We start from the raw sequence: 288,358 nt of genomic DNA on the forward strand, positions 1-288,358 counted from the left end.
GGATGAAGTCTGGAGGAAGACTACGGATGTCCGGAGGGAGATTACAGAAGTGCAACAAACTCTGGAAGGATTTATAAGCAGAATGGATACGATGCAAGAGGCCATTGATGGAATAGAAACCAGAGAACAGGAACGCATAGAAGCTGATGCAGAGAGAGATAAAAGGATCTCCAGGAATGAAACAATATTAAGAGAGCTGAGTGACCAATCCAAAAGGAACAATATCCACATTATAGGGGTACCAGAGGAAGAAGAAAGAGAAAAAGGGGTAGAAAGTGTCTCTGAAGAAATAATTGCTGAGAACTTCCCCAAACTGGGGGATGAAATAGTTGCTCAGACTATGGGGGCATACAGAACTCCCAAGAGAGAGGCTCCAAAGAGGTCAACACCAAGACATATAATAATTAAAATGGCAAAGATCAATGACAGGGAGAGAGTATTAAAGGCAGCCAGAGAGAGTAAAATGGTCACCTACAAAGGAAAACCCATCAGGCTATCATCAGACTTCTCAACAGAAAGCCAGAAGAGAATGGCATGATGTACTTAATGCAATGAAACAGAAGGGCCTTGAACCAAAGATACTGTATCTAGCACACTTATCATTTAAATATGAAGGAGGGATTAAACAATTCCCAGACAAGCAAAAGTTGAGGGAATTTGCCTCCCACAAACCACTTCTACAGGGTATCTTAGAGGGACTGGTCTAGATGGGAGCACTCCTAAAAAGAGCACAGAACAAAATCCCCAACATATGAAGAATGGAGGAGGAGGAAAAAGAAGGGAAAGAAATAATCATCAGACTGCATTTATAACAGCTCAATAAGCTAGTGAGGTCAGACAGTAAGGTAGTAAACAAGCTAACCTTGAACCTTTGCTAACCACAAATCTGAAGCCTGCAATGGCAATAAGTACATATGTTTCAATAATCACCCTAAATGTAAATGGACTGAATGCACCAATCAAAAGACACAGAGTAATAGAATAGATAAAAAAGCAATACCGGGAGGGGCAGAAGATGGCGGCGTGAGTAGAGCAGCGGAAATCTCCTACCAAAACCACATATATCTATGAAAATATAACAAAGACAACCCTTCCTAGAAAAAAGACCAGAGCACACAGGACAATATCCAGACCAATCCGCACCTGAGAGAACACAGCGCCTCGCGAATGGGGTAAGATACAAGCCCCGGCCCGGCGGGAGACGAGCGCCCATCCCCCCAACTCCCGGCGGGAGAAGAATAGGCAGAGCGGGAGGGAGAAAGAGCACAGGACTGCCGAACACCCAGCCCCAGCCATCCGGGCCAGAGTGCAGGGCCCTGGATACTAGGAAAACAGGGCAGCAAGAACAGTGAGCGGGCACCGGAGGCCGGGCACCGGAGGACATAAGAAAAGCGAGCGACCAATTTTTTTTTTTCTATTATTTTTTTTTGATGTTTGGTTTTGGCAAGCGCTTTTTGGAAGTCTTAAAGGGATAGGGCCCCCAATACTAGGGAAACAGGGCAGCAAGAACAGTGAGCGGGCACCAGTGGCCTGGCGGCGGAGGACACCAGAAAAGCGAGTGACCATTTTTTTTTTTCTGTTTTGTTTTGGCGAGCGCTTTTTGGAAGTCTTAAAGGGATAGGGAACCCAATACTAGGGAAACAGGGCAGCAAGACCAGTGAGCAGATGCCTGAGGCTGGCACCGGAGAATAAAGAAAAACGAGCAGCCACCTTTTTTTTTTTTAATTAAAAAAATTTTTTTTTTAATTTAAATTTTTTTTGTGTGTGTGGTCGATGTTTTGTTTTGGTGGGTGCTTTTTGGAAGTCCTACAGGAGCAGGGTGGGACACTTAATCCAGAGGTAGGGAATCCGGGGATCTCTGGACACCCTAACCCCTGGGCTGCAGGGAGCAGGGAGGACCCTTACGGAGATAAATAGCCTCCAGGCCGCTCCCCCTCCAACAGAACTCCACCACTTTGGAGCAGCGGCCCGAACCAGGCCACGCCCACAGCAACAGTGGAGATAAACTCCATAGCAGCCGGGCAGGAAGCAGAAAACCTGTCTGCGCGCAGCTGCCCAGCACAAGCCACTAGAGGTCGCTGTTCTCCCAGGAGAGGAGGGCCACAAACCAACAAGAAGGGAAGTTCTTCCAGCCGTCACTCATCCCAGCTCTGCAAACTATTCCTATCACCATGAAAAGGCAAAGCTACAGGCAGACAAAGATCACAGAGACAACACCAGAGAAGGAGACAGACCTAACCAGTCTTCCTGACAAAGAATTCAAAATGAGAAGCATAAACATGCTGACAGAGATGCAGAGAAATACGCAAGAGAAATGGGATGAAGTCCAGAAGGAGATCACAGATGCCAGAAAGGAGATCGCAGAAATGAAACAAACTCTGGAAGGGTTTATAAGCAGAATGGATAGGATGCAGGAGGCCATTGATGGAATTGAAACCAGAGAACAGGAACGCATAGAAGCTGACATAGAGAGAGATAAAAGGATCTCCAGGAATGAAACAATGTTAAGAGAACTCTGTGACCATCCAAAAGGAACAATATCCATATTATAGGGGTTCCAGAAGAAGAAGAGAGAGGAAAAGAGTTGGAAAGTATCTTAGAAGAAATAATTGCAGAAAACTTCCCCAAACAGGGGGAGGAAGTAATCGAACAGACCACGGAAATACACAGAACCCCCAACAGAAAGGATCCAAGGAGGACAACACCAAGACACATAATAATTAAAATGGCAAAGATCAAGGACAAGGAAAGAGTTTCAAAGGCATCTAGAGAGAAAAAGTTCACCTATAAAGGAAAACCCATCAGGCTAACATCAGACTTCTCGACAGAAACCCTACAGGCCAGAAGAGAATGGCATGATATATTTAATACAATGAAACAGAAGGGCCTTGAACCAAGGATACTGTATCCAGCACGACTATCATTCAAATATGACGGTGGGATTAAACAATTCCCAGACAAACAAAAGCTGAGGGAATTTGCTTCCCACAAACCACCTCTACAGAACATCTTACAGGGACTGCTCTAGATGGGAGCACTCCTAGAAAGAGCACAGCACAAAACACCCAACATATGAAGAATCGAGGAGGAGGAATAAGAAGGGAGAGAAGAAAAGAATCTCCAGACAGTGTATATAACAGCTCAATAAGCGAGCTAAGTTAGGCAGTATGATACTAAAGAGGCTAACCTTGAACCTTTGGTAACCACGAATTTAAAGCCTGCAATGGCAATAAGTACATATCTTTCAATAGTCACCCTAAATGTTAATGGGCTGAATAAACCAATCAAACGACACAGAGTAATAGAATGGATAGAAAAGCAAGACCCATCTATATGCTGCTTACAAGAAACTCACCTCAAACCCAAAGACATGTACAGACTAAAAGTCAAGGGATGGAAAAACATATTCCAAGCAAACAACAGCAAGAAGAGAGCAGGGGTTGCAGTACTAATATCAGACAAAATAGATTTCAAAACAAAGAAAGTAACAAGAGATAAAGAAGGACACTACATCATGATAAAGGGCTCAGTCCAACAAGAGGATATAACCATTCTAAATATATATGCACCCAACACAGGAGCACCAGCATATGTGAAACAAATACTAACAGAACTAAAGGGGTAAAAAGACTGCAGTGCATTCATTCTAGGAGGCTTCAACACACCACTCACTCCAAAGGATAGATCCACCAGACAAAAAATAAGTAAGGACACGGAGGCACTGAAAAACACAGTAGAACAAATGGACCTATTAGACATTTATATAACTCTACATCCAAAAGCAACAGGATATACATTCTTCGCAAGTGCACATGGAACATTCTCCAGAATAGACCACATACTAGGGCACAAAAAGAGCCTCAGAAAATTCCAAAAGATTGAAATCCTACCAACCAACTTTTCAGAACACAAAGGCATAAAACTAGAAATAAACTGTACAAAGAAAGCAAAGAGGCTCACAAACACATGGAGGCTTAACAACACGCTCCTAAATAATCAATGGATCAATGACCAAATCAAAATGGAGATCCAGCAATATATGGAAACAAATGACAACAACAACACTAAGCCCCAACTTCTGTGGGACACAGCAAAAGCAGTCTTAAGAGGAAATTATATAGCAATCCAAGCATATTTAAAAAAGGAAGAACAATCACAAATGAATGGTCTAACGTCACAATTATCGAAATTGGTAAAAGAAGAACAAATGAGGCCTAAGGTCAGCAGAAGGAGGGCCATAATAAAGATCAGAGAAGAAATAAAAAAAATTGAGAAGAATAAAACAATAGCAAAAATCAATGAAACCAAGAGCTTGTTCTTCGAGAAAATAAATAAAATAGATAAGCCTCTAGCCAGAATTATTAAGAAGAAAAGAGAGTCAACACAAATCAACAGTATCAAAAATGAGAAAGGAAAAATCACGACGGACCCCACAGAAATACAAAGAATTATTAGAGAATAGTATGAAAACCTATATGCTAACAAGCTAGGAAACCTAGGAGAAATGGAGAATTTCCTAGAAAAATACAACCTTCCACAATTGACCCAGAAAGAAACAGAAAATCTAAACAGACCAACTAACAGCAACGAAATTGAAGTGTTAATCAAAAAACTACCAAAGAACAAAACACCCGGGCCAGATGGATTTACCTCGGAATTTTATCAGACATACAGGGAAGACATAACACCCATTCTCCTTAGAGTTTTCAAAAAAATAGAGGAGGAGGGGATACTCCCAAACTCATTCAATGAAGCTAATATCACCCTAATACCAAAACCAGGCAAAGACCCCACCAAAAAAGAAAACTACAGACCAATATCCCTGATAAACGTAGGTAGATGCAAAAACACTCAACAAAATATTAGCAAACCGAATTCAAAAATACATCAAAAGGATCATACACCATGACCAAGTGGGATTCATCCCAGGGATGAAAGGATGGCACAACATTTGAAAGTCCATCAACATCATCCACCACATCAACAAAAAGAAAGACAAAAACCACACAATCATCTCCATAGATGCTGAAAAAGCATTTGACAAAGTTCAGCATCCATTCATGATAAAAACTCTCAGCAAAATGAGAATAGATAGCAAGTACCTCAACATAATAAAGGCCATCTATGATAAACCCACAGCCAACATTATATTGAACAGCGAGAGGCTGAAAGCATTTCCTCTGAGATCGGGAACAAGACAGGGATGCCCACTCTCTCCACTGTTATTTAACATAGTACTGGAGGTCCCAGCCATGGCAATCAGACAAAACAAAGAAATACAAGAAATCCAGATTGGTAAAGAAGAAGTTAAACTGTCACTATTTGCAGATGACATGATACTGTACATAAAAAACCCTAAAGACTCCACCCCAAAACTACTAGAACTGATATCGGAATACAGCAAAGTTGCAGGATACAAAATCAACACACAGAAATCTCTGGCTTTCCTATACACTAACAATGAACCAACAGAAAGAGAAATCAGGAAAACAACTCCATTCACAACTGCATCAAGAAAAATAAAATACCTAGGAGTAAACCTAACCAAGGAAGTGAAAGACTTATACTCTGAAAACTACAAGTCACTCTTAAGAGAAATTAAAGGGGACACTAACAGATGGAAACTCATCCCATGCTCGTGGCTAGGAAGAATTAATATAATCAAAATGGCCATCCTGCCCAAAGCAATATACAGATTTGATACTCCCCTATGAACTACCAACAACATTCTTCAACGAACTGGAACAAATAATTCAAAAATTCATATGGAAACACCAAAGACCCTGAACAGCCAAAGCAATCCTGAGAAGAAGAATAAAGTAGGGGGGATCTCACTCCCCAAATTCAAGCTCTACTATAAAGCCATAGTAATCAAGACAATTTGGTACTGGCACAAGAGCAGAGCCACAGACCAATGGAACAGACTAGAGAATCCAGACATTAACCCAGACATATACGGTCAATTAATATTTGATAAAGGAGCCATGGACATACAATGGCGAAATGACAGTCTCTTCAACAGATGGTGCTGGCAAAACTGGACAGCTACATGTAGGAGAATGAAACTGGACCATTGTCTAACCCCATATACAAAAGTAAACTCAAAATGGATCAAAGACCTGAATGTAAGTCACGAAAAAATTAAACTCTTGGAAGAAAACATAGGCAAAAACCTCTTAGACATAAACATGAGTGACCTCTTCTTGAACATATCGCCCCGGGCAAGAAAACAACAGCAAAAATGAACAAGTGGGACTATATTAAGCTGAAAAGCTTCTGTACAGCAAAAGACACCATCAATAGAACAAAAAGGAACCCTACAGTATGGGAGAATATATTTGAAAATGACACATCCGATAAATGCTTGACGTCCAGAATATATAAAGAGCTCACACGCCTCAACAAACAAAAAACAAATAACCCAATTAAAAAATGGGCAAAGGAACTGAACAGACGGTTCTCCATAAAAGAAATGGAGATGGCCAACAGACACATGAAAAGATGCTCCACATCGCTAATTATCAGAGAAATGCAAATTAAAACTACAATGAGGTATCACCTCACACCAGTAAGGATGGCTGCCATCCAAAAGACAAACAACAACAAATGTTGGCGAGGCTGTGGAGAAAGGGGAACCCTCCTACACTGCTGGTGGGAATGTAAGTTAGTTCAACCATTGTGGAAAGCAGTATGGAGGTACATCAAAATGCTCAAAACAGACCTACCATTTGACCCAGGAATTCCACTCCTAGGAATTTACCCTAAGAATGCAGCAATCAAGTATGAGAAGATCAGTGCACCCCTATGTTTATCGCAGCACTATTTACAATAGCCAAGAATTGGAAGCAACCTAAATGTCCATCGATAGATGAATGGATAAAGAAGATGTGGTACATATACACAATGGAATACTACTCAGCCATAAGAAAAGGGCAAATCCAACCATTTGCAGCAACATGGATGGAGCTGGAGGGTATTATGCTCAGTGAAACAAGCCAAGCGGAGAAAGAGAAATACCAAATGATTTCACTTATCTGTGGATTATAAGAACAAAGGAAAAACTGAAGGAACAAAACAGAAACAGAATCACAGAACTCAAGAATGGACTAACAGGTACCAAAGGAAAAGGGACTGGGGAGGATGGGTGGGTAGGGAGGGATAAGGGGGGGAGAAGTAGGGGGGTATTAAGATTAACATGCATGGGGGGTGGGAGAAAGGGGAGGGCTGTACAACACAGAGAAGGCAAGTAGTGTTTCTACAACATTTTGCTATGCTGATGGACAGTGACTGTAAAGGGGTTTATAGGGGACACCTGGTATAGGGGAGAGCCTAGTAAACATAATATTCATCATGTAAGTGTAGATTAGTGATACCAGAAAAAAAAAAGTGCAGTTCCTGTGTGGTAACCTCCAATGAGTTCTACACAAGTGTATAAAGGGCATACAGAAGTGTAGACAAAGGGTCTGTTTGTGTTTATACAGATAATCAAAGCCTAATTGGGCTACCCTGAAAATGAACTAAGATACGATATGAAAAAGAACTTCCAACATCAGCACTCTCTGGAAGACTCATGACAGAAGATGATCATCAAAATACCCCAACAAAGATCCACGCACTGCTACAGCTGTAGATGCACTCATCCCACCAGTTCCTGGACTTGCCATGGGAATGAAGAAGGAGATATCTAAGCTGGCCTGTGCATACAGTAAAACAACAAATTTGACTGGATCTTTGCTCTTGGAACTCAACCAAGAATTAGGAGAAGTTCAAATTGTAGCGCTCCAAAATCTTACAACTACAGACTATTTACTGTTAAAAGAACATAAGGGATGTGAATATTCCCCAGGAATGGGTTGTTTTAATTTGTCTGATTTCTCTCAGACTGTTCAAGTTCAGTTGGACAATATCCACCATATCATAGATAAGTTTTCACAAATGCCTAAGGTACCTAACTGGTTTACTTGGTTTCACTGGAGATGGCTGGTAATTACAGGTATGCTTTGGTTATGTAACTATACTCCTATTATGTTAATGTATGTGCGCAATTTAAGTAGTAGCTTAAAACCTATATATGCTGAAGTTACTCTACAAGAAGATTTGTCAAAGAAATAATCAATCTTCCCATGTTTTCTTCCATCTGCTACTTCTATAGCTTTTCTTCTTCCTTCCTAATTACAACCCATAAATAGAATTCGTGCCTCATATCAAATTTACCGAGTATCATAATTCTTCCAAGTGGTAAAGATACCTCAAGACAAATGCTGGGCATAGAAGCTACAGGGCATAAATATGCAAAGAAGTTAAAAGCTAACCATTTCAAACAATAAGGCTTCTCTCTCACCAACTTTACATTTCCCTGTATGTCCCCGGAAGATGACTGGTTAGCCAGAAACGGGTAAGATTCCTCAAGGAAGGAACAACCTAAGACATGCACAGTCGCAGTGGGGTCATCAGGTGAGAAATTGGGGATCAACAGAGGTGAGGCTTAGAACCTCACCCTCCCATTCTGAGAGAAATCTTCTGCATACGTGGATGTTTTATTGCCCTGGTCTAGCTTGGATTAACACATAGTCTACAGGCACACACCTGATCATCTACATTTGCTCTCTTACAACACTAAACTATGTTTTCTACCTTTATCTTGTATCTACCTATCACTTCAGCATTTTATTAAAAATAATAATAATAAAGAGAGAAATGTGGTATCCACATATAAATCAAGTATAAAAATCAAATGAGTATTCATATTTGAACTGACTGTTTATAGTTCATAATGCATGAGCAAAACTGAAGTTTTCTGTGATGGCTGCCCCTATACTGTTCACCATGTAAGAACTTAATTACTATGTAAGAATTTGTTCTCCATGTAAGAACTTGTTTGTTATGCCTCAGAAGATTGGAGACTGATGAAAATTAGGCTTGGGGTGGATTAATGATTGTGCATTGAGCATTGACCCCCCTATACAGAATTTTATTGTTTTTAACAACCATTTGATCAATAAATATGAGAGATGCCCTCACAAAAAAAAAAGTATACACTTCCAATGTTAAAATAATAAGTAACCGGGATGTAATGAATATAGTCAAGATATTGTAACAGCTTGGTATGGTGATAGCTGGTACCTAGAATTGTCATGTATATAAATGTTGAATCACTATGTTGTACACCTGAAACTAATGTAATGTAATACTGTGTGTCAACTACCCTTCAATAAAAAATAATAATCAACAACAACAACAAAAAAAATGCAAGACCCATCTATATGCTGCTTACAAGAGACTTACCTCAAACCCAAAGACATGCACAGATTAAAAGTCAAGGGTTGGAGAAAGAAATTTCATGCAAACAACAGAGAGAAAAAAGCAGGTGTTGCAATACTAGAATCAGACAAAATAGACCTCAAAATAAAGAAAGTAACAAGAGATAAAGAAGGACTTTACATAATGATAAAGACCTCAGTCCAACAAGAGGATATAACCATTATAAACATATATGCACCCAATACAGGAGCACCATTAGATGTGAAACAAATACTAACAGAATTAAAGGAGGAAATAGAATGCAATGCATTCATTTTGGGAGACTTTAACACAGCACTCACCCCAAAGGACAGATCCACCAGAAAGAAAACAAGTAAGGACACAGAGGCACTGAACAACACGCTAGAACAGATGGACCTAATAGACATCTATAGAACTCTACATCCAAAAACAACAGGATACACATTCTTCTCAAGTGCACATGGAACATTCTCCAGAATAGACCACATACTAGGCCACAAAAAGAGCCTCAGTAAATTCCAAAAGATTGAAATTCTACCAACCAACTTTTCAGAACACAAAGGTATAAAACTAGATGTAAATTGTACAAAGAAAGCAAAAAGGCTCACAAACACATGGAGGCTTAACAACATGCTCCTAAATAATCAATGGATCAATGACCAAATTAAAATGGAGACCCAACAATATATGGAAACAAATGACAACAATATCACAAAGCCCCAACTTCTGTGGGACGCAGCAAAAGCAGTCTTAAGAGGAAAGTATATAGCAATCCAGGCATACTTAAAGAAGGAAGAACAATCCCAAATGAATAGACTAATGTCACAATTATCGAAATTGGAAAAAGAAGAACAAATGAGGCCTAAGGTCAGCAGTTGGAGGGACATAATAAAGATCAGAGAAGAAATAAATAAAATTGAGAAGAATAAAACAATAGAAAAAAATCAATGAAACCAAGAGCTGGTTCTTCGAGAAAATTAACAAAATAGATAAGCCTCTAGCCAGACTTATTAAGAGATAAAGAGAGTCAACACACATCAACAGAATTAGAAATGGGAAAGGAAAAATCACGACAGACCCCACAGAAATACAAAGAATTATTAGAGAATACTATGTAGACCTATATGCTAACAAGCTGGAAAACCTAGGAGAAATGGACAACTTCCTAGAAAAATACAACCTTCCAAGACTGACCCGGAAAGAAACAGAAAATCTAAACAGACCAATTACCAGCAATGAAATTGAAGTCGTAATAAAAAAACTACCCAAGAACAAAACCCCCAGGCCAGATGGATTTACCTCAGAATTTTCCCAAACATACAGTGAAGACATAACACCCATTCTCCTTAAAGTTTTCCAAAAAATAGAAGAGGAGGGAATACTTCCAAACTCATTCTATGAAGCCAACATCATCCTAATTCCAAAACCAGGCAAAGACCCCACCAAAAAAGAAAACTACAGACCAATATCCCTGATGAACGTAGATGCAAAAATACTCAACAAAATATTAGCAAACCGAATTCAAAAATACATCAAGAGGATCATACATCATGACCAAGTGGGATTCATCCCAGGGATGCAAGGATGGTACAACATTCGAAAATCCATCAACATCATCCACCCCATCAACAAAAAGAAGGACAAAAACCACATGATCATCTCCATAGATGCTGAAAAAGCATTCGACAAAATTCAGCATCCATTCATGATAAAAACTCTCAAAAAAATGGGCATAGAGGGCAAGAACCTCAACATAATAAAGGCCATATATGATAAACCCACAGCTCACATCATACTGAACAGCGAGTGGCTGAAAGATTTTACTCTGAGATCGGGAACAAGACAGGGATGCCCACTCTCCCCACTGTTATTCAACGTGGTACTGGAGGTCCCAGACATGGCATTCAGACAAAACAAAGAAATACAAGGAATCCAGATTGGTAAGTAAGAAGTCAAACTGTCACTATTTGCAGACGACATGATTTTGTACATAAAAAACCCTAAAGACTCCACTGCAAAACTACTAGAACTAATATTGGAATTCAGCAAAGTTGCAGGATACAAAATTAACACACAGATATCTGTAGCTATCCTATGCACTAATAATGAACTAATAGAAAGAGAAATCAGGAAAACAATTCCATTCACAATACCATCAAAAAGAATAAAATACCTATAAATAAACATAACCAAGGAAGTGAAAGACCTATACCCTGAAAACTACAAGACACTCTTAAGAGAAATTAAAGACATCACTAACAAATGGAAACTCATCCCATGCTCCTGGCTAGGAAGAATTAATATAGTTAAAATGGCCATCCTGCCGAAAGCAATGTACAGATTCGATGCAATCCCTATCAAATTACCAACAGCATTCTTCAATGAACTGGAAAAAATAGTTCGAAAATTCATATGGAACCGTCAAAGACCCCGAATAGCCAACACAATCGTGAGAAGGAAGAATAAAGTGGAGGGGATCTAGCTCCCCAACTTCAAGCTCTACTACAAAGCCACAGTAATCAAGACAATTTGGTAATGGCACAAGAACAGTGCCACAGACCAGTGTAACAGATTAGAGACTCCAGACATTAACCCAAACATATATGGTCAATTAATATTTGATAAAGGAGCCATGGACATACAATGGGGAAATGACAGTCTCTTCAACAGATGGTTCTGGCAATACTGGACAGCTACATGTAATAGAATGAAACTGGATCACTGTCTAACCCCATACACAAAAGTAAACTCCAAATGGATCAAAGACCTGAATGTAAGTCATGAAACCATAAAACTCTTAGAAAAAAACATAGGCAAAAGTCTCATGGACATAAACATGAGTGACTTCTTCATGAACATATCTCCCTGGGCAAGGGAAACAAAGGCAAAAATGAACAAGTGGGACTATATCAAGCTAAAAAGCTTCTGTACATCAAGGGACACCATCAATAGAACAAAAAGGTATCCTACAGTATGGGAGAATATATTCATAAATGACAGATCCGATAAAGGATTGACATCTAAAATATATAAAGAGCTCACATGCCTCAACAAACAAAAAGCAAATAATCCAATTAAAAAATGGGCAGAGGAGCTGAATAGACAGTTCTCTAAACAAGAAATCCAGATGGCCCACAGGCACATGAAAAGATGCTCCACATCGCTAATCATTAGAGAAATGCAAATTAAAAGCACAATGAGATATTACCTCACACCAGTAAGGATAGCCATCATCGAAAAGACAAACAACAACAAATATTGGTGAGGTTGTGGAGAAAGGGGAACCCTCCTACACTGCTGGTGGGAATGTAAACTAGTACAACCATTGTGGAAAGCAGTATGGAGGTTCCTCAGAATGCTCAAAATAGAAATACCATTTGACCCAGGAATTCCACTTCTAGGAATTTACCCTATGAATGTAGCACTCCAGTTTGAAAAAGACAGATACACCCCTATGTTCATCACAGAACTATTTACAATAGCCAAGAAATGGAAGCAACCTAAATGTCCATCAGTAGGTGAATGGATAAAGAAGATGTGGTACATATACACAATGGAATATTATGCAGACATAAGAAATAAACAGCTCCTACCATTCACAACAACATGGATGAAGCTAGAGGGTATTATGCTCAGTGAAATAAACCAAGCGGAGGACAAGTACCAAATGATTTCACTCATATGTGGAGTATAAAAACAAAGGAAAACTGAAGGAACAAAACAGCAGCAGAATCACAGAACCCAAGAATGGACTAATAGTTACCAATGGGAAAGCGACTGGGGAGGATGGGTGGGAAGGGAGGGATAAGGTCGGGGAAAAAGAAAGAGGGCATTACGATTAGCATGTATATTGCGTGGGGGACACGGGGAGGGCTGCGCAACACAGAGAAGACAAGTAGTGATTTTACAGCATCTTACTATGCTGATGGACAGTGACTGTGAAGGGGTATGTGGGGGGGACTTGGTGAAGGGGGTAACCTAGTAAACATAATGTTTTTTCTGTAATTGTAGATTAATGATACCAAAATAAAAAAAAATTCTCCCATAAGCTTTCTTAATTTATATCACACAACATTATTGTAGTTTAGCAATTTATAGTTAATTATTTTATGGTCTGTCTCTCATGTTGTGCTATAAGGTCCATGAGAGCAGGGACCATTCCTTCATGCTTAGCATTCATGCTTATCCTTTTATTCCCAGTGCCTATCAATGCCTGGTACATAGTAATTATTTAGAAAATATGAATGAATAAATGAGATTCAAAAAGTAGCACTGAAAAGATCAGTTCTATCTAATTTACACTCTTCATTGGACATTTTTTTCATTTCGTATATTGCAAGGAAAAGGGTATACCCTATATCTGAGAGCAGCAAAGAGAAATAGCAAATTAATGCAGTGATCATCAGTGTATTTTATATAAAAACTCTAGTTGATTAATGTAAATCATCCCCATGGGTAATGAAAATGTATTTGGAAATTCTGAAGTATAAACATACTTTTACACACATTGTATTTTTTTAATAGGATCCCAGACTCAGCAGAAATGCTTCAGGGTATCAAAAATTAATGAACAGAACATTATACAAATCAACAGAAGACTGCCAAACTGCAAGTTTACACCATAAAGGGAATTTTGTAACTAATATTTGTCATGTGCTTATTATGTACTTGGAACTTTTCTTGGTACTATAATTCTATAAAAATTATTATCCATTTGTAATAGATGAAGAATCTGAGGCCTATCAGGTTAAATATTTAGCGTAAGCTCAAACAATTCAAAATTGGTTCAAATTCCAAAGCCTATGTTCTTTCCAATATACCCTACTGTCTCTCTTGTCCTACAAATTTGTTCATTATTGTTTTATACCATGGCCACTAGCTAATATTTGATAGAGCCACTGTGTTTGGGTACAAATTATAATGATTTGAAAATGATGTTATATTTTAAGACCTTAACTGGTATAATGGAAAGAGATACCATGGTATTATATATAAAGACTTAATACCATAAAAATGCAAATGATAGTAAAATTAACAGATATGTTTAATGCAATTACAATTATATTCCTTGAGTTCTGTATTAGTAAGTCTGCTTATTTGTAAAAACAAAAATAATTTAAATTTCACTTGGTAGAGTGAATGACAAAAACAACCAAGGAAAGTATAAAAAGAATAGTGAATGGTCACTTGCATCACTAGATACCAGAGTATTTTATAAAGCTACTGTAATCAGATCAATATGGTATTGATATAGGGATAGAGAAATGTATCAATAGAACAAAGTAAAGAATTCAGAAACGGATCCTAGGACATCTGAGAATTTAATACAATACACAGATGGTATTTCAATTGAGTGGTAGCAGAATGGATTATTTAATATGTGATATAAGCAAAACTGGGTAGCCATCTGTAAGAATATAAATTAAAACCCTATTCCCCAATATATCAAAATAAAAACATGTATTAAATACTTAATGTAAAATAAACTAAAAAATATTAAAATACGTATGAGTCTAAATATGCAATCTTGGGATAGAGAAGAAATTCTTCACTAAGATAAGAAACCTAAAATCTGTAAAAATAAACAAAATAAGCAATGCAATTTATGAAAAATTAGTAAGTACTCTAAGGCAAAAGATGCATTAAACAAAGTCAGTACATAAAAAATTAATTTGGAAAGAAAGTAGGTGACAGGAAAAGGTACAATATCTACACCAGCATTTCTAAAAATTTAAGGAGAAATACCTAGGCATCTGATTAAAATGCAGATTCTAATAAATAGACTGGAGGTGGGGCATTTCCAACCATTGCATAGGTGATGCTGATACTGATAATCTAAGGAATTTGTCACCAGAAAACTAAGCATCCCCATGAGAAAAAAATAGAAAGTATGAGAAGGCAATTTAATAGAGAGAATTCAAATGACCAGCACATTTGAAAAGATGCTAAAATCAATAATAGTGAAATATATATAGCAATGTGATAGCTTCCATGCATTATTTTTTACTTGCCAAAAGGAAAAAGAGGAGCCATTCTATGATGGGAGGAATATAGAGGAAAATAGTTTTTTCATTCAATGCAGGCTCTGAATTTGAATTATTAGAACCCTTTGGAAAATTTATTTGATAAATCTATTACATTTTAAAATATACATATCTTTCAAGGTCAGAATCCCACTACTGGGAATTTAGCCTATGGCAATAAAAATACCAATATGAGAGAATATATATACATGTATGTTTGCTATAGCATTTCTTGTAGGGACAAAGAATAAGAAAAAAAACAATGCTTATATTATTTATGTCATTATTTAAATAAGTTATAAAGCAGCCACAACTTTAAAATGTTATACAATCATTAAGATACTGAATTAGAACTATACCAATTGAAATGGAACAATTTCAAAAGTTATTATTGAATAAGAAAAGTAAGATGGAAATTTTACAAGGATAAAGTGCATTGCATACACATGTACTGACTAGGATGCTAACTCTTAGTTATGTTTTAGATGTTAACACATATGCACTCACTAAGATAGCAACTCGAGTTCACTCCCACAAACCTACAGTCTATTTAGTGATAGGTAAACAATCAGGAAACAAACATTACCCATCTGTTTCAATGCTTGCAAATCATCTTTCCGCAAACCGCCTAAAGTGATAGTTGTGCCATGGTTGGAGTCTGGAGGTAAGCAGTCTGAGAACGGCAAGTAGAATAGCAAAATAATCTCAACCCTAAAATCTATCAAACAACAGTAGTGTAGGGCAGATCATGTAAAATTATATAAAAGTGTATATGTGTATGCATAAAAACATTAGAACTGTAGTTATTGACCTCTATCTATCAATAAGATAAATTAAGTGAATTGAGAAAGTTGCAGAGTAATGTGTATATGTAGTATATCTGTGCTTTTAAAAACAAATAAGCAAATAAATCTCCTCTCATATACATATATATATATGTATATATGTACATATATACATATATATATGTGTAGTTTCAAGAACAAGGGCTAAAGATATGAGCTAAGCTGTTAATGTCAGTTGTTAGTTACCTCAAGGAGAAAGTCAGTGGGAAGAAGGAATGGGGAATAATTTCTCATTACAATAAAAACAGTATGCCATATTTTATAAATTTTTATTGTCATTAGAAAGTTAGCTATTTAAGTATATTCTATACTAATTTTTGTTAAGACAATGGTCCACTAATTTATTATCCTTTAGGAATCTCAATATTTTTAAATAGCTCTGTATTAAATGATAAATTCCTGTAGAAAGGTGATGTCCATATAAAATCTCCTAATTACATTAAAAAATTCCTTTTATTCATTTTGTAAATGGTATTTTATTTGCTGATTTTATTTTCCTAAATATAATCTTATAGAACTTTCCTACTACAGGAAGTATCACATTGAGAAAAGATAATTAAATAAAAATTAGGAGACTTGGATTCTAGTTCTGTGTCAGCCAGTATGTGACCTTTCTAATCCTCATTACAAAGCAAAGAAAAACAAAGGCAGGTTAGAAGTAATTGGGATTAGTAGAAACATGACACTAAGCAAATATGTTTAATTAATCATGCTATTATGTTTTGCTGAACCTAGGTGTGTTCAAATAATCCTTCACAACTCAAGAAGCCACAACCAGTTGGCCAGTCTACACAAGAAATTAAACTTTTTTGTCATTCTAGATAACTATTAACCTTTTCCATCCCTAGGTCTCAAAAACTATCCATTGTGTATGTTGTATTGTCTTCCTCACTGCTATGTCATTCCTCTACCCTTTTCCTATCCTTCCCAGCATCACTGACTAATACACAAAACATTCATGAAATACCTCCAAACAAATTTTCAAATAACCATCACCAAGGAAAAATAAGCCATATCTTGTAAGTTTTGACTCACCTTCACCCTGGGTCCCATCTAGTCATTTCTTCAAAAGAGAAAAAGCACTCTATTACAATATAATCGACAAAATGCTATACATTTTTAATGCATATATCCTGAGTATGTGAGAAACTGCACCATATGATGGATGTTAATTCAGAGCATATATAGCCTCCTGGAGAACCTCACTCCTGCCTTGCAAAGTATTGCCACCTAGCTGGCACTTTGTTTTCAAAAACCAGCTGCTTCAGAATGGTGAGGAACATGCAAAGACCAAATAATTCTATGATCATGGCCCCATTGCTGTACTTCATCTACTCTTGATCTCAATAGTTCCTTAATCAAAGTAATGCTGTGTGGAACACCATGAAGGTGTATAAGGCACCATAAAATCCACATCAAGTAGTTTTTGCAGAAGTACCATATGCTGGGAAGGCAAATCCTTCTGCAGACTGTCTTCCATGAAGAATTAAGCACTTCTCCTTCCATGATGGAAGTGGTCCAATGCAATCAACCTGTCATGAGGTACTGTCTGATTAGTCCAGGAAATAGTCGATATTGGAGACTCAGTACTGATCTCTGCAACTGGCAAATTAGGCACTCAGCAATGTCCATAGTCTAGTGGACCTTGGTGAGTTGAAGCCCGTGTTGTTGAACCCTGGCATAACCTCTATGTCTGCTATCATGGCCATTGTCATAAGCCCATTGTAATGACAAGAGAAGCTGAGGAAAGAGACTGACTGCAATCGTCAGAATGTGTCATCCTATCCACTTGATAATTAAAATCCTCTTCTACTGAAATCGCCCATTAGTAGAATTCACATGGGACACATATGTTTGTGTTATTGTTTTGACCATTCAGAAAGACGTATCTATCATATCTCTATCCTAAACCTCCTTGTCACCAATTTTCCAGTCATGTTCTTCAAAAGTTCTATCCACCCAGCCAAACCATTGGCCAAAAGCATGAATTGGTATACACTCATACTTCTGGTAATGCTTCCTTCCATAAAAATTAAAATCAGGTGCACTGCTAAAAGTTCTACCCACTCAGGGGATTTCCTTTCATCAGAGTCCTTCAAGGATCAAAAAGGGACTACAGTGCTACAGCTGTCCCCTTTCAGGTGGGGCAGCATAGCATACAGGACCATCTATAGATAAGGCTTGAGTTTTCTCTGTGTGGGTAAAATTGCTTTATTTCCAGAATCTCTCACCTGGCCTGAATGCATCTCCATATCAGTAGGTATTTCCAAGGAGTGGAGAGTAGTCCATCTCCATAGTAACAGGTGATTACATGGGGGAACGAGGGCATATATGGACTGGAGAAGTTGGGTGGGTTCCCCTTCTACAGCTGGGTCATAAGAGACATGGGCAAGCAGAAGTGGACGACTACTGGTAAGCAATAAACGGTTTTCCCACATTATTTCTCCCTTTGACTGATTTCGGTTTCAAAGGTAATTTGCCCTGGGCTGGGAGACAGATTTCACCCCCGGAGTTACACTCTTAGTCAACTGATTGCAGGGAACTCCCCATGAGGGCATGGGTGCAGGCTGAGTGAGAGAAGGTAATGTAGCAGGATAGGGACTACTTTGTATTAGGGCCACTTTTTTATATAACTTAATTGTGCCTTCAGGGCTTGTTCAATCCTTATCTTAATATGTCATTTCCATTTAATGATGGAGTGCTTCTGTGCACACCCAGTTTTATTTTTGGCTTGATGGTTCATAAAAATACCCTATTCATGATGGCCAACTAAGGTAGCTTGATCAATTGGTGGCCCATGGCCAAGCATTCCATCTCTATAAAGACCCAGTAGCAAGTCAAAAGCTGTTTCAAAAACAGAGTAGTTATCCACAGGGGATGACAGAGATTTCCTCCCAAATCCCAAGAATCTACTCAGTGATTCATTGACAGTGGCCTGCCAAAGGCTACAAAGAGCATCTCTATCTGCCACTGACACTTGAGGCACCACTGGGTCTTCTGCATCAAATGGCCCACATGGCAGAGCAGCTTTCCTGACAGCCTGGACCAGTTGGAAAGCCTTCTCTTGTTCTATGACCAACTAAAAACCAGGAGATTTCACATCACTTTGTAAATGGGCCAGAATAGCACACTCAGATGAGGAATATGTTGCTTCCAATATCCAAAGAGGCCTATTAGGAGTTATGCCTCTTTTTTGGTTGTACAAGGAGCCAGATGCTACAATCTTTCCTTCACCTTTGAAGGGATATCTTCTATACTACTGTACCTCTAGAAGTTTCACTGAAGTTTAAAATCTCTAAACTTTTAACTTTTTTATTTTATTTGTAACTTTTTTTATTAAGGTAACTTTTAGAGCAATTTTAGGTTCACATTCATATGCCCCCCACATGCATAGGCTTGCCTATTATTGAAATCCCCCAAGAGTTGTACATTTGTTAAAATTGATGAACCTATGCCCTTGAATTTTTGTCGTATTTATTTTCCATTTTTTGACATTAAGTCTTACCAACAAGTCTAGAGTATATGCTATTTCTTGCTCACTAAGTCTGATCAGCATAATGTCATCATCATAATGGACTGTGTAACGTCTTGGGGAAAGGAAAGGTGATTGAGTCCCTATCATTCCTATGATGACACTGGGATGGAGAGTTGATATACTCCTGAGGCATGATAGTGAAGGTATATTGATGCCCTTGTCAGCTGAAGGCCAACTTCTCCTGGTGGTCTTTGTTAACAGGTATGGAGAAAAAAGCATTCTTCATGTCAATAGCAGCATATCAGGTGCAAAGGGATGTGTTAATTCACTCAAGCAATAAAACCACATCTGGTACAGAAGCTGTAATTGGAGTCACCACCTGGATAAGCTTATGATAATCCACCATCATTCTCCGAGATCCATCTATTTTCTGCATAGGTCCAATAGGCAAGTTGAACAGAATATTGTGAGAATCAACATTCCAGCATCCTTCAAGTCCGTAATGGTGGAACTGATCTCTGCAATCCCTCCAAGAATGTACTACTACTTTTATTTGCTATTTTCCTAGGTAGAGGAAGGTCTAGTGACTTCCATTTTTCTTTCCTACCATAATAACCATTACTCCATAGATCAGGGAACTAATGTGGGTGTTTGGTCAGCTGCTGAGTATTTCTATCTCATTTATGCATTCTAGAGCTGGGGAAATAACCATAGGATCAGTTTAGGGACCCACTGGCCCCAAGATGTTCTGTACTTAAGCTGATGCTCCATTGATTATCTAACCTGCATATACTCTTAATTTGATTGGTGGGCCATAGTCACATTTTGGGTCTCTTGAAATTAGTACCAATTCAGAACCAGTATTCATTAACCCCTAAAAGTCTAATTATTTCCTTTCCTTCAATGCATAGTCACCCTGGTAAAAGGCTGTAGGTCTGTAGGTCCTTTTGGGTAAAGCTGTGATAAATATTAACAGTGTAAATTTTTGGTACTACACTGGAGTCCTTCTTCAAGGGGACCAAGTCTCCCCTTTATTCAAGGAATTCTATGCCTGTATACTGGCTCAAGTGTCAGAAATAACTGAGGGATCATGAATCTCTGTTCTGTAATTCATGTTAGACTCCTCCCACTTGACCTATCATTTTGCTTATACAGATCAAAAGAATTTAGTAAAACTGCCTATTTCCCTTCGATGGATATCATGATCAACAAGCCAACAGCATAGGTCTCTATGAGGCAAACTATTCTTATTACTGCTTTGACTCCACTGTCAATTACAGTAAATATACCAACCCTGTTTTTGGCAACTATGTGATACCATTTGGCCCCTGCCACCCCAGATCACAATTATCTCCATTGCATTTAAAGATCTTAGTTTAGTGGCAGCAGTTCTTTCTGTAATTTCTGAGCTAGAGAGAAGAACTACAGAGTTCTTCAACAATGCTGACGCTTCCCTCACAAATTTATTTTGCACAGGTGTGATGAAAGGTGTGTCCTCTGAAGTGTGTAGGCACATTTTATATAGTATATCCTCTTTAACACCGCAGTCTCCCTTTGCCTTTGGATACCTTACTCTACCATATACCAAGGAAGTTCTGACGTTTCTATTTTACTTAGTATAGACAACATTTGGTCTATATTTCAGCCATCCAACCAATTGAATTATTAGAGACCTCTAGTCCCTTGAACTGCAACTTGAATACATTCTTCTTCATGGGTCACATTAATAAATTTGGCCCAATTCAACTTGTTTCTTTAACCATTATCCTAAATTCTTACTAACCACTCCCACACATGTTCTCCATATTTCTGTGCACAAAAACTGGAAAAATCATGCCATCCTTTTGAAGTGTAGTGCACGTCCTCATGGGTCACACCTTATACTTCACCGTTGAGGGTCTGCTGGAACTTGTGTCTAATTATAGGTCTGGAAGTAGAGAGGGGAATTTGAGACAGGTCCTGAAGGGTAGCTGCAGTGTTTTCCAAGGTGACTACATCACGGGAAACCACTACAAGTTCCTTAGGTAGATCAAGGTTAAACTCAGGCAAGAGCGGAAAAGCTGGTTCTACTGGCAAAAAGACTCATCAGAATTTAGGAGTTAATACCCAAAAGCTTCATCAGGATCTGCTAACAGGTTTCCATTTTAATTTTCAGGATCCAGATCATTCCAAATTAATGTCCCTACTTGAACAGAAGAGACCTTAGAAGATTGGGAATTCAAATCATATCATTCATCCACTTGCAGGAGGAGACTCTGGACTTGGTTTTCAGCCACTACAGGAGATAAGGATTTCTCCCCAGAAAGACATAGAAAATTTCAGGAGATTTATGTAGAACTTGAGCTGAGATTTAGAAACCCTGAGCTCATCATTTGTTTCCCCACTTTCTCCAATAGAGTCAGGAGCAATAAGCTAATTTCATTGTACCTGTTAGTTGGACAAAAATATTTTAGAGTACCACATACATGGTCATCCAGGACTTTTTTATAAGTGTTTGATTAAGATTATCCAATGGTGATATTTCACACATCTCTATTGCTGCACCACACACCATGAATTATCACTTAGTGCCTTGAAATCTAATCAGATTAGAAAAACAATACCCCAAATTCCAAAACATATATATATACATGTGTGTGTATACACACACACACACACAAACACAATTTTAGAAATTGTCTCATGTGATTAAAGCATGTACACCAATACCCACCTTAACCATAATCTCAAGTAGACATCAAGAATTTTTATCATAGGGATATATGGTGTCTCCCAGTGAGTTTCCTCTTACTAGAGGACAGATCCACTTCTCTAACATTTTGTATCTCTCACAGTGCCTAGAACAGTGTTGAGTATACAACAATTGAACTGAATTATTTTTAAGCTGTGTGGCTTTAAGATATTTGATTTAAACAGATTTTTGGCACAAGATTCCTTCCCCTTAGCATCCCAAATGCCATATATAACAATTTTACACACATTTTATGGAATGCTCCCCTCAAAATGGACCCTGGTGGGAGTGGAGGGGGTGAGGAAGAAAGGAATTGCAAGGATGACAGGACTTGTTCCATTTGATTTTATTACAGAGTCAATGTTTACAAAATGCTGAACAGTAAAAGTTTTCCTGAATCAAATGAAATAGTTTTGTTCTTTTGGTGTGTGCTAAATCCCCAAACTCATGAGACCGAGCATCCCACTTCTCCTGTGCCAACGCAGAAGGCTCAACACTGAAGCTGAGCAAGCAGCATGGAGTTTCCTGTCAGAAAAGGCAATTTCCAGCTCTCACAAAGCAAATACTTTTCAGAGGTACAGATGTATCTATATTTCCCCCATGGGCCCAGCCAGTTATTTACATTGTTATTTGAATCTCTATTTCTATCAGCCCTAGTTGCCTGATCAGTACTAGTAACTCGGTTCTCTAGGATAGGACAACTCCACATGATCAGAGGTTTCAACATTTACAGAATGTTAGATGTCATTCCAAATCACGCTGCATTTAAAATTGTTTAGAGCTTGTTATCACTGCAAATGGATAATATGACAGCTTTGTGTTTAGCAGCTTCCCTGGAATATTATCAACTCCATGTTGTGGATTATTTGGGCACATCTGGCATTTCAGTTTCTATTGACATAATTGTGAATATATCATGCACTGAGATCTCAGCTTCAATACTGGCCTCCTGGGAGGTCTTTTGAAAATAACTCTCTTCCTTCCAGTGCAGATCTCTTGTTCTGCTATCCAAACTCACTTACCCTTCCAGAAAAGTTTGGAATGAAGCCTAGGAATAAAAATAGTTTCCAGAGGGTTTCACTAGCTCTATATGTAATCCACATTGCTTAGCTGAAGGATACTGAGATGTCTGGGGGGCTTTTATGGTCATTGTTATGTCCTGGTGCCTCTGTTAGTAAACAGTAATCTCCAACAGTGCAACACTTGTTATTTATATACATCCCGAAAGATATTTACTCCAAAATATTTAACAAATTTACAGGGTGGCCTATACATACTAAGTAATTATTTCTTCAAATCCAGAGAAAATGTCACTACCTGATTAGTGTACTCAGTCATATTTACACAGAGATGTCATAATGCTCTAAATAGAGAAAAAAATAATGAATTCAATACTTAAGAATATTCTGAATTGTACTGCTACCTGTTACTTTTGAAAAACACCTTTATATCAAGGCATTTGGGAATGCTAAAAAGGATAATACCATGGAGTGGCAAATAATAACAATTTACCATGGTGTTTAGCCATTTGTATAATAGATGTAAAACAACATTCTACCTGTCCATCTGTTGCAAATGGCATCTGCATTTCATACCTGCAATGATAATATGCCAGCTATTCTCCTTGTGTTCTTCCTAGTTCTATGCTACATGACTGAATAATAATATATCTAGGGATTTGAAGGTAGTAAATATACACTTATTGTTGAAACTTATGAGTATTTTTAAAAAATAGTTTGCTTTTTACAGATATGGGATTCCACTAATTCTTAATGATAAGTTGGGGTGCATACTTCACACCTTGGTTCAAATATCTAGAATTAGGACAAATTATAAGCTGCAACATCTGGCACTGAGGCTAAGACTAATATTAGGACAGTTAGGACCTTTATTCCAAGTTAGTCATTATTAGTAAAAAAATCAAGATTTCCAAGGCAATGAAAAGTTGTTGCAGTATTTACTGTGTGCAGTGGATAGTAAGGCATTCAGCCTATACATATGGTTTGGGGATGTACAAGATACAACCTCAAGAAATAGATAATCTAGTTGTATATATAATCTAGTTGTATAAATCTAATATGCAAAAATAAATTAAGTGATATAAATTTACATGAAATGATTTGCATATGTAAGGTGTTTATAAATCAATAAAGGCAGGCAGTGCCCAGTAAGAATAAAGCACCAAACCAAGAGTTCAAGAATACTGGATTCTGGTCCTAGGTGTCTGACCAATAGGGGTCTCAGTTTCTTATATAAATAATTATGACATTTAACTACCCTACATTACAAAGGGTTGAGATGATCAAATGGGATAATATATTTGAGTTTTGAGAAGCATATATGGCTATATAAATGTAAGGAATTACCACATGGAATACTCAGAAGTTATGTTGACTAGTGTCAGAATTGTGTGACTAACTACAATGTAAACTGAAAACCACTATAGTTGTAAATATTGAAATGTCAAAAGAGAAGTCTTCCTAATGATTTTAATGTCTACATAGTGCTCACAGTGTGTGTATGTGTATTAGGTTATATTACATATAACCTAAATTGTTCTAAAGTGGTGAATAATAAATCCTGTCTAAATTTTTAGATGTCATAGTATATGATTTACAAGGTCTAGTTAGGCTTTACTTTCAATCATTTCAGGCAGCCTTCCTAAAGGATCATTTGTTGTAGTATTTGGGTGTGCATATTACAGTGACACAGAGCAGCCTGATTTATTTTAAGTACATCTATGATCTCTGACACATGATATAGTACCAAACGATATGTTCATTCAGAACTGACAGCAGAACACAGTGTAAGCAGTTCACATCCCCTAATCTGAAATCAATAAGTAGAGTTCTTTACAAAGCAGCAATTTCTTATATATGAAAATGTAGAGGCAACGGTCATTTGCTAGCAACGGTTCAAAGGTATTTTAGGCAGGATTTATACAATTGTTAGTATTGATAAATATTGGTACCAGTTTGACCTAGTGGACAATTAGGACACATAAAGATAATCTTTTGTTTGTGCTACTAGAATAGTAGAACTAGTTATGCTTAGTTACTTGGTCAGTCATTCACTTGTTTTTCCTTTGTTTTTAATCATAATTGGAAATATATCTTTAAAGGATTATACCTAATCCCCAAAATACCTAGCTCCATTTTGAAAGGCATAAATAATAGGCACCAAGAAGCAGTTTCAGACCTGGTAATGTACATTGTATATAAAATTCATGTATATTATATATTAACTAGAAAGGTTGAATCTTCAGTATTTGAAATAGGACCTCTTAGTTCCCAGAGGGTTATTTGCTCCGCAGAAAAGTTCTTATTTGTGTTTCTACTTGGACTTTTATTTCCTACTGTAGATAAGAACAAATTTCTGATTGATTTAAGGTGTTCACAGGTGAATCAGTGTCTCAATTTTAAAGTGGATCAAAGCAACTGCATTATTCACTGTAAAAAAATGACACTGATAAAGTACTGTCCAGGAAAAACTCTAAGGGATGCAATTTACACCAATTTATATGGCTTATACTTATTTTCAAAGGAGGGAAATCATTTTAATTGCACTTGCAGTCTCTCATACTTGAAATAAAATTGCCAATTTTTAATACCAAACATTGTTCTAAAAATTCTTCTTCCCTTACTTTTAATATACGAGGCAGATCCTCTGTTTGTAAGGCATCTCATGCCCTCACTAAATGAAAAGTATTATAGTGGCTGGGCATGTGAAAATTCACAGACACACTAAGGTGAGCATTTTTTTTATGTGTATTAATCCATTTAATGCTTACAACACTATTTTTTTTAAGGGTAGTTGACACACAGTATTACATTACATTAGTTTCAGGTGTACAACACAGTGATTCAACATTTATATACATGATAATTCTAGGTACCAGCTATCACCATATAAGGTGAGCATTTTTAAAAAATTGAAATTTATATGCACTTGACAACTTGCCAATATTCTTTTATTAGACCAGGGTGTATCAAAACAATGTTGGAATGATGGTTGTGTAGGATCTTGTCTGACCTACTATATACACATAAAATTTGTAATTTTGACTGAGCTAAGTAAAAAATATTAAATCAAGTAATTCTGCATAACAAATTATTATTTAATCCTCAGTAAACATTCTATGGTCAAGTTCTTACTGCCTGAAGTTACAGAAATGAGTGGATAGGATGTGATTTTCATTATTTTGAGTATTATTCAAAAGTGGGATTGGTGGATCATATGGTAGTTTTATTTTTAGATTTTTGATGAACCTCTATACTGTTGTCCATATGCTATACCATTTTATATTCTCACTTTTTCCACATCCTCACCAACACTTATTGGCTTCTCTTTTTTATAATGGCCATTCTAAAAAGTCTGAAGGAATATCTCACTGTAGTTTGAATTACCATGGTGATTAGTGTGAACACTTTTCATGCCATTTGTGCATCTTCTTTGTAAAAATGTCTATTCAGGTCATTCATCCACTTCTTAATGATTTCTTTTTTCTCTATTGAGTTGTCTGAATTTTTATATGTTTTGGATATTAACCCTTTATAAGATATAGAGTATGAAAATGTTGTTTTCCATTCTGTAGGTTGCTTTTTCATGTTATTGATTGCTTCTTTTTTGTGCAGAACCTTTTCAGTTTGATATAGGCTTTTTCCCTGTTTTCTTTTAGGAGTTTTATAGGTTCAGGTCTTATAGGTCTTTCATCCATTTTGATTTAATTTTTTTGAGTAGTATAAGATAGGAATCCAATTTCATTTTTTATAGTTTTTTCAGTATCACTTATTGAAAAAACTATTCTTCCCCCATTTGAGTATTCTTGGCTCACTTGTGAAATGTTAGTTGACAGTATATGCCTGGGTTTATTTCTGAGCTCTTGATTCTGTTCCATTGATCTATGTGTCTGTTTTTATGCTAATACCTTACTGTTTTGTTCATTATAGCATTATAATGTATTTTAAAATCAGGAAGTGTGATGCTTACAGCTTTGTTTTGGGCAATCTGTACATTTAAAAAATACTACCTCTTCTGATTCTTGAACATGAACTCCTTCAATTTATTTGTGTCTTCTTCAATTTATTCATTCAATGTCTTTTAGTTTTCAGTGTATGTATGTTTCAACTCCTTGGTTAATAAGTTTTTTACTGTTCTTGATGCTGTTACAAGTGAGATTATTTTAATTCTTTTTCAGATAGTTCATTGTTAGTGTATAGAAATGCAGCTGATTTTGTATCCTAAAACTTTACTAAATTCATTTATTAGTTCTGACCATTTTTGAAGGAGTCTTTAGAGTTTTCTATATATAAGATTATATTATTTGCAGAGATAATTTTACTTCCTCCTTTCTTATTTAGATGCATTTTATTTCTTTTTCTTGCCTAATTGCTCTAGTTAGAACTTCCAGTATTATGTTCAATAGGAGTAATAAGCACCCTATTCTTTTTCCTGATCTTAAAGGAAAAGCTTTCATCCTTACATTTTTGAGTATGGTATTAGCTGTGGGCTTATTTTATATGGCCTTTATTGTGTTGAGATGTGTTCCTTCTATATGCAATTTGTTTAGCATTTTTATGATGAAAGGACATTGTATTTTTTCAAATGCTTTGCCTGCATCTAATGTGATAATCATAAGATTGGTATCATATGACCTATGAGCTTCATAAACTTGGATGTCCAAATCTCTCCCCAGACTTGGGAAGTTCTCAGCCATTATTTCCTTAAGTCCACATTCTGGCTCTTTCTCCCACTTTTCTCCTTCTTGGAGAAGGACTCCTAAGTCCACATTCTGGCTCTTTCTCCCACTTTTCTCCTTCTTGGAGAAGGACTCCTTACTGGGACTCCAATAATGTGTAAATTATTTTTTAATGATATCACTTAATTCAAATAGGTTGTCTTCACTCTTTGTCATTCTTTTTTCTTTTTAATTCTCTGACTGGGTAATTTAAAATGACCTGTCTTTGAGGTCACTTATTCTTTTTTCTGCTTGGTCCAGTTTGTTGTTGATTCACTCTATTGAATTCTTCAGTGCAGTCATTGTATTATTTAGCTCTAGATTTGTTTAGATTTTTAAAATGGTTTCTATTTGTTGCACTTCTCATTTTGTTCATGCATAGTTTTCCTAATTTTTTTAGTTGTCTGTGGTTTCTTGTAGTTCACTGAATTTCTTTAAGAGGATTATTATAAATTCTTTGTCATACAGTCATAAATTTCCATCTCTTTAGGGTCCATTTTTCAATCTTTAGGAGTCTCCTTTGGTGGTGTACCATTTACCTGATTCTTCATGATTCTTGTATAGTTTTACTGGTATCTGCAAATTTGAAGAAGCAGGCTTCAACTCTGGCCTTTCTTGGCAGATGGGTTCAGCCAGTGACTTCCTTCCCTGCCCAGGCGGGCCATATGATATGCTCCACAGCTGTCCCACATCTTTGGGCAGGCTTCCTGGTCTAGTAGGGGTGGAGTTTGTTCTTGGTACTTGGGAAGGGCATGTATCTTTTTTCCCTGTCCAGGCATTTTTAGAATGGGATCTGCAGCTGGGAACCCAAACTAGACATAACTGCTGATTGGACTCACTAACTTGCTGCGATGAGCCTCACTGCCTTTCACCATTTCTAGGTGATTCTTCCAGTGATCTCTGTGGGGCAATACCTAAATGGTTCTCTCAGGAATCATCCCAGAACTTTGAGGAAGTTGGACATCCATCTGGGACTTTCCTTTTCCAGTGGAGAAACTGTAGGCCCACAGCAAACTCCTAGGTGCAGCACTGCACTGGTGTGGAGATGAGGCAAAGTAAAACCATTCCTCTTACCCTTTTAATGTGTTTTTTTTTCATCTTTTTGTTGTTCAAGGGGGTGCTTCAGCCCACTCCTGTGTTCTTGGATTTTCACAAATTTATTCTGCCTATAAATAGTCACTAATTATTCTTTCTGTGAGGGAGACTGAAGTTGGAAGTCACCTATTTCACCATCTTGCTGAAGTCATTTTTCCCAGAAAGATCAAACCCTTTAATATGGCACAAAGTCATCATTAAGTCCACTCATTCTCAAATATGAGCCTGAGTCAGGGTGGCCTGGTGGACTTTTGAAAATGCTAGTTGCTAGGCCCCACCATCATAAGATACCACTTAGGTGGGCCTTCATTTTTCACCTCCTGTGATCCTGTAGTGAGAGAGGGAGCTTGGGGTGGATCTCAATAATTTTCCTGTCTAACAAGTTTCCATGTGATGTCACTGCTGCTGGTTGGGAGACCGCACTTTGCGATCCACTTCTCTCACTCTGTCAGTGACTCCTTGCCTAGAGAAATATTGATTATTCTGGTTTCAAATCCTAGTTGCAGAGTTATTAGATCTCTCACTGAATTCTCACTTTCAGTCTTTTGTGATTCCTCTAATTCAGTCATTCCCCATTTTTCCCTAAGGTAAAAACATAAATTTGTGCTTGTTAACAGTACAAATTACCAAGTCCCTCTGATTCAGTAAATCTAGGTATGGGCCCAGGAATTTATATATTTAAAAAGGGCTTTAAGCTTTCTTTTCCTCAGACAAGTTTTAGAAACACTAAGCAAATTTTAGTTTATTTGAAGAGTACCCTATCCTAAGCAATGAATACTTAAGCTATGATGAAAACAATTTTTTTATTTATTCTTCTTCCTCTACAGGAGGGATCCTTAACACATATCATGCCATTCATCTCTTTGGCAGTTTGGTGAAGCCAATAGACCCCTGCAAAAAATAGTTTTAAATGCATAAAATAAAACACAAAAGATTACAAAAATCAACTATACTGAAATGCAGCTATTAAAGTATTTTATAAATAAACATGTATTATGGCAGTATATGCACTTCATTATTAACACATTAAATAAAATATCTAGCAGTGGGACTAATAACTACTACAACTTTAAACTACCACAACTTCAAAGATTTTAGGGATACTCAAAAATCTGTAATGTTATATAATATTTATTATTATTTATATAAATAATACCACTTTGGATTCTTGCCAACATTCATAACTTGAAATGCTAAATTACAATGAGAGGTTTGTGAAAATACTATGTATTTTTTCTAATTCAAGTTCAAGGACTTCTCGACTCTAACTTTAAGAAATTTCCTTTAGAGTTTCTTCCTGATATCTTTCAAACAGATCACCACAGAAAGGTAGGGCTAGAGGAAATTGGTGGGATTTAGAGAGGATGGACAGGTTACTACATATCCATTTAGGGAGGGAAAGTGTGGGCCTATACCCAACACTGTAAGTATCAAATGGCTGATAATACTCCTATTTGTAATGTTTTTACTGGGTGTTTCTGGGACCCAGCAAGGAAGAGAAAGAAGAGTCTTGACTGGAATCAGGAGTTACTAGCATCACTGTTTTCTTTAATCAGTTGGCTCTGCCTGAATTTCTGTTTGGAGCTTTTGCCAATTCATCCCTGCATTTCATCTTCTTCATCTGGTCATGTCTATCTCTCTCAAAGAAGCCTGAACTGCAAAGCTGTTTATGTGATAAAGTAGCTTAGATTGGGGGCCATCCTCTCAGCTTATACTCTTTTTTTGTCTTTGAGGGCAAATAAGTTCCACCTGGATGGTCAGTTTTTGAAATAAATTGGCAGGTGATCTTCTGGCCCATCCTTGCTCGGCAAGAAGGAAATTTCCAGGGCAGCTTAGGTGAACCTAGAATTTTCTCTATTTCTCTTCATCCATGGTGCAATGCATTTAACTTTAGTCATAAACAAAACACAGGAAATATAAAATGAAGGAAATTTCCTAACTTCTCCTACATTGTAATCATTTTTTTTCAAAGTATTTATAAGAGTGAGTAGGGAACCATGATCATGAGCAACTGCCACTTCTGTTCTACCTCTTACAACACTTCTACACAAAAGGTGCTCATTTGAATGAGAAAAAGATTCAAAAGACACTTTCTTGACATTCTTCACCATAAATAAGGCTTTGCACATCATATTGTACCAGTTTGGCACAGAAATCACCCTTTCAAGGACAAATTTATTTTTTAAATGTCCCCCCTCCCTAGTATTAGTAGATTGTCATGGTAAGAATGTCTTGGATAGGAAATATGTTTAACTTAGACTGAGTGCATTTTTTTAAACTATCAAAATAGAATATGCACTCTTGTCTTCTAAAAGCCTGCCCGGACAATAATCTAACTAGAAACCATCAGCAAATGTAACATTCTACATAACTCAGTTGCCATGGCAACTGGGTCTCTATTGAAAAGAAAGAAAAAGAAACATATGGTTGGGTAACACTCTTACTTCAAGAAGTCTTAAAACCTATTTACAGGGTCATCATTCTTTCTGAGAGAAGTAAGGTACTTAAAACCTAAGGTAGCTTTAATCAATATTCCAATGGACTGTTGGCAATGTTATTTTTTGCATGTGCGGAAAAAAATAACAGCAACAAAAATGTTGGATTATAACATTTTCAGAATGATTTTTATTTTTAAATGAACCAAATATAAACCAAAGAAAAGTCCATTTGCAATCAGAAGTGCTTTGTACTTTACCTAGTTATTCTTACTCTCTTTTAAAAAGTATTCAGGTGACATTTATGAAGTACCCACTACGCATTACAAGATACTAGGCTCCTTGGTTCAAAACAATGTCCTTGTTGTTCAATTGCTTATGTGGTATTAGGGGAGATAATTCCATAAATGACCACTAGACAGTGAAGAATATAAGAATATAAGTGACATAATAAAGTCACATATTGCATTTATAAGAGCAAAGAAGAACTATTAATTTGGTGATCTTTTCTCCAAGTTTCAATTGAACCTTGTGCATTCCTCCAGTAGTGCAATTACCACACTGTATTACATTCTTTACAATGACTTATACATGTTTGGCTAGTAAATGTACGTTGCTAACTAACCATTTCATTGATCTCTTTATAAATCTGTTTACCCATTAGGGTATAATCAACTTATACTCAAGTTATGCATAACTAGAGCCTAGCATTTTTGTGCCTAATACATCATAGAACTGAAATAAAATATTTTAAATATGTGAATGATTTGGGAGGTTTGATTTTATCTACGTCTTGAAGAATCAATATTTTTTCTACTCTTATAAGTAGGCTACAAATAGACTCCTCAAATTCTTTGATCTCAATCACTCTGAACTTTCCAATAAAGATGAAATGGGTACATTTATAAATTGCTATTCAATTTCACTATGTCTTATCCAAATTTTTAGCCTATTTAGATATCCAGAGCAGTCAAAATGATCCCTTTAATAAGACATCTAGAGACTTTATGATCAGGAAACTATACATATTTATGGTATAGCTCATAACAAAATATGTCTTTGTTTTCTTATGGGGAGAAACATAAGAATAGCAAGGATTTTACTAACTGATGTCAAAATCAGGAATGAAACTCAAGTGTTTCCATTTTCAGTTGTATTAATAATATCAAACAATGTTGGCAAGACCTTCCTCTTTAAGCCTTATCCAAAATGGGGGTTTTGAACTAGTGGTCACTAATGTTCTGTACAACTTTCATGGATTGTGATTTAGCCTCTATTTAAATTTAAAAACTGTGTAAGAATAAAAAATGTGAAATATATAATTTGTTTATGTGTCATCATTAAAACCTAGTATTTAATATACCATTTTTTTAAAGCATAGTAACTGATTAGTGCTGGGTTAAGTTTTATCATTGTGATATCTATGAGTAAAAGTTTTCTTAAAAAATATAAACAAGGTTTTTGGGAGGACTAAGACTATTTAGACTGGAACTGTCCAACAGAATGCCCTTCTCTAAAAACACACACATAGAGACACACACGCACACCCTTACACTCACACATATGTGTGTGACTGGGAAACTCATCCATTTCTCAAGTTCCAACTCAAATGTTACTTCCTCTCTGTACAGGAGCCCCATCCAATAGAACTTTGTGTGAGAAAGGAAAAGTTTTGTATCTGTACTGTAAAAATACAGTAGCCACTAGGCAAATATAGCTATTGAGCATTAGAAATGTGGTTAGTGCAACTCAGGAATTGAATTTTATGTTAAAGTCTTATTAATTTTACTATAAATAAATAACCACATGTGGCAAATGTTGGACAGCTCAATTTTAGACTATTCAAAAGAAGAAATATTTCAATGTCCTTAATAAACATTCCTTTACAATGAAATGTTAATTATAAATCACTCTTAATTATTTCATTACATCAGTCAGTAAGGTGTAAACCTAGTGTGAATTATTTCCTACACTTGAAAATAATCAAATTGTATTAGGTTAAAATTATTTAGAATTCACAGCTCTCATTATTTCATAATTGTTTTCCTCTAATTCAGTGAAATGTCTAATATTTTACTTGACAGTTTGAAATAAATTATTGTATCCTGAATCTCATAGGACATTCATAACAGTCTAAGAAAATGGGCAAGTAAAATATTTTCTTGATGCATCAGATGAGAAAATTGAGAATCAGGAGGAATTGTATAGAACATTAGGACTTCGATTTGCAGAGGCAGAACCACAATTTAGATTCTCTAATGTTTAAAATGGCCATTTTTCTATTATAATCTGAGTATAGTGAGTGTGTTGGTAAAACTCCACTTAAAATTCATGAGGCCTTTTTTCTTTACTAAATTCCCACTTAATATCCATAAAAGATATTTGGACATCATTTGGCTACTTGTCACACTTATCAGTAATTACAGAATTGTCTCAAAAAGAGGAAAGAGAATGAGACCAGAAAGAGACAGAGAGATATTTTAAACCATTGTAGCTGATATTTTTTTCCTGAGTTATGAATAAGGTTGTTTAGACAGAGCAAAACAGTACAGTAACATCTCTGTGATATTTGATTTAGGCAGTACTGTATTTTTCAAGTATGTTTTTAAATTGGCAGGAAGAATACTACAGGAAATACTTACAATTTGCAACTGAGATTTTACAAGCTTTTAGACAGGATTTAACACCAAGTAGTGTTATCTACTATGTTCATTTGCTCGGGAGTTGTGGAGGATAGAAAAGTAATACAGCATTGAGTGGGCCAGAAGTATGTGTTTGATCATTTGAATTCCATGTGGATGACACACTACAGAAATGGAATTTTCTTTTATTCATACAAATGCTACTTTCACTGACAGTTACAAAGCTTTGAATTATTATTCACCTGTGAAGTGTTCCCCAAGGAAACTGCTTCCCCAAGATGAGGTACCTCAGCCTACCTTGATAGGCCAAAATGACAGATGTGTCTTTGTAAACACCTTCTGCTCCTGGAAGGATTTTTGAAGGTGATGTTAGTCCTTCATTTTTAATGTGGGAATAGCATATGAAAGCGATGGACATTTCCAAAGAGTACAGTTTTCTAGAATTATTGACAGGAAATTCTGGAAAGACAAGTGGACAAATTTGTAGAAAACCATGGAGGGACAATTTCCAAAGTAGTTTAATGGGTTCAAATCCCAAACTCCATTTTTAGAAGTACACTCTTTAAAGAAATACTGGCTAAAATGATAGGATAAACCGTGATTACAAACAAGGTATAAAAAACAATCCTCGGTTAAGTCACTGGCATTAATTTTATAACTATTGTTTCCCCACATTTGTCTGAAATCTTTGGAAACTGCTACAAATATATAGTCTGCATATTCAATGTCTTTTTGGACTGATAAGGTTTTTATGACACTTATCATTCTGTAAAATGGAGATTCTAATATATTCTTGCATGCCTGCTATGGGGACTAAATGATAAACACATTGTGGGTTATTAGAGGCCATTATTAAGAGTAGTTCTACAGAAGTAGGCCTCATGAAGAGAAATTCAATAGTAAAAATATGCTGCTATGTGGCATATAAACCAGGAAATTGACTTAATATACAATTTTTAGAAGCATGCTTTGCCGAATGTTCAGATACTTTTTGTCATATGCGTCATTGAAATTGTTCCCCAGGGTTTCATTTACTGCCATTAGTGGACCAACAAATTTACTCTGTTCATTTTTATAATTGCTGGTGGAATCATTCTTTGGGTTAGACTCTACACTTCTTTTGTCTTCAGCCCAAATAGTTGAGCTCATTAATCCAGAAGCATTGAAAAAATACTGTCAAGTCCCAGTAAACCATATAGAAAATCCCATTCTCCTATTGTCCCATGTAGATTTAGTACAAGACAGGAAACCTTTCAGTTTTGTGTTCTGTTCATTGTGACTCTCACTGGTGTTTTCATTTTTATTTTTCCTTTTTCATGAGGAGGCAGTATAGTGTGAAATCAGACAGTTCTAGGTTCTAGTTCCTGCTCCATAAGTCTTGTTAACGTATGACCTTGGCATGTTGTATAATCTAACTTGGATCTCAGCTTCCTCATCTTTAAAATGGGAAGAGTAACACCTATCTCACAGGGTTGTTGTGAAGATAAGTTGAAATATACATGTGAATCTCTTAGGACAATATGTGGCATTGGATAAATGGTAACAGTTATTACTCAGTGGAAAGCAGACCATAAGGTTCATATGATGTGATTCATTTTTTGTATAATTTTTCAATAAGTGATCCTTATACCCAGTCAGCTTTCAGAGGTACTCCGAATCTGTGAAATATTTGTGTTAAGTGTCATAGAAGTGTAGAAAGATGAGTAAGAGGTGGTTCCTCTCATCAAAGTGTATACTAGTGTTTACTCTGGAGAAGTTTAATAAAAAAATCCAGACATGTTGCATGATTCTTTGTCTAATGTACACATTTGAATATTCTAGAAGAGAAAAGCATGTTATGAGTTTAAAAGATGAAGGACAAAATGTCTTACAGGCTTGTTTGATTTGTACTTGCTTATGTCTAATTTTCCACATGCAGAAGTCTGGAGATCCAAGTTAAAGTGACATATGTCCCTCTTGGATGCAGTGACTTTACACAAGTTATTGCTCCTCTCTAAACTTCAGTTTCATCATCTGTAAAACAGTGGTTTGGGACTAGATAGCGTTTGAGATCTTATCCAACTCTTCAAAGGTGAATTTCAAGGAAAGTCCACGTCAAAAGATATAATGGTTTTGGAATGGAAAAGAAGATGTCCTTTAAAAACAGGGAATCTTTCTATTAAAAGCATTCCTTTTTAGTCAACCAACAGAAAGGACACGTGTGTGTGTGTGTGTGTGTGTGTGTGTGTGTGTGTGTGTGTGCGTGTGTGTGTGTACTGCATTTTGCATTTCTGGAAAAGGAAGCACTACCAGAATCAGCCAAAGCCTTTCCAGCACAGTCCCTGTGGAGAAGTAACCAAGAATATTACAATAACAATCACTCTTTTGTTCTCTTCGCATCCCCTGAAGACACCAAATGTCTCTGGTCATTGCTGTTTCCAACTACCATACGTGGTGTTTTGGTCAGTCCTCCCAAGTTTCAGTAGCTTGTGATGCGTTTTGTCATGTTAAAGCACATCCCCAGTCCATTTTTGCTTTCTTATTTTTACCCTGCTTGCTCCACCCACCATGAAGATACTTTTAGGCACCATAAAACATATGTTAACAACCAGCTTGCTATTTTTGTCTGCTGGGTGAGTGCTGATACTATTATTTGAAACATTTTCATTAAAATTGTTGGCTAGACATACAGGGTACCAAGACCAGAGAGCACATGGCAGAACACAGTCAACTCAGTGTGTTTTTACCACTCAATGAACAGAAGAATGAGGACAGTATGTTTGGTTACACTAGCTCACATTCTTGAGTGTTTATGAGAGCAGGCACAGAATTAAAAGGAGGGAGGGAAGGGGGAGAGAGAGCAAGGGGGGAGAGAGGGAGAGAGGGAGGCTGAGATGAAAACGCTGTAATAGGTCTCCCAAGACTTAAAACTTTGGTAAGTTCTGAGTCTCAGTCATCAGCCTCTTCTTTTCACTCAATCCTAGGTGATCTCATCAACTTTGTACGGTTTTAAAATAACAGGTCATCTCATTGTTGACAGTTTTCTGTTTCATCTGCCTGTAATGTTCTTCCTCCAGATAGCTGCCTATCTAGCTTTTTCAAATTTCAAATATTTTCTCAAGTTTCACCATATTGAGGCTGGTTCTGACTACTGCTTCAAAATATCAGCCTTCTTTATTCTTTTCCTGCTTTGGCTTTACAGAATTTATCGTCATTTAACATGGCACATATTTTGAAAGCTTATTTATTGTACCTTTCTTCCAATGAAAGAAAACAAGGTTTTTATTGGCTTTGTTCACAGTTCTGTTCCTAACACCTAGATCAGTGCCCACATGACTTGATTCATATGTAATACACACACATGTTGATGAAAACTATTTCAGAAAAATATGGCACCATATAGTGTTGTCCTTAAGAGATGTTTGTATGTAAGGTGAAGAGTTATAGTTCATTGAATCAGTAAGCAAATCACAAAATATCTGAGCTCCTACTACTTATAAGACACTGTTCTAGCTGCTATACTTCATGAGGTACTCAAGTTGGATGCTAAGAGATAAAAAGAAACTATTTCCCTGAATTTATTCCCTTAATTAACCTAGTTAGGGAAAGCAGTGTGCACAGATTACTGCACAGGAAAGCTGTTTTGGTACCTCTTTTCCTTCTAATGCACAATACTGTCAATAACTATCTCTGATTCTGTAATGTCTCTGTCTTTTTCCATGATCTTTCCTCTCTCTTCCTTCTCTGTATAACTGTCTGCCTTAGTATTGTTCACTGGGTTTAATCATCTTCCATGTCTTAGATTTTGAGATTAGGCCTGGTTTAAGAGATCATGGGTACAATACGACAAAAGTATTAATAGCACCAATATGCTTGCAGTATTGTGTAATAACAACTGCATTATTTTGTATGCAAATCTTACACATAAACTATTAATCTTTTTGTTTTATCACAAACATTTCAACTCTTTATTATTTTAATTAAGAAGCATGATTTTTTGGGTTTTCTTGCCAAAATAGTACCTAATTATAACCATACAAATACACAATTTTATTATTATTTATTATCATTACTAAATAGTGTAGAAGTTCCCCAATTTGTAAGGAGAGAAAAAGGACTTTCTTTTTCTTGTTAGCTGTGTTGGATATTTTTTATTATCTTTCATCTTTTATTTATTGTAGTTTGCTGTTGTTGCCTAAATTAACATAGGCCAGAAACACATCTTTTGTCCCTGCATCCTGCCATTCAACTGCTCCTTAATAGACTGATAACACCTCTGCCAATTTTGAGAAGTAACTCCATCCTTCAGTAACATTCTTCTTCCAATTTAAAAGCTTTCTGTTTCCATCTCTTCATGCCAATAATCAATTATGTGCACACTAAAAACCCAGGTGGCTATCATTTATATTTTGAACTGTCTTGAAGGAGCCAACATGGTCTTTGGCAGAAAGTAAGAGTAAACTTATGACCCAACACATCTCCAAAATTGCACAACTTATTTTTACTTAGTTGTTTCAGAAAGATATCTTAACAGGTAATGTAGTAAGTAATTTTAATAATTAATGATGCACAATTAAATATGAACCTGAAATGAAAGAATATTTAAGGAAATATAATGATGTTGCCATTGTTATGATTATTAATCTATGGATGCTGACTTGGTTTTGTACAATGTAAATATAAAGAGATAGTGAACCATGAATTTTTTTACATGGATTAGTGTAAAATGATTGAAATAAATACCATCTTTCATTTTGAGAATATTCAGGTTTTCTTTCTGTCAATAAATGAATGCCATGGGCATGTGTGTAGATATTTTTCCAGTAGCATGACATCTTGTAGAATCATTCAAAATGGTGTGTCTTCTATTATCAACAACTGCATCAAGATCATATTAAATTCTGGCTTGCAAAACCGAATGCATTTTCAAGGCACAAATATATCCTCACCTGATAAATGTTCTGATCATATCATTTTACTGTGCCTCTAAACTTCTCTCAGAATATTCAAGTGAGCCTGCAGAGTTGGAACAAATATTGATTTCTATATAAGAACTCTTTTCTTGTGCTTCCTATCCAGAATTTTTCTGTAATATATGATTTAGTTAGGCTGACACATTATGCTATTTTCTTGTCAAAAGTGCCAAAAATGGATTTTAGAGTGAAAGTGCTGCATGTAGAATATTTACATTCATTTTGTAGACTCATAGTTATGTAGATATTTAAACGGAGAAATAAAATTTGTTCTTGATATATGTAAGCCGATTTAGACTTAAGTCTTCATTCTTGAGAATACCATTTGCTGTTGTCTTGAAAACATTCTGCTCTTCAATAGATTTCAAATACTTCTCAAAGAACAGCAGAGTAAAGACACCTTTCTCACTACTTTCTTTGATGTATATGACAGAACAAGTTTTCTCCTCAATAAATGTAGTACAATCCTTTTGTGACTAAATCTTTACTTGTGCCATGGGTAAAACATATTGCCTTGTGTTGTTTGGCTTTTGAGTCACAAACACGAATCATTGGTTCAATTAATTTCTTTTCAAATATCATTAATCTACATACAGGAAAATGGAGAGTGTAGACAGCTTATCAACTTTATGTCACTATCATGGTATTTTTTTATTCACTCACAAAGCTCTACAGACACAATCATCTACTGTTACTTCAAATATGGGGTAATGAATAACTCCTAATACATATATCACCAGAAGTGATGTTTAGGTTGGAAGCTTTTGAGGAACATAATCAGAAGACATCATAACCATGGACCTTAACACCTTTTGTGTATAAACATGTTTGCAAGAACAGGAAACTGTGTGATTATAAGCTTATATGTACACAGATATTCAAGACCTGCATTGCATATAATTGACATTATATGAATAAAACTGCAAGCTATTCCCCATGGATGCTGTGTTTCCCTGTACCATGTATGGCTCTGTTACCAGTTGCTTTGTGCAATTTCCTTTTATTCAGTCTTTTTCACTGAGTTTCAAAATTATCGTTTTTTTCTTCAACTAACATATTCTCCAGAGTTAGTGAACCAAATAGGAGCCCTCTGACATGATAGTTAGTTCAGTGTTCTATCACTTTGTCAGAACATAGTGACTAATTAAATATCTTTACATTTCCTCAATAATGTGTATTACAATCTGCTCTACAACTTATCACAAAGTTTCTGACCTGAAGGAAATACTATAATTTGGGGTCCTGAGGCTATGTATCTTCTTAAGGTCAGAAAATTTGCATGAAATCCAGGCAAATGAGCAGTCTTTGTCTCATAATAACTTTTAACTAATGTTAGGCTTTCAACCTCATATATAGAATTAAAGACAATTTTGCTTAGAACAATTACATGATGTTTTATTAGTGAACTTTAGCATGAAGTAATTATGCCTACAACTTAGTATAGATGAACACATAGTTTGAAATTTCAGGTTTATACATACTTGTGTTTAAATGAATTAACTTAATGTAACACCAACAGACAATGTAATCTACCATGGGCAGAAGCAAAGTACTTTCACAGAGGAGGAACTTTTAGTATAATCTTTAAAAAACCCACAGGTACGCTGATGTTTTACGAGTACAAAATGAAACAAGCCCATGGAGTGACTTTAAAAACAATAAATAAAACTTATTTTTTATAAAATATTAAAATGGAATTCTTTGCTATGTTCTTGATGTCATTGAAAGTAAGCATTACTATCATATACCTATTCATAAAAGGAGAGGGTGGGTGTGGGTGTAGGGTAATCTGAGCCAAAATTGATGCTGCATGGAGGTGGGGACTTAGAGATCTTCATAAGCAAATATCAGACACTCAAGAGTGTTAAGACTGTTGTGGAAATGGTAGAGGAATAAAAGAGATTTCCTCTATTCCTATTTTGGCCAAGACCTGGATGAGGTTCAATTTAACTCCAGGAAAATAGTTTTTCAAAGTTGGTCACAATTCACCTTAGCTCCATGATACTCAAAGTACGATCTGTGGACCAACCGAATGAATATCATCTAAGAGCTTGTTATTAATGCAAAACTTCATGTCTCATCTCAGATCTACTTATTAAATGGAAACCTGAATTTTACAAGATCCCCACGTGATCCCATTACACATTAAAGTTTGAGAAGTACTGACCTAGGTCTCATAAAGTATTATTTATACAGTAATAACCATATTTCTATGCAATGAGTGAAATTTCTGTAATTGTAGTCCTCATCACTATTGCTTAAAAAGCAATATCCTTTTTTTCTGTTTGTTAAATAATTACCTGGAAGGAGTATGTTATTGTGAGTGCTAAGTGATTCTGAGTGGCCCTTTTCCTCTTTAATAAAAATGTTTGGAAAACATTTCTCTGGAGCAATGTGTGCATTTAAGTTTTGAGCTGTTTGCTGTTTATATGGGTGCATGGATTATAAATGGTAAATATAACTTTTGCCTATTAAATATAAATAATATCTGAATTTTGTGGTTTGTAAAACTTTGTAGAAATTGTGTCTATTCTCATTTCTCATTAGGGAATTTTACTGGATTTTTACAGAAATAGTTTTTATATACTAATTTAAAGTAGAGTTGCAAAGGAGCTAATTTACAAAAGATACCACATAAAATATTGAATTTACTCTGATTCTAGTGAAAACAGAGCAGTTATAATTTTAGGACTGGAAGGAAGCTGGAGAAAAATCTGGTCTACCATCCTTATAAGCCAAAGTGGGAATAAAACTTGTCCAGTGTCAAATAGTAAGTAGAGATTAGGACTTGATCTTGGGTCTTGGTACTCTCTGACTTTTATGTTTTTCTCCTACAGGGATATACTTCCTCATATTACTCTAGGCTTCAATTTCCTTTGTCTGTAGAATGAGAGCAGTCACCATACTTATCTTACGGGATTATTTTGAAGATTAAATGTAATAACAAAAGTAATGCACTTAGCATACTTCCTGCAATATAATAAAGGAAAAAATATAGCATTAGTGGGCTTCAGCAAGCTCACAGAGTAAATTATCCTTATAATTACATTGCTCAAAATTGTGTTCTAGTTAAGCCCTGGAATCCTAGAATTTTGTTTTCCAGCCACGTGAAATGCCATGCTGTAGGCCTGTAAGCTCATCCCAGACCATGATACACCTGGAAATGTGTCCCAGACATGAGACTTTCTTTTTTTCCTTCTTTTTCTTTGTAATCATACATCACCAATGGTATAGGGAAAAACAATATTTAATTATCCTATTCAGAAAGATTAAAAACAAGGAGAGAATGAGAGGGGCCATGGTTAAAGAGTGGTGGATTTGAATCACAGGAGAAGAAGCAAGAGAGAAAGAGGGGAAATTCTGCCAATAAGATCTTAGTTTAACTTCATAAACATTACGACTACTTGGCACATAACTTTGGTGTTCTGGCATGCCTGTTGCCAGATTCTTTCTTCTTCTAGAAATATCAATAATCATCCATAAGCATTTAAACTTCAATGACCTTGTTTTACTATCTTTGAAATACCAATACCTAATACATTGTTCATATAGAGTATGGGCTAAATTAAGTATGAATGAATAACACTACTACTACTACTAATAAAAATAACATTGGCTAGGCAAAACTGTGTCATACTCACAAGCCAGTCACCACCACCTTAGAGGCTAGAATAAAAGGACACTTTTTATATCAATAGGCCATATTCAACAAGTTAGGTTTATTTTCATTAGTTGATTTTTTAATGACCTCAGTGCATGATAGATAAAATGCTATATACTTTATATATACTCTCCTTCATCATTATAAGACCTTATACGATCTTGTACATGATAAAACAATACTCTGTTTAGTTACAAGCACAGAGCTAGTAAGTAACGACTACATTTAAATACAGTTCTTTCTGTCTCATGTATGGGGGTAGGTGGTACCTGGGAAATCTCTGTACCAACCTCTTGATTTTGGTATAAACCTACAACTGCTCTAAAGAGTAAAGTCTTAAAAATATGAATTGTTTGTACATCACAATTTGCCTAAATAATAAAAATAAGATAAATAAAATTACTGATCTGTGAAAATCTGAAAGCCTAGAAACCAGTGGCCTGGAGAACCAAAGTTGATAATGAAATATCTTCTCACATTTTGGAATTATATGATCTAGGTATTTTTGGAAACTTAGTAGGATTTATATCAATACCTGCATTTGAACTAAGAAAATCATGCGTACAAATAAAGTGAGTTAAAAGAACAGCTGGATTTGTACAAATTCTGAATTAAATACAATTCTTAATGAAATAGAGTTTTATTACTTTCCAGTACATTAAAAGAACTTTAAACTCATGACTAGCAAATTGTTACCAATAGAGGAACTGTGGATCTGACTTAATAAATGACCCGTTTATAATTAATATATTAATTTTTCATATGGAAATGAAAGCCCCTGGAATGCTTGCACCAGCTTAAACATACAACCCCTGCAGATTTACTTCCAACTATTAAATCCACATTCAAGATAATAATACTTAGGGTATGAGGTATTCTGGTTAATTGAAATTTCTAATGAACTGGGAAAAATCCTAAACTCCTTTTTTTTATGTATCCTGACAGTGAAAATGTTTCAGTTGAGTTCATTTTCTGTATTAAATGGGTAATATTTTGTTATATTATCCAAATTTATTATGTGTGGGTCATTATTATAGAATTCATTGAGATCTAGAAAGGGAGATATGATGTAGGATGAATGTTGGGTGAATTTAAAACATTTTTTAAGTCTTTTGATTCATTTTAAGTAATTTCCTGATATCAGTTTGGTTTGATCTGATATGCTCATTATACTAGTGAAGATGCTGATTATTTGATGTGGGATTCAACTTGGAGACCTTATTACGTATTCTGATGTTGGGAAAAGAGTATCTAAATCGTTAGTTAATTTTATTTTTGCAAGGTTTAAAAATTAGAAAACTGCACAGACTAAAATGGCAAAATCCCATTTACCTACCAAAATTAATGAATGCTAATATTTTTCATTTTAATTCAGATGCTTTCTTTTATAACAGCAACAGAACATTTCAGATCAAGTCAACGTTCTTCATAGTTCTAGTTATACTACCTCTCCACGGTAACCAATATCATGACTAGAGTATATCATTCCATGATAACATACACACACACACACACATATATATATATATATATACACACACACATACACACAAATATATATGTGTGTGTGTATGTATATATATATATATATATATATATATATATATATATATATATATGCCCAAACACTAACAGAATATACTATTCCTCATTTGGTCATGGTCAGTTGTTGAAATTAACAAATTATTTCTATTGCACTATACTGAAATTTTGTTTCACTCAGTATTGCTTTCAAGATTCGTCAGTACCAGTAGAGGAAAATCTAGTTTTGCAATATTATAATTGAATTTTACTTGAAATAAATAGTAAAATATGCTCTAATTGTTAGTATGCGTAGTAACTTCTTAATGATATACCATTGTTTGAATATATTACAGTCTATTTAGTCCAATGATAAACATTTATATTGTTTCCAGATTTTTGTTTTTACAGTATTTCAACAGACTTCTTCTTCTATGTCTGATGGTAAATATGTGCAACTTTTCCAAGAGTTTGTATCTAGAAGTGAAATTGCCGAGTTATGAAATGCACTCATATTTAGGATGCTTTTTGTGAATATTTCATGTATTCTGGCACTGTTTACATGTTTCCACAAAACAGTTTCATGTTTATTCTGTTTACCTTGAGGTTTTTCTGTTAATAAATAAATGAAAATATAATTTTTAGTTTCAGGGCCCCATACCTTACACATAGTGTGATGTCAGATACCATGACTGAGCATTGCATATGCAGGGTTCCAATACCTGCAGAAAAGGTAACTATTTTGCCACCTAAAGCCTAGCTCCAGTTCTATATGGGCATGAGGTTTACAGCCTGAACATCTTTTTATAGCAGAGTGACAGGTCCTTAGGACCTCAAGCATTTTGTATGTATCTGATTCTAATCTGAATTTTAGCTTTAGATTCTGTTACCTCTTCTGACTTGATTTCTTTCTTCTAGAACCTAAGATTTCCCTCTCTTGATGCTGAACTCAGTTATTTATCCCAAAATTATTGTGTTTTGAGTGGGAGGTGAGGTGTGATGGGGTTAGAGTGTATCCTGCTGTGTCAGCTCAGTCTATCCTATTGATTGGGAACAAATCAATAGGTTTTTACAAATTAAATTCTCCTTTCTAATGCAGTGGCACAGGTAGCACTTGGCTTTATTGACACTCTGCTAAAGAGGACACAACTTTGTAGAAAGAAAGAGTGGCTAAAAAGGGCAATTTTGTGAGTTGAATAAATCATGATGGTTTATCTGTACCAATTGACAAAGTGGGTGAGCAGGAGGGGAGTTGTCAAATAGATATGTAGAATATATATGATAGTTTTAGGGAATTAGATGTTTTCCATAAATGAATTTTACAAAAACTTTAATGTATTTATTTAAGTACTTTAAAATATATTTTTTTTGGAGATACAGTTTTTGACCATTTAAAATACAGTTTCTTGGGCACAATTTAAGCTTAATAGTAAATGGTCAAGATTGTACTTGTAATATCAATATGATCTCAGAAGCTACTTCAGTGGGTAGGACCATTTACCCTTAAATTAAATAGCTCTAGTTTTAAAAACTAGTACAGACAACTCTATTAGTGCTGCTGCCTCTTAGTTTGCTGTCAGATAACTGTATTTTCTTCAGTGTGTCACTTTTAGATTCAGCACATCCCTTCTAAATGTGGTGGGTAGAAAAAAGAAAGATGAGTCGGTTAGATTTTGATATAGACCAAGATGGTACATTTGCTTGGAAGACATTTTCCAGTCAATATGATTTTTATTATATGGACTTTGGTTTGTTTATTTTTGTTATTTAGAGATAAGATTTATAAAACTCCTCAAAAAAATACTAGCAAACCAATTTTAAAGTACATCAAAATGATTATCCATCATGACTGATTGGGATTTATTCCAGGGATGCAAGGTAAAATATTTTAAAATCAACCAATGTCACATATCACATTAACAAAAAGAAGGATAAAAACCACATGATCACTTCAGGAGATGCTGAAAAAGTTATCTGACAGAATTCAACATTAATGCATGATAAAATCTCTCAACAAAATGGGTATAAAGGATACATACCTTGACATAATAAAGGTCATATACAACAAAACAATAGCTAACATCATACTCCACGATTAAAAGTTGAATGTTTTTCCTCTAAGATCAAGAACAGGACAAGGATGCCCACTCTCATCACTTTTATTCAACATAGTACTGGAAGTCCTAGCCACGGCAATCAGACAAAATAAAGAAATAAAAGGCATCCTAATTGGTAAGGAAGAAGCCAAACTGTCACTATTTACAAATGAATGACATGTTACTGGACACAGAAAACCCTAAAGGCTCCAACAAATAAACTATTAGAAGTAATAATTGGATTCAGCAAAGATGCAGGATACAAAATTAATACTCAGAATCTGTTGCATTCCTATATACTAACAACAAACAAGCAGAAAGAGAAATGAGGAAAACAATTACATTTATAGTTACATAAAAAAATACAATAACTAGGAATAAACCTAACCAAGGGGTAAAAGACCTGTACTCTGAAAACTGTAAGACACTCATCATAGAAACTGAAGAATACACAAATAAATGGAAATTCATCCCATGCTCATGGATAGGAAGAATTAATATGGTCAAAATGGCCATCCTTCCCAAAGCAATTTACAGATTAAATGAAATCTCTATCAAAATATCAACAGCATGTTTGAATGAACCAGAACAAATGATCCTAAAATTCCTATGGAACCATAAAAGACCTTGAACACACAAAAAAAATCCTGGAAAAGAACAAAGCTGGGGGATTACACTCCCTGACTACAAGCTATACCTCAAAGCTACAGCAATCGAAACAGTATGCTATCAGCACAAGAACAAACCCATATATCAATGCAGCAGAATAGGCAACCTAGATATATACCCATGCATATATGGTCAATTAAGATACAATAAAGGAGCTATGAATATACAAAGGGGAAAAGACAGTCTGTTCAATAACTAGTTTAGAGAAAACTGGACAGCTATATGCAAGAGAATGAAACTAAATTACTGTCTAACTCCATACACAGAAGTAAACTTGAAATGGATCAAAGACCTCAAAGTAAGACATGATAGCATAAAACTCATATAAGAAAACAGGCAAAAATTTCTTGAACAAAAGCATGAATTATTTTTTCCTGGACATATCTCCTCAGACAAGGGAAAGAACATAAAAAGTGAATAAATGGGACTACATCAAGCTAAAAAGTTTCTGTACAACAAAAGACACCATCAGCAGAACAAAAGGCAACCTACAGGATGGGAGAATATATTTGTAAACAATTTATCCAATAAGAGGTTAACATACAAAATATATAAAGACCCCATATGCCTCAAAACCAAAAAATAAAAAACTCCATTAAAAAATGGGTGGAGGACCTGAACAGATATTTTTCTAAAGAAGAAATACAGATGACTAGCAGGCACATGAAAAGATGCTCCATATTACTAATCACCAGGAAAATGAAATCAAAACCAAAATGAGATATCACCTCACACCAGCTAGAATGGCTATTATCCAAAAGACAAGAAATAACAAGTGTCAACAAGAATGTAGGGAAAAGGGAACCCTCCAGCACTTTGGTGGTAATGCCAATTTGTGTATTCATTATGGAAAGCAGTATGGATGTTCCTCAAAACACTAAAATTAGAAATACCATTAAACCCATTAACTTCACTTCTAGGAATTTACCTGAAGAAGATAAATTTCTGATTTGAAAAGATATATGTACGCCTATGCTTATTGCCACATTATTTACAAAAGGCAAGCTGTGGAAACAATCAAAGTGTCCATCAAAAGATGAATGGATAAAGAAGAGGTGGTACACACATGCAATGGAATATTATTCAATCATAAAAAGAAGGAAAGCCTGCTATTTGGGACAACCTGGGTGGACCTAGAGGATATCACGCTAAGTGAAATAAGCCAGGCAGGGAAAGATAAATACCATATAATTTCACTTATGTGTGGAATCTAAAAAGAAAACAAAACAAAATGACCAAAATAGCAGTAAACTCACAGACATTAAGAAGTGACTGATGTTACCATGGGGGAGGGGTTGGGGTGGGTGGTGAGGAGGGTGAGGGGGATAAAGGGGTACAAAATTCTCAATCACAATATAAGTTGGTCACAGGGATGGTAGTACAGCATGGAGAATATAGCCAATGATTCTGTAACATTTTCTGTTGACACATATTAGCTGCACTAGTGGAGGTGAGGATTTAATAATATGGATAATTGTTGAACCACTGTGTTGCATACTTGAAACCAATATAAGATCAACTATACTTCAATTAAAAAAAGAAAACAGCATGCAGTTCCTCAAAAAATAAAAAAATAGGACTTCTCTAGCATCCAACAATCCCACTTCTGGGCATATATATGAAGGAAATGGAATAATTCTCTCATGGAGATACGTGCACTCCTATGTTCATTGAAGCATTATTCACAATAGCCAAGATATGGGAACAACCTAAACATCCTTGACAGATAAATAAATAAATAAAATGTGATATTCCATTACATATATATTCAGCCATAAAAAGGAAGAAACCTTGCCATTTATAACAACATGGGTGGAACTTGAGGGCATTATGCCAAGTGAAATAAGCCAGAGAGAGAAAGGCAAATACTGTATGGTATCGTATGTGGAATCTAAAAACAAAAGGTTCATAGACACAGAGAATATAATGGTGGTTGTCAGGTGTCTGGGGGAGAGAGAGTTGGAGAGATGTAGGTCAAAAGGTACAAACTTTCAATTTATAAGAGTAAGTACTGAAATGCTAATGTAGAGTATGATGAATGTAGTTAATAACATGGTATTGTAGATTTGAATGTTACTAAGAGTAGATATCAAGTATTCTTAACACAAAAAGAGTTAACTATGTTAACTATATGAGCTGATGCATGTAATAATTTGGTCTTGATAATCATTCCACAATGTATAACAAATCATCATGTGTGCACTTTAAACATATACCGTTTTGTATGTCAATTATATATTGATAAAGTTGGGGGAAAAAAAGAAAATATTAACATACAATTTCAATAAGCATTTACAATACTTCACTGAATTAAGTGTTTCTGTTAAATTTGTCTCATTGCTGTTATGATGAATAATTTTATTTTCTTATATCAGCCACTTATCAGGTATGTTTATTTTTTTTTCATGTTCTAACTTGTGTTTTTATAACTTTGTCCTTTGACCTGCAAAATTTCTGATTTTGTATAAGTCCCAATTTATCAATTTAGTTTCTTTGCTTCATAATTTTTGTTTTCTTTGTAAGTTGACCCCTACACCAAATACAACAAAATTTCTTCCTATTTTATTGTGTAGAGATAGTGTATTTTTTATTTCTGTCATTAAGGTTTATGATCCATTTCAAGTTAATTTCTAAATAAATCAAAGAAAGATTTAAGGTATACTTGTAATTTAACTTTTTTCATAAGGATATATTTTTTTCAGAACAATTTGTTGAAATCAATACCCTTTTCCTCTTGAATAATTCTACCCACTTTGTAGATAATAAATTGTCAATATTCAAACAAAAATTGAAGTTTGAGATTTTTACTTGTATGCATATTACAAAGTCCATTTTCTTCCCCTTTTCCTCATTAGATCATAAAGACTCTCATTTGCCTAAAATGTTTCTCATTTCCATCTTTTCTCTTGTGCTGCTATGCCAGGGTATGACTTCATCATCCTACTGTTTTCCTTATTCTTAATTTTTTTTTTAAATAATTATTTTTTATTGAAGGGTAGTTGACGCACAGTATTACATTACATTAGTTTCAAGTGTACAACACAGTGATAAAACATTTATATACATAATTCTAGGTTCCAGCTATCCCCCTACCAAGCTGTTACAATATTTTGACTATATTCCTTATGCTATACATTACATCCCGGTTACTTATTTATTTTACCATTGGAAGTCTGTCCTTTTTTATTTATTTATTTATTTATTTTTAATTAATTAATTTATTTATTTTTGTGAGGGCATCTCTCATATTTATTGAGATCAAATTATTGTTAATGACAATAAAATTCTGTATAGGTGAGTCAATGCTCAATGCACAATCATTAATACACCCCAAGCCTAATTTTCGTCAGTCTCCAATCTTCTGAGGCATAACAAACAAGTTCTTACATGTAGAACAAATTCTTACATAATGAATAAGTTACATAGTGAACAGTACAAGGGCAGTCATCACAGAAACTTTCGGTTTTGCTCATGCATTATGAACTCTAAACAGTCAGTTCAAATATGAACACTCATTTGGTTTTTATACTTGATTTATATGTGGATACCACATTTCTCTCTTTATTATTATTATTTTTAATAAAATGCTGAAGTGGTAGGTAGATGCAAGATAAAGGTAGAAAACATAGTTTAGTGTTGTAAGAGAGCAAATGTAGATGATCAGGTGTGTGCCTGTAGACTATGTGTTAATCCAAGCTAGACCAGGGCAATAAAACATCCACATATGCAGAAGATTTCTCTCAGAACAGGGGGGGTGAGGTTCTAAGCCTCACCTCTGTTGATCCCCAATTTCTCACCTGATGGCCCCCCTGCGACTGTGCCTGTCTTAGGTTGTTCCTCCCTTGAGGAATCTTACCCGTCTCTGGCTAACCAGTCATCTTCTGGGGCCATACAGGGAAATGTGAAGTTGGTAAGTGAGAGGGAAGCCTTATTGTTTGAAAAGGTTAGCTTTTTACTTCTTTGCATATTTATGCCCTGTGGCTTCTATGCCCAGCATTTGTCTTGAGGTATCTTTACCACTTGGAGGAGTTATGATACTCGGTAAATTTGATATGAGGCACGAATTCTATTTAAGGGTTGTAATTAAGAAGGAAGAAGAAAAGCTATGGAAGTAGCAGGCGGAAGAAAACATGGGAAGATTGATTATTTCTTTGACATATCTTCTTGTAGAGTAACTTCAGCATGTATAGGTTTTAAACTACTAATTAAATTGCGCACACACATTAACATAATAGGAGTATAGTTACATAACCAAAGCATACCTGTAATAACCAGCCATCTCCAGTGAAACCAAGAAAACCAGTTAGGCACCTTAGGCATTTGTGAAAACTTATCTATGATATGGTGGATATTGTCCAACTGAACTTGAACAGTCTGAGAGAAATCAGACAAATTAAAACAACCCATTCCTGGGGAATGTTCACATCCCTTATGTTCTTTTAACAGTAAATAGTCTGTAGTTGTAAGATTTTGGAGCGCTACAATTTGCACTTCTCCTAATTCTTGTTTGAGTTCCAACAGTATAGATCCAGTCAAATTTGTTGTTTTACTGTATGCACAGGCCAGCTTAGATATCTCCTTCTTCATTCCCATGGCAAGTCCAGGAGCTGGTGGGATGAGTGCATCTACAGCTGTAGCAGTGCGTGGATCTTTGTTGGGGTTTTTTGATGATCATCTTCTGGCATGAGTCTTCCAGAGAGTGCTGATGTTGGAAGTTCTCTTTCATATCGTATCTTAGTTCATTTTCGGGGTAGCCCAATTAGGCTTTGATCTTCTGTATAGACGCAAACAGACCCTTTGTCTACACTTTTATATGCCCTTTATACCCTTGTGTAGAACTCATTGGAGGTTACCACACAGGAACTGCCCTTTTTTTTTTTTTTTTGGTATCACTAATCTACACTTGCATGACGAATATTATGTTTACTAGGCTCTCCCCTATACCAAGTCTCCCCTATAAACCCCTTTATAGTCACTGTCCATCAGCATATCAAAATGTTGTAGAATCACTACTTGCCTTCTCTGTGTTGTACAACCCTCCCTTTTCTCCCACCCCCCATGCATGTTAATCTTAATACCCCCCTACTTCTCCCCCACCTTATCCCTCCCTACCCACCCATCCTCCCCAGTCCCTTTCCCTTTGGTACCTGTTAGTCCATTCTTGAGTTCTGTGATTCTGGTGCTGTTTCGTTCCTTCAGTTTTTCCTTTGTTCTTATACTCCACAGATAAGTGAAATCATTTGGTATTTCTCTTTCTCCGCTTGGCTTGTTTCACTGAGCATAATACCCTCCAGCTCCATCCATGTTGCTGCAAATGATTGGATTTGCCCTTTTCTTATGGCTGAGTAGTATTCCATTGTGTATATGTACCACCTCTTCTTTATCCATTCATCTATCGATGGACATTTAGGTTGCTTCCAATTCTTGGCTATTGTAAATAGTGCTGTGATAAACATAGGGGTGCATCTGTCTTTCTCAAACTTGATTGCTGTGTTCTTAGGGTAAATTCCTAGGAGTGGAATTCCTGGGTCAAATGGTAAGTCTGTTTTGAGCATTTTGATGTACCTCCATACTGCTTTCCACAATGGTTGAACTAATTTACATTCCCACCAGCAGTGTAGGAGGGTTCCCCTTTCTCCACAGCCTCGCCAACAATTGTTGTTGTTTGTCTTTTGGATGGCAGCCATCCTTACTGGTGTGAGGTGATACCTCATTGTAGTTTTAATTTGCATTTCTCTGATAATTAGCGATGTGGAGCATCTTTTCATGTGTCTGTTGGCCATCTCCATTTCTTTTATGGAGAACTGTCTGTTCAGTTCCTCTGCCTATTTTTTAATTGGGTGATTTGTTTTTTGTTTGTTGAGGCGTGTGAGCTCTTTATATATTCTGGACGTCAAGCCTTTATCGGATGTGTCATTTTCAAATATATTCTCCCATACTGTAGGGATCCTTTTTGTTCTATTGATGGTGTCTTTTGCTGTACAGAAGCTTTTCAGCTTAATATAGTCCCACTTACTCATTTTTGCTGTTGTTTTCCTTGCCCGGGGAGATATGTTCAAGAAGAGGTCACTCATGTTTATGTCTAAGATGTTTTTGCCTATGTTTTCTTCCAAGAGTTTAATGGTTTCATGGCTTGCATTCAGGTCTTTGATCCATTTTGAGTTTACTTTTGTATATGAGGTTAGACAATGGTCCAGTTTCATTCTCCTACATGTAGCTGTCCAGTTTTGCCAGCACCATCTGTTGAAGAGACTGTCATTTTGCCATTGTATGTCCATGGCTCCTTTATCAAATATTAATTCACCATATATGTCTGGGTTAATGTCTGGATTCTCTAGTCTGTTCCATTGGTCTGTGGCTCTGCTCTTGTGCCAGTACCAAATTGTCTTGATTACTATGGCTTTATAGTAAGCTTGAAGTTGGGGAGTGAGATCCCCCCAACTTTATTCTTCTTTCTCAGGATTGCTTTGGCTATTCTGGGTCTTTGGTGTTTCCATATGAATTTTTGAATTATTTGTTCCAGTTCATTGAAGAATGTTGTTGGTAGTTCATAGGGGAGTATCAAATCTGTATATTGCTTTGGGCAGGATGGCCATTTTGACGATATTAATTCTTCCTAGCAATGAGCATGGGATGAGTTTCCATCTGTTAGTGTCCCCTTTAATTTCTCTTAAGAGTGACTTGTAGTTTTCAGAGTATAAGTCTTTCACTTCTTTCTTTAGGTGTATTCATAGGTATTTTATTTTTTTTGATGCAATTGTGAATGGAGTTGTTTTCCTGATTTCTCTTTCTGTTGGTTCGTTGTTAGTATATAGGAAAGGCACAGATTTCTGTGTGTTGATTTTGTATCCTGCAACTTTGCTGTATTCCGATATCAGTTCTAGTAGTTTTGGGGTGGAGTCTTTAGGGTTTTTTATGTACAGTATCATGTCATCTGCAAATAGTGACAGTTTAACTTCTTCTTTACCAATCTGGATTCCTTGTATTTCTTTGTTTTGTCTGATTGCCGTGGCTAGGACCTCCAGTACTATGTTAAATAACAGTGGAGAGAGTGGGCATCCCTGTCTAGTTCCCGATCTCAGAGGAAATGCTTTCAGCTTCTCGCTGTTCAATATAATGTTGGCTGTGGGTTTATCATAGATGGCCTTTATTATGTTGAGGTACTTGCCCTCTATTCCCATTTTGCTGAGAGTTTTTAACATGAATGGATGTTGAACTTTGTCAAATGCTTTTTCAGCATCTATGGAGATGATCATGTGGTTTTTGTCTTTCTTTTTGTTGATGTAGGTGATGATGTTGATGGAGTTTCGAATGTTGTACCATCCTTGCATCCCTGGGATGAATCCCACTTGGTCATGGTGTATGATCCTTTTGATGTATTTTTGAATTCGGTTTGCTAATATTTTGTTGAGTATTTTTGCATCTACGTTCATCAGGGATATTGGTCTGTAGTTTTCTTTTTTGGTGGGGTCTTTGCCTGGTTTTGGTATTAGGGTGATGTTAGCTTCATAGAATGAGTTTGGGAGTATCCCCTCCTCCTCTATTTTTTGGAAAACTTTAAGGAGAATGGGTATTATGTCTTTCCTGTATGTCTGATAAAATTCCGAGGTAAATCCATCTGGCCCGGGGGTTTTGTTCTTTGGTAGTTTTTTTATTAGCGCTTCAATTTCGTTGCTGGTAATTGGTCTGTTTAGATTTTCTGTTTCTTCCTGGGTCAATCTTGGAAGGTTGTATTTTTCTAGGAAGTTGTCCATTTCTCCTAGGTTTCCCAGCTTGTTAGCATATAGGTTTTCATAGTAGTCTCCAATAATTCTTTGCATTTCCATGGGGTCCGTCGTGATTTTTCCTTTCTCGTTTCTGATACTGTTGATTTGTGTTGACTCTCTTTTCTTCTTAATAAGTCTGGCTAGAGGCTTATCTATTTTGTTTATTTTCTCGAAGAACCAGGTCTTGGTTTCATTGATTTTTGCTATTGTTTTATTCTTCTCAATTTTATTTATTTCTTCTCTGATCTTTATTATGTCCCTCCTTCTGCTGACCTTAGGCCTCATCTGTTCTTCTTTTTCCAATTTCGATAATTGTGACATTAGACCATTCATTTGGGATTGCTCTTCCTTTTTTAAATATGCTTGGATTGCTATATACTTTCCTCTTAAGACTGCTTTTGCTGTGTCCCACAGAAGTTGGGGCTTAGTGTTGTTGTTGTCATTTGTTTCCATATATTGCTGGATCTCCATTTTGATTTGGTCATTGATCCATTGATTATTTAGGAGCGTGTTGTTAAGCCTCCATGTGTTTGTGAGCCTCTTTGCTTTCTTTGTACAGTTTATTTCTTGTTTTATGCCTTTGTGGTCTGAAAAGTTGGTTTTTTAGGATTTCAATATTTTGGAATTTTCTGAGGCTCTTTTTGTGGCCTAGTATGTGGTCTATTCTGGAGAACGTTCCATGTGCACTTGAGAAGAATGTATATCCCGCTGATTTTGGATGTAGAGTTCTATAGATGTCTATTAGGTCCATCTGCTCTACTGTGTTGTTCAGTGCTTCCGTGTCCTTACTTATTTTCTGCCCAGTGGATCTATCCTTTGGGGTGAGTGGTGTGTTGAAGTCTTCTAGAATGAATGCATTGCAGTCTATATCCCCCTTTAGTTCTGTTAGTATTTGTTTCACATATGCTGGTGTTCCTGTGTTGGGTGCATATATATTTAGAATGGTTATATCCTCTTGTTTGACTGAGCCCTTTATCATTATGTAGTGTCCTTCTTTATCTCTTGTTACTTTCTTTGTTTTGAAGTCTATTTTGTCTGATATTAGTACTGCAACCCCTGCTTTCTTCTCACTGTTGTTTGCTTGAAATATGTTTTTCCATCCCTTGACTTTTAGTCTGTACATGTCTTTGGGTTTGAGGTGTGTTTCTTGTAAGCAGCATATAGATGGATCTTGCTTTTTTATCCATTCAATTACTCTGTGTCTTTTGATTGGTGCATTCGACCCATTAACATTTAGGGTGACTATTGAAAGATATGTACTTATTGTCATTGCAGGCTTTAAATTCGTGGTTACCAAAGGTTCAAAGTTAACCTCTTTAGTATCTTACTGCCTAACTTAGCTCACTTATTGAGCTGTTATATACACTGTCTGGAGATTCTTTTCTTCTCTCCCTTCTTGTTCCTCCTCCTTGATTCTTCATATGTTGGGTGTTTTGTGCTGTACTCTTTCCAGGAGTGCTCCCATCTAGAGCAGTCCCTGTAAGATGTTCTGTAGAGGTGGTTTGTGGAAAGCAAATTCCCTCAGCTTTTGTTTGTCTGGGAATTGTTTAATCCCACCATCATATTTGAATGATAGTCGTGCTGGATACAGTATCCTTGGTTCAAGGTCCTTCTGTTTCATTGTATTAAATATATCATGCCATTCTCTTCTGGCCCGTAGGGTTTCTGTTGAGAAATCTGACGTTAGCGTGATGGGTTTCCCTTTATAGGTGACCTTTTTCTCTCTAGCTGCCTTTAACACTCTTTCCTTGTCCTTGATCTTTGCCATTTTAATTATTACGTGTCTTGGTGTTGCCCTTCTTGGATCCTGTCTGTTGCGGGTTCTTTGTATTTCCGTGGTCTGTTCGATTACTTCCTCCCCCAGTGTGGGGAAGTTTTCAGCAATTATTTCTTCTAAGATACTTTCCATCTCTTTTCCTCTCTCTTCTTCTTCTGGGACCCCTATAATACGGATATTGTTCCTTTTGGATTGGTCACACAGTTCTCTTAATATTGTTTCATTCCTGGAGATCCTTTTGTCTCTCTCTATGTCAGCTTCTATGCGTTCCTGTTCTCTGATTTCAATTCCATCAATGGCCTCTTGCATTCTATCCATTCTGCTTATAAACCCTTCCAGAGTTTGTTTCATTTCTGCGATCTCCTTTCTGGCATCTGTGATCTCCTTCCGGACTTCATCCCATTTCTCTTGCGTATTTCTCTGCATCTCTGTCAGCATGTTTATGATTCTTATTTTGAATTCTTTTTCAGGAAGACTGGTTAGGTTTGTCTCCTTCTCTGGTGTTGTCTCTGTGATCTTTGTCTGCCTGTAGCTTTGCCTTTTCATGGTGATAGGAATAGTCTGCAGAACTGGGACGAGTGACGGCTGGAAGGACTTCCTTTCTTGTTGGTTTGTGGCCCTCCTCTCCTGGGAGAACAGCGACCTCTAGTGGCTTTTGCTGCGCAGCTGCGCGCAGACAGGGTTTCTGCTTCTTGCCCGGTTGCTATGGAGTTAATCTCCGCTGTTGCTGTGGGCGTGGCCTGGCTCGGGCAGCTACTCCAAAATGGTGGAGTCGCGTTGGAGCAGGAGCTGCTGGGAGGCTATTTATCTCCGTAACGGGCCTCCCTGCTCCCTGCAGCCCTGGGGTTAGGGTGCCCAGAGATCCCCAGATTCCCTACCTCTGGATTAAGTGACCCGCCCTGCCCCTTTAAGACTTCCAAAAATCACCCGCCAAAACAAAACAAAACAACGACCTCCAAAAAAAAAAAAAAAGAAAAAAATTTTTAAATTAAAAAAAAATGAGGTGGTTGTTCGTTTTTCTTTATTCTCCGGTGCCAGCCTCAGGCCTCTGCTCACCGGTCTTTCTGCCCTGTTTCCCTAGTATTGGGGTCCCTATCCCTTTAAGACTTCCAAAAAGCACTCGCCAAAACAAAACAGCAAAAAAGCAAAAAAAAAAATGGTCGTGCACTTTTCTTATGTCCTCCGACACCCGGCCTCCAGTGCCCGCTCACTGTTCTTGCTGCCCTGTTTTCCCATTATCGAGGGCCCTGCACTCTGGCCCGGATGGCTGGGGCTGGGTGTTCGGCAGTCCTGGGCTCCATCTCCCTCCCGCTCTGCCTATTCTTCTCCCGCCGGGAGCTGGGGGGAGGGGCGCTCGGCTCCCGCGGGGCTGGGGCTTGTATCTTACCCCCTTTGCGATGCGCTGGGTTCTCTCAGGTGCGGATGTGGTCTGGATATTGTCCTGTGTCCTCTGGTCTTTATTCTAGGAAGGGTTGTCTTTGTTATATTTTCATAGATATATGTTGTTTTGGGAGAAGATTTCCGCTGCTCTACTCACACCGCCATCTTCCGCCCCTCTCCCTTATTCTTAATTTTTAACCTTGCAAAAACTAATGACCTAAGGGGGCATTTAAGTAGAGCAAAATACATTTATCTATGTATAGTGAAATCTCTGACAGAGTGCAAAAATTTCTGTTGGGACACCTATAGTCTTCCAAGCAATTTTCATAGTGTAAAACTCTACTTTAAAACTAATTTTTCTTCAAAACCAAGGAATGTGTTCTAAGAAGGCTTCTGCACCAAAGCAAGAATAAATAAATCCAGTACATGTAAACTTCATGTAAAAATTCAAAGGTTTTTTCATCTTTAGAGTTTGAAGAGAAATACTGTTTCTCATTTTTTTATATGGCATTAAGACTTGAAACATATATACCTAGAGGAAGGTAAGGCTTAAAATCCAGTTTGAGGATTTATGATGAATATTTGTACACCACATGACACTGTACAACAGTAATAAATAACAAGAGAAAAATACACTTTCAATAAATTAAAACTACATCTCTCTGATAATTATTATTAAATGGAGGTTATAAAAAGCAGGAATTTGGGGGAATCTTTGCTTAGTTTGCCTTTCACTATAGTAAAGAGTCTATTACCCAGATTTAGTAAAGAAAACCTGTCCAAGATTACATGGTACAAAGTGTAATTTACATTCACTTAACTCAGAGTCATTTATCTGATTCCAAAACAGCTAATTAATTGAAGGGATTTGTTTTTGGCTTTATTTTTTCCTTTTATTTAATGTCAGGTCTGAGGGAAATATCCATACTGTTATTTGGTTTGTTTTGATTTGGGACTGAATTATTGGGGTGTGGCCAAGGGAGAAAATCAGTTGACTGTTTTTCTTCTGTTCCCCTCTATTCTCATTACAGTAAAAAGGCACGTGGAGGAATATCTACTGTTGTAAATGATAAGAACATAGATGTGGCAACTTACTGTAGAAACTGGTGATCCTTGAGCTCTGGGGAGAAAATAACTTCTTTTAGGTTGGTTATTTTGGGTTTGGGTTTGGGGTCAGATTTAGAAGGAAGGAAATTGGCTATCTTAGAATTGAGAGCAGGCCATTAAATTCTCCTCAGAAGTTTAATCCACAGATCTATAGTTCTCCTTTGATGAAAAGAAAGAGGGAAATAAAGGAGAAATAAAAATAAATACTAATAATTATGGCAACTGCTATTTACTGAGCACTTGATCTGTTCTCAAAGCTTCACATTCATTACTACTACATTACCTCGATTTTACAAGTGAGAAAAATATGACAGAAAAAGGTAACTTGCCCAAGGGCACACAACAAAAAAGAAGAAAAACTTGAATTAAAACAGGGTGATGTGACTCCAAAGACCTTGCTCTTAAATTCTATTCTATAATACCTTACAGTGAGTAACCATTGATAGAAATGTATATTTATGACTCCTGCTTTGAAACACATTTTGAAATATATGTCAAAAATACTATTACTAAAAAGGAAAAAAGTCTGGTTTCTTTCTATATTGTAAGTTGCTTTTTGGGGTTAACAGTGTATGTGGTGGCAACTGTTGAATTCCTGGTACATATAATGCTGAATGGAGGGTATCAATCTAGCTAAAATTTGTGAAATTAATCATAATTTCTGATTATTACTAGTTGTAGAATAGTCCTCTGTAGTAGCTTTTGCTGAAAATACTTTGTTAAAAGTTACTAGTTTCAATCCACAAGAAAGAAAATTGATGTTTCACTTCATCAAAATTTAAGACTTTAGCACTTTTAATGACACCTTTAAGAGAACAAAAAAATCTAAGTATCTGTCCACAGACTGGGAAAATTTTTTTGCATATCATATATCTGAAAAATGACATTTCCATAACATACAAAGAACATTTTCATCTAAATAAGTCAAATAACTAAATTTAAAGGTACACAATCTGAATAGACATTTTTCCAAAAAAGATATATAAATGGCCATAAGCACATGTAAAGACGCTCATCATTATTAGTTACCACGGAAAGGTATAACACCATGATGAGATATTACTACACACACACTAGAATGGCTATAATCAGAATGATGGATAACAACAAGTGTTGGTGCGGAAGTAGAGAAATTGACACACTCATACTACGTATTCCGAAGGAAATGTAAAATGGTGTAGACACTTTCAAAAACAGTTTGGCAGGTCCTCAAAAAGTTAAACAGAGTTATCATGTAACTGAGCAACACCACTCCTAGGTATCTACCCAAGAAAAATGAGAATATATCCATATAAAGACATGAACATGAATGTTCATAGCAGCAATATTCACAATAGCCCCAAAGTGGAAAGAACTCAAATATCCATCAACTGGTGAGTAAATAAACAAAAGATTGTATATCCATACAATGGAATATTACTCAGCCATAATAAGAAGTACTGATGCATATTAAAACACGGATGAAAGTAAAAAACATGTTAGGAGGACAAACACAAAGGTCCACTTATTATATGACAGCATTTGTTTGAAATGTCCAGAAAATGCAAATCTATAGAGACAGAAAGTAGATTGGTGTTGCCTGGGGCTGGGAGTGAGAGTGGGGATTAACCCTGGGCATAAGAATGATACCAGGGTGATAGAAATGTTCTAAAATTAGACTGTACTGATGGGTGTACAACTCTGAAAATTTATCAAAATATATTGAATTGTTTTCTTAAAATATGTGAATTTTCTGGAGTTCAAATCTTTTTAATAATAAGACATTTTTTTCACTAACTTCTGGGCCTTCGACACTACTTGTCAGTGAACACTCAGGAAAAGGGATTGTAAATGTTCTTGAGGGTATCCCCAGTATCTGGCACAGGGTTGGCATATAAAATGTATGTGTGCATGTGTGTATATATAGAGACATATCAATATCCCTCCATATAAATTTTCCTAAGCATATAGGTTATTTCCTAACTCATTACTATGAAAATTTTCAAGTACAGAAGAGTACAATGAACATCCTTAAGCTTACCATCTAAACTCAACAATTGGCAACATTTTGCCATTGTTGTTCTATTTCTTTTCCAACTATGTATATATACATGACTGAACCATTTGAATGTAAGCTGACTACATCTTTATAGCTCTTCCCTAGCTACTTTCACATGTATCCCCTTAGTAGCAATAATTTCATTATTACCTTTAAGAAATTCACAATAATTCCCTAACATTATCTATTATCCAATCCATATTCAATATTCCCCAATTGGCCATAAAATATTTCCTTTTTAAAAAAAAGCAGCATCCAACCAAGATTAACAGATTGTTGTACCTCCTTAGTTTCTTATAATCTAAAATAGGTTCCCAATTTTTTTCATGATATTAAACTTTTGAAGAAAGCAGAGAAGTCACCCTATAGATTACCCCATATTCTGGATGTGTCTTTGTCTTTGTGGTTTAACCTGTTCCTCTACTCCTTCCATATCCTGTTAACTATAAGTTATTTCTAAAGTTTTAATTAAATTCAATTTACATGTTTTTGTCATAGATACTTTATAAGTTATGCTATCTAGCTCAAATATTTTAATGAATAAATTTTATCCCGATTTTGAGTGATAAAGTGGAATAAACAAGACAAAAGATATTTTTTGAAATACAGCACACTTTCTCTTTCAAAAATTTTGGATAGGGAAGACAATACTTCACAACAATTTAAAGAGATTACCACTCTGGAAAGTATTTTTGAGTCTATCAAATTTACCTTTTCCTGAATATTAGCAATGAGTTGCTTTGCTAAAAAAATTTCCTTTTTTTTAAACAAAAGAATTGAAAACTTATTTTAGCTTGGGTACTTTTTTTAGTAGAAATGCAAGCTTTCCTTCTGCATTTCTGTTTCATAGGTGCAAAAAAGATCACAGTCATTTTTACTGAGAAAGGCAAAGAACTAGTAAAGGAGATCATTTATGAAATGAGTATTTATTTAGATCATTTCAGCACCGGAGATTTCCCCTGTGTCCCACAAGCATCTTATTTTTTTCTTCTTTTTTTCTATGTAAAAGAAAACACCCAGAACAGTACTTCCCAGTGTCATTAACTGTGCTAAATAACTGTCTTGTCTTTGATCAGCCCCTCACACTTCAGGATGATACTCTCTAGGGCTTGGCCTCCATGGCAAGTACCTTGGACAGTGGCTTTATCAGCAATAGTGCCTGATTGTCTCAATCCCCTCTTTGAATTCTAAAACCTAAACTGCTATTAAATTTGTATTATTTGAAATATGCCTAATTAATCATTATTGAATAATTTAACATATATTTACTTAGCACTTCTGAGAAATAAAATATGAGAGGAGTATAATTCTTTGTACATTTAATATGCAGAATACATTTAAATGTATTCTACTTTTTTTGTAGATTTGTCCTGTATGTAACTTTTTCCCTCTATTTTTATTTCATACCTGCTTCAGGGAAGTTTTTGAAACACACATGAATGATGTTCTCTGAATTGTTTGAAGAGTACTGTTCTTGTAACCTTCATTACCAAGTTTGATTACCAGAATAGATCCAATTGATGGAGTCACAGGTCAATGATAGCAACTTGTTTGGAAGAACAGCTGAACCAGTAGCTGACAGGTTTGGCTTTAACTGCTTCTTTAAACTCTGTTTGTCAGTGTCTCATTAAACAGACAGGGATTAATAGTGGTTTGACTGTTGTAATAACTCAAAGGGATCAACACAAGTGTCTGAGAGGAATACTGGGCCAAAACTTTTAGTGTAAGAAAATAAAAATAATATAGTTATTAATAGAGTTGTTTTTTTATTTATATTTATGTTGTCTCATGGCTCTCATCCTCCTTCTTGGATGGTATGTGGCCTAACATAGGCCATATTCATGTTAATAGGAGCTGAGTTGATGAAATAATAAAGAACAGTGATCAGACCAATAACATTTGTAATACAATTAGTTCATCATTCAGCTTTGTAGTTATAGTTAATAAAGCTTAGTTTGCTTCAACTAGATCTTGTCTTGCTATTTCTATGGTTCATTTTGGCATGCGTCTACCTGGCACAAATGTATCCTAGCACAAATGTTTGAAATTTAAAACAATTAGAGAGAATTTGACCAGTTAAATGTTGCCTGAACAGTTATTAGCATTTTAATTTGTTGCATTAGGGCGCAGGGTTGTTCTACAGCATTTCCCTCTCACTCTTAACCTTATATAGCTTCCTAATGGCTTAATGGTCCATCTGGATCATTTCCTCTACCAGAGTTTAATTCTATTTACTAATTTTGTCATCTGTGTATTTCTAATTTAAATATTAAGAAACATCACATGATGCCATATTGCTTAATGGTTTAGTGTAATTATTTTTTGAAAGCATAAACAAAACATGCCTCATGTCTTATTTTTATAAAATTTAAATGGAAGTTAATTCATACAGAGGAATAATCAAAGCCCTGCAGATATGTGTACCATTCAGATATCCTGCTCTTCAGGGGACATCAAACATGAATTGAAGAATATGCTTTCTTTCACCCTGCTTATGTTAGGTTTAAGATTTGTGCATGAGATGGCTCATCTTAGATAACTGTTTCCGAGTTATCTACTCTAGGATGATAGGAAAGAAACTCAAGGATAGCAAATGTCACATGTCTCTTGGATTTTTCTGGAAAAAAAACAGGACAGTGAAAGTTGTATTTTAAAGTAGTAATAAAAATGCTTACCCAAATTTCTTGCTGTAATGTCTAGATAAATAAGTCTTCATCAAGGAAATACTCTTTGTCTCCTGGGCCTAGAAAGATCCAGCAAATAATCTAATTCTGATGTATTAATTCTAAGAGGTTGAAGTAGGGTATATGTGATTAAATACAGTAAGGCATTTATAAAAGAGAGATACAGTAGCTGCCCTTAGTATTTAAAGATTGTTATATAGGAGAGGAATCAGACTATTTTGTCATTCCTTCAATGGCAGAATAGAAACAGCAGGTCACAGAAAAGGCAGAAAAATGTTGATTTTTGTAAGAGGAATATTTTCACTGGCATGAATTAACAAACAATAAACTGACTTTCCACGGATAGAATAGACCGTACATTGCTGAATCTGTTTAATCAGAAACTTAATTTCCTCACAGTAGGAAGATATATAGGGAATTCATTTATTAGAACATGGAACCAGATGACCTCTAATATACCCCTTCAATCTAGAGAATCCATGATTTTGTACTCTTAAAAACAGAAAGGAAAAACAACAAGAGCAGAAGCCTCCGGAGAGTTGGCTTCATGCAACAGCTAATGGGGCACTTACCTGTATCCTGTTCATACTGATATTGGGTCATCAAAAACCTGTCTTCAATTCCTTCTCAACTGGCTTACTTCAATATATGGGGTTTTCATTATATTGTTTACCTCTTTGTAACCTTCTGGAAACATGTACATTTGACCTGGATGTAGGAACGAGTTTCTATATGAGTTTTAGAACCATTTCAGAGGTGTTAATTTACGTAAACCCTACCTGTTCTCCCTCAGCACAAATTTGAACATGCCACCTTACCTAGTGCCATACAATGATCCCTCATGGTCCACAGGTAAGTGAAAATTCCTCTAATGAGATATACAGACCATTATAACCTGACTTGGACCTACCTCTCAACTTTAGCTCCTGTTGTTAAATCCCTATGTCTAGATCAAAGATACTTGTCATTCCCGCCAAATTCCTTGTTCTATGGCTACATACACACTATTTTTCTATCAAGAATGCCAATTCTCATTTTCTTTACTAGTGAAAGCCTTATCATCCCTCAAGACCCCTTAAATAAATAATTTTATTTGAGGCCTTTCCCAATCTACTGGGTAAACTCAGTCATTCCCTCTTCCATTTTCCCATGGGATTTGTAAAATCTCAACTATCACACTTGTTATAGTGGATATTATCTGGCTGTTTTTAAATCTCTCCATTATACTAAGCCACTGAAGGTCAAAGAACAGTATTTTGGTCATCCTTTATATCCCCAGTATTTAATACACAGACTCACAGTATGCTGTTACTCAGTGTATTTTTGTTGGATACTGTATGTAAGGCAGGAATATTCTAATTGATAAACTGGTTGATTAACATGCATATCTCTGTGAGGGAGATATGTAGAGACATGTCCAGTGCATTGTGTCTCAGCGAAATTCTGGATGTATCAAAAAAAAGAGTGATTATGTTGGACATATAACTGGCAATGGAAAAAAATAGAGAACAAGGAACAAGGAGCAAAAGAAAGCTTAGAACAAGACAGAGGAGCACTGAAATTAAGGATTTATGATAAGAATGCCATAGTAAAAAATACATGGGACATTCCCAGGTTCTGAGGACTACCTTTTTGAAAGGCTCCAAATTGGAAGGCTTCTGAATTTGTCTATCTATAAAGAAACTTTAATACTCTTTTATGACTTGTTGGGAAATTGATACTCTTGATTTCCACGTACCTACAGTCCTCAATTCAGGACTTCTATAAGAAGTATTATGAGTTTTTGAAGTTAAATTGAAATCATAATTCTGTTTCACCTGTCTCACAGTCATCTTTTTGGCTCCTAGACTAGTTAGTGATTAAGCAAAAGTATAGTAGAAACATCCATGTACCAGAGACCAACACTGTTACAACACAATGCCTTCAGAGCTGCTTTTCTACGAAACTCTAAGATAACATTTTAATACTTGTCCCTCTAGACATGGCCTGTCGATTACACTGAATGATACGTCAAAGAGAAGAACATCACTTCTTTGGAAAAAACAACGAAAATATTTCAAAACATCAAGTTGAATACAGGACTGTTTTGTTGTATGTTTAATTAATTAATCAAAAGATGTTATTTAAACAGTATGCTGCCTCTGCTCTATAGAAGAGACCAGAGCATTGTTAGATGTATGGAATAACAACTCCCATTAGAGCAGCAGGCTTTTTTTTCATAATTTCAAATTACTGGAGATAAAGGAGATACCTGGGATATTGCTTCATGTATGAAGTTTTCCACTTTTAAATATAGTTTTCTATTCCTAGAAGAATTGTACAATTTTAATTAATTCTTTAAACTGCAATTATTTGTTTATACTTGCATTTCAAAAGAAAATAGGAAATAAGTGGTCATGGTGATTTTGTTTTCCTATAGACTATAACTTGCAGGGGAAGGGGAATGCATGTGAGACATACACTCACTTGAGAAAGAAACCAAAGGACTAGAGAATGGGATTGAAACATCAGCAGTTGATCTCTTGTAAAGGTTTTCATTTTATTTTTCATGTTGAAATCCAATGAAACTCTTACATACTTATGATTTGAATGTAACCAAGCTCAGCTATAGTATTTCAGAAGATAGAGGAATGAAGAAAATATCATCTCTGTCTTCAAAAGGGGTGCATATAACAGAGAAAAACTGCCATCTTTACAAATAAGCATTTTTTCTTTCTTAATTGCTGCATGTCAAATGGTCATAATATACTAAATGTCTATACATGTGATATAGCACAGATCAGGCGTCTTTTACAAAGATTCTCTCCCTCTCTTTTTCTGTCTCTCATCATCAACCAGATAAGCAAACTTCATAAAAACAAATACATAAAATTCTTACATCACAATATTTTCTTAGCATAAAGCAGAGTAGCAATGAGCTGATAAGTTCTGAATATAATAGATAAACTTAGACAAGGCCCCTTTATTAATTTTTGATACAGAGTCAGTTTTCTAACTTACCTTGCCTATGAATAGAACATAAGACCACCATTTTTCTTACAAGAGCTGAGTAGGCTACTTTCAGTCACTAAAAATCTAGTAAAGAAGCTATGCATCAAGTTATTTCTCTAGTTGGAGGCTCTCCTTTTTATTTTCTTTTCACAGCCAGTGCTCCATACTTCAGGCTGAGCATCACGTAAGATATGATTAGACAAGATAGGGTCAAGTTGGCCTTCTTTCAGAATCTAGGGAACCTGCCCAGACCAATATTCTGTTTTCATCAGGGATTCCAGATGGTAACAGATGATACATTTCTGTGATCAATTAAGTGTGTTTCTTTAATAACACTGTTATGAATATATTAAAATAAAAAAGATCTAGTTGAAATCTAACCTCTGTCACCTACTAGTTAAGTGTTCTTGGGTGACTCATTTTATCTTATTTAAGTCTCAATTTCTGTGCCTGTAAAAAGGAGGTAATTTCTATGTAGCAATATTATTTTAGTTTTTAAACATTAAACAGCAAGTACAATTCCTGAGATATAATAGGCATTCAAAGACTGCCAGTTTCCTTTTGTCCCTCTGATATGTACAAAACGTATTGTATAAGTAGGTCCCATTTTATTTCAGTTCATGGTATTACACTGTTTCCTTATCTTTAGGGAGCCATCTTGAAAATACCCCTTTTATCCAAGGGACACTGGGCAAAAATATGAATGCTTCCATACAAAGATATGCCACTACTGGAAGCATGAATATAAATTCATATCTTATTGATAGGAAATACTAAGATGGTCTTCAAGTATTTTTAAAGCTAAGATGATAATGAAACTATGGTTTGAAGAGCAATGATTAAATATCTGGCTCATATCTTTGCTAGGGGAACTGTAGAGATATGCCACATAAAAGCAAGGAAAAGTCACTTAAATATTAGATACCTTGGTTTTTCCAATTTTAGAAGCAATAATAATCCCTGCTCACTAGAAACATAACATTAGCATTTTATGGTCTAATAAAAAACTTCTGAAAGCATTAGTATTGTTATCATTTTTAAAAGGATTCAGTGACAGGTAAGGCCTTTCCAAAATAATTAAATTACAGTTTAAGAATCCTTCAAAATGAACATATAATGAATTTCTCACAACAAAGCAATTTATTTTACCAGAAGAATTTTGTCAGTGGAGGGAGGAAGGCTTATTGTGGTTATACAAAGCACACTTCTTAGAGTCTACAACAATCATTTTTATAATAAGAAAAATATGTTGAACATTATAAGATAATTTTTAAAAGAATAGCTGAAATTATTTTCTAATGCAAGGAAGCATTCGATATACAACATTAGCAAGTTGCCTACGACGTAATCCTACATAATCATGAAGATATAGGGAACAGATTCAGAGGAAATACCATACACATTCCCTACTCTTAAGAAGTCTGAAATCTAATTAGAGATAAGGCTAATGTGCATGAAACAATAGCTTACAAAACTAGATAGGATGTAATTCAGAACTAAGCTACAGAGTATTAACTTTTAAGTAAGTATTACACAGGTTCTGAGAAGAGTTACTGTGTCTATGTAGTAGCTGAAGATGATTTCAAGCAGGGGGTGGAATCTGACCTGCTGTTCAGAGGAATCTGGATAGGCATCTATTTATGTGTCAGACCACAATCATTTTAGAAGCAAAGTCATTGACTGGTGAACAAGCATGGTACACTGGTGAGAAGGAACCAGAGGATACATTTTAGTGAGGAGGAAAGCTATAGAATTAGACTGAGACTGGTTCAAACCATGAAATGTAGGCAGAGATATACAGACTCGATGCCATAGGAAACAATACAGAATGGTGCCACTTGCTAGAGATTTTCTGGATGTGCTATATGGGAGACTTGATGCAAGGATGCTGACAAGTAGCCTGCTGAAAGCATGCAGTCATAAATTGAAGGAAAAAATTTAGAGGGATTAGTGATTGAACACAAAGCGAAGATGTTTTCTGCTGATAGTTTTCACATTTTACTTTGTAGAATAAACTTCCAAGGTATCTACATATTCCTCAAAATAACCGAACTTTCAGTTAGAGTATACCACCAGCAAATTATAGTAGTCCCTCAGTCACAGTAATGCAGGCTTGAAGAGCACGCTAAAGATAATGATGCTTTGCATAATATTGAGATGAGCAAGTTTTCCTGCCTTTGTGAAAAAAACAGTATGTGCTGTTAAAATAATGAAAATTTGACATTAAACATTAGCTACATCTTTATAAAGCATGATATTTGATGCATTTCTTGCTAATTTTTCTGTTACCAAATTTATGCTTATCTGGCCCCTAGTCTTTCCTTTTTCCCAGGTTTGATTTAGAACCCTTCATTCAAACTTGCGGTAAATCATTACCTTGGAGTGTGCTTCTGCTATGTCAACTATATAGTATTAAGCCATCCTCACATCAAAGACCTTTCCAGGGTCTTGCAGCTGTCAGTGGTTTAATTCTGTTTAACACAAGGGCTATTTATCCATCTGTTCAGATAATCAAAAGGATGATTTTAGTTCTCCTTCTCGCCTCCAATAATCTAGGAGTGTCTTTTGTTTTGGTTTTTGATTCAAATGCACCAGATATTTTCATCTTGGCCAGAGGGGAAGGTAATTAAGGTAACTGGCTATATGTCTCCATTTCAGTGTGAACCCAGACTATCGTGACTTTGAGATCAGAAAACCGACTACATTCTTGACAATGGACAAAAGTTTCCTTCTTAAACACATTCTTGCCAATAGCTAAAGTGGGTGTTATTTTAAATAAATAAAATAACAATTTTCTTAGCAATACTAAAGTAGCCTCTTTTGGAACAGCTTACTTTGATATTTTTTAACTCTTTGCTATTTCATAAAAGCTTCATTATTAAAGTTCCTGTCATCTGGAATATTGAACCTCAGATTTGATGAGACAGATATTTCTTATTCAAAGTAATGTTTTTGTATAACAGATTAGTTCACTCAATAAATATTTACTGAGAATATATTATGTGTCAGGAGCTCTGCTAGGCTCTGAAGAGACAATGGCAAACAAAGCAGGACAAGCAGAGGCCTAAAAGAAACATATAGCCTAATGGATGGCACACACTCCTTGATATGGGTACAAGGAGGTACAAAAACTTGAGTACAGCTGCCATCAATGAAAATAAAAGATGTACAAGCATTCAGAGCATAGGGACCAAAATTTATTGTTACTAAAGCCTAATTTTATTGCAAAACACTTTTCTGAAAGGCTTGATAGCTCCATAAAATATTTATATTCTAACACATTTTAAATAGGAAACAAATTTTTACATCAAAATATAAAGTGGTTAAATCTACCCATAAAGATAAAGTAGTGTCAGTAAAGCCAAGGAAGGCCAAAATATCAAACACTTCAAACTGTCAAATGTTGATTAGATACTGAGAACAGAGAAAAGTCTGATGGATTTAGTGACCTTGGAGACCAAGGATTTCAGGAGTGTTATGGGACCCTAAACCAGATTCTGGGACTAAAGATGACTATGGATGGTGAGAAAATGGAGGACATGGGATAGAGACTAAACATTACTGAAGTTTGGCAGAAAAAGGAAAAGACATTTCTAGAAAGGGTGACTAGGCTAAGTAAACTTAGTTTCTGTTTGCTTGTTGTTTTTCTGGTTACGAAAGACTTAGATGAGTTAAAAGTAAAGTAAAAAATCTGCTTTTAAATAGGATGAGTGCAATTTTTGGTTGAAAAAATTCAGTGTTTAGCATGTTATACATTTTTCATGAAAGAATGTGTTATAGAAATAATAGTCTCATGATTATAAATATAAAATGTCACATTCCTCATCGAAAGCTCTCCTCAGTGGTCATTAGTTCTCTGATCTAAGTGGTACGTCATGGTGAAAACTGAGTGGCCATGTGATAGTGAAGTCAAGACTACTTAATTCTAGAAATTAAACTGTTTAGGAAGATTAAATAATGATACAATTCATTTCCTGGACAGGATTTTCTGGAGAATCTGCAGCAAGTATAATTTGAATATAACCATGACTTTGAGCTATTATGTGAGATCCATTTATTTCAAAGCCACCATTTCTTGTGAACCAGGTTATTTTAGGAAAGGAAGACTAGTAATGAAAGCCACCATTCTTTCTAGCTTTTTAGACATTTTGTTTAATATTCACAAATCTGTTTGTTGCCTGGCATAATTTAACAATCTGCATAATTCACCTGTCTCTACTTTTACTCCCATTAACTCATCATAGGAATTCTGGTTTGTTGGAATGTTTTCCATTCACTAAGTGTAATACATTTTAAATATTTCACGTGTTGATTGTCCTATCAAGTTACTAAGTTAGAAGGAGAACTATTCAGTATTTTATAATGTTTTTTTCTTTGAAGTTTGAATTCACTTCCAATTTTTGAGTCAGATGTTTGTACATTTAAAATTGGAGACTTAATATATTGTAGATGTGCACAACATTGAATTTATAATGTGTTAATATTCCAAATGCGATAATATAGAGAAAGGAATAAAGAATACTCTTAAAATTAGATGGCTCTAGTTTACTGATTTTCTTTTAAATTCCAAAGAGCACACATTATTTGTTGTGGAAGAGCGCATCTATACACTATTTAATAACTTTGCAATGGAAAGATGAATTCATTTGTAGAATGAACTGGAGACCCTATTTAAACAGAACCTTTGCAATAGCAGAATTTTAAAAACTAATATATCCATAAAAAGAATAGCTGCCAAACCAAATCAATGTAAAAATTAAAGGGCCTTCTTTTACTTTAGTTATTTCTTAAAGAAAAAAACAGTGATCACAGTATAGTATATGCATACCACTTTTCACTTACAGAAAGTATTCAATTTTAGTAAGCACTGCTAAAAGAATGAGTAGAATGTTAAATCACTTACATCGTTGAGTAACATGTTAAAAATAGTCTCTCATGAATGTTTTTGAGCAAATATTGTGGAGATATTGTGATGCATATGCAGGTATAGATGTAAGATACTGTTTCTTTCACACTCTATCATTTTATGACATTTTAATTTCCCAGTGAGTATGATTAATACTACTTGGAAATAATTTATCACTAACAGTAATTCAAATGGTGGATCATCTCTAAAAATCAGTTGGCAATGAAACTGATATCCTGCTTATATCCTACTAGTTTAATGCATTAACATACACTGTCATTAATACCATGTTTATCCTTGTTGACAGGTATCACATTTGCTGGTTTTAAAAAGAGTGTCTCCTCAAGTTCAAAGACATCTTGGTCTTTAGGAAACTAAATTATGCTGAAGCAAGAGAATGATGTCTACAAGCTTGTTCTTGGCCATATGTTTAAAGCAATCAAAAAGTTGAAGTTGCATCTCTGCAGTATTTATTCTGCTATAAAAGGACTAATATAATGAATCATGGTGGCACTGCAAAGGAAAAAGTTTTCCTTTCTGTCTTCGTTTCCTATTAAATTTGGCTTGCAATTTCAATGACACTGAAAGTAAGTTATGCATATGAGCTGAAATAAAAAATCACTTGCCAAGAAATCTACATTGTATACATGATTTAAATATGTCACGTTGCCTGTCTTTAAAAAATCAGCATTTCTTCTTGCTTCCACCCAGAAGGCTGGTCTTTTTTAATATCAGTATACAGTATAAAGTGCCTCCTTTCATAAGACAAAGGATTCTCTAAAAATACCACAGTGTTTCCAAAGTTCATTTGCAACTTAAGCATCCTGTGTAATAGAAACAGAAATATATAGGCAATAATGCCAGGCTACTGCAACAATAAAGGCAAAAGGAACCAAATGGTAAGGTTAACGCATTTTTTTCATGTATATGACATTTAGCTGCAATGTTTCTTCTGCCCTTAGGGCAGCTTCTATCATTCATGTGATGGTGCCAGTTGTAATAAATCCACCAAAAGTGTCATGAAGGAATTGAGACCCTGTACCCTTCCCCTTTATTTCTAAATATTGGTATTAATTAGTATACTCAGTGTGAATCTTAAAACCATGGCAGTCTGCATTCTTCCTCCCTCACAGAAATGCCAGTGATGTTCTTGTAATTGTGATCTTTTCACTTTTTAACAAACATGCATTAAGTGCTTTCCATGTGCCTGGCACAGTTTTAGTTGCCAAGGACAGCAAAACAATTAAGATATGGTCTCTCATCTCAAGGAGTTCTCTGATATCTAACTGCTCCTAAAATCACCTAATGATGGAATATAAGTACAAGTGATCTGATCAAGCAATATTGGCGAACAGCCTACTATGGGATTTAAAGCCATGTTTTGGTCTTCTGGTCAATTCCAGTCTCCTCCCAAACATAAATACTTACAAAAGCAATTTCCTTTTCTACCATAAATCAGAATATGAAGGTACCTGGGAAGAGGAATCCAATTATTAGGTACCATTTTATTTTCTTCTCAGCCTCATGCAGCAGGACCCACTCGCACCATCTAAGGTGGGTAGTAATTGGATTAGAATTTCCAGATGCTTTGAATTTAGGGTATAAGAACTAAGCTGATTCATATTGAAAGATGTGATATGACTTGAAGTACCACTGAGTCACAGAAAAATCTAACCATCAGCACAGCTGGATTTAGCCTGCAGGGATTAGAAAAGAAAGTCTGATGGGTGAGGCCTAATTAGCATTAGTCACTAGGGGTTTCATTTAATAAAAGCCTATGCCGTGACAGTTTCTGAAAACATAACAGGAATGCTAATATTTGGGAAATTCACACAGAAACATGAAAGATGAGTCTTTACTAGCAACTGCAGTTAGCTCTTCTTCATTTATAACCCCTGAAATTAAATAGGCATGTTACACAGAAGAAAATGTTTACCTTCCTTTTATTTAGGACCTATTATTTTATACATAACTTATATCTAATCTTCATACATCCTTATTGTACAAAGGAGAAAGTTGAGACTAAGAGAGGTCAACTAACTTTTAAGATCTAGTTTCAGCTAGTAATTGGTGGGCCTGGGATTCTGCCAGGTCAGTCTGACAATAAATCTCATCCTGTTCCTCTCTACCATAACGCACTGCGATGGTGGGGCAGTGGGGAGTGTTCCAGTACTGCAATTCCTGAAGAAATGTGAAGACTAACCTTTGCTAAGCACTCCCAAATGCTTTCATCTCTCCTTCCTTGGCAGAAGAGAATCTGGGGAATAGTCAGAGTTGCCCAGGTCTGGGATTTATATATTAAAGTCTGAAAAGGAGTGATGAGGATTTAGCTTTCCGTAGGCAGAATAATGTTCCCCAAAGAAGTTCACACTTCAGTACCTGGAATTGTTGTCTTTGAAGGTGAAGGAAGGAGAACATGAGACAAGGAATGAAGACAACCTCCAGAAAATGGGAACAATCCTTAACTGACATCCAAGAAGGAAACAGGAACCTCAGTCAAATAATGAACCACAAGAAACTTGAATAATCATGAAAACAGATTCTCCCCAAAATGTTTAGAAAACAGAGCAGCCCTATTAGCATGTAGATTTCAGCCACATCCATACAAGACGTCTAATCTACAGAACTACAAGATCATATTTTCTTTTATTATTCTAAGTTGTTAAATTTGTAGTAATTTGTTGGGTGAACACTAGAAAACTAACACAGTTATTTTTTTAACACATACTTATCCTGTCCCACACCCACACACATACTTCCCTTCCTCCCACCCCTTCAATATTGTATTAATGACACTTCAGTTGGTTCAATAGTTAATGTTTAAACTTTATGACTTTGTAAATGTAACTAATGGCTGAGCCATGCAATATAATTTGCTTTTCCTTTCCTATGCAATTATTTTCTTATGTCTATAATCTCTACCCAATCCTCCCTCCCTCCCTCCCACCCATCTCAGTCCTTCCCCCACTTCTCCTCTGTGCTTGGCTTTCTATGTTCTTCCCAGAAATTCATCCTTAAAACACTCCCTCAGTTGTGTAAATCTCCTATTAATGTGTTCAAGCACAACAGGTATTTTATCTAGGCCACTTTAGTGGAGAAGTTTCTCCAGGAGCATTTTAATTTTTTTTCTCATTTCCAATCAATACATTTTATTGGAATATGAACTGCAAAAAAACAGTATGCATGAGCATTGACTCCCCTATACAGAATTTTATTGTTGTTAACAACCATTTGATCAATAAATATGAGAGATGCCCTCAAAAAAAAAAAAAAGAAAGAAAAATGCAGATATGTTAAATGTAAGGTTTGGCAAATTTTGTCTACTGAATACACACTATAACTACCACTCAAAACAAGATAGAGAACATACCCATAACCACAGAAAGTTCTCTAATGCTTTTTACTATCAATCTCTCCCTTCAGTCCCATCCCCATCTGAGGCAATCCCTGATCTTAGACCTGCAACCCTAAAATTCTTTTTTTTAACATGACAGAAACAGTATTTATTTATTTGTTTATTTGTTTATTTATTTATTTATTATTCTTTTAATTTTTTATTAAGGTATGATTGATATACACCCTTATGAAGGTTTCACATGAAAAAACAATGTGGTTACTACATTTACCCATATTATCAAGTCCCCACCCATACCCCAATGCAGTCACTGTCCATCAGTGTAGTAAGGTGCCACAGATCCACTGTGTGCCTTCTCTGTGCTACACTGTTCTCCCCGTGATCCCCCACAACATGTGTACTAAACATAGTATCCCTCAATCCCCTTATCCCTCCCTCTCCACCAACCCTGCCACAGCCCTCCCATTTGATAACCACTAGTTCATTCGTGGAGTCTTTGAGTCTGCTGCCATTTTGTTCCTTCAGTTTTGCTTCATTGTTATACTCCACAAATGAGGGAATTCATTTAGCATTTGTCTTTCTCCGCCTGGCTTTTTTGACTAAGCATAATGTCCTCCAGCTCCATCCATGCTGTTGCAAATGGTAGAATTTGTTTTTTCTTATGGCCGAATAGTATTCCACTGTGTATATTTACCACCTCTTCCTTATACATTCATCTACTGATGGACACTTCGGTTGCTTCCATATCTTGGCTATTGTAAAATGTACTGTGATAAACATAGGGGTGCATATGGCTTTTCAAATCTGAGAAGTTGTATTCTTTGGGTAAATTCCAAGTAGTGGGATTCCAGGGGTAAACGGTATTTCTATTTTTAGTTTTTTGAGGAACCTCTATATTGCTTTCCACGATGGTTGAACTAGCTTACATTCCCACCAGCAGTGTAGGAGGGCGCTCCTTTCTTCACATCCTCACCAGCATTTGTTTTTCTTAGTCTTTTCGATGCTGGCCATCCTTACTGGTGTGAGGTGATATCTCACTGTGGTTTTAATTTGCATTTCCCTGATGATCAGCGATGTGGAGCATCTTTTCATGTGTCTGTTGGCCATCTGAATTTCTTCTTTGGACAACTGTCTGTTCATATCCTCTGCCCATTTGTTAATCGGGTTAAGTGCTTTTTGGGTGTTGAGGCATCTAAGTTCTTTATATATTTTGTATGTTAACCCCTTGTCAGATATGACATTTACAAATATATTCTCCCATATTGTAGGATGCCTTTTTGTTCTATTGGTGGTGTCCTTTGCTGTACAGAAGCTTTTCAGCTTGATATAGTCCCACTTGTTCATTTTTGCTTTTGTTTCTCTTGCCCGGGGAGATATGTTTATAAGGAAGTTACTCATGTTTATGTTCAACAGATTTTTGCCTATGTTTTTTTCTAAGAGTTTTATGGTTGCATAACTAACATTCAGGTATTTGATCCATTTTGAGTTTACTTTTGTGTATGGTGCTAGACGATGATCTGGTTTCATTCTCTTACATGTAGCTGTCCAGTTTTGCCAACATCAGTTGTTGAAGAGGCTGTCACTTCCCCATTGTACGTCCATGGCTCCTTTATCATATATTAATTGACATATATGGTTGAGTTTATATCAGGGATCTCTAGTCTGTTCCATTGGTCTCTGGGTCTGTTCTTGTGCCAGTACCAAATTGTCTTGATCACTGTGGCTTTGTAGTACAGCTTGAAGTTGGGAAGCATAATCCCCCCAGCTTTATTCTTCCTTCTCAGAACTGCTTTGGCTATTCGAGGTCTTTGTGGTTGCATATGAATTTTAGGACTATTTTCTCTAGTTCGTTGAAGAATGCTGTTGGTATTTTGATAGGAATTGCATTGAATCTATAGATTGCTTTAGACAGGATGGCCATTTTGACAATATTAATTCTTCCTATCCATAGCACGTGATATGGTTCCATTTATTGGCATCTTCTTTAATTTCTCTCATGAGTGTCTTGTAGTTTTAAGAGTATAGGTCTTTCACTTCCTTGGTTAGGTTTATTCCTAGGTATTTTATTCTTTTTGATGCAATTGTGAATGGAATTGTTTTCCTGATTTCTCTCTCTGCTAGTTCATTGGTAGTGTATAGGAATGCCACAGATTTCTGTGTATTAATTTTGTATCCTGCAACTTTGCTGAATTCAGATATTAGATCTAATAGTTTTGGAGTAGATTCTTTAGGATTTTTTATGTACAATATCATGTCATCTGCAAACAGGGACAGTTTAACTTCTTCCTTGCCAATCTGGATGCCTTTTATTTATTTGTGTTGTCTGATGGCCATGGCTAGGACTTCCAGTACTATGATGAATAGAAGTAGGGAAAGTAGGCATCCTTGTCTTGTTCCCGATCTTAAACGAAACACTTTCAGCTTCTCGCTGTTAAGTATAGTGCTGTCTGTAGGTTTGTCATATATGGCCTTTATTATGTTGGGGTACTTGCCCTGTATACTCATTTTGTTGAGAGTTTTTATAATGAATGGATGTTGAATTTTGTCAAATGCTTTTTCAGCATCTACAGAGATGATCATATGGTTTTTGTCCTTCTTTTTGTTGATGTGGTGGATGATGTTAATGGATTTTCGAATGCTGCAACATCCTTGCATCCCTGGCATAATTCCCACATGATCATGATGGACGATCTTTTTGATGTATTTTTGAATTCTGCTTGCTAATATTTTGTTGAATATTTTTGCATCTATGTTCATCAGGGATATTGGTCTGTGATTTTCTTTTTTTGTGGTGTCTTTGCCTGGTTTTGATATTAGAGTGATGCTGGCCTCACAGAATGAGTTTGGAAGTATTCCCTCCTCTTCTATTTTTTGGAAAACTTTAAGGAGAATGGGTATTAGATCTTCACTAAGTGTTTGATAAAATTCAGTGGTGAAGCCATTTGGTCCAGGAGTTTTTTCTTTGGTAGTTTTTTTATTACCAGTTCAATTTCATTGCTGGTAATTGGTCTGTTCAGATTTTCTCTTTCTTACTTGGTCAGACATGGAAGGTTGTATTTTTCTAGAAAGTTGTCCATTTCTTCTAGGTTATCTAGTTTGTTAGCATGTAATTTTTCATAGTATTCTCTAATAATTCTTTGTATTTCTGTGGTGTCCATAGTGATTTTTCCTTTCTCATTTCTGATTCTGTTTATGTGAGCAGGCTCTTTTTTTTTCTTGATAAGTCTGGCTAGGGGTTTACCTGTTTTGTTTATTTTCTCAAAGAACCAGCTCTTCTTTCATTGATTCTTTCTATTGTTTGATTCTTCTCAATTTTATTTAGTTCTGCTCTAATCTTTATGTCATTCCTTCTACTGACTTTGGGTCTCATTTGTTCTTCTTTTCCTAGTTTCATTAATTGTGACTTTAGACTGTTTATATGGGATTGTTCTTCTTTCTTGAGGTAGGCCTGTATTGCAATATACTTTCCTCTTAGCACAGCCTTGGCTGCATCCCACAGATTTTTGTGGTGTTGAATTATTTTTGTCATTTGTCTCCATATATTGCTTGATCTCTGTTTTTATTTGGTCATTGATCCATTGGTTATTTAGGAGTATGTTGTGAAGCCTCCATGTATTTGTGGAATTTTTCATTTTCTTTGCATAATTTATTTCTAGTTTCATACCTATGGGGTCTAAGAAACTGGTTGGTACAATTTCAGGCCCTTTGAATTTACTGAGACTCTTTTTGTGGCCTAGTACATGATCTATTCTTGAGAATGTTCCATGTGCACTTGAGAAGAATGTGTATTCTGTTGCTTTTGGGTGTAGAGTCCTGTAGATGTCTGTTAAGTCCATCTTTTCTATTGTGTTGTTCACTGCCTCTGTCCCCTTACTTATCTTCTGTCTGGTTGATCTGTCCTTCAGAGTGAGTGGAGTGTTGAAGACTCCTAGGATGAATGCATTGCATTCTATTTCCCCATTTAATTCTGTTAGTATTTTTTTCACATATGTGGGTGCTCCTCTGTTGGGAGCATAGATATTTATAATGGTTATATATTCTTGTTGAATTGACCCCTTTATCATTATGTAATATCCTTCTTTGGGTCTTGTGGCTTTCTTTGTTTTGAAGTCTATTTTGTCTGATACAAGTACTGCAACTCCTGCTTTTTTCTCTCGGTTGCTCACATGAAATATCTTTTTCCATCCCGTCATGTTTAGTCTGTGTATCTCTTAGAGTTTAAAGTGAGTCTCTTGTAGGCAGCATATAAATGGGTCTTGTTTATCTATCCGTTCAGTAACTCTATGCCTTTTGTTTGGTGCATTCAGTCCATTTATATTTAGGGTGATTATCAATAGGTATGTACTTATTGCCTTTGCAGACTTTAGTTTCATGGTTACCAAAGGTTCAAGGTTAACTTTCTTACTATCTAAGAGTCTAACTTAACTCACTTAATATGCCGTTACAAACACAATCTAAAGGTACTTTTCTTTGTCTTCTTTTTCTTCCTCCTCCATTCTTTATATATTAGGTATCATATTCTGTATTCTTTGCCTATCCCTTGATTGACTTTGGGGATAGTTAATTTAATTTTGCATTTTCTTAGTAATTAGCTGTGCTACTTTCTTTACTGTGGTTTTATTATCTCTGGTGACAGCTATTAAACCTTGTGAACACTTCCATCTATAGCAGTCCCACCAAAATAGACTATAGAGATGGTTTGCGGGAGGTAAATTCTCTCAGCTTTTGCTTATCTGGAAATTGTTTAATCCCTCCTCCAAATTTAAATGATAATCTTGCTGGATAAAGTACTCTTGGTTCGAGGCCCTTCTGCTTCATTGCATTAAATATATCATGCCACTCCCTTCTGGCCTGTAAGGTTTCTGCTGAGAAGTCTGATGTTAGCCTGATGAGCTTTCCTTTGTATGTGATATTATTTCTCTCGGGCTGCTTTTAACAGTCTGTCCTTATCCTTGATCTTTGCCATTTTACTTAGTATAGTCTTGGTGTTGTCTTCCTTGGGTCCCTTGTGTTGGGAGATCTATGCACCTCCATGGCCTGAGAGACTATTTCCTTCCCCAGATTGGGGAAGTTTTCAGCAATTACCTCCTCAAGGACACTTTCTATCCCTTTCTCTCTCTTCTTCTTCTGGCACTTCTATAATGAGAATATTGTTCTGCTTGGATTGGTCACACAATTCTCTCAGTATTCTTTCATTCTTAGAGATCCTTTTTTCTCTCTGTGCCTCAGCCTCTTTGCATTCCTCTTCTCTAGTTTCTTTTTCATTTATCGTCTCCTCCCCTGTATCCAACCTGCTTTTAATACCCTCCATTGTGATCTTCAATGATTGTGCCTTCAACCAGGATTCATTCCTGAGTTCTTGGATATCTTTCTGCACCTCCATTAGCATGGTGATGATTTTTATTTTGAACTCCCTTTCATGAAGTGTCATAAGGTTGATGTCATTTAAATCTTTCTCTGGAATTATATTAATTTTACAATGTACCAGATTCCTTTGGTGTTTCATATTTGTGTATGGCGCCCTCTAGACTCCAGAAGCTCTATTCTCTGGAGCTTCTCAGCCCCTGAAGCAATGTCGGGGCGTCACAGGGGAGTGGGATTGGTGCCTGGGGGGAGGAAAGAGCTGTTTCCTGCTTCCTGGATACTATGCCTGTCTCAACTGCCTGAACCAGTGGGCTGAGCACACAGGTATAAGCTTATGTCCCAGAGCAGCTGGATATGGATCCCTGCTTTCCACAAGCGGCCAGAATCCCAGTCTCCCCAGGAACTCCGCCTGTCACAGCTTTCCAACCCTGTAATCAGAAGAATATGATGAAAGCACCATGAAATGTAGGTTTGTGCTCCCGGCGCAGATCTCCAGAACTAGGTATTCAGCAGTCCCAAGCCTTCCACTCCCTTTCTGATCAGTTTCTCTTCCTCCCCCTGGTGAGCTGGGGTGAGGGAAGAACTAGGGTCCCACTGAGCCACAGCTTTGGTACGTTACCCTGTTCCATGAAGTCTGCTCTTTTCTCCAGGTGTATGCAGTCTGGCGCAGTCCTCTTTCCTGCTGCTCTCTGAGGATTAGTTGTATTAATTATGTTTTCGTATTATATATGGTTTTAGGAGGAAGCCTCTGTCTCATCTCTCACACTGCCATCTTTAATCCTCCCTAAGATTATTCTTATGATACAGTATTATTATGCATAATCACCTACATAAGATCACATTAGATCTCCATAACTTGTTAATCTTATTGACTGGAAGTTTGTTCCTTGACAATACCTCCCTGGCAATCACCATTCTACTTTTGGTTTCACTGAGTTCAACATTTTTAGATTCTTCATACAACTGGTATCATACATTGCCTTCCTATTATTTATTTCACTTAATATAATGACCTGAAGTTTCATTAAGGTTGTCACAAATGGCAGGATTACCTTCTTTCTCATGATTGAATATTATTCTACTGTGTGTGAGTGGTTATGTGTACATACATCTTCCTTATCTACTCATCAATTGAGGGACACTTAGGGCATTTCCATGTCTTAGGTACTATGAATAATGCCTTAGTGAAAACAGGAACGCAGATACCTCTATGAAATCTTGATTATAAGTCTGGTGGATATATAACTAAGAGTAGGATTATTGGATGATATGATAGTTCTATTTCTAATTTTGTGATGAACCTCCACAATGTTTTCCATAATGGCTGTACCAATTTATCTTCCCAAAGACATGCACTAGGGTTGTTTTATCTTCACACTCTCACCAGTATGTGTTATCTCTTCTCTTACTGATGAAGGCAATTCTGACATGTATCAAATACCATTTCATTGTTGGTTTGATTTGCATTTCCCCAGTTATTAGTGATGTTGAGCACCTTTTCATATACCTATTGGATATTCATATATCTTCTTCGGAAAAATGTCAACTTGTTCCTCTTTCCACTTTTTTTTATTAAACTATTATTGATATACAATCTTATATTGGTTTTGAGCATACAACACAGTGGTTTAACAATTACCATATTATTAAACCTTCCCCACTACTAGTGCAGTTACTATCTGCCGAATAGAAAGATGTTACAGAATCATGGGCTCTATTCTCCAAGCTTTACTAATATCCTGGTGACCAACTTACATTGATTGAGAATTTTTGTGCTCCTTTATTCCCCTTACTGTCTCAACCCACCACAAACCCACCCCCATGGTAACTACCAGTCACTTCTTAGTTTGTATGTGTCTACTGCTCTTTCATTCATTCTGTTTTGGTTTGTTTTATAGTCCAAAAATAAGTGAAATCATATGTTATTCGTCTTTCTGTGCCAGACATATTTCACTTAATATAATACCCCACACATCCATCCATGTTATTGTAAATAGCAGGATTTATTTTATTTTGAGCACCTTCTCAGATGACAGTGGTATGACCCTAGAAATAAATTACACAAAGAAAACAAAAAAGCTGACAAACACATGGAGGCTAAACAACATGCTTCTAAATGATCAACTGATAAATGAATAAATGAAGACAGCAATCAAGCAATACATGGAGACAAGCAAAAACAAAAATTCAACAGTCCAATATTTGTGAAAGGCTTCAAAGGTTATTCTAAGAGGGCAGTACATAGCAATACAGGCCTACCTCAAGAAGCAAGAACAATCCCCAAAAAAGTCTAAACCCACAAACTAGGAAAAGAAGAATAAATAAAATGCAAAGTTAGTAGAAGGAGGGACATAATAAATATCAGAGCAGAAACAATACAGAGAAGAGTAAAACTATAGAAAAAGTCAATGAAACCAAGAGCTGGTTCTTTGAGAAAATATACAAAATAGATAAACCGTCAGCCAGACTTACCAAGAAAAAAGAAAGAGTACACAATAAAAAAACTCAGAAACAAAGAAGGAACAGTCACAGCAGATACCGCAGAAATACAAAGAATTTCTAGAGAATTCTATGAAAAATTATATGCCAATAAATTGGACAACCTAGAAGAAATGGAAAAATTCCTAGAAAAATACAACCGTCCAAGACTGAAACAGGAAGAAATAGAAAATCTGAGCAGACCAATTATCAGCAATCAAATTGAATTGTTAAACAAAAAAGTCCCAATCAACAAATTCCAATACCCGATGGCTTCAGAGCTGAATTCTACCAAACATTTAAAGATCTTTTACCTATCCTTCTTAAAGTATTCCAAAAAGTAGAAGAGGAGGGAATACTTCCAAACACATTCTGGAGGGCCAGCATCACTCTAATACCAAAACCAGGCAAAAACACCACAAAAAAGAAAATTATAGACCAATACCCCTGATGAAAATAGATGCAAAAGTCTTCAACAAAATATTAGCAATCTGAATCAAAAATACATCAAAAGGCTCATCCATCATGAGCAAGTGGGATTTATTCCAGTGATGCAAGTATGGTATAATATTTCTGAATCAATCAATATCGTATACCACATTAACAAAAAGAAAGATAAAAACCACATGACCATCTCAATAGATGCTGAAAAAGCATTTGAAAAATTCAACATCCATGTATGATAAAAACTCTTAACAGAATGGGTATAGAGGGTACATATCTCAACATAATAAAGCCATATAGAAAAAACCCACAGCTATCATCATACTCCATGGTGAAAAGCTGAAAAGTATTCCTCTAAGATCAGGAACAAGACAAGGATGCCCACTCTCACCATTTTTATTCAACATAGTACTGGAAGTACTAGTCACAGCAACCAGACAAGGAGATAAAAGGCACTGGAATTGGTAAGGAAGTAGTTAAACTGTCACTATTTGCAGGTGATATGATATTATACATAGAAAATCCTAAAGACTCCACCAAAAAATTCTTAGAAGTAATACCCAGATTCCGCAAAGTTGCAGGATACAAAATTAATACAAAGAAATCTGTTGCATTCCTGTATACTAATAATGAACTAGCTAGCAGAAAGAGATATCAGGAAAACCACTCCATTTACAATTACATCAAAAACCATAAAATACTGAGGAATAAACCTAACCAAGGAGGTGAAAGGCCTATACCCTGAAAACTACAAGACACTCATGAGAGAAATTAAAGAAGACACTGATAAATGGAAATATATCCCATACTAATGGATAGGAGGAATTAATATTGTCAAAATGACCATCCTATCCAAAGCAATTTACAGATTCAATGCAATCCCAATCAAAATACCAACTGTATTCTTCAATGAACTAGAACATATAGTTCTAAAACTCATATGGAAACACAAAAGACCCTGAATAGCCCAAGCAATCCTGAAAAAGAAGAACAAAGCTGGGGGATTACACTCCCTGACTATAAACTATACTACAAAGCCACAGTAATCAAAACACTATGACATTGGCAAAAGAACAGACACATAGATCAATGGGACAGAACAGAGAGCCCAGATAAAAGCCCATACACATATGGTCAATTAATATACAACAAAGGAGCCATGAATATACAATGGGGAAAAGACAGCTTCTTTAACAACTGGTGCTGGGAAAACTAGACAGCTACATGCAAGAGAATGAAACTGGATTATTGTCTAACTCCATACACAAAAGTAAACACAAAATGCATCAAAGACCTCAATGTAAGACATGAAATCATAAAACTCTTAGAAGAAAACATAGACAAAAATCTCTTGAAAATAAGTATGAACATTTTTTCCTGGACACATTTCATCAGGCAAGGTAAACAAAATTAAAAATGAACAAGTTCGACTACATCAAACCAAAAAGCTTCTGTACAGCAAAGGATACCATCAGCAGCACAAAAAGGCAACCTGCTATAGGGAAGAATATATTCATAAACTATTTATCTGATAAGGGTTTAACATTCAAAATATATAAACAACTCATATGCCTTAACACCCAAAAAACAAATAACCAAATTTAAAAATAGAGGACCTGAAGAGACATTTCTCCAAACAAGAAATACAGATGGCCAACAGGCATATGCAAGGATGCTTCACATCGCTAATCATCAGGGAAATGCAAATTAAAGGCACAATGAGATATCACCTTACACCAGTTCAAATGGCCACTATCCAAAAACAAGAAATAACAAGTGTTGGTGAGCATGTGGAGAAATGGAAACCCTCCTACACTGTTGGTGAGATTTTCAATTGGTACAACTGCTGTGGAAAGCCGCATGGAGTTCCCCCAAAAATCTAAAAATAGAAATACCATTCAAATCAGTAATTACACTTCTAGGAATTTACCCAAAGAAAACAAAATCCCTGATCCAAGAAGATACACACACCCCTATGTTTATCGCTGCATTATTTAGAATAGCCAAGATATGGAAGCAACCTAAGTGTCCATCAATAGATGAACTGATAAAGAAGATGTGGTATATATATACAATGGAATGTTATTCATCCTTTAAAAAGAAAATAAATCCTGCCATTTACAACAACATGTATGAATGTAGAGGGTGTTACGCTCAGTGAAATAAGCCAGGCAGAGAAAGACGAATACCATATGATTTCACTTATTTGTGGACTATAAAAACAAAGCAAAACAGAATGAATGAAAGAAGAGTAGACTCACTCACAGAGACTGAGAAGTGACTGGTGGTTATCATGGGGGAGGGTTTGTGGTGGGTGGGTGGAGACGGTGAAGGGCATAAAGGAACACAAAAATTCTCAATCAGTGTAAGTTGATCACCAGGATACTAGTACAGCTTGGAGAATATAGTCCATGATTCTGTAACATCTTTCTATGTTAACAGATAGTAACTGCACTAGTAGTGGAGAAGATTTAATAATGTGGGTAACTGTTAAACCACTGTGTTGTATACTTGAAACCAATATAAGACTGTATATCAATGATACTTTAATACAAAAATTTCACTATGTAAAATATTTATGCAGAATCCCAGCTTGTTTGCACAAAGATCAAACCAATTAAATTCTCACAACCAATAAATTAGAATGCATTTCTCATTGTCTTTCCAACACTGTGTACCTTCTCTATATTATCACTTAATTGCATCCATTTAACTAAAAACAGGTAATAGCTAACGTTTATTATTATGTACATGAACCACGCCTGTTACTAAACCCTTTGCATAGATTCACTTATTCACTTGTCATGTTATTACTATGAATATATTCTTGGTTTCACTTATGTCAAAGATGAAGGAATTGAGGCACAGGAACATTAGGTAACCTATGTTAGGATCATATAGACTCTAAGTGACAGAGCTGAGATTACAGCATATGATATCTGATTTCAGACCCAGGCTTTTAATCACTATGTTATACAGCTTGATTTCATACTTTTTATGGAATTTTTAAAAATGTTTAATATTTAATGTTCCTCTTTCAGTTGTCAATTCCTGTTCTTCACATATTTTTCCCTTGAGGGTATAGAGTTTGATTACATAAAAATCTTTACATATCACATATATTGGACCCTTTTCTCACATTTTTCACATTTTTTTCTAGTTTGCTATCTGGTTTTTGATGTATTTCAATGTATTTTTATTATAAAAGCATTTAATTTAATATAGTCAAACTGACTTTAGACATTTAGAAGTCTTACCTATTAAACTTTTCTGTTTTCTCTATTTTAATATTTACCATTAAAATGTATTTGCTATAATTTCTGTAAAATTAAGAAAAACTAATTCATCTTCAATTTACTTTGATTTACTTGGTGCATATAATTAAAATTTATTTATTCTCCCAATACATGGTATATAGTTTCCTACTGCTACTGTAAGAAATTGACATGAACTTAGTGACTTAAAATAACAGAAATATATTATCTTGCAGTCCTGGAGGACAAAACTCTGAAAGGGGTCTTACTGTGCTAAAATCAGGGTGCTATCAGAGCTAGGTTTCTTCTGACAGCTCTACAGGAGAATTCATTTCCTTGTCTTGTGCAGTTTCTAGAGGCTGCACAAATTCCTTTGCTCATGGTTACCTGCCATCTTCGAAGCCAGTAAAGTCTTTCTCATATTTCATTACTCTGACAGTGATGGCTTTTCTGACTCCCAGTTCCACATTTAAGGACCCTTGTGATTTAATTGGCCCACCAGGATAATCTCCTTATTTTAAGGTCAATTGATCCTCAAATTTAAAATCCCCTTTGTCATAATAACCTAGTCTATGTACATGTTCCAGGGATTAAGATCTGGACATCTTTTCAGAAAATCCACTGAATCACCCTGATCCTTTCCTTTTCCATTTGTTTGCTATATTTGTTTTAATAGATCCATGGGAGTTGAGATTATTGTTTTTGTTTTTAGTTTGATTGCTTTTTTGTTTGTATAGCTGCTTATAAATATTTGATGAAAATAATTCTAGAGTATTTTCTTTTACCTTTCTATACAAGGAGCAAGAACTTCCCTTGCATCAGCTGATTTTATCCTGAGAAGCTTATGAGGCCCCTTACCCAATCTTTAGCCCAAAAGCCAATTGATATGCTCATTTCTTATGCAAATTTTCATGCAGTGAAGCTCTACAGTATTCTAATGGGATATTATTTCACCTCTAATGTCTTCTTTAATGATATTCTCAACTTATGAAGAGAATAAAAAATAAAATACCTAGCATAAATAGTTACCAAAAGTCTTTTTCTCATATGATCTAAATGGCTTCATTTATTATATGACTATACCTCCTAAAATATAATATGCCATGATAATCATCAGAGCTTTTTTCACTTTATCCCCATGCTTCTACCTATTTCTATTTTCTTGGGGGGGTAGTCTTGTATTTTCCTTGATGTTAAATTTTCTAAATGAATGCAGTTATAGGGATAGAAGAAAGTAATTGGTTTCTTTAAAACAATATATTTGCAAAAAAAGAAATAGCTACTTGATTTTCTGTTTGATACAGACTCGGTGTAGTTAGTACACATCTCTCCCTTTTTATTGGTCAAATTGTGTCTCTCTCTTCTAACAAACTACAAGTACTTTCCCATTTTATGTAGTAAAACATGAATAGTTCATTGATATTGCATCTCTTACTCCCACTCTTGCAGCCATACAGTTAGTGGAAGCTCCTCCTGGAATGTAAAAATGCAGGGGTGATTTTTGTTTTTATGTTTTTACTTGTCTTTTTTACTTTGGTGGGAATTTTCTTAGAGAGGATTTAATTTTGGGCCTGGGTGGTATTATGTGTCCTTTTTTGTGTTGTTGTTTTTCCCCTCATTAGCACAAACTCGAGAGTAGCAACAATCTTAAGAAAAAGCAAATGCTTTTGTCATAATGGTGAATCAAGTTAGACTTAACTTTATGTAACAGTCAAACCTAACATACACAATTTATTTATGTATGTTGTGATACATATATGTGTTCTGTTTTTTAAAGCAAATGCCTTTTTAAAGCCCCGTGTGTATTACTGGCTTACAATTTAAGAGAAATGACAGTAACATAGGTCTAAAGATAAAAATGAAGAAAGAAACTACTCAACTAGAAAATTACAGTCACAAATTCAAGCAAAATTACTTAAAAAATTAAATAGGTGTTAAGATCAGGTAGCTGGGTATCAGGAATTCTTGAGCCTTGTAAAAATTATAGCAATTAAAAAAGCTGTTACTGTCCAAAACAAAATACTAAGCTGCATGGATCATTGGACTAATTCAGGAAGGCAATGGAATCTAAGTGTGGCCTATATAGTTTAGGCTAAATTGTAAAACAACCAAATTCCTGAAAAGTATGTAACAGACTTTTAACTCTACCTATTTTGGAAAAATGTCTGCAAGTGGCAAACAAGAAGCAGTCATAGAATATTGATCTGGGTGAGTTGAGGACCTTCATAAACAACATTCAAATAGGAAATAATTTGTTGTTACTACTTCAAATAGAGAAATCTTTAATACTCCTTCCAACTAGTTTTTTATATCTTCCCACTACAGTTTAAAAGGGATTTTTAGAAATATTTTATAAAAATCATCTTGGCAGAATGTATTAAAAGGTATTTGTTTGGTACAAAGTAGAGTTGACTGATGTTCTTAAATACACAAAATAAAAAACAGAAACAGAAGTGATTAGTGCAATAGCAATGCAGTGAGGGTGAACATATCTTAAAGACTGAGTTCAGCACAAATACATAGAGAAATACTGCGATTTGAGTGTGATTATTTTATCAGCTGTAATTAGAAGTGTGAAAAGTCTCTCTCAGTATATTTATATATATACACATATGTAATATATATATACTTACGCATTTTGAATACATATATAAATGTGTTCATATAAACATATATATGCCTACAAAATATGTGAAAGTATAATACATGTAAACACATACATGAATATACAGGGACATACCTGTTGTGTGTTTGTGTGTGTGTATGCGTGTTATTTCATTCCAAGGTATTATTTCAGTTTTAAATGTATTTGAATTAACAGAATACTGACTTAACTGACCCTTCATGTATTTTCATAAGAAATAGTTAACATCTACAATCAGACCCTCCTTTGGTTTCCTATTTAGGTAACAATTACTAAAGGAATTCAGAAGAAAACTTATTCTTATAGGGCAATATTGCTTGTTAGGTCTCACCCGTTACATTGCCATTTACCCATTTTCAACCTTACATGTATAGATCAAGGTATAACATTCTCTTTTTTTTGAAGCAGAGTAAAAATTTTATTTAAAGTTACTTAAAGAGAGAAGTGCAGTAAGCAACCTCAACAAGGAGAGGTGCCCTGAAAGGTTGCAGAGAGAAAGTTTAAGATTAAAAGGTTACGCACTTGGAAAGTGACGGCGACCTCAGGGAGAGGAGCGCCATAACATTCACTTTTAATGTCTCTGAATGAACAGACTTTTACTTGTAAATCCTCAGAGGTGTAGATTTGAAGACCTTTAAGTGGTCATTAAAAAATATCACTTTGTTATAAATATTTTCTTGAGGAAGAATCTGAAAATGTTCACTTTTGTAGGGACTTAGAATCTGTAAAAATAGTTTCTGGTCTGTATCAGGCAAACCCTGTAACAATTGCCTTTTCAGAAGCCTATATCTGTTGCTGATAAGCCCCTAAGTAAGCTTTGGAATTCCTAGGAGTCTAGGGGTTACACAGAGATACCTAGTATATATTGGCTCTGTGGATTATCATTTATTTCTATTTTTTTTGCAGTTATCATAAAATTTTGTCACAAAACAGAAATTGGCACAAAATACTTTTTTATGGGTTGGATATAGAGTTCTACCCTGCTGCATAAATTTTAAAAAAACCAGGGGATCTGATTACAAATAAAAGAGTACATACTCAGAGTCTAAAGACATGAATTCAAATGTTGATTATGTGCTACAGAGGTTGATTGATCATTTCTAGATAATGGAAGAGATTTTACCTACTATTTGTAAGCAACAAAATGATTCTGTACCTCTTATTTATTTTATATTTCCTTTTTAATAAGCAAAAGGCATATATATTGTCATCTATCAGGTACATATACAATGTTTTATTTCAGATGCATGAGCCAGAATTGTACCTAAAGGTCTGTTGGTGCCGATTTTTATCATACGATGGAGGAAGATTAGAAGTTAGTGATACTATTTTGATATTCTCTGAGTAGAGTTTACCACTTGCTCAGAACTCAAATTCTATTGTCAGTTTGGGTTTCTCAGAACTAGAAAACACTGGAAGGGGTTTCAAGATGGCAGAATAGGAAGACCCTAAACTCACCTGCTCCCACAGACAACAGCTATGTATGGAATAGTTTTCCTCTGAAAAGGACCTGAGAATTAGATGGACAGCACCTCCACATCAAAAGAGAACACAACTGAGAAGGATAAGAGAGACAGAGACACAGCCTTGTCCAGGACCCCACTCCAGATGTGGTAACCCCACAATCAGGAGGAGTGAAAAAAATATGGAACTCTACCTCAAGGAAGTGAAGGGTTTGTGCCCCACATTGGGTACCCTGACCCTGGGGTCCAGCACTAGAAAGATTAGTACCCAAAACATCTGGGTTTGAAAATCAATGGGAATTAAGACAAGGAGACCCACTGAACTACAGGAAATGGAGCTCCCACATTTAAAGGGCTTATACACAAACCTGCTCACACTGAAATCCAGTGCAAAAACAATAGGTTGAAAGGTGTTTAGACCATAATTGAAAGAGAACCACTTATTAATTTTAAAGCAGTTGCTGGAAAGGCAGGAACATACAGGGACTTTATACAGGTATGGAACCACTGGAAGATGCCATTTTTGCAATCTCATTTTAACTTGTTTGTGACAGAGCTGGTGGGAGCCATTATGGCTGCCTTTCCTCTAGCCTGCTAGCACTGAAGGATGTGCTTTGCCCACCCCACTCTGTAACTACACTGGAAAAGCAAACCGCTTCCTGCCCAACCCTCCCCTTGTAGGAGCTGAGCAATAATAATTGGACTGGGCAGGAGCCCCAAGCAAAGAGACTGAGGAGCAACTGTGATAAGTGAGTACCCTGAGTACTGCACTCCCTGTATAACAGCCAAGCCACAAACAGGCTGGGTGAGCAGCCCTGAGCTTCACCATCCCTGTGTAGCAGTCAACTCACAGCAGGGCTGGGTGAGTGCAATAAGCCATACCTATCCACACAGAGACTGAGCTGCAACTATGTCAGGAGAGCACCCTGAGCCCCACCTTCCCTACATCTAAGCTGGACAAGTGCCCTGACCCACACCAGTCCTGCATAGAGACTTAGCCACAACTGGGACAGGCAAGCAACATAAACCCTCCTTTCCCCAAACTATGGCCAAACCACAACTAGACTAGGTGAGTACTCTGAGCACTGACCTCTCTGCACAGTAGCCACAGCCCTACCACAACCAGCAACTGACACAAGGGATGCCCACAGAGTGCCTGGCTATGGTATCCAGGAGAGATTGTTCTTCTAGGCTACATGAAACAGCACCTACACAAGACCACTCCTTTAAGACGGAGGGAAGGAGCCACTTCACATAATACATACAGACACAGAGAGCTAGGCAAAATTAAGATACAGAGGAATATGTTCCAAATCAAAGATCAAGGAAAATTCTCCAGAAAAAAAAGACCTTAATGAAACAGAGGTAAGAAACCTACCTGATAAAGAGTTAAATGAATGATCAAAAAGATGTTCATTGATTTTGGGAGAAGAATGGATGCAGACAGTAAAAACATCAACAAAGAGATTTTTTTAAATGTAAGAAAGTACCAAAGAGAAGTTATAGTTGAACTGAAAAATATGCTAGAGGGCTTCGATGCAGAAAGGATGAAATAGAAGCATGAATCAATAAGCTGAAAGACCAACCTATGGAAAACACCCAGATAGAACAGAAAAATGAAAAAAAGAATCAAAAGGAGTTAGGATACTTAAGGGACCTCTGGAACAGTATCGGTAGAGTAATATTTAGACAAGGGGTTCCAGAAGGAGAAGAGAAAGAAAAGGAAAATGTTATTTGAAAAAATAATAGCTGAAAAAGTTTCCTAATCTTCAGAAAGAAATAGACATCCAGGTCCAGCAATCCTGGGGAGTTCCAAATAAGATGAACCAAAAGAAAAACACACCAAGATACATATAATTTAAAAGGTAAAAGTTAAGGATAAAGAGAGAATCTTAAAAGCAGCAGGAGGAAAGCAACGTATTAGGCACAAGGGAAACCCTATATGGTTTTCAGAAGATTTTTCAGCAGAAATTTTACAGGCCAGAATGAAGTGGTATGACATATACAATGTGCTGAAAGGAATAAACTGCCAACCAAGAATTCTTTATCCAGCAAGGTTATTCAGAATTGAAGTAGACATTAACAGTTTCCTAGACAAACAAAAGCTAAAGTTCATCTCCACTAAACCAGCTTTACAATAAATGTTAAAGGAACTACTCCAAGCTAAAAATAAAAGACACTAATTTATAATAAGAGAAGTTACAAAAGTAAGTCTCACCAAAAAAGTAAATAAATAATAAAGACAGTGTATCAACCACATAAAAACAAAGTATAAAGGGTAAAATACACAAGTAGTAAAATTAATTAAAAATAAAATAATTAGTTAAGGGATGAAAAGGTATAAAATATGTCATAAAAATTATAAAAAGTGGAAGGGGGAGTAAAATTATAAACCATTGGGATGTGTTCAAAACTGATTTACTATCAAGTTAAGAGACTTACATACATAAGATGCAATATGTGAACCTCATGGTAACCATAAAAAAAACTTACAGTAAATACATAAAAGATAAAGGAACCCACACATAACAGGAAAGAGAACAATCAAACCATAGGGAAGAGAGAAAGATTAGAAAAAAGGAACAGAGAGGAACTTTAAAAAAAGCCACAAAGCAATTAGGAAAGTGGCAATAAGAAAACTACTATCAATAATTACTTTAAATGCTAATGGGCAAAATGATCCAATCAGAAGTCATAAGATGGTTGAATGGGAAAAAAATGTACCTTATATATGCTGCCTAGATAACACTTACTTCAAACCTAAAGACACTCAGAGAATGAAACTAAAGGGAAATGAAAAGATATACCATATGAATAGAAATGAGAAGAAAGCTGGGGTAAAAATACTTCTATTAGATAAAATAGTCTTTACAATAGAGACTATAACAAAAGACCAATAAGGGAATTACAAACAAGAGGATGTTACATTTGCCAACATTTACGTACCAACATAGGAGCACCTAAGTATATAAAGCAAATATTAACAGAAATAAATGGGGAAATAGATAGTAGTACAATATTGTAGGAGACCTTAATACTCCATTTACATCAGTGAATAGATCACCCAGACAGAAAGTTAATAAGGAAATGTAGGCCTTAAACAACAAATTAGACAAAGTGGACTTAATAGATATTATATAGACAATCCCACCCCAAGCCAAATTCAGTCTTTTCAAGTGCTCATGAAACATTCACCAGAATAGATCACGTTAGTCACAAAACAAGTCTCATTAAATTTAGCAAAATTGAAATCATATCAATATCTTTTCTGACCACAGTACTATAAAACTTCAAATCTATTACAAGAAGAAACCTAGAAAAAACAAACACATGGAGGCTGAACAACATGCTACTACATGATAAATGAGTCAACAGAGAAATCAAAGAGGAAATTTAAAAAATACCTTGAGAAAATGAAAATGGAAATACAAAGTTCAAAAATCTTTGGGACATAGAAAAAGCAGTTCTACAAGGGATGTTCATAATAATATGACTACTCAAGAAATAAGAAAAACTCAGATAAACAGCCTAACTTTACATTTAAAGGAACTACAAAAAAAGAAGAAAGCCCAGAGTTAGTAGAAGCAAGGAAATAATAATCAGAATCAGAAAAGAAAAAAATCAAAGAGACTAAAAACAATAGAAAAGATAAATGATATTCAGAGCTAGTTTTTTGAAAAGTTATATATAATCAACAAACTTTTAGCCAGACTTAACAAATAAAAAGGAGGTCCAGAATAAATAAAATCAGGAATGAAAGAGGAAAAATCCAACAAGACACAAACAAGAAGGATCATAAGAGAATACTATAATTAAGTTAAATACCAACCAATTAGACAACCTAAAAAAATGGATAGAGATTTAGAAACATTCAATCTTCCAAGACTGAATCAGAATAAAATAGAAAATATGAATAGACCAAATATTAGTAATGAAACTGAATCAGAAATCAAAAAAATTCCAACAAGCCAAAGTTCATTCCACATGGCTTCTCAGGTAAATATTACCAAACATTTAAAGAAGAGTTAATGCCTATCGTCCTCAAATTATTCCAAAAAAATTGAAAAGGAAGGTACATCTCCAAACTCATTTTACATGAAAATATAACCCAGTTACCAAAACCAAAGACAACACAAAAACAGAAAATTATAAGCCAATATCCCTGATGAACATGGATGCAAAAATGTTCAACAAAATATTATAAAACCAAGTTCAATAATACATTGAAAAAATCATATATCATGACCAAGTATGAATCATTCCAGGGATGCAAGGATGATTTGACATCCACAAATCAAACAGAATGAAACACCACACTAATAAAACAAAGAATAAAAATCACATGATAATTTCAATAGATGCAGAAAAAGCATTTGACAAAATTCAGCATCCAATCATGATAAACTCTCAACAAAGTTATTATAGAGAGGACACAGCTTAATATAATAAATCCCATACATAACAAACCTACAACTAACATCATATTCAATGGTGAAAACATGAAAGTTTTTCCTTTAAAATCAGGAACAAGACAAGGATGCCCACTCTTACCACTTTTACTCAACATAGTATTGGAAGTCCTAGCCAGAGCAATTAGGTAAGGAAAATAAATAAAAAATATCCAAATTGTCAGGTCTTTGATCCATTTCGAGTTTACTTTTGTTTATGGGGTTAGACAATGATCCAGTTTCATTCTCTAACATGTAGCTGTCCAGTTTTGCCAACACCAGTTGTTGAAGGGGCTGTCATTTCCCCATTGTGTGTTGATGGCTCGTTTATCATATATTAATTGACCAAATATGTTTGGGTTAATATCTGGACTCTCTATTCTCTTCCACTGGTCTGTGGCTCTGTTCTTGTGCCAGTACCAATTTGTCTTGATTACTGTGGCTTTGTAGTATGGCTTGAAGTTGGGAAGCGAGTTGCCCCATGCTTTATTCTTCCTTCTCAGTATTGCTTTAGCTATTCAGGATCTTTTGTGGTACCATATGAATTTAAAACTATTTCTTCCAGTTCATTAAAGAATGTTGTTGGTATTTTGATAGGCATTGCATTGAATCTGTAGCTTGCTTTAGGCAGGATGGCCATTTTGACAATATTAATTCTTCCTAGCCAAGAGCATGGAATGAGTTTCCATTTGTTAGTGTCCTCTTTAATTTCTCTTAAGAGTGTCTTGTAGTTTTCAGGATACAGGTCTTTCACTTCCTTGGTTAGGTTTATTCCTAAGTATTTTATTATTTTTGATACAATTGTGAATGGAATTGTTTTCCTGATTTCTCTTTCTGTTAATTCATTATTAGTGTATAGGAAAGCAACAGATTTCTGTGTATTAATTTTGTATCCTGCAACTTTGCTGAATTCAGATATTAGTTCTAGCAGTTTCGGAATGGAGTCTTTAGGGTTTTTTAATGTACAATGTCATGTCATCTGCAAATAGTGACAGTTTAACTTCCTCTTAACCAGTCTGGATGCCTTGTATTTCTTTGTTTTGTCTGATTGCCATGGCTAGGACCTCCAGTACTATGTTGAATAACAGTGGGAAGAGTGGGCATCCCTGTCTTGTTCCCTATCTTAGAGGAAAAGCTTTCAGCTTCTCGCTGTTAAGTATAATGTTGGCTGTGGGTTTGTCCCATATGGACTTTATTATGTTGAGGTACTGCCCTCTATACCCATTTTGTTGAGAGTTTTTATCATGAATGGATGTTGAATTTTGTTGAATGCTTTTTCATCATCTATGGAAATGATCATATGATTTCTGTCCTTCTTTTGTTGATGTGGTGGACGATGTTGATGGATTTTCGAATGTTGTACCATCCTTGCATCCCTGAGATGAATCCCACTTGATCATGGTGTATGATCCTCTTAATGTATTTTTAAATTCGGTTTGCTAATATTTTGTTGAATACTTTTGCATCTATGTTCATCAGGGATATTGGTCTGTAGTTTTCTTTTCTCATGGGGTCTTTGCCTGGTTTTGGTATTAGAGTGATTCTGGCTGCATAGAATCGGTTTGGAAGTATTCCCTCCTCTTCTATTTTTTTGGAAAACTTTAAGTAGAATGGGTATTATGTCTTCTCTATATGGTCAACTCTTCTAAGTTATGTTTATCTGTGAAGCTCTTACATCCCCTTCCATTCTGAATGGTAATAGTGCTGAGCAGAGTTTTACTTATAGGTTTTGTTTGATTGGTTCTGTTTTATATTTTCTATCTCTTTGTAGAGGGTCTCACTGAATCCTTCCACTCTTCTCTCAAGTCAGGTGAGCATCTTTACAATCATTAATTTGAACTCTGTTTGGTAGATCATGTAACTCTGTTTCATTTTTTTCCTTTAAGAAAGTTCTGTTGTGCTGTCTTGTTTCAAGCATATTCTGCTTGTCTCCTCATTTTGTTTGACATTCTGTGTTTGTTTTCATTAATTAGTAGAAAGGGCTCCTTCTTCCAATCTTAAGGGATTATTCTTGGGTAGGGAAGGTACCCTGGGTATACTCTGTGCTTGGTGGTTTTGGCTGGCTGGCTGGAGGCCTAGTAAGCATAAGCCAGGGATGTCCTGATATCAGAGCTTTCAGGGCATGGTTGGAATGGGGTGATGTTTGAGGGGCCCAATCAAAGGGGTTCCTGAGTGAATCCCAAGCTATCAAGGAGCCATGGACCCAAACATGGTCTCCAGGAATGTCCCACCTCTGCATCTACTGGCTCTGCACCCAAGGTGCAGCAGTGGATCGGGTGTGTTCTCCAGAGAGTAGGCAGCAATGGGCTCCACAACTGCAGTGCAGCTCCAGGTCTAGGCAGAGCCCCAAGGAAAGCCCCACCTCTGCAGCTACCAACTTCACACTATGGTGTAGCAGCAGCCTAGGCACACTTTCCAGGGTTGGGCAGTGATAGGCTCTGTACCCACAGTGCAGTCCTTTGCCCAGGTGCAGACCCAAGGGAATCCCTACCCCCGCAGCTACTAGCTATGAGTCATACTCCAAGGTTCAGCAGCATCTCAGGGTTTGCAGTGACAATTGGCTCCAGGGACTCCCCACCTCTGCAGCTACTGGGTCAGCCTCTTCAGTGCAGCAGTGGCTAGGGTGCACTCTCCAAGAGTTGGCAGAGTCTGGCTCTGTGTCCTCAGGGCAGCTGCAGCCTAAAAGTGCTCTCTGAGAGATAGATCTTCATGTGGGCAGGGTCTTGTAAGCCACCTAGACCACATCTGAAATTGATGTGTGCACCCCAACCCTATTCCCTGCGTCACTATCAATGTGGGGAAGGAATGCAAACAATGGCGCTTGCCAGACCTCCATTCTGTAAAGTTCTAGCCAATCCCTTGCCAGAGGGTGCCTTAGTTCTATAACTCAGATTTTTTCACTTATAGTCTAGATGCACTTTAAAGCATGGCTTTTTTTATGCACCAAGGCAGGGAATCTGTGTCCAGGTCCCTCAGTGATATCCCCCCATTGTGCTGGTCATTGCACTGGGAGTGGGGTTCCCTTTGTTACTATGTCTCCATTTCTCATGACATTCTTTATGTGATTTTTCTATCCCTTATTGTGTAGAAGATGCTCAATCAGCCCTTACCTCCTCCTCAAGATGAATTGTTCTGTGTATAGATGTAGACTCAGCATAGAGGTAGGAGGAAGTGGACTCAAGCTCTTTCTACATTGACATTTTCCCAGAAGTCTCCATTTTTACCATTTTAAAATAAACCTTCCCATTTAATGCATGGCTATTACTGTTGGTCCACACCCACTGCTAAAAAGTTAGCTTAGCTCTGTAAGCTCTGTTCAGTCCAATAAAGACAAGTTTTCAGTACACTTTTTCAATAATTATACATACAGTACTTCTGAATGTGATTTTGCTTATAGGACACCCACATGTAGTATGATTATTATAATTAGTAATAATCTTATAATACTTCATATTTTTTCAACTTCTTTGCAGTAATTCTCCCAGCAATTTCATGTGCCAAATCACTATTATCATCCCCATTTCACAGATGAGAAAATAGAAGTACAGAGAGGCTAATGATCTTGTCTGGGAATACAGACTGATTCAAAGTAGGGCTTCAACTGAGAGGATTTTATATATACATTAGCAAGCATATCATGTCTGTTGGTATTACTAACTAATATCAACTAGGTGAGTCCTTATTTCAAGGATATTTTCAAAAACCAAAGTCGGAGAGTTTTATTGTCTATAGAACGAAAACATTCCAGGATGAATGATTTTGTGTTATTTAAAATTTATGTTATTTCAGTTCCAATTACCTTAATGTGCAACAGTAATTAAATCAGAATACACTGTCCAGTGGCACCGTTCTTATGTTGAACTAGATTTGAATGTTGAGAATTAAGAATATGAGAAAAAGAGCTATAATTTATAAATGTAAGAAAGTATTTAGATACATGCTTCATATTACAGTAAACAAAGGGGCTTAAAGGGCTATATATAATTGTACTCCTTTAAGAGGAAGGGAAAATTGCTTTTGGTCCTTGTCTAGTTAGCTGTTTCTTTGCCTGATAATAATGAGATCAGTGTTACACTGTCAATCCCCAAATGGTCAATTAGCTTCACTCTATATGTGGACAAAATCTGCACACAGAACCTTGAACAGCTATCTCCTTAAATAGTTGTTATTGTTCACATGGATTTGTCAGCAAGATAATGTGTCCTAATTAGTGCCACTCAGACCAGTAGAGATAATCTTAGAATGGAGATAATTATTTCCTACTGTTGTTATTTAGAAATGTCAACTGGTCATAGCAAGGACAGAAAATGCCTAGGCAAAAACCCATCAAGAAAGCATGACCTTAAAATGTGATGAATAGATGCTGGTGTTAGAGTCATAAAGGGTGATGTGTGAGCCTCGTTCGGTGCACACACATTGATTCCCTCTGAATTTCAGAAATCAAAATGAGTTCTCAAAAGCAATTACAGAAAAACGAATCTGATCTTCAACTTTGGAGATACACATACTCAGGCTAATCGCTTAATGAATCGAATATAACTGACCAGCCAATCAATATGTTCTTTTCAGAGTACTAAGATTATATAAATTTTTATGGTAGTATTTTCAAATGCATTAACAGTAGGAAAGATTTTAGTAAAAATAGGAGAGTAGAAGCATAAGAAATTATGGACTAAGAAAAAATAGTAATTACAAGGAAAAAAGCATAAACTCTGGAGACAAAACCATATTAGTTAAATGCCACTGAACATCAAGAGTTCATTGTATCTGCCATTGTGTTAGTAGAAAACTAACTTTTAGTATTTCCCTGGAGCCAAAAAATGCTTAATTCAAGGTATTTGTGTTACTTTCTTTTCCCTTTCTTTATCTTTTCAAATTGTTACTAGGAAATTGTAGGAAGAATCAGGGGGAAAAACATAGCTCTAATGAAAGCAGTAAAAGACAATAAAAATTATTTTCCTAAAATTTGATGGACAGTGGGAAAATGATAGCAGTGTGAGAAGGCAAAAGCCTCCTCCAAAAACCACACTAAACACAAAAATTACAACTAAACATGAGTGACCAGAAAGAAGACTGAAACAGATGGCTTATACCTGGGCAAAGAAAAGAACTCAGGGACAAGGGTAAAGTAGCAAAGCCATGATCTGGTGGGAAGCAAGCCTTCCCCCGACCCCAGCTCACAGATGGGAGAAAGATAAACAGAGTGGGGAGGGAGTAGAAGCCCAAGACTGCTAAATACCCACCCCAGGATATCTACTCTGGGAATACGAACCCACATTACATAGTGATCTGGAGATTAGAGGAGCTGGAAATCAAAGACAGGCAGAATACTCAGAGAGACTGAGATTCCACCAGCTTGTGGCAACAGGTACCCACAATTGGTTGTTCTAGGACAAAAGAAAGGCAGGTGCTTTGAAATAGTTCCCAACAGTGAGAGGGCCGCTAAAGGGGCAAGGATTACACAGAGTTGCTGCTAAGGAGAAAGGACAGGTGGACAAAATCATCCTGGCACACTCAACCCAACAGGTTGGGAACTTTCAGAAGCTTCAGGTGCTCCATACCACTGGCTGGCAATGCAGCACCAAGGCCTACACCGTAATACACAGCCTGCTGTTCCTTCCTCCCAACTGGCACATACTCACAAATGTGCTGCCCTCTCAATCATGACAGGCTAGCTAGAGGGCAGCCATACATACAGGAGCTACAGGGGTGAAACACAGAGGCTCCTTCATGTGTGTTCATCCCACTGACCCTGGCAATAGAGGACAGGAAGCAAGAAAGAACTCTTTCCTCCTGGCAGGTACTGGAACCACTTGCCTACAGCCTCCACCATTGCTCCAGGTGCTGGGAAGCTCCAGAGAACAGACCTTCTGGGCACTAAGTCACCACCTATGCAAAGTTATTATTCCATAGTATTCATTAGCAATATGAAGTGGCAAAGAACCTTGTTCAACCCCAAATGCCTCAAACACAAGAAAGAGGGCTCAGCAAAAATGAAATTACCAATCTTCTTGATAAAGATTTCAAAATAAAAAACATAAACATGCTCATGGAGCTAAAGAAAAACATTTAAGATCTCAGGAAATACTTCCAGAAAGAGACATAAACTTTGGAGAACATTGTATCAGAAATGAAACATGCAATGTAGGGATTTTAAAGCAGATTAGATGAATTAGAGGAGATGGTAAATGAAATATAAATTAGAGAACAGGAAAACAAAGAAGCTGAGGCACAGAGAGCAAAATGTATCTCTAGGAATGAAAGAATAATAAGAGAGCTGTACAACCAATACAAATGGAGCAATACTCACATTAAAGGGATACCAGAAGAAGAAGAGAGAGGAAAAGGGATAGAAAGTCTCTGAAGAAATAATTGCTGATAACTTCCCCAGTTTGGGGAAAGAAATAGTCTCTTAAGCCATGAAAGTCCACAGATCTCCCAACACAAGAGACCTAAAGAGGACAACACCAAGACACATAATAACTAAAATGGCAAAGATCAAGGACAAGGAGAGAGTATTAAAAGCAGCCAGAGAGAGAAAAAAGATCACCTACAAAGGAAAACCCATCAGGCTATCATCAAACTTCTCAGCAGAAAACTTACATGCTAGAAGGGAGTGGCATGATATATTTAATACAATGAAACAGAAGGGTCTCCAACCAAGAATACTCTACCCAGAAAGATTATCATTTAAATTTAAAGCAGGGATCAAATAATTTCCAGATAATCTAAAATTTAGGGAATTTACCTCTCCCAAACAGTATCTACATTGTACTTCAAAGGGACTGTGTTAGATGGAAGTGCTCCTAAGGCTAAATAGCTGTCACCAGAGAAAATAAAACCACAGTAAAGAAAGTAGACAAACTAATTACTAAGCAAATGCAAAATTAAATCAACAGCCCCCAAGTCAGTCAAGTTATAGACAAAGAGTACAGAATATGACACCTAACATATAAAGAGAGAAAGAGGAAAAAAAAGAGGGGGGAAAAAAGAACTTTTAGATTGTGTTTGTAATAGTGTAATAAGCGAGTTAAGTTAGACTGTTAGATAATAAAGAAGCTACCCTTGAACCTTTTGTAACCATGAATCTAAAGCTTGAAATAGCAATAAGTACATATCTATCAATAATCATCCAAAATGTACTGGAATGAATCCACTAATCAAAAGAGAATTATGGAATGTATTTTTAAAAAAGACCCATCTATATGCTGCCTACAAGAGACTCACCTCAAACCCAAAGACATAAACAGACTAAAAGTCAAGGGATGGAAAAAGATATTTCATGCAAATAATAGGGAGAATAAAGCAGGAGTAGCAGTACTTATATCAGACCAAATAGATATCAAAACAAAGAAAGTAACAAAACATAAAGAACTACATTACATAATGATAAAGCAGTCAGTCCTACAAGAGTATACAGACATTACAAATATATATATACCCAATATAGGAGCACCTAAATATATGAAACAAATACTAACAGAATTAAAGGGGGAAATAATGGAATACATTCATTTTAGGAGACTTCAACACACCACTTGCACCAAAAGACAGAACAATCAGACAGAAAGTAAGTAAGGAGACAGAGTCACTGAATAGCACATTAGAACAGATGAACCTAACAGACATCTACAGAACACTCCACCCAAAATCAGCAGGATACACATTGTTTTCAAATGCACATGGAGCATTATCAAGAATAGATCATACACTAGGCCACAAAAAAGCCTCAGTAAATTTAGAAGGATTAAAATTGTACCAACAAGCTTTTAGACCAAAAAGGTATAAAACCAGAAATGAAGTATGCAAAGAAACCAAAGAAGTCCACAAACAAATGCAGGCTTAACAACACACTCCTAAATAAACAATGGATCAATGACCAAATTAAAACAGAGATCAAGCAATATATGGAGACAAATAAAAACAACAACTCAACACCCCAAAACCTGTAGGCTACAGTGAAGGCTGTTCTAAAAGGAAATTATATTACAATACAGGTTTACCTCAAGAAGGAAGAACAACCCCAAATGAACAGTCTAAACTGACAAATAATTAAACCAGAAAAAGAACGAATGAGACCCAAAGTCAGTAGAAGGAGGGATATAATAAGGATGAAAGCAGAAATAAATAAAATCAAGAAGAATAAAACAATAGAATCAATGAAACAAGGAGCTGTTTCATTGAGAAAATAAACAAAATAGATAAACCCCTAGCCAGACTTATCAAGTAAAAAAGAGAGTATACACATATAAAGAGACTCAGAAATGAAAAGTGAAAAATCACCATGGACACCACAGAAATACAAAGAATTCTTAGAGAATACTATGAAAAATTACATGCTAACAAACTGGATAACCTAGAAGAAATGGACAATTTTCTAGAAAAACACAACCTTCCAAGACTGACACAGGAAGAAACAGAAAATCTGAACAAATTACCAGCAACAAAAGTAAATTGGTAATCAAAAAATCACCTGAGAACAAAACACCTGGACCAGATGGATTCACCACTGAATTTTCTCAAACATTTAATGAAGACCTAATACCCATCCTCCTTAAAGTTTTCCAAAAAGTAGAAGAGGAGGGAAAACTCTCAAACTCATTTTATGAGGCCAGCATCCCTCTAATACCAAAACCAGACAGACACCATAAAAAGAGAAATTACAGGCCAGTATCCATGATGAACATAGATGCAAAACACTCAACAAAATATTAACAAAGAAAATTAAAATATACATCAAAAAGATCATCCACCATGATCAAGTGGGGTTTATTCCAGGGATACAAGGATGGTACAACATTCAAAAATCCATCAACATCATACAACACATCAACAGAAAGGACAAAAATCTCATGATCATCTCCATAGGTGCTGAAAAAGCATTTGACAAAATTCGACACCCATTCATGATAAAAACTCTCAACAAAATGGGTACAGAGGGAAAGTACCTCAACATAATAAAGGCCATATATGACAAACCCACAGCCAACATCATACTTAACAGTGAAAAGCTGAAAGCTTTTACTCCAGGATTGGGAACAAGACAGGGATGCCCATTCTCCCGACTTTTATTCAATATAGTTCTGAAGGTCCTAGCCATGGCAATCAGACAACAAAAAGAAATAGAAGGCATACAGACTCATAAGGAAAATGTTAAACTTTCACTGTTTACAGACGACATTATATTATACATAAAGAACCCTGAAGAATCCACCCAAAAACTTCTAGAACTACTAACTGAATTCAGCAAAGTTGCAGGATACAAAATTAATACACATAAATCTGTTGAATTCCTATATAGTAATGACAAACTAGCAGAAAAATAAATCAGGAAAACAATTCCATTCACAATTGCATCAAAAAATAAAATACCTAGGAATAAACCTAATGAAGAAGGTGAAAGACCTAAACCCTGAAAACTACAAGACACTCATGAAAGAAATTAAAGAAGACACCAATAAATGGAAATACATCCTGTGCTGATGGATAGGAAGAATTAATACTGTCAAAATGGCCATCCTGCCTAATGCAATACACAGATTCAATGCAATTCTTATCAAAATACCTATAGCATTCTTTAATGAACTGGATCAAATAATTCTAAAATTGCTATGGAACCACAAAAGAACCCAAATTACCAAAGTGATCCTGTGAAGGAAGAATAAAGCTGGGGGAAATTAAGCTCCCTAACTTCAAGCTCTACTATAAAGCCACAGTAATCAAGACAATTTGGTACTGGCACAAGAACAGATCCATAAATCAATGGAACAGAATAGAGAGCCTAGATATATATCCACACATATATGGCCAATTCATATATGATAAAGGAGCTATGGATATACAGTGGGGGAAATGACAGCCTATTCAACAACTGGTGCTGGCAAAACTGGGCAGCTACATGTAAGAGAATGAAACTAGAGTATTGTCTAACCCCATACAACAAAGCAAACTCTAAATGGATCAAAGACCTGAAAGTAAGTCATGAAACCATAAAACACTTGGAAGAAAACATAGGCAAAAATCTCCTGAGTACAAACAAGACCAACTTTTTTCCTGGATGCATCTCCTCAGGCAAGGGAAACAAAAGCAAAAATGAACAAATGGGACTATATCAAACTAAAAAGCTTCTGTACAGCAAAGGACACTACCAGTGGAACAAAAAGGCATCCTACAGTATTGGAGAATATATTCATAAATGACATATCCAATAAGGTGTTAACATCTAAAATATACATCAACATCCAAAAACCAAATATCCCGATTAAAATATGGGTGGAGGATATGAGCAGACACTTTTCCAAAGCAGAAATTCAGATGGCCGACAGGCACATGAAAAGATGCTCCACATCACTCATCATCAGGGAAATGCAAATCAAAACCACAACGAGATATCACCTTACACCAGTCAGAATGGCCATTATTCAAAAGACAAGAAACAACAAGTTTGGTGAAGATGTGGAGAAAAGCAAACCCTCCTACACTGTTGGTGGGAATGTCAATTGGTGCAGCTACTGTGGAAAGCATTATGGAGCTTCCTCAAAAACCTAAAAATAGAAATACCACACAATATAGTAATTCCACTTTTAGAAATTTACCCAGAGGAAACAAAATTCCTGATTCAAAAGATATATGTACCTCTATGTTTACCACAACACTGTTTAGAATAGCCAAGTTATGGGAGCAATAAAAGCATCCATCAGTAGATGAATAGATAAAGAAGATGTGGTACACACATACAATGGAATATTATTCAGCCTTAAGAAAACAAATCCTACCATTTGCAACAACATGGATGGAGCCAGAGGGTATTATGCTCAATGATATAAGCCAGACAGAGAAAGACAAGTATCAAATGAATTCACTCATCTGTGGAGTACAAAACAAAGCAAAACTGAAGGAAGAAAGCAGCAGACTCACAGACTACAAGAAGGGACTAGTGGTTACCAAAGGGAAGAGGTTAGGAAGGGTGGGTGCAGAGGGAGGAAGAGTAGGATTAAGGGTCATTATAATTATCACATATAATATAGGGGGTTCATAGGAAAGGCAATACAGCATGGAGAAGTAATGACTCTACAGCATCTTACTACACTGATGGATAGTGATTATAATGGGGTGTTTGGAGAGATTTGATAATATGGGTGAATGTTGAAACCCACAATGTTGCTAATGTGAAGCCTCATAAGATTTTATATCAATGATACCTTAATAAAAAAAAAAGAAGACCCAAAATGAAACTAATATTGGGCTAGGGAAGAATAGTCTCTCGAAACAAACGCACTTGGTGTGTAATTCTGATTCCATTAAGTTCTAACTTTAAGACTTCACACAAGTTCCTAAATTACACAAATCTGTTTTTCTTACTGACAGAATGAAGCTAATTAATATCTTCCTTATGAGGCTGTTGTGATAGTATTAGTGTTAGTATTAATATTACTGTTAGTATTAGTACTAGAACTATTTCTTCCTTCATTATTTATAATTTCAATCAGTGTTTCCAACTTGGATGGGACTAGATGACAAGTTGGTCATCTAATCCAAATGCTTCAAAGCATAGGAATCCATCTATAACAGCAGGTAGCTACCTGCAAACAAGGAGAGGGATCTTCAACAGGCACTGAATCGGCTGGCACCTGGCTCTTAGACAAAATACTGAACATTGTAATTATCCTTGTCAAATTTTATTTTGTTGGTTTTTTTCTAGAGGTACTATTTCCTCAAATCCAGAATTGATTAAATATGGCATTTAACATGACTTAAAAGAAAAATGGAAATACAACTGACATAGAGAAATGAAAATCACCAGTTCTGAGGTAAATCTATTACAAAGAAAGACAAAAATTTCAATTTTTATCTTTAAACCAATGACTGAAGCTTGTCACCTCAAATGATCTTTAAAATCATGATCTCTCTCTCTATTTTAAAAATGTATTCACTATTAAATTCTTTGTGCCTGTATGTCATTTCCACTTGTTAAGCATGCCATTCTTTGGCAATTTTCACAGAATGGCCTTTTCTCCTTCTCTCACTCACACTTTAACAAAAATACAGACTAGTGTAAATACAATCAGATGCCCATTCAACTTGCTGAAGCTTTCCTATTGGCATGAACTATTATTTATTTGTTTACTCTGTGTCAACCACTGTGCTATTAGGGTATTGTTTTGTGTGCCAGTTTTTATCAACTTAATCTTTTTTTCCCCAAAAATTCATATGTTGAAGCTCTAATCCCCAGTGCAATGGTATGTGGAGGTGGAGTCTTTGGGAGGTAATCACAGGCTAGATTAGATCATGATGGTGGGCCCTAATGAGAGTATTAATCCCTTATAAAAAGAGGGAGACACGTAAGAGCTCTCTTTCTCTGTCATATGAAGATATTGCAAGAAGGTAGGTACCTGCAAACTAGGAGAGAGATCTTCAACAGACACTGGATATGCTGGCACCTGGCTCTTGGACTCCCCAGTATCCAGAACTGAGAGAAATTAATGTCTGTTGTTTAAGCCACCTGGTCTATGGAATTTCATTATAACCACCATAGCAACTAAGGCAGAAATTGGTACTAAGAAGTAGAGTGCTGTTGTAACAAATACCTAAAAATATAGAAGCAGCTTTGGAACTGAGGAATTGGCAAAGTCTGGGAATATTTGGAGGTGCAGTCTAGAAAAAGCCTTCAGGGCTGTGAACAGACCTTTGAAGGCAATTCTTTTAAAAGCCCAAAAGGAAAAGAATTGTTCAGAGAGCCTCTGTCTTCTCAGAGAACACATGAGTGGTTGTGAACACAATGTTGGTAAAAATACAGACAGAAAGGGCCACCTGGTAAGGTCTAAGAAATGAGGAACATGTTATTTGACAATGGAGAAAAGGTCATCTTTGTTATAAAGTGGAAAAGAACTTTGCTGAATTGTGTTCATGTCCTAGTGTTTTGTGGAAGGTATAACTTGTGGGCAATGAAATAGGATATTTGGTTGAGATTTCTAAATGAAGTGTTGGAGAAGTGGCCATGTTCTTCCTTCCTACCTATAGTAAAATGCAATAAGAGAGAAATAAATTTTAAAAAGGAATTTTTAAGCAAAAAGAAACCAGAACTTAATCATTTGGTAAAGTCTCAGACTATCCATATTACAACAAAATGAGAAAGCATTATTCTGGAGATAGCACTGAGGGTGTATCAGAGAAGCCATTTGGTAAGGAGATTAGTATGCATGTGAACCAGGAAAGAACCCAAATTCAGCTACCAGAGTAGGAAAACAACCAGTTTTAACTCAATGATATGAAGACAGGTTGGAATGAATGAAGACTGTCAGACTTTTATATTCAACAGGACAGGACAATAAAGCTATCCAACTGCAAACTGTGCTGTTCCCTCAGATAAGAGTGGCTCCAAAATCAATTCAGAGATTATCAGGGCCATCTCCTCAGTTCTAAAAGACCAGATTGCCTCCAACCAAAGCCAAAGGGGTGGTGCCACCCAGGTCCATGACAAAGACATTGCCACCCAGTGGGCCTTGGGACAGAGTATCTAGCCAGAGGATTATTCTTAAAACTTAGAGATCTCTTGGAATTTGCCATGCTACATGTTGGACTTGCTTAGTACACATCTCTATTTCCTTCTTTCCTATTTCTCCCATTTAGAATGGAGATGTCTATCCTATACCTGTCCTACCACTGTATTTTGGAAGCACGTAACTTGTTTGGTTTTACAGTTTTATAGCTAGAGGGAAATTTGTCTCAGGATGAATCATATCTTGAGTCTTACCCATATTTTATTTAAAAGATATTTGGACAAAACCTTAGACTTTATATCTGATGCTTGAGAGTTAAGGCTTTGGGGGCTGTTGTGGTAGAATGAATGCATTTTATATGTGAGGACATGAATTAGGGGCAGGAAGGTAGTGTGGAATGCTGTGGACTGAATATTTGTGTCTCATTGACGTTCTTATGCTGAAGTCCTAATTTCCAATGTGATGGTATTTGAAGGTGGGGCCTTTTGGAGTAATAACGGTCAGATTTGGTAATGAGGTTGGGGCCTTCTTGATGGAATCAATGTTCTCATAAAAAGATGGAGGAATATGAGAGCACTCTATTTCTCTTTGCCATGTAAGGATATTATAAGAAAGTTGCCATCCACAAACCAGGAAGAGAGTTCTCAACAGGCAATGAATCCTCTGACACCTTGATCTTGGACTTCCTAGCATCCAAAACTTTGAGAATAAGTATTTGTTACATGAGAAGACTAAAGTACCAGAAGCCTTGTTTCTGTATTAGTGTTTCAAAAATGATTTCTCAAGAAAACACAAGTTGGCCATTGGGAATTTGTAAAATAAGAAGATACTAAAACCAAATTTTAAAAATAACATAAATTATCTTTAAATGTTGGTTTATATAGTTTCAAACTTTCCTTCTAAACATATCTATGCACATAATTCCATATGGGTATTCACCTAATTTCTTTATAAATTTAAAATCATGCTGCACAAAGAGTGCTATTTTGAAATGCCCTCTGATATGCCTTAAAATATAAGTGTAGAGAAACTGGAGCTGGGCTACCAATATCCTCCACTTAATGATTTTGTGAACTCGGTTACTTCATATAATAATTCTCTCTGTGCTTAAGTTGCCCCATCTGTAAGATTGGATTAAAAACAGCAATACCTATTGCAGACAGTGTTCATGAAAATTAAGTGAATTTGCATGTGCAAACAATTCTAGCAGTTCCTGGCACATGCAAAGCTGTGTAGAAGTGTAAGCTGTCAGCATTAGCATGAGTACACTGTCATGTCAAACTTTCATTATACAATGTAATATTTTCAAAGCTATACAATATTTTTATCAGTGTAACCTAATGTATCTAATGAATCCCTTATTACTGGGCATTTCATATAGCTATATTTTTTCACTTTTGTATTACTCTGATGAACATCCTTACACCTAGAGATTTCCTCATACAACAAATGTCAGATAACAAGAATATCTATGAATCTCTCCAAAATTGGTTGGTCTCCATCTGATTATTCCATATCAAGTCCTACAGAGTAAAAATCACCTACTAAAAACAAGGATTCCTCCTGATAAAAAGAACAATGCTGGGGGGATTATGCTGCTTGACTCTAAGCTCTACTGCAAAGCTACAGTAATCAAAATAATTTGGTACCGGCACAAGATCAGACCCCTAGATCAATGGAGCAGAATAGAGAGCCCAGATATAAACCCATGGACATATGGCTAATTAATATATGATAAAGGATCCATGAATATATAATGGGGAAAAGACAGCCTCTTCAACAACTGGTATTGGGAAAACTGCACAACTACACAAAAGAGAATGAAACTGGATTGTTGTCTAGCTCCATACATAAAAGTAAACTGAAAATGGATCAAATACCTGATTGTAAGTCATGAAACCATAAAACTCTTAGAAGAAAACACAGGTAAAAATCTCTTGAATAAAAACATGAACAACTTTTTCCTGGTGACACCTGCTCAGGCAAGGAAACCAAAATAAAAAATGAACAAGTGGGACTACAACAAACTAAAAAGCTTCAGTACAGCAATGGACTCCATCAGCAGAACAGAAAGGCATCCTACAGTATGGGAGAATATATTCAGAAGTGACATATCCAATAAGGGGTTAATATCCAAAATATATAAAGAACTCACATGTGTCAACACCCAAAAAGCAAATAATCTGATTAAAAAATGGGTGGAGGGTATGAACAAATACTTCTTCAAAGAAGAAATACAGATGGCCAATAGGCAATTAAAAGATGTTCCTCATCGCTAATTATCAGGGAAATGCAAGTTAAAACCACAATGAGATATCACTTCACACCAGTTAGGATGGACACTTTCCAAAAGACAAGAAACAACAAATGCTGGCGAGGATAAGGAGAAAGGGGAACCCTCCTACACTGCCGGTGAGAATGTAAACTAGTTCAACCATTGTGGAAAGCCAAATGGATGTTCCTCAGAAAACTAAAAATAGAAATACTATTTGACCCAGTAATTCCATTCCTGGGAATTTACACAAAGAAGACAAGATTCCTGATTCAAAAAGACATCTGCATCCCTAGTTTATCACTGCACTATTTGCAATATCCAAGATATGGAAGCAACCTAAGTGTCCATTGATAGATGAATGGATACAGAAAATATGGTACATATACACAATGAAATATTATTCAGCCATAAAAAGAAAAGAAATCCTGCTATTTGCAACAGCATGGATGGATCTAAGGGTATTTTGCTCAGTGAAATAAGCCAGGTGGAAAATACACATACCAAATGATTTCACTTATTTGTGGAGTATAAAACAAAGCAAAACAGAAGGAACAAAATAGCAGCATACTTCATAGACACCCAGTAGGGCCTAATGGTTGCCAAGGAGGAGGGATTGGGAAGGGTGGCAGGGGAGCAGGGAGGGGATTAAGGGGCACAATAATTTGCAGTCATAGTATAGGTTGGCCACAGGGACAGTAGTACAGCACAGAGAACAGTTAATGGTTCTGTAACATCTTACTGCATTGATAGATAGTGACCACAGTAGAGGGGGTGAGGATTTAATATTATGGGCAACTGTTGAACCACTGTGTTGTATGTTTGAAACCAACATAAGATTGTATATCAGTGATACTTTAATAAAACAATAAATAAATAAAAACAGTGATTCCTGACATCTTTGTGCTTTACTTATAAATATGGACAGCCAAAGGGTTAGATAGATTTTATTATTAATTTAGGGAGAGTTGGTATCATTAAACTATCGATTCTTCCTAGCCAAATACAAGTTGTATTTTTCTATATATTTGACCCTTCATGCAGGCCCTGACGATTTTTCTTTATATAGGTCCTTCTCATTTCTTATTAAGGACATGCTTAGTACTCTTGGAAAAGCTGTTGTTGTTATGTCTTTTTTTGTTTCTCGTAGGAAATATATTCAAGCCTGGTGTGAATTTTCTTGTTTCTCATACAGATTTTGCCCTGAACTTAAGGACGTCAAGTGTAATTATAGTGTTGCATATAACTTAAATATCCTTACTGTAAGAAAAGTATGAGAAACTCTAAAATGCTTTAAAAATAGAGATGCATCTGCAGGTTTGCAACTATCATATGTACAGAACTATGTATTTACTGTGATGTATTCAAATTGTAATGCAGAAAAATATTGATGCCACTACAAATAATTAAATACATCATAATTTGCCAAAATTAAGATTAGATTTAATATGAAAATTATTTTAACACATCACAATTTATGTAACTTCTGCTTTTTGTAATCTCTGCTTCAATTTTATAGTAGCAAATAAAAGTGCCTTAATTAGACATTCCATTTAGAATCTCTTCTATAAGGAATTTTCACAGTAACTTTAAGACAACTGAGTTTTATATATAAACTATATAATATAATATAATATAATATAATATAATATATATAAATGTATATATAAACATGTACATAAATAAGTATATATGTGTGTGTGTGTGTGTATATGTATATATAAAGGCAGGGTACATTTGCCACAGGTATTCTGTAAATGTGATACAATGTAAGCCAAGAACACCTGAAACAAAGTGATGGATTTACGTATTTTTTATATTCACATTACACCATCTTATCCTCACTGTAATCCATTTTACAAGCAAGAAGATTTGATGTAGGTTAAGAAATTTGCCCAAGTTTACAAATACAGTTGACGCTTGAAGAATCTTATGGGTTTGAAATGCATGAGTCAACTTACACTCCAATTATTTTCATTATATTATTGCAAATACTTTTTTAGAGATGTGTGACAATTTGAAAAATAATTTTCTTTTCTGTAGATCACTTTATTTTTATAATACAGTATATAATACATGCAATATACAAAATGCACATTAATTGACCATTTTTGTTGCCAGTAAGTCTTTTCTGGTCAATAGCAGGCTACCAAAGTTTTTGAGGGGGTCCAAAGGTATACTCGTATTTTCAACTGTGTATGGGTGAGGGGATGGGGATGTAGAGAGGTGTTGCTGCCCCAACCCCCATGTTGTTCAAGGGTCAGCTATACAGATGCCGTCAGGGTTCATGCGCTCCTTGATTCCATAGCCACTGTACTTTTTCCTCTGTCTCCCAAGAAACACACATTTCATATATTTTCAAGTCTTATTACATTAATCTGAAAGCTACTCACACTTGATTTTGCAAAATGTCATATTAATCAAATCTTTATCACAACCACAAGCAAGCCTTTTGAAAATTTTTGGATGAATAACTTGAGGAGAAATTTTAAAGAAACATGGAAATATTTGACATTAAAAAAACCTGTCAAGTGTCACAGAGACCTCAACACAATTTCTGAAGAGAATTTGAATTTGTTTTATGTGCTATTAATAACATGGTGAATGAGAAAGTCTTTATACTTAATACTGTCTACTGAGGTATTGTTATAGCTTGAAATTTCTAAACTATATGAGTTACCTTGATTGCTATATAGGTGTTCATTAATGAAATATTACAAATCCTCAAAAACTATATGCTACAATTACATAAAAATTGTTCCTAATGAGTTCAACATAATCGGTGATTGTGCCATAAACACACTATAGTAGAAATCAAAAGTGCTTGGCCACTTTAAGATTTTATGTTGCAACTCTAAATGTGTTTTTCAAAGATAATCACATTTTCTTAAAGTTCAAATAAGTAGAGAATTTTTCAATCACTTGGGTAAAGGAAGAAAAAGATACTTCTACAAACAAGCAGATACTGGCTGAAATAACAAAAAGCAAAAGGGGCAACCCAGGCAACCTAGGTCAGAAATTCTCTTTTAGGCAACTGACACCTCAAAAAATCAGTTGAAATTAACCATCTTATACCTAGTACCTACTATGTGCAAGAGAAATAGATTAACATGCTTTTCTACTTAATATGTCCCACACAGGGCTAGAAGCTGCAATATTAATATTAGTACTGAGTATTTATGAAATCTCACTACTCTGGGCAATAAATGATATTATCCTGATCACACTGTGAGGAAACTGAGGCTTGAAGAAGTGAAGAAGTTTTTATATCATTTTTATATTTGTTTTTATATTATTAAAGTATCACTGATATATAATCTTAAGGTTTCACATGAATAACACTGTGGTTTCAAAATTCACCCATATTACCAAGTACTCACTACCCCTATTGCAGTCACTATCAGTGTAATAAGATGCTACAGAGTCATTACTTGTGAGAAGCAAAGTCTTAATAAACTTCAAGACTCTTAGACACTCCACGTAATAAGTATTTTAATGCTCGGCTTATGAGTAATGAGCCCGAGGCCCACAGAGGTTCAGTAACTGGCAAAAACTCACACAGGTGATGGACAGTTTGCATTAAAGCTGGATTTCTTTTATCAATCAGTGATTCTCCAACTTCAGCATGAATCAGAATCACCTTGTTAAAGCAGGGGTTATAAAAACAAGAGACTTCTGGACTCCATCCCCAGAGTTTCTGAATCAGAAATACTAGGGGTGGGACCCAAGAGCTTGCTTTTCTAAAAAGTTTCCATGTGCTGCTGGAAATTCAGTGACTACATTTTAATAATTGCTCTGCAGAACAATGGAGTCAAATATAATTTTAATTGAACAAAGAGATTTAAAGGCTAAAAGGTATATTGTCAGAAACATAATGGTCAATGACAAGTTCAATGCGAAAGGCAAGAGAGCCATAGATGGGATTTTAAGAAGTTGTCGTAAGAATGACTTTAGTTGAGATAAATAAGTAGGGTTGCCTATTTCCTTTAACTTTTCCTTCACTTTATCAGGAACAGAATAATGTATTCAGAATGAAGATATTTTATATGGTTTTTTAATTACTTTTTGTTTTACATTTGACCTATTTTTAGCAATGGAGAGTAATGGCAGTGAACTCCTTAAGGAAACTTTTTTCCTTTCTCTTCTTTGCCTCTTCCATTTGTTTGTTGTTGCTTTTAACCAACCTCATTTTAAATGATAGACAGGGATTTTTCTCCCCTCTTAATGGTAGAAGGATCAAGTAAATTGGATTTGAGATGTTTAATTAAGTCAGTTCATAGACAAATGGACTTGATGAGTGGCAGGTTACTGTGGTGCAGCCCATGAGGAACAACGACAATTAGAATAATTGCAGACATAAGATTAAGATTTTTTTCAATGTCAAGCTACAGAACTCATTTGGAAAAGAATTAACAGGATGAAGAGAAAAAAATCAATACTAAAACTCTCTACTGGACATATAAACAAATACAAGAATACCTGTGAGCTCTAGTCAACACTTATTGAAAATTGATCCTGGAGTAAACTGTGGCATGAAAATATTTAATAAATAAGCATATATCTATATCTCATTATTTTATCTATATGCACTGAACAATGGATGGAAAATATTTGTCTCAATGCAGGGAGAGGTGTACTTCTTCATTCAGTGTCCAGAATACTTGTAATTTTTTTTAATTAGTGGAGTATATTTAATCAGTTGAAGACTAGAAAACAGTTTTTACAAAGAATATACTAAATAGGAGGAAAACAACCAGCTAGGATCTAGGGCCAGGATTTCTTAACTTTTTCATGTGCCATAGCAGTCTGACAGTCTACAAACTCTTTCCCAGACTAATATTTTTAATGCATAAAACAAAATAGTTAAGATCCCAAAGAAATATTAAAGTGAATTACCAAGTATTAAAAACTAAATTTATTATATAGTAATGTACATGTTTATTTATCAATGCATTGGTAGCAAAATAACATATTTTAGAAAAACAAGTTAAAATTAATTCGTCTGACATTCCAGTGGGAAGACAGTTGCTGTTTAGTTTGAATAAGGCCATTAACCTGTGGGGCCACATGCATGTCATATTGGACACCAAATCCATTTTTATTTTTACTTCCCTGTTACAGAAGCAGAAAATATCTACTTGCAAAGATACATTATTGAAAATGGAATTAAAGTTTTCATAGCTCTCTTTAAAATGCAAGGATAGATTTCTCAAAGAGAACACTAGGAGCTTTATGAGTAAAACACCAAATGTAGTAATAATTTTCATTCTAACGATCAACAAGTTCATCTTTGGCTACTTTAACATACTTGACACAGTTTATATCAGAAGAAAGGATTGTGAATCTATGGTTTAACTTTAATGCTATGAATGTAGAATACCTTTCGAGAATGTTCTATATTTTCTTTCAGGTGTTTGCAGATATCTTTTCTCAAATAAATTGATGAAAAATATTGTATCTCCACTCCAGTTTGATTAAACATTTCCTCCAGCATTTAAAGTTTGTAAGAAAGGGTGGAGCCAGCATGGCGGCATAAGTAGGACAGTGGGAATCTCCTCCCAAATACATATATATTTTTGAAAATACAACAAATACAACTAATCCTAAAAGAGAGACTAGAAGACACAGGACAACAGCCTGACTACATCCACATGTGCAAGAGCCCAGCGCCTGGTAAAAGGGGTAAGATACAACCCCTGGCCCGGCGGGACCCAAGCACACCTCCCTCCAGCTCCAGGCGGGAGGGAGAGGAAGCCCAGGACTGCTAAACACCCAGCCCCAGCCACCCGCACCAGAGCGCAGACACAGTGCATGCATGGATGGCTGGAAACTAGGGAAATAGGGCAGCAAGACCTCTGAGCGAGTGACGAAGCTGATGCCCCTGTGACAAAGAAAAGCGAGTGCTTTTTGAAAGTCTTAAAGGGACAGGGATTTAACAGCTAGATGGAAACAACACAGGTCACAGCCCAGTGGCTGGAAATTACAGGGAAAACCAGGCGCACTAACCCCCTGGTCAAAAGCTCTGAGACCCCTCACAGAGGTAAACAGCCAAACAGCCCACGCCCCTGTCAATTACCTCTCCGGGCGCTGCGAAAGCAGAGAAACAGCCTGAGGCAAGCCACGCCCACAGAAAGGGAGATACCTCCACTCCGCTGGGCAAGACACAAAGACCCAGCCTACACGCAATTACCCAAAACAAGCCACTAGGGGTCGCAGTTGTCCCAGTAAAGAAAGGCCAGTAGCAAGTGAAAAGTTTGGCCCTCCCAGCTGACAGTCAATAGCACCTGTCAACATGAAAAGGAAAAAAAATATGATCCAGACAAGACTAACCCAGACAGCTTCGGCATCTGCTACATCTTCCCCTGAGAAGGAACCTGGGGAGACAGATTTAACCAGTCTTCCTGAAAAAGAATTCAAAACAAAAGTCATAACCATGCTGATGGACTTGCAGAGAAATATGGAAGAACTAAGGAAGGATAATACAGAAATAAAACGAGCTCTGGAACGACTTCAAAACAGAATGGATGAGATGCAAGAGACCATTAATGGACTAGAAATCAGAGAACAGGAACGCAGAGAAGCTGATGCAGAGAGAGATAAAAGGATCTCCAGGAATGAAAGAATTTTAAGAGAGCTGAGTGACCAATCGAAATGTAACAATATCCGCATTATAGGGGAACCAGAAGAAGAAGACAGAGAAAAAGGGATAGAAAGTGTCTTTGAAGAAATAATTGCTGAAAACTTCCCCAAACTAGGGGAAGAAATGGCCTCTCAGACCACAGAGGTACACAGAACTCCCATGACAAGGGATCCAAGGAGCCCAACACCAAGACACATAATAATTAAAATGGCAAAGATCAAAGAAAAGGACAAAGTATTAAAGGCAGTCAGAGAGAAAAAAAAGGCAACCTACAGAGGTAAAACAATCAGGCTATCATCAGACTTCTCAACAGAAACCCTATAGGCCAAAAGAGAATGGCATGATATACTTAATGCAATGAAACAGAAGGGCCTCGAACCAAGACTACTGTATCCAGCACGAATATCATTTAAATATGAAGGAGGGATTAAACAATTCCCAGAAAAGCAAAAGTTGAGGGAATTTGCCTCCCACAAACCACCTCTTCAGGGCATCTTACAGGGACTGCTCTAGATGGGAGCACTCCCAAAAGAGCACAGAAAAAAACACCCATCATATGAAGAAGGGAGGAGGAGGAATAAGAAGGGAGAGAAGAAAAGAATCTCCAGACAGTGTATATAACAGCTCAATAAGTGAGCTAAGTTAGACAGTAAGATAGTAAAGAAGCTAACCCTGAACCTTTGGTAACCACAAACTTAAAGCCTGCAATGGCAATAAGTTCATACCTTTCAATAATCACCCTAAATGTAAATGGACTGAATGCACAAATCAAAAGACACAGAGAAATTGAATGGATAAAAAAGCAAGATCCATACATATGCTGCTTACAAGAGACTCACCTCAAACCCAAAGACATTCACAGACTTAAAGTCAAGGGATGGAAAAAGATATTTCATGCAAACAACAGACAGAAGAAAGCAGGTGTTGAAATTCTGGTATCAGACAAAACAGACTTCAAAATAAAGAAAGTAACAAAAGACAAAGAAGGACATTACATAATGATAAAGGGCTCAGTCCAACAAGAGGACATAACCATTATAAATATATATGCACCCAATACAGGAGCACCAACATACCTGAAACAAATACTAACAAAACTAAAGGAGGAGATAGAATGCAATGCATTCATTCTAGGAGACTTCAACATACCACTCACTCCAAAGGACAGAACCACCAGACAGAAAATAAGTAAGGACACAGAGGCACTGAACAACACACTAGAACAGAAGGACCTAATCGACATCTACAGAACTCTACATCCAAAAGCAACAGGATACACATTCTTCTCAAGTGCACATGGAACATTCTCCAGAATAGACCACATACTAGGCCACAAAAAGAGCCTCAGAAAATTCCAAAAGACTGAAATCCTACCAAACAACTTTTCAGACCACAAAGGCATAAAACTAGAAATAAACTCTACAAAGAAAGCAAAGAGGTTCACAAACACATGGAGGCTTAACAACACGTTACTAAATAATCAATGGATCAATGGCCAAATCAAAATGGAGATCCAGCAATATGTGGAAACAAATGACAACAACAACACTAAGCCCCAAATTCTGTGGGACGCAGCAAAAGCAGTCTTAAGAGGAAAGTATATAGCAATCCAAGCATATTTAAAAAAGGAAGAACAATCCCAAATGAAAGGTCAAATGTCACAATTATCGAAACTGGAAAAAGAAGAATAAATGAGGCCTAAGGTCAGCAGAAGGAGGGACATAATAAAAATCACAGAAGAAATAAATAAAATTGAGAAGAATAAAACAATAGCAAAAATCAATGAAACCAAGAGCTGGTTCTTCGAGAAAATAAACAAAATAGATAAGCCTCTAGCCAGACTTATTAAGAGGAAAAGAGAGTCAACACAAATCAACAGTATCAGAAAGGAGAAAGGAAAAATCACGATGGACCCCACAGAAATACAAAGAATTATTAAATAATACTATGAAAACCTACATGCTAACAAGCTGAGAAACCTAGGAGAAATGGACAACTTCTTAGAAAAATACAACCTTCCAAGACTGACCCAGAAAGAAACAGAAAATCTAAACAGACCAATTACCAGCAACGAAATTGAAGCGGTAATCAAAAAACTACCAAAGAACAAAACCCTGGGCCATATGCATTTACCTCAGAATTTTATCAGACATACAGGGAAGACATTATACCCATTCTCCTTAAATTTTTCCAAAAAATAGAAGAGGAGGGGATACACCCAAACTCATTCTATGAAGCTAACATCACCCTAATACCAAAACCAGGAAAAGACCACACCAAAAAAGAAAACTACAGACCAATATCCCTGATGATCGTAGATGGAAGAATACTCAACAAAATATTAGCAAACCGAATTCAAAAATACATCAAAAGGATCGTACACCATGACCAAGTGGGATTCATCCCAGGGATGCAAGGATGGTACAACATTCGAAAAGTCCATCAACATCATCCACCACATCAACAAAAAGAAAGACAAAAACCACATGATCATCTCCATAGATGCTGAAAAAGCATTTGACAAAGTTCAGCATCCATTCATTATAAAAACCCTCAGCAAAATGGGAACAGTGGGCAAGTACCTCAACATAATAAAGGCCATCTATGAAAAACCCACAGCCAACATTATATTGAACAGCGAGAAGCTGAAAGCTTTTCCTCTGAGATCGGGAACTAGACTGGGATGTCCACTCTCCCCACTGTTATTTAACATAGTACTGGAGGTCCTAGACACGGCAATCAGACAAAACAAGAAAATACAAGGAATCCAGGTTGGTAAAGAAGAAGTTAAACTGTCACTATTTGCAGATGACATGATACTGTACATAAAAAACCCTAAAGACTCTACCCCAAAACTACTAGATCTGATATCGGAATACAGCAAAGTTTCAGGATACAAAATCAACACACAGAAGTCTTTGGCTTTCCTATACACTAACAATGAATCAACAAAAAGAGAAATCAGCAAAACAACTCCATTCACAATTGCATCAAAAAAAAAAAACCCTAGGAATAAACCTAACCAATGAAGTGAAAGACTTATACTCTGAAAACTACAAGTCACTCTTAAGAGAAATTAAAGGGGTACTAACAGATGGAAACTCATCCCATGCTTGTGGCTAGGAAGAATTAATATCGTGAAAATGGCTATCCTGCCCAAAGCAATATACAGATTTGATGCAATCCCTATGAAACTACCAGCAACATTCTTCAATGAACTGGAACAAATAATTCAAAAATTCATATGGAAACACCAAAGACCCCGAATAGCCGAAGCAATCCTGAGAAAGAAGAATAAAGTAGGGGGGATCTCACTCCCCAACTTCAAGCTCTATTATAAAGCCATAGTAATCAAGACAATTTGGTACTGGCACAAGAACAGAGACACAGACCAACGGAACAGACTAGAGAATCCAGACATTAACCCAGACATATATGGTCAATAAATATTTGATAAAGGAGCCATGGACATACAATGGCAAAATGACAGTCTCTTCAACAGATGGTGGTGGCAAAACTGGACAGCTAAATGTAGGAGAATGAAACTGGACGATTGTCTAACCCCATATACAAAAGTAAACTTTAAATGGATCAAAGACCTAAATGTAAATCATGAAACCATTAAACTCTTGGAAGAAAACATAAGCAAAAACCTCTTAGACATAAACATGAGTGACCTCTTCTTGAACATATCTCCCAGGGCAAGGAAAACAACAGCAAAAATGAACAAGTGGGACTATATTAAGCTGAAAAGCTTCTGTACAGCAAAAGATACCATCAACAGAACAAAAAGGAACCCTACAGTATGGGAGAATATATTTGAAAATGACACATCCGATAAAGGCTTGACGTCCAGAATATATAAAGAGCTCTACGCCTCAACAAACAAAAAACAAATAACCCAATTAAAAAATGGGCAGAGGGGGATGGGCGTAAGATGGCGGCGTGAGTAGAGCAGCGGAAATCTCCTCCCAAAACCACATGTATCTATGAAAATATAACAAAGACAACCCTTCCTAGAATAAAGACCAGAGGACACAGGACAATATCCAGACCACATCCTCACCTGAGAGAATGCAGCGCCTCACGAAGAGGGTAAGATACAAGCCCCGGCCTGGCGGGAGCCGAGCGCCCCTCCCCCCAGCTCCCGGCGGGAGAAGAGTAGGCAGAGCGGGAGGGAGACAGAGCCCAGGACTGCCGAACACCCAGCCCCAGCCATCCAGGCCAGAGCGCAGACACAGTACGTACCCAGGGGGCCCTGGATGCTAGGGAAACAGGGCGGCAAAAACAGTGAGTGGGCACTAGTGGCCTGGTGCTGGAGGAAACCAGTAAAGCGAGCGACCAATTTTTTTTTTTGCTGTTTTGTTTTGGCGAGCGCTTTTTGGAAGTCTTAAAGGGATAGGGACACAAATACTAGGGAAACAGGGCAGCAAGACCGGTGAGCAGATGCCTGAGGCTGGCGCCGGAGAATAAAGAAAAACGAGCAGCCACCTTTTTTTTTAATTAAAAAATTTTTTTTTTAATTAAAAAAATTTTTTGTGTGTGTGGTCGTTTTGTTTTGGCGGGTGCTTATTGGAAGTCTTAAAGGGGCAGGGCAGGACACTTAATCCAGAGGTAGGGAATCTGGGGATCTCTGAGCTCCCTAACCCCTGGGCTGCAGGGAGCAGGGAGGCCCCTTACGGAGATAAATAGCCTCCCAGCCGCTCCCCCTCCAACGCGAATCCACCACTTTGGAGCAGCTGCCCGAGCCAGGCCACGCCCACAGCAACAGCGGAGATTAACTCCATAGCAGCCGGGCAGGAAGCAGAAACCCTGTCTGCGCGCAGCTGCCCAGCACAAGCCTCTAGAGGCCACTGTTATCCCAGGAGAGGAGGGCCACAAACCAACAAGAAGGGAAGTTCTTCCAGCCGTCACTCGTCCCAGCTCTGCAAACTATTCCTATCACCATGAAAAGGCAAAGCTACAGGCAGACAAAGATCACAGAGACAACACCAGAGAAGGAGACAGACCTAGCCAGTCTTCCTGAAAAAGAATTCAAAATAAGAATCATAAACATGCTGACAGAGATGCAGAGAAATACGCAAGAGAAATGGGATGAAGTCCGGAGGGAGATCAGAGATGTCAGAAAGGAGATCACAGAAATGAAACAAACTCTGGAAGGGTTTATAAGCAGAATGGATAGGATGCAAGAGGCCATTGATGGAATTGAAACCAGAGAACAGGAACACATAGAAGCTGACATAGAGAGAGGCAAAAGGATCTCCAGGAATGAAACCATATTAAGAGAACTGTGTGACCAATCCAAAAGGAAAAATATCCGTATTATAGGGGTTCCAGAAGAAGAAGAGAGAGGAAAAGAGATGGAAAGTATCTTAGAAGAAATAATTGCTGAAAACTTCCCCAAACTGGGGGAGGAAATAATCGAACAGACCACGGAAATACACAGAACCCCCAACAGAAAGGATCCAAGGAGGACAACACCAAGACACATAATAATTAAAATGGCAAAGATCAAGGACAAAGAAAGAGTTTTAAAGGCAGCTAGAGAGAAAAAGGTCACCTATAAAGGAAAACCCATCAGGCTAACATCAGACTTCTTGACAGAAACCCTACAGGCCAGAAGAGAATGGCATGATATATTTAATGCAATGAAACAGAAGGGACTTGAACCAAGGATACTGCATCCAGCACGACTATCATTCAAATATGATGGTGGGATTAAACAATTCCCAGACAAACAAAAGCTGAGTGAATTTGCTTCCCACAAACCACCTCTACAGAACATCTTACAGGGACTGCTCTAGACTAGAGCACTCCTAGAAAGAGCACAGCACAAAACACCCAACATATGAAGAATTGAGGAGGAGGAATAAGAAGGGAGAGAAGAAAAGAATCTCCAGACAGTGTATATAACAGCTCAATAAGTGAGCTAAGTTAGGCAATAAGATACTAAAGAGGCTAACCTGAACCTTTGGTAACCACGAATTTAAAGCCTGCAATGGCAATAAGTACATATCCTTCAATAGTCACCCTAAATGTTAATGGGCTGAATGCACCAATCAAAAGACACAGAGTAATAGAATGGATAAAAAAGCAAGACCCATCTATATGCTGCTTACAAGAAACTCACCTCAAACCCAAAGACATGTACAGACTAAAAGTCAAGGGATGGAAAAACATATTTCAAGAAAACAACAGCGAGAAAAAAAGCAGGGTTGCAGTATTAATATCAGACAAAATAGACTTCAAAACAAAGAAAGTATCAAGAGATAAAGAAGGACACTACATAATGATAAAGGGCTCAGCCCAACAAGAGGATATAACCATTCTAAATATATATGCACCCAACACAGGAGCACCAGCATATGTGAAACAAATACTAACAGAACTTAAGGGGAAAATAGACTGCAGTGCATTCATTCTAGGAGACTTCAACACACCACTCAGCCCAAAGGATAGATCCACTGTGCAGAAAATAAGTAAGGAGACGGAAGCACTGAACAACACAGTAGAGCAGATGGACCTAATAGATATCTATAGAACTCTACATCCAAAAGCAACAGGATATACATTCTTCTCAAGTGCACATGGAACGTTCTCCATAATAGACCACATGCTAGGCCACAAAAAGAGCCTCAGAAAATTCCAAAAGTTTGAAATCCTACCAAACAACTTTTCAGACCACAAACGCATAAAATTAGAAATAAACTGTACAAAGAAAGCAAAGAGGCTCACAAACACATGGAGGCTTAACAACACGCTCCTAAATAATCAATGGATCAATGACCAAATCAAAATGGAGATCCAGCAATATATGGAAACAAATGACAACAACAACACTAAGCCCCGACTTCTGTGGGACACAGCAAAAGCAGTCTTAAGAGGAAAGTACATAGCAATCCAAGCATATTTTAAAAAGGAAGAGCAATCCCAAATGAATGGTCTAATGTCACAATCATCGAAATTGGAAAAAGAAGAACAGATGAGGCCTAAGGTCAGCAGAAGGAGGGACATAATAAAGATCAGAGAAGAAATAAATAAAATTGAGAAGAATAAAACAATAGCAAAAATCAGTGAAACCAAGAGCTTGTTCTTCAAGAAAATAAACAAAATAGATAAGCCTCTAGCCAGACTTATTAAGAAGAAAAGAGAGTCAACACAAATCAACAGTATCAGAAATGAGAATGGAAAAATCACGACGGACCCCACAGAAATACAAAGAATTATTAGATAATACTATGAAAACCTATATGCTAACAAGCTGGGAAACCTAGGAGAAATGGACAACTTCCTAGAAAAATACAACCTTCCAAGATTGACCCAGAAAGAAACAGAAAATCTAAACAGACCAATTACCAGCAACGAAATTGAAGCGGTAATCAAAAAACTACCAAAGAACAAAAAATGAGCAGAGGAACTGAACAGATGGTTCTCCAAAAAAGAAATACAGATGGCCAACAGACACATGAAAAGATTCTCCACATCGCTAATTATCAGAGAAATGGAAATTAAAACTACAATGAGTTATCACCTCACACCAGTAAGAATGGCTGCCATCCAAATGACAAACAACAACAAATGTTGGTGAGGCTGTGGAGAAAGGGGAACCCTCCTACACTGCTGGTGGGAATGTAAATTAGTTCAACCATTGTGGAAAGCAGTATGGAGGTACATCAAAATGCTCAAACAGACATACCATTTGACCCAGGAATTGCACTCCTAGGAATTTACTGTAAGTATGCAGCAATCAAGTATGAGAAAGACTAATGCACCACTATGTTTATCGCAGCACTATTTACAATAGCCAAGAATTGGAAGCAACCTAAATGTCCATCGATAGATGAATGGATAAAGAAGATGTGGTACATATACACAATGGAATACTACTCAGCCGTAAGAAAAGGGCAAATCCTACCATTTGCAGCAACATGGACGGAGCTGGAGGGTATTATGATCAGTGAAACAAGCCAAGCGGAGAAAGAGAAATGCCAAATGATTTCACTCATCTGTGGAGTATAAGAACAAAGGAAAAACTGAAGGAACAAAACAGCAGCAGAATCACAGAACTCAAGAATGGACTAACAGGTACCAAAGGGAAAGGGACTGGGGAGGATGGGTGTGTAGGGAGGGATAAGGGAGGGGGAGAAAAAGGGGGGTATTAAGATTAGCATGCACGGGGGGTGGGAGAAATGGGAGGGATGTACAACACAGAGAAGACAAGTAGTGATTCCACAACATTTTGCTATGCTGATGGACAGTGGCTGTAAAGGGGTATATAGGGGGGACCTGGTATAGGGGAGAGCCTAGTAAACAAAATATTCGTCATGTAAGTGTAGATTAATGTTAAAAAAATAAATCAGTTCCTGTGTGGTGACCTCCAATGAGTTCTATACAATGATATAAAGGGCATATAAAATTGTAGGTAAAGGGTCTGTTTGTGTTTATACAGAGGATCAAAGCCTAATTGGGCTACCCCGAAAATGAACTAAGATACGATACGAAAAAGAACTTCCAACATCAGCACTCTTGGGAAGACTCATGCCAGAAGATGATCATCAAAAAACCCCAACAAAGATCCACGCACTGCTACAGCTGTAGATGCACACATCCCACCAGTTCCTTGATTTGCCATGGGAATGAAGAAGGAGATATCTAAGCTGGCCTGTGCATACAGTAAAACAACAAATTTGACTGGATCTATACTGTCGGAAATCAACCAAGAATTAGGAGAAGTGTAAATTGTTGCGCTCCAAAATCTTACAACTACAGACTATTTACTGTTAAAAGAACATAAGGGATGTGAACATTCCCCAGGAATGGGTTGTTTTAATTTGTCTGATTTCTCTCAGACTGTTCAAGTTCAGTTGGACAATATCCACCATATCATAGATAAGCTTTCACAAATGCCTAGGGTGCCTAAGTGGTTTTCTTAGTTTCACTTGAGATGGCTGGTAATTACAGGTATGCTTTGGTTATGTAACTATACTCCTATTATGTTAATGTGTGTGCGCAATTTATGTAGTAGCTTAAAACCTATACATGCTGAAGTTACTCTACAAGAAGATATGTCAAAGAAATAATCAATCTTCCCATGTTTTCTTCCGCCTGCTACTTCTATAGCTTTTCTTCTTCCTTCCTAATTACAACCCTTAAATAGAATTCGTGCCTCATATCAAATTTACCGAGTATCATAATTCTTCCAAGTGGTAAAGATACCTCAAGACAAATGCTGGGCATAGAAGCTACAGGGCATAAATATGCAAAGTAAAAAGCTAACCATTTCAAACAATAAGGCTTCTCTCTCACTTACCAACTTTACATTTCCCTGTATGGCCCCGGAAGATGACTGGTTAGCCAGAGACGGGTAAGATTCCTCAAGGGAGGAACAACCTAAGACAGGCACAGTCGCAGGGGGGCCATCAGGTGAGAAATTGGGGATCAACAGAGGTGAGGCTTAGAACCTTACCCACCCTGCTCTGAGAGAAATCTTCTGCATCTGTGGATGTTTTATTGCCCTTGTCTAGCTTGGATTAACACATAGTCTACATGCAGACACCTGATCATCTACCTTTGCTCTCTTACAACACTAAACTATGTTTTCTACCTTTATCTTGTATCTATCTACCACTTCAGCATTTTATTAAAAATAATAATAATAAAGGAAGAAATGTGGTATCCACATATAAATCAAGTATAAAAATCAAATGAGTATTCATATTTGAACTGACTGTTTATAGTTCATAATGCATGAGCAAAACCGAAAGTTTCTGTGATGACTGCCCTTATAATGTTCACCATTTAACTTATTCACTATGTAAGAATTTGTTCTCCATGTAAGAACTTGTTCGTTATCCTTCAGACGATTGGAGACTGATGAAAATCAGGCCTGAGGTGGACTAATGATTGTGCATTGAGCATTGACCCCCCCTATACAGAATTTTATTGTTGTTAACAACCATTTGATCAATAAATATGAGAGATGCCCTCACCAAAAAAAAAAAAAAAAAAAAGTTTGTAAGAATTCAATCTTTCCTGTCTTCTTCTTTACTGGGAGCTTAACCAAGCAAGCTGGGAATTTTTAAGAAGCATATGTAATGGTGAATTCAGGTTCTTGAAACATCTATTTTATTCATATGGTTAAAATATTTGTCAGGTAAGTCATCCAATAGATAAAATCCTTTCTTTTAAAGTGATCTGAGACAGATTTTTTTTTAAGGTGAAATTTTTTCCCGTAGTTTGAACCATTACTACAAGACTTGTCTCAGAAGCCATTGAACTTTCAAGTGGTAGAATATAATATTCTCCTTTCATTTTTTTTGCAAAAAGTTTTTTTTAATGAATAAATTAAGATACATGCATCTGGTTTTATTGATAATGCGTATAGCTCTTGACAAAATTTCGTTCAGGCTTATTGCAAAAGTCTTTGTTGTGAATGCGTATCTCTGTAAAAAGTAGTGAGTGACAATGACATAAGGAGATTCCTTTTTTCACTAAAGTAGCAAAAACAGATGCATTATCAAGCATTATAGAACATCCATCTGTGCAAAGAGTATGATGCTTTTTTTAGTCAAATATTTGTTTGGCAAAACAAGTTTTTACCATTTCCAAACATCAACAGCTTTGGCAGTATCCAAAAGGGACTCACAAAATAAGATTTCTTTTTTTGAAAGTATCAGTATGCACATCATGAACAAAAACAGCATGTTGGCTACATTAAAAGATGTCTATAGCTTCGGCTATTTACATAGTCAATGGGAATGTTGAAGCTGCCAATTCCTTGATGATCTGCTTCAAGAACATATCACAACATTTGAGTAATGAAGCACTTCTAATTTTTTCCTCTGTTACCTCTACAAACTACCTTCATCTCTTCCAGTACATGTGAATCTACCAAAGTCTTTGTGATTTTAGAGACCCCAAATACTAAGCAATCTCATGGCAGGTCTAATAACCACCATAATTTTAAAGTAAAAATGAGCATATATGGTATTTAAAATTGAAATATATTAGGAATATACATGTGAGTTTTATTGGTGAGAAAATCACAAGTACTACCAATCATACTTTAGTTTGTTGCCTGCATTCTTAAGGAAAGAAAGATAATAAAATACTTGAAATTTATACATGAGCTTCTTGTAGACCTATAGATCCCAGTTTAACAAGCCCTGATCAAGATGGTTAATATGGCAGAATTATTACTCATAATTATACCTCTTTTACACACAAAGTCTCCTTTCAATTTTCCACAGTTATTCTGTACACATTTGCAGTTATTCGCATGGCTTATTCCACATTTCCTAGTAAGTTTAAGCCTTTAGTGAACTATATTTCTATTATCTTGTTTATTTTTTTCTATTTCTCTCTAATCCTATTCTAAGTCAGGAGGAAAAAGGGGGCATTTAAGATTCTCTCCCATATTCAAGCTCAGTCAAGGTACATTTGAATTAGGGAGTCATTGAGCTCACAGAATCATCAAGAAATGTATGTATTATACAAATAATGAGCTTGGGGTTGTGGGTAGAAGAGAAAGAGTCAGAAGATAAGAACTGATGTGCCAAATACATATTGGGATGCAAAATTAAAATTATGGAAAATTATCTAGTACATTTGAAATTTTTTCCCAATATAACAGTATTCTTGTCTTAACTGTATTGAATTTTGAGAATATGAAAGTTATTTGAATTCAAATGTAAGTAGAATGTTTTCTAAACTTAAAAGTGCTTTGTTGCAAGCACCTTAACTTTGATAAATTCATTTTCTTGTTTATAAAATGGGAGTAATAGTGTCTATATCATAGGATTATTATGATTGTTATGTGACAGAATTGATATCATATAAAATTCTAACACTATGACTAGAACATAGTCAATACTCAACCTTATCACTATCACTATTATAATTCTTATAGATATTATTTAAAGGACAAAGGGGAGTCACTGAAATATTTTAAGCACTTAGCACATTGATATTTGCATTTTAGAGTGATACAGGCAGTGATAAGTGTAATAGTCGCTTTTGGTGAAGTTTATTTTTAACATCAATATTTTAGTGGTGGCCATCATGAAGATATTTTAATACTGCTTTAATTTTGTTTCACCACAGATAATAACAAGATGAATGAATTCATTGTAAAGAATTCCGATCTCAAGAATTTCATAGTTTTGGTCTATGAAAAAGTATATTGAGTCAACTACCTCAAAAATCATTTCCATTAACAGCCTGAATGAAGGTGAAGATGACATTGGAGTAATGAGAATTCTGGTAAGTAAATCAGATACTTGTTCATCATAGAAAGGAATGCATACCATGCATACAAATATCTAGCTTTCAGGCACAAACAAGGAAATGTACTATTTATCATATATTTGTTGGAACACTTATTACATGTTAAGCACACTTATAGGTGTTTGCAATGCATCAGTGAAAAAAAAGAAAGTAAAACAAAGCTTCCTGTACTCATCGAGATAATATTCTAGTAGAGCAGAGTAAGATCATAATTAATAATAATGAATAAATTAATAATATGCTATGTTGAAAGGAAATAAGAGCTATGGGAAAAACAGTAGAGCAGAATAAAAGAAATGAGAAGTTTTGCGGTGAGGAGTTATAACTGTAAATTGGGAGGTCATAGTAGATACGCATCACCTGGGGAGTAACATTTAAGCAAAGACTTGAGGACAGTAAGGAATTAATGATATTTGTAGAAAAGTATTCTAAGCTGAAGAAATAGCTAATACAAAGGCTTTACATTTTAATGTAGCTATTTTGCTGGAGACATTGTAAGGACTCCAGGGAGGCTGAAGCAGAGTAAATGAAGGAAGAACAGTAGAAAATTAGGTCAAAACTAACATGGAGTGAGAGGCAGAGCATATAAAGCTTTCAAGTCAGTAGGGTGATTTTAACTTTTTCTCTAAACTGGGGGACATGAAAAAGAGTGAAACTGGATCAAACACAAAAATAAACAAAAAATACATTAAAGACCTAAATATAAGAACTGAAACCATAAAAATTCTAGAAGAAAACACAGGCAGTAAACTCTTAAACATTGGCATGTAAAATTTTTTTCTAGGTATGTCTCTCCAGGCAAGGGAAACAAAAGCAAAAATACACAAATGGGACTACATCTAACTAAAATCATTAGGAAAAATAGTCATATTTGTCTTCATATGTCTGGCTTATTTCACTTAGCGTAATATTCTCCAGGTCCATCCATGTTGTATGTAACACACAAATGGGCAAATGGGACTAAATCAAACTGAAAACATGGGAAACCATCAACAAAATGTAAAGTCAACCTACTGAATGGAAGAATCTATTTGCAAATTACATAACTGATAAGGGGCCAATATCCAAAACATATAAAGAACTCAGCCAACTCGAAACCAAAAAAACAAAATAATCTGATTTCTTTTTTTTAATGAACAGAGGACCTGAACAGACATTTTTCCAAAGAAGACATACAGATGGCCAACAGGCACATGAAAAGATGCTCAACATCACTAATCATCAGGGAAATGCAAATCAAAACCACAAAGAGATATCACTTCACAAAAGTCAGAAAGGCTTTTATCAAAGAGATAAGGAGAAAAGGGAAGCCTTGTACACTGTTGGGAATATAAATTGGTGCAGCCACTATGGAAAATATTACAGACGTTTCTCAAAAACCTAAAAATAGAAATACCATGTGATCCAGTAATACCACTTTTGGGAACTTACCCAAAGAAAACAAAACCACTAATTTGAAAATATATAAGCACTATTTTTACTGCAGCATTATTTGCAGTAGGCAAGATAGGGAAGCAATCTATGTGTCTATTGATAGGAATGGATAAAGAGGATGTGATACACACACAGACACACACACACACACACACACACACACTGGAATATTACACAGCCATAAAAAAGAAAGAACTCTTACCACTTGTGACAACATGGATAGACTTAGAGAGTACTATGCTAAGTGAAACAAGACATACACATGAAGATAAATATCATATTATTCCACTTACATGTGAAACCTGACATACAAAATAAATAAATAAACAAAACAGAAATAAGACCCATAAACACAGAGAACAAACTGATGGTTGCCATAAGGGAGAGGATTTGGGGGTGTGGATAAAATGAGTGAAGGGCATAAAAAGGTACACACTTCTGATTATAAAATAAACTAATCATGGGTATAAAACTATAGCATAAGGAATATAGTTAACAATATTGTAAAATATTCAGTGACAGATGGTAACTACACTGATCATGGTCAGTATTTAGAATACATATAATTGTTGAATCACTGTGCTGTTCACCTGAAACCAATATAATATTATATATCAACTATACTTCAATAAAATAAAAGTAAACTGGAAGGACATGACAGGATTCTAACTTATACCTTAAAATAACACTTTTTACTTAAGTTTTGAGAGTATACTACAAGCAGTTAAGGACAGAGGTAGGAAAACCAATTCAGAGCAAGAGAATTAGCAGACTGGATTAGGATGGTAACAGCAGAAGTGGTAAGAAATGGTCAGATTCTAGATATGTTTCAAGGGTTGAATAAACAGACCTTGTTAATGGATTGGACGCAGGTTGTAAAACAAAGTAGTCTGGGATAGATCCAAGGTTCTGAACTTGAGTCAAGTGGAAATTTGGAGTTAACATGTACTAAGATGAAGAAGGCCCCAGGATGATCAATTTTATGGACTTCAGATTTGGACATGCGCTCTTCAAAATGTCTGTTGGATTTCCAAGTGGAAATGTTTAATGAATAATTGGAAACAGCAGTCTGGAGTTTAGGAGAGATGTCTTCTCTGTAAACATAAATGTGGAAATCATCAGCATAGAAGAAGAATTTAAAGTGATATGGTTTGATAAGACCATAAGAGGTGAGTGTGTATATATATATATAAAAGAAGGAAAGAAACCTATAACTAAACCATGGAGAGAAGAGGAATGAACAAGAGACAGAAGGAATAGCCATGTGATGTGCTCAGCTCAGTAGAAAAGTTTATAAGGAGTCAGAAGTGAACAAATAAGATGATGATTGAGAAATATCCACATAAGTAACAAAGAAAGATCTGGTGGAATTAAGGGAGTGAAAGTTTAATGGAGGTTGACTTGAAAGAAAAGAGTACCTTGAGGTACTATGTATGGCCAACTGTTTCAAAGAATTTCACTGCAGGTGGGAAGCAAAGAAATTAGTCAGCAGCCAGCACGTAAGAGTAGCTTTTCATTTGTTGTTAAAATGGGAAGAATGAAAGGATGCTTGCATTCTGCTTAGAATAATTCAGTAGGAAGCAAATGATTGATGATAAAGGAAAACAACAAGAATTAGTGAAGCATTATATTGTTGAGTAGGCAAGAAGAAAGGAGATCTAAAGCATAAATGGAGAGACTGGACTTAGATGATAGGCACAAAAAGAGTTCATGTATGAGTCAAGGATATATGGGCATAGAGGCTAATTGGTGAGTATGTGCAGAAGTGGGAGTCTGTGCCAGTTTGCTTTTTAAAACATTTTTATTTTGCAACCTCTAAAATATATTTTAAAAAGTAAAGAAAATAGGTGGGTGGAAAAAAAGACGGCAGAGTATGAAGACAAGGCAGAAACCTCCTCCCAGAAAAACATAAAAAAATAAAACACAGCAAACACTAATAAACATGAAAATGACATGAAGACTGAAGAACAGACCACCTAGAGCTAGGGAAGAAGAGAAGGCCTCACAGAAAAGGGTAAAGTGGAAGAGACGTGACTGGTTGGTACCAAATCTCTCCCTCTACCCCAGCCTATAGGCTGGAGAATGAGGAACAAAGCGTGGAGGGGATAGAGCCCAGGATCACTAAACACCTGGCCCTAGACACCTGCTCCAGGAGCATAAGCCCACATTACATTGGATTCTGGTAATTAGCAGCGCTGGACACCAAGGACAAGTGGAACACTCAGGAAGGCTGAGATTCCAGCTGCCTGTGGAGAACAGGCAAGTGCTACTGGTCCCACTGAGACAAAAGCAGAGTGGGCAGTTTGGAAGACTTTGCAGCAGTGGGAGGGGTACCACAGATGTGAGGGTTAGACACAGCTTTCTTCTAAAGAGAAAGGGCAGGTGGGTGATACCTCCCCAGCCCTCTTTCAGGCCAACAGGTCAGGAACTCTCCAGAGCCTCAGACACTTCATCCTGCTTGCTGGCAAAACAGCCCTGAGCTGCCTCCTTGCATTCCCTTCCAGCCAACCCACCTGGCCTATCAGCAGCATTAGACTTTGCTTCCTGGTAGGCAGAGGAAGACTCTCCTAGCTTTCTTGGCTCCACTTCAACCCAACTGGGGAGGTTCCTGCAGCAGCGTGCCCCAAGGGTTCCTTCTTCCCTGTGGGTGTCCAAGCCCAGTGCAGTACATCAGGCCTAGGCAGAGCCACACATCAGCAAGAGCCTACCCTACTAACCCTATAGGCATGCCTTTACTGCAGAGCAAGAAGAGAGCAGCACTGTCCACAGTGATTCCACCAGAGACATCTACACTGATAACAAAAGCATGGCCGAAGCAAACTTCCAGCTCACATTCAGACAAATACAGAAGATAGACATAAAGGTGGCCCACCCACTGCATGCCAATAGCTGGGGCTCTTGTGTTGAAGAGTAGAGAATCTTGAGCTTCTGGACACCATAAGACACCTCCATCAAAATAAAGCTGTTACTTCATAACCCAGAAAGCATAGCAGAGCCCATTTAATACTAAGGAAGAAACACAGAAATCCTGACAAAATGAGGAGGCAGAGAAATATCTTCCAAACAAAACTACAGGATAAGACACCATAAAGAGGGCTAAATGAAATGGAGATCACTAATCTTCTTGATAAAGATTTCAAAGTAAAAGTCATAAACATGCTCACAGATTATGGTAAAATATTCAAGATCTCTGGGAGGAATTCAATAAAGAGATAGAAATTGGCTCTGAAAGAAAGCAACTCAGAGCTAAAGAATAAAGTATCTGAAATGAAACATACAATGGTGGTACTAAAATATAGATTAATGCAGGTAGAGGAGACAGTGACTGAGATGGAAATTAGGGAACAGGAACATAGTGAAGCTGAAGAACAGAGAGAAAAAAAGGATCTCTATGAATGAAAGAATAATAAAAGAGCTGTGTGAACAACCCCAAAGGAGCAATATTAGAATAATAGGGGTACCAGAAGGAGAAGATGGAGACAGAGGGATAGAAAGTCTCTTTAAGGAAATAATTGTCAAAAACTTCCCCAATTTGGGAAAGGACATAGACACTAAGGTCATGGAAGCACAGATATCCCCTGACAAAAGGATACCCAGGAAGAAAACACCAAGACATATAATACTTAAAATGGCAAAAACCAAAGAAAAGGAGAGAATATTGAAAGCAACCACAGAGAGAAAAAAGATTACTTACAAAGGAAACCCCATAAGGCTATCAGCAGATTTATCAGCAGAAACTTTATAGGCCAGAAGGGAGTGACATGATATATCTAATATAATGAAACAGAAGGACCTCTAACCAAGAATCCTTTACCCAGCAAGACTCTCATTTAAATTTGAAGCAGAGATTAAACAATTTCCAGATAAACAAAAGTTGAAGGACTTCACCACTGTTAAGCCAGTCCTATAGGATATAGTAAGGGGACTGCTATAGGTGGAAATGTTCTTTAGGCTAAATAGCTTGTACCAATGAAAATAAACCCACAGTAAAGGAAGTAGAACAATTAATTACCAAGCAAGTACAAAATTAAAACAAAAGAAGCAAAACCAACTATTTCAAAATCAGTCAAAGGATACACAAAAAGTGTGGATTATGTAATACATAAAGTGTGGAGGAGGAGGAGGAAGAGAAAAAGCAACTTTAGACTGTGTTTGAAATAGAGTAATCAGAATTTAACATAGACTGTTATATACTAAGGGAGCCATTGGTATTGAACCTTTGGTAACCACAAAACTAAAGCCTACAATAGATACACAAAAAGACAGAAAGAAAGAAATCCAAACAAAACTATCAAATAACAAAAGAAGAGTATAAAAAAGGAAAAAATGGAACAGAGAAGAGCTATAAAAACAACCAGAAAATAATTAATAAAATGGCAAGAAGTACATTTCTATCAATAATCACCCTAAATATAAATATACTGAATGCACCCATCAAAATTCATAGAGTGGCAGAATAAATTTAAAAACAAAAAACAGACCTATCTATATGCTGCCTAAAAGAGACTCATCTCAGACCCAAATACATACATAGACTAAAATTGAAAGGATGGAAAAAGATACTTCATGCAAATAATAGGGAGAAAAAAAGCAGGAGTAGCAGTACTTACATCAGACAAAATAGATTTCAAAACAAAGAAAGTAACAAGAGACAAAGAAGGACATTACAAAATGATAAAGAGGTCAGTCCAAAAGATGATATAACCATTATAAATATCTATGAACCCAATATGGGAGCACCTAAATTTGTAAAACAAATAAAACGAAATTAAAGGGGGAAATAAACTGCAACACCTTCATTTTAGGAAACTTAAACACACCACTCACATCAATTAGACAAATCAACTGGACAGAAAGTAAATAAGGAAACACAGGAACTGAACAATACATTAGATCAGGATCTAACAGATATCTACAGAACATTCCACCCAAAGGCAACGGAGTACACATTCTCCTCAAGTATACATGGAATGTTCTCCAGAATAGACTACATAGTAGGCCACAAAAAAGGCCTCAATAAATTAAAAAATATTGAAAGTGAATCAAGCAACTTCTCAGATGACAGTGGTATGAAACTAGAAATAAATTACACAAAGAAAACAAAAAAATCCTACAAACACATGGAGGTTAAACAACATGCTTTAAAATAATCAATTTATCAATTAATAAATTAAAACAGAAATCAAGCAATACATGGAGACAAATGAAAACCACAACTCAACAGCCCCAAATCTTTGGGATGCAGTGAAGGCAGTTCTAAGAGGAAAGTACATGGCAGTATAGGCTTACCTCAAAAAACAGGAGCAATCCCAAACAAATAGTCCAAAATTACATTTAAAGAAACTAAAGAAGAACAAATGAAGCCAAAAGATAGCCGGAGGGACATAATAAAGTTCAGAGAAGAAATAAATAAAACACAGAAGAATTAAACAACAGAAAAAAATCAGTGAAACCAGGAGATAGTTCCTTGAGAAAATAAACAAAATAGATAAATCCTTACTTAGACTTAATCAAGAAAAAAAGAGAGTATACACATGTAAACAAAATCAGAAACGAAGAAGGAATAATCACAATGGGTACCACAGAAATACAAAGAATTATTAAAGAGTAGTATGAAAAATTATATGACAATAAATTCAACAACTAAGAAAAAACAGACAAATTTCTGTAAAAATACAAGCTTCCAAGATCAACCCAGGAAGAAACAGAAAATCTAAGCAGACCAATTATCAGCAATAAAATCAAACTGGTAATCAAAAAATTCCTAAAAAACAAAAACCCATGTCCAGAGGGCTTCACAGCTGCATTCTACCAGAAATTCAAAGAAAAGCTAACACCCATTCTTCTCAAAGTATTCCAAAAAGTAGAAGAGGAGGGAATACTTCCAAACACATTCTAGGAAGCCAGCATCACTCTAATACCAAACCCAGACTAACATACTACAAAAAAAGAAATTTATTGGCCATTACCCCTGATGAACATAAATGCAAAAATCCTCAACAAACTATTAGCAAACAAAATTCAAAAACACACCAAAAGGACCATTCATCACAACCAAATGGAATTTATTTCAGGGATGGAAGGACAGTATAATATTCATAAATAAATCAACATCATACACAACATTTACAAAAAGAAGGATAAAAAAACATGACCTTCTCAATATATGCTGAAAAAGCATTTGGAAAAATTCAACATCCATGCATGACAAAAATTCTCAACAAAATGGCCATAGAAGAAATGTACCGTAATATAGTAAAGCCTATATAGGATAAACCAACAGTCAACATCATACACAATCACAAAAAGCTGAAAGTCTTTCTTCTAAGATCAGGAACAAGACAAGGATGTCCACTCTCACCAGTCTTATTCAACTTAGTACTGGAGATCCTTGGCATGGCAACCAGATGTGACAAAGGGATAAAAGGCATCCAAATCTGTGAAGAAGTTAAATTGTCAGTATTTGCAGGTGACATGATATTATACATAGAAAACCCTAAAGACTCCACAAAAAAATTATAAGAACTAATAACCGGATTCAGCAAAGTTTCAGGATAAAAAATTAATACACAGAAATCTGTTGTGTTCCTATACACTAAAAATGAACAGGCAGAAAGGGAAATAAGGAAAACAGCTCCATTCACAATTACATCAAGAAGAATAAAGTACTTAGGAATAAACCCAACCAAGGAGGTGAAAGACATATACCCTGAAAACTATAAGACACTCATGAGAGAAATTAAAGAAGACACCAATAAATGGATATACATCTAATGCTCATGGATAAGAAGAATTAATATTGTCAAAATGGCCATCCTGCCCAAAGAAATTTACAGATTCAATGCTATCTCTATCAAAATACCAACTGCATTTTTCAGTAAACTAGAACAAATAGCTCTAAATTCATGTGTAACCACAAAATACCCTGAATAGCCAAAGCACTCCTGAGAAAGAAAAAAGCTGAGGGGATTATGCTCCCTGACTTCAAGATCTACTATAAAGCTATAGTAATCAAAACAATATGGTACCTGAGTATAGCACAGATAATACAGTTAATGATTCTGAAACGTCTTACTACATTGATGGATAGCAACTACACTGCAGGGGGTGAGGATTTGATAATATGAGCATCTGCTGAACCAATGTGTTGTGTATTTAAATCAATATAAGATTGTATATCAATGATACTTAAAAAAAAAAGCAATATGGTACCTGCACAAGAACACACCCATAGATCAATGGAACAGAATACAGAGCCCAGATATAAACCTACACATATATGGTCAATTACTATATTATAAGGGAGCCATGAATACACAGTGGGGAAAAGACAACCTCTTCAATAATTGGTGTTCTGAAAGCTGGACAGCTACATGTAAGATAATGAAATTGGATTACTGCCAAACTCCATACACAAAAGTAAACTCAGAATGGATCAAAGTCATCAATATAAGACATGAAAACAAAAAACTTTTAGAAGAAAGCATAGGCAAAAATCTCTTGAACAAAGTATGAGCAATTTTTTTCCTTGACACATCTCCTCAGGCAAGGGAAGCAAAAAAAATGAATGAGTAGGACTATACCAAACTGAAAAGCTTCTGTACAGCAAAGGACACCATCAGCAGCAGAAAAAGGCACCCTACAGTATGGAAGAATATATTCATAAATGATTTATCCAATAGGGGGTTAACATCAAAAATATATCCAAAGCTGACATGCCTCAACACTCAAAAAACAAATAACCCAATTAACAGCTTGGTATGGTGATAGCTGGTACCTAGAATTGTCATGTATATAAATGTTGAATCACTATGTTGTAAACCTGAAACTAATGTAATGTAATACCGTGTGTCAACTACTCTTCAATAAAAAAATAATTATCTACAAAAAAAAAAAAAAGAAATGGGTGGAGGACCTGAACAGACATTTCTTGAAAGAAAAAATACAGATGGACAACAGGCACATTAAAAGATGTTCCATATTAAGGAAATGTAAATTAAAACCACAATAAGATACCACCTCACAACAGTCATAATGGCCACTATCCAAAGGACAAGAAATAACAAGTCTTAATAACAAGGAAATGATGTGGAGAAATGTGAACTCTCCTACACTGTTGGTGGGAATGCCAACTGGTACAGCCACTGTGGAAAGCAGTATGGAGGTTCCTCATAAAACTAAAAATAGAAATACCAATTGGCCCAGTAATTCCTTTTCTAGGAATTCACCTGAAGAAAACAAAATCCCTGATTTGAAAAGATATATGCACCCCTATATTTACTGCTACATTATTTACAATAGCCAAGATATGGAAGCAACCTATGTGTCCATCAATAGAGGAATAGATAAAGATGGGATAAATATATACAATGGAACATTATTCATATATTAAAAAGAAATCCTGCCAGTTGCAACAATATGGATGGATCTAGAGAGTATTATATTCAGTGAAATAAGCTAGGTGGAGAAAGACTAATACCCTACAATTTCACTTATTTGTGGAATATAAATACAAAGCAACAGAATGAACAGCAGTAGACTCATGTACACTGAGAAGGGACTGGTGGTTACATGGCGGAGAGGTGGAGAGTGGGTGGTGGGGGAGGGGGAGGATGATAAAGGGGCACAAAAATTCATGGGGATAGAAGTACACCATGGAGAACATAGTCAATGATTCTGTAACATGTTCCTATGTTGACAGATAGTAGCTGTAATAGTGGTGATGGGGATTGAACAATGTGGGTAACTGTTGAAGCACTGTGTTGTATACTTGAAACTAATATAAGACTGTATATCAGTTAAAAAAAGAGAACAAATGGGACTACATCAAACGAAAAAGCTTCTGCACAGCAAAGCACACCATCAGAACAAAAAGACAACCTATAGTATTGGAGAATATATTTGTAAATCATTTATCAGATAAGAACTTAAGATCCAAAATATATAAAAACACATATGACTCAACACCCAAAAAACAAGAAACCCAATTGAAAAATGGGTGGAGGACCTAAACAGATATCTTTCTAAAGAAATGCAGAAGATCAACAAGTACATTAAAAGATACTCCATATTGCTAATCATTAGGGAAATGCAAATCAAAACCACAATGAGGTATCACCTCACACCAGTAAGAATGGCCATTACCCAAAAGATAATAAATAACAAGTATTGGCAAGGAAATGGAGAAAAGTGAACCCTCCTACACTGTTGGCGGGAATGTAAGTTTGGAGCAGCCACTGTGGAAAGCAGTGTGGAGTTTCCTTTAAAACCTAGTGATACAAATACAGTATGACTCAGGAACTCCACTTCTAGAAATTTACCCCAAGAAAACAAAATCTCTAATTTGAAAAGATATATGCACGTCTATGTTTACTGTTGCATTATTTACAATAGCCAAGATATGGAAGCAATCAGAGTGTCCATCAATAGAAATGGATAAAGAAGACAGGGTACATACACACAGTGGAATATTATTCAGCCATAAGAAAGAAAGAAATCCAGCCATTTGTGAAAACATGGGTGGACTTAGAGGGCATTATGATAAGTGAAATAAGACAGGTGGAGAAAGACAAATACCATACAGTTTCACTTATTTGTGGAACATAAATCAAAACAAAATGAACAAAATGGTAGTAGACTCATAGACACGGAGAAGGTTTGGGTAGGTGGACAGGTTGAAGGGGATAAAGGGGCACAAGAATTTTTAATTATAAGATAAGCTGGTCACAGGGACAGTAGTGTGGCATGGGGAATACAGCCAATTATTCTATATAATCTTTCTATGATGACTGTAACTACGGTAGTTGGGGTGAGGATTTAATAACATGGGTAACTTGAACCACTGTTTTGTATACTTGAAACTAATATTAGATTGCATATCAAATTTACTTCAATAAAAAAAGAAATAAAAAACCTAAACATATATTTACATTTAACCATACAGTCTAGCATCCTTACTTCTTGGCATTTGCCCAAAGTTGAAAACACATCCACACAAAAACCTGCATATGGGTATGAACAGTAGCTTTATTCATAACTGCCAAAACTTGGAAGAAATGATTATGTCCTTCAGTAGGTGAGTAAATAAACTGCGTTATATCCACACTATTATTATGTGACTATTATTCTGTGATTAAAAAAATGAATTGTCAAACCAAAAACCACCGAAGAACCTTAAACTCACTAAGTGAAAATACCAAAATGAAAAGGCAATTGTGGATAGAATTTACCCATTTCCAGAATCTCTCACCTAGCTTTAGTGCATCTCCATATCATTAGGTGTTTCCAAGGGGTAGAGAGTAGTAGTCTATCTCCATGTCAACAGGTGATTACAAGGTGGGGAAGAGCAAGTGGGCACCTGGACCAGAGAGGTATCTTTGGGTTTCTTCCCAGCCAGGACGGGGAGGGACATGGGCGAGCGGAAGTAGACGACTTCTTGTAAGAGATAAATGTGTTTCTCCCACTTTATTTTTCCCTTTGACTGATTTCAGCTTCAAATATTTATTTTCCCTGGGCTGGGAACACATTTTTCCCTGTGAGTTACAGCAATATACTATGTTATTTCAAGTATATGACATTCTGCAAAAGGCCAAACTATAGAGACACTAAAAAGTTCAGTGGGAAGAGAGGATAAATTGGAAGAGTACAGAGGACTTTTTGGGAAAGGAAAAGTCTTATACTCTAACAGCTGTTGCATGTCATTATACATTTGTCCAAACACATAAAATATATAACACCAAGAGTTAACACTAAATTATGTACTATGAAAAATCATCATGTGTCAATGTAGGTACATTAAGTATGACAAATATATCCTCGGGAGGGATGCTGATAAGGGAATAGGCTATGCATGTGTGTGGTGGTAGTGGATATATGGGAAACTTCTAATTTCCTCTCAATTTTTTTGTGAACCTGAAAGTGCTCTAAAAATATAAAGTGTCATAAGAAATTTATAGACAAATGCTTTCAATATTTTCCTTTATTGTTTCTTGATTTGGGATCATAGTTTGGAAAGATTACCACACCTCTTGGTTATAAAGGAATTTTTCCATGTTTTCTTCTAATGCTTGTATAGTTCTGTGTTTTACTTTTACATCTCTGATCCATTTGGAATTTATATTGGTTCATGATAAGAATTTATACAGCTTTGTATTGTTCAATTTGACTATCCAGTTTTCAAAATATCCCTTATTTAAATGTCCCACTTTTCTTCACAGATTGAGGGTATTGTCTTCATCAATATTGAATTTCCATGTATAGTTGAGCTTTTTGGGGAATTTTAATAATTCTGTTTCATTAATCTGTTGGAACACCAATACCATATTTTAAAAGAGACTTTTATAATGTGTTTAAGATAAAAGAAAGTTAGCCCTTATTCATTGTTCTTCTTTATAAGTTTTATGTGCTGGTTTTCTCCTCCAAATGAACTTCAAAATAAACTGTCTACCAAACATTTTAACTGTGTTCACATTAAAATATAGTTATCTTCCTATCAATTCTATTTCCTTAGTGAAATAGGATGAAAGATAATGAATAGTAAAGATTGGGGAGGAGATTTTGGAATATGAGCTGAGAGAAGATACAAAGTACTTATCTAGGAAAAAGTACAGCTGCCATTAAGAATCCATTTGAGGTTTGCAGTCTCGAATTTACAGGGAGATTAGTCTATATAGACTTGTGTGTTTTTCTCTAGTCTCAGCTCAGTGGGTGCTAATGTGCAGTAAACAGTTGGGATTTGTTTGGTCAACTGAGTTTATGAAAAGTAGAGAGAAGGAAGATGAGTGTGAATAATAAGAAATAATTATAACAATTAACTATGGAATTTAATTTTATAAATAAATGAATAATGATATCAAAGGGATGAAGTTCAAATCAATGGATTTTAGTTCTTAGTTAATTGGTAGTTTTGGTGTATAGAATGGAATGACCTCATGATATCAGTATGAATTATAATAAATAAAAATGTGTTATTTATTTACCATTTACTGTGTTCCAAACATTCTGTTAGTTGCTACAGATGTATTATCTTTTTAAAAATCATTTGAGTTATGTACTATTATAATAATGAACAACCTGAAAAGGAAATTATTAAAACAATTCCACTTATGATAGCATCAAAAAAAAATACTTAGGAATTAACCAAAGAAATTAAAGCATTGTACAATGACACTACAAAACATTGTAGAAAGAAACTTTAAGGTATATATAAAAAATAAGTGAAGATGTATCCATGTTCATAGATTGGAAGACCTAATGTTAAAATGTCAACATCTCCCAAAACAATCTAGAGATTCAATGAAATCACTATCAAAATGCCACTGGTGTTTTTTGCAGAAATAGGAAAACCCATCTTAAAATTCATATGAAATTTCCTTCCTAATTACAACCCTTAAATAGAATTCGTGCCTCATATCAAATTTACCGAGTATCATAATTCTTCCAAGTGGTAAAGATACCTCAAGACAAATGCTGGGCATAGAAGCCACAGGGCATAAATATGCAAAGAAGTAAAAAGCTAACTTTTTCAAACAATAAGGCTTCTCTCTCACTTACCAACTTCACATTTCCCTGTATGGCCCCGGAAGATGACTGGTTAGCCAGAGACGGGTAAGATTCCTCAAGGGAGGAACAACCTAAGACAGGCACAGTCGCAGGGGGGCCATCAGGTGAGAAATTGGGGATCAACAGAGGTGAGGCTTAGAACCTCACCCCCCCGTTCTGAGAGAAATCTTCTGCATACGTGGATGTTTTATTGCCCTGGTCTAGCTTGGATTAACACATAGTCTACAGGCACACACCTGATCATCTACATGTGCTCTCTTACAACACTAAACTATGTTTTCTACCTTTATCTTGTATCTACCTACCACTTCAGCATTTTATTAAAAATAATAATAATAAAGAGAGAAATGTGGTATCCACATATAAATCAAGTATAAAAACCAAATGAGTATTCATATTTGAACTGACTGTTTATAGTTCATAATGCATGAGCAAAACCGAAAGTTTCTGTGATGACTGCCCTTGTACTGTTCACTATGTAACTTATTCATTATGTAAGAATTTGTTCTACATGTAAAAACTTGTTTGTTATGCCTCAGAAGATTGGAGACTGACAAAAATTAGGCTTGGGGTGGAATAATGATTGTGCATTGAGCATTGACTCCCCTATACAGAATTTTATTGTTGTTAACAACCATTTGATCAATAAATATGAGAGATGCCCTCACAAAAAAAAAAAAAAAAAAAAAAAAGGACAGACTTCCAATGGTAAAATAAATTAGTAACCGGGATGTAATGTATAGCATAAGGAATATAGTCAAGATATTGTAACAGCCTGGTAGGGTGATAGCTGGAACCTAGAATTATGTATATAAATGTTCTACCACTGTGTTGTACACTTGAAACTCATGTAATGTAATACTGTGTGTCAACTACCCTTCAATAAAAAATATTAAAAAAAAAAAAAAATTCATATGAAATTTCAAAGGACATCAAATATCCAATACAATATTGAAAAAGAAAAACAAAAGTGGGAGGACTCACGCTTCTTGATTTCAAAACTTACTGGAAAGCTATAATAATCAAAACAGGATGGTACTGGTATTATGACAGATACAGGGACCAATGTAATAGAATAGACAGACCAGAAATTAATGTTTACATATATAGAAAAATTATTTTTAAGAAGGGTGCCAAGAATATTCAATGGGGAAAGGACCCAAATAGACAGTTTTCTGAAGATGTACAACTGGCTAATAAGCATGAGAAAAGGTGCTCAACATCACAATTAGGGAAGTGCAATTTAAAACTACAATGTGATACCATCTCACACTTGTAAAGATGGTTACTATTTTTTTTTAATCACAAAATAACAAGTGTTGGCAAGGATGTGGAGGAAAGGGAATACTTGTACACTGTTGGTAAGAATGTAAAATAGTGTAGATGCTATGGAAAAAAGAATGACTTTTTCCCAAAAAATTAAAAATATAATTGCCATGTGACCCACACATTCTACTTCTGGATATGTACCCAAAAGAACTTAAAGCAAGATCTTAAAAAGACATTTTATTGTACACTCTTGTTCACAGCAGCATATATATAAAATGAAATATTTAATCAGACTTAAAAAGTAAGGAGATTTTCATTCATACTACAGTATGAATAAACCTTGAAGACATTTTGCAAAGTGAAATAAGCCAGTCACAAAATGAAAAATACTGTATAATTCCACTTATATGAGGTACACATAGTCAAATTCATAAAGATATATAGAATGTACAGTGGTGGTTGCCAGGGGCAAGGGTGAGGAAGCAATGGAGAGATATTGTTTAATGGGTACAGAATCTCAGTTTTGCAAGATGAAGAGCTCTGGAGATGGATTTTGGGGATGGTTTGCACAATATGAATGCACTTAAAACCACTAAACTATACAGTTAAAATACTTAAGATAATCAATATTAAAAATCAGTTGTCATATGTGTGTGTGTGTATATTTTTGGTTTTCTTTTCTGTTTTACTAACCTATTTGGATATCCTGTCTCAAAAACTGTAACTTGTAATCATTCTTGTAATCAGGTAATACTAGCCCTCCAACATTTTTTTCTCTTTCAACATTGATTTGGCTTTTCTAGGTCCTTTGCATCTCCATACAAATTTTATAATAAATTTCTTAATTTATTTAAAGACATTTTGATAGAAATTCCATTAAATTATTAATTCAGCTTGAAGAAATGACACATTAATATTGAGTCATTTGGTCAAAGAAGATAGCATATCTTTCTATTTAGATCTTCAATTCCTCTCAGCAATGTCTGGAAGTTTTCAGTGAATACTTTTCACAGATTTTATGTCAGATTTATCTCTATTTATTTTGTGATAAATATTATAAATTATAAATTTTTTGTTTAAATGTTATTATGTGTTATTTTTTTTCAAGTTCTGATTGCTTGCTGCTAGTACAGAATAATGCAATTACTTTTTACACTTTTACCATGTATTCTGAAAACAACTAGTTCTTATAGCTTTTATGTAGATTCAATCATATATTCTATAAAGACAGTTAATTTCTGGGTACCTTTTACAGGCATACATCATTTTATTGCACTTTGTTTTATTGTGCTTCACAGATGTTGCATTTTTTTTACAAATGGAAGGCTTGTGGCAACCCTGTGTCAAGCAATTCTATAGGCACCATTTTTCCAACAGCATTTGCTCATTTAGTGACTCTGTGTAACATTTTGGTAATTCTCAATATTTCAAACTTTTCATTATTATTGTATTTGTTATGGTGATCTGTGATCAGTGGTTATGAATCACTGAAAGCTCAGGTTAGCAATTTTTAGCACTGAAGTATTTCTTAATTAAGGTATGTACATTGTTTTTCAGGCATAATGCTACTGTACACTTAATAGATATAAACAAAACATTTATATGCACTGGGAAACCAAAAAATTCATTTGACTCGCTTTATTGTTGTATTCTCTTGATTAAGTGGTCTGGATCTGAATCTGCAATATCTCCAAAGTATGCCTATTTCATTTTATTGCCTTTTTTGCACTGGCTCTAAAGTCCAGCACAATGCTGAACAGAAGTGGTAGTGCCGCCCCCCCCTCAACTTTGTACTCCTGTATGTAAAATGTATTTTGTTCCTTGGCCACTTAGATTTTTCTCCTTATCATTGATTTTGTGCCACTTTATTATGTTATGTCTTGATATGTTATGTCTTGATGTGATCCTCTTCATCTTACTTATGCTTGGTTTTTCTTGAGTTTCTTAGATGTGTGGCTTTACAGTTTCTGTAAATTAGGAAAGTTTTCAGCCATTATCTCTTCAAATAATTTTTCTGTCTTCCACTCTCTTCTCTATGTCTTAGGCCACTTGAAGTCATACAATAGCTCAGAAAGACTCTTTATCTTTTACTGGGTCTTGTTTTCTCTCATTTGAGATGGTGTCTATTGCTATGTGTTCAAGTTTACTAATCTTCTTCAATGTTCAGTATCTCATAAACTCATCCCTTTTATTTATTTTTATCTCAGACATTGTAGTTTCCAATTGTATAAGTTTGATTTGGACATTTAAAAATATTGTCAGTGTCTCATATCAACTTCCTTCACATTTGCAATAAAATTATAATAGATATGAAGTCCTAGTCTACCAATTACAACATCTTTATCAGTTTTGGGTTAGTGTCAATTGCTTGATTTTTCTCCTCATAATATGTTGTAAATTCTTGCTTCTTTTCATGCCTGGTAATTATGTACTGAATGCCAAGCAGTGATTTTTACTTCACTTGGTGCTGCATATTTTTGTATTCTTATAAATATTCTTGTACTTTGTTTTGGGATGCATTTAAATTACTTTGAAATAGTTTTATTCCTTCGAGTCTTGCATTTAAGATTAGTTAACCAGGTCCATTTAGTCTAATCTTGTTATTACCAATACTGAGATGAGACCCTTCTGAGTTTTCCAAGTGTCCCATGAATTATGAGGCTTTTCTTCTCTGCAAGTAAGAACAGGCAGTATTCCTGGCCCTGTGTGACTGCTGAACATTTTTCCCTCTGTCCTTTCACTTGGTTCTTTCCCTGCTTTCAAGTTGTTTCCTTACAAACATTGACCACGCACTATTCTGCCCAGTGACCAAGGATGATTATACACAGATTTCTAATGTGCTCTCTCTATGCACTTCTCTCCTCTATTACTCTGACCCACTCATACTCTTTATTTTATTTTTTCCCTGTCTCCTATGGATCAGTAACCTAATTTTTCTGATAGCTATTGTCTTACAAACCATCAGTTATTATGTTTTTGGGGGGGGTTTGTTTGTTTTGTTTCCTCTTGTTATGGGGCACATAGAGTGCTGATAAATACAGTGTCTCCTACTACATATTGTCCAGAAATAAAAGTCCCATTATTTGAACCCTATTAACTTTAGATGAAGTTACACAATTAAAACCTCAAGCATATCTTTGAAAAAAAAAAGATTATTATTTAAAGTGCTATACTTCTGCAGAAAATTAAACTTGCATTTTAATGATTTCTTTTAATTGAAATGACTTGTTCATTAATCCTAGAAAAGAGCTATTTGTTTCTGTATCACAGAGATAATTTAAGCAATGATTAAAAAATGTGAACTTAACATACCCCAAATGAAGAATCTCCTTTGTTTCTGTATTGGATACTAACTACAAACAGATTCATCTTTGAAATGAAAGCTTAGAATTAGACCACTGCCAAGTCAAAGCAGGTAGAAATGAAGAACAAATTGTCTCCTGTGTGGAAGTCCTATATTCTCTGGAAAACTGCCTCTAATCATAGCATTATGTATTTGTTTCACCAAAAAAGGACAATCTTTGGTTTTTCTCTATCAGCAAGTAGAAAACTTTCAACTTTCAAATTTATCCCTTGAATAAACCCAAAGCATCAAAGTTAGTTTGTTCATTGGGAGTAAACTATATTTTCTGTCCTATATCATATTATACTCACATTTCATTGCTGAACAACCAAAGATAAGTGAATTTTTAATGTACTTCAGTTCCAGAGCAATTTCAGGTTCACAGCAATATTCAAAAGAATGCACATATTTCTCCTATTTCCCCTACCTCCACATATGCAGAGATTGCTATCATCATCTACCAACAGATGATACATTCGTTATAGTTGATGAATCTACAACCAATACATTATGATTACCCAAATTACAAAGTTAGCTTAGGGTTCACACTTGTTGTTTTACATTCTATGTGTTGGGACATATGTAAAATGACATCTATCCCCCATCTAGTATCATATAGAATAATTTTATTTCTCTAAAAATCCTGTGCTCTGCCTATATATAAGTTTGATTTGGACATTTAAAAATATTGCCCTCGCTCCTAGCCAACAGAAATCCTGATTTTTTTACTGTCTCCATATTTCTGCCTTTTTCAGAATCTCAAATAGTTTGAATTGCATAGTATTCAGCCTTTTTAGATTGGCTTTTTTCACTTAGTAATATGCATTTATATTTCCTCCATATCTTTTCATGGCTTGATAGCTCCTGCATTTTTAGTGCTGAGTAATTTTCCATTGCTTGGATGTAGTAGAGTTTATTTATCCATTCACCTACTGAAGGAAACTTAGTTGCATCCAGGTTTTGGCAATTATGAATAAAGATGTTATAAACATCTGTATACAGGTATTTTTTGGACAGAACCACCAAATTGTCCTTCAAAGTGGCTATACTATTCTGTATTTCCACCAAAAATAAATGGGACTTCCTATAATTCCACATCCTCACCAACATTTGGGGTGGTTGGGGTTCTGGAGTTTTGCCATTCTAATAGGTGTGTAGTGACATCACACTGTTTTAATGTGCATTTCCCTGATGACATGTGATATGGAGCACCTTTTCATATGCTTATTGCCATCTGTGCATTTCTTTGGTGAGGTGCCAATGTCTTTGAATCATTTTTTAATTGGTTGTTTTCTTATTGTTCAGTTCTAGGAGTTCACTGTATGGTTTGGATAACAATACTTAGTCAGATGTGTCCTTTGCAAATATTTTCTGCCAGTCTGTGGCTTGTACCCACATTTTATTGATATTATTTTTCCAGAGCAGTGTTTTATTTTCATGAAGCTGAGCTTATCAATTATTTATTTCACGGTTTGTGCCTTTGGTGTCTTATCTAAAAAACTGTCACCTGTCCCAAGGTCATCTGGATTTTCTCCTATGTTATGTTCTAAGTGTTTCATAGTAAATGTTCTATGTGAGTTTGAAGAGAATGTGTATTCTAGTTTTGCTGGATCAACTAGAGTATAGGTGTCCATTATATCCAGTTGATTAATGCTGTTGTGGTGTTCAACTATTTTCTTACTGATTTTTTGCCTACCGGATCTGTCCAGTTTGGATACAGGGATGCTGAAGTCTCCAACTATGATAATGGGTTCATCTATTTCCTTCTTTTGGGTCTATCAGTTTTTTAAATATATATATATATGTATATATACATATATTTTTATTCAGTTATTACTGATATACACTTTTATGAACGTTTCACATGAAAAAACAATGTGGTTACTACATTTACCCATATTATCAAGTCCCCACCCATACCCCAATGCAGTCACTGTCCATCAGTGTAGTAACATGCCACAGATTCACTGTTTGCCTTCTCTGTGCTACACTGTTTTCCCCATGATCCCCCACACCATGTGTACTAAGCATAATACCCCTCAATCCCTTTCTCCCTCCGTCCCCACACACCCTCCCCCACCCCTCCCCTTTGGTAACCACTAATTACTTCTTGGAGTCTGTGAGTCTGCTGCTATTTTGTTCCTTCAGTTTTGCTTCATTGTTATACACCACAAATGAGGGAAATCATTTGGCACTTGTCTTTCTCCACCTGGCTTATTTCACTGAGCATAAATAATATCCTCCAGCTCCATCCATTTTGTTGTAAATGGTAGAATTTGTTTCTTTCTTATGACTGAATAGTATTCCATTATGTATATTTACCACTCTTCTTTATCCACTCATTTACTGGTGGACACTTAGGTTGTTTCCATATCTTGGCTATTGTAAAAAGTGCTGCGATAAACATAGGGGTGCACATGTCTTTTTGAATCAGAGAAGTTATATTTTTTGGGTAAATTACAAGGAGTGGGATTCCCGAGTCAAATGGTATTTCAATTTTTAGTTTTTTGAGGAACCTCCATAGTGCTTTCCATAATGGTTGAACTAGCTTACATTCCCACCAGCAGTGTAGGACAGTTCTCCTTTCTCTGTATCCTCGCCAGCATTTGTTGTTCTCAGTCTTTTCAATGCTGGCCATCCTTACCGGTATGAGGTGATATCTCATTGTGGTTTTAAAATTTGCATTTCCCTGATGATTAGTGATGTGGAGCATATTTTCATGTATCTGTTGGCCAACTGAATTTCTTTTTTGGAGAACTGTCTCTTCATATCCTCTGCCCATTTGTTAATCGGGTTATTTGCTTTTTGGGTGTTGAGGCATGTAAGTTCTTTATATATTTTGGATGTTAACCCCTTGTTGGATATGTCATTTACAAATATATTCTCCCATACTGAACGATGCCTTCTTGTTCTGTTGATGGTATCCTTTGCCATACAGACTCTTTTTAGTTTGATGTAGCCCTACAAGTTCATTTTTGCTTTTGTTTCCCTTGCTTGAGGAGATGCATTCAGGAAGAAGTTGCTCATATTTATATTCAGGAGCTTTTTGCTTATGTATTTTTCTGAGAGTTTTATGGCTTTATGACTTACATTCAGGTCTTTGATCCATTTCAAGTTTACTTTTGTGTATGGGTTTAAAAAATAATCCAGTTTCATTCTCTTGTATGTAGCGGGCCAGTTTTGCCAACACCAGCTGTTGAAGAGGCTGTCATTTCCCTATTGTATATCCATGGCTTCTTTATCATATATAAATTGACCATATATGCTTGGGTTTATATCTGGGCTCTCTAGTCTGCTCCATTGGTCTATGGGTCTCTTCTTCTGCCAGTACCAAATTGTCTTGATTACTATGGCTTTGGAGTAGAGCTTGAAGTTGGGGAGCATAATCGCCCCAGCTTTATTCTTCCTCCTCAGGATTGCTTTGACTATTCCAGGTCTTCTGTGGTTCCTTATGAATTTTAGAACAATTTTCTCTAGTTTGTTGAAGAATGCTGTTGGTATTTTGATAGGAATTGCAAGGAATCTGTAGATTGCTTTAGGCAGGATGGCCATTTTAACAATATTAATTCTTCCTATCCATAATCACGGGATACATTTCCATTTATTGGTATCTTCTTTAATTTCTCTCATGAGTGTCTTGTATGTTTCAGAGTATAGGTCTTTCCCTTCCTTGGTTAGGCTTATTCCTAGGTATTTCATTATTTTTGATGCAACTGTGAATGGAATTGTTTTCCTGATTTCTCTCCTTGGTTAGGCTTATTCCTAGGTATTTCATTATTTTTGATGCAACTGTGAATGGAACTGTTTTCCTGATTTCTCTCCCTGCCAATTCATTGTTGGTTTATAGGAATGCCACAGATTTCAGGGTATTAATTTTGTGTCCTGCAACTTTGCTGAATTTAGATATTAGATCTTGCAGTTTTAGAGTGGATTCTTTAGGGTATTTTATGTACATTATCATGTCATCTGCAAATAGGGACAGTTTAACTTCTTCCTTGCCAATCTGGATGCCATTTATTTCTTTGTGTTGTCTGATTGCTGTGGCTAGGACCTCCAGTACAATGTTGAATAGAAGCGGGGAGAGTTAGCATCTTGTCTTGTTCCCGATATTAAAGGAAAAGCTTTCAGCTTTTCGCTGTTAAGTATAATGTATGCTGTGGGTTTGTCATATATGGCCTTTATTAGGTTGAGGTAATTCCCTTCTATTCCCATTTTGTTGAGAGTTTTTATCATGAATGGATGTTGGATTTTGTTAAATGCTTTTTCAGTATCTATGGAGATTATCATGTGAATTTTGTCCTTCTTTTTGTTGATGTGGTGGATGATGTTGATGGATTTCAGAATGTTGTACCATCCTTGCATCCCTGGAATAAATTCCATTTGATCATGATGGATGATCTTTTTGATGTATTTTTGAATTCGGTTTGCTAATATTTTGTTGAGAATTTTGCATCTATGTTCATCAGAGATATTGGTCTGTAATTTTCTTTTTTTGTGGTGTCTTTCCCTGCTTTTGGTATTAGATTGATGCTGGCCTCATAGAATTAGTTTGGAAGTACTCCCTCCTCTTCTTTAAGGAGGATGGGTATTAGGTCTTAACTTAAAGTTCAATAAAATTCAGTGGTGAAGCCATCTGGTTCAGGCATTTTGTTCTTAGTAGGTTTTTGATTACCAGTTCAATTTCGTTGCTGGTAATTGGTCTGTTCAGATTTTCTGTTTCTTTCTGGGTCAGTCTTGGAAGGTTGTATTTTTTTAGAAAGCTTTCCATTTCTTCCAGGTTATTTAGTTTGTTACCATATAATTTTTCATAGTATTCTCTAATAATTCTTTGTATTTCTGTGGTGTCTGTAGTGATTTTTCCTTTCTCACTTCTGATTCTGTTTATGTGAGTAGACTCTCCTTTTTCTTGAAAATTCTTGCTAGAGACTTATCTATTTTGTTTATTTTGTCGAAGAACCAGCTCTTGATTTTGTTTATTCTTTCTATTGTTTTATTGTTCTCGATTTTATTTATTTCTGCTCTAATCATTATTATGTCCCTCTTTCTACTGAATTTGGGCCTTATTTGTTCTTCCTTTCCTAGTTTCATTAATTGTAAGTTTAGACTGCTCATATGGGATTATTCTTCTTTCCTGAGGTAGTCCTGTATTGCAATAAACTTTCCTCTTAGCACGGCCTTCACTGTGTCCCACAGATTTTACAGTGTTGAATTATTTTTGTCAGTTGTCTCCATATATTGCTTGATCTCTGTTTTTATTTGGTCATTGATCCATTGGCTATTTAGAAGCATGTTGTGAAGCCTCCATGTGTTTGTGGGATTTTTCATTTTTTTGTGTAATTTATTTCTAGTTTCATACCTTTGTGGTCTGAGAAACTGGTTGGTGCAATTACAATCTGTTTGAATTTACCGAGGCTCTTTTTGTGGCCTAGTATATGATCTGTTCTTGAAAATGTTCCATGTGCACTTGAGAAGAATGTGTGTTCTGTTGCTTTTTGGTGTCGACTTCTGTAGATGTGTGTTAGGTCCATCTGTTCTGTTGCATTGTTCAGTGCCTCTGTGTCCTTACGTATCTTCTGTCTGGTTGATCTGTCCTTCAGAGTGAGTGGAGTGTTGAAGTCTCCTAGAATGAATGCACTGCATTCCATTTAGCCTTTTAATTCTGTTAGTATTTGCTTCACATATGTAGGTGCTCCTGTGTTGGGAGCATAGATATTTGTAATGGTTATATCTTCTTGTTGGATTGACCTCTTTATCGTTATGTAATGTCCTTCTTTGTCTCTTGTTACTTTCTGTGTTTTGAATTCTATTTTGTCTGATACAAGTACTGCAACTCGTGCTTTTTTTTCCCTATTAGTTGCATGAAATATCTTTTTCCATCCCTTCACTTTTAGTCTGTGCATGTCCTTGGGTTTAAAGTGAGTCTCTTATAGGCAGCATATAGATGGCTCTTGTTTTTTTGTCCATTCAGTGACTCTATGTCTTTTGATTGGTTCATTCAGTCCATTTACATTTAGGGTGATTATCTATAGGTATGTACTTATTGCCATTGCAGCCTTTAGATTTGTGGTTACCAAAGGTTCAAGGTTAACTTCCTTACTATCTAAGAGTCTAACTGAATTCAGTTAATATGCTGTTACAAACACAATCTAAAGTTTCTTTTTTTTTCTCCTTCTTTTTCTTACTCCTCCATTCTTTATATATTAGTTATCATATTCTGTACTCTTTGTCTATCTCTTGATTCGCTTTAGGGATAGTTAATTTAATTTTGCATTTTCTTAGTAATTAGCTCTTCTACTTTCTTTACCGTGGTATTATTTCCTCTGGTGACAACTATTAAACCTTAGGAAAACTTCTATCTATAGCAGTCCCTCCAAAATACATTGTAGAGATGGTTTATGGGAGGTAAATTATCTCAGTTTTTGCTTGTCTGGAAATTGTTTAATCCCTCCTTCACATTTAAATGATAATTTTGCCAGATAAAGTAATCTTGGTTCCAGGCCCTTCTGCTTCATTGCATTAAATACATCATGCCATTCCCTTCTGATCTGTAAGGTTTCTTTTGAGAAGTCTGATGAAAGCCTGATGGGATTTCCTTTGTATATGATCTTATTTCTCTCTCTGGCTGCTTTTAATAGTCTGTCCTTATCCCTTGATCTTTGCCATTTTACTTACTATATGTCTTGGTGTTGTTTTCCTTGGGTCTCCTGTGTTGGGAGATCTGTGGATCTCCATGGCCTGAGAGACTATCTCCTTCCCAAGGTTGGGGAAGTTTTCAGCAATTACCTCCTTAAAGACACTTTCTATCCCTTTTTCTCTTTCTTCTTCTTCTAGTACCCCTAGTATGTGAATATTTTTCCATTCGGATTGGTCACACAGTTCTCTCAGTATTCTTTCATTCTTAGAGATCCTTTTTCCTCTCTGTGCCTCACCTTCTCTGCATTCCTCTTCTCTAGTTTCTATTTCATTTATCATCTCCTCCACTGTATCTAATCTGCTTTTAATACCCTCCATTGTGCTCTTCAACAACTGGATCTCTGACTGGAATTCATTCCTGAGTTTTTGAATATCTTTCTGCACCTCCATGAGCATGTTAATGACTTTTATTTTGAACTCCCTTTCAGGAAGATTCATGAGGTTGATATCATTTAAATCTTTCTCAGGAGTTGTATTAATAATTTTACTCTGAACCAGGTTCCTTTGGCATTTCATATTTGTAGATGGCACCCTCTAGTGCCCAGAAGCTCTACTCTCTGGAGCTGCTCAGCCCCTGAAATAATGTCGGAGGTTGCAGGGGTGTGGTATTGGTGCATGGACAGATGAAAGAGCTGTCTCCTGCTTTCTGGCTGCTATGCCTATCTTCACTGCCTGAACCAGTTGGTTCAGCACACAGGTACAAGCCTCTATGCTTTGCATTTGCAGTTGCTGTAGACAGATCTTCCCTCTGGCTGGCCTAATGCCTGGGTAGGATTTTCCAGTTTGCAAGCCAAGTGGGGCTGGCTGGGAGAAAGGCACAATACGCTGTGTATCACAGAGGGGGTCCTTGCAGTTGTGTAGTCAGTCAGGGAGTTGGAGCACCTGAAGGTCATGAAAGCTTCCAACCTGTTCGGCAGACTGCACCTGGACAATTTTGTCTACCTTTCCTTTCTCTTGAGCAGTAAGCTCTGTGCAATCCTTGCCCTTTTAGCAGCCCTCTTGCTAAGGGCTTCCTTGTTAGGAAGTCTTACAGACTGCCCGCGTTACTTTTGTCCCACAGCAGCTGGATATGAATCCCTGTTTTCCACAAGTGACTGGAATCTCAGTCTCTCCAGGAATTCTGTCTTTCTTATCTTTCCAACCCCCTAATCATGAGAGCACCATGCAAGCACCATGAAATGTAGGTTTGTGCTCTCAGAGCAGAACTCCAGAGTTAGGTATTCAGCAGTCCCAGTCCTCCACTCCCTCCCCGTTCCATTTCTCTTCCTCCTGTGGGTGAGCTGGGGTGGGGGAAGGGCTTGGGTCCCATAAGCCACAGCCTTGGCACCTTACACTGTTTCATGAGGTCTACTCTTTTCTACAGGTTTATGCAGTCTGGTGCAGTCCTCTTTCTTGATGCTTTTTTTAGGATTAGTTGTATTAACTATATTTTCATATTATATGTGGTTTTAGGAGGAAGCCTCTGTCTCACCTCTCATGCTGCCATCGTTAATCCTTTATCTCTACTGGTTCTATCAGTTTTTGCTTCTCATATTTCATCAATGTTGTTAGAGTCATACACCTGTTCCTGAAGAATTGACTCCTTTACCATTATGCAATATCCGTCTTTATCCCTGATAACTGTCCTTTGTCTGAAATTAACATAGCTACTCCTGATTTCTTTTGATTTGTTAGCATAGTATATCTTTCTCCATCTATTTGTTTTAATCTATTTGTGTCTTTATATTTAAAGTAGATTTGTTGTAGACAATATATAGTTGGATCTTATTTTAGGATCCTCCCTGCCTAGCTCCATCTTTTAATAGATGCATTTAGACCATTGATATTGAAAGTGATTACTAATATTGTTGGATTAATATCTGCCATATTTGTTACTTTTTCTATTTGTTCTTCTTAGTTTCCATTCTTGTCATTTACTCTTTTTCCTACCTTTTGTGGGTTTATTTAAGCATTTTATTTTATTCTGTTTCTCACCTTTCACAGCATATCAGTTATACTTTTTTTTTGAAATTGTTTTACCAGTTACCCAGAGTTTATGGTATATATTTATATCTAATCTAAGTCCACTTTCAAATAATACTATACCATTTTGCAAGCTACAAATAATTTTAAAAATCTTAATTTCTACCTCCTATCCTTTGTTTCATTGATGTCCCTCATTTTACTTATATACCCACATACACAAACATATGTGTGTGTATATATAATTATGTACATTGTTGGTATTGTTTTGAACAAATTATCTATTAGATCAATTAAGAATAAGAAAACTTAAAGTTTTTGTTTATTTTATTTTACCTTCATTTGTTTCTCCTCCAATAGTCTTCCTTTCTTCATGTAGATCCAAATCTCTTCCGTATATTTTCCTTCTAACTGAGTAACTTCTTTCAACATTTCTTGCAATGTATCTCTACTGGTAACAAATTCCACAAACTTTTGCTTGTCTAAGGAAGTCTTTATTTCTTCATTTATGAAGGATAATTTCATAGGTATAGAATTCTGGGTTAGTGGGTTTTCTTCTGTCAGGAGTTCAAATATTTCACTGCACATTTTGTGTACATGACTTAAGAGAAGTTGATGTAATCCTTTGCTTTACTCCTCTTTAGGTAAGGCTATTTCCCACTGCTCTGTATTCTTTCATAATTTCCCTTTAGCTTTGATTTTTCTAAAGCTTGAAAATGATGTACATAGTTATATATTGTTTTGGCATTTATCTTCCTTGGTGTTCTTGGAGCTTCCTGACCTGTAGATTTGTGTCTGACATTAATTTGCAGAAATTCTCAGTCATTATTGTCTCAAATGTTTCTTCCTTTCCTTCACCTCTTTCTTCTCCTGGCATTTCTATAATGTATATATTACATTTTTTGAGGTTGCGTCACAGTTCTTGGATATTCAGTTCCATTTTCTTTCAGAGTTTTTTTTTTCTGTTTCTTCATCAATTTTGTAGGTTTCTAATGAGAGAGTGCCAAGTTCATACATTCTTCCTTTAGCCATGTCCAATCTACTAATAAGCCCGACAAAAGTCTTCATTTCTGTTCCAATATTATTTTTGTCTCAAGCATTTCTTTTTGGTTGTTCCTTAAAAGTTCCATCTATTTACATTGTCCATCCATTCTTGCATGTGGACTGCTTTATACATCATAGCCCTTAGCAAATTAATCATTTGTTTTAAATTCCCAATCTGATAATTCTAACATGTCTGCCATATCTGAGCTTGGTCCTGATGCTTGCTCTGTCTTTGCAAATGTTTTTTGGCTTTTTAGTATGTATTGCATTTTATTCTTCAGAGCTAGGTATGATGTCCTGTGTAAAAGAGGGGCTGTAAATAGGCCTTTAGTAATGTAGTGGTAAGGCAAGGGGAGAGGAAAAGCATTCTGTAGTCCTGTCATTAGTTTCCAATCTTTTAGTGAGCCTACATCTCTGGACTGTGAACTTTACATGTGTTTTTCAGCCCCCCCCCCACCTTTATTGGAACAGGATAGCTAGAATGGGCTTGAGTTGGGTCTTTCCCTTCCATATGGAAGGTTAGAGGTGACTTGAGTTGACTATTTCCTTTTTCCCAGGTCAGTTAGCCTCTAACAAAACCCCAGCAACTTAGGTCCTCCTAAAGGCAGAAATTATGAAAAGGAACAGAATGTTCTGGTGTATTTCCAAATGGTTCTTTGTCCCCTCCACCTGCCAGAAACAGTAGAGTGTTCTGCTCAAATATTCATCGTAAGACACAAACTGGTACAGTTCCAGCAGGCAAAACTTACAAAAGTGACAGTGCCCCAATGACTGGGTCCTCATGGAATTTTTCTTAGATTTGTCCACACCATTTGTCAATTTGTCAATTACAATTCAGGTTTCCTTACCGTGGAATTAGTTCTCATAGGGTTTTCTGCACTGGTAGATTGTGATTCTCTATATTATACTGCTGTTCTTTTTAATATGGTGGAGGTTGGGGAGAAGCAGCAGTTTTCCCTGTGAACTTACTTCTCTTACAGATCTAACAGAGTTGTTTATTTTTCAGTTTGTTCAATGTTTAGTTTTAGGATGCAGTGGTGAATTCTAAACTTCTGACATACTGGACTAGAAATCAAAAGTCTAGAAAAGTGAATTTTTTATTGATGAGTCTAAAACCCCAAAATGTACTAAAGCATTTTCTGATTCCTTTAAAGATAAAATTTCATCAGTATAACTTCAGTATATTTAATATTTTTTCATTCTTTGATAATCTATTATATGAATAAGATGAATTTTATGACACTTTAACAAAGTTATTGGGTTAACCAGAATATTCCATTCTTCAACTGTGTTGGACTACCAAGGGCAAGTGGTGATATCAAGCACTTTAAGTAAATAAAAATAAGGTAATTCATCATCTCCTTTCCTCCCCCAAATAGTATATTAATAACAATAATAATGAGCATCATGATGGTGATGCTAATAGCTAACACTTCAGAAACTCTTCTAAGTGCTTTACATATATTAACTTATTTATTGTCCAGAACATCCCTGAGATCTATTTATTAATATCCCTGTTTTATAGGTGAAGACAATGAGCCACACACAAAGAATTACCTGCCTTGCCCATGGTCACACAGTTAAAAAGTGGCAGAGATGATATATGAAAACTTACTCAATATGACTCCAGATTAGTGTGAAAGAGATTGAAAAAGCTAGGTTTTGGAGTCAGTTGTATTGCTTACTAGCTGCATGACCTTTGGTAAGTTGTTGAGTCTTCTGCTCATTTTCTGCCAATTTGTTAAATGGTAATGATAATAAATCTAACTTTCTGTGTTTTATTTTAAATGAGATAATATACACTCTAAAGCATTTAACACAACAGAACCCATATTCAATAAATAGTACATATTTTCTCAAATTAGGCCTTGACTATGTTTTCGATTCTTTTGTTTTATTATTTTGAGTCTGATATATTCTAGTAGAAATTTGCATCCTTAACACATAGAAGAAATCATGAAAGAAAAAAGAAAATGTGAGCAAGTGAAATTGATACTGTGACCTTATATTCCTCTTAGTATTATGGTACCCAGGCTATGTATCCATTAAGCAAATAGTTTAGCTGTTTCAATTTGCAGCAGCTCATATATTTAAGTTTTATAGAGCTATTAATGAACTGTAAGGATAAAATTTGCATTCAGACACCTGAGATTTTCAAATAGTTTTTTTCAGAAATTAGGTCAAAAGCACCAGGGAACAATTTATGAAAATACTTTCAAGCTCTTAAAGGTCTTGAGCAGAGATTCAGTCTAAACTTGGATGTTTCATGAGGAAAAAAAATCTTTGCAGTTTTGTTTATTGGTAATAGACACTGTGTTTGTGTGAAAAGAGACAGAAGGAGGTAGGTAAGAAGGAGGAGAGAAGTAGAGGAAAGTATACATGTTGGTAAGAATAAAGTAGACATGTTTATACTTTGTATGTACTCATTGCTTGGTTAACAGATACCCTTTGCTCAACTTAACCACCATTTTCATTTCTTTGCTCTATGTATTTTCCCATTCTATGTTGAATGTGTAACTTTGCACTGATTACTTGCCTTGAACATTGCTTGCTAAATGTTTTATTTGTTATATTTTGAGGAAAGGGGTTTGTACTTTTCCCCGCTCTGCAGTATAAGCTCCCTAAGATTATGGTCTGTATTTCCCTATAGTCCCTGCTATTTTGTTCCACTTGTAGATTTTGTCATCAAGTTGCTACCTAATCAATTTTGTGCACTAAAATGATAAGTTCAAACATCTGTAAGATTAATTTTTTCCTTTAAAATAAATTAAATGCTGCCTTTGGTAGTAGATAATAGTGCCAGGTAATGGGTAATTTTACCTCCACTATGCAAAACTTAATTAAGCAAACCTAATAAACTGAAATGACAAATCAAAGATTGTCCTTAATAGAAAACTCCCTTACTGCATGTAAAATGCAATTTAATTTTCCAAAATTCAGGATATACAAAATTCTTCAGGGAGATACTCATACCAAATGTGATTCCCACCTATATGTGTTAAGTTTCTTTACAAAAGATTGTTTGCAGTAAGCTCTGATAACCTGAGAAGCAAGACTTGCAGTAATTTTTAGACATTTAAAACTTCAAAAATGTACAGAGTTTAAGGCAGTCCTTATATCTGTCATTAGGTACAAAGCCTGTTTTTCCACCAAAACTTTAAACATAGAATGTTATAGCCATTTTGAAAATCAAATTTCTGCTTTTTGCTCAAAAGTCATATGTTACTCCCAACTTACATCAGAAATCTAGATTTAAAAAATGTTTTGGTGGTTAGCTGGCAGAGACAAAATAGAGTACAAAATCACTTACACCTGCAGTCACTAATCTCAATAGCAAAATCAAGTGGCTATTTAGTTCACCAATTTTAGCTGCATGTTAAGAATACCAGGTGCAACTATTACACAGCTTGAGCCCTGAATGCAGAAGATGCGTATATATGGACTGAGCAAAAACTTCATGAAATCTCCCCAGTAGTGGCATTTGCTAACTGTTCTATTCCTCTGGTCAAGATAGTGCAACTCTATGATCTCAATCTAAACTTTCCAAACTCCCTCTACCTCTTTTCGCTTCTCTCCACCATCCTCTATGAGCAGCTATGTTAACAAATGGATTAATATTGAGAATAAATACATTAGGTAGCAATATTAAAATACCAAATAACTCTTATCATTTCACAGACAATTGTAAATTTTAGAGACTGTTTAATTTCAATGTTATACCATATATAGTGCCTACAGTTGCCATATTTCTGAGAGTTCTTTTACAACCAAAATAATTTTTTCATTAGCTACTACTTCCTGTTCTTTCTGAAGCTCTTTTAAGTTATTTTTGAATAGGTAATATATGCATATGATACAAAAGTACAGTCTTCTTTCACCAGTTTTCTTCTCTAGAGGCCAGTATTTTTATCCATGTTTTTGTAAAATCGTTTTACATAAGAAATTTATCTATAGATACTCCATTTTAAGAAATACTCCTTTGAATATTACTCTATCTTATCTATCATGCATATAGTGTCGTATTAGTAGATATACGACTATCTTATTCTACACGACAACTGCATAGTTTACACTTCACAGAACTACCAGAATTTATTTGATCAATCCTCACTCATGAACATTTTTACAGTCTTGTGCTGCTGTAGTGAATATCACTATTTTACATATATGTTTACTTTTAACTTTTGTATATAAAAACAAGGCATAAGACATGTTTACTTTTAACTTTTGTATATAATGACACACTGTTTTCCAGAGAGATGTACCAATTTACATTTCTACAAACAGCGTGTGAGAGTTCTTCCACATTTTTAAACTTGAAATTGTCAATCAGTTTTTTCTATTCTATCCTGATATAACGATAACTTAATTTTGATGATTACTGCATTTGAGTGCCTTTTCTTATGGCTATTGGTGATTTGCTTATTTTACTGTGAAGTTTATATTTTCTACTTTGTTTTCTTCTATCCTTTCTTAATAAACTGTAGGTTTTGGATAAGAGTTCTCATTGGTTTTACATGTTATTTCATTCTATGGCTTATATGTTCATTCTTTTAGTAGTAACAAAAGCTTTTATTTGTAATATAATTTATCAATCTTTTCCATTATGTCTAGAGTTTTCCCTACCCATCAGGAAGATATTCCCCATGTTATCTTCCAAAAGATGTATTATTCACCTTTAGCACTCAGGTCTACAATCCATATAATTTGCCAGAGGTTGGGGAGGGTGTAAAGCAAGATCAAGAGTCTTTTTCTTCATAAAACTTCTCCACGTAGATAGGAACCAGCATCATATTTTTTAAACAGCATTGTCTCCCCACTGCACTGTGGTATGAACTCTGTTATAAATTGTGTCCACATATTTATGAGTTTGCTTTTGCATTCTCCATTATGTTTGAGCTATTATTCTATAATTTCAATAATATGCACTCTATAAAAATAATATAATGTCCTCCCTTTATTCTGATATTATGGTAAACTATACTAATTTAAAAAAAATAAAACTTTGTATCCCCATAGAAACCCAATTCTGTTGTGGTATATTACCTCTTCATGGAATTTGTTTTACTAATACTTTGTTTAGGTTTTACATCTACCTCCATAGGTAATATTGGCATATAATTTTGCGTACTCATAATGCTCTTTTTAGATGTCATCTATTACCACATAACAATTTACACTAATACTGAGTAACTGTATTCATCAGGGTCCCAGAGAAACAGAAATAATATGATGCATTGGAAAATATTTCTTATGAAGAACTGACTTACACAATTATGAAGGCTGAAAATTCCCATGATCTATGGTCCACAAGATAAAGACCCTGGAAGCCAATGATGTTAATCAGTCCATGTCTAAAGGCCTGAGAACCAGGGATGCCAATGATTTAGACTGCAGTTTGTGTTTGAAGGCTTAAGACCCAGAAGTTCTGAGAACAGGAAAACATCAAATGCTCAAGCATCAGACAGGGAGAACTAATGGGGCAAATTCCTTCTGTATTTTGTTCTATCCAGGTCCCTAATGGATTGATTGGGTGATGTCTACCCACACTGGGGAAGGCAGTCTTCTGAGTCTGCCATCCAAATGGTAATCTCATCCAGAAACACCCTTAAAAATACACCTAGACATAATGTTTAATCTGGGTACCTGATGATGTATCCAAGTGACACAAAGTTAACCATCATGGTAACCTAAAAACACCGACTTATTTCATGACAATCTCTATAGGTAAGGAATACACGTGCAGCTTAGCTGAGTCGTCTGTTTCAGAGTATCTTACAGGCTGCAGTCAGGATGTGAGCCAGGTCTGTGGTCATCTCAAGATTCAACTGGGAGATGACTGGTTTCCAACTTCATTCACTTAATGGTTGGAAAGATTTATTTAAGAATTGTTGCACTAAGAACCTCAGCTTCTTGCTGGTTATCAACTGAAAGCCACTTCTTTCCCTTGGTATATAAGCCCCAGGGCAGTTTACCACATGGCAGTGAGCTCTTTCACAGTAAGGAAGTGAGAACAAGAGAATATCACAAAGACTAAAACCACAGACTTTTGTAATGCAGCCTTGGCAGTGACATCCCAACACCTTTGGCATACTGAATTCAAAGCAAGTGACAAATGTTGTGGCCCATTAAGTCCCACTTGGAAAAAATATGGAGTTTCTCACCCCCAAATTATCCACCCAGAAGAATTAGCAAAAAGACTCAAAGAGCTCAGAATGAATAAGTGGAGCTTAATCTGAAAGAAGCTTCCTGAAGATCCTGAAGATGCTGGATAGTGTTCCAAGAGGTAGAGAACCAAAAGTCCTCTGTGTTTGGGCTGACCTCACCTACATTACCTTTGGGACGTCCTTACAAGACTCAGGAACTCTGCACAGGCAGCCAGAAACAGTAAGTCTGGTTGAATGGGTTCGACTGATACTAGATTAACCACCAACCTCAAGCAAATTCCCATGCAATAAGGTACACTGTTAAACGACACACAATCCCCAACCCAGTGACCCACCCCTCTTAGGTATTAATTTGGCTTCAAGAGATCCAAGAGTTAGCTAACAAAATGGGATCCTCAAAGTTTCCAAGAATTAAGCACAACTGCTTATTTTGTCCAAGAACTGTGTTCCCAGAAGCTATAGATAACTGTAAAAATGGCAAAACCTTACTAAGCTAACCTAGAATTACAATGGCCTCTATGGGGAACATTCTGAAGGGAATCAAAAAATGCCACCCCAAAATATACCACTTTGGAATATGGATTATTTTTAATTAAAATTACCTGAGAAATAGCCACTTCAAGAAGGATACTCTAACCCTTCTTTATCTCCCTGGGAAACATAAGTCTCCCATGAAAGGTACCCTCCCTGTACTAGGAGGGTAGAAGGCATCCTTATCACCAGAAGAAAATGAATTTGAGGCCAAGAAGACTGTATAAACAAACCTTGTTACTTCTTTGCTAACTTACTAACTAAGGCCAAACCCATATGCCTTGTCAATTCTTCACAAATGTATTGTTACTTTGCCTAAAAGGTGTGAAAGCTTCTTGCATTGGTCACTTCCTGGCATCTAATATTTTTAGGAGGCGTGTTTTTCTACTGTTTATCTTATGTCAATTATCAGAACTTAGAAAGGAAGAAGGGGAATGTTTTACACCCCTGTAATTCCAATTAGACAAGTTAATTAATTTAAGAAGTGCACTTAAAAGTAAGAGTTCTCAAATCAAAGAAACAAAAGTGGGATACCTATTCTACTTGGCATGCAAAAGCCTGCAAAGGAATTCAAGATTCCAAAATAGCTTCATCAAAATGCTCACTGCAAAGGATTATTGAAAAATTAACAACACAAATAGTACTTATAAAAAACACTATACGACTGACATAACTCCTACAACTCTCTATCCTCCTTTACCTGAGTACTCCTTTACCTGAGTCTATTAATTTTTTGTGAATTCCCTCTTCAATCTGAAGAGGCTACAGGACTATAACCAAACGTCAGCCATGTTAGTGGCCTTACACACATCTTCCCACAAAGAAGGGCCCCTATATGACTCCTCTTAGAGTTGACTAGACTCCAGTGGACTCTCCAATAAACTGCTACCACTTATTCCCTTAAAGTCAAGAGGAAACAAAAATTAAAGTTAACGAAAACCTTGCCAAATTCTGGTAGATACCAGAGCTATATGCTCTACTTTAAAGCCCATTCACTCAGAACCCCACAGATATGGTCCTAGGAAAATTGGCAGAAGCCAGCAAATGGTGAAAATTCTTACCATAGTCATGTCTCCCAGATCTCTGTACTACCCAGTGTGGAGTAAATGGAAGTTTTCACCAAGAATTACAGAATTTCTCACCTGGCCTTAGTCCATTTACATACCAATGGATGTTTCAGAGCATCCAGTTGGTCTGGGGCAAGGGTTGGAGAGAAAACGGCCATTCTGACCTCCCCTTCATTCTTGGAACATAATTTGTCTGGTATTTGCCAGTGACTGTGGACCAACCCATGGAATTCCTCCCATAAGGGGCAGGTTGGGGAGGGGAGCCCAGGCCGGGATCAGAAGGGAAGGACAATGTGTAGCCTGGCTAGCAAAACGGAGCAAGATATGTGAAATAAAACCCCTTAACCCAACTTGTGCTTTCCCTTGCCTTACTTCAGTTTCACTGGATTCATAAGGAAATTGTTCTGGGCCAGGAAACCCCTTTCCCCCAGAACTATACCCAGTCAAGAGAGAAAGGTAAATTTCATGTTCTCCCTTCCATTCTAAATGCAGACATGTTAGTTATTGATCCTTTCTCTCCCAGAAAGCTATTATCTTCTGGCTTGCATCATTTTCTGTACCAGGAATTTGGCACGACAACAGGTTGGGGGGGTCCCAAAAATATGGCCCACAGAAATGTGAGTCACATCCCATCTGCAGATAGTTATGGCTGGACAGAAATGAGGACTGTACTTCATTTCCTACCAACTATTGCCAGCTTGCAGGGGAACTGTCTAAGAATTTCCTTTGGCTATCTTTGGGAGATTAGTATCTTTTGCACTTTCTTTGGGGTACCTCTTGCATTCAAAAGGTTGATCAATACTTCCAGGAATATTTACTGCTTTTTCAAGATGAAATCTGACAAGATATTTGAATTTTTTTTAAGCAGCTTTATGGCCAGAAATTGTCCAAAATGGAAGATGATATTCAGAGCCTGATAGGACCATTTCTTAGGCCTTCCCCCCTAAGCTAAATGAAACTATGTAGCCAGCGGGAATGAAAAACATTCCAAAGAGAAACAGCTATAAATCTAGAACACAGACCCCATACACAAAAGTAAACTCCAAATGGATCAAAGACCTGAATGTAAGTCATTAAACCATTAAACTTTTAGAAAAAAACATAGGCAAAAATCTCATGGACATAAACATGAGTGACTTCTTCATGAACATATCTCCCCAGGCAAGGGAAACAAAGGCAAAAATGAGCAAGTGGGACTATATCAAGCTAAAAACTTCTGTACAGCAAAGGACACCATCAATAGAACAAAAAGGTATCTACAGTGTGGGAGAACATATTCATAAATGACAGATCCAATAAAGGATTGACATCCAAAATATATAAAGAGCTCACATGCCTCAACAAACAAAAAGCAAATAATCCAATTAAAAAATGGGCAGAGCTGCTGAATAGACACAGTTCTCCAAAGAAGAAATCCAGATGGCCAACAGGCACATGAAAAGATGCTCCACATCGCTAATCATCAGAGAAATGCAAATTAAAACCACAATGAGATATCACCTCACACCAGTAAGGATGGCCACCATCCAAAACACAAACAACAACAAATGTTGGCGAGGTTGTGGAGAAAGGGGAACCCTCCTACACTGCTGGTGCGAATGTAAACTAGTTCAACCATTGTGGAAAGCAGTATGGAGGTTCCTCAGAATGCTCAAAATAGAAATACCATTTGACCCAGGAATTCCACTTCTAGGAATTTACCCTAAGAATGCAGCACTCCATTTTGAAAAAGACAGATGCACCCCTATGTTTATCGCTGCACTGTTTACAATAGCCAAGATATGGAAGCAACCTAAATGTCCATCAGTAGATGAATGGATAAAGAAGATGTGGTACATATACACAATGGAATATTACGCAGTCATAAGAAAAAAACAGATCCTACCATTCGCAACAACATGGATGGAGCTAGAGGGTATTATGCTCAGTGAAATAAGCCAAGCAGAGAAGGACAAGTACCAAATGATATCACTCATATGTGGAGTATAAGAACAAAGGAAAACTGAAGGAACAAAACAGCAGCAGAATCACAGAACCCAAGAATGGACTAATAGTTACCAAAGGGAAAGGGACTGGGGACGGTGGGTGGGAAGGGAGGGATAAAGGGCAGGGAAAAAGAAAGAGGGCATTACGATTAGCATGTATAGTGCGTGGGGACACGGGGAGGGCTGCGCAACACAGCGAAGACAAGTAGTGATTTTACAGCATCTTACTACGCAGATGGACAGTGACTGTGAAGGGGTATGTGGGGGACTTGGTGAAGGGGGGAACCTAGTAAACATAATGTTCTTTCTGTAATTGTAGATTAATGATACCAAAATTTAAAAAAATCTAGAACACAGGAATGTTTTGATTTCCATCTAAAGAAACAAACTGAAGATAATTTAATTGGATGAGTAGGTCAGCCATTTGATGACATTTAGGTTGCAAACAAATTTTTGAGGAATTAAAATACCCTTATCTCATAAACTGATTTTTTACACGAACAGAAATGGAACTCTGGTAGCAATTCAAAGCCCACCTATGTTTTTTACAAATCCCTAAACCTCCTCCTTTCATCTATTAAGGGGTTTGTAGGTATTATAAAGTTACAGATCTAGGAAACTAAAGTCCTTCTTGGAGGAACTTGCATTATTTCCCTGTACTTTGAGAGGTAAATATTCTACCTAATCTTCTCTAGCAAGTCTTATCTAGGACATTTCTTTGAAGTACAGACTTCTAGATGTTAACTCCTATCAGACGGGGGAATAAAAGGAAAGGCTATTTGGTAAGTACGTAAATGAAAAAAAAAATTTTAATCATTGCCAAAAATATTAGTAGAAGTTTAAGCCATCTGAGCAGGTAAACTTAACTTATTCTGTTTACCAAAAACACAATTTGGAACCAACTCTTCTTTTATAAACTAGTAAGTTTTGCAATATTGTACCTGACTCATGTTAAAGTTTTTAAATGAAAGCTATAGAATTTTTGCTTCTATCTCTGTATGTTTATGTATGCCCATATATGTATGTTATGATTGTGAGACTATTTTTCTACCTCTGGATGTTATTTGTAAAAATAATTTGCAAATAGCTTTATTTAATTGGCTTAAGGGAAAGTAAATGTTAATATAAATCAAGTATACTCTCAAAAATATAGAAACTACCCCAAATGTTTTTCAAGTTCAGGGGACCTAAGATAATCTTTGGTAAATATAAGCTAATTTAAGTTTACTAGTTTAATTAAAAGAAGCATGTCTTTTTAGCAGCAAAGTTATCAGCATTAAATATAATGTGGACAAACAACTTTTGTTCTACCGAGGTTTTCTGAAGGTCAAATAAGCAACATTATTTCTGTTACAGTATTTGTCAACAAGAAAGATAAGATGATGGTTAGCTGTTTAACAGCTCATGAAACTTTCAGACTAATTTAAACATAATCGTTAAGAACAAGTAAATTAAATGAATGTAAAAGTTTATAAATGAAACTTTCAGCAATAATTATGCCTTATATGATATGTCTACTTAAAAATAGTTTCCAAAATCTTTTTGCTAACGTGAAACTGTAAAGTCATACTGAGATAAATTGAATGATGGATATTCATTGAACATCTAGGATATTTTCCAAATAAGATAAAATACTGGATCATTAATTATTGAATATAGATCTACCCACTTCTGGCTCCTTTCACAGATATTTGGGTCTATTGGTAAACATGTCTTATGCCACATTAAAAAATTTACTATGAGGAAAAATATACCCCTAGAAATCATGAAATGTATTTATAAATTTGCCAATCTACAGAATGCTAATGTGACAGTCACAATTGTTTACTTCTTAAGTTTTCATTAGAAATTTAGAATTCTAAGTATTAAGAATTGTAATTAATATATGTAATTAAAATTACTAGAAATAATAAGGAAAACATCTCTGCAAGGAAACTAAGATGTCTTCTTGGTAAGAAAAGCTATGAGGTAGGGAGATGTGTTTTTGAATATGTGGTCTTTTGTGACTGGTTTCTTTCTTTCATTTAGCATCATGTTTTCAAGGTTCATCTTTGTGGCAGCACATATTAGTACTGTATTCTTTTTATGGCTGTGTATTATTCCACTTATTAATACACCAACTTTCTGTTTATTCATTTATCAGCTCATGAATATTAGTTGATTCCACTAGTTAACTACTTTGGCTAATACTATTAACATTAGTGTACACTTTTAAATGTGAACAGAGGTTTTCAATTATCTTGGTTATGTGATTAGGAGTTGAATTGCTGAATCATATGACAACCATATTTAATATTGTGAGAAGCTTCTTAACTGTTTTCACACAGGCTGAACCATTTTATATTCCCGTGAGAAATTTATGAATTATCATAAGATATGAGAATTTCTTCATATCCTCATCAAACGTGTTGTTTTCTGGGTTTTGTTTGTTTTGTTTTTATTATAGCCATCCTAATGGATGTGAACTGGTATCTCAGTGTGATTTTTATTTATATTTACCTAATAACAAATTATCTTGAGCATCATTTCATGTGCTTATTGACTATTTCTTTATCTTTGGAGAAATGTTTAACACTGTACCCATTTTTAAAATTGGGTTGTCTTTGAGTTTTATATATTCTGTAAAACAAGTGCATTGATTTCTATATTCTACAAAACATATAAATTCTATAAAACAACTGCCTTATTAGGCAGTTTGTAATTGTATAAACTCTATAAAACCACTGTTACAAGATACATGGTATCAAATATCTCCACTTCTGTGAGCTGCCTTTATGTTTTCGATCAAGTGTCTTTTAATGCACAAAGGTTTTTAATTTTAATGAAGTGGTTTATTTTTCCTTTTGCTGTTTGTGCTTTGGCTGTGGTATTTAAGAAACTGTTACTTAATCCAAGGTAACAAAGATTCACAAGTATGTCCCCTTCTAAAAAGTTTACATTTTTAATTCTTATATTTATATCTTCCATGTATTTTGAGTATACCTAATAACTATATATAGTACAACACAAAGGTCCAAATTCCTTCTTTTGCATGTAGATATCCAGTTGTTCCAGCCCCATTTGCTGAAACACTGTTCTTGCCCTACTGAATGGACTTGACACACTTGTCAAAAATTAACCATAGCAGTATGGATTTCTCTATGGACACTTACTTCTATTGCATTGATTTATATGTATATTCTTATTCCAGTGCCACACTAGTTTCATTACTATAGCTTCCTAATACATTTGAAATCAGTAAGTGTGAATACTTAAAATATTTCCTTTTTTTAACATGTTTTTGCTGTTCAGAGTGACTTGCAATTTCATACGAATTTTAGGATGATAAAAAAAAGTAGTTGGAATTTTGATAGTGATTGCACTGAATGCATGGATACCTTGGTGAATGTTTTAACTATATTACAACTCCAAACCATGAACATGGTAGTTTTAAGTTTACTTAGGTCTTCTATAGCTTCTTTCAGCTTAAATTTACTCCTTCCTAAATATTTTATTACTTAGGTGATGTAATTGTTTTATTAATTTCTTTTTCTGGTATACAGGACACGATTGATTTTTCTATACTGACCTTGTATATCTTTTCTAAAAGTACTTTATTAGCTCTAACAATATGTTGTGGATTCCTTGGAATTTTCTGTATGAGAAATTAAGTCATTTGTGAACAGATAATTTTAATTCCTCATTATTTGTCTGGATATTTTATTGTTTTTGTTTTTTTTTCTTGCTTAATTACCCTGCCTAAATTTTTCACTATAATGGTGACTAAAATGGCAAGAGTGAACATTCTTTGTCTTGTTGCTGATATTCAGAGAAAATCTTTCATTTTAAAAAATGGTTTCATGGGTGTCCCCTTTTTGTTTTGCTATGGCAGGTATAAAGTCTAGCTACTTCAGAGCATCTACTAGAAATCACTATTCTAGAGATCATTCAAAAATCATATAGGGCTGAGAGTTCTTAGAGAGTCATTCATTGTGGGACAAGCACTCCGAGTGCGTGCCACTCTAACAGACCACCACTGCCAGCGACAAAAACGGATATTAGTGAAAGGAATAAACAGAAGATAAGAGGAGTACCACATACAACAGGTGCTCAGATGCAAGTAAGCACGGGTGGGGGAAGAACTATTTGAACCGCCGGCATGGGAGGATATCGTGGGAAAAAATTTTGGCTTGTTTTTGTACCTTCATAAAAATACCCTAAAGAGCAATAGAAGGGTTGAGTTTAAGAATGTGAGGATGTGAGCTGGAAAGACACAGTTGAGGGAGCAAGAAAGCAGCAGAGTGAAGGTGTGCACATAGGGGCATGTGAGCAGGCGAGAGCTAGCACTTTTCCTTAAAACATGAACAAAATTATTTGGATATGAGAAAGAACAGAAAAAAGAGGGTAGGGGGGGCCTCTATACTGTTGTACTTGACAACAATTTTCCTCCCAGGGTGTGTTCTGCAGTACATGTGCCATCTGTCTAGTTCCATTCAGCAAACAGTCCTAGAGTAGAGGTAGAAGGGTAGAAATGGTATCTGTCTCCTCACTGTTCAATCCTCAAGACCCAGAACAGTACCTGGTGAGCAAATACAGTTGATTCATCAGCATGGAACTCATGGCCACCAGGACTACAGCTCATGCCTGAAACTCATCTAATGTGGACAACTTCTCCAGAAGGTATATCAAGGGCTTGCTGTAATTAGAAGCAAAAACAACATTTTATGCTTGGAGGTCATTTGAAACAGCAAAACAAACAATTAATAGCACAAAAATGTAGAAAAGTAGACCATGGGAAGGACATGTGTTTACAAAATGAACACTGAAAGGAGATGCAGAGTGTCCCCTGTTCAAACCTAACTGGAAATGTACACATCAGGGATGCAAGCCTATCTGTGAGAAACTTCACAAATAAAGAGGCTTAACAGTACCTTCCTCAATAAATATTTGTTGAGTGAATGACTGACTTACAAATCTTTAAAAGAGAACTACAACCACCAGTTCCAGGTTCCTCTCCAGACACTGTCCTCTTTTTTTTTTATTTTTCTTAATAAAAATTAGAAAGACGAGTTAGCTGCTTCCTCTCTCCCTTATCTTAACCCACTATTATTTAGCTTCCTCTGCAGAAGTCCGCTAATACAGTTTTTGACAGAGCATCATAAACCTCCCTCTCTCTATCAGTGGATATTTTTGAGTACTGTGTCCCTGGAGATCTCCTGGTGCACAGCAGAGATGTGGCCTCCACCCTCCTGGAGTCTGCAGTGCAGGGAAGGCAGACCAATCATCAGCCTCTTACAGTGTGGCGGCCATGCTTCAGGAGTCCAGAGCCACTTCCAGAAAACCTAAGAGGGGCACCTTTTACAAGAGCCTCAGCAAAGACTTCATGAGCAAAGGGACAGCTACTTTCACACTCTCTCTGTGTCCCATCTATCAAGCCTTCGAGTACGTGTACATGAGCAAGGTGCTCCTTTTACAGCCTTCCTGTTCTTATCATTATATTTGCCACACTACATCATAAGTTTTAGGATCTGCCTCCGAACAAGCACATAGCTCTTAGAGAAAATTACACTTGTCATATCCCAGATGAAAAAGCCCCTAACAAATATTGCTGAGCCAATGAAGAAGGGAATGAATAAGACATCAGAGCTTAAGTTTTGGTTTGGTCTGCTTTGAGTTTTGATTTTGGGGTGGTGATGGCAATGTTTGGCCAGGGGAATAGGGAGGAAGGAAGAAACATGCAGTCAGAGAACTGCATATGGCAAAGGCCAGATATCTAAATTCTAGATATTTAAAGGACTGCAAAAAATTCAGTGTGGCTAACGTGTAGAGTTAAACGTGACTGGAAAAAGATAAAGCAAGGGATGAGCCAACAGAGGGTCTCTTAAGCCACAGACTCTCAAACTAATGTGCACACAAATGCACTAGGAGATCTTGTTAAGATGATGCCACAGGTTGGATCACTTAAGACTTGAAATTCTGCCTTGCTAATGTTCCAGTGACATCCATGCTGCTGCTCTGAACATCACGCTTTAAAACTCTGAGCAGCAGGGCTATGCTATGCAAACAATTCCTTTGGCTGTGCTAAAAAAAAAAATGTGGGCTTCAACTCCATAAGCTCTAATCATTTTTCAGTTCCATGTTTTCTTTCCCACCAGTCTTGGCCACTCAAATTCATCCTCAGAAAACATCTGTAACACTGTTCCCTAAAGCACAAATCAGATGTCCCAACTGTGAATTCCTGGTTTGGTAGGGTCACAGAACCACAGATTAAGTCCATCACTTACCCTCTGGAAGCTGAGCAATACCTCTCAACCCTTATGCTCAGATCCAGTTGGAATGCTCTGAAGTACCCAGAAGTCTACACACCCTTCAGGCCTCCTCCTTTACACCCTTTCCATCCCCTCTTCTCCACACCAGGGTCAACCTGGAGGGCACTACCTTCTCTAAGAAGTCCAGGAGGTCCCCATAGCATAAGTGACATCATGCCTTATGTTAATTTCACTGATTAGAACTGGTGCTTTCTTATTTGTTTCCCTCATTCATTTCAGAGTTCCCAGTCCAGCAGTTAAGAAATGTTTGTTGAAGTGTTGCATAAATAAATGGGATGAATGAAAAAAGAAAGGTTTCAAAATTTTTAATAGTGGTAAAAAACATAACATTCACCATCTTACCAATTTTTAAGTATACAATTCAGTAGTGTTAAGTATATTCAAATTGTTGTATAACAGATGTCCAGAAGCTTTTCATCTCACAAAACTGATAATCTATACCCATTGAACAACAATTCTCCATTTCCTTCTCCCCCAGACCCTGGTAACTACCATTTTACTCTCTGCTTCTATAAATCTAATTGAGATACCTAATTTACCTAGAATCATAAAGTATTGTCTTTCTAAAACTGGCTTATTCCATTTAGTATAATGAACTCAAGAGTCATCCATGTTGTAGCATTTGACACAATTCCTTCTTTGTAAAGGCTGAGTAATATTCCATTGCATATATGTGTATATATATATACCACTATTTTATCCATTCACCTGTTGATGGACAACACTTGGAATGCTCTATATATGTATGTTAGGTCCATTTGATCTATAGTGTTGTTTAAATCCTGTTTCCTATTGATTCACTGTCTGAATGATATATACATCATTGATACTGGAGTATTAAATTTCCCAACCATTCTGGATTGCTATTTATTTCTCCTTTTAGTTCTGTTTGGTATTTGCTTTATATATTTAGGTGTCCAATGCTGGGTGAATAAATATTTGCAATTATTCTCTTCTTGATTAATTCATCCCTATATATATAAATATATTTATAATATATATAATATATATATCATTGTATATATATAGTATATCATTGTATAATAACCTTCTTTCTTTAGACCATTTACCGGTTAAAGCCTATTTTGTCTAATATATGTACAATTACCCCTCCTTTCTAGTAGAATAGAAAATCACATAGATTGCGCAAAGTATCTGTCAACTTCTATTTTATCTAAATTGTTGAATTTTATCAGATCCCTTTTCATCAATAATGGTTATGTTTGTATGATTTTTGTCACTTTTTCTCCTTATATAATTTATATTAGTAAAATTGCTAACATTGATCTCATGTTACATTTCTGCCATGAATCATTTTTGGACAAAATGTTAAATCTTTGTAACACAATTCTGTTTAGTAATACCTATGATTTAGCTGCAATATTAAAAATATGCTATAGTTTTACTTTTTAAAAATCTTCCTCAGGTTTGGGTATTAATGCTATAATTATAAATGTGTTTGAAGGCTTTCCTTCTTTTTCTACTTGCTATGGTAATTAATATAGCATGTCAGCTATATCTTTTTTAAAGATTTTGGTAGAATTCCAGTGTAAAGTCATGCAGGCCTAGGGCTTTTCTGCAGGCTAAGTGATACAGGGCAGGATGTAGTTCTTTGAAAAAGTTTATTTCCTGTATGGAAATTGGGCATCTAAAGGGTTCTCTCTATTCTGAATTCAGCATTCATCATTTATATTTTCCTAGAAACTAACCCAAATCATCCAAGTTTTCAAATATATTTGTAAAGAGTTGACAAAAGTAGCTACTTAGATTATTTTTCTCTGTAACACTTGTTTTAACATTCTTTTTTCTGTTTGGATATTTTCATGTTTTCTACTTTTACTTCATTTATCAAATGAGGTAATTTCTAAAGCATTTTGCATGTGCCAGAAATTGGACTGATTTATTAGTTCTGCTATTTTCCAACTCATTAATTAATTGCTCTCTTGCTTTTCTTATTGCCGTTTCTTTGTTTTTGTGCTGCCTGTGGTTAATCTATCATATTGAGTTGAATAACTCTTACAGAAGTTGTTTCCGTTCTTTCTTTCCAATTGGAAAATCTGTGGACCTAGGATCAAATTTCAATCAGTCCATGCTGTCCCATTGATCCTCCTATTTCAGATCTCTTTTATATTCCTTTGGTATGTATATTTACCCTTAAGCCAATACACCTGGTTTTAATTGCTTTAGCTGTGAAACAAAACTGAGTATCTGAAAGAGCATGCTCATATTTTTTATTCATATTCGTCAACAGTTTTGCTACTTTGGGGTTCTCTGAATTTTAGGATCAGCTCCTCAAATTCTATGAGAAACCTATTAGAATTTAAATTTGAAATGCATTGGCTTATGAATTATTGATTTTTTTCAAATGATTGTAGATCTATTCAGGTTTTTAATATCTTCCTGAGTTAAATTTTTTATGATGCAAAACACTTATAAAAAAACAGCATAAATGAATTCTTAGAAAATATGTCCCTAATGGTGTAGTGGGGAACATAACACAGACGATTTTATGAAAGATGGATTTTTTAAAATTATAAGTAAATTTTATTGTATGATAATTTTGAAAATTATAGCATTTTTTCAATTTTATATTGAAATAAAATTAACATATAGTACTATATAAATTTACAGTATACAGCATAATGATGTGACTTACATATATTATGAAATGGTTACCTTAATAAGATTAGATAAATCCATCAATTCACATAAATACAAAAAGAAAAAAGAAGAAATATGTTTTTTTCATTGTGACAGGAACTTTTAGGATATACTCTCTTTAACACTTTCAAATAACTATAGTCATCACATTGCTTCTTACATTCCTAGTACTTATTTATCTTACAACCGGAAGTGTGTACCTTATGATCACAATCCCATTCTCCTCTCCCCACTGCCTGACTCTGGTAACTACAAACCTTGTCTGTTTTTCTGAAATTGATTTTTTTTTTCAAGATTCCACATATGAGATCATAATAAATGAGATTATCTTTCTCTGTCTAACTTATTTGACTTACATAATGCCCTCAAGTTCCATCTCATGTTGTCCCAAATGGTGGGAATTCCTTCTTTCTTATGGCTGAATGATGCCACATTGTGTTTGTGTGTATCCTATTTTCTTACCCATTTATCAATTGATGAACACTTTGGCTGTTTCTACATCTTGGCTACTGTAAATACTACTAAAATGAATATTGATCTGCAGATATCTCTTCAACATAGAGATTTCATTTCCTTCATATATATACTCAGAAGTGGAATTGCTGGATCATGTGACAGTTGTATTTTTAATTTTTTGAGAAGCCTCCATATTGTTTTCTATAGAGGCTCTATCAATTTACCATACTACCAAAGGTGTACAAAGCTACCCTTTTCTCCACATCCATGCCAGCATTTGTTATTGCCTACCTTTTTGATCAAGGTCATTCTAACAAGCAGCAGGTGATCTCTCATTGTGGTTTTGATTTGTTTTTCCCTAATGGTAAGTGGCATTGTGTACTTATCCATGTACCTGTTGGGAATTTGTATATCTTCTTTAAAAAACTGTCTATTCAGGTCCTTTGCCCATTTTTCAATTGGATTATTGGTTTTGGGATATTGAGTTGTATGACTCCTTCATATATTTTGTATGTTAATCCCTTATCAGTTTTATCACTTGCAGATACTTTCTCCCATTACATTGGCTGCCATTTCATTTGTTGATCATTTCTTTTGCTGTAAAAATGCTTTCTAGTTTGATGTGGACCATTTGTTTTTATTTTATTGCTTATGCTTTAGGTGTCATATCCAAAAAAAATATTGCCACGCCCATGTCAAGAAGTTTTTTCCCTAGACTTTCTTGCAGGAATTGTATGGTTTCAGGTCTTACATTCAAGTGTTTAATCCATTTCAAATTAATTTTTGTGAGGGTGTAAGACAGGTGTCTAATTTCATTCTTTTTCATGTGAATATCAAATTTATCAGCACCATTTATTGTACAGGCTATTTTTTTCTCCAAGTATTCTTGACTCCCTTGTCAAATATGGTTGACTATATATACATGGGATTATTTCTGTGCTCTCAGCACGTTCCAATGGACTATGTGTCTGTTTTTATGCTAGCACCATACTGTTTTGATTACTATAGCTTTATAAATAGCCTGTAATCAAAAGTGTTAGGCTCTCACTTTGTTCTTTCAAACAAAGGATTGCTTTGGTTAATGAGGGTATTTTGGGGTTACATATAAATTTTAGGATTATTTTTCCCACTGTTGTTAAAATGTTATTGGAATCTTGATAGAGAATCACACTGAATCTATAGATGGCTATGAGTACTATGAATATTTTCACAATAGTTTTCCAAATGATGAACATGAGATACATTTCCATATATTTGTGTCTTCAATTTCTTTCATCAATGTTTTGTGTTTTTCAGTGAAGAGACCTTTCATTTTCTTGGTTGGATACATTCCTTTGTATTTTATTGTTTTGATACTATTATAAATGAGATTGTTTTTTCTTTTTCAGATAATTTGTTAGTGTATAGAAATGCTACTGGTTTTTGAATGTTAATTATTTACAAAGCAACTTTACTTAATTTGCTGATTACATCTAACAGTTTTTTAGTGTAGTCTTTAAAATGTTCTATATATGAAATCATGTCATCTGCAAATAGAGTTTTACTTCTTCCTTTCCAATTCTGATGCACTTTGTTTTCTTTACCTGATTGCTCTGGATAGAACTTCCAGTAATATATTGAATTCTATTCTTCCTTATCCATTAACATATATGGAAAAGTCTGTGGGTATTGTGGGAAATGATGGCAGAGTAGGAAGGCAAGGAAAAAACCTCCTCCCCCACAAACACACACGAAGGTAGCAACTAGACCAAATACAACTCACCATGAAACCGACCTCAAGATTACAGGACACACAATCTACACCTGATGGAGAAGACAACATAGAAAGGGTGAAATGACAGTCATGATCGAATGGGACCAACCAACAAGTGGGAGGGAGAGAAACAGAGTAGGGAGGGAATAAGTGTTCAGGAATCCTGCACACCTAGGCCCTGCAGATCTCCTCTGGAAACACGAGGCCACACTGCATTGGGTTTTATTTATTAATGGGGCTAGACACCCTGGGAGGGTTAGACCACTCTGGTGGTTGAAGCTACTGCTGCTTGTGGAAGACAGGCATGCTCTGTCAGTCCCTCTGAGTCCCAGGAGGTGGCAGTATGACTTACCAGCAGCATGAAGGGTGCCAGAGGGGCGACAGTTGGATGGAGCTCTCTATGAGGAGGAAGGGACGGAAGATGATGCTTTGCCAGCCCTCCCTGAGCCCAGCTGGTCAGGAGGATGTGAGCACCAACTCTAAATGCTCCACCCCCTTGCTGTTGGCTCAGCCCTGAGGTGCATTTCTACACACATGCGTGTCCAATCACCTGGCCCACACAGCCCAGCAGTGGTCATACTTTGCTGCCTGGCAGGTTGAGAGAGACTTTCCCAGCTTCCCTGACCCTCTCTCAGTAGAGGTGAGCTATCTGGTGAAAGAAAAGAGTCACTTTCCACAGGTAGAAGAAAGGTGGCCTTGCCCACATCCCACAAAGAGCAACTATGACTCCACTGCAAAGGAAAACCTGGCATTGGTAAGCAAAGAATCTTGAGCTTCTGGGTACCACAGGATGCCTTTTTATTAAATCCATTACTTTCTGGACCAGCAGACATAGCAGATCTATCTAATAAAAAGGAAGAAACACAAAAACCCAGACAAAATGAGGAGGCAGAAGAATTTGCTCCACACAAAACAAATTAAGATGCCAGGAAGAGGGATAAATGAAATGGAGATCACCAGTCTTCTTGATAAATGTTTCAAAGTAACAGTCGTAAAGATGTTTACTGAACTGGAGAAAATAATTGATGATCTCAAAGAGGACTTCAACAAAGAGACAGAAGATGAGAAAAAGAGCTACTCAAAGCTGAAGAACATAATAACTGAAATGAAAAATATGAAGGAGGGAATGAATACTAGACTAATGGAAGTAAAGGAGAGAATCAATGAAATTAGAGAACAGGAAAACAAGCAAGCTGAGGAACAGAGACAAAAAAGAATTTCTAAAAATGAGAAGATGCTAAGAGATCTGTGTGGCAACTGCAAATGAAATAATATTCACATAATAGAGCTGCCAGAAGGAGAAGAGAGAGACAAAGGAATAGGAAGTCCCTTTGAAGAAATAATAGCTGAAGACGTCCCCAATCTAGGAAAGAAATAGACACCCAGGTCCTGAATGCTCAGAGAGCCTGTAACAAAAGGAACCCCAGGAATACAACACCAAGACATACAGTAATTAAAATGGCAAAGGTTAAAAATAAGGAGAAAATCTTAAAAGCAGCAAGAGAGAAAGACAGTTACCTATAAGGAAAACTCTAACATTACCAGCAGATTTTTCAGCAGAAACCTCACAGGCCAGAAGGAAGTGGCACAAAATATTTAATGTATTGAAAGGGAAAAACCTAAACCAAGAGTCCTCTATCCAGCAAAGGTTATCATTCAGAAATGAAGAAGAGATGAAAAGTTTCCCAGATAAATGAAAGTTATAAGAATTCACCACCACTAAACTGGCTTTACAGTATATATTAAAGGGTCTTCTGTAGATGGAAATGTTCTTAAGCCTCAATACTTATCATCAGTGAAAATAAACCTGCAGAAAATGGCCACTATCCAAAAGACAAGAAATAATAAGTGTTGATGAAGAAGTGGAGAAAAGGGAACCCTCCCTAAACTGTTGTGAGAACATAAATTGGCACAGCTGCTGTGGAAAGCAAGATGGAAGCTCCCCAAAATCCTAAAAATAGGAGTACCATATGACCCAGTAACTCCACTCCGAGGAATTTACCTGAAGAAAACAAGATCTCTGATTCAAAAAGATATATGCACCCCTATGTTTATTGTTGCATTATTTACAATAGCCAAGATATGGAAGTAACCAAAGTGTCTATCAACAGAGGAATGGGTAAAGAAGAAGTGGTACATATACAGAATGGAATACTATTCAGCCATAAAAAATAAAGAAATCCTTCCATTTGCAACAACATGGATAGACCTAGAAGGTATGCTAAATGAAATAAGCCATGCATTGAAAGACAAAATACCATATGATTTCAGTTATATGTGAAATCTAAAAACAAAACAAAATGAACAAAATAGAAGTAGACTCTTAGATATTGAAAAGTGACTGGTGGTTACCATGGGGAGGAGTTGGAGTTGGGGGAGGGGTGGTTTGGAAGTTGAGGGGGATTACGCAGCACAAAAATCTCATAATATAAATTGGTCACATGGATGAATGTACACCATGGAGAATATAGTCAGTGGTTCTGTAACATCTTTCTGTGTTGACAGACAGTAAACACACTAGTGGGGTGGAGAATTTAATATTGTGTAAAACTGTTGAATCACTGTGTTATATACTTGAAACCAATATAATATTGTTATCAACTATACTTCTACAAAAAAAGTCTATGATTTCCTTTGAGAACTGTTTATCTTCATCGTCTATGGTCTGATATGTACTGCTTTAATTCTCAAGATTTTCTAGCTATTTTATAATTATAGTGTGTATTTCTTACTTCACTCAGATGTTGAAAGTTTTCATTTTTATATATCTAGGTGTTAAAACTTTTTTTCTGACTTGGTTATTAATTATGCATTTTACCATTTTTTTGGTAATCTAGTATTCATGGAGGTTTGTTTTTAGTTTACTTTTCACTTAAAAGATGGTCAAATATTATAAAAGTTCCATAAGCAATTTATATAATATCTCACTCTGTTTTCAGCTATGTATTTATTAGATCTACCTGATCATGTATGCATTTTGGCCTTCTATATTATTACTCATTTTTGTTCTTGAACTGTAATGGATGTAAGTTTAATTAAGTTGTCCTACTAATAGTGTTATTTTAATTTTGACCTTGCATTTACCAATTTTTTTTTACTTCTAGACTTTTTAAGGTATCTTGCTTAGACAATAACTGATATACTTTGGTGTTGAATTGTACTCTATTTATGTGAATTTTTCTTCTTTGTTTTGTATAATAATTTCTGCCTTCAACTTTGATTCACATTAATATTATGACTGCTGTTATGTTGTTTTTTTAAAGCATGCCTGGAGTTCTTTTGCCTTTTACTTTCAACCTTTCTGTGCCACTTGATTTTCCATCTATTACTGTTCTATAGCATATAAGTCACATTTTGCTTCATGGACCGATTAGAATATATTTTTTTCTTTTAATAGATAGTTTACTACATTTGCAGTTGCTGCAAGGATTTTTTTCTATTGAGGTCTTATTGATATACACTCTTATGAAGGTTTCACATGAAAAAAGAATGTGGTTACTACATTCACCCATATTATCGAGTCCCCCCACAATACTCCATTGCAGTCACTGTCCATCAGTGTAGTAAGATGCCACAGACACTATTTTTCTTCTCTGGGCTATACTGTCTTCCCCATGACTCCCCCACACACCATGTGAATGAATCATAATACCCCTCAACTCCTTTTCCCTCCCTCCCCACCCACCTCCCCCACCCATCCCCTTTGGTAACCGCTAGTCCGTTGTTGGAGTCTGTGAGTCTGTTGCTGTTTTGTTCCTTCAGTTTTGCTTCATTGTTATACTCAACAAATAAGGGAAATCACTTGGTACTTGTCTTTCTCTGCCTGGCTTATATCCCTGAGCATAATATTCTCCAGCTCCATCCATGTTGTTGCATCTAAGAAAGAAAGGATTTGTTTCTTTCTTATGGCTGAATAGTATTCCACTGTGTATATGTACCACTTCTTCTTTATCCATTCATCTACTGATGGACACTTAGCTTGGTTCTGTATCTGGTATTGTAAATAGTGCAGCAATAAACATAGGGGTGCATATGTCTTTTTGAATTTGAGAAATTATATTCTTTGGGTAAATTCCAAGGAGTGGAATTCTTGCATCAAATGGTAATTTTGATTTTAGTTTTTTAGGAACCTCCATATTGTTTTCCACAATGGTTGAACTAGCTTACATTCCCACCAGCAGTATAGGAGGGTTCCCATTTCTCCGCATCCTCACCAACATTTGTTATTCTTAGTCTTTTTGATACTGGCCATACTAACTGTTGTGAAGTTATGTAGTCCCATGTGTTCATTTTTGCTTTTGTTCCCCTTGATCGAGGAGATGCATTCAGGAAAATATTGCTCATGTTTATATTCAGGAGATTTTTGCCTATGTTGTCTTCTAAGAGTTCTATGGTTTCATGACTTACATTAAGATCTTTGATGCATTTTGAGTTTACTTTTGTGTATGGGGTTAGAAAATAATACAGTTTCATTCTCTTGCATGTAGCTGTCCAGTTTTGCCAACACCAGTTGTTGAAGAGGCTGTCATTTCCCCATTGCATGTCCATGGCTCCTTTATCGTAAATGAATTGACCATATATGCTTGGGTTTATATCTGGACTCTCTGGTCTGTTCCACTGGTCTATGGGTCTGTTTTTGTGCCAGTACCAAATTGTCTTGATTGCTGTGGCTTTGTAGTAGAGCTTGAAGTCAGGGAGCATAATCCCTCCAACTTGATTCTTCCTTCTTAGTATTGCATTGGCTATTCGTGGTCTTTTGTGGTTCCATATGAATTTTACAACTACTTGTTACAGTTCACTGAAGAATGCTCTTGGTATTTTGATAGGGATTGCATTGAATTTGTAGATTGCTTTAGGCAGGATGGCGATTTTGATGATATTAATTCTGCATATCCATGAGAATGGGATGTGTTTCCATTTATTAGTTTCTTCTTTAATTTTTCTCATAAGTGCCTTGTAGTTTTCAGAGTATAGGTCTTTCACTTCCTTGGTTAAGTTTATTCCTAGGTATTTTATTCTTTTTGATGAAATTGTGAATAGGATTGTTTTCCTGATTTCTCTCTCTCCTAGTTCTTGATTAGTATACAGGAATGCAAAATATTTCTGTGTATTAATTTTGTATCCTGCAACTTTGCTGAATTCAGATATTAGCTCTAGTAGTTTTGGAGTGGATTCTTTAGGGTTTTTTCTTATTTTTTATTTTTTTGTTTTTGGAAATGATTTTTTTGTCAGAATTCTATATAATTAATTAATGAAAAAGTGACAAAAGTACATTTTTCATTAGTATTAAATCATTAATATCATAAACATGTTATGAATATAAAAAATAGAGATCCCAAACAACATTGTTTTCAATTGATGATGTTTAACTGAGACATTTTTCCCAAGTGGTTAACTAAAATATTAATATACATTGTCAACAGACTTTAAGTAACTTGCTATAAAGTTATATATGGTTCACACACTGAAATGTAATCTCATTACATTGAATTTATACATGAGTTTAAAGATAATATTTGTTATTTAATATTGGGTCTTCCAATGGAAGACCAATTAAATCTTTACATATATTCAAGTGTTTCTTTTTCATTCAATGATTCTTTTTTTTGTAATCATTAATCTACAATTACATGAAGAATATTATGTTTACTAGGCTTTCCCCTACCCCAAGTACCACCCCCTCAAACCCCATTACAGTAACTGTCCATCAGCATAGTAAGATGTTGTAGAATCACTAAGTGTCTTCTCTGTGTTGCACAGCCCTCCCCTTTCCCCCACCCCCCACATTATGCATGCTAATCATAATACCCCCTTTCTTTTACTCTGCCCTTATCCATCCCTACCCTCCCATTCTCCCCAGTCTCTTTCCCTTTGGTAACTGTTAGTCCATTCTTGAGTTCTGTGATTCTGCTGCTGTTTTGTTCCTTCAGTTTTCCTTTGTTCTTATACTCCACAGATGAGTGAAATCATTTGGTATTTGTCTTTCTCTGCTTGGCTTATTTCACTGAACATAATACCCTCTAGCTCTATCCAAGTTGTTTCAAATTATAGGATTTGTTTTCTTCTTATGGCTGAATAATATTCCATTGTGTATATATACCACATCTTCTTTATCCATTCATCTACAGATGGACACTTAGGTTGCTTCAATTTCTTAGCTATTGTAAATCGTGCCGCGATAAACATATGGGTGCACCTGTCTTTTTCAAGCTGGAGTGCTGCATTCTTAGGGCAAATTCCTAGAAGTGGAATTCCTGGGTGAAATGGTTAGTCTTTTTTGAGCATTTTGATGTACCTCCATACTGCTTTCCACAATGGTTGAACTAATTTACATTCCCACCAGCAGTGTAGGAGGGCTCCCCTTTCTCCACAACCTCTCCAACATTTGCTGTTGTTTGTCTTTTGGATGGTAGCCACCCTTACTGGTGTGAGGTGATATCTCATTGTTGTTTTAATTTGCATTTCTCTGATAACTAGTGATGTGGAGCATCTTTTCATGTGTCTGTTGGCCATCTGAATTTCTTTTTTGGAGAACTATCTGTTCAGATTCTCTGCCCATTTTTAATTGGATTATTTGCTTTTTGTTTGTCGAGGTGCATGAGCTCTTTATATATTTTGGATGTCAAGCTTTAATCAGATCTGTCATTTACGAATATATTCTCCCATACTGTAGGGTACCTTTTTGTTCTATTGATGATGTTTTGCTGTACAGAAGCTTTTCAGCTTTATATAGACCCACTTGTTCATTTTTGCTTTTGTTTTCCTTGCCCGGGGAGATATATTCATGAAGAAGTCACTAATGTTTATGTCCAAGAGATTTTTGGCTATGTTTTTTCTAAGAGTTTTATGGTTTCATGACTTACACTCAGGTCTTTGATCCATTTTGAATTTACTTTTGTGTATGGGGTTAGACAGTGATCCAGTTTCATTCTCCTACATGTAGCTGTCCAGTTTTGCCAGCACAATCTGTTGAAGAGACTGTCATTTCCCCATTGTATGCCGATGGTTCCTTTATCAAATATTAATTGACCATATATGTTTGGGTTAAAGTCTGGAGTCTCTAATCTGTTCCACTAGTCTGTGGCTATGTTCTTGTGCCAGTACCAAATTGTCTTGGTTACTGTGGCTTTGTGGTAGAGCTTGAAGTTGGGGAGTGAGATCCTCCCTACTTTATTCTTCTTTCTCAGGATTGCTTTGGCTATTCGGGGTCTATGGTGTTTCCATATGAATTTTTGAACTATTTGTTCAAGTTTGTTGAAGAATGTTGCTGGTAATTTGATAGGGATTGCATCAAATCTGTATATTGCTTTGGGCAAGATGGCCATTTTGACGATATTAATTCTTCCTAGCCAAGAGCATGGCATGAGTTTCCATTTGTTAGTGACCTCTTTAATTTCTCTTAAGAGTGTCTTATAGTTTTCAGGGTATAGGTCTTTCACTTCTTTGGTTACGTTTAGTCCTAGTTATTTTATTCTTTTTGATGCAATTGTGAATGGAGTTGTTTTCCTGATTTATCTTTCTATTGGTTTATTGTTATTGTAGAGGAAAGCCACAGATTTCTGTGTGTTAATTTTGTATCCTGCAACTTTGCTGTATTCTGATATCAGTTCTAGTAGTTTTGGAGTGGAATCCTTAGGGTTTTTTATGTACAATATCATGTCATCTGCAAATAATGACAGTTTAACTTCTTTTTCACCAATCTGGATTCCATGTATTTGTTTTGTCTAATTGCCATGGCTAGGATCTCCAGTACTATGCTAAATAACAGTGGGGAGAGTGGGCATCTCTGTCTTACTCCCGATCTCAGAGGAAAAGCTTTAGCTTCTTGATGATCAGTATGATGTTGGCTGTGGGTTTATCATATATGGCCTTTATAATGTTGAGGTACTTGCCCTCTATTCCCATTTTACTGAGAGTTTTTATCATGAATGGATGTTGAATTTTGTTGAATGCTTTTTCAGCATCTATGGAGATGGTCATGTGGTTTTTGACTTTTTTGTTTATGTGGTGGATGATGTTGATGGATTTTCGAATGTTGTAACATCCTCGCATCCCTGGGATTAATCCCACTTGGTCATGGTGTACGATCCTTCTGATATGTTTTTGAATTCGGTTTGCTAATATTTTATTGAGTATTTTTGCATCTATGTTCATCAGGGATATTGGTCTGTCATTTTCTTTTTTGGTGGGGTCTTTGCCTGGTTTTGGAATTAGGGTGATGTTGGCTTCATAGAATGAGTTTGGGAGTATTCCCTCCTCTTCTATTTTTTGGAAAACTTTAAGGAGAATGGGTATTATATCTTCCCTGTGTGTCTGATAAAATTCTGAGGTAAATCCATCAGGCCCTGGGTATTTTTTCTTGGGTAGTTTTTTGATTACCATTTCAATTTCTTTGTTCATAATTGGTTTGTTTAACTTTTGTGTTTCTTCCTTGGTCAGCCTTGGAAGGTTGTATTTTTCTAGGAAATTGTCTGTTTCTTCTAGGTTTTCCAGCTTCTTAGCATATAGATTTTCATAGTAGTCTCTAATAATTCTTTGTATTTCTGTTGGGTCCATCGTGATGTTTCCTTTCTCATTTCTGATTCTGTTGATGTGTGTTGATTCTCTTATTCTCTTAATAAGTCTGGCTAGATGCTTATCTATTTTTTTTATTTTCTCAAAGAACCAGCTCTTGGTTTCATTGATTTTTCTATTGTTTTATTCTTCTCAATTTTATTTATTTCTTCTGTGATCTTTATTATGTCCCTCCTTCTGCTGACTATAGGCCTCATTCATTCTTCTATTTCCAATTTTGATAATTGTGACGTTAGACTATTCATTTGGGTTTGTTCTTCCTTCTTTAAATATGCCTGGATTGCTATATACTTTCCTCTTAAGACTACTTTCACTGCGTCCCACAGACATTGGGGCTTTGTGTTGTTGTTGTCATTTATTTCCATATATTTCTGGACCTCCATTTTAATTTGTTCGTTGATCCATTGATTATTTAGAAGCGTGTTGTTAAGACTCCATGTGTCTGTGAGCCCTTTTTACTTTCTTTGTACAATTTATTTTTAGTTTTATACCTTTGTGGTCTGAAAAGTTGGTTGGTAGAATTTCAATCTTTTTTAATTTACTGAGGCTCTTTTTGTGGCCTAGTATGTGATCTACTCTGGAGAATGTTCCATGTGCACTTGAGAAGAATGTGTATCCTGTTGCTTTTGGGTTTAGAGTTCTATAGATGTCTATTAGGTCCATCTGTTCTAGTGTGTTGTTCAGTGCCTCTTTGTCCTCACTTATTTTGTCTGGTGGATCTGTCCTTTGGAGTGAATGGTGTGTTGAAGTCTCCTAAAATGAATGCATAGCATTCTATTTCCTCCTTTAGTTCTGTTAGTATTTGTTTCACATATGCTGGTGCTCCTGTGTTTGGTGCATATATATTTATAAGGGTTATGTCCTCTTGTTGGACTGAGCCCTTTATCATTACGTAATGCCCTTCTTTATCTCTTGTTACATTCTCTGTTTTTAAGTCTATGTTGTCTGATACTAGTACTGCAACACCTGCTTTTTTCTCCCTATTGTTTGCATGAAGTATCTTTTACCATCCCTTGACTTTTTAGTCTGTGCATGTCTTTGAGTTTGAGGTGAGTCTCTTGTAAGCAGCATACGGATGGGTCGTGTTTTCCTTTTATCCATTCAGTGACTCTATGTCTTTTGATTGGTGCATTCATTCCATTTACATTTAGGGTGGTTATCGATAGGTATGTCCTTATTGCCATTTCAGGCTTTAGATTCGTGGTTACCAAAGGTTCCAGGTTAATTTCCTTACTATCTAAGAGTCTAACTTAACTCACTTAGTATGCTGTTACAAACACAATCTAAAGGTTCTTTTCTATTTCTCCTCCTTTTTCTTCCTCCTTCATTCTTTATATATTAAGTATCAAATACTGTACTTTTTGTCTATCCCTTGATTGACTATGGGGATACTCAGTTTAATTTTGTATTTGCCTCGCAGTCAGCTGCTCCATCCTCCCTACCATGGTTTTACTACCTCCGGTGACATCTATACAACCCTAGGAAAACTTCCATCTATAGCAGTCCCTCCAAAACAGACTGCAGAGATGGATTGTGGGAGGTAAACTCTCTCAGCTTTTGCTTATCTGGAAATTGTTTAATCCCTCCTTCAAATTTAAATGATAATCGGAGCCACAATGGCAGCATGAGTAGAGCAGCGGAAATCTCCTCCCAAAACCATATATATATATGAAAATATAACAAAGACAACTCTTCCTAGAATAGAGACCAGAGGACACAGGACAACATCCAGACAACATCCACACCTGCGAGAACCCAGCGCCTCATGAAGGGGGTAAGATACAAGCCCCGGCCTGGCAGGACCGGAGCGCCCATCCCCCCAGCTCCCAGCAGGAGGAGAGGAGATGGAACGGGGAGGGAGAGGGAGCCCAGGACTGCTGAACACCCAGCCCCAGCCATACGGACCAGAGCGCAGACACAGTGCATGCGTGGGGTCCTGGATACTAGGGAAACAGGGCAGCAAGACCAGTGAGCAGGTCCGTGAGGCCGGTGCCATAGGACAAAGAAAAACGAGCAGCTTTTTTTTTTTTTGGCGAGTGCTTTTTGGAAGGCTTAAAGGGACAGGGACCCCAAAACAAGATGGGAGCGTCCCAGGACACGTAGTCCAGAGGCAGGGAATTTGGGGATCTCTGGGAACTCTAAACCTCTGGGCAGCAGGGAGCATGGATGCCCCTCATGGAGATAAATAGCCTCCCGGCCGCTCCTCCTCCAAAGCAGCTCCACCATTTTGGAGCAGCAGCCCAAGCCAGGCCATGCCCACAGCAACAGTGGAGATAAACTCCATAGCAGCCGGGCAGGAAGCAGAAGCCCTGTCTGCGCACAGCTGCTCAGCACAAGCCACTAGAGGTCGCTGTACTCCCAGGAGAGGAAGGCCACAAACCAACAAGAAGGGAAGTTCTTCCAGCCGTCACTCATCCCAGCTCTGCAAACTATTCCTATCACCATGAAAAGGCAAAGCTACAGGCAGACAAAGATCACAGAGACAACACCAGAGAAGGAGACAGACCTAACCAGTCTTCCTGACAAAGCATTCAAAAAAAGAATCATAAACATGCTGATGGAGAATCAGAGAAATATGCAAGAGCTAAGTGATGGAGTCCAGAGGGAGATCACAGATGCCAGGAAGGAGATTACAGAAGTGAAACAAACTCTGGAATGATTTATAAGCAGAATGGATAAGATGCAAGAGGCCATTGATGGAATAGAAACCAGAGAACAGGAATGCATAGAAGCTGACATAGAGATAAAAGGATCTCTAGGAATGAAATAATATTAAGAGATCTGTGTGACCAATCCAAAAGGAACAATATCTGTATTATAGGGGTACCAGAAGAAGAAGAGAGAGGAAAAGGGATGGAAAGTATCTTTGAAGAAATAATTGCTGAAAACTTCTCCAAACTGGGGGAGGAAATAATCAAACAGACCATGGAAATACACAGAACCCCCAAGAGAAAGGAAACAAGGAGGACAACACCAAGACACATAACAATTAAAATGGCAAAGATCAAGGACAAGGAAAGAGTATTAAAGGCAGCTAGAGAGAAAAAGGTCACCTATAAAGGAAAATCCATAAGGCTATCATCAGAATTCTTGACAGAAACCTTAAAGGCCAGAAGAGAATGGCATGATATATTTAATGCAATGAAACAGAAGGGCCTTGAACCAAAGATACTGTATCCAGCACGATTATCATTTAAATATGATGGAGGGATTAAACAATTCCCAGACAAGCAAAAGTTGAGGGAATTTGCCTCCCACAAACCACCTCTACAGGGAATCCTACAGGGACTGCTCTAGATGGGAGCACTCCTAAAAAGAGCACAGAACAAAACACCCAACATATGAAGAATGGAGGAGGAGGAATAAGAAGGGAGAGAAGAAAATAATCTACAGACACTGTATATAACAGCTCAATAAGCCAGCTAAGTTAAGCAGTAAGATACTAAAGAAGCTAACCTTGAACCTTTGTTAACCACGAATTTATAGCCTGCAATGGCAATAAGTACATATCTTTCAATAGTCACCCTAAATGTAAATGGACTGAATGCACCAATCAAAAGACACAAAGTAATAGACTGGATAAAAAAGCAAGACCCATCTATATGCTGCTTACAAGAAACTCACCTCAAACCCAAAGACATGCACAGAATAAAACTCAAGGGATGTAAAAACATATTTCATGCAAACAACAGAGAGAAGAAAGCAAGGGTTGCAGTACTAATATCAGAAAAAATAGACTTCAAAACAAAGAAAGTAACAAGAGATAAAGAACACTAAATAATGATAAAGGGCTCAGTCCAACAAGAGGATATAACCATTCTAAATATATATGCACCCAACACAGGAGCAACAGCATATGTGAAACAAATACTAACAGAACTAAAGGGGGAAATAGACTGCAATGCATTCATTTTAGGAGACTTCAACACACCACTCACCACATAGCATAAATCCACCGGGCAGAAAATAAGTAAGGACATGGAGACACTGAACAACACAGTAGAACAGATGGACCTAATAGACATGTATAGAACTCTACATCCAAAAGCAACAGGATACACATTCTTCTCAAGTGCACATGGAACATTCTCCAGTATAGACCACATACTAGCCCACAAAAAGAGCCTCAGTAAATTGCAAACTATTGGTATTCTACCAAACAATTTTTCAGACCACAAAGGTATAAAACTAGAAATAAATTCTACAAAGAAAACAAAAAGGCTCACAAGCACATGGAGGCTTAACAACATGCTCCTAAATAATCAATGGATCAATGGCCAAATCAAAATGGAGATCCAGCAATATATGGAAACAAATGACAACAACAACACAAAGACCCAACTTCTGTGGGACGCAGTGAAAGCAGTCTTAAGAGGAAAGTATATAGCGATCTAGGCACACTTGAAGAAGGAAGAATAATCCCAAAAGAATAGTCTAACATCACAATTATTGAAACTGGAAAAAGAAGAACAAATGAGGCCTCAAGTGAGCAGAAGGAGGGACATAATAAAGATCAGAGAAGAAATAAACAAAATTGAGAAGAATAAAACAATAGCAAAAATCATTGAAACCAAGAGCTGGTTCTTTGAGAAAATAAACAAAATAGATAAGCCTCTGGCCAAACATTAATAGAAAAAGGGAATCAACACAAATCAACAGAATCAGAAATGAGAACAGAAAAATCACGACAGACCCCACAGAAACACAAAGAATTATTAAAGACTACTGTGAAAACCTATATGCCAACAAGCTGGAAAACCTAGAAGAAATGGACAACTTCCTAGAAAAATACAACCTTCCAAGACTGACCTAGGGAGAAACACAAAAGTGAAACAAACCAATTATGAGAAAAGAAATTGAAACGGTAATCAAAAAACTATCCAAGAACAAAACCCCCGGGCTAGACGGATTTACTTCAGAATATTATCAGACAAAAAGAGAAGACATAATACCCATTCTCCTTAATGTATTCCAAAAAATAGAAGAGGAGGGAATACTCCCAAACTCATTCTATGAAGCAAGCATCACCCTAATTCCAAAACTAGGCAAAGAACCCACCAAAAAAGAAAATTTGTGACCAATATCCCTGATGAATGTAGATACAAAAGTATTCAATAAAATATTAGCAAACTGAATTCAAAAATATATCAAAAGGATCATATACCATGACCAAGTGGGATTCATCGCAGGTATGCAAGGATGGTACAAGATTCGAAAGTCCATCAACATCATCCACCACATCAACAAAAAGAAAGACAAAAACCACGTGATCATCTCCATAGATGGTAAAAAACCTTTGACAAAATTCAACATCTATGCATGATAAAAACTCACAGCGAAATGGGTATAGAGGGCAAATACCTCAACATAATAAAGGCCAAATATGATAAACCCACAGCCAACATTACACTGAACATAGAGAAAATGAAAGCTTTTCTCTGAGATCGGGAACTAGACAGGGATGCCCACTCTCCCCACTGTTATTTACATAGTACTGGAGGTCCTAGCCATGACAATCAGACAAAACAAAGAAATACAAGGAATCCAGACTGGTAAAGAAGGTAAACTGCCACTATTTGCAGATGACATGACATTGTACATAAAAAAACCTAAAGACTCTCTCCAAAAGTACTAGAACTGATATTGGAATACAGCAAAGTTGCAGGATACAAAATTAACACACAGAAATCTGTGGCTTTCTTGTATACTAACAATGAATCAATAGAAAGAGAAATCAGGAAAACAACTCCATTCACAATTGCATCAAAAAGAATAAAATACCTAGGAATAAACCTAACCAAAAAAGTGATAGACCTATACCCTGAAAACTACAAGTCACTGTTAAGATAAATTAAAGGGGACACTAACAAATGGAAACTCATGCCATGCTCGTGTCTAGGAAGAATTAATATCGTCAAAATGGCCATCTTGCCCAAAGCAATATACAGATTTGATGCAATCCCTAACAAATTACCAGCAACATTCTTCAACAAACTTGAACAAATAGTTCAAAAATTCATATGGAAACACCATAGACCCCGAATAGCCAAAGCAATCCTGAGAAAGAAGAATAAAGTAGGGAGGATCTCACTCCCCAACTTCAAGCTCTACCACAAAGCCACAGTAACCAAGACAATTTGGTACTGGCACAAGAACATAGCCACAGACTAGTGGAACAGATTAGAGACTCCAGACTTTAACCCAAACATATATGGTCAATTAATATATGATAAAGGAGCCATGGACAAACAATGGGGAAACGACAGTCTCTTCAACAGATGGTGCTGGCAAAACTGGACAGCTACATGTAAGAGAATGAAACTGGATCACTGTCTAACCCCATACAGAAAAGTAAATGCAAAATGGATGAAAGACTTGAATGTAAGTCATGAAACCATAAAACTCTTAGAAAAAACATAGGCAAAAATTTCTTAGACATAAACATGAGTAACCTCTTCTTGAACATATCTCCCTGGGCAAGGAAAACAACAGCAAAAATGAACAAGTGGGACTATATAAAGCTGAAAAGCTTCTGTACAGCAAAAGACACCATCAATAGAACAAAAAGGAACCCTACAGTATGGGAGAATATATTTGTAAATGACAGATCCAATAAAGGTTTGACATACAAAATATATAAAGAGCTCACCCACCTCAACAAACAGAAAACAAATAATCCAATTAAAAAATGGGCAGAGGAACTGAATAGACAGTTCTCCAAAAAAGAAATTCAGATGGCCAACAGACGCATGAAAAGATGCTCCACATCGCTAATTATCAGAGAAATGCAAATTAAACTACAATGAGGTATCACCTCACACCAGTAAGGATGGCTGCCATCCAAAAGACAAACAACAACAAATGTTGGCGAGGCTGTGGAGAACGAGGAACCCTCCTACACTGCTGGTGGGAATGTAAACTAGTTCAACCATTGTGGAAACCAGTATGGAGGTACATCAAAATGCTCAAAAAAGACTTACCATTTGACCCAGGAATTGCACTCCTAGGAATTTACCCTAAGAACGCAGCAATCAAGTTTGAGGAAGACAGATGCACCCCTATGTTTATCGCAGCACTATTTACAATAGCCAAGAATTGGAAGCGACCTAAATGTCCATCGATAGATGAATTGATAAAGAAGAGGTGGTACATATACACAATGGAATACTACTGAGCCATAAGAAAAGGGCAAATCCTACCATTTGCAGCAACTTGGATGGAGCTGGAGGTTATTATGCTCAGTGAAACAAGCCAAGCGGAGAAAGAGAAATACCGAATGATTTCACTCATCTGTGGAGTATAAGAACAATGGAAAAACTGAAGGAACAAAATAGCAGCAGAATCAGAGAACCCAACAATGGACTAACAGGTACCAAAGGGAAAGGGACTGGGGAGAATTGGTGGGTAGGGAGAGATAAGGGGGGGGAAGAAGTTAGGGGGTATTATGATTAGCATGCAAAATTGGTGGGGGGAGAAAGGGGAGGGCTATACAATACTGAGAAGACATGTAGTGATTCTACAACATTTTGCTATGCTGATGGACCGTGTAAAGGGGTTTGTGGGGGTGACCTGGTATAGGGGAGAGCCTAGTAAACATAATATTCTTCATGTAATTGTAGATTAATGATAACAAAAAAAAGAAAAAAGAAAAGGGGGATTACTCCCTGATAGGATAAATCTAACTGTATATCAATGATTAATGCATGCTTTAAATATCCTTAATTTTGATCATTTAAAGGGTGTCAGATGATCAGCTATAGAAATACATTTTTCTGATAATATTCCTTTCTCTTAAAAAAAAAAAGCAGTTCCTGTGTGGTGATCTCCAATAAGTACTTTACAATGGTATAAAGGGCATATTAAAGTGTGGGAAAATGGTTTGTTTGTGTTTATACAGAGGATCAAAGCCTAATTTGGCCACCCAGAAAACGAATTAAGATACGATATGAAGAAGAACTTCCAACATCAACATTCTCTGGAAGAGTCATTCCAGAAGATGATCATCAAAAACTGGAACTATGATCCTGGTGCTGCTGCAGTTGTAGCTGCATTCATCCCACCAGTTCCTGGACTTGCCATGGGAATGAAGAAGGAGATATCTAAGCTGGCCTGTGCATACAGTAAAACAACAAATTTGACTGGATCTATACTGTCGGAACTCAACCAAGAATTAGGAGAAGTGCAAGTTGCAGTGCTCCAAAATCTTGCGACTACAGACTATCTACTGTTAAAAGAACGTATGGGATGTGAACAGTTCCCAGGAATGTGTTGTTTTAATTTGTCTGATTTTTCTCAAACTATTCAAATTCAGTTAGACAATATCCATCATATCATTGATAAGTTTTCACAAGTGCCTATGGTGCCTAACTGGTTTTTTTGGTTTCACTAGAGATGGCTGGTAATTGTAGGTCTGCTTTGGTTATGTAGCTATATTCCTGTTATGTTAATGTGTGTATGCAATTTAATTAGTAGTTTAAAACCTGTACATGCTTATGTTACTCTACAAGAATATATGTCAAAGAAACAATCAATCTTCCCATGTTTTCTTCCATCTGCTACTTCTATAGCTTTTCTTCTTCCTTCCTAATTACAACCCTTAAGTAGAATTCGTGCCTCATATCGAAATTACCGAGTATCATAATTCTTCCAAGTGGTAAATATACCTCAAGACAAATGTTGGGCATAGAAGCCACAGGGCATAAATCTGCAAAGAAGTAAAAAGCTAACCTTTTCAAACAATATTGCTTCTCTCTCACTTACCAACTTTACATTTCCCTGTATGGCCCCGGAAGATGACTGGTTAGCCAGAGACGGGTAAGATTCCTCAAGGGAGGAACAGCCTAAGACAGGCACAGTCGCAGGGGGGCCATCAGGTGAGAAATTGGGGATCAACAGAGGTGAGGCTTAGAACCTCACCCCCCCTGTTTTGAGAGAAATCTTCTGCATCTGTGAATGTTTGGTTGCCCTTGTCTAGCTTGGATTAATACTTAGTCTATAGGCACACACCTGATCATCTACATTTGCCCTCTTACAGCACTAAACTATGTTTTCTACCTTTATCTTTCATCCACCTACCACTTCAGCATTTTATTAAAAAAATAAAAATAATAATAATAATAATAATGGAGAAATGTGGGGTTCACATACAAATCAAGTAAAAAAATCAAACAAATATTCGTATTTGACCTGATTGTTTATAGTTCATAATGCGTGATTAAAACCGAAAGTTTCTGTGATGACTGCCCTTGCACTGTTCACCATGTAAGAAGTTATTCACTATGTAAGAATTTGTTCACCATGTAAGAACTTGTTTGTTATGCTTCAGAAGATTGGAGACTGTTGAGAATTAGGCTTGGGGTTGATTAATAATTGTGCATTGAGTCCCCTATACAGAATTTTATTGTTGTTAACAACCATTTGTTCAATAAATATGAGAGATGCCCTCTCAAAAAAAAAATTAAATGATAATCTCACTGGATAAAGTAATCTTGGTTCTAGGCCCTTCTGCTTCATGGCATCAAATACATCATGCCACTCCCTTCTTGTCTGTAAGGTTTCTGCTGAGAAGTCTGATGTTAGCCTGATGGGCTTTCATTTGTATGTGATCTTATTTCTGTCTCTGGCTGCTTTTAACCGTCTGTCCTTATCATTGATCTTTCCCATTTTAATTACTATGTGTCTTTTTGTTGTCTTCCTTGGGTCCCTTGTGTTGGGGGATCTGTGGATCTCTGTGGCCTGACAGTACTATGTCCTTCCCTAGACTGGCGAAGTTTTCAGCAACTACCTCCTCAAAAACACTTTCTATCCCTTTCTCTCTCTCTTCTTCTTCTGGTATCCCTATAATGCGAGTATTGTTCCGCTTGGATTGGTCACACAGTTCTCTCAATATTCTTTCATTTTTCGAGATCCTTTTTCTCTCTGTGCCTCAGCTTCTTTGTATTCCTCTTCTCTAGTTTCTATTTCATTTATTGTCTCCTCCACCGTATCCAACCTGCTTTTAATACCCTCCATCTTGTTCTTCAATGATTGGATCTCTGACCTGAATTCATTCCTGAGTTCTTGGATGTCTTTCCGTACCTCCATTAGAATGTTGATGATTTTTATTTTGAACTCCCTTTCAGGAAGAGTCACATGTTCCATATCATTTAAATCTTTCTCGGGAGTTGTATTAACAATTTTACTCTGGATAAGGTTCCTTTGGTGTTTTGAGTTTGTATATAGCGCCCTCTAGTGACCAGAAGCTCTATTCTGGAGCTACTCAGCCCCTGAAGCAATGTCAGGTGTTTCAGGGGAGCGGTACTGGTGCCTGGGGGGAGGAAAGAGCTGTTCGCCGCCTCCCAGCTGCTGTGCCGATCTCCACTGCCTGACCAGTGGGACGGGTACACAGGTATGAGTTTTTGTCCCAAGCAGTCGGATATGTATCCCTGCTTTCCACAAGCAGCTGGAATCCCAGTCTCCCCAGGAACTCTGCCTGTATTAACTTTACAACCCCATAGTCATGCAGGTCTCATGAAAGCACCATGAAATGTAGTTTTGTGCTCCCAGAGCAGATCTCCGGAGCTAGTTATTCAGCAGTCCCATGCCTTGCACCCCCTCCCTGCTCCGTTTCTCTTCCTCCCACCGTTGAGCTGGGTTGGGGGAGGGGCTTGGGTCCCACAAAGCCACAGCTCTGGTATGTTACCCCCGTTTGCTGAGGTCTGCTCTTTTCTCCAGCTGTGTGCAGTCTGATCCGTCCTCTTTCCTGTTGTTCTCTCAGGATTAGCTGCGCCAATTAAATTTTCTAATTGTATCCAGTTTTAGGAGGAAGCCTCTGTCTCTCCTCTCATGCAGCCATCTTTAATCCTCAATTCTTTAGGGTTTTTAATCAATATCATGTCATCTGCAAACAGGGACACTTTAACTTCTTCCTTACAAATCTGAATGCCTTTTATTTCTTTGTGTTGCCTGATTGCCATGGTGATGACCTCCAGAATTATGTTGAATAAATGTGGAAAGCGTGGGCATCCTTTTCTTGTTCCCAATCTTAAAGGAAACGCTTTCAGCTTCTTGCTGTTAAGTATGATGTTGGCTGTGGGTTTGTCATATATAACCTTTATTAAGTTGAGGTTGCCCTCTATACCTGTTTTGTTGAGAGTTTTTATTACAAATGGATGTTGAACTTTGTCAAATGCTGTTTTGGCATCTATGGAGATGATCATGTGGTTTTTGTTCTTCTTTTTGTTGATGTGGTGGATGAGGTTGATGGATTTTCTAATATTGTACCATTCTTGTATCCCTGGAATAAATCCTACTTGATTATGATGGATGATCTTTTTGATGTATTTTTTCATTCAGTTTGTTAATATTTTATTGAGTATTTTTGCATCTATATTCATCAGGGATATTGGTCTGTAATTTTCTTTTTTTGTGGTGTCTTTGCCTTGTTTTTGTATTAAGGTGATGCTGGCCTTATAGAATTACTTTGGAAGTATTACCTCCTCCTCCACTTTTTGGAAAACTTTAAGGAGAATGGGTATTAGCTCTTCACTACATGTTTGATAAATTTCAGCAGTGAAGCCATTTGGTCCAGGGGTTTTGTTCTTAGGTAGTTTTTACATTACCAATTCAATTTTATTGCTAGTAATTTGTCTGTTCGAATTTTCTGTTACTTTGTGGGTCAGCCTGGGAAGGTTGTATTTTTCTAGAAAGTTGTCCATTTCTTCTAGATTATCCAGTTTGTTAGCATATAGTTTTTCATAGTATTCTCTAATAATTCTTTGTATTTCTTGGGTGTCCATAGTGACTTTTCCTTTCTCATTTTTTATTCTGTTTATATTTGTAAACTCTATTTCTTGATTTGTCTGGATAAGGTTATTGATAGGTTTTATCTTAATTCTGTCATAACATTCTGTATTTGTGCTTTCTGGTTTTATCTCTTTTTTACATTAGTTTGTGGTTGTTTTTATTTGTATTGTTTCTCCTTATACCTTTTGATACTATGAAGACTTGTGTTTTTTTTAGTTTTTGAAAGATTACTTCTACAATTTTAATTTTAATACTCTATTTTGTGATAGTACCTATAAGACTTCATAAAAAATAATTGCAGATTTATTAGAGATTTACTTTTTGTAAGTTCTCATACCTCCCTGCAATATGATTTTAATTTTTTTTGATTCTCCTATATTGACATTATATCAATTTATATGCAATTTCTTGATTTATAAACTTTGAATTATATACTTTGACTGTCGGTCTGTAAAAGGCTAGGAAATCTACTTGCATTACCTTCTATTTTCTCTTTCACATCCCAGTCCAACTTTACACAGTCAGAACATTACTATAGTATCTTGATTTATAATATTTAATTTCTTCTCTGAACCAATAATTCTCTCAGTTATAGTTTCTTTTAAAACTATGGTTTAAGGGATTTAATGCTCATTCCCTCTTTGTTTAACAGATTCTTTCATCCTTTGGTTATCTGAAATTCTTCCTCTATTAGTTAAGGTCAAGAAGACATATGCAAACTAAACTCCATGATGTTTAACATATTCAAAAATTATAGTCTATTACAATTATATTTGAATTAATATTTGGCTTGGGATAAAATTTAGTTCACTTTCTTTTTTTTTGAGGATTCTATAAGCATTGTTTTCCTTGCTTCTAGTATTGCAAAGTAATATGGAAAATATTGAGGTTTTCTTGGTTTCTTCCTGTTATAGGTGACTTCACATTTCTACTTGGATATCCAAAGATTATGTTTGAAACCCAGAAAGTTTATGATGTTTTCTGGTGTTGATGTACATCAATTCTTCTCATGACTCAGTGTGCCATTAAATGCATACAAATTAAAATCTTATTCCATCAACAGTTTGTAAATTTTACCTTGAAATACGGATTTTCCATTCTTTTTATTTAATTCTGTTTATTAATACCAAGAATGCATAAGTTGACTCTTTTCCTTGTCTTTGGTATTTATCATTTTAAAATTATCTTTTGTAACTTTGTTCATGTTCATGTCTTTCTTATTAGCTTGAGTTCTCATTTCTCATTTCCACATTGTTTGCTGTGGTCACAATAGTTTTCTTTCCTTGATGCTATTTCAAACTTAGGACAGCTTTATTTTTCTCTATTAATTTTTCTGTTGAATTCTGCTGGCTCATGTTTTATCTCTTACTGTTGTATTACTACATCTCCTCTGACTTCTTATATCACTGCTCTGAAGTCCCATTTTGTTTTTTTTTCCAGTTTTATTGAGATAAAATTGACATACAACAATATATATTTAATGTCTACAAAGTGATGATTTGATATATGTAAATATTATGAGATAAGTTCCTATCTTAAAATACATTGTTTAATTGAGTCAACTGAATTTACAAGAATGTAGTTACTTTTGTCATCTGTCAATTGACAGTACTTTTCTTGTGTTTTTCACCTACTATTTGTTTTTCCTGTTCTTTTCATTATATCTCTTTGAAGTTATATTTTTGTAGATCTTTTTCTGGTCCCTCATTAGTCATTACTTATCTATGAATAAACCATATACCATGGACCAGAAGTTTACAGGCGTTTATATTGAAGAGGGGCAACTTCATTTTTCCTTTACTTATGACACAGAGTTGGGGGTGAGCTACTTATATTTTTACTTCTCCCCAACCAACCATGGACTACTTCTTGTTTAATACATCAATAAGCATGGCTTCCTTTTATGCCTAATGGAATACAAGGAATATATGGAACTACTCTGTAAATGCTCGCACTTCACTTTCTAAACAACAGATTGGCAATTTTAGCTCTACTACTTTGAAGTCTGTAGGTGCAGACTACCTTCCTACATGTACTTCTAGGTATCCTCTGAATTTCACTATATTTGGAAACTCTTCCCCTCATATTGTGGGACAGAGCTACAAAAGTCTTCAGTTTTACTAAAATGTGCAGTTTGTTTTTTCACAAGTGTATTTTTTCAGCAAAGTTTTTGATAGCAATAAGTATTGCTTTCTTTATACCTTCTTAAAAGTAGATGTCTAGAAGACTCGCCTTACTTACATTTTGGAACTTTTATATTTTAGAGAGTTTATTTCTCCCCCCATTTAAAAATAATTCTTGCTTATCTCTTTATGTATCTATCTTAAATATTCAATAACTCAGTTAAATTAGGAACTTCTTGATTATTTTAACATCCATATATTTTAAAGCTACAAACCATCTGTCAAATAATTCTCATTTGGTAAGAGTTTTCTTTATATTATTAACCTTCTAGTTTACTCAAACTTACATATTTATCCTTGGTTCATGGAGGAATGTGTAGTTTTTCAAATTATAAATGACCTTTTCAACACTGTGGATAACTTTTGCAATATCAGTTGCAGAATGTGCTTTAGTTTCTTTCTTAGTACTGTCACCCAGAATTGTCTAAATGTCCATCATCTAAAAGTTTATAATGAACTCTGTGTGCTAAGCACTGTGTGAAATCAGTTCATCAGCAGCATCACCAATAATTTTTTCTTTTCATTGTTTCTTTCCATCACTATTGCCAGCTGTGGACTAGTTCCAAAATGTCATCTAACAACATAAAGCAGCTTAGGAAAGTGAGATAAATTTTTAACAGATTAAGGATTATTTTAATACTCTAGAAGTAATCCTACTGCCAGTGACTCTTTGTGCAGTGGCCTACCTATATGACTGTGAAGATATATGTATGAATACAGATAGATAGATATACACAGATTGCTCAATATAAATAAATATGCAATGAAAACAAACATCAAACTCATTACTATATGCAATTCCCACTTTATACATTAACTGGTTTCTAAGTGCCTGTTAATAGATAAATGGATAAAGAAGATGTGGCACATATACACAGTGGAATATTATTCAGCCTTAAAAGGAAATCCTGCCATTTCTAACAACATGGATGGAGCTAGAGGGTATCATACTCAGTGAAATAAGCCAGGCAGAGAAAGACAAATACCATATGATTTCACTCATTTGTGGAGTATAAGAACAAAGCAAAACTGAAGGAACAAAATAGCAGTAGACTCATAGACACCGAGAAGGGACTAGGGGTTACCAAAGGGAATGGGTTAGGGTGGGTTGGGGAGATGGTGAGGGGATAAAGGGGCACTATAATTTGCAATCACAATATAGGTAGGTCATGGGGAAGGCAATACAGCACAGAGAAGGCAAGTAATGACTCAATAGCATCTTACTATGTTGATAGAAAGTGACCACAATGGAGGGAGTGAGGACTTGATAATATGAGTAAATGTTGAAACCACTGTGTTGTTTATATGAAGCCATTATAAGACTGTATATCAATGATACTTTAATAAAGAAAAAGAGAAAAATGTTTCTAAGGGATTTGTTTAGTAGGTAGAGTGTAGGATTACTTGTCCTGTATAAAAATCTGGATTTCCAAGGCCAGATAATAAAAGCCTACCTAATATAACAGCACTGAATTAAAATACTTGGGACTACCACTTGATAGAATGGGCTGTTCAAAGCAAGATAAATATACTTTAAAATAAGTTTTATTCCCAAAGATGTTCATCAAAGTATTATATATAAAACATAGTCAGGAATGGTCAAATTAATTAAGTACATTTGTATATATTATGCTTACAGAGTCTTAATATCCTGGAGAAAAACTTATTGTAATAATTTTAAAGACAAGAATTACAGAACATACACAACAAAAAATACATAGTAGTGGTGGTGATAGTGATGGTATTCCTACTAATAGTAGTAAGAGCAGCAGCTAGTATTCACTGAGTGCTTACTAAAAGTCAAGTATTATGAGAAGAATGTTGCATGAATTATTTCATTTAATATTCACAGTAACTTGGAGAGATATGTGGTATTATCACCCTAATTTTACAGATATGAAAATAAAGATCAGAGATTGCATAACTTATTCAAAGCTGACTTAGTTGGGAAGTGAATGGCAAATAAATGAATAAATCCAATTTATTTAATTAGAAATATATAAGTTTCCCTGTGTATTGGAAACTAGCACCACAATATAAAAAATTTAAATAAAATGAGGTGCAATACATAAACTATATATACATAAATGCATGTAACATAATCATTAAAAAGCTAAATAGCTGTCCTATTTAATGGGATTACAAGAGTATCTGTGATTTTTGCCTTTTTTTCTTTTTCTGTTTTCCGTATTTCACATTGAATATATATTTGATTTATATTTGGAAAACGAATTTTAAAGAAATAATAGTTGTCAGACAGCTATATAAAAAGAAAAACACATAGTTATCAAGGAGATAATTTGTCCTTCAGGTGTTATAACAGTTTTGTAAATTATGAAACATGCCAAATTAAGTATCAACTAGAAAATAATTCTGAATTTAATGAGATTGAGACAACTTAACATTCATTCACATACACTCTTTTTATAAGCATTAGAAGCAATCTATAAATAGAAGCTTTTCCATAATATTAAGTTGGATTAGATTTAAATATTTACTGTATGTGATATATAGTATATATATATATAAGTTCCAGAAAATCGAACATTTTCACATACTCTGTTTACAATGACCACATTGTGTATTCCGTCATGTTTTTTAAGCAAGCTGTTCTCATGCAAAACCAGAAGCTTGAGAAGTTAGTTTGTAACCTTTTTGTAACACTTCAAAGGAGTGATTGACTTGGATTCAACATTGGTATGAGAATTGATGTATATTTATATTTATGGAAATATTACTTATGATACCAAACAAAAAGAAAAAATTCTTCCAAATACAAGCAGTTGGAGCCTGCAATGTTAGAAGACTTACATAGAAGGCTGCTATTTAAAAGTAGGTCTTCCTTCTCCACAACATTTTTTTGACTCCTGCCTTCTTGTTTAAAATGAGGAGAGGTGGGAAGTACTTATATACACACCCACAGAAGTGACTTACGCGTTAGGAGAAGGCTGGGAAAGAAATGGAGTACGCTCTGAATATTACGTTTATGAGTTTGTTTGGATGTCATCCAAAATCACTGAAAAGAACGCACAGACCTACACACCAAATCCCAGAGCCATGTTCGAGTTGTTCAGCATACATTCCAGACTGAGAATCAATGTTACAAACAGCTAAAACCGCCAGAAGCTTTGAGAGTAACTTGAAAACATGACATTTCAGATTTTAGAAATACTTTTTCATGGCAATGGAGATGGGTAAAATAGATATGTTTATGAAACACACCGCTTTATCTTGTGCCAGTAATTGCTGGCTTGGGCTTCTGAGACATCTGTATCAATCTTTTGAAAGTGTAGTTAGAAGTGTACATTCTATGGGTGAGCAAAATTTGTCTGAATTTGGGATTTGAAGTACATTATTTCTGACTTGTATACAGTGACTTTTTAAAATTATTTTGATAATTTTAGACTCACATACAATTGCAAGAAATAGTATAGATACTATGAACTACTTAACCAGTGTCTCCCAAAGGTAACATCTTACAGAACTATAGTACAATGTCACAACAAGAATACTGACATCGTCACAATCAGAATACAGAACAATTCCATCACCACAAGGATTTTTGGATTGGCTTGTTATAGCTATAATCACTTTTTCCCAACCTATCCTTGGGAAACTGCTAAACTGTTGTCCATTTCTATAATTTTACCATTTCCAGTTGCTTTTAGGAAACAATCTCTATTGGTTCCCCTTCCTATATTTCAGCCCTTTTTTGTGGGTGACTTTTACACATAACTTTCAACTAAAGTGCTCTAGGTTCAGTATAAACTCCCCCATTCCCAAAGTCAATTAAATGCCTAGGAAACTTAAGTCAAGTTTAGGCAGAAATATCAAAAATTTAATCGTCATTCATTCAACAATTATTTATTGAGAATCATATGCATGCATATTATATGGCATGTAACATTATTTTTTAGTAGTTGACTGTAGGTATTAGGGGATGTGATGAATAAAACAGACAAGGTACCAGTCCATAAGGAACTTATGTTCTGAGGGGAAACAGAGAATGAAAAAATTTTGAAAAGATTAAATACACAAAACTTAGAGTCTATACCTTTACATGCTATTTCTCAGTTATGTATACAATTGACCTTTGAACTGTGCAGGTCCACTTATGCAGGGATCTTTTTTAATAAATACCTTGGAAACTTTGGGAGAGATTTGCAACAATTTGAGAAAACATTTTCTCTAGATTACTTTATTATAAGAATACAGTATGTAATACATATACAAAATACATGTCAATCAAGTCTTTAGGAGTAAGGCTCCCAGTCAACAGTAGTTTATTAGTAGTTAAGTTTGGAGGGAATCAAGTTATATGTAGATTTTTGACAGTGTTGGGGAAGGGTGTAAGTGTCCCAAACCCCTGCTTTGTTGAAAGTTCAACTGTATATATATTCGATAGGAAAACAATCTGTTAGACCACACACTCCATGAAGGCAGACACTTTGTCTTGTCACTTTTTGATGTTTAAATAAAGGTGCTTAGAACATAGTAGTTGGTTATTTTTCAACCACTACTTATAGAGTACACACTGTGTTCCAGGTTCTAGATGCTGAGAATATAGTAGTAATCAGGCAAATATCCCTGCTCTCACAGAGCTTATGTGAATCCCAAAGATAGCTAGCTTAAAATAGGTTTCCAGTAACCTGTTGCTGCTGCTGATGTACCATTACTAATATTTACTTCACCTGATTCATAGATGTAGTTGCTGTGGTGACTCTCAGAATACAGCAGATGTGTGAGAAAATCCAGTGCACAACAGAGAAAATGTTAAAGTTAATATTTTATGATCTTTCCTCCTATCATCACAGAAGACGTTTTAACTTTTCTCTTGGTGAGCAGTGCTCTATCTAGCCTTCCTATCCCCAACAGACATGCCCAGGCAATTACCAATGTCGATATTTTTTCTGAGCACACCATAGGAGTGCAGGTGGTCATCTGGAGGCAGGGGAATGCCAGTACTGACAATATTAAACAACCAGTGTTGTGGAAAATAACAACAACAACAAAACAGCTTTGTAGTTCAACATTGTTTTCAGCAAACTAACCTTTCAATTGCTTTTTGAGACATTTCATTTTTTTTTTCTTTGCATTTCAAAGTATCTCCTAGGTTGATTTTGGACAATTGATTGGGTTGATTGGGTAAGACACACAAGTTGTATGTAGCACACAAATTTATTTTATCTCAGTAATTGCTAACATATGACATAATAAATCCAATTATTATGACACAATCCACTTCCTAAAGATTTTCAATCTTTCAGAAGAAGAGTTAAGACTGGACTCTGTGTAAAGAGCACCTGCTAAGGATATCTGATTGAACACATATAACAGCAAGTTGCTATTCAATGTCAACGTGCTTAGACAGACCTCCATGCGTGGTTTTGGGCTGCTTGTTCCTCTTTTGATGAAACGATGATGCTTTCATCTAATACGCCTCCAACTCCAAGAGTGATATGTAATACTATTTTGTAGATAAATGAATACTCTTATCTGAGACTTTTCTCTCCTGGCCTTGCTTATCCTCTCCCCTCTGTTTGGGTGCCAGTTGTTTGCAGAAAGCATTTGTTGAGAATTTTGCTCTCTTTTTAACCTCTTTTTTGGTGGGAACAGAAAGATATGAGGATCAGACATAATCTCAGGGAAAGTCCACGCTTTTCTTTTACTGAAAGGCTCTTCAAAGCAGAATCCAGGCTGATAGGATGACATTTCTGTTTGAATTTCTGGTGGTTTATTCTATACAGATGTAAATTTAACATTATCTGGCCTTTAAAGGAAGAGCACATGAGAACAAGACAAAACTAAACCAAAAATAGCAAAGGGAAGTATATTTCTGTGGAAATGTCTGACATTAGTAACATGCTTTTTCATCACCATTTCCACTATCCTAATCTTTGCACTCACCTTCATTTCATGCCTAGGACTATATCAAGAGCCCCTTACCTAGAATACCGACTTCCACTGCCTCTCAAGAGACTTGCCCCTCGTCCCTCTATCTTCACATCAGTCCATCCTGTACATTTTTCCTGGAATTGTCTCCCTGAAACACTTTAGCCCTTTCATCAAGTTACTATAAAAATAAAGCAAAGCAAAAAAATTGAATGGCTACCTCAGCCATTCAATCTGGCTTGATGTTCTAGAATCTGTAGTTTTAAACTCCTAGGTCATTTGAAGTATAAGAAAGATGGAGAATTAGTAATACTGGACTGCAAGGAAAATTCAGTCTTCAATCTGACATCCAAAGTCCAATTTATCTGACTTTGAGGATATTATATTTACCTGAAAACATATTTTGAAAATCAGTAAACTTAATTTTAGTATCTTCTAGCTGACTTCAGTGTGAACAAGATTTCCTTTCACTTAACCAAGTGAAATTTTAATGCAGATCTGAGTTTCACATAGGGAGGAGGTGAAATGCTAAACTATCAATTTAACAACAGCTTAACTTTAAAAGACAGATTTTTTTTCTCATTTCTTAGAATGTCTGGCTATAGCTTTGTATATAACAGAAAATAATTGAAACAATGCAGTAAATGATATTGCTTAAGTAAAACCTTCATTATTGGGCTGCCTAACACAGACTATCTGCTAAAATTAGCATCTACTTGAGCATGTTTGATTGCTTATCCAAAATATGTACAGGAACAACGAGGCTTATTGTGCGAGCCTTACTGCATTATACATACAAAATATATATGAAACCCATTTCATTGTCTAAGTAGTGAGAAGGAAGACAAGGTGTTGAGAAGACATCTTATTCAAAATACTGACTGCTTAGAGAGAACAAGTTATCTTACTTTATTCAATTATGCTGATTAATTAACTTTTCCAGTAGTACAATCTGAAGATGTTAGAAGGTTTTGATGCTTACCTGACCAATCGTGATTGTTTCTCTTTCAAACCCCTGGCCTTTACTGAAAACTGAGTTATTGATGGTTCATATTATGTTTTAAATATCTGCCTCTACTTCTTCAACTGCAAGATGGGTAGTGTATTAGTTATTTATTGCTATATAAAAATCATCTCAAAATATAGTGGTTTAATGCAATCAGCATGTATTATATTATAGTTTCTGTGAGTTAGGAACTCAGTTAACTGGGTTAGTTTAGCTCAAGAATTTTCATGAGGAGGTGAAACAGTCCTGGTTTCCATGGAACTAAGGGAGTTCCTAACATGTGGGACTTTGAGTTTTGAAACTTGAACGGTCTCTGGAAAACTGAAACAAGTTGGTCATGCAAACTGGAGGCTTGCGATGCAAGACTTTTAGTGCTAAAATCCAATAACATCCTGGGAAAACTGGGACAAGTTGGTCACCCCAGTCATAAAATTGCAGCCAAGGTAAAGACTGGGACTGCAGTCATTTGCAGGATTGACGGGGCCTGAAGGATCCACTTCTCAACACACTCACATAACTGTTCTTGGGAGGCCTCATTAGTTTGCCAAATGGGGCCTCTCCATATGGCAGCTAGATTATTACAGAATGACTGTTCTGGACAGAGATAACAGGAGGAAGCCACCCTGACATTTCTGACCAAATCTCGGAAGTGATACACTGCCTTTCTGCCTCACTTTATTATTAGCTAGCTGTGACAATGACACTGATTTTGTTTTTTAAATCATCATCCAGAAAAGTGTTTTTAAAAATTTATTTGAGGTTAGGATTAATGGACAAAGGTGGAAATGCAAATTTAAATTATATGATAAAGTCACTGGGAGCAATTCTTATGAGAAATATTGATGGCTACCTATATTTCTAGACAGATGGCCATCAATTTAGGTGGATGGTGAGATTTTATAGTAACTTCTCAGGAATTTTCAAACTTTTTAAGATTTCAAACGTGGTGGATACATTGGATCATTTCATCCTCTTTTACTAATCTTGAATCATGTTCCATTAATTTTGCCCCTTCTTCCAAAAATTACTGACCAAGTAAGCCAACAATTATTAATCACTCCCTGAGTGTGGTACTTTTTGTGCTGCATGAGCTGCAGGTAATACCTCTAAAACTTCAAAATGCTTGCTAAATATCAAGAACCCTTCTGAAAAGAGTTATCAGAATCAGCTCTTTGCTAAAAAACAAATATATACCTTAGCCTGAAAAGTATGATCCTTGCAATGGCCAAACAACAAACATTAACCCTAATACAAGGTTTCCATGGTCCCTTCCTCCTTTAGTTTCCAAATCCTGCTTAGAAACTATCTAAGAATACTATATTTCAACTACCTGCATAATAATAATAAATGCCAGAGGTATTCTTGTATAAAATAGAGGAAACCTAAATTATGCAGGATAAATTAGATGAGTGAAGCAATCCATTGTGATATTATTTATATTGCCATGACTATGTCCTTTTAGGATTGTATAATTCAGTTCTGTAATACTCTAGCCAACTAAGGATTAAGATGGGGAGTTTGACTATTACTTTAAAATTGACAAAATGACGTATCACCTCTTAAGTTATCACATTTTCCCCAACTGTACCCTAAGGAGAAATGCATGTTAGTTTGTACTTTAAGAATAAATAGTTTCATAGGGAGAAATAAAAGAGATGGAGACAAACACTGTTAAGGAATCCCTTCACCTTTGGAGATTTTCAGTATACACATACTTCTGAGTTGTTCAACAGGTTGGAGATCTTTTGAAGTTGTTTAATGTTCAAAATAAGCAAACTTTCTCATACAAGCAGGAACTTTTTTAATATCTACTCTCAGAACTGTAAGGATAATGTGAAGATCAGAGACAAATTAAAATATGTTCATTAGTATCAAAATACTACAGTCAATATTTAATACTATTTTTGTACAACTGCATTAATTTGCTAATGACTTATCACGAGTTTTAGTGTTCTCTTTCATGCATTGGGTACAATGCATGGAAAAAAAAATGTTTTGACACTGGATCTAATTGAAACCACCTCTGCTGCCCTAAAACTGGGAATGTACAATGCATCAACCCTTTATTTGAAAGCAACAGTATATGGGCTGAGTTGGAAGGAGGCCAAGTGTCTGTAGGTTCCTTCATACAAGATAGCAGCCTATCAACCCAGTCAAATTTTCCATCTGGGCAATTGTGTTACCATTACAAAGAGAAGATAGGTTATTTCCACTATGGCTGCCAGAAAAAGGAACAATCAGAAAATTTTAAATTTTCATAAATTGTGCTGTACATCCCAGACTAGATGGCTAATGTAATAAAACCATTTAATAAAAACCATTCTTGCATATTGTTAACACAAATCTCCAAAACTAAAAGGAACCTTGTTTTCTCTTCCTTACAACCTCAAATAACTTGATGTTTAACAAGTCCTTCCACAAGATACTATCTGTCCCTCTTTTATTTTCTGCATCATTATCTTTAAAAATCATTTATGTGCCTTGTCAAATGTTAAAACATGTTTTCTGGAGTGCCCTAAATTAAACAGTAGGCATTAAAATTACCTTCATTATATACATAGGTTAAATGACTTGCCCACTCCTGGCAAATATTGCAGCTGAAATGTAAACCTAACTGGCTCTAAATTCTGAGCTCTTCTTAACTCTACTATATTACCATTGTATGTATCACATATGAACGATCTTCAAAGATTAACTCCTCACAAATTCTCTGATGAAAAATAATACCCTTTGAAAGGGACTAGAAGTTGTTTGTAACAAGTGTGTGTGAATGTTTCTCTTAGAAACCTGAGATTTGTTACTCTTGATATAGTCCTATTTTCATGCTTTCTCAATAATTCCAAAGCTCAACATTATGAATGTAAATTATAGAAGGGATGAAGCAAAAGGATAAAAGCATTCATCATATACAGAATAAAGAAATATTAATATTTACATTGTATCCCTGGTCCTAAGTGACATTGTAGAATTAGGGCATAATAGGGAAAAAATAATACACAAAAGTAAGTAGAAAAGGGAAGAAAATTAATGCATTTTCAACTATCACCATGAGTATGAACCTCATGTACCTTCTATTACTTTTTTACTTAATAAGCAAAATAAAAACCCTTAATGTATCTCATAATACTCTTCTCTCTCAACACTGATTCCAACATTATAAGGAATTCTAGGTCTGCAGTAGCATCTGATATTACTTTGGGATGTCTAAAAAGTTTCCCATTTGCCTTTTTTTCAAAGGGGAATAGATGCTTAACTAGTTAGAGACTGTCTTCTTGGAAAAGATTTTCCCAAAGGCCTTAGCATGCCACATAATCATACAGTAAGCTACAAACATTCATTTAAGTAGAAACATGATATATAAATGAGTTGGCAAGAAACTCCCACACCAAAGGAAGGATTTGAAGTAAAAACATTACTGCTGAAAATAAATATTAGCTTTGTCATACTTCCTAGTCTCCTGTCTCCTCTTAATTGTCTAAAGAATGAACAAAACAAGCCCTAATGTGGCACAAACTATCTCTTCTCTCCTCTGAATTATCTCTGGATAGATATAAAGGATGAAAGATGTTAACATTCTCATCCATTAGTCATGGCTTGATCCAGGAGGACAGATATGTCACCCATCCTGAAACAGAAAGATTGCTGTGGTTGTCAGAGAGCTTGATTAGCTTGGATCTGAAACTTGTTCTATTTGTATGTTCATGAGATACACTGTCAGATTAAAGACAGATGCCCCATTTGAGTACACAAGCAAAGATAATGTACACACAAATGTACCATTAATCCAGCTAGATTCATATTTTTTCAAAGTTTAAAATCTATTTCAAAGGTACATGAACTGCTTTCTTCCTTCTGTGTGGGCTGTATATTACTAGAAAAGGGATATAGCCTTTCTCTTGGGTCCTGTACCAAGAAGCAATGCCATCCCAAGTAACATATTGGCAAGGTAAATTTGTTTCTCGATATGGTAAAAATTAGCCAGAAGTCCTATCTGTTATTGAAGATTTTGGTTTGAGAAAATAAGAAATCTAGACTATTTTGTATTGCTCTCTGTGACTGATTTCCTCTGTCTTTACTACACCTAAGAGCAAGCATAGTATTATTGATCATTAAAAAATAAAATTGTGCAAGGGCCATTACAGGTGAAGCCTAAATCTCAAGTTTTTTTGTCCTTTCAAAGCTTACTACATTAACTATTTCATTGAATTTATTTTTATAGTGTATGGGATTGAATCAGAGAAGGGAATATGACAAACAAATACAATTCCCACCAAAAACTATCATACATTAAGAGAAACGAAAAAGCTTTAAAAATAAATTTGGATTTTGGATGAGTGAGAGAGTTTGCTATTTTTAACATAAAACATTTTTTAAAAATCTATGAAATCTCTACTGTCTTTGAAAATTCCAAGCGTGAAATATTGTAATCCAGAGGAAAATATTACAAAAAGAAATAGTAAGTATTCTTTATCAGGTTTATTACTGTGCATATGCTTAAGACACTAACGTAGATACACAGACTGATTATGGCTGACCTTTTAAAGTAAGTTGGTATATCTGTTTGCTTATCCACCATTGACTATTGAAGGGAAAATTGCTCTCATTCATTTTCTTGAACCTTGGGATACAAGGGGGTGATCCAATCACCCATGAGATATGACTTTAATCCTGTTCAATAAAGAGAACATTTGTAAATTGTACAGCATAAGAAGCACATGAGCTATGGGAAATTACTGTGGTGGTGTGGAGTTCTTTTCTAATTAGGAATTTTCTATAAAAGTGTAACACATAAAATATATTCTCAAGTTATGATGTTTCTTAAAGGGGATATCAATAATAAGCTGATATCATTAGGTTACTTGATTTTTGGATAATGATGTGCTCACTGTGATTTCAAAGGAAACTATGTCCCTTCTAGTTTTTTCTTTGACACCCATCAACAGAAGGGAAAGTCATATACTTTCACAAGATATTAGAACATCCATATCCACTAAACTTAATAATACCTGTTAATGTAAGTACAAAGAATATGCACCTGTATTAAAGAGTTTCTAAATAGTCAGTTTTCAGCTCTACTATGGAAGATATTGTTTTGAAAGCTTGACAAATATATTTTTTTACAGAGACCTTGGTAAAGCAAGTGGCATTTAGAAATGTTTGCAAGCTGTATTTGGATAATTGCTACCCTCTTGTTAGAATATAACTTTAACCAGCCTATGGTGAAGGTTAAGACCATTTTTCTATTTGTAAAATCATATTTTATTTGAAGCCAAGTTGTCTAGGTAATACACATATATCAATCTTGGAATGTTTACTGTAGATATTTTAAAGTAGATCCTAAGGGAGTCAGTAAAACTTAACTTTTACAAAAATGCTATATAATAAAACAAGCAATAAAGACCCACTACAGACTGAATAGTATTCCCCCCTGAAATTCATGTGTTTAATTCATGGAGATGTGGCCCTTGGATTGATTATTGTTAGATAAGGTCATGAAAGTAAGGCCCTCATGATGGGATTGGTTGCTTTATAAGAAAAAGAAGATTGTGTTTACTTTGCCATGTGACGGCACAGTGAGAAAACAGCTGTCTACAATCCAGGAAGAGGACCCTCTCATAAAGCCAGCACCTAGACCTTGGACATTTGGCTTCCAGAACCATGAGAAATAAGTGTCTATTGATTAAGCTACCCAGCCTATGGTATTCTGTTATAGGAGCCTAAGCAGACTAAGAACTATTACATGAATAGCTATAGGAATGACTTACCAGGTCTTTCAAGTATGTCTCTTATAAATATGTACATGTATCAAAAGAGTTTGAGACTATCACTACCTCTAATAAGTCCCTTGATCAAAACCACCCTATACAGCAGCTGTCACAAAACTGCCATGTTGGGAGAGTTTTGTTCTATTATTTTAGCAGTTGTAAGGTTTCAACCCCTTCTTGGGTTTTTCACTGTGAAAATATTTTCATCTTTTTAGTGCACTTAATTAGCTACTTTTAAACTTTTGTATATTCATTTCTAATACTTTCCTTCAATTGAATCTGCTTATGTTCTTGTTTTACATTCTTAGGGATACCAAGAGGAAGGCTAAATTAGAAGACTCTTCACCAAAGTCAGCTTCAATTTATCTTTCCAGTCTTTGTTCTGCCAATCACCTTCCCAAGCAGCTACACAGAATTACTGCTTTTCAAAAGATACCATGCTGTTTCACACCTCTGCAAACCTTGAATTTGCTTCCCCTTTGCAAGGAGTACCTTTTTGAATCTCTTAAAGTGTCACTAATCTTTTAAAGTTCAGGTCAAAATTCCATGTCATTCAGAATACTTTCCGGGGTACCTAAGAAGTTAGGCTCCCTTGTAGTGCCAGAGAGAAGGAAACTGCTTAAACAATAATTGGAATATGTTGAAAGGATAGTGGAGCCAAATGAAAAAGTTCACAATGTCCAGAACTGCAAGAATTTGAGCAACAAATTAAATATTGGACAAAAGTTAAAAACAGTGGAATATAACCTAAAGTATGAAATAAATGTCCATGAGACCATACTTATATAAATAAATGATTGAACAAATATATAAACCAGGAGTGGGGCAGGAAGGAACAAATCTCCTTTGTAGAAGAATTCCAAATAATTTATGTGCATACTTTAGTCTCAAGGGAGTATAACTCCTCACTCCTTAAATGTGAACTGCTCATAGTGACTTCTTTCTAAAGGATACAGTTTAGAAAGAGGGAAAAATAACTTTACGGTGGAAAAGTTTGACAAACACTAACTACCCCAAGTAGGCAATAAAATTTGACATCAACAATGATGAATCATGTCGATAGTATGTACCCTTGACATGTGATGAAAGTGATGGCACTTAACCTCTTCCTCCCCAAAACCAATAATTTCCCCCTAATCATAAAAACACTAGACAAATATTAACTGAGATGCATTCTACAAAGTATATGATGAGTAATCCTCAAAACTGTTGAGGTCATCAGAAACAACGTTAAGTCTGAGAAACTCTCACAGCTGAAGGGAACCTAAGGAAACATTACTTCTAAATGTGGAATCTTGGAGTGGGAAAAAATATTCAGGAAAACTGAGGAATTATGAATGAATAATAATGTAGCCACATTGGTTCATTAAATACAACAAATTTATCATACTCATGTATACTATTAATAATAGGACAAACTAGGTGTGGGTATTAGTGAAGTCTGTACAATCTTTGCAATGATTCTGTACATTTAAAACTGTTCCAAAATTCAAAAGTACAGAGAAAATAATAATCATGAAGCAATTATGCTCCAACAGAGACTCACTGAAATGTATTTTAGTCACCCGTGTCCTTTAATTCCTCCCCTAGCCTCTAACCCTTTATGTCCCCAGCCTCTGATATATAGTACACTCAACACATAGGTCTAATGGAATGAGTTAGAAATATTTATTTAGATATATAACTAATAATGGGATCATTGAATCATTACTGAGAGATTGTTTTTAAACCAGAGAAATAATATAAATTGGCAATGTTGTTTGTAATGGACTTTACACAAGTCCCCATAATAAAAAAGTAAATTTATTAAAGTTATGATAGTTTTCTTTTGGTCCTTCACACACACATATACACCAACATGCACTTAAACTTGCTTTCTCCTAAAATTAAAACATTTGTAAATGGCTCTTGATGCAGTTGGAAAATAACCTTCAAAATGTCTTCTATGTGACTGTGTCCCAAATCCTACACAAATGGTGAGGTGCAGAATGACTGAAGGCCTTGACCCTGGAGCTGCATTAATTACATTTCAGTGGATCTGTTGCTTTCCAGCTCAATGACTCTGGATAACTAATTAACCTTGATAAGCCTCGGCTTCCTCATTTTTAAAGTGGATATAATCATAGTACGTGCCACCCAGGGTTATAGTGAGGATTAAGTAAGTTAATGCCTGTCCATGGCTTAGAGCACTGTGTGGCAAGTGGTATTATTAATCATTAAATATCAGTTATTATTATTATGAGGATTAGCAGAAGAATTATTCTGAATATGGTTTTCAGGTGAGTCATACTTCTTGAGATTTTTGCAGTGTGAATGAAGTAACTGTTATTTATTTCCAATTCTATGCTAACTACACGGTATTTTATTGATCATTATAGCCAAATTATTAGACCAGTTATGATCGCTAGAATGTAAACTTTATGATCGCAGGGACTATTGTAACCTCAGCATCTAACACTATACTTGGTACATATTAGGATTTAGCAATTATTTTTTAATTGATAGTTGTATATCAATTATACCCAGCATGAACTAGGCTACACTAATCATTCAAGGTAGAATATAAACTAACTAATTGTGAGAGACTTTAAAATGTCCAGGCCTTATTCTGTCTTGCAGCCAATTGGTCTGACCTCTGTGTTCTTAGCCTAGAATAATTTTAAAATGTCTTCCCTGCATCAAAGCAATTGTTGCTACACAAATGTATAAATAGCTGGGGATGGATTTTCCTTTTAAGAAGTCTTGAAAGATATGTTGAATTGGTTTAAAAATCTATTAGCTTTGGATTTATTTCACACATGCGCTCTTTGCTTCTTTCAGTGCCAGCCATATTAAATTCTTCTCATTCTCACTGCATGTGTATGCACAGTTTGCAAGATAAGACATTTGACTAGAGCTTAAAATGGGGAAAGAGGTGAAGAGAGAAGAAAAAAGCAGGTTTAATAGTAATAGATTTCAAAATGGTTTTTAAGAATTTTGGTTATATTTTCAAGTGAATTAAAAAAATCAGTAAGATTTTTTTCTGCTTCATATTTCTCTAGACACATCTTCCAATTTTATCTTTTTTATAAAATATTTGTTGAATGCATTTATGTGCAAGGCATTGTGCAAATACTAGGTAGAAAATAATACAAATCCAATATGGCCCTTTCCTTCAAGGATGAAACTTAACATGAAAACAAGAGTAGAATAACAGAAAATGTACATACAACACTTTAATACAAGCTGTAGACTTCTACTTCACTTCTAATTTGATACTTTCAGAATCACCTTATTCTTAGGAATATCTTCTTTATTGAAGTCATAGTTCAAGGCTTACGTTTAATCAATGGACACATTTAACAGAGCATATATATGTGTGTGTATAATTCTATATATACATGTTTTGGTTTCCAAATACTGCATTTTCCATAACCTATGCCTCATATTACTTCCACTGAACTCAGTACTGTTAGCTTGTAAAGATCTAGAAGGCAGAATCCATAATTGTGAAGTCTGCTTCATAATATATGAGGGTTGGAGTATGTAAAACTACATATTATAGTGCAAAGCTTTAAATATTTTTGTTCCGTTATAAAAATTTAATACAATATATAAACAAGGACCCAAAATTCTCACTCTGTTTTCTAACTCAAAACCAATTTGATAAAGTCTAATCTTTCTTCAAGTCAGTCAAAGTTAATCCAACTGTGTAAATATGCATCTTTTTTCTAAAATAAGTCTATACTATTTGAATAAGAAATATAATAGTTTCAAAAAGAAAAAAATCTATTTATATCCCCAATACGTACTGTACAGCTTATAAAGTTATAAATTTTGTCCATTATAAAAATTATCTTTGTTTATTTATGTATTTCTGGGTTATTTTAAGTTTCATGATAATGGAATATTTTTGTTATAGCTATACATGTACAGGGGCCTTCAGTAGTACCATACTTGTAGAAGGAATGATTGAATGAAATAAGAAAGAAGCTACTCATATTCATACATGCAAAATAAATTATTCTATTGTCCACATACTTTAACTACGTATTATTAACATGTGTGCTTGAAGATATAATTTTGTTTTTGTCTTTAATTACCTATTATATAGTACACATTTTCTGTTGTTGAACAGCCTTCATAATTATCATCTCATTAACTGTATAATATTGCACTGATATGATCTGTTATGTTTATTTAGTATTAAAATTTCACTGATACATAATGGTACAGTGAAATTGTTCATACACATACACTCTTTTTTCTGAAACTTATTTCTTGGAGAGAATATCCATGATAGAATAGGAAGTAGTTGCATGCATATAACAGTTATAAACCCTGGACTAATAAATAAAAACCAGCTGTTTTAAGGTACTAGAAAGTATCCAAAAGCAGAATGAAAAATTTTATGTGGAGGAGACAAGAAATGTGAGTTTGTACTTTTCTTGTCTGAGGGAACTCCCTAACCCACACAGCCATGGTGGGACAGAAACTGTAAATTTACCAGGATGCCATAAAATAGAACAGTTTACGGCTGGAAAATCACCCAGGAATTTAAGGTGGAAGTTTTGGAAACAAAAGACATGAAAAAGAATGAGACCCAAAATCTGAGTGTAAACTCTATCCCTGTCCACTACACTATACATACACAAGGGTGAGCTGAGGTGACACAGCAGTAAGAAACAAACACACGAACACAAAACACAAAACAAAAAATGGACAGGAACCAGAGAGAAATTTGCGCCAAAAGACAAGAGCTAGACTGGATGAGATTTTTTAGGTTGTTCTTTTTTTAACAGTGTGGATACCCCAATGTAGGCCACCTTAGAAAGTGGGAAAAATAAAATCTTACTGGCATAAGGTATTAAATGATAGATCACAAGGATGGACAATCACTTGAAAATCTAAAGAAGAATCCCCAGATAGAAGGAAACTACAGAGAGAATTAACCCCCAAATTTGCCTATAAACCCAGTAGAAATTTTTGGTTTAGCAATAAACTACACAGTTGCAGGAGAAAACCCAGGGGACCATGTTAAAAACTGTAGCTGGTAAAAGCTGTAAGAACTGAACAGAGATATCAGAGCTTAATGCTTGGTCCAATCAACTGCCTATGAGAATAATAACAACAAAAATCCCTTGAAGAATAATTCAGAACTCAGAGTCACTAAAACATATCTAAACTATCCAGATTCCACAAATTACTAGATTTTCAAACAAAGTATGATCTATTCTGAGGGATGGGAAACTCCATAGAAACTAACTAAATGACATCCAAACTAAACCCATATATTTTTTTAATAAGGCAATCATCTTAGTGAGTTAACTGATAGTTTCTAATTCTCTGTTGAGATTTCCTATCAGAAGTAGAGATTCTAGAGCTAAAAGCATAAATTCCCCTAGAAACATCACTGTCAAACTGTTGAAATCTAATGATAAAAAGAATATCCTAAAAACACCTGAGAGAAAACACATTACAAAAAGGAGAAAACAACATGATTAGGATGTGATTTACTACAAACAATGGAGGACAAAAAACATAGGAAAGACATATTCAAAGGACAAAGGTGAAAAAACTCTCACCAACAGTTCTCTACATATAAAATAATTCTTCCAAAAAGATATATTCAGATAAACGAGAACAGGATTTGTAGCCAAAAGAATAGCACTATATTAAGTCATAAAGGACATTTTTCAGGCCGAAGGGAAATGACATGACACTAGATGGCAACTCAGATCTACATGAATAAAGGTCAATGGAAATAGAAAAGAAGTGGATTAATATATTATATAATATATTATATAATAAATACACTTTTTTATATTAATTCAATCAAAGCATGTAACTATTTCAAGCAAAAATTATAACACTGTCTTGAAGGATTTATAATTTATAACATTTAATATACCTAACACATGCATAGTGACAATAGTACTATGAGGGGGTTAAACAGAAATATACTTGTGCAAGATTCCTGTTTGTTCTCTAAAGTAATTAAATATTAATACTGTGTAGATTGTGTCAAGTAAAAGATGCATATTAAAATCTTTGAGAAGCCATTAAATAATAAGACAAAAGGGGTAGTGCTAGAGTGTTTGTGTATATATTTTTTCTAAGAACTAAAACAAACCATGTTTCAAGAATTCAAAAAATTATAAAACTGACTTATCACCTAACAGAAAATATGAATTAAAAAATAAAAATTATTATAACAAACCAAATAGAAATACTGTAGATGAAATGTACAATACCTGAGATGAAAAATTCACTAGCAGAGCTAACAGATTTGAGATGTCAGAAGATAGAATCTGTGAACCTGAATATAGATCAATAAAGATAATCCAGTGTAAGGTAAAGAAAGCAAAAAGAATGAAGAAAAGTGCACAAAGCCTCAGAGACATGTGGGATATAATCAAGAATATTAATATATGCATAGTCAGAGTCCCAGAAAAGGAAAAGGAAGGGAGCAAAACAAATCTTTCATGAATAATGACCTAAAATCACATGCATTTCATTTGAAAAACTAACTTACGCATCTGAGATGTTCACCAAACTTCAAATAGGATAAAATCAAAGAGATTCACACCTCAAACTACCAAAAACAAAACAAAAACAGTCTTGAAAGCCGCAAGAAAAAAATGACATATCACATACAAGAATATGAGTAAGATTAATAGCCAACTTCTCATTTGAAACCATGGAGACTAGAAGGCCCTGGAATGATATATTCAAAGTTTTGAAAGGAAAAAAAGGTCAAGCAAGAATTCTCCAACAGTTCTATATTCAGCCCTGAACTCTCTTTCTACCTGCAGATACACTGTTTAAACAATATTGGATTAGTTACCTTTATAAGAAATCCAGGAACTAGTTGAAAGGCTCTTGCCCCACGGGGAAGCATAAAACCAGCCACCCAGAAACCAGTAGGAAAACTGGTTGTAGTAGGAACACCTTCTAACCATAATCCCCTCCTGCAGTACAGTGTCATACAATTAGGAGCAAACCCCCAATTCCAAGATTCTCTCGTGGGAGTTGTAAATAGCACATATAGAGTTTGAAATAGTACAAGACTGCTTACCACAGCCTCCCCTCCTAGCCCAGAACAGAGCAAGTGGATATATAACCCCATCTTTCAGCTTTTCCCTGAGGAGGGGTGAAGAGCTGTACTGAACTTCCAATGTTCCAACTTTGCCAGGTGATACCTGAGAGACTAGATTATGTCTTGCCTATCTTGGAGTACTGACAGGGCCTGGCATACTCTAGATGCCTAAGAGGCTGCTAAGAATAAAGACAGCAGTTTGAAATACCACAATGGTTTGAGAGGCTCATAGAATCTCTGCCCAAGCTGATTGGTGAAGATCTTCTGTATGAGACCAATCTTTGAAGACTGGGAGAGTTGGTGGTTTTTTTTGTAATATGTAGATAACAACACAAAGACTCAAGGAAATAAAGAAATAGTGAAACATGATCCAAACAAAGGAACAAGATAAAACTCCAGAAACAAACCTAGTGAAATAGATATAGGGATTACCTAACATAAAAGTCAAGAATAACGAATGTAACCTGTATTGTTGGAATATCTCTGGCAGGAGGACAAGAGCTGTCCAAATGCCACTTTAGACAAAGAGGAAAAAATTTAGCCTGTTAGTGATTTGGAAACCCAAATGGATACTGAAGTCAACCTTCAGATTGCCAGCAGTAAGAGGTGCATTACATAAGTTTATATTTCATTTAACTTTGTAGTCCTGACCTGAGTCAAAATAAATTTGATATTCAAATTGAAAAAAAAATGTTCAACACAACAGGAAAATAATGAACAAATAAAATTAGAATTTCAAGAAAGAGATAGATGGCATATATATAAAATAGAATATTATACATGTTTTAAAAAGAAGGAAATTCTTCAATAAGCAACAACATGGATAAACTTTGAAGACCTTATCCTAAGTGAAATCAGCCAGTCACACAAAAACAAATACTGGAAGATTCTATGAAGATTCTATGAAGTATCCAAAATAGTCAAACACATAGAAGATGAAAATAGAATGGTAATTGCCAGGAGGTGGAGGAAGGGAAAAATGGAGAACTGCTCTTCAACTGACATAAAATTTCAGTTATTTAAAATGAATTCTACAAATGTGCTATGCAACATTGTACATATAGTTAGTAATATTGTGCTGTATACTTAAAAGATTGCTAAAAGGACAGATACCATGTTAAGTGTTCTTACCACAGTTAAAAAAAGGGGGGGATTCTATATCCTGTAAAGAATCATTCATTAGTTAAAGAAAAATTACATCAGTCCCAGAAAACCAAAAACTGACAGAACATACCAAGAGTAGGTCTGCGTTATAAGAAATACTAACAGGAGTCCTTCAGGTTGAAATAAAAGGACTGTACAGACAGTAATCTAAATCCTCACACACAAAAACATAAAGAACACCAGTAAAGGTAACTATATAGATAAATATCAAAGAGAATATCTAATTATTATTTCTATCTCTTATGCTCTATATGATTTAGAAGACAACTGCATAAAACAAGAATTATAAGTCTGTTTTTAACTGACTTACAATGCATGTGATACACATAAAATTACATAAGTATATAATTTGTATAAAAATAATAGCACAGAGAACCGTTTCTGACATGCAATTTTGGGACTCAAAATCAATGTAGACTTTGCTCACAGAGCTAAGCCTGTGGCATAGGGGATCCGCTTACAATGAATAGTTTACTAGGGGCCTCTCTGAAGCAGCCAAGCAAAAGAATACAAGCCGCAATTAGAACCCAGTTTATTTGGAGATGGGGAAAAAAAGGATGGTGCTGTATGAAGGCAAGGGAAAACCTTCCTCCCAAAATCACATAAAACATGAAAATACAGCAAATATAACTAGGCCTGAAATCAACCCAAAGACTGCGGAACTGAACACCTACAACTAGGGAAGAAGATAAGATACTATGGAAAAGAGTGAAGTGACAAAGCCATGATCCAGAGGGATTCAAGCACTTCCCACACCCTGGCCCACAGGTGGGAGTAAGAGGAATGGATCAGAGAGAGGGTAGGAGCCCAGGACCTTGAACATTTAGCCCTGGAAATCTGCTCAGGAAACATGAGAGCACATTGCATGGTGCCCTGGTGATTGGTGGGGCTGGACAACATTAAAAGAACACCTAATACCCATCCTTCTTAAAGTACTCCAAAAAGTGGAAGAGGAGGGAATACTTACAAACTCATTTTATGAGGCCAGCATCACTCTAATACCAAAACCAGACACCACAAGAAAAAGAACATTACAGACCAATATCCCTGATGAACATAGATGGAAAAATACTCAACAAAATATTAGCAACTGAATTCAAAATTACATCAAAAGATAATACAACATGACCAAGTGGGATTTATTCCAGGGATGCAAGGATGTTATAATATTTGAAAATCTATCAACATCATAAACCACACCAACAAAAAGAAGGATGAACATCACATGATCATCTCCATAGATGCTGAAAAGGCATTTGACAAAATTCAACATCCATTCATGATAAAAATTTTCAACAAAATGGGTACAGAGGGTAAGTACCTCAATATAATAAAGGCCATATCCAACAAACCCATAGCTAACATCATACTTAACAGTGAAAAGCTGAAAGCATTTCCTCTAAGATTGGAAACAAGACAAGGGTGCCCACACTCACCACTTCTACTCAACATAGTTCTGGAGGTCCAACCATGGCAATCAAACAATGCAAAGAAATAAAAGGCATTCAGATTGGAAAAAGAAGAAGTTAAACTGTCACTGTTTGCAGATGACATGATATTGCACATAGAAAACCCTAAAGAATCCACCCAAAAACTATTAGAAATAATAACTGAATTCAGCAAAGTTTCAGGATACAAAATTAATACACAGAAATCTGTTGCATTCCTATACTCTAATGATGAACTAGCAGAAAGAGAAATCAGGAAAACAATTCCATTCACAACTGCATCTAAAAGAATAAAATACCTAGGAATAAACCTAACCAAGGAGGTGAAAGACCTATACCCTGAAAACTATGACACTCATGAGAGAAATTAAAAAAGAAACCAATAAATGGAAATACATACTGTGCTCATGTATAGGAAGAATTAATATTGTCAAAATGGCCATATTGCAAAGTAATCTATAGATTCAATGCAATCTCTATCAAAATACCAACAGTATTATTCAAAGAACTAGAACAAATAGTTCTAAAATTCATATGGGACCACAAAAGATCCCAAATAGCCAAAGAAATCCTGAGAATAAAGAACAAAGCAGGGGGAATCTCACTCCCCAACTTCAAGCTCTACTACAAAGCCACAGTAATCAAAACAATTTGGTACTGGTACAAGAACAGACCCATAAATCAATGGAAAAGAATAGAGAGCCCAGATATAAACTCACACATATATGGCCAATTAATACATGATAAAGGAGCCATGAATATACAGTGGGGAAAATACAGCCTCTTCTACAACTGCTGTTGGCATTACTGGACAGCTACATGCAACAAAATGATACTAGGTTATTGTCTACCTCCATACAAAAAAGGAAACTCGAAATGGATCAAAGACCTGAATGTAAGTCATGAAACCATAAAACTCTCAGAAGAAAACATAGGCAAAAGTCTCTTGAATGTAAACATGAGCAACTTTTTCCTGAACACATCTCCTTGGGCAAGGGAAAAAAAAAGTGAACAAGTGGGACTACATCAAACTAAAAAGCTTCTGTATAGCAAAGGACATGACCAGCAGAACAAAAAGGCATCCTACAGTATGGGAGAATATATTCATAAATGACTTATTCAATAAGTGGTTAACATCCAAAATATATAAAGAACTCACACTCCTCAACACCCAAAAAATAAATAACCTGATTAAAAAATGGGTAGAGGACCTGAACAGACAATTCTCCAAAGAAGAAATTCAGATGGCCAACAGGCACATGAAAAGATGCTCCACATTGCTAATTATGAGGGAAATGCAAATTAAAACCACAATAAAATGACACCTCACACCATTTAGGATGGCCAGTTTCCAAAAGACAAGAAACAACAAATGCTGGTGAGGATGAGGAGAAAGGAGAACCTTCCTACACTGTTGGAGGGAATGTGAATTAGTTCAACCATTGTGGAAAGGAATAGGGAGGTTCCTCAAAAAACTAAAAATAGAAATACCATTTGACCCAGGAGTTCCAGTCCTAGGAATTTACCTGAAGAAACAAGACCTGATTCAAAAATAGATATGCACCCTATGTTTTTTGCAGCACTATTTACAATAGCCAAAGTATGGAAGCAACCTAAGTGTCCATCAGTAGATGAATGGATAAAGAAGAGGTGGTATATATAAACAGTGAATATTATTCAGCCATAAAAAGAAAATAAATCCTACCCTTTGCAACAATATGGATGGAGCTAGAGGGTATTATATTCAGTGAAATAAGCCAGGCGGAGAAAGACAATTACCAAATGACTTCACTCATCTGTGGAGTATAGCAACAAAGCAAAACTGAAGGAACAAAACAGCAGCAGACTCCCAGACTCCAAGAAGGGACTAGCGGTTACCAAAAGGAAGTGGGTGGGGAGGGTGGCTGGAGAGGAAGGGAAAAGTGGATTAAGGGGACTATAATTCGCAATCACAATATAAGGCTTTACAGGTAAGGCAGTGTAGCATGGAGAAGACAAGTAATGACTCTATATCATCTTACTACGCTGATAGACAGTGACTGTAATGCGGGGCATGAGGACTTGATAATATGGGTGAATGTTGAAACCACGATGTTGTTCATGTGAAACCTTCATAAGATTGTATATCAATAATACTTTAATAAAAAAATCAAAATTAAAAATAATGCAAATAAGGCAGAGGAAATGGAGCTACATTTGAACAAAGTTTTTCTACACTACTTAAATTAGGTTGTATTAACTGAAGCTGGATGGTTTTAGTGTTAATTGTAAGTTCAAGATAAATGACTAAGAAAATAACTAACAAATATAGTTAAAACGATGACAAAGGAATGAAAACAGTATACTATAAAATAGCTAACACAAAAGAAACCAGGAATAGCAGAATAGAAGAAAAGAAAGGACAAAAGACAGAAAAAAATAACAAAATAGTAGATGTTAATCCTTATCAGTAGTTAAACATAATTACAAACGAACTCAACAATCCAATTCAGACAAACAGCAACCAGCAGAATGGATAAAAAACCAAGAACTAAATACATGCTGTCTACAAGAGACATACTTTAAACCCAAAGCCACAAATAAGTTGAAAATAATATGCCATATAGATAATATCATCTAACTAATGGTAGAAGTCAGAGCAATTGGGAATGTGAATAGGATTTCATGCACAGTGCTGGCTTGAGATGGAATGATCCATATGCTACTGGATATAAGTAACGTCTAGAAGCTGAAAGTGGGTCCCCATTAACAACCAGAAAAGAAATGAGACTCCAGTGATAAAACGTCAAAGAAATGAAATCTTCAACAACCTGAATGAGTTTTAAAGTAAATTCTCCCCAGAATCTACTCCCCAAAGCTTCCATAACAATATTCAGTCTGGCCAAAACCTTGATTTTTGGCCTTTTGACACCATAAGCGGAGAACCCAATTAAGTCTGCCTGGACATCTAACCTACAGAACTCTAAACTAATAAATAGGTATCATTTTAAGCCACTAAGTTTGTGATAATTTGTCACAGTAATAGAAAATTAATACATTCTCTTATTTTCTATTGTTTCATGTGTCTTATCTCCCTTAAGGATAGAACCAAGTCTTATGCACAGCACACAGTGCATAGAAGATGACAAATTAAAGATCAGAAACCGTTAATTGAATAAAATACCTAGATCCACTTATATTTGCTGCTTACTCCAGCTGATATCCATAACTTCTTTACCCCAACAACATTCATGATTGTTTTAGGGTAATATAAATACAAGAATAATACAAGGGTAAAAAAATTCTAGACGAGGGAGGTTCCAAACATGTCAAGCCTCCACTTAGGATGCAAGATACAGTTAATCTCTTTTTCTGAGCAATTACATATGCTTACATTCTATGAGGGAAGATGAGAATTCTGTAGCCATTATTAGTTATTGTTTTGTAACTTACTTTCCTCAGCTTCCAATAGTAAATAACACCAGTTGTCGCAGGCATAACTGTGAGATATTGGCTAACATCTGAGATATTTGGTTCCAAACCACCTAAAAGTGAAAACTGAAATAAAGCAAGTCAATTGAATTATTTAGTCTCCTAGTGCATATAAAAGTTCTGTTTATACTACACTGCAGTTTATAAGTGTACAATAGCATTATGAATAAAAAATGTACATACCTTTAGTAAAAAATAGTTTATTGCTAAATAATGCTAATCATCATCTGAGCTTTCAGCTTTTTGCTGATGAAGGTTCTTGCCTTGATAATGATGGCTGCTGACTGATCCGGCTAGTGCTTGTTGAAGGTTGTGGTGCATGTGGCAATTTCTTAAAACAAGACAACAATGAAGTCTGCAAGATCAACTGACCCTTTGATGAATATTTCTCTGTAGCATACAGTGCTGTTTGGTAGCACTTTATCCAAAGAACTTATTTCAAAATTGGAGGCAATCTTCTCAATCATGTCACTGCTTTATCAATTAATGCAATATTATAAATCCTTTGTTATCATTTCAACAATCTTCACAGCCTCTTCACCAGGAGTAGAATTTATCTGAAGGAACCACTTTCTCTGCTCATTCATTAGAAGCAACTCCTCATCCATTAAAGTTTCATCATGAAATTGCAGCAATTCAATCACAACTTCAGCCTCCACTTCTAGTTCTGGTTCTCTTTCTAATTTCTTCCACATCTGCAATTACTTTCCCCACTGAAGTCCTGAACCCCTCAAAGTCATCCATGAGGATTGAAATCAAGTTCTTTCAAACTCTGGCTAATGTTGATCTTTTGATCTTTTCTCATGAATCACAAATGCCCTTAATGGCATCCATAATGGTGAGTCCTTTCCATGTTTTCAGTTTACTTTGCCCAGATCCATCAGAGAAATCACTACCTACAGCAGCTACTGACTTATGAAATGTAACAATAAGACTTGAAAGTCAAAATGCCTCCTTGATCCATGGACTACAGAATAGATGTGTTAGTAAGCATGAAAACAACATTAATCTCATTGTCCATTTCCATCTGAGCTCTTGGGTGACCAGTTGAACTGTCAATGAGCAGTCATATTTTGAAATGAATCTTTTCCTGTGAGTAGTAGGTCTCAACAGTGGGCTTAAAATATTCAGCAAACTATGATGTAAACAGATGTGCTGTCATTTAGGCTTTCTTGTTCCAATACAGCACAGGCAGAGTAGATGTACCATAATTCTTTGCGGCTCGAGGATAGTCTGAATGATTGATGAGGACTTGCTTCAATGTAAAGTCCCCAGCTGTACTAGCCCCTAACAAGAGAGTCAGCCTGTCCCTCGAAGCACTGAAGCCAGGCACTGACTTCTTTCTTGCAATGAAAGTCCTAGATGGTATCTTCTTCCAATAGAAGCCTGTTTCAGCTACTTTGAAAATGTGTTTTTGTGTAGCCACTTTCATTAATTATCTTAGCTAGACCTTCTGGATAATCTATAAAGCTTCTCATCAGCACTTGCTGCCTCACCTTGCACTTATATATCATGGAGATGACTTCTTATCTTGAACTTCACAGACCAACCTCTGTCAGCTTCAAACTTTTCTTCAGCAGCTTCTTCACCTCTTGCAGCCTCCCTGGAGTCAGGCCTTGCTTTGCATTAGGTTTTGGCTTAAAGGAATGTGGTGGCTGGTTTCGTCTTCTGTCCAGACCACTACAATTTTGTCCATACCAGCAATAAGTCTGTTTCATTTTTTTATTATTCATGTGTTCACTGGAGTAGCACTTATAATTTCCCTCAAAAACTTGTCCTGTGCATTCACAACTTGGCTAACTGGCACAAGAGGCCTAGCTTTGGGCCTATCAAGGCTTTCAGCATGCGCTCCTCACTAAACTTAATCATTTCTAGCTTTTGATTTAAAGTGAGAGACGTGTGCCTCTTCCTTTTGCTTGAATACTCAGAAGCCATTGTAGAGTTACGAATTGGCCTAATTTCAAAACTGCTGTCTCTCAGGAAACAGGGAATACTGAGGAGGGGAAGAAAACTGGGGGAACAGCTGGTCAGTGGAATAATCAGGACACACACAGTTATGAATTGTTTGCCATTTTATATGGGTGCAGTTCATGGCATCCCATGGACTGCAATCCCAAGACAATTGCAACAGTAACATCAAAGATTACTGATTACAGATCACCATAACAAATACAGTAATAATTTAAAAGTTTGAAATAAGTCTAAAATTAACAAAATGTGACAAAGAGACACAAAATGAGTAAATACTGCTAGAAAAATGTCACTGATAGACTTGTGCAATGTAGGATTCCCACAAACCTTCAATCTGTAAAAAACAGTCTGTGAAGCACAATGAAGTACAATAAAATGAGGTATTTTAAGGTGTTTGTTTTCTTCAGATCTCACAAGCTACAGATATTCATTAATATTTATAATATCCTTGTTCGTTAAGCTAACACTTTTAGTCCCATTTTACATATGGGTACTCTGGAACTAATGAATTTTCAGAAGTGTGTGTATGTGTACACACGTATGCCTTCCTTAAGAAAATGTATTTCTTACAATAACTCCATTATTAGACACTGTGTTAGGAATCTGTAAGTGATTAAATTGCCATGAAGTTAATATAATATCCATTAGATTTTAGACAAAGTAAAAGTAACTTCCCATCATATAAAGATCATGAACAATTAACAAGTAAAATCATAATTTCACAGATAGTTGCCCATCTAAATTCATTCAGATTTAGGGAAGAAGTGAGGCTACATTAAATTTTAATCAAATTTCACAGCTACTGAAATATATTCATGAAATACTTGATTGACATTCCTAACACAAACAGAATGATCTATAAAAAGGATTGCTGTATTTTAAGGTCAAGCATGTCATTTTCATCTCCCTATGTTCAAAATATGTCATACTGAAAGACTGTAGCTGTTTCCTTATTTTCATATTCTATTTCTTATGACTTAATCTTCATATACAATTTATATGAATACCTAAAATTAGATTAGGAATATATTACGGTTCTAAAATAGGGGAAGGAGTTTTTTAAGAGTGACTTACCATCCTGTTTTTGCCAACTACATTTGTTGATCCTGTATGAAAACTTTGTGTGCTTAGTTTTATAGTGAAAGTATACTTATTTACCCCATTGTAATAATATTATTTTGTTAATTTATAACCTACTCTTACATAAACTTTATAAGTATTCCCATTATAGGCACTCCCTTCTAATGTTTTTGGGGTTCTAGAATGGAAGAGAAGAAACATAATAATCTATGAACGTAGGCAAACTTTTATCTAAGCAAAACAAGAAAATTTGGATTTAACAGATATTTTAAGGAAGTTAATTTGCTCTATAAAAAGAGGCATTTTATTTAAAACATTTAATATAACAAATAAATACTACTTGGTTCAATTTCCATATAAAACAATATGCACTTTTCAATTTCATCGTATTTTATTGTGGTAAGAACACTTAACATGAGATCTAACCTCCTAACAAATGTTTATGTATACAACACACTACTGCTTACTACAGGTAGAGTGTTATACAGCCAGCAAATACTTGTATATTCTAATTCACCTTGATTGAATGAAACTTTATGTCTGATTAGTAACTCCCCATATTCCCCTACCTCCAACCCCTGCCAGCCATCACTCCACTCTGACTTTATGAATTTGACTATTTTAGATACCTCATGTAAGTGAATTGTACAATATTTGTCCTTCTATGACTGAATTATTTCACTTAGCACAATGTCTTTGAGGTTCATCCATGTTGTAGCATATTGCAAAATCTCCCTTTTTAAGCCTGAATAGCATTACATTGTATGTATATACCACATTTTTGTTTACCTGTTCATCTGTCAATGGACATTTAGGATTTTTCTATGTCTTGGCTTTTATAAATAGTGCTGCAGAGAACACAGGCATACTAATAACTCTTTAATATCCTAATCTCAATTATTTTGTATAGATACCGGAAGTGATATTGCTGACCATATGATCAATTTTTAATTTTTATGGAACCTCCATACTGCTTTTCATAGAGGTTGCTCCATTATTCATTCCCACCAATAGTGTACAACAGTTCCAATTTCTCTGCATTCTCATCAAAAGTTGTTTTTTGGGTTTGTTTGTTTGTTTGTTTCTGATAATAGCCATTAAAACAGGCATAAGATGGTATGTCTTTTGTGAAAAAAAATATTTACTTAGGTTCTTAGCCAATTTTTCCTATTAATTTCCTGTTATGGCAGACAATGCATTGTAGTTAACTCTGGTCATGTTTCCTTTCTTACTTTTTTTCCAAAGCTTAGTAACTGCTTTGTGCTTTTCATTTGCTTTATTCTTATGACTAATTCTGTCATTCCTTCTAATAGCCTATCAATACAATTTCCACAAGTTCTATCACTATCCAGTTATTTACCATTTCTGTATTTTTATTATTGTATTCATTGCTTCTAGAACACTGCACTTAACTTCACTCCAGACTGATTATTTTCCAGGGTTGCTACACAGCTCTCATCCTGGAACTTAGCCTTGCCTTTCTCCTGAGTTGTATTTCCTAATTCCTGGGTATTATATCTATTTCCCTAAAATCCCCCCCCCTTTTTTTGTAGAGAGCATTCTTTATTAATTCTACCAGGTTAAAGAGCAATATTTATTCTTTTCCTTTTTCTTTATGTTTAAAAATTTTCACAAAAAACACCAATGAAGCCATAATAAGAAAAGAAATCCTGCCATTTGCAACAACATGGATGGACTAGAAGGTATTATGCTCATTGAGATAAGCCAGGCAGAGAAAAACAAATACCATGACTTCACTTATTTGTGGACTATAAAAACAAAGCAAAACAGAATGAACAAAACAGCAGTAGACTCAGACACTGAGAAGTGACTAGTGGTTACCATGGGGGATGGGCTGGGGTGAGTGGGTGGGTAGGGGTATAAATGGGCACAAAAATTCTCAAGCATAATATGAGTTGGTCATGGGGATAGTAGTACAGCATGGAGAATACAGTCAATGATTCTGTAACATCTTTCTATGTGGACAGATAATAACCACACTAGTTGAGTTGAGGATTTAATAATATGGGTTAACTGTTGAACCACTGTGTTGTACATCTGAAACTAATACAAGATTGTTTATCAACAATACTTTAATAAAAACGAATTTTTTAAAAAAGCTGATGAAAAAGAATATAAATATATAGGCAACCTTCAAATGATTGCACAAAGGCAAAATGCAAAGTGATTAACACGTTCTATATGTCCATCTCTTGAATTGCCTTGCTCGAATCTAAACCACTTGCCTTTTAGGCCTGATGAATACCATCCTAGTATCTCCCACCAGTATCATCTTGGAGATTTTTTTTACTCTGCTTTTGTGTAACAACTCCAGTTTTCTGTAATCCCTTTGTCTTTTTTAACTCCCTCCTTTTGGAGCACACATTTTAATATCTTTCTGAGAAAGGGTTCAAAGGAGTAAACATTCCCTGAATATGCATTTCTGAAAATGTCTTCATTCTACCCTTACATTTAGTTTTTGTTTGCCTAGGCATAGAATTCTAGGTTGAAAATCACTGCACTTTAGAATTTTGAAGGCACTGCTCAATTGTACTAGAGTCTGCAGGGTTTTGTTAAGGGATATAAAGAATTTCTGAAACCTGTTTTTTATTAGGTGAATTTTTTGCTTCTCTCTAGAGACTTCATGAAACTTTACTGCTGCCAGTGTTCTAAAAATCCACAATTATGAGCAAGAAGTGAGTTTATATTCAGGTATTGTGCTGGACTCTCAGTGGGCCTTTACAGCTATGAAATTCACATCCCTAGCTGAGCAGTATTATATACTGTATGGTCAGGAGCATAGACTCTAGAATCAGACTGCCTGGATTTCAATACTGACTCTACCAATTACTGACTGTGTGACTTTAAGAAAACAACCTAATATCTTCATGCTTCATTTTCCTTATCTCCATATTAGTATGGAGATGATAAAAATTTTACTTACCTGAAATACTGATGTTACTATTAAACAAGTTAAATTTGTGAAGACATTATATCACTGTAATAGGCACATGGTAAGTCATATATGAAAGTTGGCTAATAATACTGTCTTACTAATGGGTTTCAGCCCCAGGTAAATTAGCTATGGATTCAATGTGACGAAGGAAAATGACGGCAAATGTTCTTTGGAGTGAAAGGATTTATTAAATACCTTTTTATTTATAAAATACTTATGTTAAACCAATTATCATAATTTGCTGATTTTAAATCAACAGAGCCTTTAAATTATCATCATTTTTTTTCTTTTATCTTTGCCATAGCACTCACAATTTGCTTTCATCAGACAAGTGATGTCTGTGTTCTACATTCTCTAAACATGGGCAGTGATCAAGAGACATTCCAATTCTCTGCTTTTGCTCTTCTCCCAACTCCAAATCTACCTGTCAAAATCCTACACACCTTCAAGACCCATCTCAAATACCCCCTTCGCTCTGAACCTTTCCTAATCACCTGTCTTGCCAATGGGTTTCAGCCCCAGGCAAGTTCTCTATGGATTCAGTGTGACCAAAGAAATTGACAGCGAAACGTTCTTGGGGTGAAAGGGTTTATTACCCGGCTTGTTCTCAGGCAGTAGGTCGAGCACTAGTGTCTCTGCCTCCGCCCAGAGCACTGGGCCGAGCTCTCTATATAGCACAATAATAGCTTATTGCCTAAAGGTGTGGAAGCGGTGGCCCAGCAACAGGCCAGTTACATCATCAGGTGGTTCAAGTTCAGTGAGGATCCTGGTCACAGGAACCCCAACCTCCCCACAAATACTATCCTAGAGAATTTTCCTGGAATCATCAATCTGATATCATCTTCCCCTCCATTTTCTCTGTTGTCTTTACTGAAACATCTATAACTGAGATGTAGGACTTTCTAGACTGGTTGTTTTAATTGTTTTTCTTCTATTTCCATCTCTTCATCATTTTAATCTAGTTTCTAGAAGAATTCCTAAACTTGAAAGTTTCAACTTTAAATTGAGGTTTTCATTTCTGCTACCATGTTAACTTTCATGGTCTCTTTTCTTTTGTTCTGGTTTCATGGGTGTAATACATTTTTCTTATTCTTCTGAAGACATAATGATAATTGTTTAGGATTTTTTCTTTCTCCTTTCAAAATTTCTATAGAGAAGCTGCTGGTGGTGCCTCACGAACATCTCATTCACTTGGCTCATGAAGACGTTCCCCAGATGCTGAAATGAGTGCTTTCTGCTAAGGGCCCACAGCTGTCCTCACTCCAGAGAACTGTACTTGGTTCAAATGGAGAGGCCTTGGCTGAAGTTATATCCTTTTCTAAGTAGCCAGCCAACTTCCAATGATTGGCTAACAAGAGAAACACAAAATCCTGCCACCTTGTTCCAAGGTAAGACCAATTCTATAGTATAATTTATGCTTCATTTCATGTGATCAGGATTTAGCTAATATCCAGTTGAGTCCAAAAGCTTTCTTCGCTTTCTTATTTTACCCTAAACAGTGGCTGAGGTAGGGTAACCAAATTCTCTTCTTTTGTAAGCACCACTACAATAATCACTTTCAGAAGACTCTATCTCAAACTGTTTCTGAAGAACCTAACCTAAGATACTCTTTCCTTAAAAGTTGCTTTTTTTCCAATGGTATTTTCTATCTCTATCTTTCTATTGAAGCATTCCTCAAATGTCTGATAATTCCTATGCCTGACATCCAAATAACACTTTCTCTTAATAAGGGCTATAAAAAAACTTTGATATGTTGGAAAGAACAGAGACCTAAAATTAAGTGACCAAGTTTTAGTCCAGACATTGCTTCTAAACATGTATGTGGTCTTAAGGAAGATCTGCTCTGGGAGCACAAACCTACATTTCATGGTGCTTTCATGAGACTCGCATGACTACCAGGTTGGAAAGTTAATATAAGCAGAGTTCCTGGGGAGACTGGGATTCCGGCTGCCTGTGGAAAGCAGGGATACATATCCAGCTGCTCTGGGACAAAAACCTATACCTGTATGACCGGCCCACTGGCTCAGGCACTGGAGACAGACACAGGAGCCAGGATGTGGGGAACAGCTCTTTACTCCCCGCAGGCACCAGTACCGCTGCCCTGTGACCCCCAACATTGCTTCAGGGGATGAGCAGCTCCAGAATAGAGCTTCTGGACACTAGAGAGCGCCATATACAAACATGAAATGCCAAAGGAACCTTGTCCAGAGTAAAATTATCAATACAACTCCCAAGAAAGATATAAATAATGCAGACCTCGTGACTCTTCCTGAAAGGGAGTTCAAAATAAAAATCATCAACATTCTAATGGAGGTAAGGAAAGACATTAAAGAACTCAGGAATGAATTCAGCTCAGAGATCCAATCATTGAAGAGCATGATGGAGAGTATTAAAAGCACGTTGGATATGGTGGAGGAAACAATAAATGAAATAGAAACTAGAGAAGAGGAATACAAAGAAGCTGAGGCACAAAGAGAAAAAAAGATCTCTAAGAATAAAAGAATATTGAGAGAACTTGGATTGGTGTGACCAATCCAAGTGGAACAATATTCGCATTATAGGGATACCAGAAGAAGGAGAGAGAAAGGGATAGAAAGTGTCTTTGAGGAGGTAGTTGCTGAAAACTTCCCCAATCTGGGGAAGGAGATAGTCTCTCAGGCCACGGAGATCCACAGATCTCCCAACACAAGGGACCCAAGGAAGACAACACCAAGACACATAGTAATTAAAGTGGGAAAGATCAAGGATAAGGGCAGACTGTTAAAAGCAGCCAGAGGCAGAAATAAGATCACATACAAAGGAAAACCCATCAGGCTAACATCATACATCTCAGCAGAAACTTTACAGGCCAGAGTGCCATGATGTATTAAATGCCATAAAGCAGAAGGGCCTGGAACCAAGATTACTTTATCCGGCAAAATTATCATTTAAATTTGAAGGACGGATTAAACAATTTCCAGATAAGCAAAAGCTGAGAGAGTTTACCTCCCACAAACCATCTCTGCAGTCTATTTTGGAGGGACTGCTATAGATGAAAGTGTTCCTACGGTTGGATAGCTTTCACCAGAGGTAGGGAGGATGGAGCAGCTGATTGCAAGGCAAATGCAAAATTAAATTGACTATACCCAAAGTCAATCAATGGATAGACAAAAAGTACAGAATTTGATACCTAATATATAAAGAATGAAGGAGGAAGAAAAAGGAGGAGAAATAGAAAAGTACCTGTAGATTGTGTTTGTAACAGCATATTAAGTGAGTTAAGTTAGACTCTTAGATAGTAAGGAAAGTAACCTGGAACATTTGGTAACCACGAATCTAAAGCCTGAAATGGCAATAAGTACATACCTAACGATAATCACCCTAAATGTAAATGGGCTGAATGCACCAATCAAAAGACACAGAGTCACTGAATGGATAAAAAAAAAAGACCCATCTATATGCTGCTTACAAGAGACTCACCACAAACCCAAAGACATGCACAGACTAAAACCCAAGGAATGGAAAAAGAGATTTCATGTAAACAATAGGGAGAAAAAAGCAGGTGTTGCAGTACTAGTATCAGACAAAATAGACTTCAAAACAAAGAAAGTAACAAGAGATAAAGAAGGGCATTACATAATGATAAAGGGCTCAGTCCAACAAGAGGATATAACCCTTATAAATATATATGCACCAAACATAGGAGCACCAGCATATGTGAAACAAATACTAACAGAACTAAAGGAGGAAATAGACTGCAATGCATTCATTTTAGGAGACTTCAACACACCATTCACTCCAAAGGACAGATCCACCAGACAGAAAATAAGCGAGGACAAAGAGGCACTGAAAAACACACTAGAACAGATGGACCTAATAGACATCTATAGAACTCTAAACCTCAAAGCAACAGGATACACATTCTTCTCAAGTGCACATGGAACATTCTCCAGAATAGACCACATACTAGGCCACAAAAAGAGCCTCAGTAAATTAAAAAAGATTGAAATCCTACCAACCAACTTTTCAGACCACAAAGGTATAAAACTAGAAATAAATTGTACAAAGAAAGTAAAAAGGCTCACAAACACATGTAGGCTTAACAACACACATCTAAATAGTCAGGGGATCAATGACCAAATTAAAATGGAGATCCAGCAATATATGGAAATAAATGACAACAACAACACAAATCCCCAAATTCTGTGGGATGCAGCCAAAGCAGTCTTAAGAGGAAAGTATATAGCAATCCAGGCATATTTAAAGAAGGAAGAACAAACCCAAATGAATAGTCTAATGTCACAATTATCAAAATTGGAAAAAGAACAACAAATGAGGCCTAAAGTCAGCAGAAGGAGGACCATAATAAAGATCAGAGAAGAAATAAACAAAATTGAGAAGAATAAAACAACAGAAAAATATCAATGAAACCAAGAGCTGGTTCTTTGAGAGAATAAACAAAATAGATAAGCCTCTAGCCAGACTTATTAATAGAAAAAGAGAATCAACACACATCAACAGAATCAGAAATGAGAAAGGAAACATCACGATGGACCCCACAAAAATACAAAGAATTTTTAGAGACTACTATGAAAACCTACATGCTAACAAGCTGGAAAACCTAGAAGAAATGGACAACTTCCTAGAAATATACAAACTTCCAAGACTGACCAAGGAAGAAACAAAATCTAAACAAACCAATTACCAGCAAAGATATTGAAGTGGTAATCAAAAAACTACCCAAGAAAAAAAAACCCAGGCGATATGGATTTATCTCAGAATTTTATCAGACATACAGAGAATATATAATACCCATTCTACTTAAAGTTTTCCAAAAAATAGAAGAGGAGGGAATACTCTCAAACTCATTCTATGAAGCCAAAATCACCCTAATAACAAAACCAGGCAAAGACCCCACCAAAAAAGAAAATTACAGACCAATATCCCTGATGAACGTAGATGCAAAAATACTCAATAAAATATTAGCAAACCAAATTCAAAAATATATGGAAAGGATCATACACCACAACCAAGTGCGATTCATCCAGGGATGCAAGGATGATACAACACTCGAAAATCCATCAACATCATCCACCACATCAACAAAAAGAAGGACAAAAACCACATGGTCATCTCCATAGATGCTGAAAAAACATTCAACAAAATTCAACATCCATTCATGATAAAAATTCTCAGCAAAATGTGTATAGAGGGCAAGTACCTCAACATAATAAAGGCCATATACGATAAACCCACAGCCAACATCATACTGAACAGCAAGAAGCTGAAAGCTTTTCCTCTGAGATCGGGAACAAGACAGGGATGCCCACTCTCCCCACTGTTATTTAACACAGTACTGGAGGTCCTAGCTAAGGCAATTAGACAAAATAAAGAAATATAAGGAATCCAGATTGGTAAAGAAGAAGTTAAACTGTCACTATTTGCAGATGACATGATATTGTCCATAAAAAACCCTAAAGACTCCACTCCAAAATGACTAGAAGTGATATCAGAATGCAGCAAAGTTGCAGGATACAAAATTAACACACAGAAATCTGTGGCTTTCCTATACATCAACAATGAACGAACAGAAAGAGAAATCAGGAAAACAATTCCATTCACAATTGCATCAAAAAGAATAAAATACGTAGGAATAAACCTAACCAAAGAAGTGAAAGACCTATACCCTGAAAACTATAAGACACTCTTAAGAGAAATTAAAGAGGACACTAGCAAATGGAAACTCATACCATGCTCTTGGCTAGGAAGAATTAATATAGTCAAAAGAATATACAGATTTGATGCAATCCCTATCAAATTACCAACAAGATTCTTCAATGAACTGGAACAAATAGTTCAAAAATTCATATGGGAGCACCAAAGACCCCGAAGAGCCAAAGCAATCCTGAGAAAGAAGAGTAAAGTAGGGGGAATCTCACTCCCCAACTTCAAGCTCTACTACAAAGCCATATTAATCAAGACGATTTGGTATTGGCACAAGAACAGAGCCACAGACCAGTGGAACAGATTAGAGACTCCAGACATTTACCCAAACATATATGGTCAATTAATATTTGATAAAGGAGCCATGGACATACAATGGGGAAATGACAGTCTCTTTAACAGATGGTGCTGGCAAAACTGGACAGCTACATGTAAGAGAATGAAACTGGATCACTGTCTAACCCCATACACAAAAGTAAATTCAAAATGGATCAAAGACCTGAATGTAAGTCATGAAACCATAAAACTCTTAGTAAAAAACATAGGCAAAAATCTCTTGGACATAAACATGAGCGACTTCTTCATGAAAATATCTCCCTGTGCAAGGAAAACAAAAGCAAAAATGAACAAGTGGGACTATATCAAGCTGAGAAGCTTCTGTACATCAATAGAACAGAAAGGTACCCTACAGTATGGGAGAATATATTCATAAATGACAGATCCCATAAAGGCTTCACATCCAAAATATATAAAGAGCTTATGCACCTCAACAAACAAAAAGCAAATAATCCAATTAAAAAATAGGCAGAGGAGCTGAACAAACACTTCTCCAAAGAAGAAATTCATATGGCCAACAGACACATGAAAAAATGCTCCACATCGCAATTTATCAGAGAAATGTAAAGTAAAAGGACAATGAGATATCACCTCACACCAGTAAGGATGGCTACCGTCCAAAAGACAAACAACAACAAATGTTGGCGAAGTTGTGGAGAAAGGGGATCCCTCCAACACTGCTGGTGGGAATGTAAATTAGTTCAATCATTGTGGAAATCAGTATAGAGGTTCCTCAAAATGCTCAAAATAGACTTACCATTTGACCTAGGAATTCCACTTCTAGGAATTTACCCTAAGAATGCAGCACTCCAGTTTTGAAAAGACAGATGCACCCCTATGTTTATCATAGCACTATTTACAATAGCCAAGAAATGGAAGCAACCTAAGTGTCCATCAGTAGATGAATGGATGAAGAAGAGGTGGTACATATACACAATGGCATACTTTTCAGCCATAAGAAGAAAACAAATCCTACCATTTGCAACAACATGGATGGAGTTAGAAGGTATTATACTCAGTGAAATAAGCCAAGTGGAGAAAGACAAATACCAAATGATTTCACTCATCTGTGGAGTATAAGAACAAAGGAAAAACTGAAGGAACAAAACAACAGCAGAATCACAGAACCCAAGAACTGACTAACAGTTACCAAAGGGAAAGAGACTGGGGAGAATGGGAGGGTGGGGAGGGATAAGGGCAGGGAAGAAGAAAGTGGGTATTATGATTAGCAAGTATAATGTGGGGTGTGGGGGTAAGGGGAGGGCTGTGCAACACAGAGAAAACAAGTAGTGATTCTACATCTTACTGTGCTGATGGACAGTGACTGTAATGGTGTTTGTGGTGGGGGGACTTGTGGTAGGGGAGAGCCTAGTAAACATAATGTTCTTCATGTAATTGTACATTAATGATAAGAAAATTTTTTAAAAAGTAAAAAAAAAAAAAAAAAAGAAAGTTGGGTATTACCGTTTCACCCCAAGAACATTCTACTGTCATTTCTTTGGTCACACTGAATCCATCATTTACTTGCCCAGGGCTGAAACCCATTGGCAAGACAACATGTATGCTATAAAAGATACATCCATGTTTCATTTGATTTCTACAAAATCTTCTATGAATTATTTAAAAACTAACATGTGGCTTCACTGTGAAATTCAAAGGTTAAAATTCAAATGACAGAGTTAATGTAATGCTTAAATACATAGTTCCTAGAAGTCACCACCACTTCACACTCAAGAAAAAGAGCTAGCAAAAGAAGGACTCTCCATTTATGGGACATTTTAGACTTATCTGACAAAAATGTTACTGTCATGTCATTTAATTTTCAAAATAAAAGTTTTCATAATAAAGGTGTTAGCATTATAATATGATAACTTTATGAGTGTGGGTGAGGCACAAAAAGTGTAAATGATTTTACCAAGGACACATAGTAAAGGATTGGAGCTAGAATTCACACCCTGTCAATATGACTCCAGTTTTGGACCTATTAACCACTATTGTAGTCTGAGGTATCAGAAAGTAAACTCTCCCAAAAGATACACACCTGACTTTTGACTGAGAAAACTAGTAATTCAATGCAAAATCTGGTTGACTCTCTTTTCTTCACAAACTGATTGCTTATGTTCCTCAATTTACTAATTAGCAGCAGACAGGTTAACATATTCTGCATTAGCATTAATCACATACATAAAGGCAAAGGAATGCAAAATAAGAAGACAACTGGAGTGCTGTGGACCAGTAGACATATAATATGCACGTTGTTAAGGTAAAAGATAGAAAGATCTGAGAGGGAATGAATTGCACCTGGCAAAAATTCCACATACTCTTGTCTCTAGAGATGTAAACATCAGTATTTACTATTGCTTTTCATTTCCACAATTAAAGCATCTATAAAATGTTCTTACATAAGTATAGGAAAAGTGCCAAACAGAAATACGGAAGACAAATGATGTAAAGGTAAGGTTAGTGCTCCCAAATTTTGCTGGTTTTCAGCCTTCCCCTTCTGGACTTGGCAGCATATCAGGATGTGCATGAACTAAACTACAGAGCACCTCTACACAGCATTTCCTTACTGCTCTGCATTCTCTGAATGCACTGGCCAGAGATTTTTTAATTTCATACATCATTTACAACTAGCTGTGTTGATTCTGAGTCATTAACGAGCTCAGTCTGAGTGCCAAAAAGGAACACACACCAACATACAGGCACACACATTTGGCATTGTCACAGGTAGAGCAAAACAATCCAAGTCCATTGCACGAACTAACCCACTCGCTGGAAAAGCCATAGACCCAGAATATAAAGTGCCCAAGAACTAATTAATCTTTGTACTTGTTTGTTTGCCAAGGCAAGTTGGATATGGATGTCAATTCAAAATAAGTCCCCAGCATTATGGAAGCCATAATAAGTAGCTGAAAACACCCAAGGCAGAAGTTTCTCTAATAGCATGAGTGTAAGGCACAGGCATACTCAATATTCACCAAATTTTACCATCTTGTTTACCAGACTCCCTGGTGGTGATCAAAGTTTAATTTTAAGTTTTTGTTGAGATAATAAATGATGATGAGAAAAATTTCTTTTACTTTGTAGTTTGAGGTTCATTTTAAAACCTTTTGTTTTCCTGTTGTACTATTTTTCCATCCCAGGTAGAAGGAAGGACAAAAACATTGAGGTTTTTCAGTGACTGCTGGTTTATGTCACATTATCCACACTTACATACTTTGCCCATGGATAAAATGCCTGTCTTTGTGTGATACAAATTTAATATGATCCATGTATCAATCAGGGTTCTCCTGAGAAATAGAACCAATAGGATCTCTAAATATATCTATACCTGTATATCTGCCGATCAAGAGAGACTGATTTCTTTTATGGAACTGGATCACATGATCATGTAACTGTGGAGCCTGGCAAGACTTTAATCTGTAGGGCATGCCATCAGGATGGAAATTCAATTAAGAGTTGATGCAGCAGAGAAAGGAGATTAAAGATGGTGGCATGAGAGTTGAGACAGATGCACCCAAAACCACATATAATATGAAAATATAGTTAATACAACTAATCCTTAAAAAGCAACATGAAAGAAGGCTGCACTAGACTGCAGACACCTGGAGAAAAGAATAAACCTCATAGAACAGGGTATCGTACCAAAGCCATGGCCCAGCAGGACACAAGCCCTTCCCCCACCCCAGCTCACCAGTGATAGGAAGAGAAATGGAGCAGGGAGGGGGTGGAAGCCTAGGACTGATGAACATCCAGCCCCAGAGTTCTGCTCTGGGAGCAAGAGCATACACTGCATGGTGCTCTGAAGATTAGTGGGGTTGGTAAACTAAGACAGGTAGAATACTTGGAGAGACTGAGATTCCAGCTGCTTGTGGAAAACAGGGATCCACATCTGGCTGCTCTGGGACAAAAGAAAGATGGGCAGTCTGAGAGACATCCTAAAAGTGAGAGGGCTGCTAAAGGGGCAAGGATTGCACAGAGCTTACTTCTCAGGAGAAAGGAGAGGTAGACATAATTGTCCAGGCACACTCTACCCAGCAGGTTGGGAAAGTTTAGGAGCTTTGGGTGCTCCATCCTCTGAGCTGCCTACACAGCTACAAGGACCTCCACCATGATACGCAGCCTACTACACCTTCTTCTCAGGTGGCACCAGCTCATAAAACAGCAGGCCCTGCCCTTGCATCAGGCCAACCAGAGGGAGGCCTTGTCTATGGCAGCTACAAACTCAAAGCACAGAGGCTTACACCTGTATGCTCAGCCCACTAGTTCTGGCAGTGGAGACATGCGGAGCAGCCTGGAAACAGGAAACAGTTATTTCCTCCACCCAGGCACCAATGCTGCTACTCTACTCTGACATCACTCCAGGGGCTTAGCAGCTCCAGATAATAGAGCTTCTGGGCACTAGAGGGTAAAATATACAAATATGAAATGTCAGAGGAACCTGGTTCAAACCAAAATCCCGCAACCACCAGAAAAAGAGCCAAGTGTAACTGAACTCATCAATCTTCCTGAAAGATATATCAAAATAAAAATCATAAACATGCTCATCGAGCTACACAAAAATATTCAAGCACTCAGGGTAGAATTCAGGAACGAGATTCAATCAGTAAGGAATGCAATATCTGAAATGAAACGTGCAATGGAGGGATTTAAAAGCAGATTATATGTATTAGAAGAGACAGTAAATGGAATAGAATTTAGAGAACAGGAAAACAAAGAAGCTAGGGCAGAGAGAGAAAAAAGGATCACTAGGAATGAAAGAATATTGAGAGAACTGTGTGACCAATCCAAAGGGAACAATATATGCATTATCAGGGTACTGGAAGAAGAGAAAGAGAAAGGTGTAGAAAGTGTCTTTGAGGAGGTAATTGCTGAAAACCTCCACAATCTGGGGGAGGAAACAGTCTCTCAGGCCATGGAGGTGGACAGATCTCCCAACACAAGGGACCCAAGGAAGACAACACCAAGACAAAATAATTAAAAAGACAAATATCAAGGATAAGGACAGACTATTAAAAGCAGACACAGAGAGAAAAAGTTCACAAAGGAAAACTAATCAGACTATCACCAGACTTCTCAGCAGAAACCTTACAGGCCAGAAGGGGGTGGCATGATATATTTAATGCAATGAAACTGAAGTGTCTTGAACCAAGAATACTATACCCAGCATGATTATCATTTACAATTGAAGGAGGGATTAAAAAATTTTCAGGTAAGAAAAAGCTGAGAGAATTTACCTCCTACAAACTGCCTCTACACTGTATTTTGGAGGAACTGCTATAGATGGAAGTATTCCAAATACTAAATAGAAGTCACCAGAGAAAATGAAACCACTGTAAAGAAAGTAGACCAATTAATTACTAAGCAGATGCATAATCAAATCAACTACCCTCAAAGTCAGTCAAGGGATAGACAAAGAGTACAAAATATGATACCTAATATACAAAGAATGGAGGAGGAAGAAAAAGGTGGAAAAGAAAATAACCTTTAAATTATGATTATAAAAGCATAGTAAGTGAGTTAAATTAGACTTTTAGATAGTAAGGAAGTTAACCCTGAAACTTTGGTAACCATAAATCTAAAGCTTCCAATGGCAATATGTATGTACTTATCAATAATCACCCAAAATGTAAGTGGACTGAATTGACCAATCAAAAGACACAGCATCACTGAATGGATAAAAAAACAAGATCCGTCTATATGCTCTCTACAAGAGACTCACTTCAAACCCAAAGATATATGAAGACTAAAAGTGAAGGAATGGAAGAAGATATTTCATGCAACTAATAGGGAGAAAAAATCAGGTATTGCAATGCTTGTATCAGACAAAATAGACTTTAAAACAAAGAAAGTCACAAGAGACAAAGAAGGACATGACACAATGATAACGAGGTAAATCCAACAAGAGTATATAACCATTATAAATATCTATGCATCCAACACAGGAACACCTACACATGTGAAATAATAACAGAATTAAAGGGGGAATTAGAAGGCAATGCATTCATTTTAGGAGACTTCAAAACACCACTCACTCCAAAGGACAGATCATCCACACAGAGAATAAGTAAGGGGAAACAGACACTGAAAAACACATTAGAACAGCTGGACCTAAAAGACATCTACAGAACACTCCACCCAAAAGCAAGAGGATACAGATTCTTCTCAAGTGCACATGGAACATTTTCAAGATTAAATCATATACTAGGCCACAAAAAGAACCTCAGTAAATTCAAAAAGATTGAAATTGTATCAACCATCTTCCCAAACAACAAAGGTATGAAACTAGAAATAAATTATGCAAAAAAATGAGAAAGCACACAAACACACGGAGTCTTATCAACATGCTCCTAAATAATCAATTGATCAATAACCAAATAAAAAGAGATGAAGCAATATATAGAGACAAATGAAAACAATAATTCAACACCAGATAATCTATGAGACACAGCAAAAGGCTGTGTGAAGAGGGAAGTATACTGCAAAACAGGCCTACCTCAGGAAAGAAGAACAATCCCATATGAACAGTCTAAACTCACAACTAATGAAACAAGAAAGAAGAACAAATTAGGCACAAAGTCAGTAGAAGGGGCGACATAATAAAGATTGGAACAGAAATAAAATTGAGAAGAAAAAAACAATAGAAAGAATCAATGAAAGCAGGAGCTGCTTCTTTGATAAACAAAAGAGATCAACCCCTAGCCAGACTTATCAAGAAAAAAAGAGAGTCTACACACATAAATAGAATAATAAATGAGAAAGGAAAAATCACTATGAACACCAAAGAAATGCAAACAATTATCAGAGAATACTATGAAAAATTATATGCTAACAAACTGGATAACCTAGAAGAAATGGATAACTTTCTAGAAAAATACAACCTTCCAAGGCTGACGCAGGAAGAAACAGAAAATCTGAAGAAATTACCAGCAAGGAAAGTGAATTAGTAATCAAAAAATCACTTGAGAACAAAATCCCTGGACGAGATGGATTCACCACTGAATTTTCTCAAACACTAAGTGAAGACCTAATACGCATCCTCCTTAAAGTTTTCCAAAAAGTAGAAGAAGAGGGTATACTTCCAAACTCATTCTATAAGACCAGCATCACCCTAATACCAAAACCAGACAAAGATACCACACAAAAAAGAAAATTACAGACCAATATCCTTGATCAACATAATGGAAAAATACTCAACAAAATATTAGTAAACTGAATTCAGAAATACACCAGAAAGATCATCCATCATGATCAAGTGGGATTTATTCCAGGGATGAAAGGATGGTACAACATTTGAAAATCTATCAACATCATCCACAGTATCAACAAAAATAAGGACAAAAACCACATGATCATCTCCATAGTTTCTGTAAAAGCATTTGAAAAAATTAAACATCCATTAATGATAAAAACTCTCAACAAAATGGGTATAGAGGGCAGGTACCTTGACATAATAAAGGCCACTGACAAACCTACAGTCAACATTATACTTAACAGCGAGAAGCTGAAAGCTTTTCCCCTAAAATAGGGAACAAGACAAGGATTCCCAATATCTCCACTTTTATTCAACATAGTTCTGGAGGTCCTAGCCATGGCAATCAGACAACACAAAGAAATAAAAGGCATTCAGATTGGTAAGGAAGAAGTTAAACTGTCCCTGTTTGCAGATGACATAATATCGTACATAAAACACCCTAAAGAATGTACTCCAAAACTACTAGATCTAATAACTGAATTCAGCAAAGTTGTAGGATACAAAATTAATACACAGAAATCTGTTGCATTCCTATACACTAATGATGAACTAGCAGAAAGAGAAATCAGGAAAACAATTCCATTCACAATGGAATCAAAAAGTATAAAATACCTAGGAATAAACCTAATAAAGTAAGTGAAAGACCTATACCCTGAAAACTACAGGACACTCATGAGAGAAATTAAAGAAGATACCAATCAATGGAAATACATCCCATGCTCATGGATAGGAAGAATTAATATTATCAAAATGGCCATCTGGCCTAAAGCATTCTACAGACTCAATGCAATCTCTATCAAAAAACCAACAGCATTCTTCAGTGAACTGCAACAAATAGTTCTAAAATTCATATGCAACCACAAAAGACCCCAAATAGCCAAAGCAAACCTGAGGAATAAGCATAAAGCTGGATGGATTATGTTCCCTGACTTCAAGCACTACTACAAAGCCACAGTAATCAAGACAATTTGGTACTGGCACAACAGACCCATAGATCAGTGAAACAGAGTAGAGAGCCCAGATGTAAACCCAAGCATATATGGTCAATTAATATGCAATAAAAGAGCCATGGATATACAATGGGAAAATGAAAGCCTCTTCAACAGCTGGTGTTGGCAAAACTGGACAGCTATATACAAGAGAATGAAACTGGATTATTGTCTAACCCATATACAAAAAAATAACCTCAGAATGGATCAACAACCTGAATGTAAGTCATGAAACCGTAAAACTATTAGAATAAAACATAGGCAAAAATCTCTAGAATGTAAACATGAGCAACTTTTTCCTGAAAGCATCTCCTCAGGCAAGGGAAACAAAAGCAAAAATGAACAGATGGGACTATATCAAGCTAAAAACCTTCTGTACAGCAAAGGACACCATCAGCAGAACAAAAAGGCATCCTATGGTATAGGACAATATATTTCTTAATGACTTATCCAACAATGGGTTAACATCCAAAATATATAAAGAACTCATACACCTCAATACCCAAAAAGAAAATAACCCTATTAAAAAATGGGCAGAGAATATGAACAGACAATTCTCCAAAGAAGAAATTCAGATGGCCAACAGGCACATGAAAAGATGCTCCACATCGCTAATTATCAGGGAAATTCAAATTAAAACCACAATGAGATATCACCTAATACCAGTTAGGATGGGCAACATCGAAAAGACTAGGAGCAACAAATATTTGTGAAGATGCAGAGAAAGGAGTACCCTCCTACTCTGTTGGTGGGAATGTAAATTAGTTCAACCATTGTGGAAAGCAATATGGAGGTTCATCAAAAAACTGGAAATAGAATTACCAAATGACCCAGGAATTCCACTCCTAGGAATTTGCCCAAAGAAAACAAGATCCCTGATTCAAAAAGACATATGCACCCCTATGTTTATTGCAGCACTATTTACAATAGCCAAGATATGGAAGCAACCTAAGTGTCCACCAGTAGATGAATGGATAAAGAAGAGGTGGTACATAAACATAATGGAATACTATCCAGCCATAAGAAAGAAACAAATCCTACTATTTTCAACAACATGGATGGAGGTAGAGGGTATTATGCTCAGTGAAATAAGTCAGGCAGAGAATGACAAGTACCAAATTTCCCTATTCCATAGGATACCTTTTTGTTCTGCTGATGTTGTCCTTTGCTGTACAGACTTCCCTCATTTGTGGAATATCACAACGAAGCAAAACTGGAGGAACAAAACAGCAGCAGACTCACAGACTCCAAGAAGGGACTAGCGGTTACCAAAGGGGATAGGTGGGGGAGGGTGGGTGTGAGGGAGGGTGGAGGGGATTGAGGGGTATTATGATTAATTCACATGGTGTGTGGGGGGTCATGAGGAAGACAGTGTAGCACAGAGAAGTCAAGTAGTGACTCTGTGGCATCTTACTTCACTGGTGGACAGTGACTGCAATAGGTTATGGGGGGGACTCGATAATATGCGTGAATGTAGCAACCACATTGTTTTTCCTGTGAAACCTTCATAAGAGTGTATATCAATGATACCTTAATAAAAAAATGTTGATGTTGCAGTTTTGAGTCAAAAATCCATAGATGAAGACAGCAGAGTGGAAACTTGGGAATAATTTCTATGCTGAAGTCCTGAGGCAGAATTTCTCCTTTGGGAAACCTCAGTCTTTGCACTAAATATGTTCCAAGATATCTAAAACGTTTAAGCACTTTTGCTTCACTAATAGCAGTGAAGATGAACCTATTACAGCATTCATCTTATTAGCAAATGACCAACACTACTTACCAAGCTGAAAACTTTTCAAAATAAAATATCATTCACCCAGTATCATTTTGGAAAATAAATACTTTCACCCTACTAAAACGTTTGACTGACTAGTTTAATGACAGAAGGCTTAAAGAATGCCATTTTGAACAGCTTTTAAATTATACTGCTTGCTATCCATGACAGATATTCAGAGGCTTGGATGGTTTACCTATACAGTCACAAACAATGTGACAACAGATGGGATTTTGTATCCACCACCTGCTTTATCTGGATCAGCATCTGTGTTTGAAAACTGAGTCTATAATATTTAGTTAGTGGCCAGTTTTCTTCATTTATTTTTGAAGTTCACATTAATAAATATTTTTTTCTAGACAAAACAATGCTCTTTTCCATAGGTTACTATTTTTATCAATTTCTCCTAGAAAACTATTTTGTACCTCCTGATCAAAATCTCATCTATCAATAGCAAACTAAGGCTACAATTTAGCCTAATCTCAGGCAATCAAAACACACACTTTATTAAACCTTGGTCATGCCCATTAAAATTAATTGAGACCTTAGCCCTTTGCTGGACTCTCTTAATGAGCTTGGAGGAAAAGATAATAAATCCAGCAAACAAGATCCTTCTTTAATGACTATGGTCCATATCTCTTTTGGTTAAACTAAAATTAATTGTATATTCCTATTTTAAGATTATATGATTATCTTCCTGGGAATGCACATGTGCTTTCCAAAACTAAGAAAGCACTTTATATGCAAAAAAAAAAAAACAGTATCATGAAAATACAAGAGAAAACAATTTAAAAGGATAGTATTCATTTAAAGGTCATATTTTGCTAGTTAAAAGGACAGCCTAGCCAGTGGATTATTAAAAGCTTCATTAATAGTCAATGAATTGCTGGCTGAGGTCATACTTTTGTACAACTGCTAAACCAGGGACAGGATTTATTCACTTAATTTAAATCTATGCTCACAATTCTCAAGTGATTTCATCAGACAGGTGAATTGACTTGTACATGACAGAGTTTTCCTCTTGGATTTTGATGAATTTTATGCACAGTGATTCTACAGAGGACCCAAAGTAACCTGTACATCTAATGTGATTTCTGAATAACTAAATTTTAGTTACTAAGGCAGCTAGAGATTTGAAACATATTGTGGGCAGAGCCTCCTATCTCCTGTGTATATTCTTAAATACTATAATATTGGATTCAGTTAACTTCCTTTATGTTCAATTATAAAATTCCAAATACACTTCTATTTCAAAAGATAAAAAATATGGTGACACCACAAAAATATATGACCACATTCCTTAGTCCTGGAAATCAAATTCCTTTACCATGTTTATAAGAGTATTCACACATTCAATGAAGCAATTATTATAAACACATGTAACCAATTACATGACTTTAGTTTATGGATACTTAAACCTCCACAGCTCCTATCCTGACTTCTTCTATCTTCTGAGTAGTGATAAATATTATTAATTCCTTTTTCCTTCTCCCAATTAAACAGAGTAGGAAGATTAGAAAGGTGCATTGTGCCTTCTTAGTCTGTGTTCAAGGTAATGAGAATAAATCACGCACTATGGAAAGGGCAGACTTTCTATGCCAACTTCAGTGATTCAAGAAATGTTTCTCTACTAAATTATCTCGCTAATCATGAACCATCAAAATATATTCTGCCTTTTTCACAATCAGCCTTACTATGTTACTGAAAGTGCAGAAAGATATGATGTGGCTGATAGCCCCCTGAGAATATCAATGAGATCTGGATGACAACACAATCTTTTCTTATCAATCAAGCAATTACTATTTATCAAGTATCTCAAGGGTGCTTTGGGAGTCACAGTATTATGGGAGCTATACATTCTATACATGAAAAGTATAAAGTTTTACTCCTTCCTTCCAAAAATATAAAACTAAATAATTATGACTAAACCGCCTTCCTGGATGACAAAAGAAATCCTCCCACAGCCTTCTGACTTGATGTACTCTTTTATTCAATATGTATCACACAATGAAAAACAATTATATTGCACAGTGCATCTGCAATTGAGGTTCAGGCTATATTAATATTCACTGAATTATCAAACTAAGCCATGGTTTTATGTAGGTAGTAAGCCAGAAAAACTCATGGTAATATATCGTAGATTGCTGTTTCTCAACACTCTCATTGTATAGCATCAACACTGTGTATAGTGAATAATCAAGATACTGCAGATATGCATTGCCTTGAAAAAAAAGCAAGTATCTACTATATCAATGGAGTCAGAGATTTAAAGCAGATTCTTCCATACAGTAAATGAGATCAGAGCATATAAAAGAAACAGCACTCTTGGAAGATCCCAAAGTGCTCAAAATAGAAACATAATGAGTGATATGTGTTACTTATATAAATATCCTGTTCAAAAAAATTTTTTTGAATAAACAGCAGCATACAGTATCTTGAATACAAGAAGCATTCCAAAAAGTGTAAAAAGCTTTGCCAAAATCCTTTCTTTTTTTTAATATGCTGCCCAATCTGTTCATTTAAAGATATTTCAAATTTTCACAAATTTGCTTTGTTCATAGGTACACTGTTTAGATGATTCTTCACAATCATAGAAACTATTAAATCTAAATAACATGAATAAAGCTTTGCCCATCCTTTTTTAGTTAACCTGACTGTGGCAGAGAAACTTGAAACAAAAAGTAAATTGAAATGAGTTCACTAATCTCATTTTTTTCATAGTTGACGTGATCCTATGCCTTCAATTACTATCTGATTCTCTCTTCTTTTTAAAGAGGTGTCATTTATACATACATACATATATACATTATATATATTTATATAAACTTTTTTGGGAAAAAAATAACAAAATTACACCAGACAAACATTTCATGAATCCTGACTTATTCTCATGTAAATTGAAAAAATTTCCTAAGAAACTGTAAAGAAAATGAAAAACAAAATTAAGAATCTAACCATTAAACAGTTTTAATGTGATGTCTATTTGGCCTAAAGTACAACTGAAGTCAAACATATCCTTATTGATTTTCTATCTGAATGATCTATCTATTGCTTAGAGTGTGGTATTGAAGTCCTTTTCTATTATTTTATTGTTGTCTATTTCTTCCTTCACATCTGTTAGTATTTGCTTGATATATTGAGGTGCTCTAATGTTGGGTGCATATATATCATTATTCTATGTTTTTGATGGATTGACCCCTTTATCATATGTAATAACCTTCTTTATCTCATTACCAGTTTTGCTTAAATCTATTTTCTCTGGTACAAATATAGCTACTCTTGCTCTATTTTGGTTTCCACATTCATGGTTAATCTTTTTCCATCCCTTCACTCTCAGTCTGTGTGTGTCCTTAAAGCTGAAGTGAGTTTCTTGTAGGCAGCATATAGTTGGAACTATTTTTTTAATGCATCAACAAGTCTATACTTTTTGATTGGAGAATTCAATCCATCTACACCTAAAGTAATTATTGATAGGTAGGGACATACTAATGCCATCTTATTAATTGGTTTCCGGGTGTTTTGTAGTTCCTTTGTTTTTTGGTGCTGCCTTCTTTGGAATTTTGATTTTCTTTGGTGATATGCTCTAATTCCCTTTATCTTTTGTGAATTTACTGAAGGTTTTTGCTTTGTTTCCATGAGTCTTACATATAAATAACTATAGATGTAACAGTCTATTTTATACTGATAACAATGTCAATTGCATACAAAAACTCCACCCTTTTAATATCCCTTTTTTATGCTTTTGATATCATAATTTGCCTCTCCTTATATTGTGTATTCATTAACAGATTATAATAGCTATAGTTATTTTCAACAATCAGTGTTCTGAGTCTGACTATAAAGATACCATTATCAGTTGTATATTTTCATTTTTTCATGTACTGATTAGCACCCTTTCCTTTCAGTTTGTAAAACACCATTCAGCATTTCGTGGAAAGCAGGTCTAGTCATGATGAACTCCCTCAGATTTTGTTTTTCTGATAAAATATCTCTCCTTCACTACTGGGGGACAATTTTGCCACATAGAAAGATAATTTTTTAAATTGAAACATAGTTGAAATTCAGTATTATATTGGTTTCAGGTGCACAACATAGTGATTCAACCATTATATACATTACTAAATGCTCACCATGATAAATGCAGTTACCATCTGTCACCATACAAAGATATTACAATATTATTGACTATACTCTCTATGCTGTACTTTTCATCCCTGTGACTAATATATTTTATTATTGAAAGTTTGTGCCTCTTTATTCCCTTCACCTAATTTATTCATCCCCCCATCCCCCACCATGGCAACCAACAGTCTGTTCTTGGTGTTTATGAGTCTATTGTTGTTTTGCTTGTTTGTTTGTTCATTTGTTTTGCTTTTCAGATTCTACATATAAATGAAAACATATGGTATTTGTTTGTCTCCTTTGTCAAACTTGTTTCACTCATCATAATACCTTCTAGGCCCATCCATGTGGATGCAAATGGCAATATTTCATCCATTTTAGGGCTGAATACTATTCCATTGTATACATGTACCACTTCTTTATCCATTCATCTATTGATAGAGTCTTTAGTTGCTTCTATATCTTGGCTACTGTAAATAGTATGACATAAACATACACCCTCATGGGGATTATGCTCCCCAACCTCAAGCTCTACTAAAAGCCACAGTAATCAAACAATTTGGTACTGGCACAAGAACAGACCCATAGATCCATGGAACAGATTAGAGAGCCCAGATATAAACCCAAACATACATGGCCAGTTAAAATACAATAAAGGAGACATGGATATACAATGGGGATGTGACAGCCTCTTCAACAACTGATGTTGGCAAAACTGGACAGCTACATGTAAGAGAAAGAAACTGGATTATTGTCTAACTCCACATACAAAAAAAAAACTCGAAATGGATCAAAGCACTTAATGTAAGTCATGAAACCATAAAACTCTTAAAGAAAACATAGGCAAAAATCTTTCAAATATGAACATGGGCAATTTTTCCCTGAACACATCTCCTTGGGCAAGGGAAACAAAAGCAAATGAACAGATGGCGCTACATCAAACTAAAAAATATAACTACATAGAGCAAAGAATACCATCAGTAGAACAAAAAGGCATCCTACAGTATGGGAGAATATATTCATAAATGACATATCCAATAAGTGGTTAACATCCAAAATATATAAAGAACTCACATGCCTCAACACCCAAAAAAACGAATAACCCTATTAAAATATGGGCAAAGGATCTGAACACTTTTCCAAAGAAAAAATTCAGATGGCCAACAGGCATATGAAAAGATGCTCCACATTGCTAATCACCAGGGAAATGCAAATTAAAACCATAACTAGGTATCACCTTACACCAGTTAGGATGGCAAACATCCAAAAGACAAGAAAAAATAAATGCTGGTGAGATGAGGAGAAAGGGGAACCCTCCTACACTGCTGGTGGGAATGTAAATTAGTTTAACCATTGTGGAAAGCAATATACAGGTTCCTCAAAAAACTGAAAATAGAAATACAATTTTACCCAGGAATTCCACTCCTAGGACTTTACCCAAAGAAAACAAGATCCCTGATTCAAAAAGACATGCACCCCTATGTTTATTGTAGCACTATTTACAATAATCAAGATAAGGAAGCAACCTAAGTGTCCGTCAGTAGATGAATGGATAAAGAAGACATGGTACATATATACAATGGAATATTACTCAGCCATAAAAAGAAAACACATCCTACTACTTGTAACAACATGGATGGAGGTAGAGGGTATTATGCTCAGTGAAATAAGCAAGGAGAGAAAGACAAGTACCAAATGATTTCCCTCATTTGTAGAGTATAATAACAAAGCAAAATACAAGGAATACAACAGCAGCAGACTTACAGACTCCAAGAAGTGACAGCAGTTACCAAAGGGAAGGGGTTGGGAGTGTTTGTGGGGAGGCAGAAAGAAGGGGTTTAAGGGGCATTATGATTAGCACACATAATGTAAGGGGGTCATGGGGAAGGCAGTATAGTACAGAGAAGGCAAGTAGTGACTCTATAGCATCTTATTATGCCGATAGACAGTGACTGCAACAGGGTGTGGGGTACTGCGACCTGATAATATGGGTGAATGTAATAACCACAATGTTGCACATGTGAAACCTTTATAATACTATATATCAATGATACCTTAATAAAAACATTAGTTAAAAAAGAAGAGAGAGACAGCAGGGATGTGTGACCACAGAGAAATGGTCAATGGTGGATGCAGAAGAAAGTGGCTGCCTGAAAGATAAGGAGGGAGGCCTGGGGAGAAACAAAACCTAGGACACCTTAATCTTGAACTTCCAGACTCCAGACCTGAGAGAAATACATTTCCAATCCATTACTGAAAAGAAAAAAATACTCACTTACATGCTCTACCTTTTCAAATCAGTGATTTTGTTTCCTTCAGGTAAATTCCTAATAGTGTGGTATTTCTATTTTTAGTTTTCTAAGGAACCTCCACACTGCTTTCCACACTGGCTGCACAATATACATTCCCACCAACAATATGGGAGGGTCCTCTTCTCCACATCCTTGCCAACATTTGTTCTTTCTTGTTTTTTCAATACTAGCCATTCTGACTGGTATAAGGTGATATCTCATTGCTTCTTTTATTTTTTCTTTCAGTATATTGAATCTATCATCTCACTTTCTCGGGGTTTATAAGATTACTGATGAGAAATGCACTGATGGCCTAATTCAGGTTTCTGCTTAAATTACAATATTTTCTCTCACTGTGTTTAAGATTCTCTCTTTGTCTTAGATTTTTGACAGTTTTGTTATATTTCTTGATGAAGATCGTTTTGGATTGAAATTATAGGATGACTGAAATGCAGTTTATAGGCTCTGCCATTCTGTTAGTGCCCTCTGAAAGTTCTAGCTCTCCCAGCCTCTTACCATGATCTGTCATGCAGCTCACAACTCCACATTCTGGATGGATGAGAGAATTAGGGAACTTACCATACAGCCTGGGGAGTCATATACTCACTCACACGTTCTATCTTTATACCAAGGGAAAAAAGCATGGGCCAAGTAGTTCTCTCTTGGCACTGATCTGTACCACATTGGAGGAGTCATAAGGCAGGTAAAATCAAACTGTACCTCTTACCCTTTCCAATGCAGCCAAATTCCTATTTCTTTGCTCCAATAGTGTACTAGAACTTCTCTTCTAGAAACCTGGACTTGCACAGAGGCTCTCTCATTGTGACTGATTACCTAAGACAGTGTTCTCTAGGAGCTCTTGAATCACAGCCCAGAAGGGCTGGAGTCAGTTCATGGGTCACTGCGGGGACCACAGCCAGGACCAAGACTTAAACGATTATTATCCGATTTATAAGTGGGCAAGACTCTTCCTATGTCTCTTGGTATATAGTGCTGCATCCGAAAGCTCAAGCAAAGGAACTTCTGTCCATGGAGGGATGACAATTTTTTGTAGTTGAGGGAATGTATAAATGAGAGGTATGTAATTCAGCCATGTTGCTGATGTCACTCACCTCTCCTTCACTTTTGAAGGATAATTTCAAAGGGTACAGAATTCTGGTTTTGGGTTTTTTTGTTGTTGTTGTGTTTTCATCTCAACACTCCTCTCTCTTCTTGCTTCTATGGTTCCTGAGGAGAAGTCAGATGTAATTCTTATCCTGATTCCTCTATAGGTAAGGTGTTTTTCTACCTCCAGCTTTGTTAAGGATTTTTGTTTTTATCTTTGGTTTTCTTTAACTTGAAAGTGATTAGGTTAGGCAATTTTGGGAAGGAGCATTTATCTTGCTTAGTGTTCTCTGAACATACTGGATCTGTGGCTTGTTATCTGACATTAATTTGGGGAAATTCTTAATCATTATTGTTTCAGATATTTTTGTTCCTTTCTATCTTTTCCTTTTGTATGCCCAATATACATATGTTATACCTTTTGTAGTTGTCCAACATTACTTGGGTATTCTGTTTTATCCTTTGTTTCCTTTGCTTTTCAGTTTTCAAAGATTCTATTTATATATCATTACAGATTCTTCCTGAAGCCATCTCCAGTCTAAAAATATACCCATCAAAGGCATTCTTCATTCTGTTACTGTGTTTTTGATCTGCAGCATTTAATTTTGGTTCTTTCTTAAGATTTCCATTTCTCTACCTTCTTTGCCCATGTGTTCTTACATGTGTTTGCCCATACAAAGTAGAAAGTAATGCTTCTATTAATCAATTAAAGTGCTTAGCATATTAATCATAGTTGACTTAAACTCCAAGTCTGAAGGAATGATAATAGCACAGAAGCATAAGACATCCTTTATTTCCCCTCCTTCAACAAAAAATCTTTAGCATTCATCCACAAACAGAAGCATCTCTGTGGGTGTTGAGTGATCCAGCACTATGTGTCAAGGGACCAGAGAGGAGTCCACTGTGCACTGGGGAAGAGGCATACAGACCACAGTACCATCCATGGATCCTACAGGAACCCTGTGAACTGGCTGCAGCCCCTTTTAGCCTTGATCTGGAGTTCCTGGAGAACACTGATTTAGAGGGTTTCCCATGGACCAGAGACCCTTTCAAGCAGTCAAATAATGGCAACAAGAGACAAAGAATGCCATTATATGAAAAAGGTATCAATTCATTAATAAAATAAAAAATCTTAAATATATATACGCACCAAACATCATAACATCTAAATTTATTAAGCAAATACTAACATCTGAAGGAAGAAATAGACAATTATGCAGTAATAGAAGGGGACTATAACACCCCACATTCAGCAATGAATAGATCATCCAGGCAGAAAATCAATGAGGAAGCATTGGACTCCAACCATATTTTAGACTAAATGGGTCTAACAGACATATATAGAAATTTCCATCTAATAGCAGAATATACTTTCTTCTCAAATGTGCACATAACAGTCCCAAGGACAGCTCATTTGATAGGAAACAAAACAAGTCTTAGCAAATTCAGATTGAAATCATACCAATATCATTTCCAGCCACAGTGGTATGAAACTGGAAATTGGTAACAAGAGGAAAGCTAAAAAACTCAAAAATATGTGGTGATTAGATAACATGGCCATGAACAACTAATGTGTGAAAGAAAAAATCCAAAAAGCAAAGTAATATCTTGAAACAAATGAAAATGGAGACATAACATATCAAGACCTATCAGATGCTGCAAAATGAGTTCTAATAGGGAAATTTACACTAATAAATGCCTATATTAAGAAGCTAGAAAGAACTCAGACAACCCCACTTTATACCTCAAAGAACATGAAAAAGAACAAACTAGGCCCAAAGTTAGCAGGAGGAAAGAAATAACAAGTCAGTCTACAAATAAAGGAAATAGAGAGCAGAAAGGCTGTAGAAAAAAATCAGTGAAACTATGAGACAGTTTTTTGAAAAAAAAAACAAACATTTTAGCTAGATTAAGAGGAAAGAAGATTCAAATAAATAAAATCAGAAATGAAAGAGGAGACATTATAGCTGATATCACAAAAATACATAGTATTATAAGAGACTACTTTGAAAAATTATATGCCAACAAATTTGGTAACCTAGAAGAAATAGAAAAACCCCTAGAATCATGCCTAGAAAAAAACCCACCAAGACTGAATCATGAAGAAATAAAACATCTGAACAGACCAATAATAAGTAAGGAGATTAAATCAATAATCAAACAGCTCCCAACACAGAAAAACCCCAAACTAGATAGTTTTGCTAGTGAATTCTACCAAACATTTAAAGAAGAATTAATACCAATCCTCCCAATATCTTCCAAAAATTTAAGGAGGGACTACTCCCTAACTTATTTTATTCGGCCAGCATTACTCTGATAGAAAAGCCAGGTAACAATGCTACAGGAAAAGAAAACTATAGACCAATATATCTAATCAACATAGATATAAAAATTTTCAACAAAACACTAGCAAACAGAATTTAATAACACATTAAAAGGATCACACACACAATGACCAAGTGGGATTTATCCATGGGATGCAAGGATCATTCAACATATGCAAATCATTAAGAATGATACATCACATTAATAGATGAAAGATAAAAGCTTATGATCAGCTCAAGAGATGAAGATAAAAATTTGAAAAAATACAAAATATTTCCACTCACAGACTCCAAGAAGGGATTAGAGGTTACCAAAGGGAAAGGGGGTGGGGAGGGTGGGTGGGGAGGGAGGGAGAAGGGGACCTAATATTATGATTAGCACACATAATATAGGGGGAGCACAGGGAAGGCAGTATAGCACAGAGAAGACAAATAATGGCTATAGCATCTTACTACGCTGATGGACAGTGACTGTAATGGGGTACATGGGGGGACTTGATAATATGGGTCAATGTAGTAACCACAATGTTGCTCATGTGAAACCTTCCTAAGATTGTACATCAATGATACTTTAATAAAAAAAAGAGAGTGAGTGACATGTATAAGAGAGGAAGAAAGAGAGAGCAGCTCTAAAAACAGCCAGAAAACAATCAAATGGCATTAAGTACATATCTATCAGTAATCACTTAAAATGTAAATGGACTGAATGCACCAATCAAAAGACATAGAGTAGCAAGCACTCATGAGAGAAATTACAGAAGACACCAATAAATTGAAATCTATCCTGTGCTCATGGAGAGGAAGAATTAATATTGTCAAAATGATCATCCTGCCCAAAGCAATTACAGGTTCAATGCAATTCCTATCAAAATACCAATAGCATTCTTCAATGAACTAGAAAAAAATAGTTATAAAATAGTTATAAAATTCATATAGAACCACAAAAGACCCTGAATAGCCAAAGCTATCCTGAGAAAGAAGTACAAAGTTGGAGAGGCATTGTGCTTCTTGACTTCAAGCTCTCTTACAAAGCTACGGTAGTCAAAATAATGTGATACTGGTACAAGAAGAGATCCACAGATCAATGGAAGAGAATAGAAAGTTCAGATATATGCCCATGCATATATGTTGAATTAATATATGATAAAGGAGCAATGAATATACAATGGGGGAAAGACAGCCTCTTCAACAACTGGTGTTGGGGAAACTAGAAAACCACATGTAAGAGAATGAAACTGGATTATTGTGTAACTCCATACACAAAATCAAACTCCAAATGGATCAAAGACCTGAATGTAAGTCATGAAACCATACAACTATTAGAAGAAAACATAGGCAAAAATCTCTTGAATATAAGCGTGAGCATTATTTTCCTCAACATATATCTTCAGGCAAGGGAAACAAAATAAAAAATGGACAAGTGGGACTACATCAAACTTAAAAGCTTCTGTACAGCAAAGGACACCATCAGCAGAAAAAATAGGTACCCTACAGTATGGGAGAATATATTCTCAAATGTCTTATCTAATAAGGGATTAATATCCAAATATATCAAGAACTCATATGCCTCAACACCCCAAAAACAAATAACCCAATTAAGAAATGGGTGGAGGATCTGAACAGACACTTCACCAAAGAAGAAATACAGAAGGCCAACAGGCACATGAAAAGATGTTCCACATTGCTAATCATCAGGGAAATGTAAATTAAAACCAATAAGATATCACCTCACATGAGTTAGAATGGTCACTATCCAAAATAGAAGAAACAACAAATGCTGGTGAGGTTGCAGAGAAATAGAAACCCTTCTACACTTCTAGTGGGAATTTAAATTGGTACAACTGTTCTGGAAAGCAGTATGCAGGTTCCTCAAAAGCTAAAAATATAAATAGCATTTGACTCAGTAATTCCACTCCTAGGAATTTACCCAAATAAAACAAAATGCCTGATTTAAAAAGACATGCACCCCTATGTTTACTGCTGCACTATTTGCAATAACCAAGATATGGAAGCAACCCAATTGTCCATCAACAGATGAATGGATACAGAAGATGTGGTACATATACATGATGGAATATTATTCAGCCATAAGAAGAAAAGAAATCCTACCATTTGTAACATGGAGGATCCAGAGGGTATTATGCTAAGTATAATAAACCAGACGAAGAAAGACAAATACCATATGATTTGACTTATTTGTGGAATATAAAAGCAAAGCAAAACAGAAGTAACAAAACAGCAGTAGACTCATACACACTGAGAAGGGACTATTGGTTACCAAGGTGGAGGGCTTGGGATGGTGTAGGCAGGGAGGGGGTAAAGGGGCACAATAATTCATAATCACTATATAAGTTGATCACGGGGACTGCTGAACCACTGTGATGTACATTGAAACCATCATAAGATTATATATTAATGATACTTTAATTAAAAAAAGAACAAGTGAGACTACATCAAACTAAAAATCTTCTGTACAGCAAAGGACACCATCAGCAAAACAAAAAGGCCACCTACAGTATGTAAGAATAATTCATAAATGACTCATCTGATAAGAGGTAAACATCCAAAATATAGAAAGAACTCACACATCTCAACACCCAAAAAATAAATAACCTGATTACGAAATGGGCAGAGGACCTGAAAAGACACTTCTACCAAGAAATACAGATGGTCACAAAGCACATGAAAAGGTGCCCCATATCACTAATTAGATTGACCGTCTATATCAATTTTCATCTTAATGTTTTTTTTTATGTAACATTAGCCACCACAGCTCACTTTTCATTATTTTTTGTATGGTTTGTTTTTTTCCACGTTTTTAGTTTCAAGGTATTTGTGTGTTTGAATTTAAAGTGTGTCTCTTGATCAGCATATATTTTGGATCATGTTTTTTAATACCATTCTGTTCATCTCTGCTTGTTAATTGTAGAATTTTATCTACTTATATTTAATGTTAGGACTTATACGGTAATATTTATGTCTGCCATTTTCCTATATGTTTCTATATGTAGCTCTGGGATGGAGGGGTTTCCCATTTCTAGTCAAGTTCACTGTAGATTTGATGAGACTGAATGAACAACAATTGAATGTTGTGGGGTAAAAGCTTTATTCCTGTGATGACAAGTCAAGAAGTAAAATTACATGTGCATCTGACAGTCTGCAAGTCCATCTTGGTTTCTGCCTCCACTCCAGGCTCTGCTTCTACTCAAGGCCCTACCTCTGCTCCAGGCTCTGCCTTGAGCACTGGGTGGAGCTCCTTATATAGCAATACAGGCAATAATGACTTATTGCCAACACATGTGCAAGCATGTGCCTGCACAGTAGGCCAAGTATTACATCATGCACAGTGGGTGAGTAGATTAGGATCAGGTGAGGATCCTGGCCATGGACCTTCCATTTTCCCTACAGTGTCTCATATCTTTGTTCCCGTAATCCTTCATTACTGACTTTGTTAAATTGATATTTTGTACTATAACTTATTTTGTCACTAATTTTACCATATTCTTTATGTTATTCTAAATGTCATAAACCATATTTTTCTTATTAATACTCTGCTTTATCTTGAACAAATGTTCCTCAACTGTTAAGTCTTTCATTAATTAACAGAGTTTTGAAAAAGTTGATTTTGACTATTTTTAATTGTGTTCTTTTTTTATGGAGATTTTCAGTTCCTTGCTTCGCCATTCTTAATGATATCACCTGGTATCTGTATCTTACTCATCACCTCGAGTACTTTAAAATATGATAATCAATTCCCATATTCATTGTTTCTATCTCACATATATTAGTTTTCTCTTGCTATGTACAACCACAAATGTAGTAGCTTATAGCAACAGAAATGTATTAACTCACAATTCTGTAGGTCAGAAGTCTGGCCATGGCTCAACTGGGTTCTCAGTTTAGAGTCTCATAAGGCAAAAATCAAGGTTTTGGGTTGAATGTGCTCTTATTTGGAGGCTCTATGGGATAACCCACTTCTGAGTTCATTTAAGAACTGGCTGAATTCAGTTCCTTGTGGCTGTAGGACTAATATTGCTATTTTCTAGCTGGCTGTTAGAGGGAAGCCTCTGCTTTAGTGTTTTTTCTCTGTGCAATTCTATTTGCTCCCTGGTATGTTGTTCCAGAGAGCATACTGTAATGAACTCTGAATCCAAAGCTCCATTTTAGAATTTGGTTCCCAAGTAACCTAACCTGTAACACCCCTGTATGTATTTCTAAAGATAAAATACCTCAATCATCACAAAATTACTCTTACAATTTTAAACATTTTTCCAGGTAATTTTGCTGTATAGGCTGGCTTATATGTAGAGTGGGAGTGTAGTCGCTGTAATAATCCTAACTCAAATTGAGCGGATCTAGTCCATGTATACAGTAAAGTAACAGGTGGAGAAACCAAAATAATTCATTGCACTAAGTATGCTAACAAACTACACAAGAAGCTAAATGCAATATTATTATTGACAAATATATATCTAGAGACAGTGTCAGAATTTCACCATAAGTGTGAGTTCTCAAGAAACACACAGATATGAGGAAACAGAAGAGTAGAGGCAGAACATACTACATTTCTTTTCTGTGTGTCATCCAATTATTATTAGGCCTATCTTGATTCCTTACTCAGTTGATGCACTCCACTAGCAAATAGCCCACCAGTACCTTTCGATCAGTAATAACCTTGGCATTGCACATATTGTCTTTCATTTAATTTCTGCAAATATAGACATCTACTGCATCCATCTGCCACATCCTATTATCTGACAGTAGATTGATTTAGTGATGATCTAGCACAGTGTGTGCTGACCAGACATTGTTCTTTTTCCATCCAATTTCCCTAACAGTGGTTACTGCTTTATATTCATTCGCTCGCAGTGTCTTCCCACCCTTTTCTTTTCATCTCAAAGTCTAAATAACTTCCTCTTATCAAAATTCCTCAATGACTTCCTTGTCTTTTCCATTCCTGAAAAGGCAATGAAACTACATTGGAAAGGAGAAAGACAGCAGCTATTCCTGTATCTCCTTTTCCTACACACATTATGGGGTTTAATAAATCTATCATAATTCAATAAGGGAGATGGATCATGCTCACAATTCTGCAAATGCTGTGTCTTGTATATCACAAAAACTGTACCTCAGAGTCTGGGCTTTTACCTTTAGAAATGTGGAGACTGAAGAAAGGTAACCAGTAGAGTTCAGGTCCCACATATCTATTCTTCTGCCCAGAAAAAAAGCAGTAACATAAATAATTATTAAAGAAAACAGACAAAAAGCAGAGGTAACATAAGCAGAAGATTCTGACTTTTGTATAAGGTCAAATAATAGCTAGTAATGAGATTTATAGAAAAATAGATGCTTGTATACTATTGACTTACATTAATGATAGCATCTTGTTGATTTTTATGACCTAGAATTTAATTTTTCCGTTTTTTATTATAACAGTAACACACACTATTGTAAAAAATGTACAATCTATACAAAAAGAATAAAAAGACAAAAATCACCCATAATCTCAGCATTCATAGGTAAGTATGGTTATTATTCACATGTTTACCTTGTCTCTTTTCATGCATTTATCTTTACATAGGTGAGATTGTACTGTTTTCACAGCTGTACTCTACGTTTTCTTGTACCTTATATATTACTAGTGCTACTATTAGACTACTACTACTATAGCAGTACTACTGCTACTGCGACCATTTTCAAATATGTGTCATGCACTGCGATAAGTGCCTTATTTGATTTATTCCAATTAATTATCTCAATAACAACAGGAGGTAAATATTATTATCTATCCCAATTATGCCTATTAGAAAAATGGGACTTTAAGGATAAGTAAACTTGCTCAAGCTAAAGAGCTAGCAAGATTGAGACTCTGGATTGAGACCAATACTTGTATGGTTCCAAGGACTGTAATCGCTAGTGCACAATACTGTTGAATGTCATTGAAAAGCTTTCATCAGATCATTTTTCATGGCTACATTATTTCTATTCTATGAATGCACCATAATGTAGTTAACTGTTTCGATAGTGAAGAGTATTTAAGATGTTTCTACATTAAACAAAGCTTTGAGAAGAATAAGAGGGACTGAGGCAAATTTTCAGAAGCCTTTGAGGATGGGTGGTAGAAGCACAGATTAGCTGCATTAATTTTATGTATTCATTTATTTTCAAATGCATTAGCTCTCTGCCATTTTAATCTTATCTTAAAAGTTATACATAATAAGGTAAAAAATGGTATTTGTGGAAATTCACAATATACATAAGGTAAAATATACAAAACATATAAGGTAAAAAAATCAACTATACAATGAAGTGGAAACTAAGTCCTTTTCCTCTAGCTCCGTCCTATTCTTCATAAGTAAACACTTTTAAACAGTTGGGCTTTAGTTATTCTGGTGATTATATCCTTCATTCTAAACAAGGGATACGTTTATTCCTTATATCTGTACTTCTCAACTTAGCATTTTTCACAAATAAAGGACCTATATATGTACTTCTTATACCTCTACTTCTAAGTTTACCTAATTTGCACAATATCTAATTTCTATTTTCTCCCTGGTATGAAATAAGAGGAACTTGGAAAACTTGAGAACCTAACTCCTTTTCATATCTTTGTCCTTTCTTTTTCCTTGTTATTGAGAAATTATATATGTGTATGTATTTTGTGTACGTATATACAGATACATATATATCCATACACACAATAAGAAACACACACACACACACACACATATATATATATAAACACATATGCACATACATATTGATCTTCCTCCTCAACTTACATTGGGTTACATCCCAATAAACCCTTTTTAAGTTGAAAATATCCTAAATCAAAAACGAATTTAATATACCTAACCTGCTGAACATCATAGCTTAGCCTAACCTATCTCAAATGTGCTCAAAACTTTTACATCGGCCTACAGTTAGACAAAATTATCTAATACGAAGACTATTTTATGACAGTGCTGAATATCTCATGTAATTTATTGAATACTCTACTGAAAGTGAACAACAGAATGGTTGAGTACAAAATGGCTGTACGTGTGTCAGCGGTTTACCTTCATGGTCATGTGGCGTACTGGGAACTGCCACTGCACAGCATCGGAACAAAGCATTGTACCACGCAATTAGCCTTGGCAAATACCAAACTTCAAAGTTCAAAGTACACTTTCTACTGAATGTGTACCGCTTTTCATAAATTCAAAATACTGTTAAGTTGAACCATCATAAGTCAGGGACTGTCTGTATACATATTCATGTAGAACAAGGAAGGAGAAAATAAGAATAATTTACATACATATGAAAATTATGCTGCTTGATGCTTCATTGGTCCTTTCAAATAGAATGCTTAAGTCCTTAAAGCTTTGACAAATTTTCTTTCCTGTTCTCTTTTTAAGAAATCCTCTATTCTTTCATTCCTTTTTTGACTCCATAGTTTGATCCTCCAAGTTTCTCCTTTTTCCTTTTTTTCCCCTCATTTGAGTTCTATGTAACAGGAGGCTTTTTCTGCCTTTAAATCAGCTCATTTAACTTTTCAAGAAATAATAAAATAATATATATTTTACTACATAGATGACCAACTATCACTCTACAACATTACATAGTGAAGTAATCAGATGACTGCTCCTACATTTAAACTATACTGCACATATATTCAAATTGACAGAAGTATATAGTATGTTCTTTTGCCACAACAAATAACACAAACTCCACTATTGTTTTGGCATGACCACTGAGTAATTATTGGTAAAGTGATGAACAAAATAATGTATAATCTTCCTTTGATTTACACTGTAGTCCCAGGCCTGGAAAATAGTAATAAAGTAATAAAATCAACTCACATAAAATATTGTGTTTTAATTCAAATATGTATGTGTAATGGAGTAAGGTCACACAGATAAATTATGAAGAGATTAAATTTTTTAATTGTAACATATATAACAAAATTATTAACATTAACTTAAATTTATATGAACTCATATAAAACAATTATATGTGTATCAATATATACATTATATTTAAGATATACAAAAAAGATACAACTCTATTAATTATCATTGTGAAACCATCTATATAAGCATTAAATCAATTAAAATCCCTTTTCTTTACCCTTCTACTTGCTACTTGCATCTTACTCTTTATCTCACTTACACCTGCTTTTGAGTATTATATGAATGCAGCCATACAGCGTACCACTATTTTCCTTTATTCAGTTTGATGTTCTTGAGAATTATAAGAGTTTATTCATTCTTAATATTGTAAAGAATCACATTTTTTGAATTTACAATGGATATGTTAGATGATACTTGTCAATTATTCCCATTGATGGACATTTATTTCTATTTTGTGCCTATTCCAAGTAGTGGTACCGTGGTCATTCCTGCAGAGGCCTTTTCATATTCATTTCTTTCATGTATTTATGTAGGAGCAGAATGCTGGGTTATATAAGATATGTATATGTTAAGCTTTACTAGATACATGCCAAAGAGTTTTCCAACAGGTTATTCTAGTTTACTTCTACTGACTAGAATATTTCACATCCTGATTAATAATTTTATTGATATTCTTGGTTTTTCATACAAACATACTGTCTATGAAAACAGTCTTAATTTTTCCTTCACAATCTGAAGATCTTTCTTTTTTTCCTTGCCCTGTTACCCTGGCTGGTACTTGTAGAAAAATGTTGAATACAAATGGTAATAGCTAATAGTCTTGATCTTAGGGTAAACGCTTTAATATTTTATCATTGGCCATACCATTTGCTGTAGGTTTTCTTGATTCTATATCAGATTAAGGGAATTCCTTTCTTTTCATGGCTCATATAAGGTTTTTAAATTAATAGACATTATTTCTAGAGCAGTCTTAGGCTTACATGAAAACTGAAGAGAGTACAGGGAACACCCATAAATCTCCTCACTTCCACACCCAATTTTCCGTATTAACATCTTCTATTACTCTGATACATATACATCTGTTATAATTAATGAGCCAATATTAACACATTTTATTAACTAAGTTCAATATTTGCATTACAGTTCATTCTGAGTTGCAAAGTTCTATGAGTTTTGGCAAATGCATACTATAATATATCCACTATTACCACATCATAAAGAATAGTTTCACTGCCCTACAAACCCCTGTGCTTCACCTATTTGTCCTTCCTCCCAACCACTACCCTAAACCTCTACCAACCACTGATATTTTATTGCCTCTGTAGTTTCACATAGTTGGAATCATACACCTTTTATGGCTTTTAGACTCACTGATTTCATTTAGCATTACACATTTCAAGTTCCCCCATGTCTTCCAAGGCTTGATAGCTAATTTATTTTTATCACTGAACCATACTCCATTGTATGGAAGTAGCAGTCTGTTTATTCATTCACTGATTTGGAGGATACCTGTACACATAAATTATTGACAATTATAAAGCTACTATAAACCTTGTATGCATAAATTATTGACAATTATAAAGCTACTATAAAGCAGGATTTTGTGTGGACAAACAATTTCAACTCAGTTGAGAAAATGCTTGGGAGCAAAATTGCTGGATAATATACTCAGATTATGTTTACCTTTCTAAGAAAATGTCAAAACTGGCTATACCATTTTGCATTTCTGTTCTCGTTGTTCCACATCGTCACTACCATTGGTGCTGTAAGCATTTGGATTTTGACTATTCTAATAGGTGTGTATTCGTATCTCCTTATTTTAATTTGAAATTCCACAGTTGTATATGGTGTTGAATACCTTTTCACTTGCTTATTGATATCTGTATATCTTTTGAGGAGACATTTTACAGATCTTTTGTCCATTTTCCATGTGAGTCATTTATTTTATTATTAAATTTTAAGATTTCTTTATACATTTTAGAAACAAGTCCTTTAGGCAAATATTTACAAGTATTTTTCTGCTAGTATATAACTTTTATTTGCATTCTCCTAACAGTGACTTCAACACAGTAGACATTTACTAAAGTCCACATTATCAATTTTATTTTACATGAACCATGATTTGGCTTTTGTCTCTATAAACACTTATTGCCAAACCCAAGGTTACCAGGATTTTGTCATGTTATCACCAGAAGTATCATGGTTTGGTATTTTACCTTTAGATATATGATCCATTATGATTTATTTTTGTGAATTGTCTGACTCAGTTTCTAAATACTTTTTCTCTGCATGTGGATGTTCAGCAACAATTTTTGTTGAAAAGATCCTCCTTTCTCCATTGGATTGAATTGCCTTTGTCTCTATCAAATACCAATTGACTAAATAATAGAGGTCTTTCCCTGATTACCTTACAGAAAATAGAACCCCTCCCACTACAAACACATACTGATTTTTATATTCCCTTGCCCTACTTCAGTCTTCTTTATAAGCTTATTTCCACTTTACACAGGAGATATGTATATATATATATATATATATATATATATATATATATATATATATATATACATATATGTATGTGTGTGTGTGTGTGTGTGTTTATTATATGTTTCCCCTACTAGATATCAATGGCAACAGTGTGACTTCACTGACAATAGTCCCTCTAATAGTGTCTGGTACATAGTAAGTAACAAAAGATTTGTTAGACTGTTTCAATAAATTATTTAATTTATTAAAAATATAATTTCATATGAATCAGATCAACTTATGCTCTTTTTAGTTATATGTACCCAAAATTACCTGAGTGGCTTGAACTGTCATATGTGACAAATAAAATGTAAGTACGATGCAAACCTCAATAGGGTAGCACTTGGCCTTTGAAAATATATTTGATATCTTTGTAAGTATAGCTGTAATAAGAACCATTTTAAATGCAAAAGCAAAATTAGCCAACTCTCCCTAATTTACTCATGTTCTACAAAGGATCAGAAAAATCGACTATTCATTGCACCTAGAAACCTCCATTCACAAATAAGTTAATCACCTCAAAATATGTTGTTTTTAAATAAATTGGCAGCACACAAATTTTTGAGTAATATGTTTTGATTACTACCTCTCCAAACACACAGTTATTTTAAAAATGGCTTACTCTGGCACTGCATTCAGAAGGAACTTAAGATACTTAGACATCTTTTGACTTCTGGATCAAAGAATCACTTGTAAAATATGTAATAGCTTCCCCTTTGTAGTTCTGAGTCTGAATTATTCAGTCTGATTTTAATTTACTATATTTAACTGTAATATTTCTAGGTCCCAAACAGGAAACTAAAGCACATCTCACAGGTCTAGGTTTTATATACATATTTTAAACAATTCATTAAATTTGGTCACAACATTTGGTAAGATGGCAACTTTTAAAAATGCAAAATAGGGCGACTATGTTTGTAATAGTTTACATCACCCAAATTGATGATAAAGCAAAATATATGTTATCACCTGGCATCACAACCAAGAAATGCCATATGCTCACGGTTTTACTTCCACTGTGTTGCTTCAATAGAAAACCCTAATTTCATATATTTCTTATTGTTTTTCAGATTATCTATTGTTATAGAGGCATGGGGTAGGGACATACAAAGGCAATATTTGATTCAAAATATGAAAAGCATTGCAAGCTCTTTACAAAACGATATGGAAAGCAACTACTGTCAAAGTTACATTTTTAGTCTTCTTAATTAGGGAGTTTTCCTAGTATAGAACTCACCAAAAGCACAACTTTATTGCACACGTCTGGTTTACATTTCCCATTTTAGATAGGCAGTAATATAACTTAACAGTCAATTGGATTATGTGTAACAGTATTCATAGATTTCAATGAAAAATGAGAGAAAATGATAAAAAGATAGGCCATTAATATTTTTTTCTGGGTTTCTGTAGTGTAGACTATGACTTCAAATACAAAGACAGAGACAGCACAGTTAGAATGAAACAAGATCCTCAATGGCTTTTATAACAGTCATATCATTTGATATAATTTACTGTACATTTTAGAATTTCTCTTTTTTTTTTCTTTTTTTTGAGAGGGCATCTCTCATATTTATTGACCAAATGGTTGTTAACAACAATAAAACTCTGTACAGGGGACTCAATGCTCAATGCACAATCATTAATCCACCCCAAGCCTAATTCTCGTCAGTCTCCAATCTTCTGAAGCATAACGAACAAGTTCTTACATGCTGCAAAAATTCTTACATAGTGAATAAGTTCTTAAATGGTGAACAGCACAAGGGCAGTCATCACAGAAACTTTCGGTTTTGATCACGCATTATGAACTATAAACAGGTCAAATATGAATATTTGTTTGATTTTTATACTTGATTTATATGTGAATCCCACCTTTCTCCCTTATTATTACTATTATTATTTTTTTTTTAAATAAAATGCTGAAGTGGTAGGTAGATGCAAAATAAAGGTAGAAAACATAGTTTAGTGTTGTAAGAGAGCAAAGGTAGATGATCAGTTGTGTGCCTGTAGACTAAGTGTTAATCCAAACTAGACAAGGGCAATAAAACATCCACGGATGCAGAAGATTTCTCTCAAAACAGGGGGGGTGAGGTTCTAAGCCTCACCTCTGTTGATCCCCAATTTCTCACCTGATGGCCACCCTGCGACTGTGCCTGTCTTAGGTTGTTCCTACCTTGAGGAATCTTACCCGTCTCTGGCTAAGCAGTCATCTTCCGGGGCCATACAGGGAAATGTAAAGTTGGTAAGTGAGAGAGAAGCAATATTGTTTGAAAAGGTTAGCTTTTTACTTCTTTGCAGATTTATGCCCTGTGGCTTCTATGCCCAGCATTTGTCTTGAGGTATCTTTACCACTTGGAAGAATTATGATACTCAGTAAATTTGATATGAGGAATGAATTCTATTTAAGGGTTGTAATTAGGAAGGAAGAAGAAAAGCTATAGAAGTAGCAGATGGAAGAAAACATGGGAAGATTGATTATTTCTTTGACATATCTTCTTGGAGAGTAACTTCAGCAGGTATAGGTTTTAAACTACTAATTAAATTGCGCACACACATTAACATAATAGGAATACAGTTATATAACCAAAGCAGACCTATAATTACCAGCCATCTTCAGTGAAACCAAGAAAACCAGTTAGGCATCCTAGGCATTTGGGAAAATTTATCTATGATATGATGGATATTGTCCAACTGAACTTGAACAGTCTGAGAGAAATCAGACAAGTTAAAACAACCCATTCCTGGGAACTGTTCACATCCCATATGTTCTTTTAACAGTACACAGTCTGTAGTTGTAAGATTTTGGAGCGCTACAACTTGCACTTTTCCTAATTCTTGGTTGAGTTCCGACAGTATAGATCCAGTCAAATTTGTTGTTTTACTGTATGCACAGGCCAGCTTAGCTATCTCCTCTTCATTCCCATGGCAAGTCCAGGAACCGGTGGGATGAATGCAGCTACAGCTGTAGCAGCGCCTGGATCTTTGTTGAGGTATTTTGATGATCATCTTCTGGTATGACTCTTCCAGAGAGTGCTAATGTTGGAAGTTCTTCTTCATATAGTATCTTAGTTCACTTTCTGGGTAGCCAAATTAAGATTTGATCCTCTGTATAAACACAAACAGACCCTTTGCCCACACTTTGATATTCCCTTTATAACATTGTGCAGAACTCACTGGAGGTCAACACACAGGAACTGGTTTTTTTTTTAAGAGAAAGGAATATTATCAGAAAAATGTATTTCCATAGCTGATCATCTGACACCCCTTTAGTGATCAAAATTAAGGATATTTAAAGCATGCATTAATCGTTGATTTACAGTTAGTTTTATCCTATCAGGAAGTAATCCCCCTGTTTTTCTTTCTTTTCTTTTTTTTTGTTATCATTAATCTACACTTACATGAAGAATATTATGTTTACTAGGCTCTCCCCTATACCCAGTCCCCCCTATAAACCCCTTTACAGTCACTGTCCATCAGCATAGCAAAATGTTGTCAAATCAATACTTGTCTTCTCTGTGTTGTACAGCCCTCCCCTTTCTCCCACCCCCCATTATGCATGCTAATCTTAATACCCCCCTTTTTCTTCCCCCCCACTTATCCCTCCCTACCCACCCATCCTCCCCAGGCCCTTTTCCTTTGGTATCAGTTAGTCCATTCTTGGGTTCTGTGATTCCGCTCCTGTTTGGTTCCTTCAGTTTTTCCTTTGTTCTTATACTTCACAGATGAGTGAAATCATTTGGTATTTCTCTTTCTCTGCTTGGCTTATTTCACTGAGCATAATACCCTCCAGCTCCATCCATGTTGCTGCAAAGGGTAGGATTTTCCCTCTTCTTATGGCTGAGTAATATTCCATTGTGTATATGTACCACATCTTCTTTATCCATTCATCTATTGATGGACATTTAGGTTGCTTCCAATTCTTGGCTATTGTAAATAGTGCTGCGATAAACATAGGGGTGCATGAGTCTTTTTCAAAATTGATTGCTGCGTTCTTAGGGTAAATTTCTAGGAGTGGAATTCCTGGGTCAAATGGTAAGTCTGTTTTGAGCATTTTGATGAGCCTCCATACTGCTTTCCACAGTGGTTGAACTAATTTACATTCCCACCGGCAGTGTAAGAGGGTTCCCCTTTCTCCACAGCCTCGCCAAACATTTGTTGTTGTTTGTCTTTTGGATGGTAGCCATCCTTACTGGTGTGAGGTGATACCTCATTGTAGTTTTAATTTGCATTCCTATGATAATTAGTGATGTGGAGCATCTTTTCATGTGTCTGCTGGCCATCTGTATTTCTTTTTTGGAGAACTGTCTGTTCAGTTCCTCTGCCCATTTTTTAATTGGGTTATTTGTTTTTTGTTTGTTGATGCGTATGAGCTCTTTATATATTCTGGACGTCAAGCCTTTATCGGATGTGTCATTTTCAAATATATTCTCGCATACTGTAGGGTTCCTTTTTGTTCTATTGATGGTGTCTTTTGCTGTACAGAAGCTTTTCAGCTTAATATTGTCCCACTTATTCATTTTTGCTGTTGTTTTCCTTGCCTGGGGAGATATGTTAAAGAAGAGGTCACTCATGTTTATGTCTAAGAGGTTTTTGTCTATGTTTTTTTCCAATACTTTAAAGGTTTCATGACTTACATTCAGGTCTTTGATCCATTTTGAATTTACTTTTGTATATGGCGTTAGACAATGGTCCAGTTTCATTCTCCTACATGTAGCTGTCCAGTTTTGACAGCACCATTTGTTGAAGATACTTTCATTTCCCCATTCTAAGTCCATGGCTCCTTTATGAAATATTAATTGACCATATATGTTTGGGTTAATGTCTGGAGTCTCTAATATGTTCCACTGGTCTATGGCTCTGATCTTGTGCCAGTACCAAATTGTCTTGATTACTATGGCTTTATAGTAGAGCTTGTAGTTGGGGAGTGAGATCCCCCTACTTTATTCATCTTTCTCAGGTTTGCTTTGGTTATTTGGGGTCTTTGGTGTTTCCATATGAATTTTTGAATTATTTGTTCCAGTTCATTGAAGAATGTTGCTGGTAATTTGATAGGGATTGTACCAAATCTGTATATTGCTTTGGGCAGGATGGCCATTTTGATGATATTAATTCTTCCTAGCCATGAGCATGGGATGAGTTACCATTTGTTAGTGCCCCTTTAATTTCTCTTAAGAGTGACTTGTAGTTTTCAGAGTATAGGTCTTTCACTTCTTTGGTTAGGTTTATTCTGACGTATTTTATTCTTTTTGATGCAATTGTGAATGGAATTGTTTTCCCGATTTCTCTTTCTATTGGTTCATTGTTAGTGTATAGGAAAGCTACAGATTTCTGTGTGTTAATTTTGTAACCTGAAAAATCTTCAATGAGATGGCAGCGTGAGTAGAGCAGCAGAAATCTCCTCCCCAAACCACATATATCAATGAAAATATAACAAAGACAACTCTTCCTAGAATAAAGACCAGAGGACACAGGACAATATTGAGAACACATCCGCACCTGAGAGAACCCAGTGCTTTGCGAAGGGGGTAAGATACAAGCCCCGGCTCGGTGGGAATCGAGCGCCCATCCCCCCAACTCCCGGCGGGAGAAGAATAGGTAGAGCGGGAGGGAGACGAAGACCAGGACTACTGAACACCCAGCCCCAGGCATCCGGGCCAGAGTGCAGACACAGAGCTTGCACAGGGGGCCCTGGATACTAGGGAATCAGGGCAGCAAGAACAGTGAGCGGGCACCGGAGGCCTGGCGCCGGAGGACACCAGAAGAGGGAGTGACAATTTTTTTTTTTTTTTTTGCTGTTTTGTTTTGGCGAGCGTTTTTTGGAAGTCTTAAAGGGATAGGGACCCCAATACTAGGGAAAGAGGGTAGCAAGACCGGTGAGCAGATTCCTGAGGCTGGCGTCAGAGAATAAAGAAAAACGAGCGGCCACCTTTTTTTTTTTAAATTTAAATATATATATATATATATATTTTCTTTTTGTGGTCGTTTTGTTTTGGTGGGTGCTTTTTGGAAGTCTTAAAGGGACAGGAGGGCGGGACACTTAATCCAGAGGTAGGGAATCCGGGGATCTCTGGGCAACCTAACCCCTGGGCTGCAGGGAGCAGGGAGGCCCCTTATGGAGATAAATAGCCTCCCAGCCACTCCCCCACAATGCGAATCCACCACTTTGGAGCAGTTGCCCGAGCCAGGCCATGCCCACAGCAACAGCAGAGATAAACTCCATAGCAGCCAGGCAGGAAGCAGAAATCCTGTCTGCACGCAGCCACCCAGCACAAGCCACTAGAGGTCGCTGTTCTCCCAGGAGAGGAGGGCCACATACCAACAAGAAGGGAAGTTCTTCCAGCCTTCACTCGTCCCAGCTCTGCAAACTATTCCTATCACCATGAAAAGGCAAAGCTACAGGCAGACAAAGATCACAGAGACAACACCAGAGAAGTAGACAGACCTAACCAGACTTCCTGAAAAAGAATTCAAGATAAGAATCATAAACATGCTGACAGAGATGCAGAGAAATACGCAAGAGAAATGGGATGAAGTCCAGACGGAGATCACAGATGCGAGAAAGGAGATCACAGAAATGAAACAAACTCTGGAAGGGTTTATAAGCAGAATGGATAGGATGCAAGAGGCCATTGATGGAAATGAAACCAGAGAACAGGAACGCATAGAAGCTGACATAGAGAGAGATAAAAGGATCTCCAGGAATGAAACAATATTAAGAGAACTGTGTGACCAATCCAAAAGGAACAACATCCGTATTATAGGGGTTCCAGAAGAAGAAGAGAGAGGAAGAGATTGAAAGTATCTTAGAAGAAATAATTGTTGAAAACTTCCCCAAACTGGGGGAGGAAATAATCGAACAGACCATGGAAATACACAGAATCCCCAAAAGAAAGGTTCCAAGGAGGACAACACCAAGACACATAATAATTAAAATGGCAAAGATCAAGGACAAGGAAAGAGTTTTAAAGGCAGCTAGAGAGAAAAAGGTCACCTATAAAGGAAAACCCAGAAGGCTAACATCAGACTTCTTGACAGAAACCCTACAGGCCAGAAGAGAATGGCATGATATATTTAATACAATGAAACAGAAGAGCGTTGAACCAAGGATTCTGTATCCAGCACGACTATCATTCAATTATGATGGTGGGATTAAACAATTGCCAGACAAACAAAAGCTGAGGGAATTTGCTTCCCACAAACCACCTCTACAGAACATCTTACAGGGACTGCTCTAGATGGGAGCACTCCTAGAAAGAACACAGCACAAAACACCCAACATATGAAGAATCGAGGAGGAGGAATAAGAAGGGAGAGAAGAAAAGAATCTCCAGACAGTGTATATAACAGCCCAATAAGCGAGCTAAGTTAGGCAATAAGATACTAAAGAGGCTAACCTGAACCTTTGGTAACCACGAATTTAAAGCCTGCAATGGCAATAAGTACATATCTTTCAATAGTCACCCTAAATGTTAATGGGCTGAATGTACCAATCAAAAGACACAGAGTAGTAGAATGGATAAAAAAGCAAGACCCATCTATATGCTGCTTACGAGAAACTCACCTCAAACCCAGAGACATGTACAGACTAAAAGTCAAGGGATGGAAAAACATATTTCAAGCAAACAACAGCGAGAAGAAAGCAGGGGTTGCAGTACTAATATCTGACAAAATAGACTTCAAAACAAAGAAAGTAACAAGCGATAAAGAAAGACACTACATAATGATAAAGAGCTCAGTCCAACAAGAGGATATAACCATTCTAAATATATATGCACCCAACACAGGAGCACCAGCATATGTGAAACAAATACTAACAGAACTAAAGGGGGAAATAGACTGCAATGCATTCATTCTAGGAGACTTCAACACACCACTCACCCCAAAGGATAGATCCACCGGGCAGAAAATACGTTAGGACACGTAAGAGCTGAACAACACAGTAGAGCAGATGGACCTAATAGACATCTATAGGACTCTACATCCAAAAGCAACAGGATATACATTCTTCTCAAGTGCACATGGAACATTCTCCAGAATAGACCACATATGAGGCCACAAAAGAGCCTCAGAAAATTCCAAAAGATTGAAATCCTACCAACCAACTTTTCAGACCACAAAAGCATAAAACTAGAAATAAACTGTACAAAGAAAGGAAAGGGGCTCACAAACACATGGAGGCTTAACAACACCCTCCTAAATAATCAATGGATCATTGACCAAATCAAAATGGAGATCGATCAATATATGGAAACAAATGACAACAACAACACTAAGCCCCAACTTCTGTGGGACACAGCAAAAGCAGTCTTAAGAGGAAAGTATATAGCAATCCAAGCATATTTAAAAAAGGAAGAACAATCCCAAATGAATGCTGTAATGTCACAATTATCGAAATTGGAAAAAGAAGAACAAATGAGGCCTAAGGTCAGCAGAAGGAGGGGCATAATAAAGATCAGAGAAGAAATAAATAAAATTGAGAAGAACAAAACAATAGCAAAAATCAATGAAACCAAGAGCTGGTTCTTCGAGAAAATAAACAAAATAGATAAGCTTCTAGCCAGACTTTTAAGAAGAAAAGAGAGTCAACACAAATCAACAGTATCAGAATTGAGAAAGGAAAAATCACGACGGACCAGACAGAAATACAAAGAATTATTAGAGAATACTATGAAAACCTATATGCTAACAAGCTGGGAAACCTAGGAGAAATGGACAACTTCCTAGAAAAATACAACCTTCCAAGACTGACCCAGAAAGAAACAGAAAATCTAAACAGACCAATTACCAGCAACGAAATTGAAGTGGTAATCAAAAAACTACCAAAGAACAAAACCCCCAGGCCGGATGGATTCACCTCGGAATTTTATCAGACATTCAGGGAAGACATAATACCCATTCCCCTTAAAGTTTTCCAAAAAATAGAGGAGGAGGGATACTCCCAAACTCTTTCTATGAAGCTAACATCACCCTAATACCAAAACCAGGCAAAGACCCCACAAAAAAAAAAACTACAGACCGATATCCCTGATGAACTTAGATGCAAAAATACTCAACAAAATATTAGCAAACCGAATTAAAAAATACATCAAAAGGATCATACACCATGACCAAGTGGGATTCATCCCAGGGATGCAAGGATGTTACAATGTTCGAAAGTCCATCAACATCATCCACCACATCAACAAAAAGAAAGACAAAAACCACATGATCATCTCCATAGATTCTGAAAAAGCATTTGACAAAGTTCAACATCCATTCATGATAAAAACTCTCAGCAAAATGGGAATAGAGGGCAAGTACCTCAACATAATAAAGGCCGTATATGATAAACCCACAGCCAACATTATATTGAACAGCGAGAAGCTGAAAGCATTTCCTCTGAGATCGGGAACTAGACAGGGATGCCCACTCTCCCCACTGTTATTTAACATAGTACTGGAGGTCCTAACCAAGACAATCAGACAAAACAAAAAAATACAGGGAATCCAGATTGGTAAAGAAGAAGTTAAACTGTCACTATTTGCAGATGACATGATACTGTACATAAAAAACCCTAAAGACTCAACCCCAAAAATACTAGAATTGATATTGGAATACAGCAAAGTTGCAGGAAACAAAATCAATACACAGAAATCTGTGGCTTTCCTATACACTAACAATGAACCAACAGAAAGAGAAATCAGGCAAACAACTCCATTTACAATTGCATCAAAAAAAATAAAATACCTAGGAATAAACCTAACCAAAGAAGTGAAAGAATTATACTCTGAAAACTACAAGTCACTCTTAAGAGAAATTAAAAGGGATACTAACAGATGGAAACTCATCCCATGCTCATGGCTAGGAAGAATTAATATCGTCAAAATGGCCATCCTGCCCAAGGCAATATACAGATTTTATGCAATCCCTATGAAACTACCAGCAACATTCTTCAATGAACTGGAACAAATAATTCAAAAATTCATATGGAAACATCAAAGACCCCAAATAGCCAAAGCAATCCTGAGAAAGAAGAATAAAGTAGGGGGAATCTCACTCCCCAACTTCAAGCTCTACTATAAAGCCATAGTAATCAAGACAATTTGGTACTGGCACAAGAGCAGAGCCACAGACCAATGGAACAAACTAGAGAATCCAGACATTAACCCAGACATATATGGTGAATTAATATTTGATAAAGGAGCCATGGACATACAATGGCAAAATGACAGTCTCTTCAACAGACGGTGCTGACAAAACTGGACAGCTACATGTAGGAGAATGAAACTGGACCATTGTCTAACCCCATATACAAAAGTAAACTCAAAATGGATCAAAGACCTGAATGTAAGTCATGAAACCATTAAACTCTTGGAAGAAAACATAGGCAAAAACCTCTTAGACATAAACATGAGTGACCTCTTCTTGAACATATCTCCCCGGGCAAGGAAAACAACAGCAAAAATGAGTAAGTGGGACAATATTAAGCTGAAAAGCTTCTGTACAGCAAAAGACACCATCAATAGAACAAAAAGGAACCCTACAGTATGCGAGGATATATTTGAAAATGACACATCCGATAAAGGCTTGACGTCCAGAATATATAAGAGCTCACACGCCTCAACAAACAAAAATCAAATAACCCAATTAAAAAATGGGCAGAGGAACTGAACAGATGGTTCTCCAAAAAAGAAATACAGATGGCCAACAGACACATGAAAAGATGCTCCACATCACTAATTATCAGAGAAATGCAAATTAAAACTACAATGAGGTATCACCTCACACCAGTAAGGATGGCTACCATCCAAAAGACAAACAACAACAAGTGTTGGCGAGGCTGTGGAGAAAGGGGTCCCCTCCTACACTGCTGGTGGGAATGTAAGTTAGTTCAACCATTGTGAAAAGCAGTATGGAGGTACTTCAAAATGCTCAAAACAGACTTACCATTTGACCCAGCAATTGCACTCCTGGAAATTTGCCCTAAGAATGCAGCAATCAAATAGGAGAAAGATCAGTGCACCCCTATGTTTATCGCAGCACTATTTACAATAGCCAAGAATTGGAAGCAACCTAAATGTCCATCGGTAGATGAATGGATAAAGATGATTTGGTACATATACACAATGGAATACTACTCAGCCATAAGAAAAGGGCAAATCCTACCATTTGCAGCAACATGGATGGAGCTGGAGGGTATTATGGTCAGTGAAACAAGCCAAGCGGAGAAAGAGAAATACCAAATGATTTCACTTATCTGTGGAATATAAGAACAAAGGAAAACCTGAAGGAATAAAACAGCAGCAGAATCACAGAACTCAAGAATGGACTAACAGGTACCAAAGGGAAAGGGACTGGGGAGGAGGGGTGGGTAGGGAGGGATAAGGGGGGTGAGAAGTAGGGAGGTATTAAGATTAGCATGCATGGGGGGGGTGGGAGAAAAGGGAGGGCTGTACAACACAGAGAAGGCAAGTAGTGATTCTACAACATTTTGCTATGCTGATGGACAGTGACTCTAAAGGGGTTTATAGGAGGGACCTGGTTAAGGGGAGAGCCTAGTAAACATAATATTCGTCATGTAAGTGTAGATTAGTGATACCAAAAAAAAAAAAGGCAGTTCCTGTGTGGTAACCTCCAATGAGTTCTACACAAGGGTATAAAGGGCATGTAAAAGTGTAGGCAAAGGGTCTGTTTTTGTTTATATAAAGGATCAAAGCCTAATTGGGCTACCACGAAAATGAACTAAGATACGATATGATAAAGAACTTCCAACTTCAGCACTCTCTGGAAGACTCATGGCAGAAGATGATCATCAAGAAACCCCAACAAAGATCCACGCACTGCCACAGCTGTTGATGCACTCATCCCACCAGTTCCTGGACTTGCCGTGGGAATGAAGAAGGAGATATCTAAGCTGGCCTGTGCATACAGTAAAACAACAAATTTGACTGGATCTATACTGTGGGAACTCAACCAAGAATTAGGAAAAGTGCAAATTGTAGCGCTCCAAAATCTTACAACTACAGACTATTTACTGTTAAAAGAACATAAGGGATGTGAACATTCCCCAGGAATGGGTTGTTTTAATTTGTCTGATTTCTCTCAGACTGTTCAAGTTCAGTTCGACAATATCCACCATATCATACATAAGTTTTCACAAATGCCTAAGATGCCTAACTGGTTTTCTTGGTTTCACTGGAGATGGCTGGTAATTACAGGTGTGCTTTGGTTATGTAACTATACTCCTATTATGTTAATGTGTGTGTGCAATTTAAGCAGTAGCTTAAAACCTATACCTGCTGAAGTTACTCTCCAAGAAGATATGTCAAAGAAATAATCAATCTTCCCATGTTTTCTTCCGCCTGCTACTTCTATAGCTTTTCTTCTTCCTTCCTAATTACAACCCTTAAATAGAATTCGTGCCTCATATCAAATTTACTGAGTATCACAATTCTTCCAAGTGGTAAAGATACCTCAAGACAAATGCTGGGCATAGAAGCTACAGGGCATAAATCTGAAAGTAGTAAAAAGCTAACCTTTTCAAACAATATTGCTTCTCTCTCACTTACCAACTTTACATTTCCCTGTATGGCCCCGGAAGATGACTGGTTAGCCAGAGACGGGTAAGATTCCTCAAGGGAGGAACAACCTAAGACAGGCACAGTCTCAGGGGGGTCATCAGGTGAGAAATTGGGAATCAACAGAGGTTAGGCTTAGAACCTCACCCCTCCTGTTCTGAGAGAAATCTTCTGCATATGTGGGTGTTTTATTGCCCTTGTCTAGTTTGGATTAACACTTAGTCTACAGGCACACACCTGATCATCTACATTTGCTCTCTTACAACACTAAAGTATGTTTTCTACCTTTATCTTGTATCTACCTGCCACTTCAGTATTTTATTAAAAATAATAATAATAAAGAGAGAAATGTGGTATCCACATATAAATCCAGTATAAAAATCAAATGAGTATTCATATTTGGACTGTTTATAGTTCATAATGCATGAGCAAAACCGTAAGTTTCTGTGATGACTGCCCTTGTACTGTTCACCGTGTAACTTACTCACTATGTAATAATTTGTTCTCCATGTAAGAACTTGTTTGTTATGCCTCAGAAGACTGGAGACTAATGAAAATTAGGCTTGGGGTGGATTAATGATTGTGCATTGAGCATTGACTCCCCTATACAGAATTTTAATGTTGTTAACAACAATTTGATCAATAAATATGAGAGATGCCCTCACAAACAAACAAACAAACAAACAAACAAAAAAGTACACACTTCCAATTGTGAAATAAATGAGTAACCGGGATGTAGTGTATAGCATAGGGAATATAGTCAAAATATTGTAACATCTTGGTATGGTGATATCTGGTACCTAGAATTGTCATGTATATAAATGTTGAATGACTATGTTGTACACCTGAACCTAATGTAATGTAATACTTTGTGTCAACTACCCTTCAATAAAAAATAATTATGTACAAAAAAAAAAATTTCTTATCCTGTAACTTTCCTGTATTCCGATATCAGTTCTAGTAGTTTTGGGTTGGAGTCTTTAGGGTTTTTTATGTACAATATCATGTCATCTGTAAATAGTGACAGTTTAACTTCTTCTTTACCAATCTGGATTCCTTGTATTTCTTTGTTTTGTCTGACTGCCGTGGCTAGGACCTCCAGTACTATGTTAAATAACAGTGGGGAGAGTGGGGAGAATGGGCATCCCTGTCTAGTTCATGATCTCAGAGGAAAAGCTTTCAGCTTCTCGCTGTTCAGTATAATGTTGGCTGTGGGTTTATCATATATGGCCTTTCTTATATTTAGGTACTTGCCCTCTATTCCCATTTTGCTGAGAGTTTTTATCATGAATGGATGTTGAATTTTGTCAAATGCTTTTTCAGCATCTGTGGAGATGATCATGTGGTTTTTGTCTTTCTTTTTGTTGATGTGGTGGATGATGTTGATGGATTTTTGAATGTTGTACCATCCTTGCATCCCTGGGATGAATCCCACTTGGTCATGGTGTATGATCCTTTTGATGTATTTTTTAATTCGGTTTGCTAATATTTTGTTGAGTATTTTTACATCTACGTTCATCAGGGATATTGGTCTGTAGTTTTCTTTTTTGGTGGGGTCTTTGCCTGGTTTTGGTATTAGGGTGATGTTGGCTTCATAGAATGAGTTTGGGAGTATTCCCCTCCTCTTCTATTTTTTGGGAAACTTTAAGGAGAATGGGTATAATGTCTTCCCTGTATGTCTGATAACATTCCGAGGTAAATACATCTGGCCCGGGGGTTTTGTTCTTTGGTAGTTTTTTGATTACCGCTTCAATTTCATTCCTGGTAATTGGTCTGTTTAAATTTTCTGTTTCTTTCAGGGTCAGTCTTGGAAGGTTGTATTTTTCTAGGAAGTTGTCCATTTCTCCTAGGTTTCCCAGCTTGTTAGCATATAGGTTTTCATATGCTATAAAATCATCTCTAATAATTCTTTGTATTTCTGTACGGTCCTTCATGATTTTTCCTTTCTCATTTCTGATTCTGTTGATTTGTGTTGACTCTCTTTTCCTCTTAATAAGTCTGGCTAGAGGCTTATTTATTTTGATTATTTTCTCGAAGAACCAGCTCTTGGTTTCATTAATTTTTTTCAATTATTTTATTCTTCTCAATTTTATTTATTTCTTCTCTGATCTTTATTATGGCCCTCCTTCTGCTGACCTTAGGCCACATTTGTTCTTCTTTTTCCAGTTTCAATAATTGTGACATTAGACCATTCATTTGGGATTGTTCTTCCTTCTTTAAATATGCCTGGATTGCTACATAGTTCCCTCTTAAGACTGCTTTTGCTGTATCCCACAGTAGTTGGTGCTTTGTGTTGTTGTTGTCATTTATTTCCATATATTGCTGAATCTCCATTTTGATTTGGTCATTGATCCATTGATTATTTAGGAGCGTGTTGTTAAGCCTCCATGTGTTTGTGAGCATTTTTGCTTTTTTTGTACAGTTTATTTCTAGTTTTATGCCTTTGTGGTCTGAAAAGTTGGTTGGTAGGATTTCAGTCTTTTGGCATTTACTGAGGCTCTTTTTGTGTCCTAGTATGTGGTCTATTCTGGAGAATGTTCCATGTGCACTTGAGAAGAACGTGTATCCTGTTGCTTTTGGATGTAGAGTTCTGTAGATATCTATTAGGTCCATCTGTTCTAGTGTGTTGTTCAGTGCCTCTGTGTCCTTACTTATTTTCTGTCTGGTGGATCTGTCCTTTGGAGTGAGTGGTGTGTTGAAGTCTCCTAGAATGAATGCATTGCATTCTATTTCCTCCTTTAGTTCTGTTAGTATTTGTTTCAGATATGTTGGTGCTCCTGTATTGGGTGCATTTATATTTATAATGGTTATGTCCTCTTGCTGGACTGAGCCCTTTATCATTATGTAGTGTCCTACTTTATCTTTTTTTACTTTCTTTATTTTGAAGTCTGTTTTGTCTGATACTAGTATTGCAACACCTGCTTTTTTCTCTCTGTTGTTTACATGAAATATCTTTTTCCATCGCTTGACTTTAAGTCTGTGCATGTCTTTGGGATTGAGGTGAGTCTTTTGTAATCAGCATATGGATGGATCTTGCTTTATCCATTCTATTACTCTGTGTCTTTTGATTGGTGCTTTCAGTCCATTTACATTTAGGGTGATTATTGAAAGGTATGTACTTATTGCCATTGCAGGCTTTAAGTTTGTGGTTACCAAAAGTTCAGTGTTAGCTTCTTTACTATCTTACTGAGTAACTTAACTCGCTTGTTGAGCTATTGTAAACATGGTCTGATGATTCTTATTTCTCTCTTCTTATTCCTCCTCCTCCCTTCTTCATATGTTGGGTGTTTTGTTCTGTGCTCCTTTTAGGAGTGCTCCCATCTAGAACAGTCCCTGTAAGATGCTCTGTAGAGGTGGTTTGTGGGAGGCAAATTCCCTCAACTTTTGCTTGTCTGGGAATTGTTTAATCCCTCCTTCATATTTAAATGATAGTCGTGCTGGATACAGTGGTCTTGGTTCGAGGCCCTTCTGTTTCATTGCATTAAGTATATCATGCCATTCTCTTCTGGCCTGTAGGGTTTCTATTGAGAAGTCTGATGATACCTTGATGGGTTTTCCTTTGTAGGTGACCTTTTTTTTTCTCTCTGGCTGCCTTTAATACTTTGTCCTTGTCTTTGATCTTTGCCATTGTAATTATTACTTGTCTTGGTGTTGCCCTCCTTGGATCCCTTGTCATGGGAGTTCTGTGTACCTCTGTGGTCTGAGAGGCCATGTCCTCCCCTAGTTTGGGGAAGTTTTCAGCAGTTATTTCTTCAAAGACACTTTCTATCCCTTTTTCTCTCTCTTCTTTTACTGGTACCCCTATAATGCGGATATTGTTCCATTTAGACTGGTCACTCAGCTCTCTTAGAATTTTTTCATTCCTGGAGATCCTTTTATCTCTCTCTGCATCAGCTTCTCTGCATTCCTGTTTTCTGTTTTCTAGTCCATTAATGGTCTCTTGCATCTCGTCCTTTCTGTTTTGAAGTCCGTCCAGAGCTTATTTTATTTCTGTATTCTCCTTCCTTAGTTCTTGCATATTTGTCTGCATGTCCATCAGTATGGTTATGACTTTTGTTTTGAATTCTTTTTCAGGAAGACTGTTTAAATCTATCTCCCCAGGTTCCTTCTCAGGGGAAGATGTAGCAGATGCCAGAGCTGTCTGGGTTAGTCTTGTCTGGATCAAATTTTTTTGCTCTTTTATGTTTATAGGTGCAGTGGAGTGCTATTGACGCGTCTATCAGCTGGGAGAGTCAAGCCTCTTTCCTCTTGGCTCCTGGCCTTTCTTTACTGGGACAACTGCGACCCCTAGTGGCTTGTGTTGGGCAACTGCGTGTGGACTGGATCTTTGTGTCTTGCCCGGCCGGTATGGAGGAAGCTCCCTTGCTGAGGGTGTGGCCAGCCACAGGCTGCTTCTCTGCTATGGCCGCACCCCGGAGGGATAATGGATGGGGGGCTGTTTGGCTGTTTAGCTCCGTGAGGGTTCTCGGAGCTGTTGCACAGGGGGTTAGTGCACCCAGGTTTCCCTGTAATTTCCAGCTTCTGGACTGTGACCTGGGTTGTTTCCATCCAGCTGTTTCGTCCCTGTCCCTTTAAGACTTTCAAAAAGCACTCGCTTTTCTTTTTCACAGGGGCATCAGCTTCGGGACCTGCTCAGAAGTCTTGCTGCCCTGTTTCCCTAGTTTCCAGCCTTCCACGCATGCACTGTGTCTGCGCTCTGGCACAGATGGCTAGGGCTTGGTGTTTAGCAGTCCTTTGCTCCCTCTCCCTCCCCGCTCCGACTCCTCTCCTCCCGCTGGGAGCTGGGGTGAGGGGCGCTCGGGTCCCGCCGGGCCAGGGCTTGTATCTTACCCCTTTCACCAGGCGCTGGGCTCTCGCACGTGTGGATGTAGTCTGGCTGTTGTCCTGTGTCTTCTGGTCTCTCTTTTAGGATTAGTTGTATTTTCAAAAGTATATATGTTTTTGGGAAGAGATTCCCACTGTCCTACTCATGCCCCCATCTTGGCCTAGAATTTATCTTTAAAATAATGTAGACAAATATATACGAACAAGGCTTTTTAAAATGGGAATATAAAAAATACATAAAATTTAAAATGTTAAATATACTAGTTTTGGATTTTAAAGAAATTTTGGTGCCTATATGAGCTATAACATAAATATAAAGTTGAAGAATAGTTACTGATAGGAAAAAATGTTTACCATGTCTTATTAAGTGAAAATTAGCAGAAATCAACTCTTAAATTAAGACACCGAGTACATGAATTGATACTTACATAAGTACACAATATAAAACTAAAATATATAGCTGTTTGAGACATTGTTAGTACTCTCTATCAGTACTCTTCTCCTTCTAGGCATAACAGTACACCTCTTTCCCCATGAAGTGTACTTGGCCATATAACAATTTGGCCAATGGGGTGCACAGGAATAGCATTTCCTGTTTATAGGCAGAAATATTCTATGTCCCTGAATGAATACATTAGGCATAGGCTCACTAAAGTTCTTTTACATTTACCATGAGAAAAAAATGAATATTGCTGCTTTAAATGATTTATCTTTGTAGCTTGTTTGTTATTGCAAAATAATCTAGCACATCTTTACTGTTACACAGTACTAAATATTTTTGGTGACTCTAAGACATGAACCCTTTTTTCCTTCTGTATTTTTTTCTTTTTTCTAAATTCAGGGTGAGCATAAATTATTTATGAAATAATAAGATTTAACATTAATAAAGTAAATTAAAACATTAATGAGTTCTGCTTTTGACATTTATATAAAATTTCCTTTAATAGGCAACCAACAATCTCTTTATTAAAGGGAATATTTCCAAAAAGAGTTTTATATGTCATTGAAGAAAATATAATCATAGAATCTTGATAAGGATTCTTATGGATTACTGATATGTTTAGTACCAAATTCTTATATAATATTTTATCCTGCTGAG

Source organism: Manis pentadactyla, chromosome X (assembly GCF_030020395.1).
Source record: "Manis pentadactyla isolate mManPen7 chromosome X, mManPen7.hap1, whole genome shotgun sequence".
NCBI lineage: Eukaryota > Metazoa > Chordata > Mammalia > Pholidota > Manidae > Manis > Manis pentadactyla.